The 239,632-nt window shown below is 47.8% G+C and overlaps 13 protein-coding genes across 23 annotated transcripts; 8 read left to right on the top strand and 5 right to left on the bottom strand.

The window, feature by feature from the left end:
* Positions 1–5,916: 5,916 nt before the first annotated feature.
* AHSA1 (activator of HSP90 ATPase activity 1) lies at positions 5,917–11,670 on the bottom strand. 2 transcript variants are annotated; one of them, XM_082760418.1, is made up of 9 exons: positions 11,489–11,670; positions 11,163–11,353; positions 10,923–11,005; positions 10,450–10,567; positions 8,767–8,855; positions 8,340–8,471; positions 7,492–7,593; positions 6,743–6,794; positions 5,917–6,337 (listed from the first exon to the last, which is right to left on the bottom strand). In XM_082760418.1, the coding sequence occupies exons 1-9, from the start codon at positions 11,566–11,568 to the stop codon at positions 6,165–6,167; spliced, it is 1,020 nt and encodes a 339-aa protein (XP_082616544.1). In that variant the 5' UTR covers positions 11,569–11,670; the 3' UTR covers positions 5,917–6,164. The 2 variants fall into 2 exon arrangements, with proteins under 2 accessions (XP_082616544.1, XP_082616543.1); XM_082760417.1 differs by having other exon boundaries at positions 8,340–8,474; positions 11,489–11,665.
* Positions 11,671–11,830: 160 nt separating this feature from the next.
* Positions 11,831–22,459, top strand: VIPAS39 (VPS33B interacting protein, apical-basolateral polarity regulator, spe-39 homolog). The gene is made up of 20 exons (XM_082761262.1): positions 11,831–11,885; positions 11,972–12,064; positions 12,149–12,248; positions 13,045–13,188; positions 13,835–13,873; positions 14,201–14,265; positions 15,176–15,232; positions 16,163–16,255; positions 16,909–16,942; positions 17,390–17,492; positions 17,579–17,606; positions 17,799–17,872; positions 18,432–18,507; positions 18,805–18,939; positions 19,501–19,542; positions 19,961–20,050; positions 20,467–20,553; positions 20,938–21,027; positions 21,209–21,313; positions 21,541–22,459. The coding sequence occupies exons 2-20, from the start codon at positions 11,972–11,974 to the stop codon at positions 21,559–21,561; spliced, it is 1,476 nt and encodes a 491-aa protein (XP_082617388.1). The 5' UTR covers positions 11,831–11,885; the 3' UTR covers positions 21,562–22,459.
* Positions 21,831–27,442, top strand: NOXRED1 (NADP dependent oxidoreductase domain containing 1; the record flags this gene model as incomplete). Its single annotated transcript, XM_082762831.1, is given in 9 exon segments — positions 21,831–21,872; positions 23,803–23,807; positions 24,089–24,152; positions 24,156–24,328; positions 24,633–24,805; positions 25,163–25,343; positions 25,943–26,097; positions 26,294–26,516; positions 27,151–27,442. Coding segments are annotated over 9 exon segments (1,308 nt in total).
* Positions 27,443–28,791: 1,349 nt separating this feature from the next.
* SAMD15 (sterile alpha motif domain containing 15) lies at positions 28,792–33,596 on the bottom strand. Its single transcript, XM_082760481.1, has 3 exons — positions 33,488–33,596; positions 33,310–33,408; positions 28,792–29,315 (listed from the first exon to the last, which is right to left on the bottom strand). Exons 1-3 carry the CDS (start codon positions 33,572–33,574, stop codon positions 29,022–29,024), a joined length of 480 nt encoding a protein of 159 aa, XP_082616607.1. The 5' UTR covers positions 33,575–33,596; the 3' UTR covers positions 28,792–29,021.
* Positions 33,597–33,598: 2 nt separating this feature from the next.
* On the top strand, positions 33,599–45,135 carry TMED8 (transmembrane p24 trafficking protein family member 8). Its single transcript, XM_082760480.1, has 6 exons — positions 33,599–33,779; positions 33,889–33,967; positions 36,092–36,221; positions 37,154–37,295; positions 37,573–37,872; positions 38,892–45,135. Exons 1-6 carry the CDS (start codon positions 33,707–33,709, stop codon positions 39,107–39,109), a joined length of 942 nt encoding a protein of 313 aa, XP_082616606.1. The 5' UTR covers positions 33,599–33,706; the 3' UTR covers positions 39,110–45,135.
* Positions 45,136–54,055: 8,920 nt separating this feature from the next.
* LOC309878237 (uncharacterized protein) lies at positions 54,056–56,005 on the top strand. Its single transcript, XM_082760514.1, has 4 exons — positions 54,056–54,211; positions 54,545–54,599; positions 55,306–55,403; positions 55,564–56,005. The coding sequence occupies exons 1-4, from the start codon at positions 54,193–54,195 to the stop codon at positions 55,776–55,778; spliced, it is 387 nt and encodes a 128-aa protein (XP_082616640.1). The 5' UTR covers positions 54,056–54,192; the 3' UTR covers positions 55,779–56,005.
* A 631-nt stretch (positions 56,006–56,636) lies between these two features.
* On the bottom strand, positions 56,637–64,178 carry GSTZ1 (glutathione S-transferase zeta 1). Of its 3 annotated transcripts, none has more exons than XM_082761259.1 (9): positions 63,764–63,799; positions 62,721–62,772; positions 61,741–61,808; positions 61,089–61,169; positions 60,484–60,609; positions 59,928–60,003; positions 58,988–59,040; positions 57,722–57,771; positions 56,637–57,206 (listed from the first exon to the last, which is right to left on the bottom strand). In XM_082761259.1, the coding sequence occupies exons 1-9, from the start codon at positions 63,782–63,784 to the stop codon at positions 57,080–57,082; spliced, it is 654 nt and encodes a 217-aa protein (XP_082617385.1). In that variant the 5' UTR covers positions 63,785–63,799; the 3' UTR covers positions 56,637–57,079. The 3 variants fall into 3 exon arrangements, with proteins under 3 accessions (XP_082617385.1, XP_082617386.1, XP_082617387.1); XM_082761260.1 differs by lacking the exon at positions 63,764–63,799 and adding an exon at positions 63,290–63,705 and having other exon boundaries at positions 56,639–57,206; XM_082761261.1 differs by lacking the exon at positions 63,764–63,799 and adding an exon at positions 64,065–64,178 and having other exon boundaries at positions 56,642–57,206.
* On the top strand, positions 63,834–93,536 carry POMT2 (protein O-mannosyltransferase 2). Of its 4 annotated transcripts, XR_014317583.1 has the most exons (22): positions 63,836–64,118; positions 64,281–64,365; positions 65,184–65,288; positions 66,430–66,538; positions 66,726–66,834; positions 68,533–68,692; positions 71,379–71,485; positions 72,459–72,541; positions 73,403–73,512; positions 75,614–75,680; positions 76,562–76,634; positions 78,135–78,213; positions 78,938–79,089; positions 80,605–80,696; positions 82,020–82,096; positions 83,684–83,755; positions 83,942–84,001; positions 84,217–84,322; positions 85,849–85,989; positions 86,591–86,705; positions 87,271–87,765; positions 91,443–93,536. XR_014317583.1 is itself a non-coding variant. In XM_082761258.1 (21 exons), the coding sequence occupies exons 1-21, from the start codon at positions 63,892–63,894 to the stop codon at positions 87,374–87,376; spliced, it is 2,217 nt and encodes a 738-aa protein (XP_082617384.1). In that variant the 5' UTR covers positions 63,834–63,891; the 3' UTR covers positions 87,377–89,563. The 4 variants fall into 4 exon arrangements, 3 of the variants coding, with proteins under 3 accessions (XP_082617384.1, XP_082617382.1, XP_082617383.1); XM_082761258.1 differs by lacking the exon at positions 91,443–93,536 and having other exon boundaries at positions 63,834–64,118; positions 78,135–78,195; positions 87,271–89,563; XM_082761256.1 differs by lacking the exon at positions 91,443–93,536 and having other exon boundaries at positions 87,271–89,563.
* A 6,355-nt stretch (positions 93,537–99,891) lies between these two features.
* On the top strand, positions 99,892–104,641 carry NGB (neuroglobin; the record flags this gene model as incomplete). The annotated part of the gene is made up of 4 exons (XM_082762226.1): positions 99,892–99,995; positions 100,709–100,820; positions 101,924–102,043; positions 102,814–104,641. The coding sequence occupies 4 exons, from the start codon at positions 99,892–99,894 to the stop codon at positions 102,958–102,960; spliced, it is 483 nt and encodes a 160-aa protein (XP_082618352.1). The 3' UTR covers positions 102,961–104,641.
* A 1,298-nt stretch (positions 104,642–105,939) lies between these two features.
* On the bottom strand, positions 105,940–132,271 carry TMEM63C (transmembrane protein 63C). Its single transcript, XM_082761744.1, has 24 exons — positions 132,140–132,271; positions 117,980–118,094; positions 117,551–117,771; positions 117,091–117,170; positions 115,705–115,792; positions 114,582–114,619; positions 114,043–114,185; positions 113,766–113,817; positions 113,407–113,515; positions 112,762–112,835; positions 112,545–112,625; positions 112,329–112,449; positions 112,059–112,192; positions 111,694–111,816; positions 111,100–111,253; positions 110,428–110,534; positions 109,656–109,742; positions 109,433–109,498; positions 109,175–109,337; positions 108,851–108,956; positions 108,564–108,731; positions 108,241–108,356; positions 107,830–107,901; positions 105,940–107,718 (listed from the first exon to the last, which is right to left on the bottom strand). Exons 3-24 carry the CDS (start codon positions 117,746–117,748, stop codon positions 107,506–107,508), a joined length of 2,493 nt encoding a protein of 830 aa, XP_082617870.1. The 5' UTR covers positions 117,749–117,771; positions 117,980–118,094; positions 132,140–132,271; the 3' UTR covers positions 105,940–107,505.
* Positions 132,272–145,118: 12,847 nt separating this feature from the next.
* ZDHHC22 (zDHHC palmitoyltransferase 22) lies at positions 145,119–150,418 on the top strand (the record flags this gene model as incomplete). Its single annotated transcript, XM_082760597.1, has 2 exons — positions 145,119–145,680; positions 149,902–150,418. 2 exons carry the CDS (start codon positions 145,119–145,121, stop codon positions 150,165–150,167), a joined length of 828 nt encoding a protein of 275 aa, XP_082616723.1. The 3' UTR covers positions 150,168–150,418.
* A 14,378-nt stretch (positions 150,419–164,796) lies between these two features.
* On the bottom strand, positions 164,797–177,700 carry CIPC (CLOCK interacting pacemaker). Of its 5 annotated transcripts, none has more exons than XM_082761657.1 (4): positions 177,655–177,700; positions 174,523–174,697; positions 173,427–173,596; positions 164,797–169,668 (listed from the first exon to the last, which is right to left on the bottom strand). In XM_082761657.1, the coding sequence occupies exons 2-4, from the start codon at positions 174,593–174,595 to the stop codon at positions 168,787–168,789; spliced, it is 1,125 nt and encodes a 374-aa protein (XP_082617783.1). In that variant the 5' UTR covers positions 174,596–174,697; positions 177,655–177,700; the 3' UTR covers positions 164,797–168,786. The 5 variants fall into 5 exon arrangements, with proteins under 5 accessions (XP_082617783.1, XP_082617785.1, XP_082617787.1 ...); XM_082761659.1 differs by lacking the exon at positions 177,655–177,700 and adding an exon at positions 176,610–176,815; XM_082761661.1 differs by lacking the exon at positions 177,655–177,700 and adding an exon at positions 175,917–175,942.
* A 50,028-nt stretch (positions 177,701–227,728) lies between these two features.
* On the top strand, positions 227,729–230,844 carry IRF2BPL (interferon regulatory factor 2 binding protein like). Its single transcript, XM_082761440.1, has one exon. The coding sequence runs from the start codon at positions 227,878–227,880 to the stop codon at positions 230,101–230,103; it is 2,226 nt and encodes a 741-aa protein (XP_082617566.1). The 5' UTR covers positions 227,729–227,877; the 3' UTR covers positions 230,104–230,844.
* Positions 230,845–239,632: the final 8,788 nt, after the last annotated feature.

The raw sequence follows: 239,632 nt of genomic DNA, 5'->3' as shown, positions 1-239,632 counted from the left end.
ATAGCAATGACAGGAACTGCCATCCCTGGAATGGGAGGCAGAGGGGTGCAGAAGAAGGCTGCAAGAATTGCAGGGAACAGACACCATCCTGAGCCTGCCACTGCAGCGACAGGGTGTGTGAAGCTCTAGCTCAGAGGGATGGAAACCCCCCGTGAGGTTATCAGAGCCTGCTGAGAAGTAAATGCACTGCCTGTGCCTCAGCCCTGATGCCAGGTTTTATTCTGTGCTCAGACCTTACACAAACATGCTGCTGAAAACAGGTGTTGAGCATGAGAGCAGATGAAAAAGCAAAAAAAAAAAAGCAAAAAAAAAAAAAAAAAAAGCATCACCCCAGCTGGAAAACTGATTTGGCAAACAACCTCCACAGTCAGAAGCTAATGATAGCAGAGGGATTAGCAAAGCTTCCCAGGGATCACAGCTTTTTGTGGCCGTTAATTTGCTGCATAAATTGTGACCACTTCCAAGCTCTTGCTATTACCAGCTGTTTCCTCTCCTTTGCTCTTGCTCCTTTTGCTGTGTGCTGGCTGCACATCTGACAAGGTTTATCTGGGACTCTGGCACATGGCTCTGCTCCACAGCTGCCTGGCGCCTTCACTGGCCCCTGCTAGGGAGCAGCAGATGTCTCCTCTAGAAGAAGGCTGCTCCGTCATGGTGAGTTCCCCTCCGATTTTCTGAAGCACCAAAACTTGCTTGGAGCCCAACCTGGGGGCAGTGGGCTGAGCTCAGCTCTGCAGGACAAGGTCCCTGCAGTGCTGGGTGCTGAGCCCTGTGGTACAGAGATCCCATGGGGCAAGGATGTGGAAATCAGAACTGCCACCACAGTTCTGCAGGTGAGGAAAAGAGGCACCAGAGCTGCAGGTGCCACCCAAGAGCAGAGCAAGTCTGCGGCAAAGTCTCAAGCTGCATCTTTGCTCGCTGCTTTACGCACAAGACTTCTTGATGGGTTGAACTGACGTGTTCTGGGTTGCCAGCCTGGTGTGGAGCTTCAGGTGGCTTGGCTGTGCCACCTCCTGTGCAGCTGACATGCAGCTGAGCAGAGCAGACCTCTGCTAATGTCTGGCCTTAGGCTAGAAAACAGCAACACATGTTTGTGACAGTCCTTGGGCCTAAACTTAAAACTGAAGCATGGTTTTTGTTTTTGTTTAAAAAAAAAAAAAAAAAGAAAGAAATTCCATTGGCTGTATTTTTTTTTTTTAGCTGTTGCCTTGCTGGCCATGGCACAAACACTGGTCTAAGCATCTTGCAGCATGGCCTGGTGCCTTGGGCTTTGCTCTGTCCCTGAGCCCAGAGGGGGGCCCTGCTTGGTGCCCAACCGAGTGCTGCCTCTGCTCCACCTGCACCAACACCACAGCGGGAGACACTGAGCTGCGGCCCTGGGGATGCGAAACCAGGCCACTGTAACCCTGCCAAATGTGTCCACGGGCTGGGCTGTGCTCCTTCTCTTCCCACAGAGGATGGTCCCACACATTCGCAGTTGGGAAAGGAATTTCTCACCCTCCTTCCCCTGCCTGCCGTGGCCAGCTGCCCCTTGGAAATGCCAGAGACGAGCCCAGCTGGTGAGGCCCATCCCCTGCTTTGTTACAGGTCCCCGAAAGCATGTCAGCTATTCTTCTCACCTCGCATGGGGGCTTGTCCATAGGGACCGCAGCCCTGCCTCGCCGGGCCCCACACAGACCCACAGCCTGCATCCCCCTGCCACAGTGGCCTCACAGGCTTGTCCTGCAGGGGCTTGCCCTGGCAGGGCCACCACAGGTTTCTGAAGTGCCAGGAGAAAGTCCTCCCCCTGCCATCACGACCTTTGCACCTTGGGTGGAGGACCACAGAAAAAGGATTCAGATGGGCCCACCAGAAATCATCTACATGGGGACCTGAGCAAATCATGCCTCACCAACGGGTCTCGCTCTCTCCTGATCTTAAAGTGCTGCAGTTGACGGAGGTGCCACCGTATCCCTCAGCTTTACTGGTCTTGCAGGGAGACATATTTTCCTAGCAGCCAACCGAAGTCTTTCCTGCTTTATTTTAAGCCTACTGTATCTTATCTGCAATGGTCATGGAGAGCATATTATTTCCTTATTTGCTCCCACTTCTCACGTATTTGCAGAATTTTATCACTGCTCTCCTTATTTCCCCACTCCCTATCCCCCCTACCCCATCTTCTCATCTCTAGACTAAACAAATGCATGTCTGTCAGGCTTTCCCTAGAAGCTGTGCCTCTGGACCTCAGATCATTCTCATTGCCCAGCAGTGGACTTCCTCCAGGTAAGTTACAGCTTTCTTGAAGTGCTGAGCTCCAAACCAAAGCCACAGGGTCTCATTTGGAGCTTTCTTAATGCTATGTGAAAAGATTTTTTCCCAATACCTACAGACACCAGCCTGTTCAGGCAGCTTTTATTCTCTTCCATCACAATTTAAATTTATCCTCATTCGAAAGGTCTCTCTTTTTTTTTCTTTCTTTCTTTCTGTTGCATCATTTGTTCAAGAACATTTTCAACTCTACGTTTGTCTTGTAAGGGTTTTAAAGCCCTGGTGGTGTTGTATGTTTTTATCAATCTTTTATCTTTCAATCAATTTTCAATCTTTTATCAATCATATTATCTTCTATACTGAAAAGTACTGGCTTCATTAAAGCTCTGTTAGGCCTTCCCTTTTTTACTAACAAAAATATCCTATAAAGCAGTGCCCTAGGTCTTAATATTAAGACCAGATACTCTACCAAAGACAGGAATTAGGATACAAACCGTGCTTGATTTAGAAGATACAGGTGTGCTGGTTGTTACTTCTTACCCTAAGTCTTCTAGGGTAAACTGCATCAGGCCTTGTCATGCTGGAAACATCCAACTACTTTTAACTTGCTGCCACTGTTTTGTTTTTGTTTGGTTTTTAACTTCTGTTCTTATAGCACTGGTAGTGAAGTAGCTTTGGGATGATGTTTCAAAGCAGTTTCAGTAGCAACCTAAACTAGGGGATTTCACACGCTTTGATTTGTGGCTTGACTTTCCCTTAGAAGTTTCACAAAGACAAACGATTAAAACACACCAGCGAGGGACAAATGGGTCATAACATAGGTCCACCTAAACCAGCGGATGCTTACGGTAGTCAACAGTTGGTAACTAGAAAGAATGAGTAAAGAGAAGAGAAGGGCAAGCATATTGGTACTTCCCTGAAATGCTTTCCTTGTTGCAAGCAGCTGGTGGCCAAAAGATGTCTTGAGTCAAACGCAGTGGTCATTTTTGCTTAATAGACCTTGGTTGTTTTTTAATTTCATGAATTTGTCCACCCTTGTTCTGAATCCCCATAAACTTTTAATGGCACCCTATCACCAGCTGTTAGAAATTCAGAGACCAACTCCCATCTCCCTTTGGTTGGGACCCCACATCTTTTTCTTTGATTTGTAAGGCTCCATGTGCCTCATAACTGTGTAGCCATTTAGCATTCACCTCTGACCTCTTATCACTGAAAAATTCACTGTTTACTTCTGATATCTGTTTTTGTTTGTGTGTTTTTTAACAAAACAATTTTGTTTTATTGAATTCTCATGACTTTCCCTCTTAGCCCACATCATTTTAGATTCTTGAGGAGCCTCTGGGCATGGGAATATGAACTCGCTTTTCTTCCTCATCTTACAGAGTCATCCCTCCCCCAGATAGTTGAGGGACTGCAAACTGTGTCCGGATCTCCTGACAATTCCAAGTAAAGCAAAGGTCTAGGGCGTCTCATTAGCATCTGTATAGCCACACCAGATGTTAGCTTTAGGTGAACAAGCAGGATGCTTTGCTGAGACCACGCAGAGTTTCAGCCACGTGCAGTAAAGCAAGGCTCAGATCACCTTCACCAAGTGAACAGCAGGAGTACTGTAAGGCATTACAGCTGCTGTGCTCCCTTACAAAGTTAGTGTATCCTGATTCACTGTGCCTCAGGCTAAGCACTAGCTCGTAGCCTGCTGTTTGCGCACATGCTTTCCTTCACCCGTGGTTTAATCCCATACATTGTGTTGAGAACAGCAGCCAAGGCATGGCTACGCATCCTGCGGGGATGGCAGTTGCCAGCCGGAGGGGCAGGGAGCCAGCTGGTGCAGCACCAGCATAACCCTGGGTTGTTGGTTTTGCTGGAGGAGCCCTCAGCCAGCCTCTGAGCAAACCCCGAGCCCGTGAGCCCCATGCCTGCGAGCTGCTGGCTGAGGCCAAAGCGTGTCCTATTAGAGTAGCAGCAGGACATCCAAAGCAAACCCTGCTTGTGATGAAAGGAAGGCAATTAAAATTCCACTTCAGCTGCCTTCCTGTCCCACTTCCTAACCTTCCAGCAGCAGGTGATTAGTGCAGCCTGCCTTCTGCTGCCCTGCCTCAGCTGCGCCAAGGGGCCCTGCAGCACGGGAACGCTGCTGCCACAGCGTGGCCGGCCGACCAAGCACCGCAAGGACAGCGGGATTCAGGTAGGCTTGTCTCAAGTTATTTGAGTGTGCTTGTCTTCTCAGTTTTAAATAATTTTGCTCTTAACAAAGCTCTCGTCTTGTCTGTGAGCAGGCTAGTGGGCATGGCTGTTTATTTTCCTATAATTCTGCCCAGGAATTACCAAACACAGCACATAGGCATGCTGTGCAGTGACATCGGGGTGTGCACACCCCATGTCTGATCCTGAAGCCCAAAAACATGCATACAGTATCCTGTACACAGGAACCCCAGGAAAATATCTCCACCCCTTTCCCAGCCAGCCAGCACTTCAAGGAAGATAGCACTGCAGGACACGTCCAGGAAAACATGACATAGGGAAGCCCTCCCGTAAGTACAGGTGCTCATGCTTTGTACAACTTCCTTTTCTGACTTATAGTCAGATATTTTCTGTCATATACTGTTTCGTACCACTTTCTTGATGTTCATTAGCACTGTATCACAAATAATCACTCCAGAATAGTGGGAGGGAAAAGGCTAGAAATGCTCTCCATGTGCTAAAAGGCAACTCAAACTGTAAGTGTCTGTTTACAAAAACAGATATATTTTTCCTGCCTTCTGTCTTCCACATTCCTCCTGCTACGTTTTTTCCTGTCTTCTACAGATGAGGATGGATAAGTGTTTTTAATTTAAAAGACAAAAAAATAATCAAAAAAGCATACTAATTCTCATGCAGCAACATTACTTCAAATTGCTGGTGCTGCTCTGCAGATCACCACTAGTAGCAATAACCATAATAAGCAAGAGAAGCTGATGCCTAAAATGTAAAATCCAGCACTTTGGTCACCCTACAGGTTAGGCAGATTGACACTTCCAAGTGGAACTCACCTCTCCCCTCCCTCTCTTCCCCCAAATAACCAGTTTATGTGCTTTAGAAGATACCTCAGGGAACAGGCTGTACTAGCAGAGGAGAACAAGCTAATGGCTTTTCCTCACCCACAGAGGCAGCAGCTGAAGTGGGGTCAGCCAGAAGTACTGCACCTTGTTTATCTTAGAGGAATAAATCCCACCCCCATTGAGTCTAGTTTGTTTTGGCCTGGAGCTCTTAGAGGTAGCTGACCCTTGCTAGAACCATCTTGTAGGTGAGAGTTTGCCCAACAGTGGTTTGCTGATTTCCTTGGACACTGAGTGACAAAATAATCGTCATTCTTGGGGAGCAGGCTAGTACGAGTGTGTGAAAGGATTGTGTTAGAGAGCAATATGCAAGGGAGGAGAGGGATAGCTTTAACATGATCTTAAATCGCTTCAAAAATGGGAAGGGTTCAAAACATTTACTAGCAGATCAAAAGCAGAGAGAAAGCAAGCAGCTGCTCAAACTAAAAACTGCATCAGGCTCATACTCTCCACTCACCCAGAAGTGAGGAGTAAATCACATTGGGATCAACACTCCTCACTGATCAGTGTTTTTTCAGACAGATCCCTCCCTCAGCCTGGCCACCAAACCTTTGAACTTAAGCCGATCTGAACACGCAAGTACCGTGGTGTTTTTTTAAGTTAGGTTTATTTAGCAATAGAAGTATGTACATGTAAGAGAATCCCCTGCAGCACGAGACATGCATAAAGCAGTGAGGGACTGAAAGTGGTGCTGCTCAATGGCCTTCCTCATCACCTGTCATCCCATTCTACCCAGCAGCAGGGCCAAGATTAGAAAGGGAGAGGTGAGAAATGTATCAGTCCACGTGGCAGAGTCTTCAGGGAGAGCCTTTCCAACAACCATTATTAAAACAAGCGGGCGCCATAGCCAAATGTCTGTTTAATGCCCTCGAAGTAGTAGCGCTGCCAGCCTTGCTTTGTTCTTTCCTCCTCGCTGGCAGGAATGCCCTTGCCTTCCAAGCACACCTCCGTCTCACCACCTTTGTCAGTGAAGTTCAAGGTAATTGTTGCAAAGTGCCCTAGAAGGAAGCAAAATAAATCTGTCATCAGCAGGCAGTACGCGCAGTACGTTCTCCTCCTCCTCCTCCTCTCACACAGCACCGCTTAAAAAGACTCCCCAGGCTCCTCCCCAGTAGGATCTATTTATGACAGCTGCAGGCCTTCCTAAGAGAGGGAGGAGAGAGCTCTTTTCACAGGGCTCAAAGCAGTTACAGCTTGCTTGGCTGTGGCTGAAGCTGCTGCTTCCTTGTTCCTGATCCCCGACTGCTGCTAACCAGTGGATCACGACTGACCCCACTGTGCAGGATATGAACCGGGGCTAAGGCACCCTGGTTGCTAGCCAGAGTGCTGTGTGAGAAGTGGGGCTGGAATCCTTCAAACACAGGCTCAAGTTGTAATGCCAGAGTCCCTTTTGGACTACTTACCAGCTGGCCAAGACTTAAATCTCCACTTCATAACAAGTTGCTTCTCAGGGACCTGGGAAAGAGAGACAGAGAGCGACATTGAGGAATAGTAGTTTTTGCAAATCCTGCAGTCCAACTGAAAACAACTGTAACTGTGTTTGATCTTAAGAAGTCCCTCAAGAACACCACAAGCTGATTTTAAGTGGTATTTTATTTCCACCCCTCCTCTAGGAAGGCAGACCAGGCTAAACCTGAAGCAGGCATGGGCAAGAACACAGGAAAAAGTAATTTTGGAAGCCTTACAGATTCAGACTCCAATAGTAGCCCACAGAATATGAGTGCAAGTTCTGAACGCTGTTCACCACGTTCAGGTGCTACCTATCACTGGAAGAAAGTCACTGAGACTGCAATTTCTGATTCAAACACTGAGACAGATTCCCTGTCCACAAGACTTCTTTGGCACAAGGGCTAAAGAGGAAAAGGGCCAGTTGCTATCTTTAATACCTCTCCCACCCTCAATAACTAATTAAAATCACACAAAGACAGGGCAGATGCAGGACTAGATGCTAGATTTTCTCCCCAGGCTACAGTCCCATGCATTTACTTCTACTCTAGGGAACCCTTCAACAGCAATTATAGATAACCACCAGGCACCAGCTAGGGATTCCTGATTAGTGCATTATAACTCAATTACAGTATTACAAAACTGCTGCTTCAAAAACAAAAAGGCTGCCCCAAAGCAAGATGCACCTGCACAAGTTGGTACTTACTAGGTCAACAAACTCTCCTGTGACGCTGCCATCCAGCAACTGGAACTTGCCTCCTTTATCAGCCTCCAGAGCTGCTTGTGCGTGGGTGAAAGCTTGGACCATCTGAAAAGAATTCAGGAGACCAGGATTACTTGCCATTATCCACCGGCAAAATTATTTCCCAATAGCTCCCACCTAGCTACAAAACTTCTGGAAGAGGAGGTGAGTCAACAGAATGAGGCCTTCAACAAGAAAAGACAAAACCCCTGGCCTGGCCAGAAAAGCACAGCTATAGCCACTACAGCAGCATCTTGCTTACCAAGGGAAAAGAACCCCCAGCTTTCAGTATGTGCTCTGTGCACTTGTTCTCTAAACCATGCTTTGATTTACCCTGATGAATTCCCTAATGAAACCTGGTCCAATGAAAATATGATATTTATTTTATTGAAGGAGGAACCAAAAGCTAAGACCATGTTTAACTAATGATACAATGCTGCTGTCTGTACTTACACTATGTAAAAGTATGCAGGGAGAGGATCTATCCCCTAATAAGGCTAACAGCACCTAAACTTAAAAGGAAACAACAAAATCCAAAAGCATGCAACTGTAAATCCCAAGAGATGTGATCACATGCAGCAAGGGACACACCTACAGCCAGGTGCTGACAGCAGCCTGGAGCTGGCTGGCATTAACAGTCTCTTGTCAGCTGCATGAAAAATGCACGCACGAGCTTCAAGCAACTGTTGTGCAGACCAGCTTTCTTGTTCCATTCTCACGGATTGCGAGTGTCCTACAGAATGCCTTAAAAAGCTTCTTATAACTAACCTCCTGTGTGCAACAAACAGCTCTCAGAATGAGCCTGGAATTACCTCTTGAGTAACGAATACCCGGTAGAGCTCCTCAGGAGATGTTAAGAACGTGTCCTTCAAGCTGATTTTACATGTAGGGATCTTGACTCCTATGGATTTGGACTGCGACGTGGCAGAACTGCTGCTGGCAGCCTTCTAACAAAACAACAAACAACTGAAAAACACACGTACTTTTTCTCAATCATCTCAGTAAATAGTCACGTATCCAAGGAAAAAACAAAGGCCTTAGGGAAACATGCAACATCATGTTTGAGTATAAAAAGTGGGTTTATTGATCTGCTTGAATTAATTTCTGCTACAAATGGAAACAGGCCTGAACCACAGGTTGACAGTTACTGCACACATATCCTACAACATTGTTCCTGTAAGCCCCAAAATCTAATACACTTCTTCAGAGACCCAAAAGCACGTTTGCAGTTTTATTTACCTTGCGGTCTTCTGCTTTAGGTGCCACCTGAGGTGTTGTTTCCATGTGTTCACCATTCACTGTGGGCAGTATCATGCCCTGGGTGAATTCTGGAAAGACAGCAATGTGCCCGTGAAATCAATAATAGATCAAACAGACCTTTCATCTCTCATTTGAAACATACAACAAAAAGGGTCTTCCTGGTTTCTCCCCTGCTCTTGCTGGCAGCCCCATCTTGAAACCAGTTAAACAAACAAAAAAAGGTAAACAGGTCTCATTTTGCACTCACTACTCACCGCTGAAGGACATAAGAAAACCTGTCTACAGCAAGAGTTAGGAACTTTCTTCCTATTCCTAGCCTCAGCATATGCCATCGTACATATCACTTTTCTACCAACATCTGCCTTGCTCTCATGTTGATTCTTTCCCCTCTCACTCCCCAGTACAAATAGCAATTGGGTTTCAGATACTTTTACCTTGATGATCTGAACAAATCAAACTTTAAGTTGCTTTTCAGACTGGTTCCCCATTTCTCAGATGACCGTAGTACAGAATGAAGTTATTTCTAGTTACTTCTAACTCCATCTTCAATTTATCCTTTTTGGGCAACACACAGAAACCCGGAGGAGGTCTCTCTGGTGCCCTGCCCAAATACTTTTGTAACTCCACCAGAAGTTTCAGCTCATTTCGTCATCACGTTTGCTTTTCCTACGGCTCTGTCACTTCTGCCTTTACCTCTCATAGGATGGTTTGATCTTGCCTTCCCTTTTGTCTGTTCCAACCGGCAAAACTCCATCATGTAACAGAACTTTATTAGAAATTCTATAATCCCAAATGCTGCAATACTTATTTCCCACCAGCTACTCTTTATTTCAGCCCACCAGATCATACGGTTCTTTCCGAACATCATTCTCATCTTCCTCTGGGTGACGGCACCTCCCAGTTTGAACAGTGAAATTTAAAAACTCAAGGGTACAGAAACTTGATCCAGCAACCTGTGGTGGCTTATACTGAAAGAAACTTGAATGTTGAGTGTGTGTGGCGTAATGTAATAAAACAGATACAAAAAGTGACATTAGGATTTTCAGCCTGGATTAGAGAGCAGTGCTGAACTCTACCAAAGAGCATTGCTGGAATCAGAGATTTGTTTTTCTACAAAAGTGTTCTGTTCCAGATGCTGAGACTGCTCACTGAGTGACACCAGCAAAACCTGCAGAGTACCTTTAAGTTACCAGCTATTCTCAAATCCAAATAGCCCCAGACTCCTTTCAAGTGCACTGCTTTTCTCTTTTGCCACACTAGTAGAGAAAAACACACCTTTGAATGGAGTGAGCTCACTAACGGCCAGCTCATGCCACACGCAGTGGCTGACACTCAGCATCACCATGGCAGCAAACACACATTACCAGGTTTGTTTTCCCTATAGCTAACCTTCAGCAGGAAGGACAGTCCCAGTTTTAAAAAACACCCATCAGAAAATGCTCTTTATTAATGGATTCCCATCAAAGTCAACCTGGGCTGCACTACAGTGTCTACAGACAGAAGTGCTTTGTGCCAAACACTAACCATTTTCTAAAGAGATAAGAAGGTAACGGTTGTTTCCTGAAAGCCTTCCTGAGGAGGGGAATAATCCCTCTCCTCTGCCCCCAACCCTTATTGAGTACTACCCCTAAGAGTCCCATAACCCCTCTCTTTCTCATGTACCTGTTTTGAGAGTGCTGATGTAAGTTTTTATTGCATCTCTGATCTTCTCTGCACCCTCTTGCTTCATCAGCGTCTTCAAGTTAGTGTCAGGCTCATCTTTAGCAAGGCTGACAAGGATCTAAACAAGAAGGACAAACGCTAGTTAACAAATCTGTGCTTGCACAGTCCTTCTGTTACTCGATCCAACATCACAGCCGGACTTCAGCTAAGTTTTCACAAGCAGCAGTGCAGTTTTACAAAGTCTTCTATTTCATCTACTGTTGGCCTACAGCAACATACACACCTACCTAAAACCCTCTGCGTGCTACAGACAGATCCCACGTACATGAAAGGCAAAAATTAATTTGATGAAAGATGCAACAGGAAGTTAGAGGTCTCAAACGCAGGAAATTTCTACGCAAAGGAAACATGCCCTGAGGGCTCTCCCTAGAACAGCCGCACACCCAGCAGTGCCAGCCTGTAGCCGTGCTCACCTCAACTTCATCAACGTCGTTCTCATCCGAGAGGTTGGGAATCTCCACATAGCCTTTGTACTTCACTCCTGTCTTTGAGGTGCCTGCAACGACAGCGATTTTGCTTGGACCACCGTCCCTTACTGTGGCTGTGCTGCGAGCAACGTGACGTCGCTTCCCGTTAGTGCAGTTCCCAACGCGCTGGGCCCCCCTAACCTCCCCCTTACACCCAGCCTCGAAGCCGGGGCCGCCGCCACTCACCGGTCCACGCCAGCTTGATGGCCCACTCGTAGAAGAAGATGAGCTTCCCCTTGCGGTTGTTGATGGAGGCCTCCCCGTCCAGCTTGCTCACCTCGGTCACCTCGCAGGCCCCCTCCTCGCCCTCCACCCGCACGGGCAGCAGCAGGGCCTTCAGCCGCTCGCTGGACCAGTTGGAGGCATCCCGCTCCGTCCTGCGGGGAAGCGCCGCGCCGGGCGGTCCGTCACGGGCCCTCGGGGACTGGGGGGGGGGGGCAGACCCGGGCCCTCCCCGGCCCCCCCTATCCCCGGGGGCGCCTCCCTTGGCCCGGCCGGGCCCCGCGCCTCACCAGTGCCAGTTGTTGACGTTGGTGGCGTCCGCCCGCTGCTCCACGATCCACCGCGGGTCGCCCTCGCCCCACTTGGCCATCGGGACCTCCTCCGCCTCCTGCTGCTGCTGCTGCTGCTGCCTCCCGTGGAAGCTGCTAGAACCGCCGGCCTCCCGCCTTCCTTCCGCCGCCGGCCCCGCTCCCTTCCGCCGCCCCGGCTGCGGGGTTCCGCCGCGACTTTTCGTTCCGCCCGGCTCCCCTCAGGAGCCGCCCGCGCGGGGCACGCCGGGACTCGTAGTTCACGCGAGGAGCAGGCGAAGGGCGGGGGGGCGGCGGGCGGACTACAAGTCCCGGCGTGCCCCGCGCGCGCGCGGCGGCCGCCCTTCCTCAGCGGCCGGTGCCTGAGGCGTGAGGGGAGGTGAGCGGGGAGCGGGCGGCGGGCGGGGGCCGTGGCGCTGAGGCGCTGAGCCCCCCGTTGCTGTGGCGCTGCCGTTGCCGTTGCAGATGAGCCGGCCGCGGGCGGACGAGGAGGAGTACTGGCACAGCTCCAAGTGCCGGGCCTTCACCTTCGACGACGAGGACGACGAGCTGTGCCAGGTAGGGGCCGGCTGCCCCGCGGGGCCCTCCCCCGGGGCTCCCCGGTGAGGCGGCCTGAGGCGAGCCCCCCGTGTCTGTCCGCAGCTGAAGGAGTCCAAGCGGGCGGTGAACAGCCTGCGGGACATCGTCGACGATGAGGAGGACGAGCTGGAGAAGGTCAGCTGGAGCGGGGAGCCCGTGGGAAGTGAGTGCAGGCCCCGGGGTCTCCCGAGGCCCCCTCCCACCCCTGCGGGTCTGTGCCCCCGCTGCTGGCTGCCCTGCCTTGGAGCTCATCGCCCGCAGGAAGCGTGGCAGCACCTGCGAGCCAGCGAACATTTTACATGGGGATCACCCGCAGAGCCCCTTCCTGGCCTGTGCTGCAGCTCCTCCCAGCAGTCCGTCCTTTGCCTTTTCCCATCCAGTGTCTCTGCCCATCAGCTATTTTGTTGTACTGCCCTGTCCTAAAGCATGTGAAAAAATGCATGAAAAAGGGAAACCTGTGTCTTGAACAAACAGAAGAGAGAGGAATGCATGTGAACATTGACAGCTGTTTTGTCAGTGCGGGGAGGAAACCTGTCTTAGTTCCCCATTGTCCAGGGAGGTCTGCTCTTATTTGTCTGTTATCTGAGGCAAGACAGGGATTCTCTGTCTTGGCTGCGTACCTGTAGAGCATGGATGATGCTTTACCTCATAACAGACACCCAAATGTTGAGTAGCATATGCTTTTCTTTTTAATACAAGCTATAACAAGCTGTACAGCATTGCTGTACATTGCTGCAACCATTTCCAGAGGGCAGTAAGCAGCTGTTTGACAAGTACTGTTACATGAGACTGGGATTCTGCACAGTGCATCCAGTTAGCACCAGGTGTCAGACTTAACCAGGACAGTTAGTGCAGAACTGACCAATTCACCCTTGATAATATTCCTGCCCTGCTGTAAGATCTTTGTTTGCAGGGTGGTTTCTCTTTCCCTGTTCTGAATAACCTCTGTCTGTGCACAGGCATCTCCTGGTCAATCAAAGAGACCGCCTCCAGCAGCTCTACCTCCCTGGAGGGCCGAGACTCCAGCCTACAGAAGGGCTCTTCCTCCAATGCCGCTTTACCCAAGCAAGTTTCCTCCTACTCCCTAAGCAGCCTATTCAAAGGTGAGGTTCCTCATACACAGTACAGGCAAATGGCTTTTCCCACAAGAATATCAAGGGGAAATCAAGTTACCTTATGTAAATCACTAGTAAGAGTATTACAAAACAGGGAAGCTCCAGTCCCTCTTCACTGTGAGGGTGCATCTGTCACCGGTCAGAAACTGGTGACTGCGCCTGCCTTGTGCAGAAGACAGGCAGCTCTCCCATAGTGGGAGGTGGCTTTGGGGATTTTGGCTTCTGATAAGCTAGGCTCCACAGAATAGCAAGGTAGAGCACAGCACTTCACAATCTGTTTGCACAGTGGAAAAGAGCAGGCTGCAAAAGGACCGGTTTGATCCATGCAGGCCTCACCTGACCCTCATTGGCTCGCTGCTGCTGGTAGCAGTGTGCAACATGGGATAGTGTGCAGCACGGTTTGTGATGGCACAGGCTATTTCACATGGTTTGTGATGGCACAGGCTATTTCAAAGCCTCAGGCTGCAAGCAGGTGAGCCCCAGCTATGCCAGTGTGGCACGTATCTCTGCAGAGTGGCCTGTTCTGCACTCGCATGGCTGCAGCTCACCGGACTGCAGTCTCGACCCATGTTCCCTCTGCAAGAGATGTTACCAGAGCAGAGACACTCTTTCATGAGTTTTGTTTTGATTGCAGGACGAAACAAACTTCCCAGTTTACAGTCCCTTTCGGATGGTAAGTTCAGAACCCCTGCGTCATTTTGGGATGGGTGTAGGTTTGCATAAACCACAGCATTTCCAAAAAAAGGTGGTGTCATCTTCGTGGTATCACAGAAATGGGTTGTCTGAAAGTTGTTCAGCAAAGCAGCAAAAGGGTTGGCGTGATGATTTGAGGGAATCCGTTTATGTACAACTGATGACTGTTGGGTTTAAAGCAACTTTGTATAGCCATTTGATGCTTGCGTTTGGGTCTTCTGACACAGAAACCAAGGACAGGGCAGTTTTGGAAGTATGTATGAGTCAGGATTTTGTTGTGCTCCTCATTTTTGTCCTTCCCTTTCAGCCCTCTCGGACACAGGAGTTAAAAACTATGCCCCAGAGCTGCGCAGACCGAAAGCTGAGTACAAGGTGAGCAGCCCATGTTTGTAGTGCTGAGATGAGAGCTTTTTGTGCTCTGAAGGTTTTATGGGAATTGATTAATGGCTATTTCAGACAGCAGAGGGCAACGCAGGGATTAGGACAGGGAGCTGCAAAATGCAGGCCCAGTGCTGATTTAGGTGTTCTCTGCCCTTACCCAGAAATAGGGAGCTTTGCTGAGGGTATTGGTTATTCCTTCCCCTGCTGAAGGCCCAGCAGTCTCTATGAAAAGGATTTCTAAATAGCGCTTTGCCAGTAAACTGCTTTCATGTTTGGTCAGATGAACTGTGTGCTCCTTAAAAGAAACCTAAAAGTTTCTAAACTTCTTGTTCATGAATCCTTGGGACAGGGAGGGCACAGACATGGGGCACCAGCTGGCAGGAGCATTCTTCTCCCATAGAGGCAGTGCTAGGTGCTGCAGAATCCAGGAGTTCTGGGGACTGGGTGAATTCCTCTTGTCCCAGCCCAGCAGGTGTGAGGCTGTGGTTCCCTGTCCACTGGTCCGGACTGTGACAAGGCTGAGCACACATCCCCAACAGCTGCAGACGTGCACAGTGCTAGCACAGCTGGCCACACAGATGAACACGGACAGAAACCGGTGCCTTTACCAGCAGACATAGACACACAGCGTTCAAGCCAGACGCTGAGCCTCCTTTCTATCTGACCAATATTGAATTCTACCAGTGGAGTATAAAAGCACTCTGTGAGCCTTTCCAGTAGCTCTCTGTGCCTTTATGCTCGTAACATCTGACCTGCAGTTATATATTGACTTGAGACACTCGTGTGCAGTGGTTCCCTAGTAGGGAGGAACTGGATCAGCTTTTTTTATTTTCCCCTTTTATATTTGGGTTTTCAGTAATTTGTTGTTCTCTTGAGTTCCTCTTTCTTTCTCTTGTGGCAGGACTACAGCAGTGATTGGAGCCCCAAAGACACAGTCAGGCGAATGCAGAGGGGCAAGGTAAGAATATTCCTCTTTCATCTGCTTTCAAGAGAAGGATGGGGGGTGCTCCCAAACTGCTTTGTGTTTCTCCATGCTTCTGGCTGTTCCATGAGCAGGAAAGGGATCCGTGTTGCTTGCAGCATCTGGCAGGGATGGTGCTGTGCCTGTCTGTTGCTTTGCCAGGTGGCAGCGCAGAGATCACTGTAGCTCAGGAGCAGCAGAAGACCTGGAGGGTTTTGTTGGGTTATTAACTGAGTCTGCTCAGCTTTGACAGGAGGTACCTGCACTGCTGCACCCCTCTCTACCCTTTCATCTCCATGGGGCTCTGTTTATGGAAGATATCCAAGGCTGGGGGGCTTTATTTCATTGCTTAGTTGGTGGCAAACAGAGGGATGAAGATGGAATCTTAGTGTCAGCTGCCTCAGTTCCCAGTGAGTGCCCAGGAGCTGAGTGCAGCCCTTAAGAGCTGCCTTTGAAGCTGCCTGTCCTTAATAGCTGCCGTGCTGAGGCATGCTGGACAGAGGGCAGGTGGACCAAAGGCTGAGAGAGGCCACAATTACAGGGTAAAGAAGGGGGGAAGAGTCGTGCAGTTCTACTTTTCCATTCTCCTCCGTGGGAAGAACACTATGGAGTTCCCTCCTCCTGTCAGGACTGGTGGTTTGTGGCATGCAGGGAAGTTTGGCCTTGTCTTTGTGCTAAATGTATGGTGTCTGCTGTGCTAACCCAGGCAGTAACGAGGGCTAACTCCACAACCTCAGCTGACAGCTTCCCAGGGATCGCACAGCACATGGCTTCAGCTGAATGGGAAGTCCTCCAGCGGTTGGTGGGGCAGTGAGTTGTGGTACTGAAGGGCTCATGTGGAAAGACTGGGTAACGCCTTAGGGCTTGGTTCAGTATGGGGACTTGCCTGATGTGTCGTATGCCTGCTTGTACCTCTTCTTTCTCCAGGTGTGCTCTCTAGAGAGATTTCGCTCCCTGCAGGACAAGCTGGTGCTCCTGGATGAAGCTGTGGCAGGGCACGATGGGAATGTCATTACAGCCGTGAGTCCTGCTGGGGCTGTACAGGGCTGGGATCCCCTGGGTGACCCCACAAAGGGTGCTTGTGTGAACAGTCAGTTGGCCTCCTCATCTTGCAGGATGGGGTTTCTTTAGCTCAAGTGAAGAAGTTACGGAAAATTGTCAAAGCTTAAGGCTGGAAAGTTCCATATTCCTGCTGGCGTTCCTGCCAGCCTGCAGAATTTATCAGGTAATAACAAGGAACCTGATCCTTCAGCCCTCAAAGGTCTCCTTGCAGCAACTCCTTAAAGGCCAAGGTTTAATATGCTCCCTGCAGCACAGAAGATTTGAGACTTCTCTATTTTTTCTGGTTTCCACGGCATCAGGCAGCAGGTGGAGCTGTGTCAAAGCTTCCCCCATCCAGGTCTTTTAAGTCCTTGGATGCTTCAGGGAAAGGTTTTTCTTTGTCTCTCTAAGCTAAGCTTCAGAGAAGCCAGGCAGCTGCGGCCCTGGCTCACTGCTTGCCCTGTGTCCGGTGGGTTGCAGAATTCAGCTGAGCACTGTAAGAACTGTGCCTTCAGACACCCTTACAAAAGTTTCCCCAGGCCTTGGCCAAACTTGACAGTTTGCTGTCTCTCTGTCTTAATTCTGGTGAAGACTGGTACGTTCAGCTGAGAGCTGCCTCTCTGTGCTCACAGGTCCTGATATTCCTGAAACGGACGCTAAGGAGAGGTGAGTGTGACTGGGGCGAGGGTTTCTGTAGCGTGTTTCAGTTAAGGACAGAGAGGCTAGTTCTTTACCAGCTGCAAGTCACAGGGAGACAGCAGCCAAAAGTATTGCTGCTTTACTGAGCGTGAAATATTCTTGCAGTGGGTGTAATGTGGGAGGGGGGTGGTGGTGCCCATCAGGGTCCCAGAGAGGAGCTTTAAATGCTGGTAGGTGGTGAAGGGGTAAATCAGAATGAATCCGCAGGAGTGGCATTCTGCTGGGAATTCACCCAGCAGCCTAGTGAACGTGTCTCTTCTTCTGTGTTGTAGCCCCTGGAGACTAGGCTTTGAGGTGGGGTAAGGTTGCTGAATCCTGCTAATTGCTTGCAGCTCCGTGCACCGTGCTGAGCCCCCTCTGGCTTGGTTGTGCTAACTTGCTTTGCTCACACGTGCACGTCCCTCTCTCCTGTAGAAATCTTGTTTCGGGAGCTGGAGGTGCGGCAGGTGGCCTTGTGCCACCTGATCCATTTCCTCAAGGAGACTGGTGAGCAGAAGATGCTTCTGGATCTGCTCAGGTGAGGCTTTGCCCAGCCACGTGGCAGATCTGAGCACACTGCTAGGTATCTGCCTCCATTTAATGCTTGCTTAATCCCCTTTGCAGGTTCCTAGACAGGACTGAGGAAGTTGCTGTGAGTATTTCCAGGAGCAGAAGCTCCCTTTGCTTGGTGAAGAGGGTGCACTGAGCATGAAAAGGGCAGGGAGAGGTGGCTGCAGGGTGTCTGGTTGTCACGCGAGAGCTTTGCATCCCTGTTGTGCCCCCTGGAGTCCTGTACATCCTAAGTTCATGAGACAGACTGTGTTTCTTTTCCCTCTCCCTCCAGCTCTCTCAGTATCGGGAGCATTTGAACATCCAGGATGTAGAAAAGAAGAGGGAATTTCTGAAAGGATGCATTGGGTAAGGAAAAACGGAAGAGTGTGGGAGGGGAATGTGTGCTCCACAGAAGCTGGTAATAAAGAAAATGAGACCCCTGTCCAAGTACTGCAGCTTAAATAGTTCCAAAGCTGATGCTGGCTTTGCCTCAGTGGCAGTGGGGTTTTGTGGACATACATGTAATGCAGACAGAAGAATTTGTGTTGATCACTAGTCCAGCATCTTTTGCTACTTACCTGGGGGCAGAAATGCTTTGTGGGCCTTCTGATCGGGTTGTGAAGGGTGAAGGCTTGGCTGCTTGAGCACTTAAGGAAATTGGTAACATCAGCTTTAGGTTTTTCTGTAAGGGATGCCACATAATTTTTTCTTCTGTGGAGCCTGTCTGGGAGAAAGGCAGCTGGAGAGGGCAGTGAATGCAGGGTTGATGGGGCAAGAGCTTGAGTACCTACTGTCAGGCTGGGAAGAGTAGGGGGTGTTCCCCACATCCCTGTATGTGGAGAGCACATTCAGCAGAGGAAAACATCCTTAGCAAGTGTGCTATGTTAAGAGCTGCTGACTGTTTTCTTCCTGCGTGTCTGGCCAGGCTGCCATTTTCACCTGAGGATATCTCCCACATCCAAGACCATTACACGCTGCTGGAGAGACAGATCATAATCGAGGTATGAACTTTTTCTTTTGCTGGTCAGGAGGTGACCGCAACTATCTGAGATCCCTATCTGTCCCTGACTCCTACCACACTGCATCTAAGCAGCCTGCCTGGCTGGTGCAGTTTAACTGCTCTGCAAGCTGCCGTGCCAGACCCAGACCCACGTGTGAAATAGCAGATGTCAGACTGCGTGGCGTGCTGAGGCTGTGCTTGGGCTTTGCTATCACAACCCTCTGCCCAGACCTAAACCCCATAACTGGGTCAGGCAGCTGCCCTTACTCGTGTTCACCCTCTCTGTCTGTTTCCTCAGGCCAACGATCGGCGCTTGGAGACCGCTGGGCAGTCGGAGATATTTCAGAAATACCCTCGCAAGGCCTCAATTCTCAACATGCCACTAGTGACCACTCTCTTCTATTCCTGTTTCTACCACTACACGGAGGCCGAGGTGAGGATGATGTGGTAGAGGACCAAGGTTACATCTCATCCCCGTAGCCCTCAGTATGTGAGGTGTTTAAGGTGGGCACGTTAAGGAAAGAAGGGGAGGAGGTTATTTCATCCCTAAGAGAGACCGGAGAAATGAAGCTACCTCTGCCATCTGGGACCAGGTTGGAGATTTCTTTTTTGCTCTAAGAAAGGACATTCAACCTGGGGTGACCTATCACAGAGTTGCCTCCTAAAAGAAATCACTGTCTTGTGCTGCCTCCAAGCAGACAGAATCAGTCCTTAATCCCACGAGGCTGAGGTGTATGGTTCTGGTCTCTGAAGTGCTGGAGGTGCAACAGCTTGAGAGAATGTAGGGAAAACCAAACCAGAGACCTAATGGAGTAGGTTGGTTGCTCTCTTCTGTCAGTTTTTCCTTTGTCACTGTAATGAGCAAAAAGCTCATAAAGACTTTGATAGCAGGGAGATTCATCATGTACAAGGCAAATGCCTTACAATGAAAGATGCTTGAACCTCTATCTTGGCCTTCTCTGTTGAGTTTGCACTGCCTGTCTGCTCTTTCTAGGGAACATTCAGCAGCCCGACCAATCTGAAGAAAACATTTAAGGTACGTGAGCTTCCTGCAGTGTGGCAGCACCAGCTGGAAACGTGGGCAACTGAATTGTGTTTAGCAAGGGGGCTGGACAGGAGTTTGAGAGGCTCAGCATGGACACAGGGGTTTGGGAGAAGCACTGCATTCTCCTTGGGCAGGCCCATTGTGGAAGCTCAGAAATGCAAGTGGGAGTCATGTGGAGGCTTCCACTGTCCCACTGAGCGGGGCCCATGCATCCTGGCTGCAACAGCACTTGCAAATCCCCATCTCCTGCTCTCTGCAGTGCTGACCATGGTCTCAGGCAGTATCTCACTTCCTTGCCTGGCTGTTTTTGTGGTTTCTGACAAGGCTGGGTGCAGGTGTCGTTCCTCTCCATCCCACGCAGGCCTTCTGAGCAGTGCTAGTGCTCTGACTGCAGCTCTCTGCCTTGCAGATTCCTGATAAGCAATATGTGCTGACTGCCCTGGCTGCCCGTGCCAAGCTGCGAGCCTGGGAGGATGTGGATGCCCTCTTTACCACCAAGGTGAGTTGGGGAAAGCCTTGCTGGGAGTTCAGTTCCAAGTGCTGATATCTCCTCCTGATAGCTGGCTTGTTCCGGAGTTACCAGACAGACTGGTTTCATTTCAGCAGGGCCCAGCAGGGTGTTACAATATATTCCTCCTCTCCCTGAGCTCTGCTGGGCCTGGACTGGCTGCAGCAGCTGCGCCAGAGTCGCAGGCTGCCCTCGTGCCCCTTTACCAAATGGTTCACAGCCAACCTGAGCCCAGCCCCTGGATGAAGGGCTCTGCCAGCGGTGCGTGTGGTGGCTGGTGGGGTGCGTTGCTGGCAGCTGGACAGATGTTATTTCTTCCTTCTCCAGGGGAGAACCAGTTTCTTCCTCTTGCAGTGGCTGGAGGGATTGCCCGTTAGGTTTAACAAAAGGTTTGGCTGTCATTTCAGAACTGGCTGGGCTACACCAAGAAGAAGGCACCTATCGGCTTCCACCGGGTGGTGGAGATCTTGCAGAGGAACAACGCGCCTGTCCAGGTGAGCAAGGATCTGCCTGTGTCCTCTTGGTCTTCACTGGGATTTGAGGCATGATTGATTCCCCAGATGAGCTGCATGGAGAGCAAGCTCTCCACAGTGCACTGCCAGCTTTGTTTGCTATAGTTACTTTCTATATGCTTCATCTATCTGGCAAAGGCTGACCTCATCCCTAGAAATGAGGTAGAACAGGACTTGGAGCTTTGTGAGCAAAGTTTTACTGCCCTTGGAGTCCTTAGCAAACTTGTCCCGGCCACTTGTTGCCTTAGGATGGATGGAGCCAAGTCTGTGTGACCAGTGACCTTGAAAGAATGTGTGGCTGGAGTGAAAGAATGGTGCAGGAAGTACCTGCAGAAGGGAGCTGACACACTCTTCCTTCCCTTGCAGGTGCTGCAGGAATACGTGCGCTTGGTAGAGGATGTGGAGACACGGTTGAACCTTGCCACAAAATACAAGTGCCACGATGTTGTCATAGATGTGAGTCCTTGCTGTGTGTGCGCAGAGAGCGGACAGGAGCCTGCTCTTTCTCCCCAGCTTTCCCATGCAATTTGTTGCTGTGTGCCTGGTGGGGTTTGCTTATTCCTGAGTCTTGGGAAAACTTCCAACTGTGGAAGTGTCCCCTTCGCTCAGATGTGTGCTGGTTTTGCTGTTTATCTAGACGTACAGGGATCTAAAGGATCGCATCCAGCTGATGGCATATAAATGCAAGGTGGAGAGAGGCTCTGCAGAGGAAGAGAAGATAAACAGCATACTCAACAACACGGTAAGAAACACCTGCTTCTTGGTGCAGAAACTCTCGTCAGAGATGGCTCTTGGTTAGGTGTGCAGAAAGGGCATGGCTCTCCTACATTCTTTTCTCCCTCCTGGGAAGCTACTGTTATGTTTGGGGTTACATTCAGTGTAGGAATGTAGGAATGAAGGGTGAAGCTGATAGAAGTAGCACGTCTGCGGTCAGCACTGATGTTAGTCGTGCTTTCTTCTCTCTTTTAGCAAATCCGATGGAAGAACTGAGCACCTGCAAGCAGCCTGCTTGGACGTTGCCTTGCCAGCGAGAGAGGGAACTGCAAAACCTGGTCCAGCGCCAACAGAGCAACTCTGTTACTCCTCATTGCATGATCAGTGTTCGTCAGTGACAGTGGGTGCCCGTGGCTCGTGGGACAGAAGCGTTGAGGCTGGTTGAAGGCAGCGGCTCTGATGCAGCCAGTGAAACCACGGAACTGATCCACCAGGGCTGATTCCTTTCGGAATCTGATTCTCTTTGACCTGGCTGTAAGCCGGGCATGGCTTTTGTTTACAGAGGGAAGTTGCTGGGCAAGGCAAGGGTACGTTTGCTCTGTGTGGTGTCTGAGTTTATAACTAGCAAGAGGAAGAGGTCAGCCACGCTCATGGGTCTCCAGCAGGCAGTGCTGACCAGTCCCTGTAACGTTCAAGCTGGCTTCGGCATCACCAGTCATGGCTGTGGAGAGAGTAAAGCCAACTGGGCTGTGTTCTCCCTGCGTCAGAGCGGGATGGGGGAAAGGGCCAGCTGCACCTTAAAGTCCATTTCTTCGTTTTGTTGTGGCTCACCCTACGAAAAGAAGCGTTTTATGAACTCCTGCAGAGAGGCAGGGCAGCAGCCTCTGCCTGTATCCCCATGCTGGCACTCTGCAGCTCTCAGCAGATACCTTGGTAAGGGGAAGAGCGAGCACGTTCTGCGGAGCTGGTCAGAACCCTGCTGGGTTGGATGGAGAGCCAGGAGCGACCCTTCTCAGTCAGCACAACCCTGCTGGCCCCAGCAATTTTTTTTTCTCAGAGTGTTATGCCAGAAAGGATTGAATTGCACTTTCTCAGAAAAACAACTCCTCAGGCAACTGCTGGCTCCATCCTTCCAGACTTCACTTCCATTCCTGAAATAAAGCTGTCTCTTTCTCCTTGGGCTGTTTATTTCCTTCCTGCATTGAGCACTTTGCCACTCTGTGCAGGTCCTGAGCAATTTCTCATCTTCTGCAAAGTCAGTATGCAGGGTGTTTTCTTAGGTCCTGAAAAGCACATTGAGTGTCACTGGGAAGAGGCTTTGCTTGCAGCACTACCTTATTTCACACCTTCCAAGCCATCAGCACACATGAATTCATTTGAATGTTGCAGGAGCTCTGCTGCCCTGTGGGTCACTGCAGAGAGTTGAAGGTTATGTGCAGCAGTGCACCAGTTTGAGGGCAAGTTTGGGATCCAGGATCCTGATTGCACTGTGCACTGTGATCTCAATTTTTGTGGTCACTGCTGGTTTACTTTATTTTTCCCACAGAATCATAGGACTGATTAGGTTGGAAGGGACTTCACCATCATCTCATCCACTTCCCCTGCTCAACCAGGGTCACCTACAGCAGGGGACCAGGACTGTCTCCAGTTGGGTTTTCAGTGTCTCCACAGCTGAAGCCTCCCCAGCCTGTCTGGGCAACTTTTTCTGTATTTGACCACCCCCCTGTTTAACAACAACAACAACAACAAAAAACCTGTTTTCTTGTGTTCAGAGCGTTTTCATGTGTTCAGACGGGATCTCAAATCTCCCGATTTGTGCCCGCTGCCTCTCATCCTGTCCCTGGGCACTGCTACCACGAATAGTCTGCCTGTTTTCCTTCCCTCCCATCAGGTATCTATACACATTGATCAGACTTCCCCTGAGCCTTCTCTCCAGAGCGAGCAGTCCCAGCTCTCGGCCTTTCATACAAAAAATGCTCCAGTCCCTCAGCCACCTGAGCAGCCCTTTGCTGGGCTCTCCAGTATGTCCACATCCGTGCTGAAGAGCCCAGAATGAGGCAGCACCCTGGGTGTAGAGGAGGGATCGCCTCCCGTGGCCTGCTTCCTAATGCAGCCCAGGTGCTGCTGGCTGGGGTGAGGTTTGCTGCTGGGCTCACCATGTGCCCCAGGCCAGGACGGTGCTTGGTTGTGGGATTTCTGAGTGGAGCTGCTGGGCTCTGGAAGAGGCGATGCTCCTGGCTCCTTGTAGGAAGGGGTGAGTGCCCCGAGGCAGCCGGTAACCGGGCGCTCGCCATGGCAGCGGGGACACAAACCAGGACAGACCCTGAGCAGGTAGATCCTTGGCAAGCTGCAGGTGAGGGATGGTGCAGGTCAGGACCCCAACCACATGTGGTGTGGCAGGCATGGGGCGGCTTTGTCCCTGGCTCAGGCTTGGCTGAGGGAGTTTCCATCCTAGTGAGGCCTCTTACCCCGTGGGAGCCGTATGGCTGAAAGCCTTCGGTGTCTCTGCATCTCTAGTGCGGGTTTGTGGTACTCTGAGTGGTGCTGCAGGCTCCCTGGCACAAGGCAATGGGCACAAACTGGTTTTCAGAGCTGCTCATAGCCACTCTGTTGTGACATCTGCCTCATGCCCCCAAAAGCATCCCTGTGGCTCTCTTCAAGCACTGCTGCAGGTACCAGGCAGGGCTCCCACACCTGCATGCTGCTGCTGAGCTGCAGCCACTGGGGACATAAGAGATGTCTGCAAGGAGAAGCCCCAAGAAGAGCCGGGGTCTGTGTGTTGCCTCTACCTCCTCTCTAGCAGGTACCGGGACGGGCTGCAGTGCTGTGTGGCTGGAGGCTGTGCCCCTCTTCTGAATCCTCGCTGCTGATGCTCGTCCTGGGCTAAGATGTGCGACATTGCAGAGCCCTTCGCGTCCTTCCAGGCTGATGAAGCCGTGGAAGGCGAGGAGGGGTGGCTGTACCTGACAAGGCGCCGCAAGGGGCTGGCAGTGAACGCGTGTGCCCACGCCCTCTTCTTCTGCAGGCTTCTCCAGGCCCTCAGGTAAGGCGAGGTGAGCTCCCACTGCTGGCAAAGCGTGCTGCTCTGGTGTCATGTCGGGGGGACCTCACAGCACCGAGCTCTTCCCAAAGTGCTGCATTGTTACTGAGCTAAAGCGTGATGCAGGCACATCACCGGTCGGGCTGGTGCAGGTCCAGATAGCACCAATGTGTCCCTGGGAGCCTCTGCCTCTCTGGTAGCCCTGCTGAGGACCATGGCATGGGACCTTTCCCGGAGGGCAGGGCTGCAGGTGGTCTGGGCAAACGCGGCTCCTGCTGGGCTGACAGCAGCTCCTCTGCTTCCCCAGACCAAATGGGACCGGGGAGGCCTTGCCGACGTCCCTGGTGGGCAGCCGCGGCCTGAAGGTCGGCATTATCGGCGGGGGCCACCTCGGGAAGCAGCTGGCCCGAGTGCTGCTGGCGCTGGGCCGGGCTCCGCGCCTCTCTATCCGCATCTCCACCCAGCGCCCCGAGAGCCTGGGTAAGTGCTCCCCAGCCGGGGCCCGGCAGCGGGACTCAGTGTAAAACTCCTCCTCCTAATCGTATCGGGGCAGAGAGGAAGCAGGGGTTATTACATGGCTTTTTATAGATGCTGAAAAATAGCCAGATCCCAGGGCTCGGCTCTATGGCTTTAGATCAGCGTGCATGGGCCGAGCTCTCTGTCTATTCCTGGCCAGCAGGCTGCCTGCAGGAGCAGTGGTGGCAGCCAGCCACCCCCTGTGCCATTTGGGGCGGGCAGCCAGCCTGCGAGGGGTGGTTGTGCATCACCCACATGTGGGTGCTTCTTCCCCGTGCTGGCTCCATGGGCTCTGAGCCCCGTTCACCTCTCTTGCTGCAGCAGACCTGCAGGAGCAGGGCCTCACCTGCCTCTACGACAACGTGCAGCTGGCGGCCTGGGCAGACATCCTGTTCCTCTGCTGCCTGCCGTCACACCTGGCATCTGTCTGTTCCGCCGTGCGGACGGCCATCAGGAAACCCTGCGTGGTGTACAGCCTCGTCACCGCGGTCTCTCTGCCCAGGTAAAACGGCCCAGGCCATTTTTGCAGCCCAAAGCTCGAGGGGTGAGCACAGCGTGTGTGCTCTGGCCCAGCCAGAGCTGCGGGGGAGCACAGCTCTTCCCGTGCCTCACGATTTTGCTGCAGAGCATTGCTGCGAGCCTGGTCATGGTCAGTCAGTCCCCTAGGCCCCCAGCTGCTGGGTGCATGGGAGCACTTCAGAATCTCAGCTGGTTTTCTAAAGGAAGCTTTAGGCTTTGTGGCTCTGAACTCAGACATGGTCAGGAGGTGTCAAAGCCGCTCCAGCTCAAACACTGCCCTGGTACTGAAACCACGCTCCTGCCAGGGCCTCCGGTTACTGCTGTAGGATAACCATGAGGTAACGCAGTGAAAAACATGCAAGGCAGCAGCCTGCATTTTCCTCAGGCAAAAAAAAGCAAACCCAAGGCGTTTCCTTTCAGTTTGCACATCCCACACAGGACAGCTGCTTCCTCGCTTCTCCCCAGCAGCCAAAGCAGGGCCATGCAGGGCCGAGGGAAGGGGCCAGGGGCTCTGGAGAAGGTGGGCTCTGAGGTATGCTCCTCTTCTGGCACACCCAGTTCTTTGTGTGCATTTGTTTTCAGGTTGAAGCAACTCCTTTGCTACAATGCCATTGTGAGGCCACAGTACCAATGCCCTGGCCAGGAGCCCACAAAGGAGTGGGGGATGAAGGGGACGGTCACAGCAGCGCTGCAAGACCTTGCTGTTGTGCAGGCAACATGCCCCTTCAGCTCACAGGGTAAAACCTCTTGCTTTGTTTAAACTCAATAGCAAAGATTAATTTTAATACCCTCACCTGAAATGATCCTAAATTAGAGGTTTCAAACAAACCAGCTCTGATTGGTAATGCAATTCTTTGCAGGCCCGTGAGTCGAGAATCTCTTCACACCTGTGTGCATATTGGTCGTTGACATTTGATTTTGTTTGTTGTGCAGGGAAAATCAGAGTCAATGGCAAATGGCTGGTGGGCATTTTCTATGCAGCCCTGAACAGCAGCATGTGGCAGAGCCTGCCTCACCAGAAGGCACTGAAATTGCTCAATGACCTCTGCTTTCCTGCACGCTGCCCCATCTGTGCCGAGCAGAAAGCTTCCTGCCCGCGGTTTGAGCGTGAGAGTTTTGTCAGCAAAAATTTTGCCTCTTCAATGACTCAAGAGGAGTAAGTAAAAGGTTGAATGCCGAGGTGCTGCTTGTCCGGGTTTTCTCTTTGCTCTGAAACGTGCCACATCCCACAGCCAAAGCACGGGGCTGTCTTGTTGGGTTGGAAGGTGCTGAAATGTGTGCTGCTCTCAGGACCACACACCTGCCGGGAAAGATTGCTTTAGATATGTTAGCAATAAAAGACCAGACTATCATCCCTGAGTTATTTTGTCCTGCTCCCTTGTTCCTGTTTGTCTGGTAGTTGGGATTGTCTGAAGCCACTGGTCAGGACTGGGACACTGGATAAAAAAAAAAAAAAAAAAAAAAAAAAGTCCTATTGGAATACCTGGAGAGGACGTTTTTTATGAGTAATGAATTTACATTAGTTCAAGACCAGGTTACTGAGGATGTAAAGTCAGGGGAACACTGAGGGAAAAGGCTTCTACTGGTACAGGATCTCTCTACAGGCGTTACATTTGGTTCTGCTATGTCTGGCACAGTAATGCCTGGAACACCTCAGCTTCACGTCTCGAAGTCTGATTGTTTCTCAAAGACCAGAAAAAAAAAATAGTAGTCAGACACTGAAGAAAGACGTTATTTGTTAAGTTATTAGCAAGCTACAATAAAAGATTCTGCTTGTTCTCTCTTCCCAGAACCTTCCCCTGGTTTGACCTGACAGCTGCACAGCTGAGAGAGTCTCCCTTTAGCCAGCTGCTAGACAAGAGTGAATTTCTTCAGAAGCATCTTGCTCTGCTCTACCAGGCATCTTTTGGAGACTGGCCTACAAAGCAGCGTGGGCTGATCAGCACCAAGACATCTCTTACATCAGCTGTAGTGGAGCCTGGCATGGTGTTGGCTCACAAAACCTCACTGCCCACAACCGCTTCCAACATTTTCTCAGGAATCCCAGAGGAAACTGCTGACTATGATTCTAAATCCTCATAAGCTATAATGAAGCCCATGGCAGAATGCTTTGCTGAGATCTCATCCCAAAGGGATAAATCCCAGATATTGATAACACTCTTCCATCATTTCTCCTTCTTGGACTCATGCACTTTTATTTGGTAGAGGAACAGACTGTAAGGACTTTGTATTGCTGGGAAAAAAATAATGCCAAAAAGCTAATAAACCTTTATTTATCCACTGCTCAGTTGTAATACAAGCTATTGATGGAGATCTTCTCTTATAAAAGATTACAAACTAGAATTACATTCTTTTCATTCTTTTTCCTCTTTTCTGAAACACCATTTTGCATCAATCTGCAGTTTTGCCAAGCATAAAACCAGCATTTTTACTAACATATCAGCACTGAGGTCTCTTGATTCTCACCTTTGGAGACAAGAACCACCTCTCCATGTACTTGAAGCCTAATCCTGTTTGTGAATAAATTGCTAAGGATGGCTTTGCTGTGAACAAAGGTCTTGTTGGACAGCTGTGGAATATGACAATGAGTGCTGCCTCAGACTGGACTGGGGATTGAGAGAAGCAGCACTATTTGTTCTTGAACTCCTTAGAAGATGTTCCAGCCAATAACCTTACTGATGCATTTGCTTTTACAAGTTTTATACACCAGACTGCTTGGTAAACTTTTTTTTTTTTTTTTTTTTTTTTTCCTGACTGCCTGAATCTTGCCTTATTTTAATCTTAACTTACTTATCACACAGTCATCTCAGACTATGACCTGATACAGCTTCACTGGTTTCTGTTGCAGTTCCAACGGAAATCTGAATTACAGTTGCTTTGTACTGGCTACAGCTTTGGTCTAAATAATTAATCAGGATTGGGCCATGTCCTTTTCTTTTTTCTTCCCCTTCTCAAGGAAGGCTTTGTGGCCAAACAAAATTGTGATGATTTAGTCAGAAGCACTCTTTCTGTTGAGCCAGGCTTTAATCAACATTTACTCGTACTTCCTTGCTGGTGACAGTATATGTTCCAGATAAGTTGTAAAACTAAAGTCCCCCCACCATTACAGACTCTGTGGTACTTCAGGGAAAAAACATTTAACTAGGTGTTCTGTCTAGATCCACCCAGGACAGATCATTTTTCATTCCCTAACTTCTCTGGTTTACCTTACAGTGTTCTCTCACACTTCCTGCCTTGTGTGGCAGTACTGTTCACTACGATAAACCACTGCCAGGTTCTGTCTCACAGGAAATCACTTCCGTGGTGAGGACAGGGATTGGTTGTCTGTGTTGTAACTAAGCCCCTTCAGATCATTGATGGCAGAAACTGGTAATTAAAACACATCTATGATTGTTGTTTTTTTTCTTTAATCAACAGTAAAACAGAAAGGAAAGACGGTGGTAAATTCATGCCTGATTTATGGGTTCTGCCTCTCTTAGATCCTGGAAGCAAATGAAGGACTGCAGAAAATCCTTGTGGAAAAGAGCCGGTGTAGGGATGTGTTTGTTGTAATCAAACAGCTAAGAGCTGCAATGGGCTGTTGTGTTATGGGGTGAATGTGGAACTGTACCTCCTTACTACAAGGTAATAAAGGTATATACTGCTGTCCCACCTGGGCTTCTTACAAAGGTGGAACTGCTGTGTGACTCTCATCCTGCCTCTGGGTGTCCTGCGATAAAGGGACAGCATCTGCCTCTAACCCAGCCTGGGCTTGTTGCGAAGGAGGAACTGTGCTATAGGGCTCCAGGCCTGCTTCTTGGACAAACTGCGAGAAAGTGAGGGCATCTGCTTTCTCTCCCGATCGGGACTTCTGCTCCAGGAAGAGGCCCATGTTGTCTCTGTACGGGAGGGCAATGGATCTGCTGAAGACTGGCTCTTCGATCCCCAGCAGCTCCCTCACATGTCGTGAAATCACCTGAAATACAAGACAAAAATATCAGGAATTCTCACTTCATAGGGCAATATATCATTCATTGAGCAGAAAAATGAACCGAGTTCCTGAATTTTGGAACATTTTCACTCTTGAATTTGCAACTCAGAAGGGCCACGATCTTGGTGTGACATTGTAAAAGGAGAGCAGACCGCTCATTCTCCAGATTTGCTGTGGGTGATAGCATCAGAGCTGCTCTCTTTAGTGGCACAAATAGCTTGGCTTTCCTGTTTGCACTTGCAGAACAAACAAGTTATGGGTGACTGAGCTGGAGCCTATACTGCCTAATGCAAAAACATTGCTGTTTGCTGAGTTACATTGTCAACAACAGTCTATACGCAGAAGAAGAGGTGGAAAAAACAATTAAACCAATAAACCCTATTGCTCAAATCATGGGTGAGTGGCTGTAAGAGCCGGCTGGACCTGGCACCCTCAGTGAAGAGACTTGCTGTTATTTTTGAGTCACCTCTGAGAATGTACCCTTCTGATCTGACTGAGGCTTTGAAATGCAGTTCTCAAGGTTTTACTCATCTTTCACAGCATTTCCTCAAAACCTTCCCCCAGCCTTGGCTTGACACTGAAGAACCTTGTCTGAAATCAAACGAACGCTGGAGTGATATTTTCAGTGGTTTTGATATCATTTTCAATACCAATACAGTGGAATTAAAACCAGCAGTAACTTCACCTGCCCATGCTGAGTAGCTTTCATGAAATGTAATGTGGAGTTCTGTATCAAACTGCCATTTCCCCTAATTTCAAAATGTTTCTGTGTCACTGAACCGATGCTATCATGCTAATTTCTATGGTAACTATCTGGGTTTTGACTATTTACAGCCTTTCATTGATATTTCTTACTGGGAAGCCGGTGTGCCCCTGCACACAGGTTTACGGCCTCACCTTTGCACCTGCCCCAGTCTACCCTTACTGACAGACCCAGGTGGGCCCCAGTTTGCTCAGAGCTCTGCGAACCTGGGTTCCAGCCGAGTAGGGTAGAGTTAGAAGACACAAACAGCAGGGGAGAGCATGGTCTTCAAGAACATCTAGGTTCCACTGAAGTCTGTCGGATGTTCCTAAGTCACTTACAAGCTTCAGAAAACATTACTGAAAGAGACTCATCTCCAAGCTTGCTGAATTATGCCAGCTATCACTTATTCTAGCTCTGATTAATTTCTTCAGTTTCCGTAGGAGAAATAACAGGCTTTGAAGTTGATTTCTCTAGCCTGTGGCTTAGTGTTTCTCAGCTGTTAAACAACCACCATACAAAATCCCTGTATCCCAATGTGAGGGGGAGGATTAAAAAGCATGTAAAATACTCGCCACCTTTGGCAAGTGCCAATGACTGACTACAAAGATTGCGATTGCTTGCACTAGAAATACTCTTGAAAGGTGGCTGTCTGGAAAAAATCACCACTGCGATTTGATGCCTTCGATTCTGACCAACAGGCAAACTGGTGGTGCTAATCAGTATTTTTGGTGGCATATTCCATTCCAAACAAAGACTGAAGATTGTTCAGCTTAGTGGTGAAACTGCTTTTTGGTGCTCTAGAATAAAAAAGCAGTGCTCAGACTCTATTCATTGGAGCATAAAGATTTTCTCTCTCCCAGGTTATTTGAACTTCTACTTTGTGTCCTTTGGGGAAAGCAACTGTAAATCACAATGCGAAACAAACGACTTGGCTCAGTAACTGCAGCCTCCAGTCCCTCTGTGGTTTCCATTACGGAGAAGGAGAAGGAAAAAAATGAAATTTAAGTCAACTTGCTCTGATAAAGAATGGCATTAATGAATCAGTTCTAGCAGAATCAGACTGCTTTCTCAAAGTACTGCGACTTGGTAAATTATCCCTTCTAACTCCTGAAAAAAATGCAATTGGATACCACCTTTCTTTTAAAACCAGGTAACTTCTCCCATCTGTGACCCAGAGTCTTGTCCTTATTCTGTGAAGAGCTTTGCTCTTCCAGGAAACATCTGTAAAGTTTTTGGATCTGTTTTATCAGTTGAACTTTCTATTACATTTTCCCTTTTAGAATTACTTGTGTGGTCAGTTTCAATTTCTCAGCCGATATTGAAAACAGGAACAAAAGACAGGCCTGCAACTCAAGCAAAGTTAGTTTGCAGCTGAAGCAAAACCTCAGTTTTATTCCTGGGCTTGTCTTAGTTCTTTCACATGATTTTGAGTTGGTGTTTTTCTCTTTGCTCCTATTTTCACAGAGCTCTGAGGACCTCCCAGGGATGCTGATGCTCACTGCAGTCACTCTGTTGCAGTCTGAGCTCACATCTCAGGCCAGGTCTCTGTGTTCATGCTCTGTAGGCTCGGAAGGCTGTGACCACCAGGTGTATGCATACCTGCTTTGAACTGAGACTCCTGCTCAAAGCTAGTACCTTCTGATCCCAAATCAGATTTCCTCCTGATCCTTCTGTATTAGCTGCATCTCTGCTAACATCAACAACATAAATCAGCCTAAAGCAGTTTTACTAGGTTTACTTCTATGTTTGTTATTTTAAAGTGCTTTTTGGTACATAAATAGATTTTTTGGTACATAAATAGATTGCTTTGGCCTATGTTACCCTCTGTTTGGATTCAAGGTACAGCCCTTTGACTTTGCAAGAGACCAGACTACAGCTTGATGTCAAAGGGAAGAATGCATTTAAGGGGGAGCATGAGATCAGCACAACCAAACCCACAGCCAACAGTAGATGCGTGTGATTAGGACAGTGGGTCCACCCCTGCACAACTAAAGGCTCTGAAATCTCTCTCTCGCGAATCTGTTCAAACAAACCTAAGCTCACACTTCTCTGTTGATGATTACTGCTTTGTAGGGCACATGCTAATTGTTAGGTACCTCTGTGCTAGTATTTATCTTCAGCTGTTGTGTTTACTGACTTGAAGGGTGTGGTAACTGTAAGCCACAGCAGTCAAACCACAGATCCCAGGAAAGAGAAAGACAAATTGCTATTAACTTCTCCATTTTACACTCTGTAAAGCACAGGCAACACCTGTGCTGCTTCCACAGTGTAGGCATGTGCAAGACCTCTTTCAACAATCCGCATCTCCTTTGGCTAAAGCCTGCTTTGGGTTAGGTTTGGAGCTGTAATGGGAAGTAAACCAAAACAATAATCACCAAAGCTAGAAGTTTTAGTCGGTCCTTTACTGTTTTGGTGTTAACCTAGACTTCATAACCAGAATCTCTAATATCTTATACCACTACACCTCTGCTGATTTTAATATAATTACACTATTCTGTAGAAAAGCAGTGTGATTTAATGAAGAGTAAACTCCAGGGTGTTTCAAATACTGAGCTGTAATACCTAGGCAATGAGCTGTTCAGGTACGGTTTCTTGCTTCCTATTATCACCCCTAAATGAGGCAATAAAAGATCAAGATCAAAAGATCAACACGCTCCTCTGTCATGGTTCTAGTGAAAACTCAATTAATATAAAAGGATAGAAAAATGTTATATATTTTAGATATGAAATGCTTCTTTTTGAAACTTTTAGGAACCTTTGGAAGGCCAGACTACAGCTAAGAGCTTAACTATTGTTGTTTGTTAAAGGAAGGACAGCTTGAAAGGAAAATTACATGTTTATAAAACAGAGGCTGAGATGTGTTCAGCAGGGCAGAAAGCAAGGAAGCAATAACGAATTGACCTTCTGCTGCTTGAGAACTGTGCCTCAATTGCAGCACGCTAAAGCCGCCCAGATTTACAGACGCTCTATGAATGAAGTCAGATCAGCAAGCGGAAAACTACTGAGAAGAAACTCTGAGGGAGTTTCTAGGAAAGCCGTGTGCACCCCGCTAGGGGTTTTTGTGGGGTCGGAGGAGGAGTGTAGGCTAACAGCACGGCCAAGTGCTCCTGAGGGACTGCTGGCACGCGGTGTCCATGGATTTACACCCGAGGACTCGTGAGCCCCCCGTGAGGCTGAGGGGCCTGGCAGAGCACCCGTCTGAGGCGGCCGGGAAGGGTGTTGCAGCCGGGGCACCTTCATGTGGCCGAAGTCGGTGACGCCCATGGCGGGCAGGCTGCTGCAGGTCACCAGGACGAGGCGGCGGCCGCTGATGCCGTTGGCTCTGAAGCACTCCTGAGGGGGAAGCGGAGCGGGAAGCGGGTCAGCCGCGGGCTCAGCCCACCGCTCACCCCCTCGCCGCGGGGCCGCGCACCTCGTACTGGGGGAAGCCGAGGCTCGACACCCACTCGGCCACCTCCGCGGCGCCCCAGCGCAGGGCGGGCGGGGCCGCGGGCTCCATGGCGGCCGCCGCGTGCCGCCGGGCCCCGTTCCCCCGGCAACCGGCGCTTCCTGCGGCCGCCCCGCGCCATCGCGGCCCCGGCGCCGCTCGGCTGTTTCCGGCGGGGCGCTTCGGCTCCGCTCGGCCGTGCCCATGGCGGCCGCGCCGCCCGCAGCCCCCCAGGGACCCCGGTTCGAGCCCCCGGGCGGCCTCAGCGGCGCCTCAGGTACGGGGCGGGGGCGGCGGGCGGGGGCTGGGTGTGTTTTCCGTCTTGTCCGAGTGCCCTGCAGCGCTGCGGGTTGTTCCATCTCGCCGTGTGTTCTCTCTGCGGGCAGGAAACGAGGATGCAGCCCCACAGACGGAGCCTGCGGAGCAGCCGGGGGAGCCCTCGGAGCCCAGCGCCTCGCAGTGCGGGTAGGGAGCCCCCCGGGCTGCGGGCCCTTCACCCCGCCTCGGCACACAGCGGGGTCTGTCAGCGTGGGGAGAGGGCACGGGACGCAGCTGTCGGCTTTCAGGCAGTACATGCGGGAATCAGCGCTGGAGGGGTTGTGCCTGTAGGCGTAAGGTTGTTACAAAGCCTACAAAATAGCCAAGTGCAGTTCGTGCCTCACCTCTTCAGATCCCAGACTCAGTCAGGTTGCAGGGAACGCCGGTGGGTTTGTATTCAGCGAGAACTAAGGAGCTAATGAACTCCATGAACCAATTCCGCAGGAAATCTGCCCTGTCCCCACTGAAGGACAACTTAATGATTAAGCATTCCCACCCTGTATAGTTCTGGTGAAAGCTGAGCTAGAAAATGCATCTTACTGTTTTTCGTTTTGTTTTGACAGTGTTGTTTGCTTTTTCTTCTTCGCCCTTTGTCTTTCACGTCACACTTCCCTTAATGCTGCCGATCAGCCACCGTATCGGCCGTGGGCTTGTTATTACCTGTTGGGCAGGTGGTGCTTGTGGTCAGTATTGCTGGCTGCAAGCACAAACACTGCGTGCTGTGGAGTTGTCACTTACCAGCATGCATGTGTTGCGTGTGGCACGATTTTAGAAATTTGCAAGTTAAATTTGTCAGGTGGAAGATCACACAATTCATTAAATAACTACCTCATTAAGAAAATTCAGAAAAAATCAGCAAATGACCCTAGTTAGTAAAATAGCAGTTTGATGTCATCTTGACTTGATGCAAATGATATTGATATCAACTTTCTTGACTCCAGATGTGTTCCTGTATCACTCTTTACTATGTCCTCTAATTTTCTTTAAAGAATGAATGTAGGCTGTGAGCAGAATGGCCAAAGTAGATGCTGGATACTCATGAAAGTTACCTGATAATTTGTGTAAGTTGAATCTCCTTTAAAAGGAAGGGTGACGGTCCAAAAGGGTTAATTCAAGAGGAATTGGCTGAACATTTTGTTTGTAGATCTGCTCACAGAGCTTGTACGTTCTTCCAGTCAGAGTACAGATCTGGAAACAAAAGTCACATTTGCCCTGTGCTGGCCACCTGTACAGATGCAGCACGGAATGTCTCTGAGTTGAGCTGCGATTAAAAAAAAATAAAATTAACTGTTCCAGACTAGACTGATAGTCTGATCTCTTGTTAATGAGAATATTTGTGCTTTGTGAAAGGAGAAATTTGAGGAAATGTGTATGTAGTTTTCATTACTTCTGTGTTCTCACACTTATGATCCTTCAGACAGAGGCAGTTTACATTAGTCTTGTGGTGCTGAGAGAAGGCTGAACTTTTCAAAAAGGAAACTGTTACTAAAGACTAGGTTGCTTCTCGGGGAGGTTTCGCATAGTGTCTAACAATATGACAGAGAAGACTTGTTCTGGCATCCGTTTGAGTTAATTTGGGATGACAACTCTTTCCAGTTATATACAACATGCAGGAAGTTGTTTTTTAAACAGTCATTTAGAAAAATCTTCACAAGAGAAAGAATGTCAAGGATGTTGTTTCCTTTCTTGCTCATTCGTTTACTTCTTTGTACCTTTCTTTTTTGTTCTGACATGTCCATCTCCTCTTGTCACAGTGCAGATCTCGGACCTCTTGTGCTGTCATTGTGTGACTTACAGCTTGCTTGTCTGTGTAGCATATTTGCATGCAGCAGAAAGGGACCTGTGTGTTCTCTGTACTTCTTGGGATTGCTGATGGGAAAGGTGTGATGGACCACTTAAACTGAGGGCATTTTCGGGATGGCTGTCCAAACTGTTTCAAATCCTTTCGTTAATCCAGCTGGCCTTTGTTGGAATATGCAGATGTCAAGTAGTAGCTGGCGCAGCAGAAGTTGTCCTTTCTTGAGCAGAAACAGTTACTGCTGATTTCTGTGCTTCGTACGGTGTTAGTGAGTTCCTCTTGTGGGGATGAGGGCAGAAGTGGGGTGTTGGGGGGCTCTTTGCACAGGTGGTGGGTGCTGACCGCAGGAAGCTGGTTGCCTTCTGTCCCCTTGAATTCCAATTGCAGAGTAGAGTGACCCCTGTCATGGCTTAACTCTGCTGCTTGTGCCCTGGGTGTAAATGCTAAACTGTAGTGCTCTCTTCCTCCGAGAGGTCGCAGATTAGGTCGCCTGTGAGTGTGGGAGTGACAGAGGATTCGAAGGAAGAAGGTAGCACTTCGAAGGACCAGGAAGCAGCTGAACTAGAAGAGAAGCTGCCTGACCAAACCGAGCCCACCAAAGAGGTAAGTGGGGGTTTCTTAACTTGAACGGAAAGGAAAGAGGTGCAGCAGTATTTCTTCCACCCTACTGCTGTGCTTAATGACTGTGCGACAGAGGCTTTAAGGGTTGTGTTAAGATAAAAATAATATTAATGTAGATTTGGTTATATTTCTTCTATACGTTAGTGGGAAGTAACAGTTATCCATCAGCTTTGTGAAATCCCTTGTGTCTTTGGCTAGTCCTTACTTCCCTGCAGTTTTTGGCTTGCTAAGGCTTCAAGGTTATTTTCACCTTCTGCATCTTGTGTGGGTGTTTTTGGGATCCCCTTCTTGCAGATTTATGGGAGAGGGAGCTGAAGGGAATCTGCCATCTTTTGCTTCTTTTGGTGAGCAGCCAATTTGTTTGCACTACAAATACATTTGGGAAATACTTTGCAAGTAGCATGCAGCTCAGGAGCTGTGCATTTTTATGCATTAGGAGAGAGGGCTGGCGCTAATAAACCAGATGAACCTTTACCCAGGATGCAGTGAATGTCAGTGTGATCATGGTGCAGTCTAAATGCAGACAGAGCTGAAAAGCTCTCCCTGGAGAGGCAGAGCCTTGGGAGTGCTTTCCAAGAGTAGTCCTCTAAATCTGCAAGGCTGTTGCTTTGCTGAAGGATGACAGCTCTGAGGCAGATGCAAACATGTGCCTGCCCAGACTCCTGGGGAGGCTGAGGGGTCAGTAATTTGTGACATTAATGCAGCATTTTTCTCCAGAGTTTACAAATTTGGTGCTGTGGAGGGGAATAATGCAGAGATGCCTCAGAGCCAGCCATTTCTTTTCAGCTGTAACAGAAGCTTCTGCAGGATCTGACTTGACTTCAGAAAGATTTTTAGATTATTACTGATTTGTTTTAAGTCCAGCTGAGGACTTTCTTACTGTGATAATCTTTGTGACTCTGTGCTTTGTGCAGGAAGCTGTTGTTCGAATGACCAACTACCACATACACCAAGGAGGAGGGGATATCGTCATGATTCAGTCGGATCACACTGGTGCTGTGGATATCCTTTCAGCTGAGCTGGAGACTGCAGACCTCCTTGGGGAGCAGAGGAAAGGTGAGGCCTGAAAGGACTTGTCAATGACTCTGTGGGCACTTTTAAAGTGCCAGTGCCTGCCTTGGCCAGAGAAGAGCAGAGGCTGTGTCAGAGACACTGCTGACTCCTGCTGGAAGCGTGGGTTGTTGGCTAGTGTTGTGTGAAAACTTCACATCTGCTTCTGGGAGCAGGCTCCAGAATAAAAGAGTCTTATCAGAAATAGCTTCACTGTTTTCATATAACAGTTTGTCAATAGTAAAAAGTAAGATGAGCTGCTGATCTTTCTCCCTTGTCTCAGCTCAGCCTCCTCCTCTGGCTCCACCCACTACGTGGACCATGGGGAAGATGAAGGAATTCAAAACCAAGATGGGAAAGGAGAAGAATGCTAGGATGGTGGTGAAGCGAGGCGAGGTGGTGACGGTCCGTGTGCCAACCCATCCTGATGGGAAACGTCTGTGCTGGGAGTTTGCTACAGATGACTACGACATTGGATTTGGAGTCTATTTTGACTGGACCACTGTTACTAGCACTGCCATTACTGTTCAGGTCAGCGAATCCAGTGATGAGGAGGATGAAGAGGAGGAAGAAGAAATCGAAGGTTGGTGCAAAGCTCATGAGGGTTGATTTTTGGCGCTCGTTGCCATGCTGCTGAGTGTCTTTCAGATGCTGTAACTTCCATCTACTTTGCTTACCCAGACCGCTTATCTCTGCAGCCTTTTGGGTTTTGGTTAGGCTGTAGTGAGAAAGCATTTAACCCTTCCTGCTTCAGCATATGTGAGTGGCTGCTGTTCTCCAAGAACATTCCTGAAATCCAGCAAGCCGAAAAATAAATCAGAAATCACTTGTTCAGCTTCCAGCCGATAATGAGATTAGGGTCTGAAACTTTAACTTGAGTGTTTTGCTCGGCCTCTGAGGCTGAGAAATTTCTGGTGGCAGGTGGGAGCAAAAAGGTTCTTTTTTTTTTTTTTTTTTTTTTATTCTGTGCGTGAGTGTTCTGTTTTGTTGTTGTTGTTTTTTCCCAGTATAGCAGGAGCTCCTGTTGACTGCATTTCGGAGGACTGCTGCCTGTGTCCTTGTAGCTGTGAAAAGCACGTTACCTATTCTTTGTCTTGAGTGTATTTGTGACCAGTGCAGCTGGGGGTTTGTTGTCTGAAGTTAATCTTGCAAGATCTCCAAAGTACATAGGCTCTTATGTGAGGAGTTTATTCTTGGAGAAGTGAATCAAGGATGTACAAACACTGCGAGGTTATAGCTAAGACCTTCCCTGCCTTTCCTTTGCTCCATGTCCATATCAGTGGACCACTTTATGGAGTCCCTGTTGTGGCATGTGTAAAAGGAGCGAGCTGTTTAGAAGGTAAGTCCAGGGAGAGGAGGCCAGGCTGGCAGGCAAGTGCATGCTGTCTTCCCAAGAGAACTGTTTCTCAGCACGTCCTTTGCCATGGTAAGGAAAGTGGGTCTTTGTTAGCAGTATTGGCAGAGAGCTGAGGGCAGACACTGTGTGTAACGCTATCGTAGTTAGCCCTCCGTGTATTTGTGTGTCTGTAATCTGGTCTTATCTTTTTCTGGACCATCTAGTAGATTAACAGGCTCTGTCCTACTTCACTCTCTCCCATTCAGGACTCGCCCCTGTTGGAGATGTGGAGAGGGGCTCCAAGAGCTACCTGCGGAACCGCTACGGAGAGATCATGCCTGTGTACCGAAGGGACAGCCACCGGGAGGTGCAGGCAGGCAGCCACGACTACCCAGGCGAGGGCATCTACCTGCTGAAATTTGATAACTCCTACTCTCTCCTCCGCAATAAGACTCTCTTCTTTCATGTCTATTACACTAGCTGAAGGGATGGGAAGGGGCAGGGATGGCAGGCAGGCAGTACTGAGCATGGCAGGCTGCCACCCAGCCCTGGTACTCCCGGATGGGCACTGCTGTGTGACAGAACCAAGGCACAACTCTGCCACCCCCCCTTCAGACACAACCTGGTTTCTCCTCGCATCCTCCTTCCCGGCTGTCCCAGTGGAAAAAGGTGGCTGTGACTCTGGTTGTCCGTGGGCAGCTGTTCTGTCTGTAAAACTTCACAAGTCCTGCTCTGTGCGGGCATCTGGCTGGGCTTTGTTGGAGCCAGTAAATGCCTGGAGGCCAGGTTCAGGTGGTCACGGTTTCGTTCTGTTGCACTGGTACGAAATGAAGTCAAAATATTCTTGATATGTTACTGTTTTGTAAATAATTCTTTAGACTCTTCTGCTGCATCTGGATCACTAGAGGGCAGCTGTCAGCTGCAGTGAGACAAAAGCTTGGCTCCTAACCACGGATAATGTTATCTCCTGCCACCACTAATGTCACCAGCAGCCAGTGCTTCCTTCATCCTCATGGGAGGGGATGCAGCATGGCCAGTGGCAGCCAGTGCTGGTGGCCAGGCCGTGCTAACAACAGCCAGCCCCAACCTCTGGTAGGGTTAGGAGTTAGGTGTGGGAGCTGGGGAGGAAGGTGCACAACCAGAAGTTCATAGGAAAATTTTCCTATGGATTAAAAATTGGATGTTGCAGCTGTTGATTAGAGGGATATAAAAGTTATGATTAAAGTTCCAGTGACCACCAAAAGATTTTTATTTTTTTCCCCTCCTGTAATCCAGATGTAAAACAGAAGAAATGATTTACTGCTGTGTTGAGTAAGTACAAAACGGCTAGGATACAACCAATAAATATACAGGAAATGTTTCTCAGTAGCAGCATGTTTGTTCACTGGTATTGCTGCCAGCTGGATAATAGCATATGTAGCAAGGAAAATGCTCCCCAGGGAAGCGTAGTTTGTCAGCTGCTATTTCTGTTACAAAGGTATTGTTGCAAACGAGTATCTCTGCTCAGAAAATCAAAAGGGATGGAATTTAACCAAACCTTTCTGTAAACCAGAATCAGCTAGGCCATTGCAAACCCTGACCATGTGGTAAAGGATGGAGTTCCTTGCCTGTTTTGGTGGCTTGTGATGGCATTAGTAATCACTTTCTGCTCGAGCATTGGCAGAGCTGAACAAGGATTAAGTTAATCCTTTGGAGATTAATTTTAAATCACATTTATCTGTAAGTGGTGTTTATTTTACTACTTTTAACTTAAAATCATGCTCTTTTTAAGAATACTGCTGTATTTACATTTTGATACCTCTTTGCAGAGACACAAAATGGCTGTTTGCATGGTGATTCTACTAGAGTTCTGAATTTTATTTTTAAATCCTCCAGGTAAAGCACCTCTACTTGGTCCATTCCTTCTATTGAGAGGGAACAATGGACAAAATGATTTTTGGGTAGTTAAAGCCAAAGATTTAACTCTCCTAGGAGGGCTGCGTATTTCCTATTAAGGCTATACGGTAATGCTGTGCAATTTGCTCTATATTCAAGCTCTTCTTTTTACTATCTCTGCTTACTTTTTCATTACCCCAGAGCACTTAGGAGGTCAAGAAAGTGTGAGAGAGACGTTTACAGTGGAGCAGCCCGAGCTGGGAGCAGAGGAGAGTGGAAACCAGAAGACTGGTTGGACCACAATTACTTTCAGGGTGAGCAGGCAGGGAGCAGAGCTGATCAGGGTAAGCAGCTGAGCTGTTGCCACTCTGGGCCCTGTGATGGGGGGAAAAGCAGTCACCTTTCTCAAAGGAGAGAGAGAACCTGGCAAGAGGGGAGCTGCAAAGCTGCATTATTCAAGTAGAGGGAAGCATAGGACAATCTTACAGGGAGGTAGAACAGTAGGATTTGGTATCTGCCAGAGCAAGGTGATCTTTCATTTAGCAGCCCAGGGAGGACTATTCCTTCCTTTAGCCCCTCCTGGGGAGACAAAGGACCATGCCACAGCCTTTGTAAACACTTGAGTCAGGCCTGAGCAACTTGCATAAGGTTCTACCCTTTTTTCTTCTGTTGCCTATCAAGTTCGTAGACACTAAGCAGAAGATGGCAGAAAAGACCTTGCAGTCTGCCTGCAAAAACGACAGTGTCATCCCACTTGATGACTGCCTTTGGTCCTTTCTGATACAATCTGCAGGGTGCTGTGTGCGCTTGCTGGTTAATGTATGAGGCACTGTCTGGAACCTGATCCACTTTCCAATTAGGATTTTTTTTTATCACAAAGGGAATTTTGACCTGTACATACATTAGATTTTCTAGAATTATTGACCCTCAGTTACACAACTTACTCTGTACTAGTGGGTTTTTACCACTAAAGAACTGTTGCCCATATAATGTGGCCTCCATATTGCTAATTCACAGCCACTTCCCCCCCACACCATCTATATTTTGCTTATATCACAATTCAAAATACATTGTGTCATGTTGTAAGAGGTTAGTAAGACCTGCCTCGCTACCTGTTCTGGCTGCTTACCGAAACAAATACTGTGTGCAAGTTATAAAGGTATTAGTTAGTGGTTTTAGTGAAGATAAATTGCCTTGTAGGTGGTGATCCTATTGCTCAGTTCTAGCTTTCTGAAGCATGGGACAACCTTTTAACGAGGCTCAGGTCACTTGTTTGGAACTGTCCCCATCTCCTAGTCCCACTGACCTAAGTTTAACAGTAGCATTGAGTACGGTACGTCATCCCAATCCGTATGTGCCTGTCCTGCAAACACTGTGCCCATAAAGAGGCCTGCTGCGGAGGAACTGAAAGTGCTTGCTGCGTGTGATTTTGCTACTTCTGTTTCCCAGATGTATCTGGTATCTCTTAGGAACACAAAATAGTTTTAGACATGGAATATTTCATCTGCAGGAAACAGAAGCTTCACAGTTGTACAGGATAATTGTTCTTCATTTATTCTTTAATTTCCACATTACATGAATATGTTGTTTCTCAGGTATTCAAATATCATTCATTATCCAAGTGACGACTTCTCTTTGGAAGGATATGTAGTCTTTATTCATTTTCTGATAAATTAACTAGCTTGGCTGTATGGCTAGTGATTAACAGCAGCCATTCTTATTCAAAATTGAACCCACAGTTGGTTCAAAGAAATAATTTTATTTCTCATGTGTCTTTTTTTCTGCCTTCTGTGTCTCCTGGACTTGTATCCAATCCTGCTATCTGCTGAGGCAGTGATGGAAGCCCTTCTTATTTTAATTGGAGACCTATGGAACTAGACCTTGGGTCTAGAAAGAAAAATGAATTTAAAAGGCAGTTGCGCTTCAGAGAGGGAAATTAATCTTCAAGAAAGGAAAGTTTCTTATTTTTCTCCTGAAGGAAGATTTCAGATCAGTTTTAAAAAATGTGTTTCTTCCAGTAGATCGTGTCTAGAAATTCAAAAAGCTCAATTAAGGGATAAGCTTCTTTTGCATTTTGCAACCAGTCTTTTTTTTTTATTTTAAATTGGGTTTGCTTTTGTGAAAGCATAAAATTGTTTTCCATTTTGTTTCGAATATAATTTAGATCTAAAAAATAAGATATGGGTGTTCAGCCAGAGACATTAGACAGTCCTGTAGCATAGGACTTGCATAAAAACTAGGTTGTATAATTGTTTGTTTATAATAATTGTTACAATCTGTTGGACATTTTTTAATGTCAAAGAAGGTCATAAGTTAAGTTTCCTCTTGTTTTCCCCCTTAGCAGTAGTGTAGCAGCAGGAGTTTAAAATGCATGCATTTCACTGAGGACTGAGGGTTAAAATTGCTTAATCAGGGACCACATTACTGACTGAATTTACTCACAAACTCTTTGGAGGCCTGCAATATAGATTCATGTGAAAGATTACTGGTGTCAGGCATAGGCTAGTTGCAAACTAAGGTTTGAGACCCATTTAATAGTTACGTAAATTAATATTGCTAAAGAGCCGTTTACACAAACAGATAAGATGAAAATGTGTGCTTAAATCTAAGGAGAGAAAGAGCTTAGTTGACTGACTTACGGTGCTGAGATGAAAGTTGAGTTACTATGCAACTCGGTCTAAAAGGTAGCCATCCTCCTTTCTTTCTGGCTCCGTCCTGTGCACTTGTCTCCTTGTAACTGTGTGCACGTAACTGCGTACAGCCTGCAGTGGGGCCGGTTGTTGTGCTGCTGGACCTGGCGGGGTGGGCTAGCCATGACCCTTGTCACACGTCCAGTTGCTGAAAGAAGTACTCATTCTTGTGAGCTGAGAATTGGGGTAGAGAATGAATCCCTAAATGAGTGTTTTTTTTCTTTTAACTCCACTGCTTATACCCTTTCTCCTCGTCTCTACCCCAACTAAAGCCACTCTATAGAGGATTTATCACAAGGTGCCTTAGGAGCAGGGAGCATGTCTGAAATAAGAGCCATAGATGTCATTAAGCCAAGGGGTTTCTTCTCCCTGTTTCTCTGCCCATTCCAGTAGAGGGGAAGCACTCCACACAAGTAGAGGTCAAGCAGGAGAGCCCCAGGAGGCCGTTCCTGGAGATTTAAGCTGTCTGTTAGACTGCCTTGTTGCTGTAAGATGATAGTAAAACTGTGTTTGAGTTTTTTGGCACCATAGGATCTTTGCCTTTGGAAATCATATGCTGCTGTCAGATATTGGAGAACACCAGAGGACTACTCATTTTGATATGCTGATGCTAAGCCTGAGGACCAGAAAAACACTAGATAGATAGACATAGATAGCATTCCTTGTGGCCATTCACCATTTTCCCTAAGAAGCATCTGAATTCAGTGCTGAGGGGTGTGTGCTTATGTGTATTGAGACCAGATGAGAGACCAAAGCAACACAGGTTTTTTGATCTCCAAGTGGGAGAGAAATTTCTCCAATTCTCGTATCTGGGAAAAATATCGTATGTGATGATTAATGTCATGTAGATGTAGCAGAACATCTGAATTAGTAGAAGGGAAAACTGTGAACTGATGTTGTTAAATATGTTAGCTAATTGGACTGTGAAAGAAGTCAGGAGTTAAGCAGGAGTCAACGTGCTAAGTCATCTAAATAAGTGCATTTGTAGTATATACAAACTAACTTTAGGGCTTTAGAGTGTACATCAAACTGCAGAGTTCAAACAGATGTTGCTAGGAGGAGAATTTTCTGTGGGAGTATTACACATTTGCCTCCAAAGAGTCTCTGGCATCTTATTCTGAAACACTTGTGCTGTTGCAGCTGAAGACAGATCATCAGCCTGAGTGAACCTGACTCCACGCAACATTTCTGTATTCTGTTCTGAATTTTACATGTTGCTTTCTCAGAAGCATCATCACAATAAATACGTACCCTTTCTCAGTTAGGGACAGGAAGACTTCTGTGATTTGTTGGTTAGGGTTATCTAGTTTAAGCCATTTGGACTGGTGAGTCAAGTCTCTTACATAAGAAGCTGGATGCCAAAGCACTAAGTTCAGAGCTAAAGAGGCTTTGCCAAGTAAAAACCTTGAAGTTTAGGAACTATTCTCAGAAACTAAACAGTTGGTGATGATCTCTGTGCAACCTCCATGATGCCCAAGTGACTAACTGCTCACCTCAGGGTGAAACAATCTGCTCTCAACTTGCTGCTCCAGGCTGCTAGCACAGTCTTTCAATGGAGAGTATCCTGTAGCTGGTTGTGCTTTTTTTTTTTTTTTTTTCCCCCCCCCCAGATGTATATTCTTGTGAATTGTAATGGTTGTCTGTAAGTCCTTATTTATGTGATATATTTATGATGTCCTGTAATCTCAAAACTGAGTTCTCTGCACCAACCTGTTGCTTTTCATCTCTTCCCCAGAGATGAGTTTTAAGTGGAGAACAGGATATTTTAATGAGAGGTGGCACTGACTCTCTCTTGCTGAAGGGCACATGTGAAGATATATTTATAGCGTGCTTGCATTCCTTCTAGGCTTGGTTTGTATTGTTTATATTTAATGTGTTGTGGCTGATTTGTAATAGTATATTGGAACTTATTCCCTTTAAATAAACTTTTCACTATGCAATCATTCCTCTTGTCTCCTGTTGAAAGCAAGTGAACGTCTTCATATGAGAAACCAAACTACAGAATTTCCAACAAAACATGAATGCAATAAAACTTCTATGAGCAAAGAAGCAGTAGGTATCAAAGATATACTTTGGAGTGTACCAAACGTTCTAGTTGCAAATGGATAGGAAAATGCTCTGTTGTCAGCTCGTGGTTATGGCTTTATCCAGGAATTTTTCTGTCTGTTAAAATGACTGTCAGGGATTTTTTATTCTTCATATTCTCTGCAGCACTTGTGATTATACTGAATATTTGAAGGACTCGAGAGGAACAAGCTAGTAGCCAAGCTCATGTAATTTTAACCAGGTAGAATTTGAATGGTCTTCCTCCCAGTGCTTAATACCAGTACTTTTCACCTCAATTTGCAGAGATCCCCTATGGCTAACTAATTAATCTGGTACTAAAGCTTTCAATTTGAAGGTTTAAAAGCATCCTTTCAGTTATCACATACTGATGAAATTATCTAAAGAAAAGTGCCCTTCACAATTTCCTCATAGCTGCTTGACCTTGGGCTTCATCTTGCTACGAAGACTGTATTTATATAGCCTGAAGAAAACATCTTCAGAGAACACCTCCTGGTCAAAATGAGAAATGAGCTTTAGCCATCTTTTCTCACTTGTCTTGTTTTAAAACCCCTTGGGAGAAGTACTGCAGAAGTTCAGATGTCTTTGTTCTCATCCTGTGTTTGCCTGGAACTTTTCTACAAAATAATTGATGGGCAGGCGCAATCATACAGAAAGATGATCAAAGGGATAGATGACTGCCAAGTTACACATTTCGTCTGTTCTATTTATTTATTTATTTTAAAGAGCACATAAAAGAAGCAGTACTGAAGCTATTTGATAACCATTAGCTCACTATGAATCTCTGTCCTCTGTCATGGCTCAGGCATTAGACCAAGAGGACAATGAAGCAACTTGATAGGGATGCAGAGCAATGATGTGAAATTTCGCAAGGTTAGTCATTTCCTACCCTTTCCATGTTTGTTTGTTTTTTTTTTTGTTTGTTTGTTTTTTTGTGGTTGGACTGCAGCAGGAATGGTCTGATCCCATGCAGCTCAGCAAAGGTCTCACTTGGGTGGGCTGGGTTGCCCTGCCTGGAGGCCGCTCTCCTTTCCAGGTGTGTGTGGGCAGCGTTGTTCCTTTGTTCATGAAGTCCTGTCACTGATTTCAGTGTTGTCTCGTTATCAACAGCAGTTTTACACTTAGCAGTGCTATTCACTATTGTGGTGGGTTTGGATACGCAATGGAATACACACTCTGTAGTAAAGGATGTGCTGGTTTTTTATTATTATTATTTACTCCCATCCTGTCTTCTTTTGGTGGTAGACCTAACTGCTGAATACAAGCTCCTCTTTTTGCAAGCTACAAGAAACATTCGCTGATAACATTACTCAGGTATCACAGACAACTACTCCCCCAGACGGGGATGTGTGGCTGTATAATTCGCTACAGAGAAGGACGACGCCTGGTTTAGGATGTGAGAGCACTTTGCTGTCCCTCCTCATTGCCACCAGGGCACAGCCACAGAAGCACGAGCAGGGACAGACGGACACAGCAGTGCCCGGTCCCCCAGTTCTGCCTCAGGGCTTTCTCCCCCCGGCAGGGAGGAGGCGGCGGGGGCTGCTGATGGCCGCCCCACGCCCTCAGCTGCGCCGCCCCTCGGCGTCTTAATGGCAGCGGCCCGCAGCCCCTCACAGCTCTCCCCTTCCCGGCCGGCCGCCATGCTGCCCGCCTGCCGCCGCCCCGCCGCCTGGGGCGGGTTAGGGCCGGGGCCGGGCCCAGGGCTGGGGCCGGGTCCCTCAGCGGGCGGCGGTGCCCGTCAGGGCGGCCTCGCCTTCTACGCGCTGTGGGGGCTGCGGGAGCGGCCGCGGCGGCTGGGCAGGTGCGGCCGGGCCGGGCTCCCCTCGGGCTCGGAGGCTCTGAGCAGCCCCGCTCCCTTCTCGGGCCGCCTGTTCGCTTTGTCCCGACCCCAAAGCAAACCCTCTCCTTCTCTCCTTCCCCCACTATAAAGATGTTTCCACACCTTTGCATGTCTTTTTGATCCTGCTGTGTACTTCTCTGTGATTTTTCTCTGTGTTTTCTCTCCCAGCCAGTCCAGCAAGATGGGCTACCAGGCTTGGCTGCCCCTGCCGCTGCCCAAGCAGCTGGTGGTGTTTGGGCTGGGGGACTGGAGCTCGTACTCCCCGGACACGAGCGTCGCCGTGGACGTGCTGGTGGCGCCCGGTGTCGGAGCGCAGCGGGTCGGCACGCTGGGGCCCACCCGCAGGTAGTGGCAGGGCTGGGTGCTGTTGGGTGTCACTGGGGTGCCCTAAAAACACGGGGTGCTGCTGGCACCTTCCCCAGGTCGCTCAGCCTGCCGGTCCTCCCAGCCTGCTGCGAGTCTTCTCTTTGCGGCTCAGAGGGAAAGTGGCTGGAGGGGCTTTGGTAAGGACTGAGGGTGGGTATGGGTCAGGAAGCAGCTGTCCTGTCCCACCAGGGGTGGTGAGAGCTTGACTTCAGTGCCATCAAGATGCTTTTTTTGGATGGAGACAGAATAGTCCTTGAGCAGTGAAAGTGTGATGGGTGTGTTCTGAGCAGTACCAGGGCCTAGGGGTAAGAGACAAGGACAGGAGGTGAGGTGCCATATCATGTTTCTTAGCATTCCCCTTGTCCTCAGAGACAGGTGATGGGGCTACAGGGAGCTCCTTGCAGCAAACACTCCTGTGCTAATGAAAGCAGGTGCAGCAACGTACAGCCTCTGTCTTTGGGAACCACTTGGATAATGGTAGGATTTTTGCAAGCAGAGCTGGTCCTAGACAAGGTGGACCTGAGAAACATGATTTCTGCCTTCCTTGTTTTTCTTTCCCTTGGTTTTGTATAGAGGAGACCACGGACTCCTGGGGTGATTCAGGAGAGGGTAAATGCAGCAGGACTGTGGGACACAACCAAATGCCACAGGTGCATTGTTTATATTAAAGATACCACAGATGGCTGTGAAACAATCTGTTTAAAATAGGAAGTCTTTTTTTAACTGTCTACCGTGAAGACTAGTTGGATAGCAGAGCGAGTACAGAACGTTTCCTCTTTAACTCTTATAGGCAGTATGAGTTCACAGACCAGCTTGTGTCTTGGTAATGGAGTGAAATAAAATCAGAGACAGCTCCTAGTTTGTTCTGTTTCATGAGATTATGTTTGTACATCTAAACATAAGCTAGTCTCTATAGCTTCTTGTGATATTTTCAACTTCCTTTCAGCTGCTTTGAGGGCTGGATCTTTTTTTTTTTTGCCTTGGGGTGTTATTTGTGAGTACAGGAGCAAGAATTCTTCACTGGTTGGTGTTGGTTGTGGGCTGAAAACCCATGGTCCCCTGTGCAGGTCTCTGGTGTGGGAAGGTGACTGGAGGACGGATATTTTTATGGCCTCCTTGAAAGAGATGGACAAAGGCAACTGTGTGAAACTTGTCCTGACTGTTGACGGACAGGTAAAAGAAACAAGAACCTCTTCTCTCCCTGTACTGGGTCACAAACCACTTCAGCTTTGCCAGCTTGGAACTAAAAACTTCATTTCCTATCTACTTATTTTTCTTCTCTTTACTTCTTCAAGGCAGAGGCATGTCACACAGATCTGTTAATACATGTCTGTAGTGAACCTCAACTCTCTTGATATTCTAGCACTTTTCCCTAAACTCAGCTTTGCTAAAATGCTCCATGTATTGCAGCAGGCGTGCCACAGGGTATGGGGTCAGTTCCAATTCTCCTCTCTCTTGGATTTGTGGTACATAAACCATTGCTTTACCATGTGCTGAAGTCTTTGGATATAGTATCTTTCATTGTCTGGCTTTGATATTCTTTTTTCCCCCAAAAATATGGGCTATTCCATTGCAAGGAATCTGTCCCTTGCAATATTTATTTTTGCTCACCCTTTGTGGCTGACAGCTAGTAAACTAACTCACTTGTTCTTTTATTTTTACACTGCCCATCACTGGTCCTGTTGCAGCTGCTCCGAGGAATCTCCAGCAGCACACCTGCCCGCCCGTTTCTGGTTCCAGAGATGACCCCATCCCCAGTGCTCCCAGCTGACGATGTGCCCCTCAGTCAGGACCCAGAGGATCCTAGTGCTGTATGTGTACTCTGTATTCTTCCTCTCGTTATTTCACCCCTCCTTAGTATATGTTCTCTAACTTGAAGCTGCTCAAGCAGCAGCACTTGCTGTCATTCTCTTAGTGAAGGCCTGGTTAAGCAGGTTTTGGAGTCCAAGATTCACTTAGGCTACAGAAATTGGTTAATTGCACTCTCAGGTGAAATGACTTTGGATGGGTTGAATTTAACAGCCTTTGATGGGATCAGTCCACTTGGCTACTCCTAGCACAGATGGCCCTCCTGCCTTTCCTCTGTGCAAGCTGTGCCCAGGGCAGCCAGCAGTCCGAAAGCAGGCCTGGCTGGGCACCTGGCAGCAGGAGGCTGTGTGGTTTGGCATATGTTTGGCAGCTCGTGTTGTTGGCATGCTGGCCCGTAAGACTTACCAGGAAAGCAAGCCTGAAAATGTGAAACTAATCTCTGGCCCAGTACCAGACAAATCTGCAGTAGCCTCAGATCTTTCTCTTTGGAGCTGCTTTGACTAGCTAGGACTTTTTTTCCCAGGTCAAGAGTCAGAGCTCAGTGATAGCTGCTAGAGCTCCCAGGCCTGGGAAGAAGGATTTCCGCCCACCACTGAGGACCCTGGCGGTACCCCGTGCCCTGGAGCCACCATCTGGCAAGACAGAACCCAGTGAGGCCTGGAGGAAGAGCCCTGTCTGCCCTAAGAAGCCCAGGAAAGTTTTATTTGAACCCAGAGCATCTGAGAAGGATCTTGATGCAGAAGGTAACTGGCACCTTCCAGGTGTATTTTACAGGTCTTGTCTGCACTATCTCCTAGTACTGCTGGCAATAACTTCCAGTGCGTTTCTCAGTGCACCTCCAAGGCAAGGTGGGCTTGTCTGTGCCTTGTGAATTACTGAGAACTGCTCCTTAGTCCTGGTTAAATTGCCTGATAATTTTTTACCTGTTGGGAAAATGACAAATAGAACGTGGGGTACTCTTAGTGCCAGTACTCTGTACTATAACATAATATCTGTTACCTCTTCGTATGAGTAAAAGCTTTATAAATGATGGCAAGTATTGTTAGCCTTGTTTTACAAAAGAGGAAACTGAGGCACAAGAAAGTAATCTACCACAGTGTCCTGGGACCTATCCATTAGTCTTTTTGTTCCCCTGCTAACAGCATACCACCACTTGGTCTGTAGAAAACATTGGTTATTATTCAAGTTACAATGACTACAAGAAGAAATATATATATTCATATATATAAGTAGTATAATCGTACTGACTTTTCAGTTGTGGGAAGGTAGCTGCCAAGGGGTTTGGAAATGAAATCTTTAGGTTCTGAGTGTGAATTTCAAGTCAGCTACAAGGTGTGACCAAGTTTGTGTGTAACTACTTGACAATAGTTTAGTGCTTCCCATGTGAAATCACTTAACTGGGACTTGACTTCTTACAAAGACAAACGTAACTTCATCATAAAGTTCCTTCTGCTATAGGCAGTGTGGGAAGAGGGGGGAAATGACCCTTCATCAGAGGGGTAAAATGCAACACTGACAGCATGATGGCAGTCAAAGGAAACGTGCCTTGCTTACCTGCGTTCTGCATTTCTTCTGATGAGACTTTCTTCAGGACTTTGGTCTTTCACCTTCTTTGTTGCTATGAGGTAGCTTTGCTGGGTGATGGAGGAAGGAAGGAAGGCCAAAGGGCTCTTAAACCAGAGAGCTGAGGACTTGTGGGCTATGGCTGCTGGCTGCTTTCCTTATGGGACATCTTTGTGTTTCCTTTGCAGATTTGGCAGTGGAGGAGTTGCAAGGTGAGCATCTGTCTCATGGACCCTGATTTGTCTTTCCAATTTTGGTGATGGCATTCCCTTTAGTGTCACAGGCCTCTCATGCTTGATTTTTTAATCTCCCCAGTGATCAGGAATAGCAAACAGGTTGTGCGTATGTGTTGTGTCCTCACTACGTTTGTGTAGGTGCTTCAGGCTCTCTAATATGTTTCTGTAGTCCCTTTGAACCTCAGGCACACCTCTGAGTGCACAGTCCTTTGAGACAGCGGATAAGATGTGGAACAGGCTTTGATGAAAAGGATTTTTTTATCTTGTTCAGCAAATGGCAGGGGTTGGCATGGGAAAGGAAGAGAAACAGGGCAATAGGAGGAATATCTCTGGAAGCAGATCTAGGCTTCTGGTTGCTATGTCTCAGGCACTGACAGGCTGTTCCTCAGTAGCCCTCCTACGTGCTCTCATGAACAGTAACGCAAGGGCACAGCACAGATGAGATATCCTTCTGGGGACAGGTTCTCAGTGGGATCTAAGTCTGCCCATGCCTGCCCATCTCTGAAGTGGCAGCCCGTTTGTCCTATATTGAGCTAGACTTCTCTTTACTAGCTCCCTCTGCTACAGATGACTCTCCTAGTAGAGCAGACTTTCCCCAAAGCCAACAGAAAATCTTCCACAGGGAGCTGTGCCTCCTGCCACCCCAACAAGAAGAGACTTGAGGCCTTTGCTTTTTCATTTCCCCCCCCTCTGAGCCCTCAGCTGCCTTGTTCTCCCCAGCAAAGGGAGCTGGAGGCGCCTCTTCAGCCTGCTCCCAGCACGGTGCTCTCCCCTCCCCAGGCAGCCCCAGCCCGCGGTGGCGCCACGCCATGTGCCTCAGCGACCCGGCAATGGCTGTTCTGGTCGGCGGAGAAGGCGTGGATCAGCGGTCCTGCAAGGACGCGCTCTGGAAACTGGAAGTTGGTAAGGAGTTCAGGGCTGTCAGAGGCAATGGGATGTTAATGGGTGGATGGGAATCCAGGAAGACTTGGGTGGGAGGGTGTCCTCTGGGGTCTGTGCTAAGGCAGGTGCTGGGTGGATTTGTCTTGCTTGTGAGTCACTCAGCAGGAGCATGCATCCCTTATCACCTTTCAGGTGCTGTTTCTCTTTGCCACACCCACCCTCTATTACTTTTCTACATCTCTGCTTTTATCCCATTCTTCACTGATGTCCCTTGTCCTTGGGCATCCAGTGGTGCTGCAGGAGGCTGAGCTGACAGCTCAGCGCCCTCAGAGGCTGTGGGGCTCTATGTGAGAGCCCTCCAGGAGCTTACATTTGAATTCTGAACACAGCTGGGCGATTTTTGAAGGGCAAAAGCAATAGCGCAGTTTGCAGTGTGTGATGACTGGTGGAGAAGTGTGAGAGACAATTGCAGTACCTTATAGCTTTCTGCACCTCATCGATCCTCTCAGCCACCTTTCTGCTTTCTACCTAGTTAGTATTCCCCTCCACTCCTTACACAGAAATATTGCTGTGTAAGTCTTCTCTAGCCCCGAGTCAAAGGAGAGGAGGAGATAAAAAGGAACACGACCTTGAGTAAAGATTTTATGACATCCTCTTTAAATCTGGAGAAACTGAGTGCATGTTCAAACTCTCATACCATCTGCCTGGCATTGCTTCCACAGACAGTGATTTCTGGTTACCAGTGAGTCTCCAGCAAGAAAATGCTATGCCATCCTGCCTGCATGGTCACACTGCTACGTATGACCCAGACACCAAGCGTATCTATGTCTTTGGGGGCATAAAGGAAGACAAAGACTACAGCAGCATCTACATTTTGGACACAGTCACCTGGAAATGGCTTCCTGTGGCTGTAAGTACTGCAGCTCTTCTAAGATAAAAGCACAGGAAGGGTGTCAGGTCCTGCCTGAATGTGGCATTTGGTGTGCCCGTATCTGTACTCCAGCAGAGTCATTCCGCTGTTGCTGCAGGCTGCCTGAGCTGCTTAGTCTTCTTGGATCTGTCAATCCCAGCTGTGCTGAAAGGCCACAGGCTTGGCAGAAACCAGGGGCTGTGCCTACAGTGAATGAAGCAAGGTGAAAAAATGGTTGCTGCAGAGTGCTGTGTCTGATGAAGGCGGTGTGTGGGAGGGACTGTGTGAGCAGCAGAGGGAAATGGCCTCTCATTCTCTATGGTGCTATTCACAGCTGTGTTGGATACTGAGGAACTTGTCTTTCCAAATCAGAGAGCTGCCCTGAGCACAGCAGATTTCTGAGCAATTTAGATTCTGTCATGTCCTTGCAGAGGGCCATGTCAGCTAAGGACTGTCTCTTTCCTGGCACAAGATGGCTTTTTACAGAATAATCCTGGGATGAGGTCTTTCTGTTCCCTGTCTTGTTCTGAGGCAGCTGGGGTAGGAGGCCGATTTCCTGCTCTCATCAGAGCATTCTGGTGATGCAGAGTATGCCTATGTGGCAGAGATCTTACTGGGGAAACAATCAAGTGAAAATTGAGACTTGCTGAACTCATGGCACATCGTGGGCCCCTTTCCTATAGGCCACGCAGCAAGTAATGCACTTCTCCTAACAAACCTGTGTTGGACTTTTCCCAGGCTAAAGGGAGGATGCCAATGCTGACTTACCACAGTGCAACCATCTACCGCAAGGAGCTCTTTGTTTTTGGAGGGACCTCCCATAAAACGGCATCACAGGCAGTTGGACCCTGCAGCAATGTGCTCTACGTCTTCAATCCAGAGCATGAAATTTGGTACCAGCCCATCTCAGAAGGGGAGAAGCCTCTGCCTAGGTTTGGGTGAGAGTGCTCTTCTTCCAGCCCTCCAGAACAGAGCAGGAAGCCTCTTCCCACCTAACCTCCCATCCCAGTGTAGTTTCCTTAAAACATACATGATTGTTCTTCACTGTTTGCTCCCTTAAAATGGCCCTATGTTTTGAGTAATGTGCTGTCAGGAATCCTGATGGGGTTCTGTGGGTTGCAGTGGCTGAGGGTAGGGGCAAGTGCAGATGGAGGGAGCTATTGCAGCTCATTAGGGGAAGCCAAGGCAGTGTGAACTAAGACTAACACTTCTTGGAACTTGCAGAAGACACTTTGCTCGCTTGTTTCTTCTTTGATCAGGCATTCAGCTACTCTGCTGAAGAACAAGCTGCTGATTTTTGGCGGTCAGAGGACTTCTCTCTACTTCAGTGACATGCACATCCTGGATCTGGGTAAGAAAGTCTGTTCCAGGTAGCCACATCTGGAGGGTCTGTTCTAAGGCAAGGACTGGGAAATGAGGCAAGCAGGATGGGAAGGCAGCATTAACGTTGTAAAAATACTTCTTAATCAGTGGAGATAGAGAATTACAGGCTAAAGAAACCCTTTGTGGGATAAGAAGGGAAGGAAAGGGGAAAACCAAGAAACTCCTTTTCTGGAAGACAGGTAAAAGAAAAAGTAAGTTGCTGATGTGACAGACTTTTGAAGCTGTTGTCTAGTTGTGAGGCTGAGAAATGCTACTAAGAGTACTTACTGGACATTTTGTCTGCCTTTACTCTGGCTTTCAGGTTTCATGGAGTACACACCAGTCCCTTTCATTGCAGGACAGCCTTCTGCACGTTGGTAAGATCCTGTTGCAGACCCAGGAGCTCTGTCCTTTCTCTGTGATGCCAGGCTTAAAAGGCATCTGTGATCAGACCCAGTTACGTATCTGTACCCCACTAGTCAAAATACAGTGGGTGGTTCCTCTGCGGTGGGACCAGAAATTCCTACTAGCTTGTAAGCCTATGCTTGGTGCTTGTAAGGTGTTGGGGTGCAGATCACTTAGGATCCCTGGGAGTTTGCCTTTCAGGCTAGGGGAAGTTTTCTTCTGTGTTCTAATGGGACTGTATTGCCTGCTGTTTGGTCTCCATGGTACCTGGAGTATAAGAGATCCCCAGAGAGGAAGAAACTCTTGTAGCAGAAATGTGCTGGTCCTAAAGAGACTCTATCACCCGCTAAAATACTGACTTAAATCTAAGTAAATCTAACTAAATCGTCTAGCCGGTCATCTCATTTTGTAGAGCAAAACACAGAAGTTCTGATGGATCCTTTTGTGGTAATGAGGTGCTTTTCCGGCCTGATAGATTCCTTGACTGGTAGAGGGAAACAAACAGCTTTTTCAGGGTTACTCAGCAAGTCAGGGCAAAAGAGGACAAGAAGAAAACTTCCATTCTTTGGTTTAAGCCCCCAGCCTGCTGTTCGAGTCTACCCACCTCTGCCCGTTCCTGATTGAGGCAACCCCAGCAGGTTCTGTGATAGTCACCTTAAGGTTTTGCTCTGGTCCCAGTTTTCATGCAGCTCTGGCTGTGTCGGACTGCAAGGTTCTGATCAGTGGAGGCTGCAATGCCAGGGGAGCCCTGCAGGACGCCTTTGTTTTTCGCCTAGGTAAGTGAATCTCCCTCCCTATTTCCACAGTTGACAGTGACTGCAGGGCTGCAGTGCCATTTCTGAACACCTAGTCCCATCTGTTTGTTTCACCCAATGCATTAGGAATATATTTTTGTTTGCTTGTTTTTCCTGTATTGATAGACCCTTTCTACTTCAGATACTCTTTCATGGAGTACAGTGAGCCACCATGACCTCTGCTCTGTGCCCCGAGCTGGCCACACGCTGCTTCATCTGACTTCCCCACACCTGATGGATGTAGGCAAGGAGAACAAAGATGAGCATAACCTGCACACAGTGTTGGTCTTTGGGGGCTCCAACTGTGCCGGGACCTTTTACAATAGCACAATCAAGATCCAGCTGGACCTAGGATAATCAGAATGAGTCTGGAACTGCAAGGACTCCTCACCAGCATAAAGACAAAGGTGGCAATAAATGAGTCCAAGCAATGTGGCAGTCCAAGTTTCTATATGCAGGTGAATGCTGCCTTGGCACAGGATTATCACTGTTTCGTAAAGTCTTTCTGAATGCTGTGGGTATTGCCCTCTTAGGGCAGCTGATACACAGCATTAGATTGGCAGAAATGCCCTCCTGTATCACTGGCTTGGCACCTGGGCTTGTTTGCTGAAATTTCGGTGGGAGCTGAGCTAAGCCTGCACAGAAACACAATCACAGGCTTCTGGTTTTCCTTCTTGACTTACAGGTTTCTGGGCTTGAATTTCTGGGGTGCTCTGAGCTCTGAAGGTCACTCAGGTGTGTGGTTTCATTTGGGATGGGTGGAATGGGACTTACTGCTGCAGGCTGGAAATTCCTCACAGTCAGAGTACCAGCAAGTTTCTGGCTTGGTGGGAAAGAAAAAAGTTTGGATTCCCTTGGGAAACAGTTTGCAGATGAGGACTAGGAAAATGCCTAGAGCAGTGTCTAAGGATGGGAAAAGGAAAAGAATGCCATCATTTTCACCATCTGGGAGTGAGCTGTAGTCTTGCTGACTACAGCACACCTGCTTTGCTCTAGGCAGACCTTTACTTCTTGCAGATATATGGAAGAGGTACAAATCAGTTGTGCCAGGCAGTAATTCTCTTGCAGGGAGTGACAGAGCTGCTGACTGTTGGCTGTCACACCTAGAGGGACCCATCATGGGTTAGGAATAAACTCTCAGCTGTCAGGTATTAGCCCTTACTGCTCATATCCATGGCATTGAGGATTATGCCATAGCTCTAAGGCAGCTGCAAGGACAAGAGGTGTGCTGCATTAGCAGTGCACTGTGTATGCTGTTCCTTTATGTCCTTTCTAGAGACAGTGGAGAGAAGCCCCTGTGTGGAATCTGGAATTGGTTTAACGCCCCTTAGATGTCTATGGCTACATACCACAGTCCAAAGCTATACAAAGAGGGCTTCTGATAATTCCTTTCTGATGTTTCTGCTTTAATCTGTTTCATGGACATACAGAAGTTAGAAAAATATATTCAGAAGTAGCTGCAAGCTTCCTAGCACAGGCACAGCTTCTGTAATTCCTTGAGGCTACTTCTGCAGCAATAAGGCTTTCCTCTGTCCTTCCCATCAAAGTGACAGTGAGACATGAGTACAGGGCTTCTGGCTGGCACCAAGTCCTACTCGAGCTGTGGCTGTTGTCCCCTTTGCCATTCCAGCTTACTTGATTTAATGGGTAGAAGGGCTTCAAGCTCGCAACTCTGCAGGAGTGTCTGGTTGCCGGGATGGGTGGCTTACTTTGAATGCCTCTAGCTCCAGGAGAGCTTTGTTTATTCTAGTTATTGTGGGATATGGACCCAGATCCACATTGAATCTGCAAAAGGAAGAGGATTTGTGAGGTACAATCAGCCAGCCAGTGCAGCGCTGAGCAGGATAGAGCAGTGTGCTGTGCCTGCCCAGTGTGGGTGAATCTCATAGGCTGGGGTGCATTTGCCTTAAGAAAAAAGATTAATTCCTGTAGGTTTAAAAATAAATGGTAGAGGAAAGTTAGGCTACTTATTTCCTCCAAGTTCAGTAGGTTTTTACATAGTGTTCAGCTTATGGTAAGAGGGCACTATGGCTTGCCAGGAAATCTCTCAGTCACTACTTGCATAGGTTTAGGCTTTTCAACAAATATAGCCAGATTACTCTCCCCCACCCCCTACCCCACATGCAGAGTAAGCATAAGACAAAGAGGGAGAGAGGATGTGGGGTGCAAGCAGCCTTAGCTTTCCTAAGGACATAAATCAGGTTTCCTACAGGGACCCCTGAGAAGACAACCCAGCTTATTATTTCCAAGATTAGGTGCCCTTAAAGAGTACCTAAGGCTAACAGTTGAGCATTAATTACCTTTCAGCATTGGCAACTTGAGGCACCAAGCACAGATCAGCCATGGAAACCTGCAAATGGAGCACAGAGAAAAGGGGTCAGTAATTACGCTATCAGCCAGTAGCATCTGATAAGATTTCTTAAGTTGTTTTGTTGTGTAGAGCTCATTATTTAAATGAGCTTAAATACCACAAGGTACAAGGACAGGAAACTTACAGAAATCACTAATACAAGAAGTTATCAGCCTTTAGGGATCTTGGTATTTACCAGCTGATCATGATGACCTCAAGCATACACTGCTTCTATAGCAACCACCACTGAGCAAACAAGTCTGCTGGCAAGCTGCAGAGGGAGCAGACTAGGCTGTGTGTGTTGCATAGCTGGGAAAAGATGTGTAAATTTCACCTGTTTGCATTGCAGGAGCATCAAAAAACTCCCAACAAGAATCAAGACCAGCTGAATGATAGGGCTTTTGCACACAAGCTCAGGGATGCATTCTGAAAAGACTGAGGGATAATATATTTAGCTGCCTATCTGCACAAAAGATGCCCACACCATTCTCCAGGTCATGGAACTCCGGGCACCGTTTTGGGAACACATTTTTCAGCATAAGATCTCATTAACTAGTCTTTGCCCATCAAGAGCTCCACAATGCTCCTGCTGTACAATCCTCTGCATCACAGGATATTGCAGGAGCCTTCCTTTTCTGCCAGCCTTTTATAGGAAACATCTGATTGCCCACTAAACAGGGCAGTTAAATGGAAAAGACCTAAATGACCCTTGCTTGGAAAGGGTCAGAACAGCTTGCATGCAATTTCTTTCTAAAATCTGCCCATGATAAAACTGAAGAGACAGAGCAGGAAAATTATACAACTTGGTTAAAGCTCACACAGGACCAAGTTACAAAATGAATCTGTTTCTTGAGCCAAGCTTTGTCCCTACAACAGGACACTTTGAACTCCAAATCTACTAAGGATGAAAGATATTTAAACTGTTCCCACATCATTTAGTGGCAGCCAGTTCCCAGATCCTAGATAGAGCTGCAAATCTGGCTATGAGTATGTTATAGGCAGGAACAAATAAACATCTTTGTAACTATTTGCAAGTCAGTAATGGCCAAAGTAGGCTCCATGCAGCTGTTTTTCCTGTGGTGTAGGCACAGTATGTAACTTCAGATACGGGATGTGGTTGTGCTGTCTCTCCACAACTAATTCCCTCTTCTAGCTTACGTAATATGCTGGGGCTTCCAGTTCTCCAGTGATACACAACACTTTCTCAGGTATTTACCTCATCGCCCACACAGTAGCGTCCAGCAGTCTGTTGCAGAACCTGTTCCAGTGCTGTCAAGAGAGGGTGCATTGGAGTAAGGCATTGAAAACTCATTTGGAAGGAACCCCAGAGACCTTTTAGACTGGGAATTGTGAACAAGAGCATTTCAGCTCTGAGCTGAGGATGAAAAAGGAGCAATCTGGGGCAGAATCTAGGAAGTAGAAAGAACAGAAATCCTACAACAGCACAGTTATGGGAGTCTTTAGTGTCCTTCAGCATTTTAGTACCCAGGGTGATTTCAGCTGTTTTGGGCAATGCAGCTGAAATACTAAGAGCACAATGTGGAGATATGCGAGAGTGGGAAGGAGAAAAATTACAAAGATTCGGTCAGTTTGTATCTATCTAGAAGTGAAGATAGGCCTGTCATTCTAGCGTATGGGCAAAAGGGTTCTGAGGAAACAAAAAGCTCTGTGTTTCTCATTGGGAAGTACAGAAATACTTGCTGAATTCTACTTGCTGAATTCTGTGGGAGTTTGCCATCAGATGTCTTTTGTATACAGAAAAAAAATCATGCCAATATTGGTTGATAGAACTTCAAAGCGAAAGCCACTAGTTTGGGAGCAGCTGGGTGAGAAGCAGAAGTGCTGTCAGCCCTTGTGCTTCAGGGTGAATCAACTGCTGCAGTGTAGAGAACAGCCCGAGGCTTTCCCTCTTCTCTGTGTAGCACTGGAAGTACACTATGGACAGTATTTTCCCTCCAAGACCCTGGAGAGCTAGCAGTCCTCGACATGGGATTCTGGGTAAGAAGAGCATTTTGTCTCCCAGCAGGGTAGAACCCAGCACAAGAGCCTAAGGCAATCTGTTGTTCTGGTTGAGGACAAAGTAGGGCCCCTGTGTGCTATACCACAGAGTTTTGAAGGGTACTCAAAGTGTGGATCATTTTGCAGACAGGATGTACCTTGGAAGCCAGACGCAATGCACTTCTGAGCCCATTCTGTTTTTCTCTCCCCCATTTGTTTCAGGACGCTCAAGTTCTGTGAAGGTAAGCGATCTCCAGGTTAGATTGACTGCAGTTGGCAGGGAGGAGGGATGAGGAGGTGCCAAACCTGAGTGCCCTGCCTGACCTCACCCTCAGTGAACGATGCACCCTGCTCACTTTCTCTCCTGGGTCTGTTTTGTAATAGCAGCTGTCAGGGTATCCCTTTTGCCTGTGCCCTTAGGGTCACTCCTTCTTCCTACAACATTGTAGACCCTGCAGTGAAACCGTATGAATCACAGATACGGGTTCAGTTGTTCCTGGAAAGAACCCTGGGGTGCTGTGGGATTTTCTTTGTATGAAATCCTGTTGCCATTCACAGATTAGGCAGAGGCTAAGTACAGATTTCATTTGCTAACACACAGTCTTCAGGTCTGCCACTCTACTGGCCAGCAGCAGAGACTGAGCTTTGAACACATGCAGACTCCTGGAAATCCATTCTGTTTTTCTCATTTGTATGGATATGAAAAAGCAATACCTGGAGTGGCTGAATGCCAGAGGCGATGTGATCCGAGATCATTCTGACTTGGGCTCTCTTCTTTGGATCTTGGGGCAGGAGTCTGGGGTTAGGACGCGTGTCTTCTAAATAATGAATTATAGCTAGCTGTAATGAACAAAGAGATAAGGGGAGGTTACTGGCGAGCAGAGGAAACGTATGCATCCTGAACACCTAGGAAAGGAGAATTTCTGGCTGGTCCAGCAGAATAAAACAGCTTTTGAATGGAGTTTGTTACTAATCCAAGCAACTGCATATCCCCTTGGATGTTTGGTTGGGATCTTCTGATTTGTCCCTGCTGTAATTTCACGCAAACCCTGGCACAGCCTTCTAAACCAGACTACACACTGTTCAGTATAAGGTGGGATTTTGAACCAAAGCCAAGTTGAGTTTAAATAGGAGTTTCCTAGTAGGAACTACATGCTTTTTCTACCCCCAAGTGGGATTCTTTTAGTTATCACAAATGCCTTAAGTTTTGTAATGCACAAAGGAAAGCTCTGGGGGAAGACACAAAGAAAAGCCTTCCCCTCCAGCCTGGGCAGCAGGCTAGGGGTGAATGACTAGCAAGAAAGTGGCTGTTAACTCACCGACTGAGAAAGGGTGATGCCATCAATTTTCAAGGCTGGGACTTGCTGCATTGGATTCACTGCTTTAAATTCAGCAGAAAGCTGTGGAAATGAACCTGAGATTACTGCAACCAGAAATTATTCTTCTTTTCTTCCCCTTGAACTCAGTTAGCAATTTTTTTTTCTTGTTTTAACCTGACTTTTCCCTCTACCTCAGTAGTAATATTCATGGTACATTACACTATACTGTTAGCCTACAGCAAGTTCTTGCTGGGGCTCAGGGATCACTGCATCCATGGCCAGACTGCCTTACGTCTTTATAAACCATCAGTACAAGCTCAGGATGGGTGGTACCACAGCAGTGTTACTATTACCATTCTAGCTCTCCAACTCCATCTCAGCCTATAATGGCACATCAAGCTTCCTCATCAAGATCCTCAGCCTTACGAAATTCAGTCACCGATGTTTAAGGCAGAGGAGAAAACCTGTGGTCTCCTGCAGTCATCTTCTTCTGCCTTGCATGCCAGGGAACACTGTTTGAAAGCACCTATTACAGAGAAGCAGTGTGGAATGCAGTGACTTTCCCTGTGAACGTTCTAGTGCTGATCACAATTCTCCTGATGATCCCCAAGTTCAGTACCCCTGGAGGGACCAACAGTAGCTGTATCCTTACCTGCTGCCCCCCATCCTTCAGGAGGTTCACTGGCACCTGGTCATAGGCAATCCCTTTCAGAGCCAGTGCTAGGGAGAACAGAGAACACAGCTTCAGACAGGCACGCTGAGGCAAGTTTCATTTTCTCAGGGAAATGTTACCATCTCCATTTGGGAAAAAAAGAAGGCTTTAAAAGTAGAAAAGACCCTATCCCTTGAGAAAAGGCAGCTTGAATCCAATGAGAAGATAGTGATCTTTGAAAAATCAAGTGCAAACGAAGGACCAAAGCACAAAAGATCAGTCCTGGCAAAAACACTGACAAGCTTTGTCGTTCTTTGCAACATAGCCCTTCCTGATGGGGGGCTTAGGCAGGGCAGGGGATCCAGTTTTCGCCTGCCAAATCATTTTCCAAGCTATCTCAGTCTAAGCAGGGTCCATTCTCAGGACCTGCTTAGCTCTCAGGATCAAGGCAGATCACAGTCTGATGCAGTACGTATGTACAGCAGAATGTAGGGTACCACTAAATAATGCGGCAGAAACAGCCATCTGCATCATGTTAGCTTTACAAAAGGAGTCATTCTCTCTAACTAGCTGCACAGACAAATCTCCAAAAAATACCAAGGGAAGGGAAAAATCTTCCAAAGCCCATCAAGCAGGGCTTGTCCACAGGCAAGGAACTGCTGCTGCTTCTGCCCTCTAGTTTGGAGTCTAGGTAGAAGTTTGCAGAAACCATGTACTCCACTCCCGCTTCCCACTGCCTCTTGAATGTCAGATGGCTACAGGAGATACTCTCAGATTCTGTGCTAAGTGGAAATCCTCCAGTCTGCTCCTACCCCTTCCCCCAGCTCGAGGTACGCTGTGGTGTTCCCTCCCACTCTAGAGAAGGTGGAGAAAATGCAATGTCACTGTCCCAGGTTCATGTTTGCTGATTTCTCTCTTAATAAGTGACTGATTAATTCAGTTAGTGAAGGGGAGGATGCTGCAGTAAAACTGGAACTTACCAATTCTCACTCTCCATGAACAGGAGCTTCGGAAATAGCCATAAAGTATCGGCTGAGGAGAGAAAGATAAAGTAGTTATATGGTGGGAATAAAAGAATATTTTAAGGGGCCCAGTGCATTTCAGGAGGTTTAGTATACAGCAGAGCAAGTTTTGCCAGAGGAGGGTGCCTTTCTGGAAGTGACTGTTCCTGTTCTGGGTGTACAGGTTGTGCCACTGCTTTTCATGCTGGCTCTCTAATTAGTTTCGTCTGTTTCTAAACACACACAACCAATCTTAAAATTATCCCCTACAACGTTTCCCTCTTTGCTCCTACCAGATGCTGCTGACTGCTGTGCTGTCACGGATTCTTGAAGCAAATTCCCCACTGATTTTGCCAAGCACCTGCACTGGGCACTTGAGTGGCATCAAATCGCTTTTCCAGCCACGGAGGGCAGGGCCAGACCTCCTTCTAAGTGAGAGGAGCTCCTGCTGCTCAGGGTCAATGCTAAGATTGCAGGCAGCTCACCTGCACCCGGACTGCAGCACCGAGGCGGCTCTCCCAGGTGCTTTCACCCACCCAAGCGCTCACCTTTTCCGATGCCATGGTCACTGCGTGCAGTGTGCTCCAGGAAATACAAATCGCCCCTCGCCTCTCCCTGTTACCTCAGCTGGGGGGGGGAAGGCTTTATGCTAAAGCCAATGAGAAGAGGACCATGCCCCCACATCTGTGCCCAGGACACGCAAACACAGCCAGGCAGGTTGAAAACTTTGAACTGTAGCCAGCTGCACAGGCTGTGGGTGTCAGAGCTCACTGACGTGCTGAGAGGTCGGGAAGACATCTGGGGACCTGGCTGCTGCCTCGAGGCGTTTGCTCTGAATAAATAGGACAGCCACAGCGACTGGCAGGCTCTCAGCAGCTGCCAGTGCAATAATAACACACCCCTGGGAATCAAACTGAAGAAACTGAAGCCACGTGCGGAATTTCTGCAGAAAAGAAGAGAAAAAGACGAGAACCGCCCACTGCCCCCCTCCTCCCACCGCGCTGGGCCTCAGCCCCCGCTACCTTAGCTACGGCCGAGCTCATGGCGGCGGCCCCCAGGACTACAATTCCCGGCGTGCCCCGCGCCCCTCCCCCGCCTCCATTTGCCGTGCGGCCGCCGCGTCCCGCCGGGCCCCCGCCGAGCCCCCGCCATGCCGCCGCCGGGGGGCGGCCGCGCCGGGCCGGGCCCGCTGCGCTCCCGGGGCTCCCGCCGGCAGCCGGGGCCCCCCCCGCCCCCGCGGGCCGCCTCCCCCCGTCCCGCCTCGCTCGCGGCTCGGCCGCCGGCCGGCCCGGCGGGGTCGCGGTCGGTGCTGGCTCTCGTCACCCTGCTCAGCTTCGCCTCCCGCTTCCACCGCCTGCCGGAGCCGCCGCACGTCTGGTACGGGCACGGCGCGGGCTGCGGGCGCCCCGTCAGGTTGACGGGTTGTGCCGCGTGGGCTGCGTGGCACTGACCCCCTGTAAGATTAAAAAGTACGGGGAATAAAGGACCTCCCTGGGTGTTTTTGTCTTCAGGGTTGTGTGTTGTGTCTGTCTTTTCCAGTTGGGATGAAACCCACTTCGGGAAGATGGGGAGCTACTACATCAACCGGACCTTCTTCTTCGATGTCCACCCTCCGCTGGGGAAGGTAAACGGCCCCGCTGCGTTCAGGAGGCGGGGGGAGCCCACAGCACCCTCCCCTCCCCTCCCCTTCCCCTCCCCTCCCCTCCCCCCTGGCCAAATGGCAGCGGCCCCCAAGCTGCTGGTGTCATGGTATTAGCGTTTTGCATTCAGAGTTTCAGCTTGCAGCTTTTCTTCTCTGGGAAAATGCTTCGAGGATGGGAAAGCAAAACTGTGTTGCCTGTTGGGTGTTGGAAAGGCTCAGGCAGATGGAAGTTAAAAGATGAATGTGAGACCTGTGTGGTCTGGAGGGGTGTCTAATCAGGGCGTACAGATCAGAGGAGCCAGTTTCTGACAGCCTGTGTGCAAATCAGGTGCCTACCACAAAGGGCCTTGAGAGCCCTGAGCTGCTGTTCAGGAACAGAAGAACTTGTTCTAGCAGCAAAGGAAGTTTTGTGCAGTGTTGATGATGGTTCCTTCTACCTCAGGTTGTCTTTCTTTCAGTCTGAACCCCCTTAAACTGTGGGAATAGGGAGCTAGGGGATAATCTGTGGAGACAGAATTCTCTCTGATAAATCCCACATGTGGTTACTTCTCCTGAGCCTGCAGTTGTACTTAGAGTCAGCCAAAGTCCTTATGAGCCCTTCTGATGTTGCTTTTAGACAAGGGCAACATGGATGCTATGGATTCTGTACAGAAACTGTTGTTTGGAGATGTGTCTGAATTCAGTTGTTATCACATGAATCAAACTTGGCTTGTATGCAAATCTTAACAACTGCTGGTTTGGATTCTCCCTCCAGTGTGATTCCCTGAACGTTTTTTTCACTTTTTTATTTGTTTCTGCAGATGCTGATTGGACTTGCTGGCTACCTTAGTGGATATGATGGCACATTTCCATTCCAAAAGCCAGGAGACAGATACGAACAGCACAACTACATGGGAATGAGAGGGGTAAGGCGTTACAGGCTAGTATCAAGCTTTTTAGCTCTCCTGTGCTTTTCAGTAAGAGTATTACGTCTTCAGAGCAGCTTTAGTGGATTAGGTCAGAGGTCTCTTTAGCCTTGTGCCTTGTCTCTAAGCTCCTTAGAAAAGTGTTGGTGGCTGTATTGTGAATAAGTCCTGGCGTCTAGCTGTGACAGGCCGGGTGAAAAAGAGAGGTGATTCTCGAGGGAATCTCTTGCTACTAATTAGAGGGACTAGACTCCTGAGTAGGAGGGATATATTGCCTGTCCTACAAGGGGATTGTTGCTGAGCTTGGGCTTCTCCTCACCCTGTCGTGCCTGGCTATTCTGCTGGAGTCCCTGCTGGCTAAGATACCAGGGATTTCAGGAAAGCCAGGATCATTTGCTGCCACCTCCAGTGACACTGAGCTGAATGAGCTGATGGCAGGAATTACTGTTCAGTGGTATTCTACCTGAAACTATGGCTCTGCTGTTACCCAGGAAGACCTAGAGCCATAAACCTGGCAGCAGATAACACAGGTCAAAAGACGAAAGTTGCCAGTTGCTGGTGCCTAGAAAGAAGGATGAAAACAGGAAGGTCTGTTTTCTTGGTTTACTTTCCAAGTCTCCAGCAATTTGTAGCTCTGTTGCCCTGAGTCTGAAGTGGGAGAAGTGCTAAAGAGGGAGAATTTCATTGTGATGCTGCTTTCTTTTGTGTTGATCTGTTCTTCGTCCTCCAACTACTCTCGCTCTCATTTGAGAAGAGGAGGTGATATTGGTCTGCTAAAGATGTAAGATACAATATATTCTGTTCTTAGATTTCATATGCTAATATCTTGTTAAAATGAGTTGAGCCTGATGGATGTGTAATGTGTCTACTTGACATATGTTTTTATCGATACCTGGTGTAGTCTAGAAAGAGAATGACTAACTGTTGTTGCTGACACCTCTAGAGACAGAGCAGAGTAAGCAGCTGTTCTCTGCATGGTATCTTTGAGCATTCAGCTTTTTCTGATGATCTGAGTCAGTTCAGTAACTGCAGCACCCCCTGTAATTGGTGGGTATATAGCATGAAGGAAGGGAAAGGGGTTGTGTGTGTTTGTGTTCACCTTGGCGAGAGGTATAACTTCTCCCATAATCTTTTCCCGCAGTTCTGTGCGTTCCTTGGCTCCTGCCTGGTTCCCTTCGCCTACCTCACGGTGCTGGAACTGTCCAAGTCGCTGCCAGCAGCCTTACTCACAGCTTGCATCCTTATTTTTGGTAGGTGTTGCTGCTACAGCAAAATCGAACAGGTTAATTGTTCAGAGGGCTTCATTTCTGGATCATCATGACTTACCTTGCAGGATACTGTGCTTAATGAGAGAGGCTTTCAGAAGCCAAGTTACTCTGTTTTATATGACGATTTTTAATTGGCAGTCCCATTTCTGACATCTGTGTCTCTCTGCAGATACGGGCTGTATTACTTTGTCCCAGTATATTCTGCTGGACCCCATTCTGATGTTCTTCCTGATGGGAGCTGTTCTGAGTATGGTGAAATGTAACGCCTGTGCAGATAGGTAAGATAAAGTGATTTTTTTGTTTGTTTTGTTTTTAAGCTATTGGTACTCAACTTTTACATGAATAAAGTCCTAGAATGTGTCTGACACTTGATAGTCTGGGTGAATGGCTGAGATCAGATTGTTTCAGGAAACTTGGAGGTGAAAATGGCTTGTGGTAGGGGAGATAAAACTGTGAAACAAGGGAGGAAAGTATCATGGCTACAGTAGGCAAGGACGGAAACTTAAATAGATCGTTTTTGCAGGGAAAGGAAACTTCAGCAGAAATAGTTCATGGAACTGCAAATCTTGAAAATGAATGCTAAAGCTTTTAAAAATCCTTGGCAGGAAAGAATGTGGTATAGGGCGTTGTAGGTTAGAAACATAGGAATGAAAGATGTTTATAGCCTGTTTAAAGCTTTGCTCCTTAATGGCAAAAATATTAATATGCCATTTTGACACAGTCGCTTTGTCTCCAGAACACAGAAACACAGCTTAACAGTGACTGTAATCCTGTGAGCATTTAGAAAATCCTGCTAGTCAAGGCAAAGACTGACATTTGTTGTGTTTAAGGAAATTGGTACCAAAAATTTAAGGGAAATAGAGCCAGGATGTTTCTGAATAAAGCAGTTAAATTGCTCAAGATGTTTGCTGTAGACTTGCTGAGAGGGGAGTGATGATTTATAGGAGTCTGGATATGTCAGAAAGCTTCTTTGTGCCTGTGTTGTAGAGAGAACTTACTGCATAATACATCCAGAATTCGAAGGCATAAAAGCTTAGAATATAGTGTTAGATATGAGCATTTTTTGTTTCATGCAATATTTAAGTACTGCTCATATAAGTCTTAGCATGATTGCAGCACACGTGGCTGAAACACAGCCTGCAGCACCAAGTAAGGCCATCTAGGGCTGTCCCCATCTACAACACATCCCCTAGGGAGTGCAGGCACTGAGGTGTAGGGCAGGGTTTGATCAGCTCGCGATGTAGCTCTGTGTGCCTTGACCCGAACTTGTCTCTCATGTCTTGGAAAACAGGATTAGCTCCAACTAGTTCATCTTATGTCAATTAAAAGCCAGCTCTATTGTGTTGTTTAGCAGGGCACAGGGATTTTTAGTCAAAATGCAACTATCAAGGCATCAGGAGTGAGCAGTGAAAAGCTTTTAAATTTCCTGTCATCTTCTCTCATCTTTTCTCTATGGTTCAGTTTTAGTTTAGTTTGTAATTTTATTGCTTTTTGCTGCAGCTTTTGTTTGTTTTTTTTTTTTTTTTTTTTTTGGATAGATGTTCTCCACTGTGGCCTTTCTGCTTTACCGAAAGTGGTAGCTCTATTTGTTCTGTCTTCCACTGTGTCCTTAGCGTTCTGAGTGATGTAAGCTTGCATCTTTATGCAGCAAAAGTCCTAATCTTCAGACTTTACACATGTGGGATTTTCTTTAAACTAGTATTTCAGCTTATACCTGTGTCTGTGTTCCCTCTCTGAAAGGGGAGATAGAGGGCTGCCTAGGCTTAAGTGATGGGCTTGTGTGAAAGGTGTATCAAGTATATCTTTCCATTGTTCTAAAATTAAAGAAAAACATTTCTTCCTATTCCTCATGGGCTCCTGGGAAGAAGATGGAATGTAACTTTGCAGGGTGGTGATCTGGTGTGTGTTTTCCTGATCACAGCTTTCCATTCCTGTAGCCATCATTTACTCTCTGACCTGCTCTGTCTGTCCCGCAGGCCGTTTTCTGCCTCCTGGTGGTTCTGGCTGAGCCTGACTGGGGTGAACCTTGCTGGAGCAATGGGGGTAAAGTTTGTTGGCCTCTTTGTAGTCCTCTTGGTTGGTCTGAACACAATCTATGATCTGTGGGACTTGCTGGGGAACCTCAGCCTGTCACTGGTGAGTGTCAAAAACTTCTCTTTATGCTAAGGGTTTCTTTTGTTTTACATTCTTTTGCCTTTGTAAGTCTCCTAGTTTTTGACAACCGTGGAAGCAAACAGCGATGCTCTGTCTGCAGCAAACAGGCACCTGAGGTAGATGATGAAGATTAAAGGTGAAAGTTACAATGGAAAAATTATTGCTGTACGTTTTTAGGAAACATACTACAACAGGATATGTATCTCATAGGAGCACAAAAAAAGGTTGTGGCTTTTTCCTGAGAGAAACTATTGCCTTTCCAGTTGGATGGATTTTATTTCAGTTTAGGCTGAAAATGCTCATTGGCAATGGCTGTACAACGGCCCAAAGCAAGATTTCCAGTGCTGTTATGTGACCTTCTGAGGAGTACGTGCTACCTGGCAGACAGGCATGTCGTGCAGTGCCTGGTTTACATAAGCAGAGCAAGCTCAGGCTTCATGGGAGTGCAGCAGCCTCGGCTGCATGGCAGTAGCATGCTGTAGTCCATCAGGAGCCATAGGCAAGCTCTGTAACATGCAGTCTCTGTAGCCCGTCCTGAGGATGGAGGGAGCTGTAGGCTGCTTGATTTCACACCACTTAGTTCCTGTGAGTTCTAAGAAATCCCTAGTGTATTTAGGTGCCCTGTTCTAATCTATTGCATTTTGTGTCTGTGGGCTGTGAAATCTGAGAACTATCTTGATATCCCATTTGCTATCTGGCAACCAGCAGGAAAAAAATAGTAATTCTTCAAGCACGCTTTTTAAGAGATGTGCAGTTCTCCTCTTGTCTCAGCCTCTTCTGAAACTTAAAAATCCTGTTTCTTTCACTTACTGCTTTTGCCCTTATCATAAACAGTGGGGGACTTGGGGGACTTTTTCTATTCCTGCTGTGTGATCTGTTTTCTCTGATTAATGTGGATCAACATGGGCTGCAAAGATGCAATGTTCCGGCTCCGGAGAAGCGCTTCTTGAGCAGAGTCAGTTAATTGCATTTGAAATGGAACAAATCCATCATGTCTAAGCTTTCTGCCAGCAGACGGCTGCACAGTGATTTCATTTCTGCTGCTGGCAGCAAAGGCAGCAAGCCCCTGAGTGTTAGAATATGTAAAGAAATTTACTCCAGAAGGTAGATGCTTTCTGAATAACAAAATATTTGGCAGTTGTAGTGCTTGTGAAGAGAGAGGGGGGGAAAAAAAGCGAGGATCAAACCCACAAAGCCTGAATAATTTCTCTCTGCATTTGTTAGGAAACTCTTCATGATTATTTACATGAAGGGTTTTGGAGGCTAATTTGATTGCTAGAATTCTCAGCTTAACTTGGACCGCTCTTCTGTTTTGCTTGGTGTTGTCCTTCATGTGCATTTTCTTTTTGGCCTTTGCATTGACGTCTGTAGTTGTACAAATCTTTTTCACACAGATCAAAGCATATTTCAGTCATTTTGACTGGGGAACTGGAGGTTAGCTCATATGGTGCTGTGCTACAGAAATGTGGTTATGTGCCATCAGTCGGCGTTTTTCCAAGTGTCCAGTGGTTATCAAATGTTCTGCTCAAGAACCTGGGCTGAACAACTGCCTCTTTTGTTGACTTCAGTAGGTTCTTTGTTTTGTAAAATGCTCAGCTCATGGAATCATAGAATATCCTGAGTTGGAAGGGACCCATAAGGATCATCAAGTCCAACTCCTGGCACCGCACGGGTCCACCCAAAATTTTAGACCATTTCTCTTTCCCTGTTACTTCTGAAATCTTTGGCTCTGGTATTAACGGATGGAAAATGATTAGCTTAATGATTGTGTGATAGGAAGAAAAAGGAAGATAGTGTGTTTGCCCTTATCAGCTTTGTAGTTAGATGTGGACATTTAGCAACAATTTTTGCTGTTTAAGCTATTTTCTCCTCCCACAGCTATTTATTACCCATTGTGTGCTTTATATTATGTGCTCTGTTACCTGCAGTGTCAGGAAGATGTGAATGTGCAACCACATATTGGCCACCTGTGTACGAGCGACCTCTCCCAGTGTTTTAAATCAAGTGCTCTGCTTTTGTGTTGAGGCAGCTGAAACGCTCAGAGGATTTGCTGCTGACTTTTCTGTAACTGCTGTCTGAGGAGCATCAAAAGAAGTTGCAGTATTATACTATCTTTGCTAAGTGAGCTGGTTCCTGTGAATGAAGCATATCTAGCCCTCACTGCATCCACATCTGCACTTGTTGGGAGTGGCGTATCTAGAAGCTTGTGCAATCATGTTTTCATTTTCCCTTTTGCTTACCTTTAAGGATTGCTGTTCTAAAAGCCATTTCCTTGCTGTGATTTTATGTCAAGTTGTGTACCACTGGTAAACAGGTTAAGGTCCTTGGTAAACAGGTTAAGGTTCTTGTTTTCAAAGTCTTGTCAATGGGAGCTGCCCAGCCTCCTTCCCTAAAGTTAGGGATATTCAGTAATTGGGGAAATTAAAATGTCCCATTGTCTTTTTTATCTTCCCTCCAAGAGCCTGAAATTTCAAGGTTACCACAGTTCCTCATTTTTGAGATGCACAGCAAACTCTGCCCAAGCTTTTACCTTTCTCTAGGCCTCTTTGAGGTAATTCTGCAGCCTGCTGCGCATGTGTGCATGGCAGACTGCTACTCAGGGTCCTGCAGAGTATGTAGTGGAGTTGTCTGTAGCTACGCTGTTTGATCCAGGTTGTGTTTATTACAGGTCATGTTTGGGAAGCATTTACTGGCTCGTGTACTCTGCCTCATCCTGCTCCCGCTTGCCCTCTACACGACCATGTTTGCTGTTCATTTTACAGTGTTAAATAAAAGGTATTTTATTATTATTTTTTTTTTCCAGTAGAAAAATCATTTGTCTATGCTGTGAATTAAAGACATTGATTATGGATTTCTCCATTTTCAGCATCAGAAGCACAGCCACAAGCTGTGTCTTTGTTTAATTCCCTTCCCAGACTCCTGCATTGTTCTTAGAGAAAGGCTCTGGCTGAGCTGGCAGGGAAACAGAATTTGAGCTTGAGGCTTTGATGTGCCAAGGAAGGATCCTGACCAAACTCTCTATCTTTTTTTCTTCCGTTTCTTTCCTGGACCTGAAAATGTCTCAACTCCATTCCTTTTTGTAACTATAAAAAAAAAAAAAAAAAAAGGCATCGCATTCCTGAAAAAAGCTTTGACTGTGATTAAAAATGTCTAGTAAGTGTGCCCAAAGACTACTCTAAATGTCTACAACTAAGGAATGCTTTTTATGTGGAAGGAGCACAACAGCAATAAAATATGTAATGCTTTCCCACATGCTAATGTTAAGAGATGAGATTAATAAAGCATTTCACCATTAAAGAGAATATAAAATTAAATTTATTATATTTTCAGTTAAGTCAGCTGATTTTACCTCTAACCTATTAGTGGATATGAGACTTCAAGAGCCACAGGGACAGACTTTGTTATATCTGAGCCGACAGTGAGTCAATTTATTTGTTAGAAGAACACCTCCAAAGATGGTTAATGGTGCCAGAAGGCATACATCTTTGTGTTCTCAAGTCCTTCTGACTCTGGGCAATTTCTTGCAAGAATGTGTGTATCGCCTATCTGTTGTGATTCACAGCATTAGAGGTGCATCTAAGGCAAATCCCGTCAGTCTTCTCCTGAGGCCATCTGGTTTTGTCTTTTTTCCTTTTTTTTTTTTTTTTTTTCATTTTCCTTCTGTAAAAACAAATTGGTAGTGCATGATAGTTTTGTATGCTTGTTTTGCCAGATTTCAAATTGACGTGTTCTTTGCTCTATTTTGTAGTGGTCCCGGGGACGGTTTCTTCAGTTCTGCCTTTCAGTCCCAGCTGATCGGGAACAATCTTCACAACGTCTCTGTTCCAGAGCGTGAGTGCCCCAGGGAGTAAAATGCTCTGAGTATTGTCAATATACTTGGGGGTTTAATTAAAAATAACATCACTTGTGAATCAGTGCAGATCATTCCTTTGTGGTCATGGTCAGGTCCATGCTGTTCCTCAGTATGGTTTTATTTATCAGCAGAAAAGAAAAGGGCTGAAAATTAGATTGTGCTTGGTGCACGGTCACTAGCTGTGTCCTCATATTACTTCTTGAGGGAAAGGCACCATTTTGAGGGATTTGACAGTGTTGTATGCATGCAGCTGCTCCCTGTTCTTTTGTTGGCCTTCAGCGTTGCTTTAGACAACAAAAAGACTTGTCCTTGCTCCAGAGCTGCTACTGGGAGATCATCAGGTCCATTCTCCCAGGTGATCCACTTGTGTTGGAGGTTGTGAAGGAAGAAAGTTGTATTAAGGCAGAGTACCAGCTGATAGCTGCCTGAGCTTGCCTCCCTTTCTTCTTGTGTTGCTGTAGGGGTTGGAGGATGGAGTGCTTCAAACTAGTCACGTGCTTTTCAAAATTGATTGTTTTAATTTGACCATCTATGCTTACGGAAAGGTTTCTCAATCCTTTCTCTATGGAAATTGCATACAGTTAACCTAGCACTTCTGTTTATGCTATAACTGGCTGGGAGAATTTTAAAAGGTTCAAATATTGTGTAACAGTTTTACTGAATAGTGGATAGTGATGGAAGATAAGCTTGCAATGAGCTGTTTGGACAGCTCAGGAAGCGAGCTTTCATCAAAACAAAGTAGGACTATACATGCCTAATCAGAGCATCACAGGCTGGCTGTGGGGGACATTTATAGGAGAGCTGCCTTATGCTTTTTTCTCTTGTTCCTTCCTGTTTAGATTTGGCATATGGATCTGTGGTCACGATGAAGAACCTTCGGATGGCAGGGGGATACCTTCACTCCCACTGGCACCTCTACCCAGAGGGCGTAGGGGCTCGCCAGCAGCAGGTTAGTGCCCTGCCTCTGACTACAACCATCTACTCATTCCCGTTGCACTTAACGTTATTTGTCACTGTGACAGGAGCTATGTATTTGCTCAGCACCTGTTATCCTCTCGGTGCCACAGCTGGGTACTTAAAATCTTGAGTAAAAAGGATGCTGAGTAAGAAGGATGCTTGAGAGCCCACCAGCTTGCACCAAAGAGGTGACTTGCAGTAACAAAACTTTATTGCAGTAGCAAGACCATCCTCTGTAGACAGTGGCCATGAGGACTTTAAAATAATGTTCTGTAATGGAAGTGCTGTTGTTACCTCAGGGAAGGCAGTAAAACTTAGGTTTAAAACAAATCTATTACTTTCCCTTATAGGTTTTGTTGCTGTATGTTAAAATCAACAACACCCAGCACTCCTATCTCCTGTTTTCATTCCTGCCATGGGCTCTGTGACCTTAATGTGAATTACTTCCTCTTGTGCCTTGCTTTCCTCATCTGTCAGCAGGGAATTTGTAAGGCTTTGTTCATTAAATTGGTTATCTGTATATTTGTAAGCCATTCATTAGCCATAATGAAAAGTGCTTAGCTGAGCTCTCTAAGGGCTTATATTTAAGTGATAAACCAGTAAATTGAGTATAAAAAAAAAGTATAAATCAGAAACCATATTACTATTGCTAATTAAGTTTTAGAGAAATTAAGTGCATTTCTTATTTTTGTTTATCATCATTAAGCTTCACAAATCTTTGCAGCTTCTGCAGCCTTCCCAAGATAATCTCTGCAGTTTGCTTGTTAGTGTCTAAAAATTGTTCTGAACTCCTTGAAAGTTTCCAAAGAAAAACAAGTGTTTGTTCTTAACTCCATGAAGCCTCTGCTATGAGGAGGAGGTTTTCAAAAACATTTTTTTAATTAATCATCTTCTCCTGTTCTTGTCAACTAAAAATTCTAATACTGTCATGCAACATTGATGTTTATTACTGAATGTGGAGACATAATACCAAAACTTGTTCGAGGATAGGCCAAATTAAAGTGCAGAGCATGCTTCCTGAGAGTGAAAGCAAGCAAGGGGGGTTTGGAGGATCCTGATGAGAGTTTCCTTGAGAGTAAATGGGACAAGGTAGAGACTTCCCTGCCACCCTGTGATCCCTACCCAGAAGGTGGGACAAGTTAGGGGACTGGGTGGTTTTTGGAGTATGGAGAGGGGAAGGGAGTGTAGAGCTTGGAGGAGATTTGGGGGAAGAAAAGATGAAGATTATGATCTCTTTGCTTCCTCCATCACCTCCTCTGATGATGATATGACCTCAAAGTAAGAGATTTTATCTCCAACTCCCCATTTTTCCCACACAAAAATACTCCTGTATGCTCTGCCTCAGTCACCCGTCTGCTGGGCTGTCTGCTTGCATCTGAGTGGGAGGCACAGGTGCGGGGTTGGGATTGGGTCCTGGAGAGTAGGGCTTGCTGCTTCTGCAGCTGGAAGGGGAGAGTGAGCAAAGAGGGCAGAGTTGTCCTGCTGGGAAGGTAACCTCCTGCAGCAGCACCCTTGGGCCCAATAATCTCCCCGGCTCTTGGTAGCAATAAGAGCAGTTACTGTGTGTGAGGCTGAGCAGGCTGGTGAAGATTAGCCGGGTAATAATACTGCTTCAACAGCTGATCCCTGAATCCTTCCGACTTACGATCTTTTGGCAAAAGTATTATGGTTGTCATAAGCAGTCCATTGTCATAAATCTCTACCAGCAATACTAGTGCTGTTTCCTTCTCATACTGGTCAGTGGCTATTCAAAAAGTCCAGATTTCAATACCCTGTTGTTGTAGAAGGAACCTCTAAAGTCAAGCTGTGTGGCTGGAAGCAGTTACTCATGATGCATGTGCACTGCCATTAAGTGTAGTGCTCTAGTGCTCCAGGGTGGATGTGCTGGACCCTGAGTAAAGGGTGGGATCTTGGTTAAGCAGTGGTCAGTAAATAGCTTTCTAGAGTGAAACGCTGTAAAAGTCTTCCCAGGTTTTCCCTGGTTTTCTCTGTTAGTAGTGCATTAATTTGGGGCTTTGATTTGCTGGCAAATTCATCTTTGCTATCACCAGCTTTATTCTTGTTTGGTAGAATAATTTATCCTGTGCTTTTAGGTCACTGCCTACTTACATAAAGATTTGAATAACCTGTGGATTATAAAGAAACATGACTCAGATACAGGTAACAAATACCAGTAAAGAGCCTTTTATAATTGCTGCTTCAGTTGTTAACATAAATATGTTGAGTTCCCTCCAGGGCAAAGTGTCCTTCATAGATAAGAGGAGGGGAGGAGGTAGAACAAGGGGAATCTGACTCCATCTTCATCAACCCTATTTGTATCTACCATTTTTAAATTTTTTTTTTCTCCAGGATGTACAGTAAAAATAAATTAAGCTTTTTTTGGCTGAAGGTTGCACTGACAACTTTTCAGTCAGGTTGGGTTGCCAATAACGGAGAGGAAATTAATCTGAGCTCAGTTAATATTTTGTGGAGTCTGTTATTATGGCTGTGACTCCTGGAGAAGCTGGTTCCCGGTATGTTCTGATACATGGTGTTCAAGTGATTTGCATGGTTGCTTCCTTGGACAATGTAGATTATTGAAGGTGATATTCTCTTGATTTAGAATATCAATTAGTGTAGCTGAGGCATGTTTGGTCTAGGGTAGTTTCCTTTCTGCACCTGCAGCACATATATATATAAATTGACAAGGAATACTCTAAACAACAAAAAAATGCAAGTAACCTGTATATTACAAAACTATAAACAGTCTTACAAGTGTCATTTTATAGTCCATGAAATTAAAACGTAGATATCTAGTTAAGAAGTTCAGTTAGCCTAGCCAGGCATCCTCTTTATTTAAGGGTTCTATGTACTGCTTTGGGTCATGTTACTCTATAGAGTAACCCTCAGGGCTGTTCTTTAAACTAGAGTAGTGATTTACACCAAGCTTACACAAACTATTTTGCCTTGTATTGTCTGCTTGAGGCATGAATGTTCGCAAAAAACCTTGAGACCCTGATTTGTTTGTCAGTGCTTTGGTGTGATTAGTTTTCTTCCTCCAGCAGATCTGTCAGACCCCTCCAGCCCTGTGGAGTTTGTGAGGCATGGAGATATTATTCGCCTGGAACATAAAGAGTAAGGATGATTTCTGGGATGTGAAGAGACTGAGTGATTGAGTAGAACTGGAGGGCAATTTGGCCTGCCAAAGACTACAATGTTAGGCCAGCACAAGCTGGTTCTGTGGCAGAGGTGTCTGTACATCTGCATTGCCAATATGGGCTTTGTGAAGGTTTTCTTCTTTGGTTTGTTTTGAAGTGTGTCTGTAAAATGGGAAACCTTTAACAGAACCATACAGCTTCATTATCAGTACCTACCTAAGTGGCACAGGGATTTGTTCAACTATGTGAGGTGCAATAGCAAAGGCAACTCCTGCAAAGAAGCCATTCAAAACCCATGTTCTGTCATTTTGTGCACAAAAATGACATAAATATCAGCTCTGAGACATTTTCAGTGAAAATGTTGGCTTTTGCCTTTGTGATGAATAAATGAGGGTGACGTAGGGGAGCCCTAGTGACTTGATATTTAATCTTCATCTCATCTAATGTCACAGTGCCATAATGCTCTGTGCTATCACGGCTTTTATTTCTTAACAGAAGTTCTATATTTGTGAGCCTGAAAATCATGTCTTATTGTGTTCAGTATTGCATATTCACAAGTCATTGTGTAAGTCTTCCAAAAAGATTTGAAGACCTTAAAAAATGATACGTTGAACTTTGGGGTTTACTGCTAAGTATACAAAAATGAAAGTGGTAAAATCTTGGTTTGGCAATACTGGGCTTGCTTAACTTACACGTTGGAAGGGAATTCTGCAGAATGGGAGGTAAAACTGCAGCATTAGGGAAAAGATCCAGCAGGTGGCTCTCCTCTCTTTGCAGACAGATTTCATCAAGTGTGGGCAGAGGCTTTGTGTGCAGATAAGGCAGAGAGGGGAAGATGCAGCTGTGTTGTTGGCGAGGGAGATTCATAATATGAGTAAGAACGGACCAGGGTATGGCCTTGCTTTTCTGGTTGCCTCATCTACCAGTCCCTGCTGGAGTGAGAGGCTCCATCTGTGGCTGGTGTAATGGGGGCCACGATCCCCTACCTCAGTAAATCTGACCAAAAGGTACAGTCATTTACCTTAGAAGTAAAAGTGATAATGTAGAGAGGTCAGGATCTTGTTTTGCTTCTTGCAAGAGCAGGACTGTCAGTCCCACCTTTCTCCTTTCATAAGAAGGAAAAAAGCGTGTGTGTGTGTGGACCTCAGGGCAGTTTCACCTACATGTAAATGTTTTTGATTTACGAGCTGTGGTAGATTACCACTTGGAGGTGGTGGTTTATGGCCTGAGGGCTGGATTTATTCATGGTGTCCTTCTTCACTAAAAGTGCCCAGTGTGGCGTAAACTCAGAGTTGCATGGTGGGAAGCAGCTCTTTTGCTCTGTGGCCCCACTACTGTCGGAGCTGTATCTTGCTCTGCCATTCGGTGGTCAAAGTGCTGGTGGCTGTCTCTGAACGCCTTAACCCAAAGATCTTATCACAAATTGATTGAGACATTTTAAAAAACAAACAAGGTTTGACTTTTAATTTAATTCCAGAACTTCAAGAAATCTTCACAGTCACCAGCATGTGGCTCCCCTGACAAGGAAGCATTTTCAGGTCACTGGCTATGGAATAGTAAGTGAATAGCAAGATAAAGCAAAAGCTGTTTGGGTTGGGGGGAGTTCATACTGTGCCAGGGGGATTTATTTCTGCTCTTAGTTTGTTTGCCAGGGTGGTAGATGTAGCTGTAAATCTACAGGATTAGAGGAGAAGTTGGTCTAGTATAAAATAGCTTATCTTATTTAAGGTCTATTTAATATGAACACAGACAAGAACATAACGTAAGCTTTAATGTCAGTCTAGCTTTGGCAGCCTTCAACTCCATAAATGCCAAACTGAGCAACCCTGAAGTTGCTCTGACAAGTATTATTCCGTGTATTTGGCCTTGTCACATAGACAACTGGCTTTTGTTGACAGAATGATGACAGAATTTTGAATCACGAAAATGAAATCTGCTTTGAGGGCTGAATTTCCAAAGGCTGTTGCCTAAACCCCTTCTGTGAAGCAGCCAAGTTACCCCTGTTTTGAAATGTAACTCTGAGCCACAGTCAAGAATGAATTTGAAGGGAAAAAAAAAAGGCTGGCAAGATAAAAATGTCTGTGGTAGTTGCTCATGTGTAGAATCCTCTGTTTCTAATGGGGAATCTCTTCTGTGAAGTCTGAGCAATGATAGTGTGGGCTCTTTTGTTTAGCTTTGTCATCACTGGAGTTTCAGAAGTTCGTATTTGCAGTGTTTCAGTTGCATATGTCTTTTGGTTAGGTTTGCTTCTTTCTCTCCTATGGTGTTTTTCCATGATAGAATGGAACAGGAGACTCCAATGACTTCTGGCGGATTGAAGTGGTGGGCAGAAAGCCCGGGAAGCTTATCAAAGTCCTGCGGAGTCAGGTCCGGCTAACCCATGTGGCCACAGGGTGTTTACTGGGCTCTTCTGGAAAGACTCTGCCAAAATGGTAAGTAGCTTGTATTCCTTCCCTGCCCCACCCCACATGGCCTGGAGTTACCATGTTTGTTTGCTTATTGGCTCTTTTAAATTTAAACTCAGCAGTAACCACGTTTCCTCCATTTCTTTATCCTTAAAAAAATAAAGAAGTATCTAGGAGGTACTACAAGTACAACCAGAAAATCAGAGTTAGGATTATGCAGTTTATTACAGTGAAAGTGCCTGCTGGGCAGTGGCTCTGAAAAATCATATCCCTAACCAAGAGATCCAAGATTAGCACAGGTATTGATTTTGTCATGCAGTAAGTCCAGGAGGGGATGATAGCTGTGTTCTTCAAGGCCTGTTTTAGCCTTAAGGTTCACCAAAATTGCTAGAAACTGGGGCAGTTCGTGCCATTCCGTACCATAATCCTCCAAACCTATTGTTACTGGTATTAACTTCTTTTGTTGTTGGAATTCCGTCCTGCTATTTTCACATGAGGTGTTTGTAGTGTGAGGGCAACAGTAACAATCTGATGTTAACAGGGGATGGGATTTAATATGTTTACGGATTATATATCTTTATCACAAAACGAGGTGCATGCAGAGACATCCAGACTAATGCCAAACAAGCTGCTGTATCTGCACAGCTCCACTGTGTGGGATGCTAACATGGATCCTGAAGCAGCAGGCTTCTGCTTCCAGAGCTGCTTCTGTCACTGCTCGCTTAGGTTTCCCTTCACTGTTTTATGGTTTAAAAAAAAAAAAAAAAAAAAAAACTACTAAGAAATCTGGTGAATGCTGAATCATGATGAGTGCAGGCAGATACTTCTGCCTGGTCAGGAATGCAAATGGCATTTATATCTTTTTCAGTGAGGCTGGGTTCATGAGTAAATAATGTGTTTGGTTTAAAATAATAAATCACTGTCTCTGACAACAGCATTCAGGAAGGGAGGTATATATTTTTTTGTACTAACACAAACTTACCCCGTGAGTGAAAGTCACTGCTGCAAAATATTTATGACATTAAGAGCTGAGGGGGAAGAAAACCCAGGTAACTGCAAATAAAGATTTTTTTAAGACTTTGAAGGGGAATAATCACTGTCCTTCAGAAAGTTAAGTGATGGTTGATTAATGTAATTAATGAATTAGTGGAAGTAAGCTTGGTAAGTGGCAGTTGATAGAAAATTCCTTATTAATCTGTCAGACTACTGCAGGGTCTGATGTACTTTCTACACAAGTATTTGATGTGACTTGCTAGAGATAGGGTGACAGAGCAAGTGGTGGGATCCTCTGAAGTTGATCCTTTGTTTCTATAAGCATGGATTGACTTAATGATGGTGATTTCGTTTTTTTCTGGAGAGACTGTAAGGGTTGACTTGAAGTTGTCAATGTGCAGCTTCTTTGCGCTAAGTGTTTTGACGTTAGGCACCCAAATTTAGAAATGTGGCCCATATATTTAGTGGAATTTGTATGTAGGCTTTCTTTTAAATCTGTTTTGGTTTCTGCGTGGTGGGATAGTGTCTGACTGTTCTGTTGTTCCTCAGGGGTTGGGAACAAGTGGAAGTCACCTGCACACCATACCTGAAGGACACTCCCAACTCCCTCTGGAACTTTGAAGATCATATCAACCCCAAGTGTGAGTCGTTTATTTTCCTTTACATTGAGGGTCCATTTTGGCTCCCTGTTAAGGGAAAGGATGAGCTATCAGATAGCAAGAACTGGCAGTCAGTGATTTGGATTTGTCTGTTGTTCCACAGCTCAGGTGCAAACTTGCTAAGCTTGGGCCAGTTGTTCAGAGATGTGTAGCCAAGGGGAGTTTCACATCGGATAGCAGGAAAAGGCTCTTCACTGAGAGGGTGGTCAGGCACTGGAACAGGCTTCCTAGGGAAGTGGTCACAGCACCAAGCCTGCTGGAGTTCCAGAAGCGTTTGGGCAAATGCTCTCAGACACGTGGTTTAATTTTTAGGTAGTGCTGTGTGGAGCTAGGACTTGGATGCGACAGTCCCTTCCAGCTCAGTTTATTTTACGATTCCATGACTTCACTGTTTGAACATTGAACTGGTGATATGCTTCAAGTGTAGTGGAAAATATAAAGACATTTTAAGGATTTTGAGATTGTCCTGGGTAACAAAAGTATGAAGTTTTATAGGTACTGCAGTGCAAGCTGTTATTTTTAACGTCATTGGTTCAATTGGGAATCGTTGCTCTTAATATGAGTATGTTGTGTATATTTGAATGATTTTTTTTAAGTTAAGATCTACCCTGCTCTGCTATATTTGCTTCCTTCTCTTACAGGTTATGCTAAGTAATGACTTTGCAGTGCCATCAAGTAATAGATAGTAGAAGTATGACAAAGACTGGGAAGAGAACAGTGTGCCAGTAATGACAGATGGGCCTTGCAGCCTCATCCAGGAGTTAGATATGTGTCACAGCCTCATTTGGCCTGAATTGTTTGGTGTGGTTTTCCTCCCATGAATTGCAGCTGACTTGGGCTGAGTTCTGAGTTACCAAAAACATGGTGTTCCTCACCTTTTCAGAGCAACTCTGCAGATTGGAGGAAAGCAATCCTGGGCTTGTTGACTTGGTAGAGTTTCCTCTTCTGTTGTACTGCATTTTGTATTCCCACACGCGTGGCTCATTTACAGATAAACAGAAGCATATGAGCAATATGTCTCTAATTTCATCTAGAAATAGAGATCTGTTTATTTCAGAGACACACATATTTCTCTTGCTCCTGGAAATAAAGGAGGAAATCTAGGAGTACATCAGATGTGAAATTCACTGGGGGTTACTTAGACTTCAAGCCTCTGCATTTAGAATATGAATGAATTGCATAGGGAATTAAAAGAGGTGCTAGAAGCAGATTTGTCACAGGAGGAGAGAGTTTAGTTTTATTATGCAACAGGCAAATAAAAGTAAAACATACAGATTTCTAATCTACTTTCCTCTCTTTCTGTAGTGCCCAATATCAGCCTGGATGTTTTGAAGCCTTCTTTTGCAGAAATTCTGTTAGAATCCCACATGGTTATGATCCGGGTAAGATACCATTAATTCCAGATGATCATTTTCTCTTCCTTTATCTTTCATTTAAAAAAGAAAAAAAAAAAAAAAAAGCATTTTCTGAGATATCTGGGTGATGGCTGTAAGCTAGGGCAGAATTTATGTGCCCCAGCAACCTACTTGCCTTTTTGCTTAGAAAAAGAGGTGCTCTTGAGGCTAATTTTTCCAAAAGTTTAGAAGCCTTGGGCTTGATGCCTAGCTCTACTGTTAAGGTGATTTAGCTACAGTCTAGTTCTGTAACCTCTTTGCTGCTGAAATCCTGTTCTGTAAAGGAGAGCTTAGGTTTTTTCCTAACTTAGCAGAAGGTTTTGAAGTTAAATTAGTATTTGTGGAGCAGGAGGATACTACTATGGTCACACTCAGGAAAATTAGGTAAACAGACACTTAAAAACACAATAAATGTTTGAACTGAAAATGGAAAACTCCTGTTACTTTTTTTTAAAGCTTATTGAGATGCTGCATTTTCAGTTTCATCTTTATGCCTGAAGATACATGCAAAAGAGATGGATTTAATATTTTCAGGGTGGATTGGTCTTGTGGTCTTTTCCTGTGTTTGTTCTTTGATCTTAGCCACAGCCCTTCTGCTTCTAGCTTCTCACTCCACCTGAAAATAATAGAAGGAGTTCAGTTGGAAGGGACCTTCAAAATCATCTAATCCAACTGCCTGACTGCTTCAGGGCTAACCAAAAGTTAAGCACATTAATGAGGGCATTATCCAAATGCCTCTTTAAGACTGACAGGCATGGGACATAAACCACTTCTCTAGGAAGTCTGTTACAGTGTTTAACCACACTCACAGTAAAGAAATTTTTCCTGATGTCCAGTCTGAATCTTCCCTAGCACAGCTTTGTGCTGTTTCAACGTGTCCTGACATCAGTTACCAGGGGATAGAGACCAGCATCTCCCTCTCCACTTCCCCTCCTCAGGAAATTGTAGAGAGCAATGAGCCTTTTATCCTGTCTAGACAACACAAGTACCCTCAGCCTCAGGGACGTGCCTTCCTAACCCTTTTACCAGCTCTGTTGCCCTGAAGAATGGGAATGTACCACTTTGATATGGGAGTCTAAGGTTTAATTTGTTTGTTTGCAAAGGTGTTCTCAAAGTTGCTAAAGAAGGTAGTCAAACAACTTGTTAGTAATGTTAAGTATTTCCATGGCAACCAGTGATAACGTTGTCTCAGGTAAGAAAGCACCTGCAGGAGTTTCCATGGAAATAATCTTTTCTGAGGTTTTTATTTCAGAGTGAAAGGAAGCCTGTTGAAGTAGTCTCTTACTGAACAGACATCTTACTTATGCAACGTGTATCCTTAGTGACAGAAAACCTGGAGAACAGAAATGAGAGAATACTGCCTTTAATCACACCCAAAGAATGTTTTCACTTGCTCAGTAGTATTAAAACATTCTTTGTCCTCATTGTAACTCTCTCCATAAGATGATGTGTGCATGTAGTCAGAAAACTGTCTTTATTCAGGAAGAGTGTTCATGTATGTTTGTAAACTCAGATGTTTATGAGCAGACTTTGCAGCACAACTGCCCGCTCATTTCATTTTTTTCTTATCTGTAGGGGAACAGTGGCCTGAAACCAAAGGACAATGAAGTTACATCCAAACCCTGGCACTGGCCTATCAACTACCAGGTGTGTTGATCGGTCCCCCTTCCTTTCTGCTCTCAGGTACTTCACAATGCTTCTGGAAGCACAGGACCTCTTAATCACATTGAAGCTGCCTTGAAGGGAAGTGGTCTCACCTTTGACACTGTAGAAACTAAGAATAAGCTGCAAGGATTCAAACCCTTTTTGCTTACTTCTGGTTTGTTTCTTCAGGGTCTGCGTTTTTCTGGTGTCAACGAGACAGATTATCGGGTTTATTTGCTGGGAAACCCGGTAAGTTGGAACAGGAGGTTCCAAGATAATGTCTTTAGCAAATTTTAGCTTACTCATGCTTTTTCCAGTGACAATGTTTCTCTTACTCTTCTTTCTTTTGGACTGTCTCTCTCATTTTATTCTTAAATGTTTGCATGTAGCTTTTCATTCCCTTTCACATGTTCATTCCTGTTTACAGCCTTAAGTCCTAAAAGTCTTTCTCTTTTCCTACATAGGTGGTTTGGTGGCTAAATCTGTTCACTATTGGGTTGTATCTTCTGACAGCAATTTCCACTGCTGTGGCACTGAAGAGAGGTGTCCAACTGTCATCTGAACTCAAAGGTGAGGTCAGTTCTCCTATGCATCCTACATTATAGAATCTGTTACAACACCCTCGTTTCCTGGCACGGAAAAGCTGATGTTAGGATTTCTGTGTTAAAAACTTACTCATAAATCATATTAAAGCCTCTGGAAGTTGAACACGGTGCTGGGGGTGAGCATCAGAAAGGTAGAAGTGTGAACATTCATGGGCTGAGATAAAGACAGCTTATTAGGTGAAGTAAAAGCTGCATGTGCAAGCGAAGCAAATCAAGGAATTCATTTGCTGCTTCTCATTGGCAGGCAATTTCAGGACAGCAGGGCTCATCACACATAATGGTTTCTTGGGAAGACAAATGCCATTGCTCTGAATGTCCCCTTCTCCTCCTTCTTTTCCCCCAGCCTTTGTTACTGACAATGACATCAATGGCATGGGATGTCCCTTTGGTCAATCTGGGTCAGCTGTCCTGGCTTTGTCCCTTCCTAGATCCTTGTGCCCCCCCCCAGCCTCCCCACTGGCAGGGCAGCAGCATGAGAAGCAGAAAAGTCCTTGTCTCTAAACACTGCTCAGCACAATCGGTGTGTTATCACCACTATTTTCATTAAAAATACGAAAAGCAGCATTGTAAAAGCCTCTATAAAGAAAATTAACGCTATCCCAGCCAAAACCATGGCATTACTGCTGCTTAGAAATGACCAGCTGCATATTTGTTGGAGCGGTTTTTGATCTGGACATACCACTATGAGAAGGTGATAAAATCTGATGTTTTTTCTAACAGAGCTACTGACCCCAGCCAGGGTAATACAGCTTTTTGCAAATCCTAAGAAGTCATACCTTGCAGTTTACATCGATGGCTACTTACTTTTGTAGATCTCTACATTGGAAGGGAAATAACAAACATGATGTGACACTATTAAGTCAAACAATAAGTGATTAGCTAATCTGCATGCAGACATCAGAGCTCTCGGTCCTTTCCCCATGCTGTGAAAGCTAAGCAACGTTTCTTTCCAGGAAAGGCTGGCAAAGTGATCATCTAGATGGCTTGTAGTCTCATTGCAGAGAACATAAAACATCGGAAACTGGAATGACCTAATTAGTCTAATGTGCATCCTGAGAAACTGCAAATTTGGTCTTAACATAGAGCCTCTAGGGCAACCTCCTGCCAATCCACTGAGACTTATCAAAAAAGATATATTAAGACATATTTCTTATGTAAAATGTAATAACATACAAAATGCTATATAATAATAAAATGCAATATTAAACATAAATGCAGTTATATAATACCTAATGCTCATTTTTCTCCTGGAAGGTGTTTGTGTATATATAAAAAGAATGTAGCTAGGATAGTGCAGAGGCTTGGACCAATTTCAGACCAATGCATGACTTACTCCAAAGATCATTCCTGTTTATTTTGCTGTGATTCACATGCTACTTACTGTGACGAGGCTTGTAAATAGGATCTGTTTTTTTTGTTTGTTTGTTTTGTTTTGTTTGTTTGTTTGTGTGTTTTTTTTTTTCTGCTGAAGCCTGTTTGTTTGTGTTCCAGAACTGTCCCGGGTTGTGCTTCATGGTGGAGGACAGATTGCTCTGGGCTGGTTCCTTCATTACCTCCCCTTCTTTATGATGGGCCGAGTTCTCTACTTCCACCACTACTTTCCTGCCATGCTTTTTTCCAGCATGTTGACAGGTAAATACAGAAGACTGAGAGAAGATGAGGCAGGGAAACAGGTGAAATTCTGTTAAATGGAGATTTTTCAGACTAAACAGTATATTCTCATATTTTTTTCTGCCTGTGTAAAGTGCTTGAAAGCACTGAATAAATGAAAATGTTTTTCACAAAGCAGCTTGCAGTGCCTACCTGTCTCTTTTTCATTGCCACACTGAAGAGGCAGTCATGTCTAGTGGTTAGGGTATTTGAATTGAGATGTGATTCCTATCCTCTGCTGTATCATTGTTACTTTGTGCTTTTATATGTGTTACTTCCTTTTTTTTTTTTTTTGCTGTCCTTACGTTTCTGTCATGTCCAGTTGTAATTCAATCTTGGTAGTTTTTATTGTGATTTTTGTGCCACCTTAGTTAACAGGCTGAGGTCCAGATCTCAAGTGGGAAAGAAAGAAAAAATAACTCTGCTGATAGAAAACAATCTGTATAATTCTAGCAAGGTAAATAGATTTAAAAACTGACAAGGTTTTTTGGTGTTAATAGAGCTTGGTCAGCCCAGTCTGACTGAATGTAGCAACTCTTGTTTGGCTCCTGCATTGCTCCTGATTTCTGCCTCATCCTTCTAGGAATCACCTGGGACACACTACTGAAGTTCTTTGCTGGGTTCTTGTCCCCCAGCACTGCAGCTAGAAGAGTATATGGAGGAGGGATCCTGGCGCTGGTTCTACTCATCGTGTACAGGTGAGTGCTGAAAGCTCAACTTCTGAATGTGTAACAACCACAGTCTCAGTGGAACCTTTGTGCCTGGTAACTACCCTTAGCATTTGTCTCTGCCTCTCATCTCTGCTGAACATCAAGCCCAAATCTAAACTCTCAAATTTGATTAGATTCAGCATCTGTGTCCCAGCAACATGTTTTAAAACATCTTTCCATTGCAGAGAATCTTTCTTTCATTCTACCACTCAGTATGAATGCTCCATTCTCTGCTGAACTCGGAGTTCAGTGATTTCTGATTCTAGTCCCCATGCCAGGTGGTGCCAGATCCCTCAAACACAGGCAAATTCTTCATTGCTGCAAGCTTTCTCAGTTGCTGTTCTTCAAAGCTATTGTTTCCTAAAAGAAAATGATACCTGTGAAGAAACTGTATTATGTGTATATTGTACTCAGCAGAGATTAGAATGTCACCAGCGAAGTTCAAGAGCATCCAAAAAACAAAGGTCCCATAGGATATCTGTATGGACTAACACGCTGCATTGTTGTTGAGACAAAAAACTGTGTGGTCTCTGATTTTGGGTTCTTTCCACAGCTTCTACCTCTTCCATCCTCTGTCCTACGGGATGATAGGACCCATGGCCTCCGACCCCAGCAGCCCCATGGCAGGGCTCCGATGGATGGACTCCTGGGAGTTCTAGAGCCAGCAAAGGGAGCCTGGGAACAGAGAGTAAGAAGCACAAGGACTGCTGCATGTCGAACCGATTCTGGCACTTTGGAGATGTGACTGTAAAATGCCCTCTCTCTGGCGTACTCTGGGTCTAGCAGCCCTGTTATTTTGGCATTTGTTTGCACTGCCTGCATTGGAGGATGCAAAAGCTGACCATGAGAAGATTCTCTTAGAAAGACTCATGTTGTGAATCCTTAAGTTATATTCCTGGACAGCGGGCTGCTTAACTCTCAGTTCTGAGCAGTGTATCAGAACTCTTGACAGGCAAACAGCAGTGGCATTGCAGCAGTCAGAGCAGGACAAGCTGGACTGTGTGCAGTTGCATGTTTACGTGTGTGTGTCTGTCTTCCTACATGCAATGTAAGTACCGTTGCAGTTTGAGAGCCAGATAGTGTCCAAGGCATTGGGATTTAAACCGTATTTAATGACCTTTCTGACAGCAAGGTTTTTCTCCCTAAAGCTTCAAATAAGCCTGTGGGGATCCCCATACTGCTCAGCCCTGGCTGTCGGAATTTTTTTGTTCTGACCCTGAATTTTTATAATGGGACTGAAAGGGGTCTGCTTGAAATCTCCTGAGCCACTGTGCCTTGTCTGTCTCCCAGGCCCTCTGCTGACAGGGGAGATGGAGATTGTTTATCCTTTTATACTGCCTTGCTTTCTGGTCACCTTTAATCATTTAGAGCAATCACCTAGCAGGCCTGCACTCAGAGCCAGACTGTTCCAGCTCAGCACTTTGTAGCTGCTTTGCAGTTCTTTCTGAAACTGCTAAGGAAATTATAGTGGAAACAGCAGGTGATTTATTTTCTGCCCCAGTACACTGTGAAGATGGGCCTTTTGGGTGTGTGATTGTGACTGAAATGATAGCTTGAAAATTTTAGACAGCTATCATTTGTCTTCTGATCCAAGCTATTCCAGTGCCAGTACCTATGGCATTTAGGAAAAAGGATTCATCTTAATGAATGTGGCAGCTACAGAACTGGCCATTGGTATCTGTACTCCATATTCCAATACTGAGCAAGTTCCCTCTCATAGATGGCTGTCCAGCTAATTAATTACTGCATTGAAGGAAATGTGAGGCCAGGCAAAAATTCTTTAAATGTCAACAGCTCTTGAATGTTGAATCCACCCCTTCCAAGAAAGTGGAATATGAGGTGCCTTTCTCCTCTATTAGGTCTGCTTTTGTGAATTATTCCTGTTAGTCCATCTATGCTTTGCTCAGTTTCAATTTCTTGTCACATTTCATGGTCGCTACTTAGACCCCAGCTGTGTTGGTGTCTCAAGAACTAATATTTGCAAAACTCTTTTGTGTTTGTTTCAAGGAACTCAAGCCTAACATTTCAGATTTCTTGCTCTGCTTTTCAGCCATGCATCAAAATTGTGGGTACTGGAAGAGCAGCGTGTGTGTGTCTGTGTTTAAATGTACATTCATTTCTCTTACCAAACCTTGAGTTCTGATCTAACTCCTACAGCACAGAAGGGCTGCATTAACATCCCCAAGATAGTTGTTCTCCATGGGGGACTGTCTCCATCAGACTGGCTTTCATTCCTTTTTAATAGAGGAGTTGTAGGATTGTTCAGTAAGGCAGCTGCTCGCTATTGTAAGGTTCTGGTGTGGAGTGTCACTTCTCTCTCCAGAAGCTGACTCTTATAGAAACTAACTCCGATAGTAGAGGTCTGTGCTTTTGATTCTAAAGGTTTTGAGTTAATTACCTGCTGATAATTCTTAGTGGGAAGTCATTGCACTAATTAGCTACTGGGTTTGATGATTCTCTTCCACTTGGCTGTTGCAGGAAGTGCCCCCACCTGCATGAGCCAGGGGTTCACAAAGGTGATATCTACGAAAGAAGGATGGGGGAGAAGGCTGCAAAGTTCTTCAGATCCAGCTCTGTGACAGGAGCTGCGAATCGTTAACTGTTGGCAGCATGGCAGACAGACTGCAGTGCTGCCTCTGTGGCAATGTGATTCAGCATCTGCTTTGGTGAGATGATCAGCCCAATGCCTTGCTATCCTGATCCAGAGTTTTCTTACAATAGTCCCATTGCCATGGAGAGGAATTTCCACAAAAACTGACAAAAGCTGTGATTTGAAGTGTATTTTTTTTCCAGCCTTTAACTTGTCTTTAACACTAATGGCAAAAAAATAAAAAACAAGAAACTTGTGTTATGCAGTAACACAATGCTTCCGAGTCTGGGGGTTAGCTGGCTGAAGGCGGTAGTTATCTTACTCCCATCCCCCCTGCTTCTGTTTCCGTATAGACAAAGGTGTTTATTTTTTCCTCTAGGACTGCCAATTCAGAAATCCTCTGAGAGCATTTGATTGGCATTGAGACTACCCTATTTCTCAGGTCTTGTGTGCTGGTAATTGGATGGTGTCATACAGTGGAAAAAAATAATCCAAACATTCCACAAGAGGGAGCAACCTCCAGCTGAATCTTTTTTTTTAATCTGTACTTAATAGTATTAAAAGGTCTACATTTGAAGACTAGACATTAAAAAAATGCACGCATTTCATCTGCAACCACTGGACTCCAAGGATTGGGTTTTCAAGTCAGTGTAAGTGGATATTGCTGCTTGCTTACAGTAGAAGAGCAATGGAAAAAAATGGTATTTGATTCTCAATATTTGCTTCTCAAAAGCAAACATACAAACAAAACCAACTTGTCAGGCCGTATCTGGAACAGAATAGTAACCAGTATCTTGCTAGGTCATTAAAATAGAATGGGATTCCCTTCACTGACTCTGATATAGAAGGTCTCAGTGGTGGAGGCGTGAGGTAATGGGTACAGAGCACTCTTTGCATTCTGAATGGAAGTTGGGCTGCTTTAGTTCACCTTTTCCATGCGTGTTTGTGGGATGAGTTCAGGTTCATCCTGAGGCTTGCTTATTAGTCCTCTTCCCAAGCCACGTGGAAAATAGCTAGTGGTGCTTTTCAGAAGGTGCCAGAAGGTGCTGCTCCCTCGAGCATTTGCTTGCTTTGAAGTTTGTTTGACAGGGCTCCTTTTATCACTAGTGAAGTGTTTCATCAAACTGTGTGTATAGATTCAGAACACAAAAAGCTGCAGGCCTCCAGGTTCGCTGTTTGTTTTTTGGTTGTTTTTTTTTGGTCTGTGTGTGCAAATATTTTCTACTCTTCAGTCTTCGGAGGATGGATAGATGGTTTCTAGGCTCATCTGGCTTCTCCTAGACAAGCCATTCATCTTAAAAAGGTTGTGTTAACAGCTGCATCAGAACACCTCTGTGCACACGTATTCCAGCAGCAGGGACCGGTCTGCCTCCAGGAGGAGGACTACACACACTCAAGAGTTGTGACCGCAAGGAGGATTTGAGTGGAGATTCCTTTATCGGTATTACCCTTGGTCCAGGTGGAGGATTGTGTGCCATGCATGGCTTACCAGCCTCCTTCGCAGTCCTGCCAATAAGACAGCCAGCACCACTCCTCTGCAGAGTTTTCTTTTTGCATCTATTGGGTGGCCTCGGTGGTGCACAGAGAGCATCGATAGGTTCTACCTCTGCATATCTCTCTCCTCCCTTCTGCTTTTTCAAGTGCTTCCCACCATACAGGATGTGTCATTGGTTTTCCTCCAAGTTTTTAGGCTGTGTGCCCATTTCGTAGGGGAGTCAGAACAAGGGGTAGGACAGGACACCACACAGTATCCTGAGTGAACCTATCACTTGCAGTGAGAGTAAAACCAGAACCAAATTATGGAAAGGTAAAGAAATGTTTCATAGGGTAGGATTTTTCTGCCAACTGTCCCTCTGTATACATCTGAGAATCTTTATCAAGGGACTTGAGAGTGAACCAGCTGTCAACATGGAAACACAGGCATTTGCCTGAAATTCCCCATTGTTGCACTTAGACATTTCCCTTCCAGAGGCTGTGCCTGTGTGATTTAGTCTGAGTTGGCACTCTGCACAAGTGCCGCTGTAACACCCTTTCCTCCTCTCAAGATACTGCAGCAATGTGAAAATCTCCTTGGCTCTGGCCTTGCATCTCCACCAGCTGAGGAATGTAGGTAACATTTTTTTTCCCCTTTACAGCAAGTGACCGCTCCTTGGGTCACTTTCCCCCTCACCTAACTGCTGTGTGACTGCTATGAAGGCAGAAATGTGTGGACTGTTAGAATATCATAAGGCTCTTTCCATCTGGAAAAGGGAAGATGAGGATAAGACCACCTCCATCGCATGTTTGCTGTCTTCATGGTGCTGTGGGCTGCAAGCAGCCAGGACTGAAAATTGTCTGTTTTAAGGCACTAAGACCTGAGTTGCATGGTTGGTTGTGAGTTGCTTAACTTCTTTAATTCACTTGTGCTCTTTTCTTTGAATGTCAAGGGCTATGATTGTCACGGGTGACAGCTGTGGTAGGGGAGGTACTAGCTCAGAAACCACTCCCGCTGAATTTGTGTTTGGTCCTAAAACCTCAGTGAATGAGTTTATTGTTTTACAAGAGGAACTGTTTAGAGCCATCCTGGAGAACTTGCCCCTGACGGACCAAGAGCTTGGAGCAGCGGGGAGAGGGGCTCATTTGTAGTAGTCCTATAATCTGAGCCTTTCTTACTAATGCTGCTGGTGTGTGCGTGTGCATGTGTCCATCTGTCCATGAACCATGTTGTAGAAGTGGGATTACTGCACTGTACTGTGTGGAAGGGAAAATGGTCCCTTGAGCTATAAATGTATTTTGTACAGGGAATCATGGAGAATGTGATAGAATTTTGAATTCAAATTTGTAATAAATACCTCTAAATACCTATTCTTTCTAGCATTCTCTTTGGGGCTATATCTTGTTCCAGCTCCCCCATCCCAGTCTTTTCCTCGCATGCACAACTGAAGTTCTCCAATGGTGAATCTGACTAAGGGCAGCAGTGATCTACAAACCAGAAGTCATTGCCAGCATCAGCTCTTAGCATGCAAATGTTGCTGGACTGCAGTTCCCGGAGGTCGGGCCTTGCTGCAGTCCAAGCGATGCGCTGATGAGCACAGCGGGAAGCGAAACTGGTACATTTGGCTGAGGATGAAGTGCTGTCTGTTGACGTGGATTTATTTCTCTATGGTAAAACTGTTAAATTGTAAGTATGTGTAATGCGTCCTGTTTAATGGGTGTATTCATCAGACTTCTGGTAGGTTGCCTTTAGACATTCAACTTGACAGATCGAGTAATTTTTTCAAGGAACCAACATTTTTCTATGAGTCATTCTTAGAGTGTGTAGTGTCCGTAACATCAGACTGATGACAGTTTTGTACAAATGAGGCCCTTGCTGTGAACTAAATGCAGAAATCTAATAAAACAATGTAAGAACATAATAAAACTGGAACGTTGTAAGTCTGAGCCAGGCTGTACGCCAGGCTGTAGTGACAGGGAAGTGTTTACTTTTAAGTACAGGATAGCAAGGGGTTGCCATTACTAACGTAAAAGCAGAAAGTAGAAAAAATACAGCCGCCTTATTTGTGGCTACACACTGATGCCTAAATCATTGCTGGAGGAGAGCCAGCCAGTCTGTTTAGACATGGTCCAAGGGCTGTTGAAGTAAAGTCAGGACAGCTGGAAACTGGAGTATGACCTGCACAAGGTGATAAAATAGGCTGACAGATGGCTACTGGAAAGCCCTTGGTTGTTTTGTACTGTTTCAGAAAGCGTAAGTTGGTCTCTGGGTATTGCCTGATTCGGGCTGTTATCCTGGAAGGAAGGACTGCTGGTGCAGAAGCTGTTCTAGAGTGTAGGGAGATGACTGGAAGGAAGAGGAATGAAATGCTGTTCAGAGTATGCTGATTACAGCTGAAATAAAACTTACCACTGCCCTCTAAAACAATGGTTTCTTTCTTCAGGTGACTGAGCTCATGGAGGTGATGATTGATGCCATTTGCATAATGCCCCATACGTGGTTCTCATTACATCTTGTTCTGAATCTGCCAGGTTTCTGTGTCTCTAAATTACAGCCATTTTCCATTTCACGTTACTCAACAGGAATGAGGGTTTTCTTATATAACTTGGTATTTTCTCTTCATACAGATTTTTGTGCTCTGTCTTCAAGCTGCTGCTTAATCTTTTTGCTAACCAAATATAGAAACTTTTACTGCAGATTTTGAACTTGCATTCTCTGTCCCTCTGATTTCTGTGCCTATTTTCTCATTTTCTTCAGTTTACCCCCATGGTTTCCCAAACAGCATGCTGTCTTCAAACATCAGTCTCCCCAGTTCCATATGCTGAAATGAATTTTCATTGCTCCTACCACTATTTCCCGGTTTACATGTGGTTGTCTTAGACTTCAGAGTTGTCTTCTAATCTACCATCTCCAAACTGTAGTTCTGTCCCATGTAATGCATGATCTGGAAACAGAAAGTTTGTGCTCTTACCTGAATGTGCATAGCCTACCAAGCATTACGATTACTGGAAAATGCTTTTTCCGTATTTACCATTCCTGCAGTCATTCTTTTATCTCCAGATTTCATCCAAAGCTTGTCATCCTGTTGTCTTGCAGCTGACGTCCTTGCAGCTGATAAAACTTGAGTTTCATTCATCCAACTCTTATTCACCATTGAGTTTTGGACGAGGTAGTTCTGGAGTACCCTTATTTCTCCACTGACCAGAAAGGGAGATTGTTCCTTGCCTAGGTGAACATGTCTGTGTTGGGCCAGCTGAGTCCTACCCTGGCTGTGTGCTCATCCCTTAAAATACTTTAGGGACAATAATTGTTTGGTTACAAGGTAGAGAAGGACACTAGCTGACAAATGGGTAGGAGATGGTTGAGATAGAACATGAAGGTACATGAAACGGTCCCTTAGTAAAACTTGAACTATGTGGTAACAATCCAAAAAAGCCAGTGCAGCTGAAGAAAGTGAATTTAAACAATTTGATAACTTCCAGGCAAAATCCCATGGGAAGCAAGTCTGATGAGAGATTTAGAATAAGGATAACAAGAGCACAAGCACAGACTGTCCACTTGCAAAACAAGGTCAGGAAGAGCCAAAGAAGCCAAAGATCAAAAGTTAAGTAGCAAGTTCTTAATTGACTTCAAATGCAAGAGGGAAGCAGATGAAGTGAAAACTGTTGGGTTACTAAGGGCTGCTGTGAAAGAGCTCTGTGGAGGGGGAAATAAAATAGGCTGCTTCACAAAAGGAGGACACAGTGAGGAATATCAAAGACAGCAAAGAACTGTCAGGAGGACATCAGTGGTATGAGATGGATAAAGAATTAGACCACTACTTGGCAAAGAGGGAAAGGTACGGATTAACAGATCACTGAGAAGTTGCACACCCATCTTCAAATGCTTTTATTACAAACGTCCTCCCGGCTTTCTTATTATTTTGTCTGCGATGTTTTTTTGTCAGGCTTGTTGGTTTCTTCCTTACTTAATCATCCTGTTTGGCCTTTTTAAGCATGAGTGCATTTTTATACTCGGTCTCCTGAAGTTTCTGTTTATTCCAAGGATTATTAAAAACAAAACAAAACAAAAAAAAAACCACAACAACAATGTAAGTAGGTTGGAGATATCCTCAGGCAGCTCTTGTGGGACTCATGGGTGCAAGCTATCTGTGCCTGCTGATTTCAAGTCTTTGTTGCTAATGGTTGCTGTTTAATATCCTATTTAGTTACTAATGGATTGGAAAGTGCTTTATCATGTGGCATAAGTATGTCAATCTCTTCAAGACAGAGCCAAAATGTTTATTCAACACAACACATTCTGACTGGGGATCAGCAAAACTGTTCAGCAAAATTTCTTGGTGAACTGGGGGAATATTTTTGAGAGGGACACGAAACTGGGATGGCTCAGATAGGTGAAGGGAAGGCCTGAAGCCTCCTCAAGAAAAGGGACTGTACATGTAGCAGGAATAACACACGGAGTTTGCTTTGAAAGCAGATGGCAGAGTGCAGAGCTGAAAGGTGGTGATGCTAGCACAGCCTTGCTGTGAAAGAAGGGATGCAATTAAAGGCAAAATGTCTGTTTTAATAAATCACAGCAAAGGCACTGCTCTCAGAGAAAACTGCTGTAGGGCAAATGATTGAAGGAGAGACCCTGGTCAATAGTATCCATTTGGATTGCAAGAAGGAAGGAAAGAATGGAGTTGAGATCAGAGGAAAGGCAATCAATGAGCATTTCAGAGACTGGTACCAACAGCGCTTCTGATACGAGGCAAGACCAGTGGGGGAACTTCAGAGGAAGCCTCTTGGGAGGATAAAACATCCTCCCACCAGGCTTTTGCCATGACATGTCAGCAGCTGAAGATGATCCAAGCCAGTGTAAGGACAGCTTGGGGAAGCTCCAAGCCTGCGGGAGCCACGTAACCATGCTGACACTGCTTGCTAAGGGGCCGGGTGTGCTGGCAGAGGCTGCTTCTGGCCTGGTGGTGGGGATAGCAACTGTGCTAAAGAGAGCACAAGGTGAGAATAACAACCAAGGTAAGGTCCATGCATCTGTAGCTGCCAGACCTGGTCTGGCATCCTCTCTCCTCTACAGGCAGGAATACTCAGGCTGGCAGCAATGTGTGGTCTCCTTTGGATTCTCTCCCAGCTTCTTGCCTTGTCAGCCCGTGGTTTGTTTTCACCTGTCTGCACAAAACTTTCCCCATCTGGGCCCTGGGAGGCCTAGGATGAACTTGTGGATGCTTACCACCAAAGGGACATCAAAAAACACGTTTTCGTTTTGTTCTGCTTTTGAATTCTCTCCCATACACTGTGCCTCCTCCCCCCTTAGCCCAAATCTTCAAGGTCGGTGGTGCTGCCCTGCTCTCCCTGCAGGCACCATGGCAGTCAGCGAGCTCTGCAGCTGTTGCCTTAATCGTTTTATGGGTAAGATTATTCCCTCCTGCATCTCTTTTGCTTCTTGTTATGCAACAGCATTTTGTGATTTGCTTTGCCACTGAGCTGTGCCGCGTCGTGGCCTGAGGGGGTAGCTTCAGAAGCCTGCTGGAAACGTGGCATGGCTCCTGAACCCGCCTGAGGGTGGGGACGGGGGGCTGGAGCAAGGAAGAGACATCATGGCCTGTGCTTTTGTGGCGGAGGAGAAGGGTGGAAAGGGGGCATTAGTCAAGCCCAGGAATCTGGCTCCAAGGCGAGCAGGAAGCCTGAAGCAACTAGATCAGAGGGGCATTATTCATGAGGACTCACGGATGTAGAATTGGAAATGAGCAGGAGTCCAAAGGGGGGGATTTGGTTGTGTTCAAACAGCAGCTGAACAAAATCTGACCGTGTCACGGCAGCACACGCACAGCCATAACCCTAGGCCAGGCCCAGGTGGCCTCCCTGGGCAGGGAGATTTGTTCTCCAGGTGCCCTGGGCCCTGAGGGCAGGGCTGGGGGCTGGTGCTTGGAGCTTATTCCATGTCCTGTTGAACCATTTTATGAGACTTGGAAATTTCTTTCCCTATGGGTAAACTGAGGCACTGAACAAGTAAAGCACTTGGCAAGGGAAGTTGTGAGTGTTGGTACTGTAATTTGGAGGGGCTGTAGATTAGATTAATGAGATCCACCACAAATTTAAAACAGAAGTGTGTGGTTTCTGAAGCACACCAGGGCTTTATTGGAGGCCTGAGTGTTTCACTGGAAATTTGCCTCCCCTTTCTTCAGTTGGCCTAGTGATGATTTTGGAGCAGCCTGTGCTGCTGACCTGGTGGCTCTTCACTCATGACAGCTTCGAGGAAAGTCTTGCAGAAATCCAAGGACATTTCAGAAAAGAGCTGAGCCGCCTGTCGAGGTGTATGGAGCCAAGGGAGCTGGGGACCAGCCATGGCAGGAAACCCACAGGCTGTGGAAATGTTTGCAGTGCTCAACCTCCTGATGCATCCCTGGACTTCTGTATGCCTGAAGGCTCACTAAATACTTGAACTTGAGGGAAGTTTGTTGTTTGCTCTTCCTTGTACCTCAGGGTCTCCCTGGACTCCACTCGTCCTGTCAGCAGCTCAGTGCTGTGGCAGCAGAAGGAGCTCCCCCCAGAGCCACACGGCTCCTCTGCACACAAGGAGAAGCACCGTGCCTCCCCAGTCCTGGGTCCTCGCTTTTAAGCCATGCAAATGGCTTCTGGGTGTCTCTCACCCTTGAATTCTTCCTGTCTCCCACCTCAGATCCCTCCTTACAGCTCCCTCCTCCTGTGCTGGAAGACATAGGCTGTTTTAGGGGGAAAAAATGCTCTTGAGAGCCCCCTTAGCAGTGGGATAGGCAGCAGGGGAATGGCTTCTCTGTGGCATTTCCCTGCCCCTGGACGTGCCCGCATCCCGCCCAGAAGGAGCTGGTGTGGTGGTGGGAAGGAAGGAATTCCTTTTGGTTCTCAGCCTCTGCTGGGTTTAGTACTGGAGTGTGCTTTGGGTGCCCACAGGCGGGCAGGGTATCACCACCTCCCTGCCTGTGCCCCACATCTTCCACAGGAGAAGACTCAGTGGGTGTTGCTGCTGCTGTGGTCCCGTCTGCGCCCACAGCGAGGGCTCAGCCTGCAGCCACCATCTGTGGCACGGAGGGGAAGCTGGAGGCGAGCCACCATTTTCTATTGCCATCGTGGCTTCAGTGCTGCTGCCTGAAATGTCCTTTCCACTAGGACGAGCAGCTCGGCCTGCATTTCCTTGTTACTTTTGGCATGGCAGCTGGTGTGGTGCCTGCACAGAGCCGAGGAAAGGTGTCCTGTATCCCAGCCAGACTGCAGGGAGCCTCACTGCACTGTCTCCTTGTACAGCCATCTTCCCCTCCTGCCCTTGCACCCTCTGTATCCATGCTGCTTGCATTCAGGAGCTGGTCACTCTTAACTACAACAGCCTGGTTTTTGGGTGCTTCTCTTCCTCTCTTGTCACCCAGCTCTGACTATACCCAAAATGGTGCTAGGCAGATACTCAGCCTAGGCTGTGCTCTGACTGCACACACATCCTTCCAGATGGGATGACGCTTCGTGCTTCTTGCTGGTGTGCTCCATCAGCAGCAAGATAGCTAAAGGTTCATGTTTGCATTGCCACTGCTGGGCTCGTGTTCGCTGCTCTGCTCAGATTAACCTGGTATTCCTGCTTCTGTCCTAGCTGCTCTTTCAGGATCCTTGCTGCTCCAGCAGTTGCAGTGATTTATTACTGGGCCGTGTTCCCTTTGCAACCAGATGGCCAAGACACGGCTCTAAACATTAACTTGGAGACCAGAAGATGGTGCCAGCAGTGGGAAGCACTGAGGGTTGTCGCTTTGTGTGCTCCAGAAGCCCAGCTGTGATAAGTTGTGGCTTTTCCTCAGTGTTGCATGGTCCTTATTTAGTCTTCATTTTACAGAAATTTAGAGGTGTAGAGATCATGTTTTTCAGGCATTTCTTAATGATTGTGAAAGATAAAATGCTGCAGTTTTAACAAAGAAAACGATGCTTGCATGTGTGTCTTACTGGGACCTGAGACTTTTGGCATCAATGAAGTCTTTTCTAGCAATGACATTCAAAGCACAGAAAACCTGGAACCACATTTTCCTCTGGCTCAGTATCCAGAGATCTGGAAGTATTTGTGGGACTCCATAGTTCCATCTCATGGCTCAATGTCTTTGAGTCTGTGGGACTCTTCAAGAGCCTGAATTTAGGTAGAGAGTTCTAGCTTCCTCTAACATACATGGACCTTTTCACATACAGCATCTTCTGGTCTACAGTGAGAACGTGGGGCCTGAGAAAACAGGTAATTCGTGCTGGCACTTCCAGAGATGCCTCCTGAGGCTTCTTGCTGCTGCTGCAGTCGGTGCTGTCAGGCTGGGTCTTTTGGAGAAAGACCCCTGGGAGGGGAGATGTGGCTGGGGCTGAGGATGTTGTATTGTGCCATTGAACCTGCCTCCTTCTGGGGCTGGATTTCAGTACTCTTGAGTGGAAGAGCCTCCTTTCTACACCCACTGAGCCAACATGCTCCTGTTCTGGTCCCAGGTTGCAGTCTTCTCTCCTAATGACAAGAACTAAGCCTGACGGGTAGGAGCAGAACTTGTAATGCGATCAGCACCATCGTTACTCCAGAGCTGACTGCTGGTTTCGGTGCCATTTGCACTTTCATCTTGCTTCCATCCTTCTGCTACCCCCAGCTTGCGTGACTGCTCTGGCTGTCTGCTTTCTGCTGTGCCGCTTCAGCCCCTGGCTGCTTGCTCTTAAGTTTCCTTTGCGCTGCCTCCATCCCTGGGCCAAATTAAACGCCACATTTCCCTCTGAGCATCAGAGGGAAGAAGTTGGGTGTCCGGGAGCTGTGTGACAGAGCTGAGCTGCCTCCTCTCCTTAGCAGCATTGCCTGTCCCGCTGCCTCAGTCCCCCCTCTCCCAGAGGAGGCAGGGGGCGAGGGGGTCCCCGAGGGCGGGAGCAGCGCCCCCAGCCCCAATTCTCCTCAGGGAGGGCCGGGGTCGCTCCTTTTGTCCTCCCCTTGCCCTGCCCGTGAGGTGCGAGCCGGGGGGCTCCGTGGGGACGGTGCCGGGGCGGGGGGACCCGAGGTGAAGGGGGCGGTGGGGAGGTGGCGGCGGAGCGAGGGGCGGGCGGAAAGGGGCAGCCCCCCCCGGCGGGCCCTTCCCCGCCCCCGCCATGGCGAGCGGGATGCTGTCAGGAGCGCAGCGGGCGCTGATCCGGGAGAGCTGGCGGCGGCTGAGCGGCAGCCCGGTGCAGCACGGCCTCGTCCTCTTCTCCAGGTGAGCGATTAAGAGTGGGGGGCGGCCAAGAGACGGGACAGGGTCCCCCCGTCACCCCCGGGCAGGTGGCGGTGGTCGCCCCGGTGGCCCCCCGGTCCCGGAGCTGAGGATGCGCTGTGTGGGTGAGCCCCTCGCCCGAGGAGATCAGTGCCTCGGCTGTGGGGAAAGAAAAAGGGAAAAACCTGTGAGAAGTCGCCCCGAAAGCCCAGCGGAGAGTTGGTGGAAGGAAAGGGGAACGGGGGCCAGGGCAAAACCTGGTGGATGGGGAGCCCCGCGCTGCGGTGTGCGGGGTCCCCTCGTGGAGAGGGTCCCCCAGGCACAGGGGAGGCTGCTGGAGTACCTGGGCTCCCCTCAGCACTGGGGCTTTCCCCAGTTTGGGCAGCTTTGGGGCTCAACGGGATCGTGGAGTGGGAAGGGGAAGGCACCGAGCAGGATTTGGGGGAGCGGTGCCGGGCTGGGATGGATCCACAGGTGCCAGAGCCACAGGTCTGAGAGCTGGGACCAAGGGAAAGGGAAAGGGAAAGGGGAACCTCTTTTGCCAGCAGCTAACCTGCATTTCCCCAGGCTAAATCTTTGGGACTTCCACGTCCTTCACAGGTGGGGAGAGAGCAGCAGGAGGAAAGGGGGCGTTGGGTTTCTGCTGGTGGGGCGAGCGGGGCTCTGCACCACGTTAAGGACGTGAGGAGATGGGGGCTTCTCTCTCGCTGTTGCAGGTTGTTTGATCTGGACCCTGACCTGTTGCCCCTTTTCCAGTACAACTGCAAGCAGTTTGCCAGCCCCCAGGAGTGCCTGTCTGCCCCCGAGTTCCTGGATCACGTTAGGAAGGTGAGAGCAGGGCAGGAGGAAGCATCCGGGCAGGGTTTTGGGGTTTGGGATGGGCTGGGAGCACACAGCAGTCTCCTCTCCCCCCAGAACTGGGAGAGGAGCGATGCCGATGTCGCCTTGCGGGAGCTCATGCACAGAGGGAGCCAGACCCAGCACAGCAGGAGCCCTCCGAGCCCTGAGGAGCAGCCAGGCAGAGAAAGAGCGCAGCTGTGGCTTGCAGATGCCTTCGTAACCCCGTAACCTCCATCTTCAGGCTGGTTTTCATAGCCTCCATCTTTAAACCAGCGCAGTGCCTCGCGTGCCTGCCTTGCTCCTTGTGAGAGGCTGCTTCAGGACTGCTCTCCTCTGATAGCTGCAAGCTTTTTGCTATTTTCCAGCCCCTGCTTATTGGACAAGTTGTGTCCATTTTTACTTCTGCTATTACTGCCTTAAGCTGAAATAGCTCTTTGCTCTTGTTGGAGATAATTTCCCTGTTGAAATTGTGGAGCACAATTCTATCACTCCTTGGCTTTGCCAAGCCAACCGTGCCCTGGCTTTAATCTCTTCTTCCAATTTGGTCTGTCTGCTCCTTCATCCCTCGTTAACCCTTCTCTGTCCTGTCTCCATTTGGCTCTTCTTGCACCTCACAGACCACCGTGGTACGTGCTCTGCCAGACCAGGTCTCTTGGCTGTGCTAGCCATCCCCTCACCTCAAAATATCTTGGCTAACCTTAGATCTTGGTAACTTCTAGCCGGCAACTCTAGTCCTGGCAATTCCAGGGCTCCCCTGCAGCTGTCCTGGGCTCCTAAGACCACATCAGTGTTAGATCTTGGCCCATAACTGCTCTGCTGCGGGGCTCTCCTCCCTCCTCTGGAGCAGGGAGGCCAGCAGTGCTGCTTGCTGTAGCACCTCTGGCAGTGTCCTGCAGAAGGATGTGGGGCGTGCTGCCATCAGTGGTGGCACACAGGTTGCAGCAGAGCAAAGGAAAGCTCAGGGGGCACCTGCTGTGCTGGGAGGTGGTGGTGGCCGTCAGGCTGAGAAGGGTGAAGCCGAGGGGTTAGTCCCTTCCTCCAGAAGGGCAGCAGAGCCTTGTTAGTGCCCTTTTGCCTCTGTGCTCCTGTAGGTGATGCTGGTGATTGATGCGGCCGTGAGCCACCTGGAGAACTTGCCCTGCCTGGAGGAATATCTCTGCAACCTCGGCAAGAAGCACCAGGCAATCGGCGTGAAGGTCGAGTCTTTCTCGGTGAGGCATCCTCTTTCATCCCGCTGTGGCTGTGTTTGTGCAGCGCTGCCTGCAGCCCTCGGCTGTCCCCACCCTCCTGTGCCCACCTGCTGGGTTCAGCTGGCTGGAGAGAAAGCTGGAGGCTCAGTGCAGCCCCGAGCTGTGCGGTGATGTTGGCTTGGTCAGGAAAGCCCTCGAGCTCCCCTCGTTTCCTGCCCAGGGAGTGAGGACAGAGGGGAGCAAGGCATTTCCCCAGGGAAATGCTTAGGGAATGCTGAACCTCAGCCCCTCCATGTTTCCAGACATAAACCCACCTTGCTCGGGGTGGTGACACTGGCCAGTCCAGGCAAGGCAGGACACCACGCAGCCCAGGATGAGGAGCAGGGAGGCCCTGAGCCTCCCGCTGGGGCTCCCACCCTGTCTCCTGGCATCGCTCAGCTCTGCTGGTCCACTGCTGTGCCAGGGGACTGGGCTGGCTGCTGGTGTTGGGAAGGCACGGAGGATGGTGTGCAGCTCTCCACTGGTGTCACCCACACCGCGTCAGCCCTTGCTCCCCACTGAGCTGGTGGGGAGGTGAGAACCAGCAAGGGGCAGGGCAGGGGGATGGTGTGGGTCAGCTCCTGAGCAGGATCCGGGCTGCCTCTGGGGCTCCTCTGAACAGCCAGGGATGGGGCTGGCTGCCTCCGCAGGTGCCCCACAATGGGAGAAGCCCTAAGTGTGGTGGAGCAAGAGAAGGGGCTGCCTGTTATTCCCCCGCTGCTGAGCTTGATGCCTCACCGTTTGGTTTGCAGACCGTCGGCGAGTCCTTGCTGTACATGCTGGAGAAATGCCTCGGCGCTGCCTTCAGCCCAGACGTGCGGGAGGCTTGGACCAAACTCTACGGTGCTGTGGTGAAAGCCATGCGGCGCGGCTGGGAGCCCCTCGCGGAGGGGGACTAGCCCAGCCAGCCCTCCCCGCCGCTGGCCTCGCAGCAGCCCTGCGCGGGGCAGGCGCTCACCCTCTCTCTGCCTCTCTCCGTCTGTCTCTGTGCACCAGCCCGTCTCCATCTCCTCCAGCCACGCGTGCTTCAGGTCTCTCTCGGTAATCCTGCCTTGCTTTGACACGACCACATCTCTGCCTTTGCTGGCGGCCCGTGGGCTGTTTCTCCGCAGTGAAGTGGGGAAGCAGCGCGGCACAGCTCCTCCACCCTGCCCCAGGCTCCTTGGGGCCAGCTGGAGCACCAGTGCTGGTGTCTGTGCTCTGGTCTTCAGCTGGCTCCCCTCCCTTCCTCTCCCCTCGCTGCCCACCCTAGTTAGATGACAGCGGGAGGTGTCCTCGGAGGCTCACTTGCCTGAAATCCTCTTTGCTGTGCTCGAGACCTGCTGAGGCTGTTACCGCTCGCTTCTCGTGCACGGCTGTGCCCGGTTCAGCTCTGCAGGTAGCACCTGGCTCGGCTCGCTCCAGGGGCAGGGGTGGCTGCGGCCGTGTTGGGCAGCAGAGGCAGGAGCTGGCCGTGCAGTGCTGCCATCCTCCCCAGTCCCTGCGGCGAGCTTTTACCTGCTCTCCTCACCCAGGTGTTGCTCCTGGGTCCATCCTGGTGCTCTCCCCCCTGCGTGCCACCCAGGGTCTTTCCCTGTGTAAGGTTGGTCACGGCTTACTGTGTGTCCTGGGGCTGTTTCGAGCAGTGGGGTCACGTTAATGCCAAGGTAGGGCTGCTCTTAGTGGCTGTGGGCTGCTGCCTGGAAGGATTTCTGTCTGCTTGGCTGGTTGGTTTTAACCTGAGAGCCCGCTGAATTGCAGCAGCAGTGGTGGCTATTTAATGCTTTGTATTGAGGAGAATAAAGTAAATACAAGAAACGATGCCTTAGAATAAAAATGAAGGTTGCAATCATGTCATGGCAACAGCTTCCAGAAATGATTCTGGCTCTCGGCCAGAGGAAGCATAGCTGGAATTTCTCTGCTGATGCTGTCGGGACCTGGAGTGCTTCCCAGCTGCACACAATGCCCATCCGCAGAGCTTCCTCGCCCTTCGGAAATAACTCCGCCGTACTTGAGACACGGCCACTTCGGGGTGGAGCAGGTGCCCCGTTAGCTGTGTGCGGCGGAGCTGCGTTAGGGCAGGAGCAGGAAGAAAGCACCTGCTGGAAGAAAGCCGAGGAAGCGGCTGAGAGGCAGCGCCTGACGGCTCTGCTGGGAGCTGAACGTGAGTGCTTGGAGAAGAGGCCACCTCTATGGGAAAGCTGCTGTGGGACTGGCCGAGCGCTGTTTCCAGCTGTCACTACCCCCAGGGCAAGGACCTGCTGGGGCCCCTGGCTTCCTACCCGCTCTGGTCCAGGAGCCAGGGATGGAGGAGCTGCGGGGGAAGCCCTGGTATGGGGCAGCAGGGACAGGGGATGGGGATGGGGATGTCCCCTGTGCAGCCCTCGGTATCGCAGGGAGGATCCTTCTGGCCCCCATTAGGCAGGCGGGTGAGGGATGGGGTGCGTGCCGCTGCACCCAGCCATCCCCTCCTCCTCTAGCTTTCCCAGCTCCTTGACTTCTCCTCCTCTGTACCACGTTTTGTGTAAGGCCTAGGGGAAATAAACTAGTCCGTGTGCCTCTTACACCCAGCTGTACTGTTTAATAAAGAACAACAGTGAGCCTCTGCCCTTTTGGCTGCCTGGTGTTTATTTTAATATAAGAGGCCTGAGCAAGCAAAAAAAAAATAATAAAGGATGATGGGGGGAGCTTGCTGCTTTCTTGTCAGCAATAGCCTTGGCGATGCTGGAAGTGCCAGGAGCAGCCACCCAGCGTTGGAAGTCTTTTGGTGATTTTGTGCACGGTGGGTGGAGGGCTGAGCTGCACCATGACCCGCAGGACGGGCAGCAGAGGCGGCCTGCTGCTGCCTGCTGTCTGCCTGCCAGCCAGGTCTGACAGTCCCAGATGGAATTACACCTTTAGGCCACCAACCAGCCTCAGACCCCTTCTGTGCTGTGCTGCTTTTGTTCTGGGGGGCGGCAGCTGCGCTCTGCCTCAGCCCCGAGGGTGATGGGCGGCCTGCAGGGCTGTGCAGGCCTGGGCACAAAGTCCTGTCCTGCACCCTCCTCCCGTGGCTCACATCAAGTCTCCGGGGCCTGAGCAGTGAAGGCAGAGGATAACAGGGCTTGGAGGGCCTCGTTTGGCTGGGATGAGCTTCCCCAGCATGAGGGCCTTGCTCACAGCAAGGGCTCCTCCTGCCAGGTGCAGCCCAGTCTGCCGCTGATTCCAGGCTGACTGCCCTCTGGGTGGGTGTGTGGTGTGGGTGTTGCCTTGCTTTCCAGTTTTCACCCAAAAGGATGCCTCCCACCCCATGCTGTAAGCCAGGGCAGTGCTCTTCCCTCTGCTGCTGACACCAGAGGGGGATGGTTCCAGGGGGAATTTGGGTACGGAATGTTTTGGGAGGAAGGAGGGCAGCAGAAGAGCGCTGTCTGCTGAAACCTAGAGAAAAGCACCCAAAATGGCTTTTGTTGCTTCCCCAGGGCTTGCTGGCAGGTAGGGCATAGGATCATAGAAGCACAGAGTGGTTTGGGTTGGGAGGGACCTTAAAACCCACCCAGTTCCACTCCCCTGCCATGGGCAGGGACACCTCCCACCAGCCCAGGTTGCCCAAAGCCCCATCCAGCCTGGCCTTGAGCACCTGCAGGGATGGGGCAGCCACAGCTCCTCTGGGCAGCCTGTGCCAGGTCAGCTTTGGGGCTCTCTGTTGGTGCCCTGGGCTGCCCCTCACTGTGGGGGAATGGTGAAAGATGGGCAGGGGACCAGTGCCAAGGGCTGTGCCCTTCTGAGGTGACACCGCGGGGTGCTCCTCTGCTCCTGTGCCTTTACTGCTTCTGTGCCTTCCCCTTTACCTCCAAAAATCCCTCCCAGCCCATTCACCAGGCAGGACGCACGGGGTGACGACACCAGACAGCGGCTGGGTGAAGTCATTTTATTCAAGGCACGGTCATAGCAATAAATAACGAGAAGGTACAGACCTCTGGCACATTCCTACAGCGTGGCAGCCAAGGGCAGCCGGAGCCCGAGCTCCCCAGGACACGGTGCTGCTCACGGTACCTGCTGCCCCTCGGAGAGAGGCCACCGAGCCGCCAGACGGGGCCACCAGCATCTTGCCATCCGGGGCAGCCCCAGGACGAGCAGTGGCGAGGATGTCTGGGATCCAGGAGCCTGCCAGGTGGTTTTTTGGGTGCCACGGCCACTGCCTGGGCATGCAGGGGCAGGGGGTCGGTGGGGCTGCCAGTCCAGGGAGCTCAGACCCACGGCTCACTGCTGGGCTGCCTGTGACTCCCCCAAGGATTTGCACACCTTGCCCCCACACCCGACAGCCTCTGTAATGCTGGGCAGGGGAAGTGGCACGGGGTGTCCCCACAGTGCTGTCCCCTGCACACCTGTCCCCTGTGCCACCCCTGGGGATGGGCAGGGGTGGGGGACAGGGCACCCACCATGTTGCGATGCAAACATGAGTCCCCCTTGCAGGAGGAAGACCCAGATCAGCTCTCCCACATCCCAGGCGAGGTCCTGGGCATCACCCACAGGCACACACCAGCTTTTCTCCCCCACCTCTGCCCCATATCACAGCGGCAGAGTGGGGAGAAACTGCCCCTGGGTGCTGCCAGCACCCGTCTTTGTTGCAATGGGATGGAGCCGTGCAGATCCCCATGGCCTGTCCCAGGGGGAGCACGGGCAGCAGGAGCAGGAGGATGGGAGCCACCGTCAAAAGGCAGCTGCTGTCATGGCCACGAAACACACTCATCCCTGAAGACCCGAGGGCACAAGCACGTTGCAGCAGCAGAGGGAGGGCGTAGGGCAGGGCGAACCCCGCCAGGATGGGGGGCTCGGCGCCGCGGGAGAGCGGGGTGTGCGTTTGGAGGCTGCCCCCAGGAAGGGCAGCCGGTGCTCAGGCAGGCGTGGGAGCAGGAGGAGCTGCTCCAGCCCCGTGCACTCACGCAGGCCAAAGCACGAGCATCTCAGCAGCCCCCGCTTGGATCGGTGAAGCCCTGGGGGTGGTTTTGGGGGCTGGAGCCAGCACCCAGGGCCACGGGAAGGAGCAAAACAGCCGTCATGGGTAGCAGCAGCAGCGGGTGGGCAAGCAAAGGTTTGGCGTGGCCGAGAGGACATGCGGCTGCAGGCAGGGCCGCCCTCCTTTCCTTGCAGTAAGGTCTGTCGGGAGACCTCACCCCACGGGGCTGCACCTCCTCTCCCCCACCCAGGGCTGGCAGAGGCAGACAGGGCCAGGGGGGTACAGGGCGGCCGAGCTGCTCTGGGACTGCAGGGCCACGCCGCCTCGCAACGAATGGGCTGGGGACCCCCCTGCCATCAGTCCTGCTGCCCCCCTGTCCGGCATCACCCATGCGTGGGGCCGTCAGCCAAGCGGGCACCCGTCGGTGCTGGCGGCAGGGGCGGTGCGAGGAGCTGGGGGCCGCGGGCGGGCTCCCTCCTGCCCCCTGCACGTCCTCTGCTCTCGGCTCTCAGCCCGGCAGCGGGGCTGCTCACTGGTAGCGGGGCTGGCTCTCCAGCACGGGGCCCGTCCTGTACTCGCCCTCCACCGTCTCCAGCTCCGTCTCGAAGCTCTGCAGGCCCCCATCCTCTCCGTCCTCGGCCGGCTCCAGGTGGTTGCCCATGGTGCCGTAGGACTGGTGTGCCGGGGAGGCCGCCGGCGTCAGGCTCAGCTCAGGCTCCTGCAGGACCGTGGCCACGAAGAGCTGCCCCGGGGGACAGCGGGGGGTCAGGGACCAGGGGCTGGGCCCAAGGGGGCGCATCCCCTGGGCTGGGAGTGAGCCAGGGGCTGCGTCGGGCTGGGTGGGGGTACTCACGTTGGAGTTGGGGGTGGAGGAGACGCTGCTGCGCTCGGCATCGTTGAAGGCGCCCTCGGACTGATCAGACATCTGGGGAGGGGAGGCAGGGAGGAAGCCGCAGCACGGGGCCAGGGGAAAGCCGGGGGCAGCTCCAGCTTGGGGACACCGTGCAGGGGCCCCTCCGCAGCAGGACCAGGCTCAATCCCAGCCAAACCAGGATTTAACCAAGCGGGCCAGGAATGCTGCCTATGTCCCTAACCACGGCACCACCCAGCGCTGGTGCATCCAGGGACGGGGAGCTACCGTGTGGGTGCCTGAGCCCTTGGTCTGATCCAGGTGCAGCCAAACCCCCAGATCCCTCACTGCAAACACACCCCAGGGGACTGAGGGGGCATGGGGCGGGAGGAGGGAAGGGCTGCCCACGCTCACCTGGTAGCTGGATGGTTTCCGTGGCTGCAGCTTCTTCAGGCAGAGCCCAAAGAAGGAGAAGATGATGCAGGAGAGGAGGACCACAAAGGTGAAGAGGGTGACAGGGCGGGTGGGACCTAGGGCAGAGAGACACAGGGTGAGGACGTGAGCCTCCAAGGACATGCTGAGCCCCAGGCTGGAGCGTGCTGGGGGTGTTGTGAGCTCTGACAGCCCCAAACAATAGCTGATACCCCTGTGCTTAACTCAGGGGTGAAGCTCATCCCCCAGAGCTTCAGTCTGGTGACCCTGAGAAGTGGAAGGGAACAGCCCCGAGCTCTCCCTACCAAGGCGCAGGACAGAGAAGAAGAGCAGCCAGAACATGCAGAGGATGGGGGCCACCACGACCTGGCTGATGGCGGCGACGTGGAGGCGCTGGTTCAGCTTGGTGGGGATGTACACGTAGTAGATGTTGTACCGGTCAACCATGTGCTTGAGCAGCATGTAGAGCAAACCTGGCAGGAGGACAGGGGGTGTTTGGCGGCCGTGCCTCCCATGGGAAGCCCCCACATCGCTCCTGCAGGCCGGGACAAGCCATTCTCAGCACGGATGGGGACAGCAGGGCCATACTCACCAAAGGGGACAATGATGGGGCAGGTGATGCTGTAGGTCATGACGACGGAGAAGATGCAGCAGGTCCAGGCGTACTCCAACCCAAACTGGAACTGGTAGGCTTGGCTCTGAGGCACAACCAGCAGCGCCGTTACTGCCTTTGCCTCATCGGGAGCACAGGGTTGCCTCACCCCGCTTAGCCCCGCAGGGCCAGGGCCAGCAGCACACCTCGTGTGGTGGCTCACCACACAAACCTCCCACGGGACCGGGACAACCTGAGCTTCCCCAGAGCGTCCCTGCCATGCCCGGGAGCTGTGTGTGCATGGAGGTGCCTGTGGCCACACACCCGCTTGATGTGGAGCCGCTCGGGCTCGGACTTGGCGAGGCAGAGGCGGGCGGTGTAGACAAGGAGGCCGGGGATGCGCAGCAGCTCCATGGCCGTCCCGATCAGGCTGGAAGTGACGACGTAGTTGACGAAGAAAGCGCCGTTGTCTGGGAGGAAAACACACCTGCCCCGGGGACAAGGAGGGTGAGAGGACAGTGGGGATGGCGCCAGGCTCTGCCCCGTAGGACCCCGTGTCTTGGGGAGCAGCCCGGTACTCACTGGAACTTGATGTCGGCCTCGTCCAAAAAGTGCGTGTCGAAGAGCCAGCGGAAGAAGAGGTCCAAGCTAGGGGGAGCAGAGGAGAAGCTCAGAAAGAAGGGGGGGCGCAGAGCAATGTGGGGAGCATCCAGCCTCCATGTGTCATCAGTGGCTGAAACAGCTCCTGTCCCTCAACCAGAGGAGAGGAGCCCAGCGTGACCCCAGGCTGCCCGCTGGCCCTTACCTGGTCAGCCCCAGCGAGGGCAGGATGATGACCATGAACACCAGGAAGAAGAAACATTTGTGCATGGTGAGCTGGTTCTCACTTGACCTGGGGAAAGGGGGAAAAAGAGAACTTTGCACTCCTCAGCGGCAAGGCAGCAAGCAGGGTGAGAGGAGGCTGGGCTGGATCGAGGTCTTCAGCAGGGAGCTGAAACCAGCTCAAGGATGCCACGTGCCCTTGAGCTGTGCAGCTACTGGGGTGCTGCAGAACTTCTCCCAGACTGTGTGGAGTCAGGGGTGGACCTCCTGCCCCTCAGAGAAGGGTGGCAGGTGGTGGCAATGCTCCTGCAAGAGGTCAGCAGAGCAGGCACAGGGGTTTGGGCTGGCAGAGGGTCAAGACAGAGAGCAAACTGTAGGAACTGGGCAATGCTTCCTCTGCTATGAGACCCTGAGCATCCCAAACCTGCATGCCCACCATGGAGAGCTGGGATGTGCCTCCCAGGTCAGGACCAGGGCCCTGCTGCTGCCAGCCTACCATCACGTCATCCTTTCTGCAAACTTCTTCAGACCCAGCTTAAAGCCAGCTCCACCTGTACTCGTTTGAAAGTGTTCAGCAAGGAAGTGGCTCCTTTGAGTATGAACTGGATCTTTGTCCAGGGGAACGTCCATGGGGCTCTGTGGAGTCTCCCACACCACAGCCTGCCTCCCCGCAGGTTGGGTCTGATGGGTCCTACTGAAATTCCTCCTGTTCAACATGACCCTGAGCAGCCCTGGGCAGTGCAGGGCCCCGTTACCTTGTCCAGTGCGACTCGAAGAAGGCCGAGTAGTAGACGAGGAATGGCAGGAAGACAGAGAAGGCCCAGAGCAGCAGCGTGGGGAAGAACTGGGTGATGATGGGGTTCTGCAGTAGGAAAGATGGGGAACACCCTCTTAGGACCCTGACAGCTCCAGGGAGCAACAAGCTGAGCCTGCCCATGCTGCCACTGCTTCACTGTGCTGGAGGCAGCTCCCTGGGCAGATGCACGTGGAGCATCCCCTCCCTGAGCAGGGACGCTGGTTCCAGGAGACAAGATCTCAAGAACAGCCAAGTGCACCATGGGCACGCACCAAGCCCCAGAGCCCTCCCAGCAGGAAGGGTCCGTGAGCAGGAAGGCAATGTGCTGCTGGCAGCATCTGACAGCTCCTGAGCTCTTCCCACCTCTCTCCTGCAGGAACACCAACCTGCCCTTCCCCATGGACACAGGCACCGATGCTCAGGTATGCCCAGGGGGCAGGACTCTGCCACTAGAACCACACACACGAACAGGACACCCAGGGGCGGGAGCTCTCCCTGCCCCTCATCAACGCCCATCCCACTGATGGCTCATCTACAGGGGCCAGCGCCGAGCTGGGGCTCTGTCCCTGCCATGGACAAGTGCTGAAATGCAGACCCTTCAGGAAGGCTTGTGCAGGGCCCCGGGAAGTACCTTGAGGCTCTCCACAGGCCGTGTGACATTGAACATGTCCATGGTATTGACGATGATGGCCGGTGTGGTGAGGAAGAAGAGGAGGATGAAGAGACAGATATTAAGGAGGATGAATCGCAGCCACCAGGATGTGCCACGGACCGACAGGTTCTCCCTGGGAGAAGAAAGGATGACTTGGACGTGGTGTGGAGGAAAAAAACATGTGTCCAGGGTCTCCCAGCCCAGCCCTCCAGCTCTGTGTCCTGCTCCCCATGCTGACCACCCCGCAGCCCTTGCGCTGAGCCCACTCTCTCCCTTCTCCCTGCACTGCTGCATCACCACTGCAGAGCCCCCAGGGCTGGGTGTGACCACAATAGGGTCTGTGCCATCCTCTGAGGAGGCTTTGGAGTCAAGCCAGGAAAATCAAAGCCTGGCACTCACCCCGAACCTTGTCTGGCTGAGCCCTGCCACCTGTGGGGTGATCACCCCGGTCACAACTGGTGACTTCTGCCAGCTCTGGGCATGGGTGCAGTCCTATAGCTACCGGCGTGGGTTCCCCTTTCCAGCTGCTCGCCCTCCTTTCCTCCCTCTGTCCCTCCCACCACGGGGGTTCACCAGATGATATCGTTGGGTGCGGGGGCGTAGCGCACGCCCCAGTGGTGCGACTTGACCACGGTGGTGACGGAGGACTGCTGGGGGTGCTTGCGGCAGTGGATGTGGCTGTAGTCCTTCAAAATCCTGCAGGAGGGAGCCTGGGGTCAGGTCTGAACTGACAGCTCAGGACCCCCCTGCTTCTCACGAGCCCTGCAGCCCCTTGCAGGCAGCAGAGGCACAGCGGAGACAGACCCGTCAGCTGGATTTGGCCAGGGGAGCCAGCAAGGTGCCCCATGTCCCCTTCATTCCCCAGTGGTGATGACCCCATCCCACAGCACTGCCAGGCCGGGGACCGTGCTGGCAGCAGCAGGCCCGAGGGCACTCACACGGCCGTCATCCGCTCGTCCTGGAAGGTGACGAAGGCCATGTCGAGCCGCTTCAGCGTGATGCGGTTGCGCTCGGCGTTGAACTCGTCCGTGAGCTTCTCCTCCAGCTCCCCGTAGTACTGCTCGGCGTCCACCTGCAGGAGCAGCCAGGGCTGGGGCACGGGCCAGCCACCGCGCTGCCCGCAGCCCTGCCCGCGCTGGGGACACGCTGCCCGCAGCCCTGCCCGCGCTGGGGACACACTGCCCGCAGCCCTGCCCGCGCCACCCGACCTGCTCAAAGCCACAGAAGCGGCAGCAGAAGATGCGGGCGCAAGGGTGGGTTTTGATCATGATCTTCCCCTCTTTCTGTGCCTTGGTGGTGAAGTACAGCCTCCCCTTCATTGCCTTGCGCCTGCCGGGAAGCAGAATGAGAGGAGGGTTGTTCAGGGAGCTGCCTGCATCACGCAGACAGACTGACGGACAGCTGCGGGGTCCCCACGCGCTCACCTCTCCACATCCAGCTTCATCAGCTTGCGTACATCAAAGCAGAACTGGACGTTGGTGACGGTGCAGCTGGGATACGCCTCGCTGCGGGCACACAGACACAGTGGCACTGGGGGACAAGGCTGGGGACAGCCTCTCCTCCCGGGCCTGGGGCAGCTCGTGGCCAGCTCCAGGCAGCCCAAGTAGGACAGGGACGTCCTGCCGAGACACAGCTACTCACTGGAAATGCTTGATGATAAGGGACGGGTCTGTGATCTCCTTGGGGATGTGGGTAACCATCAATGTCCGGGCGACCTGGGAGAGGAGAAGGGGCAGAGGATGGGGCTGGGGCCCACAGGAATCTTGCAGCTGTCCTGCTCACACCAGATCATGCTTCATGGCCACATCTGCTGCGGTACAGATGGGGAAGGGATGTGCGCAGAGGGAACGGGCTCAGGAACCATCCTGCACTCAGGTGGGGGCAGAGGGAGGTGCAGGACCCACAGCCTTGGTCCCCTGGTGGATGTCCCACCCGCCAGGAGGCAGAGGAGAGCCTGAGGGCGCTGACTGCCAGCCCTGCAGCCTGGGTCACTGCAGAGCTCCTCAGCTGCGGGGACACAGCCGGACACAGCCACCCCACAGACAGCCAGATGCAGCCGAGCTTGCGTCTCGGTGACAAGGCAACAGTGGAAATTTGCCTGCAGGCTGCCAGGCTTTTTCCAGAAGCAGGAGAAAAACAACCTTGTCTTTCCCTGTCTGCCCAGGCCCCGGCTGTTTCTAAAGCTCTCCATACGTGCTTGGACCATCCTTTCCTCAAAGCACGCTCCAAGGTGTCCGTTTGAGCTGAGAAAGGCGGGGTGGTGGCTGTGGGGAGAATATCGCTCACCTTCTCGTTCTCTCTGTATTCCAGATGGATGGAGTGGTGAGCCATGCAGAGGATGGTGAGGATGAAATAGATGAGGGCAAAGATGCTGTGCAGCCACAGGAGACGGTCCCTGGAGGAGGAGAGGCCGAGATCAGCTCACGCTGCTGCGCAGGGACCAGCCTGGTACTCAGCACCTCACCCGTGGCCACCCCAGCCACCCAGCCAGGCCTCCCTGAGCCAGCTGCCAGGGCTGCAGACCAGGCAGCACACCCAGGCTGCGGGCAGTGCCCACAGACACACGGTCTCCCAGGCATGCCCTGCTGCTCACACAGCCCATTGCCCGTCACGGGTCGGTGCTCCCTGAGGCGGGAGCCACGTACTGTGTCGGGATGTTGGCGATGGTTGTCCGGCCGAAGTGTGTGGGGTTGTGTCCTGCAGGGGAAGAGGACATGCAGGTTATGGGAAGCCAGCACAATGCATCTCAGTGCTTGCAGGGCAAACAGTGCCTGTGGCCCCTCTTCGCTCCTCTCCTCCCACCTCCCAGGACCCCAGCAAGCTTGCTGCCTTCTCCTCTGCTCCACAACTGATGGAGGGGTCCTTCTGCTCCCTGTCCTTGTGCTACACTCCCGAGCCACCCCAAGACTCGGGTGCACCTACCCAGGAGGTCCCCCGAGAAGTTGACGGGCAGGATGACGGCCACGGACAGCACGCAGACCAGCATCAGCAGGACCAGGAGGTGCCGCTGGAAGGAGAGGTAGGTGGTGGCGTCGATCCCACACTTGCTCTGAATCTCCTCATCCCTAGGGGAGAGGGGAGGGGGTGAGTGTTGGTGGTGCCTCCCCACCGCTGTCAGCACCACCTCCTCCTCTCGCCCCCGGGACCCTGGGGCTCACCATGGGGCTGCTCCAGCCCCACAGCACCCACACAAACTCGTGGCATCCTGCCTGTGGTATGTGGGATTCAGGCACAGAGGGAATGGGGGAAGCAAACAGCCCTCAGGCTGCCATCTCTCCTACCAGGAGAGGCTGAAGCCCTTTCCTTTGGGGCAGGAGCCTGGGGTCAGCAGAGCCACGGGGGGCAGGCAGAGGGGAGCCCCTGCCCTCTTCCTCAGGGGATGTTTTAGCAGGGCTGTTGGGCCACCACCCGCAGGCACCAGCTCCCTGGGCACAGCCCCAACACCGACGGCTCACACTTACTTCATCTGGTAGATGGAAATGAGCCAGGAGCAGAAGCCCTGGAAGGGAAGAGAGTCGGGATGAGCAGGACATGGAGACGGACCTCAGGTGTGGGTCTGAGGGGGCTCCACTCTGGGCTGAGCAGAGGCAGCACCCAGGGGCTGCCCAGCAGCCTGGCTGCAGCACTGGCCGGAGGCAGGTGCCCAGGGAGTACCCTGTGGGGTGCCCTCACCCTCCTGGGAGAGCTGACACCTCGTTCCTCCTCTTTCCCCAGCTTTACCCGGGGGTGAAGCTGCTCCTCACTGCATGCAGACACAGAGGCTTTATGCAGAGCTCCTGCCACACTCTGCTTCTCAAGCAATCCTTTTCTGTCTTCAACATCTGTTAGCCCCACAAGCCCTCTGGCATGTTTCCTGTTCCTGATGTGTCTGAAGAATTTAAGTACTTGTTTTTAAGCTTTCTACAAATGTCTCCTCAAACTCTTCTGCCGCTCCTCTGAGTGCATTTTACACCTAACTTGGCAGAGTTCAGATTTTTCTCATTTGGGAACAGCTTAACTTTTAAAAGGGTGCCTTCTTACATCTATTAATCTCTCTTAATCTGCTCTTTAGCCATGCTGGCTTTTTTGGTCTTTCTCAGTTATTTTTGATGAGCAATATACATTTGCCCAGAGCACCCAGTACCACGCCTTTAATTAGTCCTCTAGCCACCCGTAAGGATTTTGCTTCTTTGAATTTCCTGCTTTTTATTTTTTTAATAAATTCTGTCTTTTTTTTTTTTTTTCCACAGCCACAACAGTGACTGATTCCTGAACTTTTGTTGACAAAGAAAAAAAGAAAGAAACAAACAGCAGAATGCGTCGGTCCCTGCTTGTTTCTAGCAACACCTGTTTTATGCCTGATGCTGCAGAGAGGAAAAAGAGACACCAGCACAGTGATGCACTTGTGTGGAGAGAGGGGAGATGCAGGATGCAGGGGGCTCTTGGTGCTCGTGGCATTGGCAGGGAGGTGCTGGGGGGCAGCTTGGGGCTGCCTGTGTGGTGTCACCGGGAGCGAGTGCCCAGGGAACACCCCAGACTGTGATGAAGTGACCCAGGAAAGCCAAGAGCAGCTCTGGGCTGTCCCTGCCACGGCTGTGAGCTCACCACGTCCTTGTTGTCGGCATCCAGGGGGCTGCTCTCCGACGGGGACTTCTCCTTCTCGCTCTGCTCCCCGTAGAAAAGTGACGTCAAGCTTTGGAGGGAGGAAAGGAGAGGAGGGAGTGAGGCAGGGGAGAGGCAGCAGAAAGGAGAGGGAGGGCACCCACGGGAAGCCCCGCACTGAGCTTTTCCTCGGGGAGCAGCCTGGCCGCTGTGGGGCCGTGCAGACCCAAACGCAAGGTGAGTTTAGATCAAGTGACAGAGGAGGGGAGGCAGGATGCTACAACGGCACCTGCACCCCAGGAAATGTCCCTCAACACGCATACTGCACTGGGGCTGCAGATGTGATACCCCAGTGAACAGAAGCACCCCCGTTCACCTCCACGCTTGGCTCCAGAGCCCAAGCCCAGGAGAAGCTGGCAGGGGGAGACAGGAGTGGGGCTTTTGCCAGGCTTGCTCCCAGCCTCGCAGAGCCCCTGCGTGCACCCGCCTGCCAAAAGGAAGCTGTGCTGTTGCCTGGGGCGAGCCCTGCTCGAGCAGCACATCCTACTCAGAAACCTCGTCCAGGTGCTGCTTTCACCATGGCAACAGGATTTTTTTTTTTGTGGGATTCTGCACGTAGCCTGATGGATGGGCCAGGGGAGGGCCACCTCAGTGACATGAACACGTGTTACTGCTGCTGATCTCCCCTGTCCCCTCCTCTGGCCAGCTCTGCACATTCCTGAGGGGGCAAGGAGGGGGGGATGCATCTTGGTGCTATCCAAAAGCAGCTCTCAGGCCACTTTCTCTCCCAGGACAGGGCACTTGCTGGCACCAAGAGCCCCGTCACCAGACTCCCTGTGTCATTACTCACAGGAGCTCTGTGTGCTGGGAGTGATTTGGCTGCTGTGGACATGGGGGGAAAAGGAGAGGATTAGAGGTGCTGCTGGCCACCACTGCTGCCTGGATTAGGACAAACCACTGATGGGGTTAGGATGATGTCCAGGACCCAGGTCAGGACTTTTGATCAAAGAAGGATGCTCATATTGAGCAGCTGCTCCTGGAGAAGTAGACAGTGGGGCTGTGCAGCCACGGCTTTAATTCAGTCCTTGTCTGGCTGTACTGCTTAACTTGTTTGGGTAACAGTTCCTATTTCCTTTTCTCTTCCCTTAAAATTCTGTCCCTAAGCAAAGCCTCAGCTCTGAACCTGCAGGAGGGGTTCAAAGCTGGCCTGGGCATTCCCTCGCCTGCAGCACACAGTGCCCTTGCCCCCTGGCTGGGAAGGCTGGTCCCTCTGGGCACGGGTGGCCAGGCCATCGCCCCTAGCCCATGGGGACAGCAGCACCCTTGGGGCTCCTCCAGGGGCCACCCCATCACTTGGTCTCACCCACAGTGGCCTTGTGTCCTCCTCACCTATCGTTGTCCATCAGCAGTGCCAGGCGCCCGTAGTCCCAAGCTGCTTTCCGAAGGCAAGAGAAGATCAGGAGGAGAAGCTGCAGGAGAAGGGAAGAAGGTGAAGGGTTTTGGGGTTTTGTCATGGGGTCTGGCCACCTCCCTCCTTCCCGTTTTCATGCTCGTACACAACTCTCGCCTCAGGACAAACTGCTCCTGCTCCACGATCTCACCACTGCTGCTGGGGGCTGACAGCACACACCACATGGCACAGGTGAACCCCCGTGGCCCCACACACTGCAGGTGTACCTCCACCACCTGCTATTCCTGGTCTCCCAGGGGTGCCTCCTCTGAGAAGCTGGGACATGGGGAACTGGGTTTACTGGCCAGGGAGGCCGTTCCAGCCCTGACCCCACGTTCTCCAGGAGGTCCATGGGCAGTGTTGCCCACAAACACAGCACCCTGTTCACGGCCTGCTCACCAGCCAGAGGATGAAGTTGATGGCGAGCACAGTGGGCACGCCGCCGAAGGGCAGCCCTTGCAGGACGGTGCTGCGGGAGCGGGCGCTGAAGCATTGCTCCTCCGTGCTGTTCACCAGGGTATCCAGGAAGCTGAGCACGTCCAGCGAGGTGGGGCCGGCACCGTCCGGCGCTGGGTCCACCGAGTACACGCTCTCCATTGGTGCCGTCACGGGGCCTCGGCCTGCAACACGGGGGCATGGGTGAGGATGGGGCAGCTTTTGCTTGAAAAGGGCTGGCAGGTGACCTTGGTGCTTCCCTAATCCCAGTCCCTCCCAGGGGAGGGCTGTGGGACAGAAGGCAGAGGGTGTCGCTGCACAAATCTCACAGCCGCCTCGTGTCATTTCCCCACGCTCATGAAACCCCGCGCTGTTTGGATGCCTCCATCATACCTGAGACAGGTCTCTCTCCACCTCTCCCCCTCACTCCTGGAGGCTGGGTTGAGCCATGGCTACCCTGGTGTGGTCAGCAGGCAGGAACGAGGAGCCAGAGCATTTGCTTGAGTTTCTGAGAATGAGAGAAACGACGACGTTAAGCAACAGGCAGCTGGGGCTGCACTTGCCTCGCTGCCCTCAGCCAGAGCTCCTCTTTGTGGGATGTCCTCCAGGCCTCAGCATCACGGTCTGTGTGATTCGAGAGTTGTGGGGCCTCCCTTCTCCCTTTCCACCAGAGCAGGATTGCTCCCTCCAAGATATCCTGAAGTCTTTAGACTTCCCCCCTTTCCTCTGGGAGCTGATAGCACAGGCTACAGCCATCGGCACTGGTAGGAAATGCTTGAAGTGGCTTGCTTCCAAAACATCTCCAACCACCATGTGGTGGGGGAAAGGATCCTCTCCAAACCGACAGTACCTGGGCCCCTGGGAACAGACACCCTACAGCAGCCAGTTAGGTCCCTAATGCCTCTTCCAAAAAGGATGCCTAGTGCTTTATAGGTAGATAAAGCCAGAGGGCTGAAGGCCCTGATTAGGGGAAGAACCGAATGTAATTTTGAAGTTGACCCTGTCCTGAGCAGGGGCTTTCAGAGGTGACCTCCAAGGGGTCCCTTCCAACCTCAGCTATTTTGTGTCTCTGTTCCTGAGGACCTGTGCTGCTGACAACACCTCCTGGCCTGTCTGGAGTGTGTGAGGAGTTATAGGGGTGCCCTGCCCTGTAGATGTGTTGAGCTGCAATGTTGTGACCCCAGCTTGTGCAAAGGCCACACGAAACCCCACTTGTGCCCATTAGCATGGACTCCTGTGAGCTTTGTATTTTTATCTAAATTCCAGACAACAGAGACTCTGCTGCAGGATGCTCATCGTCCACATGGACAGGACAGATGAAGCGCAAGAGGCACAGTCTGTTTAAGCAGTGACGGAGGATGCAAACACAGCCAGCCAGCACCTCAAGGGACCTGGATATGCGAAGTGTTTATGGTGTTTTTTCCCATCAAAACCGAACAGGATCAACTCTGCTTCAACACCAAAGGAAACCTGATTGAGCGGTCCTTGGGGAGCACAGAAAGAGCACGCACAGAGTGCCTCAGCCCAGAAAGGGGATATTCCTGAGCTCTACATGGCTTTGCTTTTGTTGGGAAACATTTGCTTCCGATGTGTCAGTGTGACAGATGGGAGACTACAATAGCACATGGCTTTATGTGCGCTGCTGTAGCCTCAGCCTCTCTCTCTTAGACCACGCAGCTTCCTAGCCGAGGAGATTACAGTACTTTCCTAAAGCTCTTGAGGGGACCAAAGACCCCATCCCACTGCTGAGCACAGCAGGTAGGAAGGGGTGCTGGGCAGGAGCTGATGGAGGTACAGGCCCAACACAGTGTCTCTGACCTTCTCATCCAGGGAAACGAAAGACTGAGGAAGAGAGGTTTTCAAACACAGTTGACAGAAAAAGGCTCTGACAGCCTGACAAATGCAAGCAGGTGGACACCAAGAATTCCCAAGGGATTCTCAACCCAAACTCTTGAGAGCTCAGGGTTCTCTTCATGAGCTTAAGAACCGGTCTCGGTGCTGGCAGTTTCTGAATTAAACAGAGACGTCAGCTGGCTCTGAAACCACGGGGGCCACTGGGGCCTGTGGCCAGGGTCGTCCCTTTCCTACAGGGTGCTCTCAATCTGTTCTGCCCATGTGCACATCTCCCTCCCTCCCCTCCTCGTGTAAACAGCAGAGCCATCACCATCTGGCATTTTCAGCTGCTAAATAATTCATTGCCTTTTTGTTAACACCAACAGCGTGTCTCTGACCGAGGGAGCTGCTGGACCTTCAGCAAATAATCAAGGAGACTCCTAGCAACCCCTGGGTCCCTCCTCTATCATCACCACTCCACGATGCAGCGGTAGGATCCTGCAGCTTGTTTCTTGGCACCGTGTTCCCTCTCCCAGGAGGAACATCCTGCCACAGGATGGCAGGTGAGGGGAATTGACGTGGAAATTGGCCCACGTTGGCTTTCCCTCTGAAGCTCTTGTTGCTGCCCTCTTTCCCCAGTAGCTGATTATATTTTGCTCCTGGTGGCCAAAAGCAATGGGTTTCTCCTGGAGATGCTGCTGGTCAATCCACTCCAAGCTCTCTTGTCCACAAGCCTGTTAAATGCAAACCTTCATCCACCCAGCCCAGCTGGTCCCTGTCTCCCCACCATTGTTTTTTCAATGCCAGAGTCTAACTGCAGAGAAATTTCAGGAGCAGGAGAGGCCTGAAGCCCCCAGGCTCCTCTCTTGGGCACATCCATCCGCACTGCCCAAAGGAGCCATCACATTGTGCTCAGTCCTGTAAAACTGCCCTTGTGGCAACTCACAGCTCCTCTGAAGCTGCTCTCAAGCTCATTTCCCTGCCTTTTCCCTGTTCCCTTCTCCCCCAGGTACCCAAACCGGTACCTTTCTGGACCATTTGTTCCAGCTAATCTCACCTTTTATGGTGCTGTTTGTCGACAAGCTTAGGCAAGTTTCATAGCTGCAGCACTACCGTTAAAATAACCATTGGGAACAACCAGATAAATAAATCACTTAAATATCTTAGGAACAGCGCATGCAGCAAAAATGGCAAGAGGATATCGCTGCTCCTGTGCACCAGTGACAGCCTGAGCTCAGACCTGTAGGATGTGGTCAACCCCCCTCCAACTGAAGGTGACACCTTACAAAGCAGAGGTCCACACAGTGAGAGGTCACCTGGGTGCTGTAGGTCAGATTAAAGCTGCTGTTAACACACCCAAGCTAAATTTATGAGACAATTCAGCATTTTGCAGCACTCGGTAACAGCACGGAGAGGTCCAGCCAAGCCCTGAATCAGCAGAGCAGCCCCTAGTCCCAGCTACACCGCTGGCAGGGCACCTTCCTGCCATTGGGATTTTCCTGACCTTTACAGGGCAGTGAAGGAGATATGGTTGTGAATGACAGAACAGGGTGAGTGTATTCACATCTGGTGCTGTGAGGGGTCCCCGTTGGCTGTGCATGGGCCAGTGCCTCCGTGTGCCAGCTGTAGGCAGGCATCCCCCCGGGCAGGCACTGTGCCCAGGCAGTGACAGTGACAGCCACATGAGGAAACATAGGAGCAGGCAGGGCTGCAGCTGGAAAAATGAAGCAGTAACAGAGAGGCAGAAAGCAGAATATGTGGCCTAACCCATCAAGGTCTGAGTTAGAGGAGAAATAGGGTCAGGAAACATGCAGAATAACAGGAAAGGCAATCATTGCTTTTCCTCTTTGCGATGGCTGTGAATGGGCAGCGGATTTATCAGATTGGCCATTCAGAGTGATTTGCTGGATGATTTCTGGGAACCATTTGCAGCGCACAAGGTTTGCCTTGAATATTCGCTGCCCTGATTGCTTTGTTTACACACCAGCATCTGCTTCTCCTCTCCGGTTGGGTGGGCACTGATCCAGAGAATCAGATTTCCAATTAAATATAAAGGCTTTCTTTCATGTGGATGCAATTTTTTTTAAAATGTGTCTTTCCCTTTAAGCACCCTGCCAGCAAATTCATTTCCTAGGGTATTCATGGAAAGCTGGAGTCGCAAAACACCAAAACAAAGCCTTGGGATTGCCCAGCTGATTAAGCCAAGTTTCTCCGTATGCCTGTGCTCATTCAGCCTCTGTGTCCTGCCTGGGGAGGACGGGGACCACTCACATCTGCTGGTGGCAGGAAACCCAACTCAGCACGACTCGGGACCTCGGGCTGGGAAGTCTCATCCAGACCCTGTGCTGAGCTCAGCACAGCCTGGCAGAGGCAGCTTTGGCACCGAAGGGCACGGTGACCTCCCCGTCCCTGTAGCTCAGTGTACACGCTGTGGGCCACCTCCATGGCCCTTTCTCTAGGCCTCAGTGGGGCCTCGCTCTCCTGCCACCACTGCCACACACACTGAGGCTCCTCCAAGCCAAGGATGCTGCTGGCTTGGCACAGCTCACCCCGTCACATCTTGTCCCTTGCCTTTGGAAACCCACTGAGCATGGCTGCTGGGATGGTGTTGTCTGGCACCAGCCCTCTGGCAATGCTCCTGTCGAGGCAGGATCCTACACGGGTGCTGCTGCCTCTGCCACCAGCAGCATCCGTCTGCACTGCACTAGCCAGCACCCTGCGAGCTGTTCCTTTCCCTGGCCCCTCCATGTGTCTCTCTATCAGCCAGTCTCACACTGCCTGCTGTCCTTCCTGAAACCACTTTGGGAAGCCCCAAGAAAAGATCTTTTCACTTCCCTCCCAACGTTTGTAGCAGCCTCTAGCCCCTCCAGCCCCTGGGGAGGTTCAGGAAGGCCGCCCCTATGTCCTGTGTGGGGCAGGCGAAGCTCAGCCAGGTGACACGTCTCACCGCCTGGGGACAGAGAGCCCTCTGGCTCGGAGGACATCAACCATGTGAAAACGCGATGGGAAGAGCAACAAGGAGAGTCCTCAAACCCCTTGGAGAGAGCACAGAGAAATGGTAGATTGAGATCGTAGCTGGGCAAGCAGGAGAAGCTGGTGTGTGACACCACCACAGGGGCTTGGGGCCAGTGTTAAGGACATTGCCCCCAGGGCACTGCAATTTTACTTCTCAGATGTAAAATTGAGGGAGATTTCTTTATGCCAAGCCTCAAAGCACTGCCCTCTGCTGAGGCCACGGCACAGACGATCTTTCAGCAGAAGACTGTCCCTTCAGCAGCAGGATGGCCGCTGTGTCACAGAGAACAGGCACAGGCCCCATCCCAAGGATGTCCCTTGTCCCTGTATCTCCCCTGGGTGGTGGCCACCTCCTCACCCACTGCTCCCAAACTGTCCCACCAACACTCCCCATCTCAGCGCCGTGACCTGCCAGAGGGGGAGGATCGCTGCTCTGTTCTGGGGAGCCGGTTGAGGCCCTGCTCTCAGGAGCGGCGGGTTGCCACCACATTCAGGAACCCTGTGCAGGGACACGTCACCCCAGGGGCAGAGCAGCTCTTCTCCCATTCCTCCTCCACGTGTGTGTGATCAGGAAGGAGACATAATCTGTGTGTGCTTTACACCCCAATGCCCTGCTGTGCACATTGGGTTTCCCCAGTAACGATGCTCAGCCCCACGCGCCATGCCTGGGATGTGCGAAGCACCGAGTGAACCTAAGGCCATGTTGACAGAGCTGCCACAGGAAAGGGTCCTCCTTGGGTCTTTATCACCTGTAAACCCAGTAACCAGTGGGTTTACACAACCACTTGTGTTTGGGCAGAGCCAAACCAGCATGTCCTGCTCTTGTTTGGCATCAAAAGCCAAGGAAGACTTCTCAGGAAGGCTGCTGTGGGAGGTCGGGCACCGGGAGGCAGATTACCGCTTCCCCTGCCGAGGTAACCATGCTCAAAGAGATGAGGGTGTCAAGGCAGGCATGGAGGAAAGTGCTACCTCCTCTGGAAAAACACTCCCTCATGGAAATCCGTACGGAAAATGACAGTGGTTGTGTCCAGGCCCATTGCAGGTCACAGCTGCAGTTCTTAGACCAAAGGGTACCAGGAGCACTGCGGTCTCTGGAGATGCGGAAAAGGAAAAGGCAGGAGAGCAGCTCCTCCCTCCCCAGGTCCCTTTTGCTGCTTGGAGAGCGGTGGGAGGTGGTGAGGAGAGTGGGAGTTTCATGTGCTGCCTTCTATAAAGCCACCGGCTGCCCAGAGACTTCTCTCCATCTGGAGCCACCGGCACAGCCCCAGGCAGCACCGGGGAGGGCAGGGAGCCTGCCCGGGGCAGAGGCCAGGCGAGGACTGCGCCTGTGGCTGTGCAGCCCTCAACACCAGGAGGCTGGGGAGCCAAAGGAACCCCTGTCTGAATGCCCAAATCCCACCACGGCACACTCCAGCCACTGTTATGGGGCTTCACCCCCAGGACCACCAAGCGCAGCCATCACAGCTCCCCCAGCACTGCCTGGGCTCACCCTGCCCCTATCAGCCACAGCCAGCCCTGAGCATCCTCACCCCACATCCACATGGGGCCGGTCTCAGGTGGGCAGCATCGTACTGGTCCTGTTCAACCCTTCTCCCTGGCCACCTCCCTGCGTGTTGCCCTCCGGGGAGGCCTCCACCCCCGGCTGCTGCCAGCTGCCCCCTTGGGCTTTTCTCCTGAGGTTCAAGCATCTGCAATGTTCCCTGCAGCCGATTCTGCTCCCAGAGCAAAGAAACCCTCCTGCCCTGCTCAGCTCACCTCTTTGCAAGCACAAAAGCTTCTTCCCGAGAGCTGTGGATTACAGCACTACACACACACTCACATAAGATGCAATTTTAGAGCATTTGCAGAGCTAGAACACTTTCTATCGCCTGTGCTCGCTGCCAGGAACAAAGAGTGAGATTTGGGCTGCAGCGGGAGCCCACAGGCACACCGCTTGCCAAACCTGGCCCCGGCGAGGCTTTCCTCCCACCTCTGCCCAGCTCCCAAGCAGATTTGGGTAACACCAGCCACCGGGCTGAATCACACCGCCCCGAGCGCGTGGGAGCTGGCAGCTCAGCTGAGGCTGCGCCCCGGAGGGTTACACAACGGGGACGGCCCCGCGGTCGCCGCATCCAGCCTCGCCCGCGCTGCAGGGATTAGCTCTCAGCCTAGGGGTTTGGGTCAATAGGGCTGCAAAGGGAAGGGGAAGCCTTTGATGGTGAACACGGCAGCCTGGGAGGTGAGGGCAAGGAGAGAAAATGCCCCCCAAAGCCACCTCTGTCCCCTGGGGACCCATCCGTAGGGAAGGGAGCAGGACCCACCAAATGGCCACCTTCCCCCAGTGCACGGATGAATTTGGTCCTTGAGCAGGGAGAAGGGAGGAGGCTGAGCCAGTCCCCCAGCCTCCTGCAGCCCCCGGGGGGAGATGAGATGAGCGGGAAGCGGCTGCTGCGGAGGGAGGTGGCTCTCCAGCAAGCTGCAGCCGTGGCTCCATAAGGCACGCACTGTTCTGGCCTCCTCCTGCTGCACCGGGTGCGCCGGCGAGACAGCTCGTCCCCATCACCGCTGTGCCCCCTTCCCCAGGGGAATCCCCCAGCCACCCAGCATTGCCCCAGCCGCGTGCCCACCCTGCAACCAGAGGGGACATGGGGAGCCGGGCAGCCCTGGAGCACCAGAGATCAGAGGGGGATCCAGGGGCTGTTGGGATGGGAATGTCAGCGCATCCCCAGGCAGCGGGAAGGGGATGAGATGTCTGCTCCGGCCATGCCCGCTGCCCAGCTGTGGCACACAGCCAGCACAGGGGCCTCGGGAGTAACAGATGTGACAGAGGAAAACAGAAGAAATGGATGATTTCCCGTTGGGTTGAGAAGGAAGTGTCTCATCTGGGCACGTACAGCGGCTGGGCTGGGAACAGGACGAGGTGTTGGGAGGAAGAGAAGCCGTGGGCCAGGAGGTGCAGCATCGCCCAGCAGTGGGGAGGCTCTGTGGACAAGTCACCCTTGGGCTGTCTGGGACCAGGGAGAAGGCCAAGATGGCCAGTTTTAGGGGAGGGAGGCACAACAACTGCCCGCAGTTTCTCCACACAAGGTTGCCTTTCCCCACAGGCAGAACTGCCTCACCAGGTGGGCGCTGGGGAAGGCTGGCAGCCCCTCGCCCTGCTCAGCAGCACCTGCACCAGGAATGCAGTTGGTCAAAGAGATTTGGGGGTCCAGGCAGGGAGCAGCGACCCAGACACAGTCACTGCAAGCTTCTGCACAGCTCAGATGCAACTGGAGGCCAAGCAGGGGCCAGACAGGCTCTGCATTTGTTTTGGGAGAGGCTCAGGGATGCAGCGCTGATACCAAGGGATGCTCGCAGCAGCTGGAGTGCTCTGGCCCAGCCCAAGCTCCAACTTTGGGGTGGAGGTACTGGGCAGTTTGTGCACACTGCTTCCATCCAGCTCTGGGAAGCATCTCCCCACCTACAAACACAAAGAGCCTGCAGCTGGCTTAGCAAACCTGAGCTGAGCGTGCAGGGTAGCTGGGTGAGGCAGCATGATAGCAGCCTGCTGACACAACTGATCTCTCCTCAAGATCTATCTGAGCCATGGGGATCAGAGAGCTTTCCTTGGTGCCTGGGCTCCTGTTCAGGGAGCGGGCACTGAGCAGTGAGAGCAGGATCAGACCCCAAGCCCAGCTCACAGCGCCCACCACCCTTTAAATGCTGCAGGCAATGGGCATATGGAACCTTCTTCTGCCCCCTACCATCAGGCTGTCCCCCAAAATACCAAGCCCCATCACGTGTACAATGAAATCCTCTCTCTGCTGAAACCAGCAGCAACACTTCTTTCACCAGGACCAGAAATTCACCTCATTTTGGATGGAAAGAAACCTCACAAATTTGGCTGCAGGGCCTGTCTGAATAAACTGGGAGGTATTCGGAGGAATTCCTCTCACGTGTAGCTGCTGGGATGAATTGATCCTGAACCCAATGATTACCCTGGAGCACAAGTACAGTTATAGTCGTGGCATAGCAATTATGGCATGGCAATATTCAGCATTATTTTTATTATAAGTCCCATTACCAGAGTTTTGTATAACTTGGCTTAACCATATCCGTGGAAGCATTCATCCCCTTGTGAGATATATGTTCATCTGATTCGTGTCAGTATGGAACAGTGCTAGGGCCGCATGGTATGATGAATGTGACCTTCTGTCTTACATACCCTTGTATAACCACAAGTCTAAGAAAAACAGAATGGTTAATGTGTATAGTTCTTGTACCTTGCAAAGGAATATTTTAACAATTCGTGTCAATAGAGAGCAGTTCTGTCTGTCTCTGGGTCCTGCACTGGCAATTTAATTCTCCCACAGATGTGGTTTCTTCCCTTTCCTCCCAGTGTCCCAGTCTCCCCCTCATCATAGTCAATTTATCAAATCTTCAGAAATATTCCTCAAATCCACGAGCCTATTTGCTTTTGTTATTCCGAACTCTTATTCCTAACAGTTACAGCCTTTTTGCCTTCTTTGTGGTTGATTTAGCACTGCTATAGGTGTGACTGCAGTGTCCCCGTGAATGGCCTGTGAGGAATGTTTTAAGAACACGTGAAGTGTCAATAGAGAGCTATTTGTATTTGTATGTTCTTTCTTTGAAGCCTCTGATGTCTGGGGGTTTCAGAACAACTGCTAACAACTAGTGACTGTTATGGGACACTATGCAAACCCCTGATATCTGGCCAGGTGGCCAGGAGATTAAGGAGAAGAAAGAAAGAAGCTGAAGGACGGCTAGAAGACAAAACTTGCACGGGACGCTGTGTGAGCTTTTGACATGCTGCCAAGGAGTACAAAGGGGAAGGACAAGAAAAAAACCTGAGAGGAAGACTACGAGCCTTCAGCATGAAAGACCCCCAGAGACCCCCAGGGGGACCACCGGAGACTGATGCACATGCTCCAGTAGGAGGGTTTGGATCCCGGAAGCTAATTATAATAACCTGTTTATTTTAGAAGTAGTAATGAATACGTATCAGCCTAGGAGCATAAAAATCAGCTACTTGATGTAACTGGTGTGCGTCTAGGTGGAGCGGAGACTCCCGACGCATCCAGTGCTGTTTGCTTACCTCTATTCTTTTCATAAATTGTAAACTTTGATTATAATCCTATTTTGGGACTGAGCAATTTATAACACCCTGACTTCCCTGCAATGACTGAACTACTCTAAAAGTCTTTAAGATGTGACACTCTCAGGAGGCGGCACAAGCGCCGCAGCTGTTATTAGTATTATTCACTTTGTTGCTGTTTTTGTTCTGTTTCTGAACGAGGAAGAGTTTGATGAAATTTCATGGAAGGAAACACAAGAAATTAAAAACTTGGATGAAAGAAAATTAAACTCAATGGAAAGCTCCCCAAAGAAAAACCCAATGAAACTGCCTGATCAGAAGATTAGTAACAGTGTAATATGAAAGGAAAAAGCAATAAAGAGGACTTGGAACCAGAACAAATAAAAGAACCATGGCTCTCTGAAACATACCTGACATAAAAGTAATCACATTTTGTCTGAGCTAAAAACTTTTTAAATTAAAAGACAGACAATTCAAAACTTGAAATTATAACAAGCTGCATGCTAAGACTTCAGATCACTCTAATCTGTGAAAAATAAGTAGAAATTTGTGCATTATGTCCTTGTTGCCAGAGAGATGCTCACTGCCTAAGCACCTGGAATTAAAACCTGATGAACTCCAAAATCAGTTCTGACTGCAGCAACCTTTTTTAAAGAAAAAAAAAAAAAAAAAAAAAGAAAGCTTAAATTAATTAATACAGTGATTAGTTTATTAAAAGTTCAGAAAATTACTGCAAATTAAAGCAGAAGAGCCTTGTTGCCTTTCCAATCCCAATAAAAACGAAGCATGAGAGGAGAACCTCTGCTAGTTCTGAATTCTTAAAAGCCAGAAATGATCTGATCATATCAGCAGTTCTATTTTATATCTCCTAAATTCTAATTAAATTCTGTTCCTATAATGGAGTCATTATTGTTAAATCATTACTTATACAAATAATGCTTTCATAAACTTTTTAAAAATGGACACATACATTTTAGGCTGTTTTATTTAACCAACTAGGAACCATTTTCCAATGCTTATTTTCTGCATTTTGAATACAATTTCATTTTCCACTGCAATATAGTGGGACCAATTTTATAATAAAGAATGAGGTGAAATCTAATAGCGATGTGTCACCATTTTCTAACACAAGAACCACAGCCATTAGGAATCCTTGGGGATCACACTGCGGTGACTGAATCACAGACTTGTTGAGGCTGGGGGGCACCTCTGGAGACCTTCCAGTCCGACCCCCTCAGCTTGCCAGCCCTAGCACCACGTCTCCACACCTCAGCCTTTGCCACCTCCTATGGAGGATCACCTAGGACTGGCTAACACAGGGTCCCCAGGCCTCAGCTCAGGTACCAGCACCCAGATACCCTTCCAAAACTGCGGTTCCCTCAACTGCATCACCTCTACCTTCTCTGAATTTTGCTCTCCCCCACGCCATCCAACGTGCCACACCCAGGGGCTTGTTGTCCCAAGCTGTCCCCAGCTGCCTCCCACCACCTCCCAGCTAACAACAAAATGAACCTGGTGGAGCCCTTTCCACTCTCTCTTAGGAGGAACTCAGAAGTACATGAAGACGTATTTTCCCACCTCTCACACCCTGCCTTTTAGCACTTGGGGGTGCAGTGGAGCTTGGCTCACTCAGACCCTGCCCTCCTCTCAGCTCACCCACAAACTATCTACAAATAACGAGACATCGATGCTGAGCAATCATGAGGAAGCATGTAGGGGACTCAGGTCACACAAAGCTTTCACGTGCTCCCACTCTGCTCTGGTACTCCATTTTAAACACATCTTTACCTGAGATCAAACTACAACAGCTTTAGAAACTCCTCCTTGGCCTAAGTGGTACCCGCAGCCTCTCATGGAGGCGGTGCTGGGAGCTCCACAAATGACCCTGGTGCTGAAACGCTTCCTTACAGTGGCATTTAAGCTCCCCAGAGGCTGAGCAACATTACAGTAATTTCAATTAGGAATGCGATTTCTCAGCCAAAGAGGTTTGCTCTGCAGCCCTTAGCATGGATGAAGCTCCTCCACCCATACAGCCATCTGCTGAGAGGGCCGCACTGGGACAGGAAAAGCAGGACCAGGTGGGGGCTCAGGCTTAGGTGGACCACCAGGGGAACCAAACCCAGTGAGGAGGTGCAGAAACCACCACAGAGGGAAGAAGAAGCAGGGGTTGGGGCAGCAGGATGGGCAAGGGGAGCTCAGGGATCCCCAGCTTCTCCATCCCACCTCCTCCTGCCTCTGTAGAGGCCGTGCAGGATCCGCCCTGCCCCGTCGCACCCATTAGCCACCAACAATCGTGCCCTCGGCTGTGGGAATGGCAGTGCACAGCTACCTGGCCCTGGTCATTCACATTGTTATAATGGTGTGAGTAAACTCAGGCCATTGTTGCCACCTAATAACGGGTGATCGCAATCAAATTACCAGCCCGAGCAGCAGTAATTTCAAGGCAGTTTTTAAAAGGCACCTTAAAGTGTAGGTAGATGCCACGTGGGATCTTCAGAAGTGCTGAGACACCTTCTTGCTGGGGGTCTTACAGCTGTTTAGGGACTGAATGCAATAATGAAGAGCTGGAGCTAATTGAGGCTGGAGCTGAAACCAACCCAGAGAGCACAGATATGCTCCACTGCTTCTCCTGAAACCATCTCACAGCGAAACTGCTCCCGATCTGAGCACAGCAGATAAGCGATGCAATGTTTTCTTCAAACTTAGGCCTAAGTACGCTAAATATATTTACAGCAATTAAACTAGGTAAGGAGAGCTGTTTCACCAGACACAGAAGTGATGACTGCAGAAGGCTTTGGTGTTTATAGGACTCATCGAGGAGTCAGCATTTCCACGGCAAGCACAGTGATGTTTTCGTAAGAGTTTAGGTGATTGACTGATTAGTTTAATATCAATTGAATTCACTGGTGGGTGTTAGAAACATCTCTCCCTCTCATTGCCGCTTTGGTAAAGCTATCACAGTCTGTTAAGACGGGGGTATTTCCTACGAGGAACATTTCAAGGCAGCAACACTCCTCCCTCTACAACTCTTCAGATTTCGGCTCTGAATCCCGCTCCCTTTACCTCAGGCCACCAGTCCGCGTGGCAGAAGGACTGCGTCTGTTTGTGAGGGCCCAGGGACTGCAGGCAGCAGCGCTGTGTGCCCCCCGCAGCACCCGAACCGGGGACATACTGGTTAACCTGGCAGGGTGCCTTGGAGAGCAAATACAGAGGGATCCGAGTGTTATCATGCAAAAAAGGGGGCTGAAGGGTGTTCAGATGCGCTTGCAGGAAGACAGGAGCCGAGATGCTGCCGTGGCGAGCAGGCAGAGGTTGAAGCTTACAGGGAAGCCGGAAAAGCCCATATGTGCTATGGAGTCAGAGGCTGCAGGGGTCGGGCGGCCTCCACGCTTTTATTTATTACTCATTTGTTTGCAAAGGGCTGTTTGCCAGGCTGCTGGAGACAAATCCTTCCTGCAAGAGCTGCCCCTGCCTCCCTCTCCATCTGCCACCCAGCCCCGGGCACCGCTTCCCAGGTGGCCAGGGGGAAACACCTGCCCCTCCGGCTGCCGGTCCGGCCTCAGGGCCTCTCCTCTGCCTCGTGCTTCTCCCACACCTTCCTCCATCTCTCCTCTGGACAAACACCATTTGCCAGTTTGGCAGCCAAAACGGCACAGGGTGCTTCCCCTCCACTGCTCAGACAGGCTGCCGGGCTCGTCACAGCATCGTAAAACCCCAGCGCGAGGCAGGGCAGGCTGCCACAGCGCGAGGTGCTTGCTCCTACCTCGCCTGCCCACCCTGTGTCCCCCTCACCTCCTGCCTCCGCGTCCTCTCCCCAGTGAACTCTCTGCAAGGGGAGAGGCAGGCACGCAGATCAGCCCTGGGGATGGCGGATAAACAGTTAAAAGCAAAAAGATGATCATGCAGAAAAAAAAAATCCTTCGGCCAGACAAAGGTCTCTCTTTCTCCTGGATAACACCCATTGTGTCTGGGAGGTTTCTGAATTACACCCTGGGGGGGGTGCAGCACCATGGCCGTGAGAGACAGGGGACGGCAAGGCCTCGATCTGTGGGCAAATCTGTCTGTGGTCATGAACTGGGGGACAGCAGCTCGGCCAGAGAGCGACCCCACAGCCCTTCCAGCTGGGGCCAGATGCTGGGGGGTGCGATGGGGAGAGGAGGGGAAGCCAAGGCTCCCCTGCTAGCACGGAGCATCTCCGTCACCATCAGGTGTGGCGGCTGGCCTGGGTGCCCAGGATGACGCGGGGACGGAGCAGCAGCCGTGGCATGACACAGCGGCGGGTGGCATCTCACCACAGCGAGGGCCAGCAGCACGGGCGCTCGGAGGGGCTGCGGCTGGCTCCCTGCGGCTGCCCCCACCTTGCTCGGGAGGCTCGGGGAAGCCCCCGCAGGCGGCTGGGCCGCAGCCACCCATCGCCCAGGCGCGGCTTAGAGCCACCCGGGTGCGCTGCCCGTCTTGCAGCCCGCAGCTCAGCACCCCAGCTGCCCGCACACCTCCCGCAGGAGCAGCCCCGCAGGGTGCCTGGAGCGCCCCGGAGGGCTCCCAGGGGCTGCCCCCCAACAAGTCGCATCCCCCCCGGCCCCGAGCATCCTCCCCAGCCCCCCGGCGGCCGCCCCCCGCCCGGCACTGACCTGCCCGGGGCCCGGCCCCGCTCCCGCTGGCTCTGCGCAGCGCCGCCTTCCTCCCTTCCTTCCCTCCCTCCCTCCTTCCCTCCTTCCCTGCCCGGCCGTGGGGTGCCCGGCCCGGCACGGGCAGGGGAAGGGGAAAGGGAAGGGGAAGGGGCCGGGGCCGCCGCTCCGCTCCGCCCCGCCGCCCGCCCCGCTGCGGCGCCCGCTCCCCTCCGCCTCCTTCCCCGCCGCCTCCCCGGTGCTGCGGAGCCTCTGCCGGGGCCGTGGGGTGGCCCTAAAAGCTCCCCTTCCCTTAAAGCTCCTCAGGGCTGAGCCTCTGAGCTGGCACTCTGCTGAGCTGGGCGCTGCTGGAGCCGTGCGGAGCGCAGGCAGGCTTCAACGCAATGCCTTCGTGTAAAACTTGGCTGAAAATGAGACCTGTGTCCCCGAGCCGTGACTCCAAGGAGCTACCACAGCCCAAACAGCATGAGTAACGTGTCAGGGACTAGCCCAAAAAAACAAGGGCTGCCATCTCTCCGTCTCCTTCAGCTCCAGCAACACGCAGGGGGTGAAGTCACTCGGCTCGCCCGCTCACCCTGACACACCAGTGCCAGTCCTGCAGCATCAGCGGGGCTCCGGGTGAAATCTTGACCCCTGAGCAGAGCAGGCGGACCCGAGCAGAGATGGTAGGGTGCCCTGCTCCCAAGTGAATGAACACCAGCTCCCCTCCCTTGGTCCATCAGGGGGACCATGGGCAGAGGTGACCGTCACCCACGGGGCACCCCATGTGTGTGCATTACAGTGGGGTTTCTCACCACACCATGGGTCGGGCAGAGGAGCCCTGCACACAGTGCTGGGTTAGCGCGCCCTCTGCACAGCCCTAGATCCACATCCACAAGGCTTCCTTGCCTGCAGACTGTTTTGAGGACAGAATTACCTGTTTCCTGGGAGATATATATTTTTTTCTCATTACATTATGTTCATGCTTTGGAAGCAGGAACGAGTTCATTCTCATCCCTGTGACCAGTGGGGGAAGCTCACACCTGAGGAGACTAAACCTGCGATGATGCAGGGATGTTGGGTGGTTCTCCTGCTGCTGGCACAGCACAGCAGCCCTTCTGCACTCACCTCCATCACAGCCATGAGCGCTCAGCATTTCTTCAAACTGGGCCCCAGACACCCAGAAAATGATGTCTGAGCAGTTCAGTAACCACACGAGGAAAGAGCGGGCAACCCCCCACCTAGGGCAGCCCCTGGGATGGAGGCAGGAGGGAGGCTGCTCCCCAGCCTCTCCCCAGCCTTTTCCCTTCCTAGCTGCTTGCCACCTCCCGAAACACCTCCTGGCTGCGGTAGCTAAGGAAACAAGGCTCCTGCAGGCAGCAGCTCCTTTTATTGGGTACCAGCACTGCAGCCCTGGAGCACTCCCAGGGAGCTGTGACGGCCACCCCAGGGCTGTGGCAGTGCCACCCCCATTTTACAGCCTGGGTGGGGGCCTCCGGGCTGCCCCACGCTGCACCCAGAGCCTAAACACAGCTCAGCATCCCCCACTTGTACCCCCCGGCGGTCACAGCAGCCACCTCCGCCGCGTTAATTAAGAAAGTTAATTTCTTAATTTTCAAGTGCTCACTCTGGGCCTTGGCAGGGCTGTTTGAAGGCAGCTTTCTGTGGGTAATAGCAGAGAAACGGGGGCCACAGCTGCTAAGATGGGAAATCATCTCTCCCACCGCTGGCTCCCTCGCGGTTTGCTGTGTGCATGCTTGTAATTTCAAATCTGCCTCAAACATCACCCGCCACCCAGGCTGCGTGACCAGGCACTAATCAGTTACATTAAGATATGCTAATTGGCTCTTCACAATTGCTGGCCTGGCGGGACAGAGCAGCTCGATGCTCACAGACATGGCATTTCTCCACTGCTCCAGACCTTCTTTTTTTGGCTGGCTGGGGGACGTGAGGTGTTCCTGAGGTGCTGCCCACCACCCCAAGCCCCACGCCAACAGGCAGCGTGGCTCAGCATGGGCAGCTCAAATTGTCCAAGCCACTGCTGTGGTTTAAACACAACTGCTTGTCTTGACAAGTGTCACTCAGCCCCCTGCTCCCAGCCAGTGCTGCCTCCAGCGGTTCCTCTCAGGAGTCCCCACCTGCTCCCGTGTCCCCACAGGCAGCTGGTGCAGCTTCTTGCCCAGTGCCTTCCCCTCTCCACCCCAGCATCCTGACCCTTACCAAATGTTCCTCTTCTTTCTCCCCAGATCCTGCCAGAGTCGGCTCTGAAAGCTCAGGGTGTGTGTACTGCCTGCTTGTGGCTCTGTTGATATGTGCAGATGGGAAGCTGGGTCCATTCATTCTATGGAAAAAAAAAAACTCGCTCTCTTATGCATGTGCGTGGAAGGGAGGAATAAAATGCATACTTAGCTATATGGAGCTTGCAGAGAGGTAAGCAGAATTTCCTGAAATGAAGGTCATAGATCAGAGTCAAATCTTTCCTGCAAATGTAAGGGAAACAACCCCCCTGCGTCAGGAGGTGCTGCTGGTAATTTCTGGTGGACTAGAAGAAGATCCACTCTGAGTACTTGACCTTCTTAATCAGGAAATGGCATTTGCGATGATGCTTCAAGCAATGAGAGATTGATTGCGAAGATACCAGGGAAAAGCGGTGGTAGTTTTAATGAGAATGTCAATGGATTAGGGGGGAAAGATGTGAGCTGACAGCCCGAGCTGGGAAAGCCAGCGAGGAAGATGCACATCACGTAATGAACCATATTAGCACTCGGGCTGAAGGCAGAGCTCTGCATGCAGGATGTGTCCCTGCGCACATGCCTGGCTTGCCCAGGAGCACGTGGCAGACACAGCACACTGATGTGCTCCCCGGCTACACCAAGCTGCCAGCCGCACAGCTAGCTACTGCACAGCAGCACGGTCCTTTCCAAGGGTCATTAACCCTAAACAGGCTGTCTCATACATGAAACACTCCACAAAACCATCTTTGCTAACTGTCTTGTGGGCCTTTTCCTCTATGGACAGAATAGAATCAGAGTGAAAAAAGAGCACAAGAAAATACAAAGAGAGGGCTAGCCAAGGTCAGGAAGGGGATTGTGCAGACTGGTATTGTGGTTCTGGATGTAGCTGGCTGCAAATAGCTTGAGAAGAGCCTAAGAGAGCAGCAGTATGCCCCCCCTGAAGTGTCCTGTCCTGCTCAAGGCTTCCTGCACCAGCAAACACCCAGTTCTGGAAAGAGACAGGGAAGCTCTCTAAAATTTGGGCACCCACGGCCCCTTGCAGCTCCCCTGCATGCTGTGTGGGGGGCACCACATCTCCTCCCAGCCGTGCCAACCCAGACGCCAGCCACGTCCACCCTCTTCTCAGCCTGGAGCATGCAGCAAGTGCTTGAGCCCTGTTCATCAACTAGGAATTATTGGATAATTTCCCTGCTCATACTGGTTTTACTGTGTGTATAATTTATCATCAACTTCATTCCTAATGAGCCTTACACCTCCTTTCTCCCCCCGCTCCTTCCCATGGGCACTGAAATGAAGCCACCACCAGGAAGAGGAAATGTGGTGTCTGTCAGGCTGGAGTTACACCAGGAAAGCACGGGGATGTCTCTACATAGCTGAAACTAGAAGGGAACGTGGGTGGGTGCCGTGCTATTAATGGCTAGCAATGCCACCCCGCGATAGAAACACTGCCACTGCTGGTGGACGCAGCCTGGTGATAAACCCACAGCCCTGCTTTGGGACTCTTGCAGGCCAAACAGGCCGGGAGATGTTCTGCTCCCAAAGCACTTCCTTGGAGAGGCTTAAAAATGCCAGGAGCTGACTGAACAGGCTCGAGGTCTTCACCTCTGCCTTGCCCAGGGAATCTCCCCCAGGCTCTCCAGCTTGGCGCACAGGCTCTGTAAGGGGCCAAGAAAAGCCGTGAAGCGAAGCAAAAGCTTGGGAAGCTCCCGGATGGAGCAGATTTAGCTGTGTTGTGGCAAAGGGCAAGTGCTGCAGCCAGTGCTGTGGGTAAAACTCGCATCTGGAGCACCTTCTGTCCTCCTGCGGGCAGGATGGCGAGGTCCTCACCACTGGCGACCTGGGGAGGCGTGTGGGGGGGGGCTTGCTTATAGCCACTGACCGAATCTGCTGCCCAGCTGCCTTGTCCCGCTCCCAGCACCGTGCCCAGCCCGTGCCAGCCCCCGAGGAGGTGGTGTTTCGCTGCGAGCTGGCAGCGGGGGCTCGGCGGGCCCCCAGCACCACCTACCGGCCTCCCCGGGCCCCTGCGCGGAGCGGGGGGCTCCGTTTCGGACGCCTGGGTGCCGGCTGTGCGCGCCCCAAATCCGCCGGGCAGGAGCCTGGGAGAAGCAAAGGGGACACCTCCGAGTGTCACTGCCGTGGGGACCGCTTGGTCGTATTTCATTCGTTTTTCTTAGCGCCATCCTGCAGCTCCTCACCGCCTATTTGGACGTGAATCCTTCCCGTCCTTGCTGCTCCCCAGTGAGGAGGAGGAGGAGGCCGAAGGTGCCGTGCACAGAGCAGACACCATGGCACCTCTGCAGGCCCTGGGCTGCTGCTGGCCTTGGGAGATCCTCGGAAGCCTGGGATCAGGCAGGATGTCACCTGGCAGGAGCGTGCCCTCCCTTCAGGCAGCCCGAGGTGTGGTTGCCCTTGAAACGTGGCCGCCAGCCTGACCTTGAGCTTCGTCGAAGCAGCGCTAAGGGCTTCCTTTGATACCAGACACATAAGGTGGTTCCTGCCATCAAGGCAGATCTCCAGGACAAGATGCTGTTGATCACAGTTAGGGACAGAGAGGTGCCCAGAGAGGTACCCAGAGGTGGGGATGGACAGAAGTCTGACACTTCAACCTACTCAGGGGTGCTGCAGGAACCCCTTCCAGTGGGCACTGGGCTGGGGGGGATAACAGCCCTTCCTCTGCACCACATCCAGTGCTTAAATGTGTGCTCAGAAAGCCAAGTGCTCCTCCTGCACCTGCCGGAGTTTGAGCCCAGAGCCTTTCATACAAAGCCATCAGTGGCCTGGGGCAGGAGCAGCCCCTTCACAGGACACACGGGGACAGGGCAGGGCAGTGGGCGGGATGGCGTTTGACTTGGTCAGCAGGTGGCTGCAGGTCTGGCTCAGCCCCCGGTGCTGTGAGTGCATTTTAGGCAGTGAATCCCAAATGGAAAAGGCACACCCTGGAGCGGGCAGGAATTAAGCAGGGAGAACCTGGCCCTCCATACAGCGAGTGTTCACTGAAAATCATCGCCACCTGCACGGTAGCTGGGGTAGTGGTTAGGAAGAAGACTGCAATTATATCCAGGGCATGCAGTGCACTAGGTGATAGCTAGCATTTTTGCAGAGCCAAAGTCATTTAGGGACTGCTCTCACAGACCTGCTGGAGGAGCATCTTCATGGCCAGGCAGCAGCCGTGCGGCAGCAGGGAGGGAGATCACTTCTCCCAGAACACCGCTGCGGCAGGCAGGAGGATTAATCCAAGTCTATTTTCTGGAATTGATTTAACACTGTGTTCATTTATCTGCAGCTCTTGCTGAAACATTTCATATTTCAGATCTGATTTCACTGTTTCCAGGGCTGAAAGGCTTGCTTCTCCAGGGAGCAGCAGTTCTGCAAGAGAACAACAAGTAGGAGCCCTGGGGAAGCAGCAACAGGGAAGGAATATTTTATCTTTAGTAACTGGTCATTTCCATTTTGGAGGCAGCGAAAGAAGAACCATCTGGTGGGTGCTGAATATTCACTATGTAAACAGTGACTTGGTTATGAATATGTGCATGTGTGATTGTTATTTATTATTTATAGGATTCCCTAGGTGTGCCTGACACTTCACAAGCAGGAATGAAGACGAGGGCTCCTGCACCTGGATGTGCATGATGCAGATGTGATTCAGTGCTCGGCAGCAGCAGACTGTGGCACAGGAGGGCCAGGCAGCTGGCTGCAGGGGGGGAGAAAGATGCCGCCCCTGCAAAGGGCAGAGCACAACTTCTGGAGCAGCAACTGCTCCTGCTGACAGCAGATTGCTCAAGATGGCCACCAAATTCACGCCAGTTAATTTGGGTTTGAATTCTCTCCTGCAATTAGCTGCATTTATGGGTGTATTTTTGTTTGTTTGCTTGCTTTTTGCTTTTAATTCACTATTTTTAGGAGCTGTTCTTCCAGGTCTGGGAGTGACCCAGCACAAAGGCAGCTTGGCCAGCCACCTCTTCGTGCTGCAGTATTCACCTGGATATGGGAACACCAACTAGGCTTGAGCTTTATTACTCAGGAGCTTCAAATCAGTCAGCTTAAACAAAAGGAGACATTTTATTGTGCGCTTTTCCTGCTATCCTGCTAGACAAAGTGTCTCGAAAGCAACAAAAAGATTCCTGTGGAGGCCCAGGGGGACACCTTGTTGTCAGGGTATAATGTCTGGTACTGAACAGTGCTGGGATGATGGGGATTCAAGAGCACCCGACACTTGCAGAGGATGCTCAGAGCTTTGCAGGAAGAAATTTCCACAGCACTGCCCCCTTCTCTTGTCCTTCCTTTTGCCTGCCCTTATTTTTTTTTTCACTGCCCAAGCAGTGAAACATTTTTTTTTCTACATTTTTTTTTTCCTTTATTAAAGCATTCAGGCATTTACCTGGTGCTGAGCAGCATTGTGTGCAGGGTTTATGAAGGGGTTTTATGAAGGGGTCGGTTGCAGGCACCTGCAGGGAAGGATCTGGAGTCCCTTATGGGGCATTCCCTGGTCCATTATGGGGATAGGGCTTGGGGGCACCTGCAGGGCCAGTGGGATGGAGGAGTGGGTGCACTACCACCAGGCAAGTCAGTGCCTATTCCTTCCCCTGGGACATCAGCCCTGAGCTCATGTCTAAAAGCGTCCTCCCTCGTGTAGTGCTTGCTGCCCAAATATCATCAATATCTTCTCCTGCTGGCATACTGAACTTTACTGGAGTGCAAAAATTTGTTTCCCAACACCACCAGGGAGCAACAAATAAACCAAATGATGATTTTTGCAACAGCTTTCCTTACACATCGGGATGTATCATACATCGTGACAGTACCCTTGTTTCAAAGGGGCCAGGTACCATTGCCTGGGCCAGTTAGAGCAGCCAAGTGCCCAGATTATCATCAACAACAAAGTATTACAACCCACCAGAACCTCACTGGCTGTGCAGCCTTTCTCGTCTGCTCCCCTGGGAAAGATATTTAGATATTTATATGACTCTGGGAATGAGGGAGATAGTTCAGGAATAGCAGGGAGATGTGTAAGAACTTTCACACAGGATGAGACAGTGTCAGTGAATGCTCTGATTTTTTTGTGGCAAGAGCTTTGTATTCTTCAATGAGTGTGAGGTTGTCACTGCTAGCACCAGAGGAATGTGACCATTGTCATGTCATGCAGAGTACGAAGAAGCAAAGGAGCTAATGTTTTGAAGAATGGCTTGTCCTTGTACCTTCAGCACCAAGACCTGTTTAAACCCCGTGGGTTAGAAGACGGCAGCTGACACATCTCAGAAAGCAGTCTTTTTTTTTCCTTGCCTAAATATATCCTTGGTGCTCGCACTGCTCAGGCTGCCTGAGCTGTGGACTTTGTGGCATAAGTGACAAATGTGCTGTGGGTTGCCATTCGGAAGGTGGGGTTTGCTCAACAGACATAAAACTTCTATTACAGTCTATTCAACAGCACATTCTTCGTTTGGAGGCAATTGACCCTTTGTCAATAACCCTTTTACTCTGTCTTCTTAAGTGCTGGGAATCCATTTGCTGTAGGGTGTTGTCTCAGGAGGAGGTGGTGATCAAGCACTTTTGAAAGACTGGGGATCTAGATGCATTTTTTTCTTCCTTTCCCTTTCTCCTCTTCATTCACATGGATTATTGGCCTGAAAATGTCTCCTTCAAATACAAAGATACAGCAAGCCATGGATATGTCTTTAGGTGGCAGCTTATTTGCTCATTTACTTTAGAAATGTCTGGCTTAGTTTTCAATGTATGGCACTATCTGAATCATAAGATGTCTCTGCCTAAATGCCTTGCACAATCAGGCATTACCTCCCAGCTTACTTTTACACTGAATCATAAGCTGGGAGGTTTGTAGTGAGAAAACAACAGCTGAATTAACCTGGGGAAAGCTTGGCACGCTGAGGCAGGAAGCATGGCTGTGTGAAAGCCCCTCTCTTTCTCAACGTCGTCCTTGAAGAAAGGAGAAGGGGAGGGCAGGTGAAGATTACCCAGATGGGAGCTGAAAAAAAAGAGGTTCAGCAGAAGTGCTCAAGTCATAATTTCAGATACAGCATGCGCTTGACAGGGTGTTAAAGTCATGACCATCTGTCAGCTGCTTAGTTACCGTCTCTTCCCTTGTTAATAAGTGTCCTCCTCGCTGAAATCCCCAGCACAACTGATGCAGCACAACTGGCAATCTAGATCAAAATGATTAAAACCTGGCTACGGAAACCTACACTGTCAAGCTGCCCGACTTCAGGGCTGGCTGCCCCCAGCTCTCAGACACGACACCCCAGGTCCTTCAGGCTCCTTCAGAGTTTTCCAAAACACAACCCAACAGGGAAGACTGAGGGAATAAGGTAGCTTCAGGGTAGCCATTTTCATGTAGGCATCACAGAGAGCAAATTAATTGTCTATCTTCTGTATCCACTGGGAATACAATAAGGACTACAGCCTTAAATTCACACAAGGGAATTTCGAGTTAGGTAGGCAGAAAATCTGAAAGGATAACAATGAACTGGATGGATCGCCTGGGCGTGGTGGAGGATCCCCATCACAGACATCTTCAGGGCCTGGTGAGACCCTCTTCCACAAGGGACGTGTATGCCTGGGGCGAGGAGACAGAGGCACTGGGACAGATGGTTGAGCTGGCTTCTGAAGGGCGTTTCTCACTGTGAGAAGGAGCTTGGTATTAGCTTCTTAATTCAGGGAGTTGAGGTCCATCCTGACACCCTCAGCAGTATAGCCAAGAGCTGAGCGAGGAAAGGACGGAGCCCCCTCTTTCTCTCAGTGTTCAAGTTGCCACCTAGACAGATCCGAAGCTGGTCAGCGTAAAAGCATTCAGCTCTGCTGCCAACCATGCTGTATTTGTTTTATTGCTAGATTGAAGACATCAGGCTTCTCCTGCTACATTTCATGACCATTCAACTTTACCTAACCGAAGAGGAAACCTCTCCAGACATTGCAGGCATTCACATCTTGAAAGTTAACTAACTGGAAAAGGAGAAGAAAAAAAAAAAAAAAGAAAAAAAAGAAAAAAAAAAGCCCACAAGAACTTGAAAAGGTTTATATTTAAATGATAATTTAAAGCAAGCACCATTGGGTTCACCACAGAGAGCATTCATTTCTTCCAAACTATCACAGCAAATAGCAGATATTAACTTGCTCATTTTAGAGAAAAATCACCATTAGGCTGCAACTTGAATGCTAAACTAATGGGGCTGTCTGAAGCGATGCACTTTTTGAGATGGAAGAAATGATACATAATTTGGGATGCAATTTAAAGCGAGACCTTGAAAGAAGTTAAGTAAGGTGTATCAGAGCACGGAACTGACTGGAACTGCATTTTATTTTGCTTAAAAAGGCTGAGCACAAGGAACCAGGGGACCCGGGGACCAAGCCACCAAGACATTCATCTGCCAGTCATCGTGACCAAGTGTAGCCCAAGTTATTGAGCTGGAAGATGAAAACACCAGCCAGCTGACAACTGCACAGATTCTGCTGGTGGCCTCCCACCCCACTTGCTCAAGGGGAATGTTGGGAAAAGGTCCATCCCAGAGAAACCCCCTCCAGACACATGGGCAGCAGGGGAGAGCAGAGAGCTGAGACTCAGCAGCATTAGGGCTGGGGCTGCAGTGTGCTGTGCCGGTTTCTGGAGAACATCCGCACAGCTGGTAATAACAACACTTTGTTCTTACAGGTGTTCCTCATGCTCGCTTGTCAAGGTTTTCCAGAGACAGGCATGTAGCTTGATCCCTACGCTACTGGAAATACAGGAAAGTCCTAACGCAGGGCTGGCATGATTTATCTGCAGCTGAAAGCAGGATGGGGAAGTACTCCATCTCCTGGGTCTGTCTCCCCAGAGAAGGAATAAGGAGCTAACATTTCTGAGTGTCACACATCCCAGCTCTCTCATGACACTGATTTCACAGCAGAAAAAAAAATCAAATTCCTGCAGCAAATGTTGCTACTTTTTAATGCTTGCTCCAGATTAACTACTGTTCTCATTATTCACTTACTCCTTGTGCTAATCTCCTTATTTACTGATCTCTCTCTTATGCATACACATCCACGTGAATAAGCAAATTCATTCCCAGACAACCGCTCCCCCATCCTGCCAACATCTCATCATATCAACACAACAGCACTGAATGAGGATTTTTTTTTTTTTACTATATTCTAAAATATGAAGCCAGTATTTTGACAGTGACAAATCATAAGCAGCAATTTGCAGGAGCATTTTAATGAGAATGTGGGGGATAAACTGCTTCACCATTTTTCTATTCCAGTGGAAGGCAGATTTCTTTTTCTTTTCTTTTCTTTTCTTTTCTTTTCTTTTCTTTTCTTTTCTTTTCTTTTCTTTTCTTTTCTTTTCTTTTCTTTTCTTTTCTTTTCTCTTCTCTTCTCTTCTCTTCTCTTCTCTTCTCTTCTCTTCTCTTCTCTTCTCTTCTCTTCTCTTCTCTTCTCTTCTCTTCTCTTCTCTTCACCACCCTTTCCTTCCTTCCTTCCTTCCTTCCTTCCTTCCTTCCTTCCTTCCTTCCTTCCTTCCTTCCTTCCTTCCTTCCTTCCTTCCTTCCTTCCTTCCTTCCTTCCTTCCTTCCTTCCTTTGTCTGCAGCTTGTTATGCTCCCTATACAGGGAAGATTAATTGCTTTCATGAGATGCAGTCCCTTCAGTCTAAGAGCTTTTCATTACATGAAAAGATTTCTGTGGTGGTTTTATTATTTTATTATTATTATTATTTTGATGTAAGCTGTTAAAATATGGAGAAAACACTGCCTAATTATTGAAAGATAAAATCCTGGCTGGGTCACGTATCTTTATTGCAAGGCTCACTCTACTTTAAATTGATGAGCTGAGGGAATATTGGAGGATTTTTATTCTCAGTAGTCGTGACAGGAGAATGAGGGAGGTGGGAGTGAGAGCTAGATTACTTCGGAGCAGCTTTACCTCCAGTTCTGCCGAAGGTGTCTCTTAGCTGCTTGTCACTGCAGAGCCGGTGCCTACAGGCTTGGTTTGTGCTTGCTTTTCTTATTGCCACTGTTTTTCTCAGAAATGTTGATTCGTGAAAGTTATCTGGTGGAAAAAAATATTTCTGATAAAGGCCCCTTGAACTTGGTTGCTGCCACCGACCTGATGCTGTTGCACGTGCAGGAGACAAACACAGCCCCTCTCTCCTCCAGGTCTTAGACAATGCAACACGAAGCACGTTTTAATTTTGCTCTCTATATTCAGGCAAAGGGGGAGTCTCTCCTGGGGAAGCAGAGCCTGTTACTGGGTGTGCTGAGGGGTCGGACAGTAAGCCTAGGACCTACGATTTGTCTAAAGCCACCTTTTTTTTTGACTTTTGACCAGTGCAGAGCCTGACTGTCTCCAGAAATGTTGTCTGCAGCCTCCCTGCCCTCTTCGCTCCCCTTCCCCTGCCTCGGGCGGCTCTTCTGAGCAGGGAGCCGGGGATGCTCCCCCCCGGAGCTGCTGGCTGCAGCGTGTGGGTGTGCGGGAGAGCGAGGGGCTGTGCACAGTGCCCGTGGAGACGGCACCGGGGCTGCGTGGGTGGGCACAGGGGGCCGAGGGCATGCAGCTGCCGGAGGGAAATACGTGCCTGCACTGCTGCCACCAGCACCGTGCCACCCCAAGCCTTGCCTGGCAGCCACCCTGCTCGGTGCGGGGGGGTCCCGCAAACCCAGGCAGGCCTCGGACCCGCGGGGACACCCCCCTGCCCCCCGAATTTCCCCTTGTTTCAGGTGCTGGCTCCAGCTGGGGGGCACCGGGGGAGGGAGCCCGGAGCCGGTGGGGCTGGCCGGGGGGCGGCGGGGACACGGGGGGGACACGGAGGGGGGACATGGGGCAGGGGCGGCTGCCGCGGGGGGCTCGGCGTGGCCGGAGGCGGTGGCGGCGGCTCCGGGGGTGCCAGACAGCCTCGCCGGGGACAAGGGGACCGCAAGGTGGCGGCGTGCGGCGGATGCCAGCCCCCCCCCGGGCCGCCGGGGCTCTGCAGACCCCTGGGCAGCCGGCGGGGGGTGCCGGGGGTGCCGGGCTGGCTCCGCGCTGCCCCCGGTCCCCGGCCTTTCCTGCCTCCGCGGGGTGCCGGCTGAGCCCCGGGGGACCGGGGGAGCGACGGGGGAGTCCCGGGGAGCCCCGGGGAGCCCGGGATGCCGCCGGAGATGCTCCGTGCCCGGCCGGAGCCGAGGCTGCGGCTGCGGGGCCGCCCCGGCTCGGTAGCCCGGCGCCGCAGGTTGCAGCCGGGCGGCACTTGCCCAGCTGTTCGGAGCGTTTTCTAATTTCGTGCAGAGCAGGGCAGCGGTCAGAGAGGTAATCTGTAGATCCGTGGCTTTAAAGGATAAATTAGAGCATCGGATTTGATCCGTATTGCAGTGGATTAGAGCAACCTCTCCCCCCTCCCCTACTCCTCCTCCTCCCCCCCATCCCCAACCCTCCCCTCCCGGCTCACTCCCCCCTCCTCCAGCACCACCTTTTTTCCTCTCATGCAATACCAAAACTGACCCTGCCTGGCAGAGGGACTCTGCTCGGCGAGCAGGCACACGGAGCCGCCGGCTCTGCCCCTCCGGCCCCCGCAGCCCACCGGGGCCGGGGAGCGGCCGCCGCCCGGGGGCTGCCCGGGGGTGCCCGGGGGCTGCCCGCTGGTCCCGGGGCCGCGGGGAGGCGGCGAGGGAGAGCTGCCCCCCCCCGGGGCATTTCCCGGAGCCGAGCGGGGCCGGGGAGCCGGCTGGAAATGGAAGGATGAAGTGTGCGGCCGGAGCGGTGATGTTCGTCCTCTCCTCGCTCTCCCCTGCAGGAACGTAATCCGCAATGCTAGTTCTCAGGTTGCTCAATGTTGTTGCTCCAGCCTACTTCTTGTGCATCTCCCTAGTGACCTTCGTCCTCCAGATCTTTCTCTTCATCCCCAGCATGTTCAGAGACCCTTCCACCACCCCACTTTTCTCTCCTGCTCTGCTGCATGGGGCCCTCTTCCTCTTCCTCTCAGCTAATGCCCTGGGCAACTACGTCCTCGTGATCCAGAGCTCCCCCGAGGACTCGGGCAAGGGCTTAAACTTGGGCGAAGGAGCCGAAGTGGTGGCGGACTGGCTGGCTGGAAGCAGGTCCCCTGGCTCAGCCCTGCCCAGCACTCACTTCTGTAGACTGTGTGCCAGAGTCACCCAGAGGCATGACCACCACTGTTTCTTCACAGGGAACTGCATCGGGAGCAGGAACATGCGGAACTTCATCATGTTCTGCCTCTACACCTCCCTGGCTTGCCTCGACTCCCTGGTGGCAGGCATGGCTTACATTTCTGCGGCACTCTCCATGTCCTTCGCAAGCCCGCTGGCCTTCCTCACCCTCCTGCCTCACTCCATCAGCCAGTTCTTCTCAGGTAAGGAGGTGGGAGCAGGGCCCCGGGGCAGGGGGACGTGCTCTTTCCCTGGTGGCTGTGTGTGGGGCTGCTAAAGGGGGGAATGGGCGCGTGGGAGAACTGCCTGTGTTCAGCAAACCCCTCTTAGCGGCTAGGGACACTTTGCACAGGACTGTGCTTTGAAATAGAGGCTGGGACCCACTCTAGGGTACAGCTGCAGCCCTGTTTGTAATGGGTTAGACGCTGGAAAACACCCCATAACCAGCTGGCCGGTGATGGAATAGGGCTGTCTGTTGTCCAGGGAGCGTTGCATTGAGACAGAGGAGGGAGATTTCACTCATTGCAGGTACTGTAGGTGAGGGGAACCTTCTGCCTGTCCTACGGGCAGGGGTGGCGGGTCTGTGGGTTTTCACAGCCTGCAAGTCTGCAGATCCCCCATATCCCAGCAGAGATATTCCCATTCTCTCCATCCAGGTTCACACCCTCACTCCACTCACCATCACCCATCTCCTGTCTCCCTTCAGCACAAACTTACTGAGACCTTGCCGTCTTCCCAGTGCGGAGAATTTGGGTTCAGGCAACAGAGACCAAGTGGGGAGTTTATAAATGTGATGTGATCAGCTATCTCTTTCTTGAGCTCAGACTGGGACACAGATCCAGAGAGAACCAGGAGAAATCCTCTCTGCCTGTTCTCTGGAAGAGCTCTGCAGCCAAAGCAAAACTCTCTTCCTCTCACCATCCCTTACCCCCCTTCTCCTCCTGATTTCCCCTCTCTTCCTGCCCTCCTGTGAATTTCCTGAAGTCTCCCCCTTCCTCCTCCTGATTCTGCTCCCATAACTCTTCCCGTGCTCTCCCAGCCTCATCTCTCTACCTGTCAACGTGCCCCCAAACTCTCCAACCTCCTCCCTTTCTCTGTCCAAACCTAAGAGCTAGATAAAACCCGAGCTGGGAGAAGCGACTCCGCAGACAGCGTAGACTGTTATTCTGTCCCGAAAGTGACAGCAGAAAAATGTCATTTTCCCCCACACGCAGCTCATGCCTAGCACACTCAGATCAGCTTTCGTTAGCCTAAAATAGGTACTCCATATATTTTAGCCTTGCAGATTCAGCTGAGCTCAGTAAGAAGGGCCCCGAGTCTGTTTTGGCTCATGCACCACCACCAGAAGTGTTGATTATGATCTGAGTGTGGGATCTCCATTGCTGGTGGTACAAGAGCCAGAGAAGCCCCAGCTTGCTTTTTGGATTCCAGGCTGGGTTTGCAGGGTTGCCGTCTGAAAACAAACAAATATCTCTCTACTTGGCAAATGAGCAGATTTGTCATGGTAATCACCGAGAGACAATAAACACGAAATCCTGCCATGACATTTTTATGGAGTCATTTTTCCAAGTAGAAGAATTTTTGTGAATAATGTTAGCTTCGGTAACATTAAAAACACTGGGCATGATTTTCCCCAGTGCCTAAGCTCTGCTCGGCACATCAGCCTGGAAAGGGGAGCAGGGATGTGGGAGGAGATTATCAAGGAATTAGTTCTCTCTCCCTGATTCTCTGGGCTCATCTGCACCGAGCTGGGTCCTGGTGTGTGCCTGAAGAGCCACTGAAGTGCCCCAGCCCTGGTGTCAGCAATTGCAGTGCCAACAACAGCACGTTGGCAGTGTTTGAGTGGGACACGACAGGGCAGGGAGCTTGGATGCCCTCAAGAGGCACCAGCACCCAGATCCCACCCAATTTCTGCCTCGGCCAGGGTGAGAGCATGCAGCAATACACAGGCAAGTGGTGTCTTGGCTCCTGGGGAGGAAGGGCCCTCTGGGCTCCCCCCAGCACATTCAACATCCAGTTCAGGAAAAAGAAACACAGCCAGGGAGGATTGTCCACGTAGTCTTTCTCTTATGCAGCTAACATAACTTATGGGTTGTGGTAGGATCCAAACAGAGCATTGCTATAACAAAGAAAAAAATTTACCTTTCCTCTTCTCCAGCGTGCCCTTGACACTGGGGAAGAGTGAAAGAGGACAAAAGGTGAGTCTGCTGGTCTTGTGTCAACTGAGTGATCCCTGCTTCCATGCTGGGAAAATTTTCACTTGGCTTGTTCTGCCCAGACTGTGCTCAGGCATGAAATTCGGAGTCTGACCCAGAGTCTATAATTTCAGCTTGTGATTCAGCTTTTCTGCCAAAGATAATGTATGGCAATAAGCTCGAGATCACATCAGGTCAGTTAGAGCAAAAGTGAATCCAAGACTAAAATGGACCATGGTGAGGAGGGACAAACGGGGAGTACTTTTGTAAATACAGGTCAGATTGGAGCCACAAAGAAATGCTTTCTGTGGGCAACCTGAAAACCAGGTTAAAAAATTCACATATCTGAAAATATGTCTGAGATATGCTTAATATTTGCAAGGAGAAAAACAAGGGTAATTACTTACTTGATGTTGAATTTCAGCAGCTCATAGAAATAAAGCTTAAGGCTGTCTTCCAAAGGCTCTAAAGAAAATAGCTGTCTCTCTCTACATCCCATCTGAATGTCAGCTGCAGAAGGGAACACATGCCTGTCACGCTCAGGTCCAGCAAAAGAAGGGCAGAGAAACCCAAATTTGGCTCTGGACTTCCCATCTGATGCCCTAAGTTATTCCGACAGAATTGGTCTGAGGATTTGTCATCATCCTAGGGGGGTTGTTCTCCCCGTGCCATATTGCACACGAAGCCCACTGAGCTGAATGGGATCTAATGAGAAGGGAAAGATGACTCTGCATTTAGAATGAAAATTGAATGACTCCGGTGCCTTTTTCAAGTGAGAACAGTCTCTGACAGCTCAAGGCTGTAGTCAGTGTCCTTACGAATCATCCTCAGAGGGGCCTGCTGGCCGAGCCCAAAGTGTGAGGGCCCATCACGGGTCAGCCCCAGCCACTCACTGCCCACACTGCCAGCTGGAGAGGCTGGGATTCACGGACCACAGAGCCAGGTGACGCTGCCTACCATGGCCTTCTGTGTAAGAGGAGCAAGAGGTACCTATCCAGGCCCCTGTTACTGATTTAAAACCCAAAGCAGCCATGCACACCTCCCCTGGCACGCAGTCCCTTTTCCAGCAGCACGTCTCTCCTGGGAACACAGGGGGACTCACGCCGGCGTGGGGTGACCAGAGCTCACACCAGCCCCACGCTCCTCCAGAGGGAAGGCAGCAGGCAGCAGCTTTTTCATTTTTAACCTCAAGGGAACCAGAGAGATAATACCAGCTATTTGTTCACGTAGTGACACATATTTCGTTTTCTTTGTGTGCCTGTGTGCAAATACGGGTGTTTAATAATATATCAATATACACAAAATATGTGTGTACTCAGTCATACGCACACAGAGAGGATATTATTTCAATGGGTTTAGATCTGCCTACACACCAAAAGGTCACTCGGTGATAACTGCTATTATACTTATTTTCCAGAAGGAGCTCTAAAATCATTGCCGAGGAAAGGGCCCACAGAATATTTTTATATAAATACATTCAGCATAAACACACACAACAAAAACTGTTGAATTAAGAGTTTTAGGTCTACAAAATATTTGGAGCATTCTGGCAGCAGCTTTAAAAAAAAGGAATTTGGATAGCATTTTGAAGTTTTCTGTTCAGTTTCTTGTGTTCATATGCAAATTGCATTTGCACGATGGTAGGAAAGTCATTACTGATTTTTTTTTAATCATCTTATGTATTATGTATATATATATTATATATAGAATAGGTAGGTAGATAGATAGATTGTACGTAGGTATGGTGATGAACTCCAATTCATTCTGTCTAGTATTGACGCACACAGTAAGGCTTCTGGAAGCATCTACTTGCTGTAGGACCCACGTCTCCCTTCAAAAGGAATCTAGGCTTTCCAGATTCCCTCTGATCAGCAGGCAGACCCCTAAATAATTTAATCATTCTTCAAAATAGAGCTGAATTCTTATAAAATGCTTTTCACTTCTGGCTGAGTTTGCCCCTGCAATCCAGATCCTCACATTAACAGCAAAGGGAGAAGTCTACAGAGACCGTCACTATTTTAGTACTTCCCCGGTGGGGTTCATTGAATAAAGGCACTACAAAGAAAACAATTTTGTGTAGTTAGAGTAACCACCCTGCCTTTCTCCTAACTCGCCACCGGTACGGCTGCTAAATAGGGCCAGCCAGCTTCTCGGGGCTGCGTGTGACGCTGACACATGAGGGGTGCCTAAAGCCTTTCTTTGACTCTCTCTCTGCCTCTTGGTCCGCAGGAGCTCTCCTCAGCTCTGAGATGTTTGTCATCCTCATGCTCTACCTCTGGCTTGGGATCGGACTGGCCTGCGCCGGCTTCTGCTGCCACCAGATGCTGCTGATCTTACGGGGGCAGACGCGGTACCAGGTGCGGAAAGGGGTGGTGGTGAGAGCCCGGCCCTGGAGGGAGAACCTGCGGGAGGTCTTCGGCAAGAGGTGGCTGCTAGGACTTCTCATCCCCGTGCTGAATGTGGGAAGCGACTACCGTAGGCAGAAAGGGAAATAACCCTGCATGCACGCACCCCATGCGGGCAACACCTCCCCTGCTCTCCCCCTGCCTGCGGGATCGCCGAGGAGCTGGGCCACCCCTTCCCTCGGCACCGCGGCCTCCGTGGGAGGAAGGGGCTGGCAATCGGGCAGAATCAGCTCAGCGTATTAACACGGAGATCACAAACCACGTAGATGAAGAGATACTGCAGCTTAGTAGCCCCATCACTGCACCTGCGAACGCGACAACAGGCTTTGAACTCGCAGAGAAGCCGGCCAGGCCCCCCCGCGGCTCCCCAGCCCCCTCAGCTGCCATGTGTGCCCCTGGACAGGCCGTAAGGGAGCTTTCAGAGGGCCTGGGCTGCTGTGGGAGCTGCACAAACAGCCTCTGCTCCTCAGGACGGGCTTGCAGGGTGCCTTCGGCTCTGCCAAACTTGAGGTAGCTTTCCAGCACTGAGAAGCCTTTCCTGACAGAGCTGCGGTGCGGTCGAGCCACCACAGGAGCAGGTGAGGCACCAGGCTATGGCAGCACGAAAACCTTCTCTCTACAGGCTAGGAAAGCAGGAGGAAAATAGAGAGAAATCCAGCATTTCTCCATTTCTGCCTCGACCTGCTCCCTGCACAGCCCGCGCCAGGACTGCAGCTCTGCTGCCTGCTGTCAGCACTCCTGTGCCTGGGGACACGGCCCAGGCCAGGCTGCCCTCCTGGCAGGGAGCAGCGAGCAGATAAATCAGCCTCAGGCAGAGAGGTGCAGGGAGAGGAAATCGCCAAGGTGAAAAGAAAGGCGGTGTCTGAGAAGCTGTATGTATCATCAGGCTGTGTGTGTGAGGGAGAGAGGGAACCGCACGCCTGGTGAGGTGCTGGGGTGCCAGGAGCCCTTCAGGTGTGCCTGAGCCCCCTGAACCATTAATGCTGTGAGGAGCTCAACATCCCAGAGGACAGGGAGGTTTTCCAGTTGATCAGCATGCTTCACCTTGCACTAAAACAAAAAAAAAAAGAAAAAAAGAAAAAATTTACCTCAGACATCCCTGCCACACCGTATTTACCGGCTCTCCAGGGCAATTCTCTCGCATTGCTGCAGAGGGGTAAATTCATCCATGTTATAACTCCATTAAGGAGGTTAATGGAATTACTACAGGGATTAATCAGCCTAATGTGTCAGTTGTTTTCCAGCTGCAGCAACAGCCCCCGAGATCAGTGCTGAGATCCTATGCTAATAGGTGCCTTAAGAAAGGATGCCATGACTTCTCCACCAGGATCGTAGTGCTGGACTGACTGCCCAGCAGCTGCAACAAGAAGCCACTGTTTTGGTAAAACCCATCAAGTTATGTGGGCTGGGTAGGAATATGTTGCTTCTCTTTAATAAGCTGGGGAGTATGCTGATAAGCCGTGAAAAATGTGTTTTCCTTCCTCCAAAATGCTCTCAATGCATCCCAGATAGAGGAGCATACCTGCTCGTGTTCCTGCATTTCTCACGAGCCACAGCAGAGGCACGCAGTCCTATAGGCTTTGTAACCTTCCTTCACTGCTTCGTACTTGCATACACGTCCGGATCAATAACAAACAAAGTCTGTTGTGATGAGCAGAATAACCATGAAAATATACTGAAAAACAAACAAACCCTAGCTGGGTAATTAAAACTTGTAGTATATAAGCCCTTCCACACTGTGTGTTCGCATGAATGCACCATTGTTTCCATGTGTAATATGCTGTATTTTCACTAACAGTGAACAATAAAAAGCGTTTTGACTTTTTATGGTAGCTGTATCGTGCTTTTTAACAGTTCATTAGATGTCTTTGTACATGGCAGTAGCTACGTTTGTCACCACATACACAAACGCTTTGAAGGAAAAAAGTCAGGATTTTCTTATTGGTTTGCCAATAATTCATCATATGATTTTAGACAAGTCCTTTCATCCTTTCTACTTTAATGTAATGACCCAATCATGACCCAATCTAAAAATGCATCTAACAAGCAACTTGGAGACCCATTCTAATTGCTATTTATAAATTACACTACAAACCTCAATGGAAAGCTACAGGAAAATTAAGGTATTATTGTTGCCCACAAACAGCATCTCTAAGTAAATTATTCCTTATTGGTAAGGTGGCATCAAGGTGAGCAGACAGTCACCTTGTCGCTAGAAGCTGAGCCAGCACTTGGTGCCACGCACCTCGCCTTGGACAGCCTCCAGGATTATTCTCGTTCCCCAGACCGGTTGATGCAACTTCTTTTTCAGATATTTCTCAAGGCAACAGGCTCCCAAGATTTCAGCCAGCAGCTTCCTCCCATCAGCACAAATTATGTTTTGACATCCTTGCCCTCTGCTGTTGGCACTTGATTGATGCTGCAGTTTGGGCAGCTTGTGGCACTCAGAGCTGCTGCCTCGGGGGGGGGGGGGGTGATGGTGAGCTATTTGGGGGCTGCACGCTAAGACCAGCTCACAGTTTTGGTGGCCACCTGCAAGGACAGCCCCCATGCAGGCAACAGTGTTAGCTGTCTGTAAAGCCTGCTGCCTCTTCACACCAGTACTGGGTTAGAGCTGTCTGCCCTCACCGCAAAGTCTCGCTCCTTGCTGAAGCCCAGAGGGATCCCAATTCAGCAGCCACAGCACGGTGCTCCGAAATTATTCTTCACCCAATTATGCTTCCCCAGGAATATTCAGACACCTGTGCTCCTGACTGCAAATCAGTGTCGCCATTTCATGCAGCTGAACACTTCCTCTGCAGCAGGCAGCTGGGTTTCAGCAGCAGCGGTGGGACTTGCCAATGTATGCAACCTTTACAGTTATGATCCTCTGGGATGAAATAGCTATAAAAATATAACCTTACGGTGACCCTGCATATTGGCTTATTTGTCTGTTCATTCCTAGCTGTGTGCACTGCCCTGTTTGGGGCAGAGCAGTAGTTATGCAGGAACAGCTGAAAGAAAGCAGCTCTTTATCTATCCAGCTGCCCTGACATCCCTTCCCACTCATACATGTGCATTCTCTTGTAGAAATCCTTGGGAAGAAAATGTAACAGCTCAACAGCTCCAAACAGAACCTTTGCTCTTAGCTATGAATTAGTAAATTAAGGTTTAGCTTGATGGCAATGTCACAAATTCTTGGCTAAATATGCTTGATGGCTCTAAAGTTTTGCAAGGGAAAAAAAATAAGTTTCCCATTTTCTGTGCTTAGAGACACGTTACTTATCATTTGCATTTTATTAAATAGCAGCTGCAATAGCAAAAATATTTCAGAACGTGATTTCTTGTGACAATGCCTAAATACTTCTAACATTTTTTAAAATAAAACATTTCATGATTTTCTGGGCTTTGGAAAATCAGATGAACATCAGTTCTCTGGTAATGCTAATTGTTGAAGGAAAAGCTCCCTGTTGCCTAAGTCCTTGCCCCAGAAACTTATGCTGAAAGGCTTGTCTATTTTAAGTGTGGCTATCTGAGAAAAGAAGTGCCACCTCTAAGGCCTCAGGATCCTTTGCAATGACAATGTAAAGCAAACCGAGGAATGAAAATGTGAAGTTAACCAGTAAAAGGCTGTTCTTACATACAGTGAGAATCTCATACAAAATGAGATGTAGGCAGCGCTCCTTTTCATACCACAGTACTGGGCAGTCCTCAAGGCCTGCATGCAAAAAGGCTATGTTGGATATATTCAGAGAGTACAGAGTTAAAATATGAAGAGTCCCAAGTAATAAGGCACAGGAAAGATATGAGAAAAGGTGGTGTGAAACAGCATTTATCATCTTTAAGAAATAGCTAACTCAAGGGAGATGATCACAGTCTAAAAATACTTGCAAGGAGACAGAATAAATGAATGAAGAGACTCATTAGCTGTAAGAAGATAGCTGGAGGAGGACGGACAGTCCTGGCGTGAGGGAAAGAAAAGCCAAGGTCAGAGATTAGGGCAGCTATCTTTGTAACAGTCGGTGGAGAGCAATCAGAGAAAGTGGCCCCAGTGAGAGCAGAAGTGATTTTGTGTTGGTAGGGAAGATGCACTGACGTCCAGGAGGTGGTAGGAGGTATGGCGACACAATTCAAGTTATCTTCATTGACTGTTGACTGAAAGGACGCAGAGAAAGCCCAGCCTGAGAAATCTAATTTTTAATCACTTTTCTGAAATGAACAAACAAACAAACAACAACAAAACAAAACTCAAAGCCCTAGCAGAGCTGAAAGAGCTTTTCTCAGTTGAATGACAAATGATGCTACAAGCATGTGCCCAATGGGTAGAAGTCATAAGTAGCAAGGGGAGAATCTATACACTAGCAGTTCTCTTCAAGTTATTTAGAGACCGGTTGGAGTAGAGCGATGACCTACTTGTTCAATATAAATAAAGGGAGAAGAAAACATAACACATACATGGAATAAAGGAAAACAATGATACAAGAATATCCAAAGCAAGTGATTCACAATGCAATTAGTCACCACATGCTGACCAATGCCCAGCCAAACCCCAATCAGCAACACACACAACAACCCCACCACCAACCTGCCTCCCACAACTTTATTGTTCAGCATGACGCCTTATGGTGTAGGACATCCTCGTGGTCAGTCTGAGCCTCCTGTCCTGTTTGTGTCCCCTCCACCTCCTTGTGCACCCCCAGCCTCCCCACTGGCAGGGTGGTGTGAGAAGCCAAGAAGCCCTTGGCTCTGTGTGAGCACTGCTCTGCAAGAACTAAAACATCGGCGTGTTATCAGCATTATTCTCATCCTAAATCCAAAACACAGCACCATGCCAGCTACTAGGAATAAAATTAACTCTAGCTGAGCCAAAACCAGGACAGGTGCCCTTTGGGATCTAACTGCAAGCAACACTGGCACTTGTGCAGTCTGGTCCCATGTCCTTTAAGACCTTTGGAGTCAGCATCTCGTAGTCTCCCCACACATTTATAAATAAAAAATACAAGTTCTCAAGTACCAGTGTCAAGCACTTTGCACAGGGCCTCATTTAACATGTTGGCAGGCACCTTAACAGTAGTTCCAGAGCCGATATAAATTAAAACCACAAGGAGCAGACTGCATCCGCTTACTTTAAAAGGGGCAAAGAGGTGGATGGCAGCAGTCAGCTCAGCGTGTACAAGAAAAGACTCACCTTCTGATCAACGAGGATGGGAAAGTTTCATTCGTCTGCTACTGATTTTCTTGACACTGCTGTTGATCTACCTTAATCTTGAATAGTTATCAACCTGAATTTCCCATGACTGGTGTGTATTCAGAGGCTATTGGGAAAGCATAGCTTCTGACATATTATTCAGTTGTTTTGCTCAGCCTCTCTCTGCCACCAGTCATTCCCAGATCCAGGTTATTATCATGCCTGCCTGGAAGGTTTCCATTAGATGTCAGGCCAGTCTTTCAGCTGCTTATGTTAGATAAGTGGTGAAGACTTGAACCTACCTATTATCAGACTGCTGAAAATGCATCGATTGATTTGCCATCATGGTGCCATTAAAAATCTGATATCTGCACGGGGGTTAACACAGTGGACCCCAAGTGAGTGTCCTGTGAGTTAATCAAATGCTGAATGCAGCCCTGTGATGGAGGCTGTTATCAAGGAATGATGTTATTTGTCATCCAAAACTGCTGGAGACCACAGAGGAGCCTTAGAATCTGTGACAGAAAAACAAGGGACAAACCCAGCATCATCATACAGGACTCCTGATGGTTTATGATTGCTGGGAGGAAACTGTTGGCCAGTACAACACGATCAATCTTTGTAGGTCTAAACATGATCTGCCAAAGTCAAGCAGGTCCAGAAGGTCCAGATGCTAAGAAAGGTGCTTTGAGAAAAAACTTTAAAGGAGCACTACCTAAAGGAGAAAGTGTTTTACTAGGCAAAGACTACTGAGCACTTGTTGCTAAGATTGATGTTTTGAGCAATGGAAGTCCCTTCAAGACTTGGAAAACTGTGGCTACCAGCTATATAGTTCATGGAGATCTAGCATCTCTTGTAAAACCTCTGGAAACAAAGCTCCATTAACTTCTGGATAAAAACAACAAAAAAGCTCTTACATTTCTAATGCCATAAGGAGAGGTGAAATTTCAAATCAAACTATAAGATCCAGTTTCTGGTTCCCAGAACTGGAGCATATTCCAGTTGCATGGTTTCAGCCTAACACCACCTCAGAGCACCCCATTACTTCAGGTAAGTCGCGCAATCTGTAGAGATTTCAGAAATTTGTCAGTGCAAACAATGCAGCTGGCAGGCACAGTCAGCCTGGGCAAGCCACTGTCCTGCAAGAGATGCCATCAGCTTAGGAGTTTCACTGTCTGGGCTGTCAGCTGTACACTGAAAGCCTCTTAGCTCAAGCAAGGATCTTCCATGCATCACAGAAGCTTTCTGACAGATCCAGCTTTGGCATAGAAGAACTTCTGTGGTCAGTTCGGAGGCAAACAGCTCTCCCCTTGACAATCTCGCTTTGGCTCTGTGTACTGACTACTCGCTTTGAACTAATTTGGTGAAAACTGGTCCAGCATTTCAGAAAACATATGAAGATGATCTTAAAACAAACAAAAAAATACAATAAACCTTTTTCATGGTGCTCTGATGCAATGAAGACATGGAATACTATATTCAGCTCTGCCCTCACTAGTCAAACCAGATGGCGTTCACAGAAAAGCCATAAATGATTGAGAAGCTGAGAAACAGATTTGCAAGAGGAAAACAGGGGTTATATTTGCCTAGCTTTGGGTAACTATGGCCAAAGTGGATGTGAGGAAAATGTGGCAACCATCCATCCATACTGGAGGGTTGGAGAAATGGTTCTTGTGGGATAAACAGACACTACCTAGAAACAGAGTTCAACTCAGTAAAAGGAAATGACTTTAACATTTCAGGAAATATTTCCAAACAGCAGTTCTTCCACTGTTAACCTTTAGAAAAAGCTTATGTTGGAGAAGATGGACTCTGTGTCTAGGGAGCTACAGAATTGAACAGGATTAAAAAAGGCACAATGAAAAGAGAAAAACCTGCTGCTGCAAAATAGTGATGAAAAAAGAGAAAGAAACTCCCACTTTTTATCCAGACAGTAGCTCAAGCTTAAGTCAAGAGGGGCTTGGTACTGATCATAGTCACCTGGGATTCATTTATATTATTATGATCCTTTTCTGTTCTGGGTAGTCCTTCTTGCCATTTCAGCTGGGTTCCAAATATTTATTAGTACCAGAGTGCTTTACTCAATTGAAGTAACATGAAATACAAATAGTTGTGCAAATAATTGTATATAAGTGAGATGTGTTGAAAGAAGCACAAAACAGGATTTTGGTCTTTTCGTAAACATGGGATTAAAGCACGTGATTCCCATATGGCTTCTGTTTGTAAATGCTACGACTGACAGGCAGCAGCGAACTTCACCATTTTATAACCCTAACGTTGTTATCTGTACAGTGATGATCTTTCTCAGGACTAAAAGAACTGCTTGTTTTTAGACTCTCATACTCATCATTTTAGGATATTCTTTCCTCCTTTTTATCCTTGCTCCATCTCCTTCTCCCCTAATATAGGGAAATATTTTTCATAAAGCAGGTCACCTGAAAAAGATTTATGTGGAAGAACTGGGAGACCATCACAGTGTCTGGGAAATATCAAAGAGGTGAAAGTAGATAATTCATTATCTGAGCTATTATTATTTGTGAAGCTGCTGGAATGACCTTTTATACTCATTTGATAAAATTTACTCACTGAAAGCTCAGTGGAAATGTAGCCAATACATAATTTAAATTTACAACAACAACAACAACTAAATTAAGGTTTATGCTGAAGTCAAAGCATTAAGAGGCTCCACACGTTTTCACTCCCCATAGGAAATCCCTGAGGCACCAGAAGCACTACTCTGGTGGTCAGAAATCTCCAGTGCTACATCAGAAGAGGCTATCCTTTTGCAGTTAACTTTCCAAATGTTAGGTCTTGTAACAGATGTGAATTTTGGAAGAAACTCCATCGCTTGGGTAACGTAGTTGCAGAAATAGCAAGTCTGTGTCCCAAAAGTTCCCTCAAGGCATACAAAACTTCCCCTCATTACTACAAATTACAACACCATCTGAGAGAATTATAAATATTTAAGCTGTCTCAAAAGTCAAACCCTTATAAAAATAAATCCTGTGCCCTGATCTTTATAACCTTGGACTTTGATAAATCCCGACGCCTCTGCAAGAAAATTGTACAAACTATACAAATAGGCATAAAGAAGCAGGAAAGAACATCAATGGATGAAAAGACAATGAAAATACTCAGTCCTGCCAGTTGCAGAGCAGCTCAGTTCAGGAAAAAAGATTTAAGCATATGTTTAGCTTCTAACATAGACACAGTCCTGTAACTACAGCTGAACTGCTCACATCCTTCATTTCAGTCCCTTGCTTCTAAGTTCTGTTGGTTAGGCTGCCGTACTCAATGTACTGAGTTTCAACATATTTTTCTGATTTCAAATATTGTAACTTTTTAGATAAGAAAATGTAACATCTGATAAGCCTCCAGGCTTTTGACCCCAGTTTCACATGTTGCATTGCTACAGTTTATTGAACAGGTTTACATGCTGTGGAGGAAAATGACATGCGTGGGCACAAATTAATACACGTGTGGGCAAGAGATGTCTGCTTAAACCACAGAAGTTCTTTTTTTTCCTGTTTCTGCAACACAGCAAGCTAGCTCTCTCACCATTCCCCTAGCTTTGTCAACCTGGAGATATTAACAACAATTTTCCTGGGTAGACACAGAATCAGAGATTTCAGTGCCCTGTATTCCTTCCATTCAGTTTCCCAAACCAAAAAGAACAAGTCTCTACATTCACTTGTTGGAGTTGCACTAGGGGTAATGAACCCAGAAACCATATAGTTTAAATAAAATTAAAATTAAACAAAATGTAAGTTAGTATAACCATATAGATGTTGATCCTTTGGAAAATCCAGCACCAAAACCATGGCAGTCCACAGCCGTGACTTGCAATAAATACAAATACTGAAGTTCTTATATGAGAAGTTTAAAGTGATTTATAATAAGGGACAACCATTGATTTTCCTTGTTTTATGGCTGAGAATATTCAAGTGCCTCGTCTGAGGTAAAACAAGGAACAACCTCAGACCACCTCAGTTTAAAAAATAAAAATGGTTGGAATTATTTTGTGCAGCAGTAGCAGTGGTAATGCCAGGTGCTTTTGAGCTGGGTGTGATTTGCAGGATTAAGCCATGAACCTAAGCCTACAGCATACTTCGAGCTAGAGAGAAGAGGAGGGGAGAACTGCAAGCACTCAGTGATAGCAGTGAGTTCATCTCCACCATCAAAATACATTTCAGCTTATACATCTAGATCAAATGGGAAAAGTAATCTTTGTGGTTAAAAATACAGAGCTCAGATTGTTAATAAGAAATGTGAAAACCAGTTTTAGGACAGTGTGTGTGGACGTTTACCTTAAAATCTCTTTTCAGGCACCCTCATACCGTTGCTGTTTAGTATTCTTTTCCTTTCTGGTTTTGTTCTTCATCTTCACTAACAGCTGCCACCTACTTATGGTATAAATTTTGTGGAATTTACTTCATCTTTTTCCACTTTCCTCCCCTCAAACTGCTGAGATTTTAGGCGTCAGCCATATGGCGACCAGTTCCTCACTCAAAGTCCTCTTATTTTATCTTCTACCTGATGTGATTTCTTTGACTATGGAAAAGGAATGGAAAATTACAGTGCATTGAGAGCAGCGTTTGATTCAAAACAAACATTTTGTCACGCTAAGAAAATACGGCACATCAATACCGATCACCAAAATGAGATTGAGCGCTGATATCACACATCATAAACATCTACACCAAGATCTTCTTTGTGATAGAGACCAGGGCAAATTAAAAAAAAAGAAAAAGAAAAAGGAAAAGGGAAAAGTCCCAAAGCATATGTTAGATATGTTGGTGCTAATGGTACTGCCTGTTGGCCATTAAGTGCAAAGATAATTGCTAATATCAATTTCACGTTGTTATGAGTGCTCAGGTTAAAGCAGCTCTGACTTGCAGCCTGGGTGCCATGGAAATGCACAAGAAGAGTTCAAAATGAATTGAGTGCAGCTATATTTGGTTTCATTCCAAACAGAAACAATTCCAGGCAAATACAGACCTATTTTCAGTCATATTTATATTTTAAAAGCAGTCATCTATTTACTGAAAACGGATGTGCTAAGGACTGGTCTTGCATCAGAACAGGGTACAATAAGGGAATTATGGAAGCACACCCAAAGTTAAATTAAGCTTTGGGGAACACCAGGGTGTTTTCCTCCCTTCCCTGTACTAATAATGACATGCAGACAGTGGCCTGTTACTGTCATTATTTTTGAAGAGGTAATAGAGATACTTTGCAGGATTACTGAGTGCTTGAACCAACTGCCACTACAGCTAAATAATCTTGCAGGTGCTCCTCTGAGGTGTTCATCCATGCATAAACAGATGTTATAATGACACAGAAAAGGAAAAGTTATACCGGGGAGCAACCTCACCCCCAGGAATGCAGGGTCTTTATTGGCATTCATCTGCTTCACTCACCCACCCGAGCACATCGATAAACCGACTGCTTTTACAGGGGCTGGCTGCAGTCTCTCTGGTTGATATGTGTTAAGGTGCTGGAGAAGCAGTGGGATTTGAAATAAAGAAAACCCTAGAAGCTGCAGTGATGTTTCCCATAAGTTTGCTGGCTCCAGGATCAGGCAGAGGCAGTGCATCATTCTGCTTTGCCTAACATCACTGCCTTAAGTTTGGCAGTAGAAAAACATGAGCAGGGTAACATTTTTAATGTGCAAGCAATGGTTATCTTTGAATCTCAGCCTTTCAAAGAAATCAACCACTTGGCTTTGGCTATGAGGAGTATCTCCTGAATGCTCAGCTTCATTCTGAACTGCTAGAAACTCACCAGGGCCACTGGTGCACCTGTGCACCAACGCACCACTCCGAACAGCATCACCTCTTTAACTACGACAGTCTCTACAGTTGCACTGCCACTACAGACCTCGAACACAACAGCCACAGACCCTCACCTGCAGGTCACTGCTCTGCTCCTGTTCCAGTTTGGACTGGCTGCAGCTCCTATTACACATTTGGAGGCTTTTCACTATTCAGATGACTGTCATCAAGCTCAGGCTTGCCTTACTTGTGCAATTAGCGCTGAAAGACATTTGGGAGTTCTTTTTGGCCCTCTCTCATGTAACTTAGGTCAGCCACCCACCTTCAGAGCGTTGTCAGACAGCATTACTGCGCAGATATGCTGCATGGTCAGCCGTAGGCTGTTACATAGTGAGATGGGGAGCCAAGTTCTGTGTGGTGAAGACTGCTTTCCTGAATTCCAACTGTGTTTGGGCATGCTGCATAGGACTGTCATTTGCATGGGAGACAACTCTCAGCAAAAATACAAGTTTCAAAAGATCAAGCACTTCTAAGGACTGGGATGCTACCGGGCACCTTGGATAAGACTGAGACTTTAAAACTTTGCAGTATTTAATGTGGTGATATATATATGTCCAGCAGATAGTGCTGACAGCATACTGGTATCAGACTGCTGCCTTCTCACCTGGAACATCATGGCTCCAGTCATGACCATCTTCTCCATGGCAAGAAACCTTCTAATCCTTGTAGGCTGTTCTGGTGCGTCATGACCACGACACCCTCCCTTTCAAGTGAGATGCTGCTGTCGTGACAACATTGCAGAAAAAATGGTATTTGTATTCACCGAGCTACGAATTTTCTCAAGAAGAGCTGTTTTATTTTCACTTAATCAGGAGATGCCTATTACCGTCCTCCTGTACCTCAGATGATTGGACAAGTTTGGCTGTCTCTACAAGATTTTGCTTCTTCAGCATGAGGTGACGGAGACACCCTTTAGAGCTTGGATCCCGTTTCCTGTACAGGCAACCCAGGAGAAGAGGATGAAGGTTAAGAGAAATAACATCTGCCCCCACCCACACTGCCCAGAGCATTTCCACACTGCTTGAAATTCACCAAAAAGTGAGTGCTGTGACTAATGCTGCAAAACACCAAGCTTCCAGACAAAATACATTTTCATTTCCAATAAAAACATGGGAGTTTTCCATTGAAAGCACATTAATTTTTCAAGCGGTCCTATCTATTAAAAAACAATAAGCATTGGTTTTCTGTCTGTTACTGGATTTCTTAGCCCTCGTAAATTTAAGTGGTCTAAATATCCCCTACTACTGCTATGGGGAAAAAGTGAAATTGCCTAAGTGGGCATGGTAAGAGGCATTCCAGTTCCATTAAACTAACTCAATTAATTTAATCACCAGAAGAACAAGAAGAAAACGATGAAGAAGTTGATGAAACTCCCCTTTTGGCCCTGAAAAGCCCCACACTTCCTCTATTTCTTAAAATGTATGAGATGCAGAAGAAATCTTTATGCTGGCGCTGCTCCATTGCAAGATGGAAATTATATTGCTGCAGTGCAGAATGGCAGAAGCTTTTCAGAAGAATTTCTGTTGAGCGCTTAGAAAAAAGCCAGATGTATTCCTCCCATATCATAACAGCTTGATTTCCATTTTCAAAAAGTAATTCAGGACATTTTAAAAAATGTTTAATAGCCGTTGTTTAAGTCAGCAAGTCTGAATAAGTTGTGATTGAAAATTTAACAGGAGATATGCAAGAAGATCTCCGGACCATCAGTACTACTTCAGTGAATTTCAGACCACTAGGCAAGATTTCAGTGGTCTAAGGAGAGGGAAAAAACTAACAGAGCATCAGCTTTTCAGAGGGTAAGTAGACTGATCTGAATGAACATAAGCTGGGTAATGGGGAGAAAACAATGGAATAACCTCTAGTTTTGTATTAATCGAGTATATAAACAGAAAGTAAAAGTAATTGAAATTCATGAATCAAAAGAAACAGAGTTGGTCAAAAAATCGCTGTCTTGTTTTGATGAATTGCAATTAAAAATTGACTGAGGCCAAAACAAGAACATACTCATACTTCTGGTGGATATTTAACAGTTTCTCATATGACACACTGAAACCAGAATTACATGAAACTAGCTGGATGTTGTGAAATGTATTACAAGTGTAATTTCCTATTTGTATAGAGAGATCTGTCAAACATCTGTTAAAATGAAAACAATATGAAATTTGTTCTTGACTGACGGTATTTAATATTGTCTTCAGTAATTCGACTACAAATTAGAGGTAACAATGAAGGTGGAAGAGTTCGGAAGTAGAGGTAAATAATGTGTGAGACTGTTTGTTCTGCTTTCTGGCTGCTTGGAGTATGGAAGGAGCACGGAAACATAAGTGAGGGACAGGAATTCACTAACCTTAGGAGCAACAGGTCCAGAGATGATTTAGACTTTGAGCCTGATGCCATGGCTGCTATAAAGATGAGACAGTAGCAGTATGGAAGGTTGACATGGTAGAACGCATCTTACAATCCTGTTTTGCTTTCAGTGCTTCATTTAAAAATGTATTTAAATAAATTTAAGGGATCCGAAGAAGATGGACACAGGTGAACAACAGACTGAAAAGATTTGAGAGCGTAATCAGTTACTTTAACAAAGAAAGCTGAGAAAAAGCTAAGGAATGACTTGTTCAGTTCATAAATGCCTACAGAGAACACAGCAATGTCACAGCATGTACTTCAGCTTAGCAGACAAAAGGTAGAAGATCTGACAGCTGGATACCGAAAGACAACACACTCAAATTCAATATAAAAGGCACATTTTTAACAGTAAGTAATTACCTTCTGAACAATTTGGGTAGATCTTCATTGCTAGGCACTTTCAAATCAAGGCTGGATGCTTCTTCTAAAAACACACGTTAGTTCAAATGAGAATTTGAAGAAGTCTTGGAAACCGTGCTCCAACAGAAAGGAGGCCAGAACTCCTGGTGTTTCCTACTGCCTTCTGATTCAGATTACAGGAATTTACGCTCAACGTTAACATCATCTCATGGACTTACCCCAAAACACACAGATTTAGAGAAGTCTCACGTACTTTCAACACTCTGGACCATATAATACAGCGGGGGGCTGTATGACTACATTATACCCAAAAAGCAGCAAGGTACAGCTAGAGCATAAAACTGTGCAGGCAGGGGCCCCTATTTCCGTCCCAGGAATCATGAGTAAGCAAGCAGTAACAGCAAGCTACAATCAGCCTAGTGGGTGCCAGAAATTTTGCATGCCAGGAGATTCCTCAGCCCAAGCCCATGGAGACCTCTGCTCCTTTTAGGCTGTTTGTGTTACAAGAAAAAGATAGATACAGTGCACCAAAAAGAAGCAACTGACTTTTTTGGTCTCTGTGAAATAAAGGTCTGGCACCCTGCAGATAAGACTTTGCAGTTTAAAGAAAAACCTATCTAAAGGAGACATAAACACAATTCTGGTGAAACATTTTCTGCTTGAATTGCACCCATATCCGTCAGGAGTACCAGGGTTGCAAACGCTGAGTTTGCATTCTCGGGGAATAAAAGCACTTCGATTGATGTCACTACTCCTTGGATGCAAAGCAACAAGGTTCAAGGTATGGCTCTGTCTGGTTCAAGTAAGAACTTGAACCAGAGTCTCTTTACCTCACAACAGGACCTCAAGCCACAAGGCTGCTGGGCATTGCAGGAACAACTGCTCAGTTCTCGCTGGAAGTTTGATCTCTGAACAAAGGAAAAAATGTAAGGATGGCCATATCTTGGAAAATGTGTTTTATTGAAAAGTTGGCATACAGATTCAGATGAAGAACATTTCTTCTCCTTCAAGAGAGTAAAATTTCACTCAAGTAATTCTTTCAGCAGCCAAGATACCCACACCCACACTTCACAATTCAGAATTTCTGCATATCTGGCTGACAGGATGGCGATAGTGTAGGAGTTCACCCCGCACAGACAGTGAGCATTATGTACAGTCATCACATGGAGATAACAGTTAAGAGATTCAAAAATTCTTCCAGGTTTTTCATGACAGATCTATGGCAATGGTCACCCACTGCAATGTATTTTTAGTGTTCTGTACAGCCCACTTTTACCCATGCTCCTCCCAGAAACCCTTTAATTCATACATACTGGTAAAGCTCACGTGATGCCCTTCGGAGAGGAACCATAGTATCACTTCTGTGATCTGCACTTTCTCACATGGGAAACGTGCTCCTGTGGAACTATGTAAAGCATGCTTTGGAATTAAGGACTTTGCAGTTCAACAGCATTAGGCTAACCCATAGACTTGTCAAGTATATACTTTATTTGATTCATATTTCACAGTCTGTTTCTATAAAGATTTAACAAAAAGGTCATGTTCTGTAACAGAGTTCTTAGGCTACTTTATTCAAAGCTGGCAATGGAGACTTAAAAGTACAGAAAATGTTTACATTCCAACTAGAGCAGTAGAACTTCAAAAATACATAGCAAAAGTAACCAAAAATACCAACATTTATTAAAACTTAATAGAAAAAACAGCAGTCTGTCTGAGCCATCAAGCTACCATGCATGCATGTCAGCAGCACCCGAAGCCCCAGCAGACCGTCTCGCTGACTTTTTTAGACTGGGACAGCTGTCTTCAGGCAAAGTTGTTAATGCAAAGCCTTACTCCTTCAAACACCACAAATCTGTAAGTTCAGTGCTTACAGGTTTCCAATCAGAGGCTAATGTTTCTGCTCATCTCTACTGGACCAATTCCATACCCTGTCCAGAATCAAGATCTATTCTGGTCCTAATACAGTCAACTAATTTTCTCAAAACAGCTCCAAGCTAACCTATTTTATTAAATTGCAGCCAAGAAAGGAAAGCTCTTACTGTTTAAAGCTTTACCAGGGCTTCCAAGAATAAAGGCAGCTATAAGAAACTGAATAGAAAGGTATTTCAGGATGGATTTATTATTAGGGGCCTTCAAAAACCTTTTTTATAACTGAAAATCTTGATGAAACATTTATCTAGGGATATAGTTCCTTTCTATGGGGCCCCAGATTTAAATATAATAGTTCTAGAACAGATTTTTCTAGTTCAGCAAATACCGTAAGTCTGGCCTGGTGGCTAGTAGATTTCTAACCAGCTGCTGGAATTTATTCACAGATTTACTGAGATAGATGCTAATATAAATTATGCCAGCTGAGATGCCCATCATCTATAAACACACACTTCAGCCCACCCTTGGTGCAGTGTGGACTGAGAGTTTTCTCAGCTATGGTCTCCCTAAGTCAAAGGGCATCACCCTGCAAGGCCAGTTTTTCCCTTCCTTTTACTCCATCAGAGCAGTGGAAATAGGATGGAGAAGAGACTCAATACTAAGAAAAATTTCTGTACTGTGAGGATGGTCAAACACTGGAACAGGCTTCCTAGGGAAGCCTGACTCCATCACTCTGTTTTGTAGAACAATCACTTCCTAAAAATATGTACATTCTGAACTTCCTGTTCCCCTCTGTAATTGATAGGTAGAATCTTATGAAAAATAGAAAAGATATCCTATGCACTTTCCCACACCTCAACTTTATGTTTATTACAGGTATCAGATGAATGGAACTACTCCCTCCTCTCCTTCTTCTAAGAAGCTCAGAAGAAACAGTCCTATCTTCTGAGATTCTTTTGTGCAAATGGCCCAAGGCACCGTCACATCTATGCCCCCAGATGTGGGGATATCACACTTAGTTCCAGAAGAGCTGGATGTGTTCTACATTATTACTCAGAATTACGCTGCCTTCAGTTTTGCTGGAGCTTGGATATTGCTGTGCTGAGAGTTATGAGACGTACTATTACACACAATCATTGCAGTTATATTTAGACAAAAAAAAAAAAAAAACATGATAGAACACAGCCTATGAGATTTTTCTCTTAATGAATTCCCATGTACTGCACTAGCGCCTTCAGCAGGTGGGCAGGATACCAGAAAAGGCATTGCTATGAGTTTGTTAGAGTTGAAGAAGGGCTCTAGGGTGAATCCTGCCACAAAATTTCTCTTTAAACCTATATGTAGTACAAGCTTGACTCACATTTCTCCTCTTCTTGAGGCGTGTACAGCATTTCTTTTCATCACTCTAAAAACGGGGAAACCCCTTAGAGGGGGAAGCCCCTTACACTTTCTCTCATGCATGTATTTTAGGTAGACTACAAAAACATTCTTCACAGTCTTCTGCAATCTTGATTCTCGGAGGCATCTTCAGAAAATGAAGAGGTCTAATCAAAATTAGCATGAGATCTGCTCTACTTTCAAGTTCCTCTTCTAAAAATCTGAAGCAGCTGATACAAGTGATCAGAGCATCAAAATACCCAGTGACCTAGACAACATAATTTTTGAAAGCATTTTCAAGTGGAAATGAACACACCATAAACAATCCAGATTTCTTACCCTTCTTAGGAAAAGACATTCTTAGCTCTCTTACGCAGCCTGTCTCTGGGAAAAAAAAAAAAACCCTCCACACTGGAGGGACTGACACAGTTAAGTGCCTAGAGAAGCTGAAATGAAATAAGCATCCATAGAACAGCTTTTGCAACGTGACTAGTGTGAATGTCTACTAATAAGGCCTAACATCTTATGCACAGTGTAACTATATTTCAAGGCAAGCAGGCTAGGAATGATAAATTGATGTGGAAGCAAGTAGTTTTGGTGTTTGTTTTATTTCTTTACGTTCAAACTCAAGTAGGTCAAGTTTTTAGGAAGATTATCCAAGCTGACACTTCTTTTGTAATAGATATATTCCTCTGACTTCTCTCACTAACAAAAGGGAGGGGAGATGGGAGGACTTATTACACCACAGGCCATCATGCTCTTTTTCCTTTCACCTCTTTTTTCATATTTGGCAATCTAATTTCACAGCAAAAGAAGAGTTGAGTCTTGTAAGTTAGATACACAGATAAAATGGTAAGCAACCAGTCTCCCTATGTTAAGCCTGGTGAATGAGTATCTTCCTTATACCATATTCAGAACAGCCTCTGCAGCCTGCCAAGAAAACCCAAAGCCACTTGCCTTGTGCACTTCTTAGCTATTAATGGGTAGTGCAAATAAACACAGCTTTAGAACAAACACTTCCAGTACAAGCCTTGCAATTTTTACTCATCTTCACAGACCAAAATTGAAAATACACTCATTGAAACAAGTCATTCCACTAACGTGCTAAGACACTCTTCACTTTGGTCAAAGACTGCAATGAACACAGAATGCTGCTGCAGCACAAGCAAATCTCCACTAGTTCAAATGTGTTACAACCCCAAAAGCAAGACTCTGCTATGAGGAAAAAAAAGACAGTGACGGTCTAAACTTATGACCCCACAAACCTAAGCTTCCTCTCCTCACGCCAGCTCCCTTCATCTACTTGTAACTGCTGATGGCCCAATACTGGGGCCTGTTCTGCCGTTCCATTCTCAGAACTACCTGAAGATGGAAATAGGAACAGGAATGCTAGCAGAATACTGCAGCTGACTGCCTCCTCACAGCAAGAATGAGAACATGCCAGCAGAGCACATCCAAGCTTCTCAAGTCCAAGTAACTACAGAGTTAGCATGGAGTTCAAGGGCACGTTGAAACAGTAAGTACCCATCCTGTCAAGATCCCACGGTGCTGTTCCAGTCCCACAACCGGTACTGAAGACAAGTTGTTAATGGCATGCCACTTTGCAAGTCTTGGACTCGGAGAACGCTCAAGCAAAAGCCTGAGACAGGAAATAGGAGGCACGAAAATAACTTAACAGCTATGTACCTTTCTACTACATGTTTGGATAAGCGGAGTCTTCAAGGTTGCTATTAGTTTTCTCTGCTCCTGTTAGAGATGCCTCTAGCTCTGCCCATGACTGCGGAGCATTGTTCTTTATTGCCTCTATGAACAGTTGTGTTTGGTGCTTCAGCCTGTCCAGCTCAGCCTGAGTCACCTGGTTCTGATGAATGAGCTCCTTGGTTTTTAAAGTGATCTCCAGCAATCCTGACCTGCGTAGCACGACGAGCGTGTTCTGAAAACGTCTGCACTTGCTTTGCTGTTGCAACAGCAGCTCAGGGGTAGTGCAAGTCTCTTCTGGTATCAACGGGGGGCTCCACACTGCAGACTGCATTGGAGTCTGTGCTGCACTCTCATTCTCGTGAGGGGTGCACTTTGCTGCCTGCAGAGTTCCAAAAGGCAAAAGGGGAGCCAGACCTGGGAGTTTCTGAGCGTCAGCAGAAACACGGTGGAAACCAGAAAGAGCTGACACTTTCCCACTTGTCACTAAAGTTGAAGGATTTTGCTGATTAGAAGAATCCTGAGTGGTCTTAAAGCTAACTGGTAGGTGGGCAAAAGGACTAGTAGGCAAACCTGTGCTCCTCGATACAGGAGAAGTCTCCATCTTGGGTGCTTCTGTGCAGAGTCGTTTATGGCAACTGGTTTCCTGACGATCCTCTAGATCAAAGGAGTGATCTCTTTTGCAAGGCTGCGGTGCTATTTTGGGATAAGAGTTCAGGATGGGCAGGTAGTTAGTGGAGTCATTTCTCTTTTTCCCAGCAGGGTGAGGGTTAATGGGAGGTGGGATTGATGGGTGAAGAAACACCAGCTGCGGCTGAGCTGGAATCACTTCAAAGGATGGCTGGACCGTCCAAGACTGGAGCTGGGAAGAACTGCCCTGAGAAGCATAAATGGGGAAAAACAGAATTCTTACAACAATGCTGTAGAAAAGGACCAAAAACCCTTCAGCGAAACAGATGGACTGTGCCATTTCTTCATAATACTTGATATATACTATTCACTCTAACACATTGTGAGCAGCCTTCCATCAAAATCATCCTTCTCTGCCAAAAGAACATAACACTAGAATAGAAGCTGTAATCCATAATCCATTTATTATGGAATAGCAAATATTTAAAAACAATTCCATCTGAATTTATACATTCCTATTTAGGAAAGTTATTTAGGAAAGCATTACAGTGCATGCCTTTATTGTAAAATGCTAGTGTAAAATTATTACTGACTTGAGGCTAAATAAGAAGCGTACAGAAAACTTGAAATATAATTAAGCATCGCAGTTACGAAATATTCTAAAATAGTCAAAGACTGCTCAGATATCTGAGGAATAATTTAGACACCCTCTTTGTCGAAATGCAGCAACTACAATCCTGTCATTTCTATTCTTATAGCAAGCTCTTGAAATGGTTATTTAACGTAGACGACAGCTGTTCAGTAAGTCTTCCAATCTTAAGTACAATACATGGTTTCAATAAATTTAAAACCATGAAGTTAGGGAAAAAATGCTGAATATCAATCAATTCAAGGAAAACTGTCTGTTGTAAGCCCCAAGCAGTTGAATTCCGCACCTCTGATGAAATGGTGCGCACTGAAGCCTTAAAACCATTATATTTCAGGAAAGATGTTCAAGTTTTTATTCCCTCCCACAAGTCATATTCTTCAGTGCAGGGAGGGAGAATACATCAATTTCACAAGATATTACTACATCTTCCTTCTCAAATCCACTACCAGGGATCCTTATGAGATCTCCTGGCCAGAAAGCATGCCTGCTTTTCTGTAAACACATCAAATGGTCTAGTAAGAGATGTTATTTCTGGGAAAAAACAAACAAACAAAAAACACCACCACCACCCACCTCATTTCCCATATATTTAAGTCATCACCATTACACGTACACGAATACAATATACTGTCAAGCTGCTCTTCCAATTCGTAAAGCTTACAACTCGGAATGTTGCTGGCAGGCCTGCCAAGGGCACAGTTTTTAGCTAGCACTAAGACATTCTATTATTTTTGGAACTGACTCATCTGAAATCCATCTCATCTACATCAGTCGCATAACGTTTAAACTGGCAAATGATAATGTGTTTTGCTGAAGTCCATTCCCCCCAGCAGAGGACTTTTAACTCATCAAAAGCAGGTACCATCCACTGATTTGGACACTAAAACTCAGAGATGAGATTTGATTACCTACTGTGACACAGAATCCTTTTCATTCAGTAGGTGAGATGTTTATGTAACAGGGGTACAGAACAACTACCTCTGAAAGTTAACATTATGTCCTTATTTCACAGAAGAAAGAACACATTCAAAAGCAAGGTATATGGAAATATGAGTGGTGAAGTGTATATAAAAGACCACAAGGAGTGGAGGCTGAGGGAACTGGGGTTGTTTAGTCTGGAGAAATCAGGAGAAACTTCTCAGAAAGAGCAGTCAGGCATTGGAATAGGTTGCCAGGGAGGTGGTGGAGTCACCGTCCCTGGGGTTTTTTAAGGAAAGGTTGGACCTGGTGCTTAGGGACATAGTTTAGTGGGTGTCGTTGTGGTAGGGGGATGGTTGGACCAGATGATCTTGGAGGTCTCTTCTGACCTCAATGACTCTATTATTCCACGATTCTAACACCAGGCAGAATATGCAGCCTTAGGAAGCAAGGCTTTCAGGTCGGAAGTTGTAATTTACTGTACATTTGTACAACACCTAGCAGAGACCCAAATTCACTGAGGCCAAGAGAACTGTGGTAACTGTTCATCTTGCTCGTTTTTTTCTTAACTCTGCTATTCCCTTTCTTGTCCTTTCCACTTCTATAAAGTTCTGCTCTTGTTCTCCTACACAAAATCTAACTTGCATTAGAGGAGACATTTATTTTTTTACTAATTCTGCAGTTGTGGTTGTTTTTTTTTTTTAGGTTGTTTCTTTTAAATAAAGGCTAATGTCTTGCAAATATCAGCACCACTCATCTAGAAAGCTTTCCCGCTTATTAAGGACTTTGACCAGCCTTACAGAAGCCTTGCCACAGCAGCACTGTGTTTCAGGGAATTAAGCCCTGCCTGTTTTTTTGTAACGCTGTTAGCTGTTTACACTCTGAAACCAGTACAGCAGGTAAACATCACCACGCAGGATCAGAGTGGATCTAGACAGGAGAATGATTCTGACTGAAACTGGAACAAATAAACTGCAGTAACTGGGGATGCTGAGTTATTTTTTTGGTCCAGTGAGCCCAACTGAGCACTTTGTTGAAAAGACCATCTTAATAAGATAACCAGCATCGCTACCTGAGGTAACTAGGCCTAGTGGAAAGAACCAGAAAGATGCTTCATCATTCTCACCTCGACTTGTTGATTTTGTTTACTGAAATAAGCATTTTCCAATTTAACGTGATTGTCCTTAGCCATACACAATTAGATTTGAACGTTACTATGCACTGCTCAAAAGAAACGGGTCTGTTAATTTTATCTACCTCCTCCTCCCCACTTTTCCCATTTGCTACACTACCAACTTTTATGTTATATGTATTATTTAGTTACTTTTCCTATCTATCTGTTTGTGACATGACCAAGATTTTAACATGAAACTACCACTACAATTACAGTTTAATTTTTGAGCCCCAGGCCAACAGCCTTTGGTGAAGCTTGCCTCTTTCGTACTACGTGAAAACTTCAGCGTTTAGACAGTACTTGGTCCGTGCACCTAGGGACATGACTATGAACCAAAATTGTTTCTTGTCAAGATAAAGCACAATGCTCAGATCAGAATTAACTCCTCCACAAATGGATAATCTGCCAAATACCAACAGAAACCCATCTCTCTGCTAGCACTGACACAGCATCCAAGTTGAACAGGTTTTGCTTGTTTTCAGAACAGATTCCATAGAAAAAGAATCAGGATCTAAACTTTCCCCCCTTCTCACTGTATTCTCAGAAGTATTCTTCAGCCTTGTTTTTTATGATTAGAACTTTTCTTCTGCTAAGAAAACATGAGTAGAAGCAAGAAATCTAGTAGTATGGCAATACTTTGAACTTTAAGCTCTTGCACCTTCTGTTACAATGCAGAACTTTTCAATGTCTCACAGAACTGTTGGAGGAAAAACACATAATGTGATATTGGAAGGTATCAACAGAGAATATAATTGTTGCAGTGAGAGCCATCACACATAATTAAGAGAAACAACTGTTGAAGTAAACGTACCATGGCTAACTTTAGGTACAGGTTTAATTTGTTCATCTATGACGTTCTGGATTAGGGTTTCACATCACATATAAAGCACCTTTAGGACCTAAGAATTATCAAGCAAAAGCAATCATCCTACTGTACTGTCTAAATTGAATGAAAAAGAAAAATTCAAAAAGGAATTTTTTTTGTTCAGTCTTTGGTGCTATTTACATAACATTCATGAAGATCTGTTTTTTGCAGATTCATTTGAGACAGAGAGCAAATGTAGCAGAGCCTTTATATTCCACATTTTTCTCCTCTTAGTGATTTCAGCTGCACCTCAAAAGAACAGGCTGTCACTAACAAAACTTTTCAGGCTACTCTTTGCTTTCCAGGCTGTAATGACCTCCTTCAAATTTTTTTTTTTGAAAAGAGAACAGTTAAAAATTAAGATGTGCAATATTTTCCAATATATTACTTCTTCCTTACCTGCTTAACAAGAACATTTTTCATTACGACCATGGGAGAAAGCGCAGGAAAGGAGTTGCTTGTGGTCACCGGGCATGGCCAAGGCCCATCCTCTGCGTTCCAACACAACGTGTTCAGCACGTCCTCCGAGTCAGTCTGCTCCATCGCACTCAGGCACTCCGAACTTCCATCTGCCAGAGGTGGAATTCAGCTGTCAGTTGTTTCACATCCAGAATACTTGCTACCTCCCTTCTGTTCTACTGTTCTGCTTCCTTTCAACTGAGCCACAATGAATAATAAAGTTTAATTCTGGAATACCAATAAAATTAGAACTGTTGTGACAGCTGTTGAATGGCCTTTGTTAAAAGGCTTCATATTTCAGGACAGTTCTCATGCAAGTATTGTCTCCCCCCAAAAACTATTACTTTTTGCTCTTTTGTATTTAGTCTCCAAGGAACTACACGCTATTATGAAGACAGCTCCAAAGCTTGGTGCAGGAAAGAACTACAAGCTCCAGCACTGCCACAGCTGCAGTCTGTCCTGCAGTCATTTTGTGTCTTGACATCTATCTACAAATCCAGTAATGCAGGTCTCTCTCATTAAAGTTAAAGCATTACATCAAGCATTTTTAACATTTAAAGCCAATCTTTGCACAATTTTGTGGATTATTAAAACATAACACCATCTACATTTTACTGATGTTATATGAGGCACTCTTATATTAAGCTCCACTGACAATCTAGTCAAATTGTAAGAGATATTAGATGGAATGATGCAATAGTTCACTGATCACTGGCAAAGAACAAAAATTAACCTTTCCATCCTACTTCTAGACTCTGAAGTCTAAGATTCTTCCATTCATTTCTTTATTAGGCACATTTTAAATTCCCATGCCACTGAAATTCACAGAATGAATATAAAGCTCCACTCCCAAATAGGATTGATGGTAGGATGATTTTTCAACCTGTCCCAGATACAAAGACCCTAACAGGTAACCAGACACACACTGTAAGAGGCTAGAATCAGATTTGTTTAACAACACCAACAAACACACACAAAAAAAAAAAAAAAGAAAGAAAGAAAAGAGGAAAAAAAGTGATGTAGTCTTTTTCTAAACCTGAGTATCCAGAGTCCTTGTCAGATTCGGTTGCCGCCATGCTGAAGTGATGGTTCAAGCTCTTCATTGCCATCAGTTTGCCCGATAGTTTCTTGAGGGTCTCAGTACACGGCTATTTTGTCTCCATGCTTCCACAGTGCTGGAGGCACTTTTCAACACCTTGTCCATTGAGGAACTACAAAAACAGGTAAAACAAAATAGAGACTTCCTCTAAATCTAATGCAAATTCCAACACTATAAATCAACAAAGGCGGCTACCTATATCCTTAGAGAAATTTGCTTAACAAATGCCTCAAACCTTAGGTAACTGACCTGTAGAATTCAACAGAATTCCCAGCCTCACATTTGCTCTGTTCACCACACAGTTAGGTTAGCAAAGACCTCCCAGTAAAACCAGTTTATGCCCTGCAAAATACTCTCAACTATGCATGTTTAACAACACATTACAGAATAGAAAAGATAGGCAACAATTTTTTGCTTCAACAAACACGTTACTTAGTAGAACTTTTGGGACTCAGGTCTTCCCTCTGCCTCAGGCTGATATTTAAAGTTTCAAGAAACATCCCACAATCCAATCTTTCAGTCCCCTGCACCAACTGCAAGGGAACAATACCATAGTAGACATGGCTTTTGGGTCCTTTAGCACAGATTAAATGATGCCAAAAAACCTAAGGCATAGGAAGAAAGAAATTCACTGTGGCAGAAATGCAGTACGGACTTTTTATTTTTTTAAACACATGATTGCTGCGAGCACCATCAGTTAATTGAAAGAATTTTAGAAGAACTACAGACATGGATGCAGTGGAAAGGGCAGAATGAGCCTGTGCCATTCATCTCCTTCCTTCAGCAGCTGAGCAAATCAAGCATAGAGTACAAGTCAGCCAGTTTTACTGAACTACCTGAAGTAGAGTTGTTTCATACTTAAAATTACTGAGTAAGTACACGGTAGGTTCATCTGGAAAGCACACTGCTGAAGTTATTTCTAACTCTGTTACGATTTCGGTCAGATAAGGCAATAATCCATTACTGTGCACATCAAGTTATGAAATAGGAATGCAATTTCTTGAACTGCCAAAAGTGCAATGCGCAATTCTAGACTGCTCTGAAGTTCAGCACCATGGGTAACCAAGATAAAATAGAAGATATCTTGTGTATGGTTGTTATCTGTAATTAAATCAAGACTCTCCGAGTGAAGTGGCATAGCTGTGCATCCCTTTTCACACTGCCAGTAAATTAAGTGGGGACTTCCAGAACAGAAGTACCTCGCATGAGTCAAAGAACCAGATGCAGATAGAAAACTAACACATTAAAGCCAATTCTTCACCCATAAAGGCAAAACAAGCTAAAAGCTGTTCAGAAACATTTTTCAAGAATTAAAGTTGTTCAGTCCGCACCTATCTTACAAGCAGCTACCCAAGGCACCAAATCCCCAACCAAGTCAGCTGTGCTGGGTGAAGCCCAGAGAACAAACAGTGCTGAACCTCCAAAGCTGTGGTTTTGTTATTACAGCCTGCTTCACTCTCAGAGTGAGGTAAGTCTTGTGATCAGAGAACATGCTGGGGATGAAGAAATCCATACTGCTGAAGGTGCAACACATACTATAACTGCAATCACTCCTGGTGGAGTCTCGGCCTTAGAAATGCCTCCTCACACCCTTTCAAAACAAGAACTCTGGAAGGCTGAAACTAAAATCAACAAAACCCAGAAAAACGTAGTTACGTTATGACCTTCTATAGCCCATAATCATCGCAGTGCTCAGCTGCTTTCTAAAGGTAGGCAGGCTTTATTAAGTCAAAAAGTTCCTGCTTCTCATAAAAGGAAGCTGAGACTGGCTAACAGAAAAGCAACAGGATGAAATGCAGAAATTGTCTAATAATATCTGTAGAAATTATGTTCCTATGAAGCAACCCTTTCAAGTTGTGCCTCATGTTAGAGCTGTGTGTTTAAAATCACAAATACAGGAACTCAGGAGACCACATCGTGGTCAGATCAGCAGCCCATTAACTGCAGTATCCAGTGATAGCTATGTCAAATGACGCTGCAGCAGATACATTCTGGAACAAACTATGCTGAAATGCAGATTTCACCTTAAATCCTGACACCTGGTTGTCAGAATTGTGCTTTAAGTTCTTGAACCTGGGCACCTCCAGTGATGAACTCTGTACATTAGATAACTGTGCTGAGATGCTAGGGCGACCACCTACAAAACTACAAGCAAGACAGAAAAATGCTCAACAGAACAGAACTTCTTCAGTAGCCTTCTGCCTCATCTTTCTGTCTTCAGTCACACCTGCTGACCTGCTAACAGATAGAGGACAGACATAACTACATAAAAGCAACCCAGATACCATCCCTCCTCTGGGACCCTTAACAGAATCTTCTAATGAAGCCTTGTCAAGGGATTCTGATCAGGTAACCCAGTAAGAAAAGCATGTATTTTTACCATAGAGAAAAAATACTGGCACTGCAAGGTAAATATCAGTATTTGTCTTAATCTGTACGAATTTTAACTGGATTAAAAGATATTAAGCATAAATCCTGCTCCACTGTCTCTTCCACTAACAGAACAGCTCAGCTGAGTGCTCGTGGCACAAACAAGTTTAAAGGGAAGATGAGAGTTAAGTCCTGGCCCACGCTTCTATTGCTTACCCCTCTCCAAAACAAAAACATTTCTCTTAAGGAAGTGATACGCATGGGTGTTAATCTCCAAAAATCAGCACTGGACACGGAACGAGGGCTAGGCGTGAGCTTAATGCGCACACCCCAGCTGCTGGCCTCACATCACAGGGTCACTGAGCACCCTGAGCGGGCAGGGACCGCAGGGCTCACTGCCCCAACCCCTGTGCCACACAGGAGCACCCACACATCGGGCCCTGCTCCTGGCGCTCAGGGACCTCTTGCCCGGCCCGCCCTGGGGCCTGTCCCAGCGCCCGACCCTTCCCCTAACACCCGGCCCTGCCCCGTCCCAGCTCCACACCGCTCCCTCAGCACCCGTCACGCAAGAGCCGGCGCATTTATTTCTCCTCCCTTCCTGAGAGCCTCCCCTGGGCCCTCCATCGCCACCAGCCCCTCAGGGCCCCTCAGGGCCCCCCCCGAGCCCCGCGGCCGCCCCCGGGCCGCGCCGCCCCTCACCTGCCCGCGGGCCGCCTCAGCGCCGCCCGCTCCGCGCATGCGCGGCGCCTCCACCATGGCGCTCCCGCCGCCCCGCCGTGCGCCTGCGCAGCGCCGCTGCCTGCCCCCCGCTAAGGGCGGGCGGTGTCATGGCGGTGCCGCCTGAGGGGAGAAGGCGGGAAAGCGCTCAGGGGTGCGGCTGTAGGGGCACAGACGGCCCTCGGGTCTGTCATGGGAAGGGCTAGCCCGATTTGAAAGTCTTGTGGGGAGCCGCCTCACCGTCAGGGAGGTGACAGGGAACTCCAGCTGGCTCTGTGCCTAGGGGGGCAGGCAGGTGAGCGGGGTCAGGAATTTGTGGTGCTGCTGGAGTTCCCAAGTGCTGTGTAAAAAGTTCAGGTCAACGCCCTCACAGGAGTCTAGGCTGCTCTAGAACCTGTCATACTTCAGGAGTGGGAAGATAACAAAAGATACGCGCTAACAGCCATGTACAAAGTGAGGGAGGCAGCATCAAAGGTCCAAAGGCTTTAAGCTTGTCATCTCCAAGAGGAAAAACAGTAAATGGAGGAGCTGTCACGAGCAAATGGGGAGTAAAGGACACCCTTATTCTTCTACACAATAGATAAATACAAGATAGTGAAAGGAGTGTTTGGATCTGCTTTCCATGAACTGCAGAAAAGCAAGGGCAAATAAATAGGTGGAAGTGGATCTTTTGGATCAATGAATACAGCAAGAATAGCTATTCTTGTTCTAAGAACTCCATAAACACTGCCAGCACCCAGAAGTCTGTCAGAATGTTTTGCGTTTGGAGATGAAAAGCAACTTCATGAGAGAAAACGTAAAAGGGGTGTGTAGAAGGGCTGAGCAGCGACAATGATGTCCCTGAATAGAATCAGAGAATCAGAATACCCCAAGTTGGAAGGGGCCCACAAGGATCATCGAGTCCAGCTCCTGGCACCATACAGGTATACTCAAAAATCCAGACCATATGACTGAGTGCACGGCCCAAATGCTACTTAAACTCTGACAGGCTTGGTGCCGTGACTACGTCCCTGGGGAGCCTGTTCCTGTGCGTGACAACCCTCTCGGTGAAGAACCTTCTCTTGACATTCAGCCTGAACCTCCCCTGTCACAGCTTTACACCATTCCTATAGGCCCCGTTGCTGGTCACTAAAGAGAATAGATCAGTGCCTGCCCCTCTGCTCCCCCTCGTGAAGAAGCTGTGGACCACGATGAGGTCTCCCCTCAGCCTCCTCTTCTCCAGGCTGAACAGGCCCAGTGCCCTCAGCCACTCCTTGTACATCTTCCCCTCTAGGCCCTTTACCATCTTAGTAGCCCTTCTCTGGACACTCTCCAGCAGTTTCACGTCCTTTTTGTACTGTGGTGCCTAGAACTTCATGCAGTACTCGAGGTGAGGCCGCACCAGAGCAGAGCAAGACAATCACCTCCCTCAACTGACTAGTAGTTCTGTGCTTGATGCACCCCACGGTACGGTTGGCCCTCCTGGCTGCCAGGGCACACTGGTGGAATAAGCAGGTAGAAGTGGATCTTCTGGATCAATTAATACAGCATTCTTGTTCTAAGAACTCCATAAACACTGCCAGCACCCAGAAGTCTGTCAGAATGTTTTGCATTTGGAGATGAAATGCAGTTTCATGAGAGAAAACAGAAAAGGGATGTGTAGAAGGGCTGAACAACAACAATGATTTCCCCGAATAGCAATATATGAAAGAAATACTTTGATTGTTACAATGGTCTTGTTAAAAAAAAAAAAAAAAAAGCATGCTTCTTTCAAAGATCAACATGATCTAATAATTACTGATTGGAAAAGAAAAGGACCTTTAATCTCAGCACAGTCTCGCAAATAACGTGTCACATACAAATCAAACAAAAATGGCTGGGACAATGTGAAATGACATTGCCATTTTGAAAAAGTGACAGAATGGGTTCTAGTCCTACTAATTCAAAGTGCTGTGAGAGAATGGTAGTTACACATACTTCTAGAATGCATTTTTAAGTATTTAAATACCAGAGCTGGCTCTGAGTACATCTGAACAGGACTGTGAGATGTATGATATCTAGGCTGCAGATTTGGATCCCTTACAGTTTTGGATGTTTGGGTTCTGAGGAAAAGCATGTTAAGAATGCTGTTGCATCATGGTGTTTGCTCAGGCATGGTCCTGATTGCCGTATCCCCAGAAACAACCCTCACTGATGTCCACAGAGACCAGATTTCTCAGAATATGGAGTGCCCATGGGTGCTCACTGAAAACAGCTCATCGGAGAGCAACCTGTATATGGGAAAGACAATTCACTTCAGGTGAATTCGCCCGTCACTTCAGGTGACTGAGAACAGACCTGGACTGTGTGAAATCAGGCCTTCATCCAAGAGACAACAGGTAGGAGAACTGAACTACAGTCTTCTTCATAGATAATTTTTCTCAAGATAGTCAAGGTAAACTACTGTTTTAAATAAATCTTATCATCTGAATTCTCCCTGAATTCAGTTGAGTCAAACCTTAGATTTATATTGAGTGCTATCGCCTGAATTCTTCCTGCTCTAAAACATGACCTTTTTGTGGTTTTAATAATATATGTCATTTTTCCTTTCTTTCATTTCATTCTTCATTGGTACAAAGTCCCATTTACTGTGTGCTTTCAGAGCTCACTGTCAGTGACAACAGGATGTTTTCCTTTTTTCATATGCTGCACTGTGGTTTGTTTGTTTATCCTAAAGGTGAGCATTTTGGCAAATGAATGTTAACTTTTCATTCACTTCCTTGTTTATTTTGGTAATGCAACAGGAAAAGGGTGAAAAGAACGTGGGTAAAGTATGAGCGCATGTTTACTCAGTTTAGGTGTTTCAACATTTTAGTTTTTTAAAAGAGGTGTTAAATCTCTTCTTCCAGGAAAAGATGTAGAAATAATCTTTGATGACTTAAGAGGGACAAAAGCGAGTATTTATCCAATGAAGCAGTTAAATAATAGGTCTTAAGTGTTAACTGAATAATTAAAGATGATGATGCATGGACTTCATATACATGCTTATAGAACAAAGAATCTTTTGTCCTAACTCAGCAGCAGAAATAAATGTTTGGCACACTGTGGAAGTAAAGCATAATCAGGTCAGAAGAACATGGTTTCAAAATACATTGTCTGAGATGGAGAGGTTAGGTGTTTGAAAACAGCAAGTACTCAGTCTGTTTTCTTTATACCTTCGCTGATTTCTTTTGCTGTCACTAACAAAATACCTTTCAGTAGATATTGCATTGAATTAACCTGCAAATAAATAGCTTTATACATCTCACTTTGTTGAACCAAAGTCCAACTTCTGTATTTGATACAGATATCTTGGTTCCTTTTATTATTCATTTCTTCCATTTTAATACATTAATAGGAGAATATTGTTCAAATGATGCCTTTAAGATTTTGTCAGTCTTAACCAAAGAATGAATAGATACATATACAAGGATTTGCTTCACATTTCAGCAGAGGGGCGCTAGATCTCAAACATGTTTCCTTTCACATAGTGTTAGCTGGGTTGCTGTACATTAAAGCAATATTTAACTTCCAAATCTGTTTAAAAAGACACTCCACATACAAATGTGTTTTTTGTTGTTGTTGTTGTTGTTTTAATAATGAATATCTTATTTAACAAGTATTAAAGCATGAAAGAGATATTTTGTGATCACCTATGCTGACCTAAAGTTTTCACAGGTAATAGAGTTTCACCCAGCTTTTATTTAACAAGATTTTTCTCTAGAGAAGTATTTTAGCACTGACTTGTTTTTCTTCTACATTTCAAGCTTACCTAGCAATGCTTCCTTTTCAAAGTACACATCTTTCAGATTATGGTATCTATCTGCAACTACATCTTTACCATAAATGTCTCCAAATTAAGGAAAAGCAGAGTAGAAGCTATTTAACAACAATGGATGAATAGCAAAGATGGCACACCACATGTAAAACAAGCATCTTCAATGCTTTTGACTCTCTTCTTTGTTGCATTATGTTGGAGGACAACGAAGATAGCTTTAATACCACCTTTGGCACTCCTAAACTCTTTGTTAACTCAGTTTTGAGTTAACTTGAAAGTTATTTGGGTTTGGGTTTAAGTGTTGGTGGTAGCTTTGGGTTGTTTGTGTGTGTGTGTAACAAATGTTGACTCTGTTAAGGTCATCTTTACTGGCTGTTTAATACGCAGTGTAATTTGTCCAAATGTCTTCGTTTTTCTAGTTTCATCTTAATTTTGTGAACCTGAGAATGGGGATAAGTACCTTTGAACTCTCTATGGCTTTCAGCATTCTTGCATTATTTCTAATAACCACTGGGTGTCGCGTGGCTCTTTGGATTGCTTAGCTGGAGAAGGTCAAACTCGGTCCAATCAAGGACTGTGGACATTTTTTTTTTCGGAATGAAAAGGGCTTTATTTAATTTACATAAAATAACAATAAATACTCCTAAATCTTCCTTTAAAACAACATTATTTATATAGCAAGGACAGCAAGTACAACAGCCTAATTCTCTACAGGGTTTTGATTTATTCCCAATGCCATTTTCCCGGAATGACACATAGATTGGTGGAAAAAAACTAAGATGTCAGTAGGTAATTAAAGATAGTCTGATAGCACAAATGCATAATGTAGCAGAATTAAGGCTGCACGGGCAATCTCAAATCTGTAATTTCCTAATTGATGAGAAGAGCACAGAACTGTATTTGAGAATATTATTGTGATAAGGATTTTGGCCTGTTACTTCCTATCATTTTTAAAAGCAAAATGAAAAGGCAAGAATTCATTACTTTATGTGCAAGGCTAACAAATGTACCTCATGCAGAAGAGAATTTGGACTTTGACCCTTCAGTACAGACGTCTGCTACTAAGGATTAAAGGAATAGCCATGTTAGTTGCACATAGAAGGATTAAGTTTTCTACAAACTAGTCTGTAAAGAGATCATATGATGCAGTGATGTTGATGCAGCTGCATGCTGTGCCTCATAACACAGATAGCACAAAGCCCAGGGTATGGACAGGACGTAGGCTTCCCCAAAAGCTTGGGTGCCATTCGTGACTCACTTTCCCTGTAGGTTTGTTACTGTAGATGGCTGAATTCATCTCTGGGTCCTCTTACAGTGCTTGGGGCTTTGCTTGTTAATATGACAGTGAAACATGCAGAATTACTAGAGCCATATGTAGATCTGGCTTCTGATTCCCAGGGTAAAGTATGGTCCCCTGTGATGTAGAGGATCCCCTGGGATATAGAGGGATCCATTTTACCTTTGGCTTGGAAATCTATGCTGCACAGACAGCCACTGAGCAGTTTGTGTCCAAGGCTACGAGAGTTGTGAGGGCTTTCTTGTAGGAGCAGATGAAACTGAGGGCTGATTTTTCCAATAACCTATCTATACTGAAGCCAAAAGCGAATGGATTTTTATGAGACTGGTAGAAGGCAGCGCCTTGATTGCAGTCCTCACAGATCTCCAGACCAGCTACTGAGTGTAGCAGCTCTTCTGAAGAGGTCTGGTTGTACAGGAGGATGTCTATATCAACTGGAACATGCTTTTGGTCTGGAGTTGTTTCTGGGTCTCGCTGAGCCTAATGAGTATGTTTGCCAGCCTCTCTTCAGGGAGAAACTAGGAAACAGTTCTGGTTTCAAGGGAGGTAGCAGAATGGACAGGAGATACCAATTAGATTCCTAAACAACACACGGAGCTGATTTCTCTTCTGCTGAATTCAGGAGGAGCTACTGAGGGCTAGCCAGTCTTAAAAATGGGGCCACTAATTTGCATGTTTTTGGGGAAAATTAACAGCTGCTTGATTTTTTTCTGGCAATATTTGTCTTACAGATTGTATTGATTTAACAGGAGTAAAACCTTTAGGACAAATGTGGCAGTATTGCTGAAACACTCACTGAAAAATTACCTAAATGTTTTCTTTTGACTTTTACAGTACTAAATGCAATGTTAATCACTACAGTGCAAAGCTAAAAAGAAATAAAATAGAAAGTAAATTGGGTGATGTTCCATGTTGCTTTTTCAAATTGAAATGAGGTCACTGGTTTGGGTCAAAACTTTTGAAATCTTGGAACGTCCTGGAAAGTGGAAATACTCTTTCATTAAATACTTCTTTTATTAAAATGAATATGACCCCTAAAATGTACAGCCTGCTGGAACTGTTTTAATTTTTTTTTCCAAATTCTTCAAGTGCTGTTGTTGTGGTGGTCAGATAAAATGGAGGATTGCAGAGAGGGAACAGCAATGCCCGAAGAATGTAAATTTCTGATCCTACAATGATATATATAACCGGATTGGTAATACTCTTCTGTAATACTGTTTTCATTCATATCGTTGCTTCATGGAGTGAAATAGCACTGCTACAAGATGTTTGTGTGCTCCTGCAGCCAGTGGAAAGCAACCTGTAAAGGGATATCAGAAATGGCAGGCATACCCAGGCTGCGACCAGCGCTGCTCTGCCAACAAACACTGCTTCTGCAGGGCAAAAGCAGAGTATACTAAGGGTGGTAGAATATTTAGCAGATGTTAATGGCATTTGTGGCTCCAGGGCTAGCCCTTTGCAGATGTAAGCCTGAATTAGATGTCTCCATTTGCCAAGGGCAGGAAAAATGATATCCAGCCAGGGAAGACAGTTTTTCATTTCAGTAGGAAATTCTCCACATGATGGCAGTAAAAAACCTCTGGAATTCAGAGGTGGTTTATATTTCACCTTCAAAAGCCAAAGCGAAAAAACAACCCGAGATGAAGAATAACTGAGTATGTGCCTGGGCTTTTAGATTTCCCATTTTTCTCTTGGTAGTCCTGAAATTCCCCAGATAGTTTTCCAGACAGCGAGGCTACGCGCAGCCTGGCACAAGGAGAATAGGTCACCCGTCACATTATACTGGGGCACGGTGTCACTCGCAGGCACGACTTCAAAAGATATTTTTGGTTTCTTGTGCCGTGTATTAACGTGCAGAGGGAGATGATAAGGGGGAAAGAGGTTGTTTTTAGTCCCCGTCCAAAAACTTGTTCCTGCCCAAAGAATGCGGAGACTGTAGCTCGTCACTGAAAGCCATATAACAGAGGCCGCCAAAGGGCACTTGGATAAGGACCCGGTTTGCCCAACTGGGCATTTGACCAGCCTGGGTTGAGTGCTGAAGCAGTGCCAGACAGAGATTAGCTGTGGAATGAGCTTGCAGTTGAGACTCAGCCTGTCTAGAGCGCTCGGATGGCTTGGTGTATGGAAGCACTTAGAGGGGAGTGTATTTAAAGAACCCAGAGGCAGCTGTGTGGCTAAAATTAAAATGTGTTTTTCTTGTATTGTTTTTGCTTGGTTTCCTGTTGCACACTCTGGTCCTGTCTTGTGAGAGCAAATGGGCAAAGGAAGGGGATGAGTCAAAGGGGTGAAATTGATCCTAGAAATTCCTGCTTTGCTTTTTACAGCCTGGGTGCACCAGATATTTGACATGAAAAGGCCTGTGGCTAAAACAGTCTTTGAAAGTCTCCTCTTCGTATTCATGTGCCTTTCATTCCATTCTTCATTCATTCAGCCCAGAGATTGTCTTTCTGTGCGTGTGCAGGGATTGCTGCTCTGTACCTTTCCTCCCATCTTTCCTCCGCAGAACATTGGAGGTCTAATTCTGCAGTGCTTAGCACCAAAAGTAGTCACCAATAGCTGATCAAAATGTGTAAAAATATCGAATATATGTGGCAGAAAATTACCAGTGTATAAATGAATGCAGAAAGTACAATGTACAGACAGATCAGACCAGCATCTGTGATGAAGCAGAAAGTTAAAAATACAAACAAGGTTACTTTATAATCATTAGAGCAATTGCCACTTTAGCAGAAAGATCATTTTCTTTGGAAGATTATATTACTTGCAAGTGTTAGCATTAAATTCATTTTGCAATGAATTTATACCCAGGCCCTTCTGACACGGGGAATTATTAACCCCAAATAGCACATGGGGAACTAGAAGATAAATTTAAAAACTTGGTCAAGGTCATATAGGAAGTCTGTGGCAGAGTCAAAAAAACGGGAGGAAGATAAGGGCAGTTCCTGTTCACCATTTCCCTCTCTGATCATGTGCCTTAGAGGGATTGTAGAGCCTCACTGTACGGCTGAGAACTTGCTTGGTCTGCTGCCCTAAAAGCTGCTTTGGAGAGAGATACAAAGCTTAAGTCATGGGCAGTTTGGGAACTGATTCCATATGATCTTTTATCAAAGGAAAACCACGTTTTTCTCTATGTATGTAATGTTGAAGGGGCTGTTAAAAAAACGCAGCCCCCCCTACCACCACCAGCAGCGTGCTGCCTCCATCTGCTTAAAATGTTCTTTCCTAATCGATTTCTTCTCTCGCAGACTTTAAAACCCCACAACAACTCACACATCTCCGTCAGGCTGTGCCGCGTTCCTAAGGAGCAGGAGCCCTGCTCAGGGGTGAGCTGGAGCGACCTGCCTACCGAGGCCCCGATGAATAGGAAAGTAGAATTCAGGGTCGTTAACTCCCAGTTTTTGAAACCCAAGGTCGATCAGAAGTAATAATCAGCATTTTATGTAAATCGCCCTTCCCTGGCACAGCAAAACATCATTTTCAAAAGGGATTAGGCTCTTTGTATAATGCAGCGCTCCTGTTCCAGACAAGGCGGGTTGCACACTACAGCCTGAACCCCCAAGTGAGCAGCACTGAAAGGGTCACATTAGCAGTTTGAACTCTGGCCATGTCAAGGGTACTCTAGAAACAATGAAACCAGAAACTAGAGGGTAGTCAACAGGCTCTGAATAAAACAACCAAACTGAAACGGCTACACTTCTAAATCAGCCTTTTGCATCAGCGATCATTTTGGCCAGTATTTTGGGTATTCTGCTGAAATCTCTCAGGGGTGAAAGATTCAGGAACAGTAGCCCCATTAAAGACTGCTAAAGACTGAGGCTTTCACAAGTACCAACTCCTCGCTCTCTCTTTTTTTTTTTTTTTTTTGTCCTACAAATAATGCAGCTCTGGGATCCCTGTACATTCTCTACAAGAAGAAAGGATGGTGATTAGATTTTCTGGTTTGTTTTTCTTCTTCAGAAATAGCTCGGTTGTGAATGACCCTGTGTGATGCGTAAGAGAAGTTCAGCATGCTGTTTTGGTGTTACAAAAGGGCCTGTTGGTAATTTCAATGCATGTTTCCCAAGTCCTCAGAAAGGTCACTGGGGGTCTCCATTACGTGCAGTCTAGAGCCTGCTACAATTTTCTCATACAATTTAATCTGCTGCCTGGACGGCCTCCAGTGTACAAGCAACTGACAATCTACAGTCTTTGGAATTGATTTCCTGGAATCGTGGAAGGCCTGCTTGGCCTCCAGATGACAGATGTGTGCTGGAGCTCTCAGTGCAGCAAGATGCTTTGCAGAGATGAGAGAAAATTTGCCTCATTTCAGCATTTTCTGTAAGCTGTTAAATCTTCTTCTAGTGATTTTCGGGATAAAGTTATCACCGAGATACAAGCACCGTTCTGAGTGGGCATTATTAATAATCATCCTTTGCTTTCTGTAGCACTTATCTTATGAGCATCTTAATGGGTTTATAAATATTCTTTAAGACAAACACCCCACTTATGATGTAGATAACTATTATTATAGTCATTTTACAGCTGGGGAACCAAAAATTAAAGGGTGGAGAAATGATGTGCCAAAGTTCACGTTCCTGGGGTGATGTCTTCACCAGGGGGAAAAAAAACGGTTTTAATCTGTGACTATCTTTCAACCTGTTTGTGTGAACTTGTGCTGTAACTCTGTCTTCACTTGGGTTATAGCCACACTTACATAATGCACAAGGAAAGTACCCATTCTTCAATATCCACCTAGGCAGAAGAGAAAAATTAGACAATACCCAACTAGGTAGTAGAGCAGAGAAAAAAAACTTGAAATTTCTCACTCATTTCCAATTTTAAGCCCAAATATTCCTCCCCTTTTTCTTTTATATATAGCAAATGCTACTAACCCTGAACTATAGGTGCCATTCCTTCCTCTGATGGTATCTAGCAGCAAAAAACACATCTCAGACTGAGGGTCACTGAAAGAAACCCTAGTGCTGAATGCACGTCAGGAAAAGATTTGTCTGTTTGTTTTTCATTGAAAAATATGAATAAACACCGTTCCAGGAGAACGGGTGGTAATTGCTCCCTGATGACAGACTAAGGAGGCGGTCAAAAGTCCAAATGTCCTTCCATATCTAGAAATTAAAATAGAAATCAAGTATATGAAAAGAAACGGAAATTCTGAATGCAAAACTCCATCTCATCTGGTTTAGTAATGGCTAAAACAGGCACAGGTTGCCCAGAGAGGTTGGGGAAGATCTTTTGAAGATCTCCTCCTTGGAGAGAACATGGTCCTGGGTGGCCCTGCTTGTGCAGGGGGTTGGACCAGGTATCCTCATGAGGTCCCTGCCAACCTCAGCCACTCTGGTTCTGTGATTTGGTTTGGGTAGGAATCTGGGGACAGAAAGTAGAGGAAGCAACAAGGGAGGTTAGAATACACCCTACAGCAGCCTTGTGCTAAATGGGATGTGGATGAGAATGTGAAGGTGGAAGAGAACCTGTGTGATGTGAAACAAAAGCGTTGATCCTTTTGAAAGAAAGGAGGGAAAACTGAAAAAGTATTTTGAGAAACATCAACAGGCTCAGGATACTGGAAGATACACCTCATGGAAGCAAAGTTTGAAGGAATAAAGGAATGAAGCATTTCCTGATAAAAAACAAGCCATTCAGAGTTTAACAATCCCAATGAAAGGAAAGAATAGCAAGTATAGTAAAAATCATCTGGCTAAATCATATACATTGACCTCAAACACGTGAAAAAGTCATACAGGAAATGAAAATTATGTGAGATTACTAGGATTAGTATAAAGGAATGTAGAAGTATGTGGGGACAGAAATAAAGAACAAGACACAGAAGACATTATAAGGAACAAGAAGCCTTTTCCAATTGACCAGCTTAAAAATATCCTTCTTTTTTTTTAAAAAAAAAAAAAAAAAAAAAAAAAAAAAAAACATTGAATTTTATGGCTGTTGGGTTTCAACTTGAATTCTGCAATGAATAACATTGAACAACTATTCAATACTCAGTTGAGAGAGAGAAGTAGTAATGTAAGATGTCGTAGACCAAAACATTTAATGCCTTTTTTGTTTCAGCATTCACTAAAAGTCTACTGCAATCACGTAGCTAATACAATTATTATCAAAACCAAAGGGGTATGATCTTGCACCCTCTATAAAATGGACTCCAGTTTATTTAGAAAGCTGGCCAAAGGTATTTAAAGCTGTCAGCAGGCATCTCTGATAACCTGGAGATGGCTGCTAAGGCTGTAAGAGATTGAAAAAGGACAAATGTAGCACATAAAAGGTAAAAAGGAAGAGCCGGGGAATTTTATGGTAGTCATTTTAACTTCAATTCCTGAAAAAATACTAGAGCAAATAATCAAATGAGTTATATGGAAACATCTGGAAGACAGAAAAGAAATAGCTAACAGGCAAAATGGATATGGTGAGAGCAGCCCATGTCAAATCAATCTGTTTTCCTCCTGGTTTGAGCTAATAGGGCTGTGAACAGGAGAGAAATAAGAGATGAATGGATGTTCAGTGTCATGATGCCAGCGAGGTCTCTGACAATGTTTACCTGCCATAGACACATAGCACGTTCTTACAAGCAAAATGGAAAGACTTGGTATGAACAGCGTGGTGGTAAGAGGAGTGCAGAATTATTCAGAAAGCATCCTCAAACAATAGTCAGCAATAGTAGTAGAAAAATAGCAGAAGCAATTAGTGCTGTCAGACTGGAAGGATCAATCAGCTGGGTCGTACAAGTGCCTCTCCTGTGTCTTGTACTCCGTGGTATTTTCAGCAGGGGCTTGGAGATGGAATACAGAGCCTGTTTATTCTGTTTGCAGATGGCAGTGGGCTGGTCACAGCGAGCTAGAGGACAGAATTCACATTCAGAATGGTCTTGGCCAGTTGGAGGAGCAATCTGGAAAATTGGATGCAGTTCAATAGGGAGAAATGAGAAGTTTCATATTTAGGTGGGAATAAGCAGCTTTAGCAGCTTGGAATAGGAAATAAAGGACTGGCCCTTTGGAACAGGATCTGGAGGATAGAGTAGATCTCCCTTGGATGCAAAACCAAAAATATAGCCTGAAAGGCATATGAAATTACAGTACTCAGTACCAGTAAGGTCTGACCTAGATTATTGTAGTTAGCATCTAGCATTACACTTTGCAAAGGAAGTGGGTTAATGAGAGAATCCAAAGGAGAACAACAAGAATGATCAGGACCTAACATATGATTTACGAGGAAAGTTTGAAGAACTGGTGTTTAGTCTATAAGAAAAAAGTCTGAGGAGAAGCATGTCTTCAGATGTGGCTTCTGGGCTACCCCAGAAATAAAGGGAATGATTCTTCTCCACATTCAGCATGGATAGGGCAAGAAACAAGAGGTTTAAAATGCGACAAGAGAAATTCAGATTAGATATTTTGAGGAATTTTCTAAAAGTAGGAATAATGAAGCATGGGAAGGTATTGCCAAGAGGTGATATCCAGTCTCTGTTACAGGAGTTCTTTATGTTCAGACTACCTGTGCTCAGAAATGTTGTTGATATTTCTATGCTGCATTAGGATGGTAAATAGATGAGGTGAGCTTTCAAGGTCCTTTCCAGTGTCATCTTAGGTCAGTCTGTGTCAGACGCTTGCCCTTCTCCAAAGTTGTCTGCCCCAATGTTGTGAATATATCAAGCGCTTCAGGCAACAGTGATAGCAGCTGAACATTTTTCACCACTATTCACTTAAAAAAAATTATAAGAAGGAAACAGGGATTCTGATTTGTATAATACAGCTGTTGGGAGGACTTCCTCTGTGTCTGTAAAATACCGTGCAGAGCTGGGGGCAGGACCTGTTAGACTTACATGTAGTAGATATTTAAACCAAAGCCAGCTTCCTCCTCTTCACTCTAAAAGTCACCATCATCTGTAATCCATCTTCATTTTTGCTTTCCCCCATGTCTTTCCTTCATTAGCTGTTTAAGGTACAGAGCTTTAAACTGGCTTCTAATTTAGTAAGAAAATCTTGGCTCCACCTGACAAACTTCTGAAAATCATCACTAGTCCAGGGAGAAATTGCGATTTCAGTGGAAAGCATCTTCTCACCAAAGGAGATCACAATGCACTCTACTTACAAAAAGAGAACTCTGAGCATTATTTTTATAGCCCAGTAGCATGGTGATAAGTCACAGCACTGTGAATGTTGAACTTTTAAAGGGAAAACAAGTTCCAGACCTCCAGTGACTTGGCAAAAGAGGTTTCATTTCTAGCAAAGAAACTCCCAAATAATATACTCGTCCAGAAGTTGTCTCATTTCACTTGTATTCCTGCCTCCATTTTGTGCATGAAATCTTTGTCAAATACATATTTCAAAAGCACAAAATGCTTTTTATTTGTACTAAGCATTATCACAGGAACTGAACTGGAAGCATTACAGGGAATATGTGATAGTCTTAGTCATGGGAGAACAGGCAAGGAGCTAAATGAAAGATGTCGTGAAGGAGAGAATGGATATGAACATCAGGTAATGAGGGACGGATTTGATCTGCTAGAAACTAATGAAAGGTAAAGCATTGGAGACCATGATTAGCACATCTTATTTTCATTCTTTACAGTGCTAAATCCAAGAAATGGTTATTTTTATGCTAATTACAGTAAATGTGAAAGCTTTTTTATTAATACCACAAATAGGTAATTTAGAAGTAGTTATTACTAAACTTCCATGTATATTAGGCTGGGTTGAGAAAGAGAATACTAAAAGACTTAGTGGGAAAAAGTGATTGCAAGGTCTGAAGTTAGGAAAACAGCTAATTTTTCTGAAGTGAAATGTAAGCATTGTCAAGAGTTGTTAAATCACAAGATAAAAAGAATTCACACTTATTTCAAAAAGAAAATTAGTTTCTTCAGATTCTCCACATCAAATGAATGAAGCTTTGTCTGTTGAAGTGGAAGAGAAAACATGGGTTTGATGATCTTCCAAGTGAGACATCTTCAGTGTCATTGAAAGTTAGCCACAATGAAAATGTAATTCTCTACTCCAGGTCTTCCAGCAGCTCTTCAGCAGCAACCTCCTTTCAGAGCATTCTCAGTTCATCTTTGAAAACCACAATATGACAGATCAATTGGCGACTGCACCTTAAAAAAAAAAGGAAGAAAAGAAAGAAATGAAGGCAAAGGCTTGAACTTGATAGAAAGTTGCAACCTTCTTTTCTTCTAAAAACATCACCTTCAGTGTAGCACAAAATGAGCAATTTAAAAGTGATTGAAGCACTTTGCCCTGAATACACTCATTCAGACAGATTTAAATTTGTGGTTTCATATTAGATAGTGCAAGTGAAGAGACAGAAGAAAAAAAATTAAAGGAACAACTAAAAGAATCAACTTTGACGTTACAGCAGATGGTTCATTGCACATGAGAAATGATCCAATAATGGATACAAGTATCCATAGAGAAAAATGAGTTCCTACTGAATGCTATCGATTTTGTGTCTGAAAAGAAAAGCAAAGAATGTCGTGTCCAGGTTGGAATAGATATTGCCCACCAGTTCAAAAGAAAAACATGAAAGGGTTCTTTGCCTTTGTTATAATGATGGCAATAAAGAGATTAAAGCTATTTACATTTAAAATCACTTTAAATTTTTGCGTGGTACATGTTCAATACTCTTCAAAAATAGAATTATGAAATTATGTAGCATCCAACCCTGTCATATGGCACATTTCAGAAGTTCAAATACTCACCTGCAGCCATCGGTCTCATATTTACTTGATTAAAAGTAGAGGATTGATGCTTCATCTTCCCAACAGCATTCAGATGAACTCCATGGAAAATGGTTGGCCTGATTTTCATTTACAGTAAGATGATGGCTTGCATTGCATCAAGTGACCTAAGCACACCTGGAAATCCATTTTACACCATCCAGGCAGAATTATGTCACCTTTTTGTCAAAGGAAAGAAGATCTAAAAGGTTTCTACACTTTCATCACAAATAACACAGGCATTCAAATTTGTATCGAGCCCAAAGGGAACTGTGATCAGAACACAACAGACATTACTGGTTTTGCTTTACAAAGACGGTATTCACAAAAGCTATTACACAGCATTTTTGAGGGATAAAAGGTTTATAAACATACAAGTGTACTGTTACAGGCACAGTGAAAAAATGGCTTGTCTAAATATAAGCTAGAATCACATGGAGAAAGAAGTGGCTTTTGATTGTTATTGTCTTTTATAATTAGAAATGTTATTTAGCTCGCATCACTGATTGCTAATACAAATGTCAGATTTTGGTCTAAATTAGAGAAAAGTAGCAGGAATTCGTTAAGTAGGCTCTAAGCCTATGTTTTTTCCTTCCTTTAACACTTACAGACTTTGTATGTGACATCTGGAAATAAGTTATGTCACACTTTGCGAAGGTTGGGAGTGGAATCACGGTGGATAGATACTTAAATCTGGGAAGATGTCAGTTTTGCAAAGTATATGCAGTTCTGTTCAGCAAGCTTAGTATCCCTCTGTGGTAATTTAGATGAGCTTGGTTGAACTGTTAATCTCTGAAAATTACTGTTTTAAAATATTCTGGAACCGTTTGTCAGGATCTGGCAGCCAAGCCCGCGGAGCATTCTCTGTCTCTACTGATCTTCCTTCTCCCGTGTGGGTCTCCTCCCTAAATGGAGTGAGAATGGTCCATTTCCAAACCCTCTCTGACCACACTCCAACACGGCCCATGATTTTCCCAGACATTGTTCTTCCGGAGTGCTATGGCAGCAGAGAGGGAACTGGTAGACTTTTCTCCTTGTGCCTTAAAACTACCTCTTGCTAAGAGGGGGAATGGAGGAGAGGGAGAGCAAAGTACCTGGAATGCAAAGGAATGAGTAGGAAAGGACCATCAGGAGTCAGGTAGGGGCACAATATTTATTAACACATGAGAATAGCAGCAGAAACCAAAAGGAGCAAACAAAAACGGAGAATAAGAAATGCTCTAATTAACAGAACATATAACTAAACCTGAGACCCATTGTTCTTCTGCTACCAAAATAGATTTGAAATCTAGTAGCAAAGTGCTTCTTCCTCACCTCTACCCTTTAGCCTACGTTGCAGCTTACCATCACGACCAGTGCTTTTGTTAGTGCAGCTTGACTGACAGTGGCATGTAGTATGAATTTTAAGGTTGGAACCCTATTGTTATAGGGTCCAACCCCCTTTAACTTGGGATCAGTGGTCCCTTCCAAGCTAGACCATTCTGGGATTCTGGAGAACAACACAAGTCCATATGATGTCGTTTGCATTCGCCCTTAATTAATTATTTATTCCATGAAACTGGAAAAGTAATAAGGTAATTCTAGAAGGTAAGCAGACTGACACAAGTAATTACAGATCTGTTAGCCTGGCATCAGTCCATGCCAAAATAATGGGAAATTACTGAGGACTGATTAAAAAAAGAAAGAATGGGAACATAATGAGTGCTGGTCAAAGTGGTTTTACAGAAAATCAGTATAACTGAAGAAATATGATTGACATTTATATGTTTACTAATTTATACAAGCAATATATACAGATTGTAAGTAGGTATTTGAATTGGTACTAAAAAAAAATCCTGATTCAAGAAAGAACCCTATACAGAGTAAAAAAGGCACACGGTGCTCTGGTTTAACAGCTTGAACTCAGAAACATAGTTGTCAACAGGGAGTGATCGTGATTGGAGTTTACTTTGTGAAGGGACTGGTACTAACGCTATCAGTAGGCTAGTGGAGCTCTAATGCTATTCAATATCTTCCTCATTATTTTAATAAATTAATAGTAATAAACATACTTGGTAAAAATTGTGGGTAACATAAAGGTGGGAGAAACGGTTAATACTTAACGAAGCCAGGGTATTCCTACAGGATCGTGTGGGCTGTTTGATTAAGTTGTGTGTGTTCAAAGTTTTATTTTAACGCTGCCAAAAGCAAGATTGTATATTTAGGGACGGAGAACATACTGTCTGAGGGTCAGTTGGGAAGGGAATCGTTTCCTGGAAAACGATGATTCTAACAAGGTTTCAAAGTCATGGCGGACAAATGATTGAACATGAGTTCCCAGTGTAATGATTTGGCAAAGTCAGGTCATTTGAATGGGAAATAGACCACTTGAGAGGTTACTTAAATTTTGGATTCGGAATTGGCACTGAAAGCTTGAAAATGGTTCTGGGGCCTGCATTTTAAAAAGAACAGTGAGTGGATACAGAGCCACAGAAATAATTCTGGAGAAGCGGTTTGTAGTTTGAAAACCAAAAGGCCCAGTCTGCTTAGCTAATCAAAAATAAGAGAAACGGTTATGTGATTACAAGGTATAAATACTTCCCTATGGGAAAAATACCACATCCGAAAGGGCAGCTCATTTTAGGGAGATAGGCACAACTTCCTTTTGTGCTGGAGCCTGAGCCCAGGTAAAGTCACATTAGAAACAAAACTCAGATTTGTTGAAGGAGGGAACAACCTGCAGAACAAGATGGAGATTGTTTATCACCTAACAGAAAGGTTGAAAGTTTCTCTGAAGAATTGTGACTAACATTCAAATCAAAACAGGATGGGTTTTTTGGAGGTACTTCTGTGAAAATAAGTTAGTACCTTAGCATAGAGTGGGATTTAATAGATTTTGATATGTCTGAGACCCATCTAGAGGATTTAAAAGTCTATTCTGACCCACATATTTATGGAGAAGTATATAATAATATCTTAAAAAAATGTTAAAGTTCTAAGTTATGCATTCAAGAAAGGGAATAACAGAATGTAAGATTCCTGGGCAAACTTGACTGAAGCACTTTATCTGTGCATTATGAAATAGTCCAATTACATGTTCTTAGATGTTGGAAGTTATGTAGAAAATGGATAGAAATGGTACAAAGGAGGGTAAAAGGCATCGTCTGGGTAGAGCAGTGGAATAGTACTATGGAAGTATTACGTGATCGTGTAATTATAAATTTATTCTAATGAATATGCATGAAAAAAAGCTACTGCTGGCATTTACCAGCTTGTGAATGCTTGTCTCTGCAACATCTGTGATCCTTTAATGAGAGCAGTGAGATTGACGAGGAATGAGAAAGAGGCTAAGGCAGTCAAATAGAAAAAGGGAATCCTGAAGTCAAATCTCTCTGAGCAAGCTATAGAGTGCTTTAAAAATATCGTGAAAGAAAAATAGGGATAGTTTCTGTCTCCAAAAGAATTATTTAGAGCCAATTCTTCCCTTGCTTTGTCCTGCTGTAGATAAGTTGGGACAAATCTGAAAGGCTGCGATGGTTAACAAGTCTCCAGACTGCTCGGTGACCATGGTTGTGCAGGTGTGGTAGGTTGGCTGAGCAGACCTCGATGGAAGCCTGCAGATGCTGGAATGAAAGGGAAGAGATGTAATTTCTGTACTGCTTGTACATGGTCCTCCATTCTGAGGGGTGATTGAAAACTACGATGAAAGAACTGTGAGAAGTCGATCTTTTATTTCACGTCTGTGCACTGAAAAGGCAGATAGAGAAAAAAGTCATAACTCTGAATAAAAAGAGAGCAAGAATGTATATTTAGTGGTTGCTCCTCATTCTCAGCTGCATGTAATGGCATAGCGATGGCTTTTTCTGCCACATGCCACCTGAGGAAGAACTAAAATGTGCTCCTCGTGGACTAGTAATGGTAAAAAAACAAGCTATACAGAGTAATAAGAAGCAAATGTAGCAAGCCAGTGAATTTCTATGTTATTCTGTTTATACACCAGACTTGTGTTTTGCAAAATAAACACTTTTTTGTTTTATAAAATCTCATTGCAAAAAATTGCTGATTCCTCTGATCTTCATTTCCCTTCGCAACATCTTTCTTCTCATCCTCCTCTCATGAAATAAGGAATTAAATCCCTGTAATAGGTTTGTCTTCTCACTAAGGGGAAAAATTGCAACAGCCTTGGTGCCTCCAGTAAGAAGTAGCAATGGGAATTATACCTCATTGTGAATGTGTTCTTCATTTCAGTGATGTTCTCCAAATGCTGAGAAGTGAGACACTGTTCACGGAGTTTCCTTTGTAGTGGCTTATTCTATGTGGCCTAGTTCTTATTTTACATCAACCATAGCAGTACCAGGCATGCACTGCTGTTAGTTTGATGAACTACTGCACTTATGTATAAAAAGAGATTTTATAAGGAAGAAGTGTGATCTTCATGGTTTGTGAACGAGCTGAAGTTAAGGGTGATGACATACGAAGGTCAGTGGTAGTATACCCAATGGGAAGAGGGGTAGGTTACTAGAAATGGCCATCACCAACGTGGGAGCACACATCAAATATTGACTTCTTACTCTGAAGAAACAGAAAGGCTGTATTGTGTGCCAGAAGGAGCTGCCATGTGAAATTGCTGCTCTGCTAGCAAGGGTTTGCAATTAATCTTTCAGTTCTGGAATGGTGCTGTGTGATTGGCAGGTGTCAAAAATCATTTCTGTTTCTATAGAAAGGAGGGAAAAGCTACGGGATTGTTACTTGGCCTTGGTGCTCTGCGAGGTCTTAGATGCGATTTGAAAGGTTGGAGTAATCAAGATCATGTAAACGTAGGTAAATGGAAAATGGGACAGAATGTGAGGTGGTTTTATCAAAAGTCAGACAAATCTCATATCTTTTTTGATGATGTAATGCACTTCTTTAAAAAAAGGGCAATGCAGTGGGCCTAATATATCTACATTTAAGCCAAACATTTGAAACAATTTTCATGGAAACCACTATTTAAGAGGAAGAGAACAGGAATTGAAATAAAAAAAAAATGGCTGAAGACATTGTGTATTTCGAAAGAGAGGTTGTGAAAATGTAGGGAGTTTGTTTATGGTATTTTTCAAAGATTTGTCTTGGGACTGATTCTGTTTAATATTTCCCATCAGTGACCTTGCTGCAAGGTGTGTGCATATGAAAGCTGCAGATAACCCAGAGCAGAGAGGTGTAACTGATATGAAGGTGAATCTGCCTGTCGGCTCGCTAGAACAAGGTGGCTGCCAACAGGAGGCATCACAATGAGGAAATGAGGGGTATCACAACAGCCTTCAGGTGGGAACTAACTGTTAGAGCTTCTGCTGGGAGCTGGAGGCTCACAGCAGCTGACAGGGATGCAGAGGTCAGACCTCTGAGTTTGATAAGATAAATGCACGAATAGTATTTTTGGCTATGAGTGAGAGAACACTGCGAATGTTAAAAAGGCATGTTCTATAGATATTGGAAAACCCTGGTATGGTTAGGAAGAAACGCCTTTAAGATCTGGTCTGGATTACTGATATCTGTCTGACCATCTGCACTGGAAAAGAGGTGAGATTAAACTGGAACCAGTGCAGAGGAGGTCTCTAAGGATCATTGGATTGATTTTTACCATTCTTTCAAAAAACTCTTCTTAAAAGAAGATGGACTCCTTTGGCTTACCAAGATGAAAATTCAGAGAGAATATGAGTACTTTCTAGAAATACCTTTGGGAGTAGATAGGAAGGATATGAATTAATGAAAAATACATTTAGACAGGAACTTATAAGAAATAACTGTCAAAAAATGAACTTCTGGAACCGTCTTCCAGACAGTAATGGCTGCAAGGAATCTGAATGCCTTACAGGGTGAAGCTTGATACAGGCTAAGGGTAACCAAGAAGTTGGAAGGTAAAGGTTGTGAAGTGAGGCTTGTGAAATTGGTTCACAGTCATTCCTAAAAGATCACTGAAGGAAGATTTGCTCTCCATGCGTGGCAGTGTCAGAAAGCGTTCAGTGTCGAGTGTTTTGTGTGTTGTAAAACTAGTAGGTGGAAAGAGTGAAGCTGAAGAAGTTGGTAATGAGATACAATGGCACGGATACAGGGGAAGACTAAGTATTGGTGTGGTTTCTGTCCTTCTGGCATTAGGCATGCCCATGGAAGCAGGCTTTTCAGGAACATGTTTTGGTGTGGGATACAAAGGATTCTGTGGCTGGTAAGTGCGAGGACGGAAGATGGGCCAGCACACCACAGCTCATTAGATCAGGTACTCCATCCTTTGCTGGATCATGAGCTTTGAGTATTACTTGTTGCATTTAATTACGTATCGCATACTTCAGAGACGCCGTTGATTGGAAAAATGGAGAAAGAATGCTTTCTTGGTTTCTTCTATCCTTTTGTTAGCATAATTTCTCTTCTGAGCTGTTTTGCACTCCTCCCATCTTTCTCTGGTAAAACTGGCCACAGCTCTGATGGGATTTCAGATTTGGTTCATGACTTCAGGTCAAAAAGAAAATATTTTTACTGGTCAAGTTTTCATGATTTATCTCTTGAGGAGGATGGGGGAAAGGAAGCGTTTCCCTATAGTTCGTAGGGTGGTTCATTTTAGGATCATTTAAGTTCATTTCACCTAACAAATCACCTGTCATTATGGGGGCCCAAGGCTTTGCAGACTTCCTTGATATCTTTCTGTGAAACTGTAGTTTTTGAGTAATGAAAATGCCTTTGGACTGTTGAAAGGTATTGGGGAGGGACTTTTGAAAGCAGGAAAGTACAAATGTTCTTGTGGGCCCTATTTGTTGCTCGTAGTGTCTTTCTAAGTTGTGTGTTTCAGGATTGAACTGATGCATGATCCTGATGCTAGAGGTATGATTCAGAAGGTGCTGTTTTATTGATGAGGTATAAACCTGAGTTCTTTGCTGTTTGATTTTATTAAAGATCGGTAGCATCTTTCTCAAGAATTGAGGTGCTAACTACAGCTCTGTGATTAGTTTCCAGCTGACTGATTATATTCCCTCTGAAGTTTGAACGAGGTCTGATATCCTTCATCACTTCCCGAACTGGTGTGTAGTCGTGCTGCATACTTCTGTGCATTTGAGAGTTTCGATGCATTTAAATGATGGGACAGTTGAAATTTATAATCATCATCGTGCCATCTTGCAGAGAGCCATTTCTAAGACACATTGTGCTGCAACATTAATATTTATCATCTTATGTTGTTATTAAATTATTATGACATATTTATACTTCTTTACTATTAAATATGTGATAAAGTTTAAAAGCATTCCCTACTTTAAAAGGGATTGTAATAATAAAACCACAAGCCAGACAAATAATAAAGGAAAGCATTAAGTGAAGTAGTTCACATGGTAATTCAAGTCAAATGAGTATTTTAACCTCCAGAAAAGGAAAATACTGCCCAAATGCAGCTAGTAAGGTATAAGGAAGAATTTAAGACATATGAGAAATTCTAATAGGAAAAAAAAAGTAGTATCTTCTATCAATTTTTAAGCTTTTACAGAGTTCTTGAAGAAGTTGAGCTGCTACTAAAATATTCAGTGTACTTTTAGAAATCTGAAATAAGTTACTGTGGTGTTTTACGTATTTGCATGGAGGTAGTACCTATTTATGAACGCTGCTGGGGAGGATACTGGATATACAACTTAAATTCAGTGAAAGCAGTGAGTTTTTTAGGGCAGTTTCTACAAGCTGCACTAGAAATTGGTGTGCAGAATCACATCTTTCTCTTATAGAAGAAAGTAAGTTCTGAAATGTAAGTTATTTGTAAAAAATCTTAAAGGTAGGTGGGTGCAATATATTTTAAAGAGATTATTTTTTAGCAGGTAATAAAATTTTGGGCATTTTTAGGCTCTTTGGACTTTGCCCAAAATAGCAGATTCATTCTGAGTGTTTGTCATTCCAGGGCACAAAAATTGCCTTTATGCCTCTGAGAACCATGCTGTTACGGGGCATGGTGTTGAAAGCCCTTCCCTAAGGGGTCCAGAAGGGACACAGTTCTCAGCTTGAGAACTTAGACTTTCAAACCCTTCCGATAAAACCTAAAAAACTAGACCATCTCTTAAAAGGTTGTCCTAAACATGGCACGTACAGCTTCTTTACATTTGATTTTTTAACAGAGAAATTCTCTCTTAAAACCAGACTAGAAGAAGCTGTTGGGAAACTGTGGTAGCCTCCTTGGTTTATAGGTTTTCTTTAGTTTCTTTCTCCCCATGGAAGGAATGCACCTCCTTCTCCCATCTACCTCTGCTTTCTTATTTTATAGCCTCCCCTACTAAGAAGAGGGATTTCATCTCTTCTTTCTAGCAGGCTAACAAGTCACAGCTGTTGGTTCAAGCAGCATGTAGGAGCTACTTTCCTGTTTTCACACAGTGGGAGAATTTAAATGCAGAGTGAACCAGGAAAGAGTTTGTGTGTGTTATCCCTGACACAGAACTGCAAAGTGGGTTTCACTGGGTAAAGGTTTAGAGCTTGTCGGATAAATGAAGAAAAGCAGCTCCTGTAATATGAGCAAGGAGAGGGAGAGAAGGTGCTCCAAGAGCAAAAGGATCTGTTTAGTCACTGTTCTTGGATTCTATCTCAGGGATAAAAGCTTCTTGCATCTAGACTGATGGGATCACTCATCTATAGAAATGTGCTGCTCAAGTTGGCTTAGCCATGAACCATCACTCAGCATCACTGCAGGTGCTTATGAAGGGAATGTCAGGTATTCAAACAGTTACTAATGCCAACACCATCTTCAGGGCACTTTTTTTTTTTTTTTTCCAGGATTAAATGACAGTCCATGAAAATAGATTAAACGAGCTCTTTGTGAAAGGGGAGTCGAAGTTTGAGGACAACTTTATGTCATCAGATATAGAAAATCGATAGATCCCGTCTTGCTGTCATGGATCTCTTGGTCAAGGGGCTGCTTTCATATTATTATTTTGAAACTCAACTTTATGAAAGTCATGTTTAAGCAAGACAGCACCTTTGAATCCATTGATCAGATGATAATTTAGGTAGCCCTAGAGTTTACCCTCTAACTTGGATTTTCTTCCAAGCACAGGCTGTTGGTACTACGGGTCTACTCATCTGTCAGCAGGCTCTCTGGCAAGAGGCGTTATTCCTATACCTGTCGGGGTAATATTCAGGCATCACTCTCTTTCACAGGAATTCTTCAGATAGTTTCAGAGTGGCTTGTTGCATGCCTTGCAAGTACTATTATATGCGAGTAGGCTTCCTTTGCAAGTGATCACTTAAATCATTTTATTTATTCTTAAGGAAAGAAGGGGGAGGGGGAGGAAGCTAAGCAAGATCTTTATTTTACTTGGGTTTGATCATTCTACCAAAAGCCTTATAAAGTGGTTTTAAGTGTCCTTGCTGTAAACAAAGCAAAACAACAGCAAGAAAAGTGGAGGAGTGGAGAGAATTAGTTATGTGGCATTGAGCTGGTGGTGCTGGATGCCAGTACTGGGTTGGTTTGTTTTCTTGTTTGTTTTATAAAAGAAAAAAAGGAGATGCACAGGAAGAAAAAATAGCATGCAGGGTGAGAGTAGCTTTTCCATGTACCATAGCATGCTGATTCAGGAGTGGCAGGTCTAGCATTCTTCTTACACTCTTGAAGACATTTCCTAGTTTCTATTTGTTTAAGGCACCTCTCTCTGGTCACTGGCTCATGGAGCCCTATGCAAGCAGGGTGTCTTTGTGGCTGCCTGTGTCAAACCAAACGACAGAAAGAAAACCTAAAGAAGATAGGAAAGACCAAAAAAGAGTTTGTTGGAAAGCTTGCAACACCACTACTCTGGGGAGGAATCGTAAGTTCATAGTCCAGATGTTACAGATTCAACTAAATGTGGTTGATACAGATATCACCCAGTACTGTCTCCTCACCCAACCACTTGTGTAGCCTTTCAGAGGCAATTAAAAATGGCCTTAAAGGAGTGATAACAGATATTAAACTGTGTGGGAGAAGAGAGGCAGGAAGCCGTAGCAACTCTCATGATGAAACTTGTGCCTTTCCCTGTCTCTTGAGTTGTTCAGTCTGACAATCTTCCGGTCCACAAACCTAAGAATGTTGCCAAAGAGCTGCAGAAAAATAATTTCCAGAAAAGGGTGGCATCTGATTTATTTCCTACATCCTACCCTGTCTTGTTGTGGTTTTGGCTGCAAGACTACAAGTCTAAAACCGAGAGAAGTGTCATCGGCCCCTGGAGACTGTGTCCAAACAATTGAACATGTTTGAAGGAAAGGTTTATTCTTTGGCTCTCTCAATACTTGTAGCTGCCAATTATTGAGTAGTTATGGCCAGACGCAGACGCTCTGTTGTTCATGGCTGGCTTCTGGGTTCAGAAATATCTGGAATTGTTCAAGAAAGGCTAAGGAGGTGTCCAAACATCTCCTCAAGGTTCCTTTGATATTTTGTGCTGCTGACGGTCTTTAGGCATGAGGGGTTTCCTCAGGAGACATTATTGCCTCATATCTCAGAGATGGGACTAGTATAGGAACTTAAATAGAGAGGAGAGAATTCCTTTTCTGTTCATCTGAGAAACTGGACTCGCTGAGATCTCTTTAGCTGGAGGCCGACAAGGTTTTGGAAGAGCTGAAAGCCACAGAGTTCATGGCCGGTTCTCAGGCCTTGAATCAAACTCTGCTTTTGCAAGAGCAAAAAGCAGAGTTCTGTAAGCAACAGCAGTAGCAAGCCTCTTTTACACACTGGCTACCTGAAGTGACCACAAGAATCTGACAGTCCAAATTAAAGGTGAATGCAAAACAAAACATCCCTTTTTCCCTTCTCCCTCTTCTGCTCCCTTCAAAAATAAATCCAAAGATAAAACCAAAGTTGAATCTAAATATCAGTTACGGATATGGCTGAGCAATAAAAAGCCAGAGAGGAGATGTTTTTCTTTCTCTCCTTGTGATGATTCTTTGTCTTGCATTTTCTTTGGATCTTTAGGTTTGAAAAGCTCAAAAGGGTGATGATTCTGACTAGGAACACAACCAAGACCTCTAGGTCTTGTCTCCTTCCCTTCCAGGTATCTTCTCATGAAAATACAGCTGCAGAGTATTATTTGGTCATGGTGAAACACTGAATCGTAGAAGACATTACCAGGGGGAAGAACTTTTGTATTTTTTTTCTCTAACCACACACACACAAACTACATACTGGTTTTGGGTCTCTGCAATTTGGACAAATACTTCAGTAAAAGGAAATTCTACGTGCTTTGCTTGGGAAGAATAATCCATCCTTTCAACATTTGGGATGGATTTAGGTCTCTAGGCCTTTGAATTATTTCAGTCTAGATCTCAGTAAGACAAGAAAGTACATCGTGTTCTTGGTGGGCTGTGACCACTGCCTTTCAAGTTGCTCTCCTTCAGATCTTCATTAGTCCTTAGGCTATCATTAAATGCTTGGCAATGGTTGTATCTTGTTCTTTGTTGTTAATGTCTGCAGGTGCATTAGTTATCTAGAGAACTTAATCATTAGAGATTTTTTACAGCGGGGTAGTCCATGCCTTCTGGGAAATTGACTACTTTAAGAATTCCTGTCAAAATAAGACTTTCATTTGCCCAGTTTCAGGTTCTTCCCTTAACAGAGGCCACCCGGTGTCTCAAGCGGGCTCTAGCTCATGTGTTCTTGGACAGCTCCAAGAATTATATGCAGTCAGGTGACTAGTTGCATCCATGAGAGAATAGCAGGTTATATTATTTTGTTAACTTTATACTAAATAACAGTGTGCAGTCTGGATATGATCTATATCAGAGCAAGAAAGTTTTTAATGTACAAAATAAGCACTTGAAGTTTGGACTTGGTGCATCACCAAATGAAAGACGTGATGCAACTCTTTGACAGAGATGCCCTTCTCTTATCCCACTCCAAAAATTGTGATTGTTAAGGAGTCTCCAGTCCAATAACAGAGGAATTCTGAAATATTTCCTTGGAGATAATGCTAACACAGAGGAAACTTAACAGCAAGTACACTATAGCCTGCCATTTACCAGCTCTCTTTTCTGGCAGCCATGCTGTAATGCTCCTTTGTGCACCACTCAAAGCTTCTTACAGCATCAGTTTCAAAGTGAAACATGCTCATTCTCGCAAAGAGTTTTTTACTTTAAAGAAGAAAACGTGGGGAACATCTGATCCTATGCTTTAGGAATCAAGAATCAACAGAATAAGTTTATCCAGAAGGCATCCGTGGTTCCAAAGCAGTCTACTTGCCAGGTTCCTAGAAGAGCCCCAAGAAATGATGAGGTCTGAAGCATCTTTCCAACAGAAGGAGGAGGGGGGTTCTACCCCAGCTCTGGTGTGTCAGTAGGTCATTGAAAGAAGCAAATTTCTTCTGCTAGATCTGAGGTAAACATTCACATTAACAGAGTTCTTCCACATTCCTTGCCAGAAGGAAAGAAAATGTCATTTTTTGAAGAGAATCCTTGAATCGCAAGCTGTTTTTGCTTGCAAATCAGAGCAGGTAGAGCTTATTTTCAGAAGCAAGAGAGACACAACTGAAGTGAAATGCAAATAACCAAGATGTCTCACCCCTCCTTACGTTCTAAACAATGAAACCAACTCAGTTACAGGTAACCACGTAGTACAGGTAGAGCCCGACCTCTGCACGGCTGCATGCTTACTCTGCTCATCCAAACCTTTGTCCTCGTCTTCCCCTAGCTATGCCTGAGCTTCTTGCACAGAACTCTGCCAGGAACCCCCCAGCTGCTTGATGTTGTCACCTTCCCATCAGCTTTCTGTTCAGAGCATGAAGGGGTGCTACAGAGGAAGAGAGTCACACTTCACTAATCATTAATCTCACAAGCAAAGCTTCAGACAGAACTATTAAAGTTACCAAAGCCATAAGTATGAGGTAATACTTGTATGAATTCGACACTGATTAAAAGGCAGAACTGTTAGATTTTCCACATGACAAAAGGTTAATAGTGGGGTGCCACAAGGTCCAGTACTAACTGCTAATTTTGTGTGTAATACATTGAGCAGTTTTTTAAAAAATGGGTTGAACAATGAGACGGCAAATATTACAGGTGACATGAAAGCAAATAAGTGGCTGGAATTCAGATCCATGCCCAGCTCTCCTAAGAAATCCCCCTGCTCTGCTGCATTTGTTATCGCAGCAGATTCTGTTTGTCCTTTTCCCTGTATTCATGAACGTAACTTGCACAATACAATATCCCAGCAACCTTATGCTTTCCATTCTGCTGAGTGAGGTTTATAGCTTTTCATTTTCAGCCTTGGGCTGACTTGAAAGACTGAATCCATGTCCCAGCCTGCAGACTGGAAGCACTTAATTAGTATGCAGGGCAGGTACTGAGGGAGGCTGTCTCTATGCGACAGCTCTCAATCCACTCTGATTATTATGGCTCAGGCAAGACAGAGTGCAGAGGAAACTGAAACGAGTGAAAGAAAAAAAAAAAAAAAGATTTTGCAGCCTCTTTGGATTAAAAATAAAAATGTATCGGTATAAAGTATCTGGAAATATTAGCCAGCATAATGTATCTGCATCTGTATTACCAGCCAGTCGTTCCTGTAGTAAATGTAAAAGCAGATATCTCTAAACGATGGTCACAAGGAAAGTAGCCAAGCCTCAAATACTAATTACCTGTTGAATTTATTATTTCTGGACTCTTTTAAGGAAGAGTTTATGGCTTTAATACAAAAAGCATCACAGCATCAAGTAAAAATCTGCTCTGCTACTAATTTTCTTGTTTTCTGCTTGGGCAGATGGCTCCCTATCAAGATTGTAAAGCTAAGCCCGTTGTAAATGTGTGCGCTTGCTTGCAGGGGAAAGAACAAGGAAGATAGGGGAATGGAAGATATCATGATTTATCTGTTTTGTTTTAGCAAGGTGTAAAACTATGAGGGAAAAAATACTATCTTCGTCTGTTGTCATTCATCCTGAAGGATAGAAAAATGTGTTTCATAGATAATCAGATCCTCTCCCTTTTTCTTTTTCCAATTACACGTATCCCAGGTGGCTGCTCATTCATGGCTAAAATACTGCCACTTCTGTGTCGGAATCTAGTGGCTGTTTAACAATGGATTGTTACACTACACAGTAGTTTGAGGACAAAAAGTTACGTAAGGAATTGTAACTATTTTTTTCCTAAAATGAGGTTATGAGGATCACTTTTTATATGGTGGTTACCTTACCTTACGCTACAGCTCTTGCCTCACCCTCCAAGCCAGTGCTGAGAGTGCTTACCAAGGAAGTCCTTGTGGTCCTGAGCTCGGTTTGATGGAGGAGGTTCAATTTGCCATCTTCTTCCTCCCTAGCAGGCTGCCCTAACAGTTTGCAGACTGGTTGAGGTAGGGGCAGCATTTATCTTCCTGTTGGCTCTGTACTGAAAGGAGCAAAGGCTTCATGGTTCCAGAAGAATGGCAGACAAGAAGGGGCATGACGTGCTAGCTTGATACTCAAGAGCGCTCACCCTGAGGATGGGGTTCCTGGGTTCAACACCATTTCACATTTCCCTTCCTTTATGCATCTTTGCACAGCTCATTACTCATCCTTTTCACTTGTGTGATTGGGGCATCTCATTTTCTTTTGACATGGTATAGAAAGTCAAGGTGCCTAATATTCTTGGGGTCAGGCAAATAAAGTGAGCTGTTAAAGCACCTAAATTTTTTATCAGCAGCCTATAGGTTATTTCAAATAGTCCCCATTTTAACAGAAGCAGAACCCAGGATTTTGATCTTGGAAAACTTACTGGGATATTCAATTGTTCCATAGCCCACCTTCTGTCTGGGGAGGGGACCGAATACTTGCATAACACAGAAATTATGAGTTATTACTAACTTTGATGCTGCAAAACACACGTAGAAACATGAACTCATTTTCTTTCTATTTGAGATAGAAAGAGGCCTGAATTCACCCATCACGAATGGTACGTGAATGGCTGATAAAACATCACTCATAAAACGTTAACATCATTGTCCTCATTTTAGGCTGTTTAGGGTTTTCGTCGGCACACCAACTAGGTATGTAGGTGCTCTCTGCCATGCACAGGGGGGTACAACTGATTTCCTGGGGCCTGCTCGTTAACCACAGTGCTCAGCCGGTGTGCTCTGTGTGCAACAAGAAAAGAATGAATGAAGATTTCAGGGCAATGTAAATTTTGGTATTTCAAATTTCGGAGTGTTTGACTTAGTATTATAATATTCCTCAGCCATAATATTCTTCTAGCGTAATCTCTTTATGTGTAATTTCCTGTGTTAATTCCATCACGCGGAACCACGTTAGCTCTCCCGTGGATCATTAGGAGAGCTGGATCCTGGAGGTGCTTGTACAGACCTGTACGGCTTGAGCTAACTGACCTTACCAACAGGCTGCTGTCCTCCATGTGAACCAGCCTCTAAAGGCAAAATGAAACAACCACTTTGCGAAGGGATTTCATGGCTGTTTGCTGTCAATAGAGGAGTGACAGCCTCAGGAAGCCCCGTCCTGGTACCGTACGTGCAGTAATGACGAAAGATCCTCTGATCTTGCTCTGCAGCCTGTCTCCTTCTGTATTGTAGAAAGAAAGTCCCTGTCAGCTCAGCTCAGCCTGTAGTAGGATGTGCTCAATACAGATGAAATAATAAACAAATGGACCTACTCGCCTCTGGTATGGCCTGAGTGTACCAGGCAGCCATTGCAGACTTAGAACCAGCATGAATTACCTAGGGAACAACAACAAAATGTTTCCCTCTGCACCCAGGGCTGTCCTAGCATTTTGTCTGTGGTTCTGAAGCATCAAGGTATGGAGCCTTCCTAAAACAAGTGTAAGAAATGTTTATCATTGACAAAACAATATAACTTTCTGTAAGTTATTCATCAGCAAAGACAGAGACATTTATACTGACATTATACAAAGTATCAGCCGGAGGCAGGCAGCGCAGAAAATTTCAATTGAAATGATGAAAGTTTGGCAGTTACAAGTAACTAAAACAGGCCACGTAATGGCAAGTGCTCGGTAACTGTTCCTGTCCTGTACCTGCTCTTAATGAGTGCCAAATTTCCTTAGGAAGATCTGGAACCTTAATGGAGGAGGTACATGTAGGGACACGGGACTCGCCAAGTGAACAACCCCAAAAGAGACCAGATTTGTTTCACTGCCAGTGTTTAGGGAAATCAATAAACAAACAAACCAGCCTAATAGTTGAAAAATAACACTTTGAAGGGCTTTTGGATTCAATCTCAGAGATTTTTGTTAGCAGGGGAGGTTCAAAAAATTATATTGATTATCTCTATTCAGCATTTTTAGTCAGTATAAACTGAGTTATGAAGACCGTGGTGTGAAATACAGGCCCCTAACAAAACAATTTGCTTATTTTGGTTGTTGGCTAGAAACAAAACCACGCAGGCCAAATCTAAAATCGAATCATTTTATCTTGCAATTTCCATCAGTTTGTGTCTTCTGTAATTTACTAGCATTTGTGCAGTGCTGCTGATCATGAAGTGATTTATCATCGATGTATTCCAGGACGTTTTAATAACTGAATTTTAAAAATAGATATGTCCTCAGCTCTTTTTTGTCAACCAGCTAGTTGGAATCGCTGCTGCAGTGTGTAGTGTTACTACCCATATTAGGTGGGATTTTCAAAAGTCCCAGCTTGTGAGCAGAAGAGCTGCCTTGGTTTGTCCTGCTCCACCTGAGAACAAAATTTGAACTGACTGTGGTTGGCCCCGTTCCCACTAATATTGTTAGGAGTATGCTGATCGATTTTCTGGCTTCATCGACACTGGACTGTTTCAGTCGGAAATCAATGATCTGCCAGTTCATGTGATAGCAGTTGAAAGAGGCAAATTTGGCCGTTTCTCAATGTTTTGGGGATGTACTGGCCTTAAACTTAGACCTTTCCTTGTAGGTTTATCCTTCCTGGTTTACCTGATGAAGGTAACAGCATAGTTTGTCCAACCCATTCTAAAACTGGAGCTGCTGTGCTGTGCTTGGCGTGTATCTGTACCATGCACCCATTCACACTGGTACCCACGTCCTAGGTTTTACTAAAGGGCAAACAAAACAGGCCTTGGGGTGTAAAATCTTGCTTCAATTTATAGGCAAACAGTACAAATCCAGCCTGTGCTTGACCTTTCTAATCACCCTGCGTGTCCCCAGAGATGTTCTGACAGGGCTTTCTGGCCTTGCTAGGCCAGACACTTCCCAGTGACCCTGGCATCCTGCTGGTGGACAGTGAGAAGCAGCACTTGATGGGAGAAGAGATGGCAAAGTGTGAGGTTATTAATGTCCCTTTTCATCACGTTAAGGTCTTTCTACACAACTCCCAAACCTTCTGCTATATTCTTATTAGTGCCCCAATTACTTTGTTTGCTGAGAACAGTTTTGTTGCTCTGTTCTGGGCTTTTTCGAAAAATAAGGAGCTAGTTGTGAAGCGAATAGGACAATAAGATAGTGGGGCTGGGACTTGGGGGGATGAATGTCCCCCAAGAGGCACTGCAGTTCAGAGAGGAGCTTTCCTGGAAGAACAGGGGAGGGCCCCTACCAAGTGCATGTGACCCAGTGACTGGAAGGTTGTGCTAACTTGCATGGGCTTCTGAAGCCCATGGAGATTCCTGGGGAATAAGACATCTGGCATGAGGAACTGGAGGATTGGGTCATGAGGGAAGAAAGAGTGGTGAAGGGAAATGGAGAATGGAGCACTGACAGTGGCCTTTTACCCATGTTTGCATTTCTTCTCAGGCAGCAAGGAGCCAGACCTACTGCCTACGCTGGTTCTAGCTTTTGAGAAGTTGTTTTGAAGGGCTCTGCTTGCAGCATCTTTTCTGGGTGGAAGGGCTCTCAGGGACCCCAGTAAAAGCTTTGGAGGACGTGGCAGCCTTGTTCAGTTGATCAAAAGCTCGTTCATCCCGATGCTCGCAGGGCAGCTCTTGCTCTGCTGTTCTTACCTGCTCGTTCACTATGTGCTCAGGGAGGATGGGCACAGCCCGACTCCTCCAAAGGTCCTCAGACTTGAGTAGCGTGTGTAGCCCACATCACGGTGTGGTCACTGGCAATGGAAGCAGAGAAAATGAAATCCTAGCTTAAAATAGCCTCCGCGTGCTGTATATTTTTACTGCGTTTTTCAAGGTGGAAAACCAGGATGAAGAGAAATAATTACAAGTGGGGAGAATGCATCGCTGCATATGTGCGTCTCTGTGCGTTTGCTGGTGAGATAAACCGATTTGTATTCAATATCTAATTACTCAGATTCGTTAATGTCATAATAAGATACAGCGATAGCAATTCCTGTGAATTGAGCAAAAAGAGGAACACAATCTCCATGTCAGTTAGGATTACATCCTACAGCCTTAGTACTATTCCTTTCTCTCCCCTGGCCTGTGCTAGAGGCTTTGTGCTGCTTAAGGGAGGTCTTGTAAAGGAGGTCCTCCTTTATCCCAGCTGGTCTCTCCTAATGCATAAAGTTGAAAACCACATGGCAAAAAATACACAAGCAAAATTATAGCAAAGCAAAATCCCAATGATAAAAGCACGTCTTACACGTCTTAAATACATTTAAATAGGAAAATGAAGGAATTCGTATTAATGAAGCTATTAGAAAACATCTTTAGTTCTAGATTTTATAAGGTACGCACAAAAATTCGGAATCCATCATTTTAGGAAACTCTTGTTATCTTCAAACACATCTTTACTCTGGCCCAGGTTCAGCAAAGCATTTGAATACGGACTTGAAATTATTCATATGCTAACTGCCTTGATTTGATTGGGTCATAAAGGAGCAAAATGCTCACTGTTTATGGAAAGGACTTGGGAAACCATAACTTCCTGCATTGCATAAACTTCCAAATTCCAAAAAATAGAAACTGAGACAGGTTTGGCTCACGTTCCTCCAGTATACGAGGTCTGTTAACGCAGAGCAATTGGCACAGGAGGACTGACTCCACTGGAGGCACAGTATGGGGCCGCTGTAAGTGCTTTCCCTGCAAGTGCAGGAGGTGCAGGGATGGTGGAGTCACCTGGAAGTAGGACCTGCAATGCTGGGGCTCCTGGCTGGCTGCACGGAGGTGGCCCAAGGCTGACTGGTCATCATTATCTGAGCAGCAAGTGTTGCTTTGGCTGAAAAAAACAGACTTCCATATTCTGGAAAGTTCCCTTCCTACTGTTCTGTGAGCTCTGTGTAGCTTTGCCAGCAGGAGCTGTGCAGACTCAGAAATTCCTCCCCTTTTTCTTTTGTTTCAATACAGGAAGAATTAAAGTAGATTCAATGGGGACCAGCCTGCAAAACTGTCAAATCCAAATGAAACCTGCAACCTGGCAGACAACTGGCCGTAGCTGTAGTTAGTGTCGGTCCCAGGGTATGCTGCTGGAAGTGTGGTTATTAATTCTTACTGTCCTGGCCAAAATCCAATGTACTTTATTATCTTCTACCTCCTTGAAGCTTTTCTCTGCACTTACAGCAACATGTAGAAATTTTATTCATCCCCTAGCCTCAGCTGGTGCGGTGTTGCTTGTGTGATGCCCGAGGAGATAACAAACTGACGGTAAGCAATCTGATTCCAATGTACACACCTGGGGTGAGACTTACACCCCTGAGCCCCTGCACAGGGCGTACTTACAACTGCTGTGCTTAGAGCAGAAGGAGCTGAACAAGGTTAAAGCTGAAATGGTGTAGAGTGGACAAAAAAGGATACTGTGCAAGCAGATTTTTCTTCTGACTCAGCCTATGGGGCGGATCTAGCACACAAATGAGCACGTGTTACAGCATTTTAAGGAGTACAGCAAGGCCCATCTCTGCATTCTTGGGTGCCTCTGCTCGGTCCAAAGGGCAGACCTGCTTCAGCAGAGCCCATTGTTTGCTTTGGAATCTCAGGGATTAAAGGTGTCTATAAGTGTCAGTAATTCTCTTGGTTATTGTTAAATATTTCCTTTTATTATCTGTATAATAGGAGGTAGAGCTTAGAAAAAACAAGGTGAGTTCTCCAGCGCACCCTCGCCGTTTCCTGTCTGCGAGCACAGGAATGTTCTGTGCGTGAGGAGCCTCCGACTCACACGTCCCAGGAGAGCGGCCTGACCACCAGACTGCAGGCTGTTTTGAAGGCAGGCACTCTCCACCCTTCCTATTGAAACCGTGCCATGGTGCAGAAAATAATTTAAGTTCATTGGGCCAGAGAGAGAGAATGGGAGACACGGAGAGCGAAGACAACGTAAGAGAAAGCATGACTGTACTAGTTAAGGCACCCATCTGGCAGAAAGATTCTTAGATTCCCTTCCCAGCTTTCACAACTGTTTCTTAAATATTTCATATAAATAGTCACTGGATAAAATACAGAAACAGATGTTTTGGATACCATATTCAAAGGTGCCTAATTTTTCCCATGCTCTATATAGGAAATCTAGACAGAACACGAGGTTCTGAATTCCCCTCTAGGAGCCCCGTACCTTTTGCTTTGGCTCTGCTAGGTGTAAGTCCTGGATAACTGAGTGCCTTATCGGACCCGATCCTCATGCTGACACCTCAAAAATCTATTTTAGAGATGTACTTTCTCCATCACATTTCCATTCCCACTGTATTTAGCACTGGCTTTTTCATATTCCTTCTTACAAGTGCCCCATTATTGCTTTGGCTCTTCCAGATAACTAAAATTAAAAGCTGCAAAAATCAGGTCAGATTTTATCTTCGACTAGGGTAATTTTTTTTTTACTTTATATTTCACTTGCTAGAGAATGCAGCCATTTTCCCACTACAGAAGCTTGACTAAGCTTATTTCCAGATAACTTTAACAAGCTAGATTGAAGTTGTTTTTCTAATCAGAAATGCTTGTGATACAGTGCCGTGTTTACGTATTTCTCCAGAAGACAGCCTGGACTGAAATAAACATGCACCTTCCAGCTGAAGTTTTCGTTTATATTTGGAGAAAAACTGACTTTGGAAAACATTTGGGGAAAGTCACAGGACTTTTTTCCTTTTTATTTATTTTTTTATTTATTTTTTTTTTTAAACCAGAACATTTTCAATACGTTTGGCTTCTTGGGGAGTTCAGTTTCTGCTGCTGTTCTGGAGCTTTGCAGTCATTCCCTTAAGCTCGACCAGTTCATCAGGGGGTGCTAGGAGGGGTTTGGTGACCGCAGGTAGCTTACGGGTGTGAGGGATGTTTGCAGTGGGCTATCACAGCGATACATCAGTCGCAAGGCAGCAGTGAGAGCCAGAAAGGAGCAACTGATTTTCAAATGTAGTGTCTTATTTAAGAAGTGAGACTTTATTTCTGAGAAATTGAGGAATGGATGTAATAAAAAATAGTATTTATGGCTTGGATTGTCTGTTGCCAGAGGCCAGGCTCTCTAAGATCTCGAAATACCTTGACAGTCCTGCTTTTAAAACCAAGGAGAGATGGTGTGAGCTTGTGCTGTTATCAAGGTGATGATGAGTTTGTCCATTTCACCGGCTTTCAGGTCAGGAACTGTCTGCGTCTGGCGGGTTTGTAGACAAGAAGGCTTCTGGGTGAGATTAGCACATGGGAACAGGCGGTGAGACCAAACGTGCCATCTTACAGGGGTGTTGAATGGGGAATTTCCATACGAAATCCACACTTTGTTCAATGTTCCTGATTTTCTCAGCGAAAAAATTTTCTCAGGCTGCTCTCTGCTCACACGATGCTGTGAGGTGCTGGAGCCCAGCGGGTGCTGCCCTGGCTCTGCTGGTGGTGACCGCAGCCGGGGCTGCTCTCCCAGGGAGCACTTACGGGGGTGGTGAGGAGAAGAGCTGCTGTCGCAGGAAGAACCAGCTGCAGAGGAGATCGCTGTAGGGCACAAAGAAGTATCTCTTTTGGCTGGGCCACAGCATCTCATCTGGTCTCCAGCCTTGCCAGGACAGAGAGGAAAGAATTTGACTGCAGCGGTTCAGAAATTGCGCAGGTGCCAGTATGTCCTTTCCAGTCCCTGTTCTGGAAGCAGCTCCTCCATCTCCAGTTACACACGAGCACTGTAACACGCTTTATTACTTTCTCAAGCTGCAGCTTATTTCCCAGGTTCATTTGTATCATTTTTCTGGATGAAAGCTGGTTCCAAACGTAACAGTGTGCTGGCTTTAACCCCATTCAGCATTCAGCTTGAGAAGAAATTATAGGCACAGGCAGTGGAAGGGGACAGGATGGGGCCTTGTTTTAATCTAGGCAAACAACCGAGCAGTTTTCTGCACATTTGTTCAATAAAAAAGTATGACTAGGGGAAAGGCAGCTCGCAATGGATGTGATTTCAGAGCTCTGAAATCCTGTCAGAGGGAAGGAAAGGAGAGAGATGTTTCCAGGTGCATTTCAAAGCCTCAATTATCACACATGGATGGTGAAACTTTAATTGGAGATTTGAACATGCCTGGGGTCAGGAATAACTGGCATTCGGTATATATATATATATTTTTTGTTTTGTTTTGTTTTTTTTTTTTTTTTCATTGTATATAGGAATGCAAGGGAACCAATATTTACAGCTTTACCAGGTAGACAAACATTTATGTTGCTCCATCCCAAAACGTCAGAAGAAATCCTAATCTGAAGAAACGCAGCCAGTCTGTAGGAGGAGGCAGTATCTATCTGGGCACTTGCACTACAGATTAACACCATAAAACGGCACAGAGACAAAAAACCTCCCCACATCCTGCATGAGCACAAACAGTTTGAGAATAAAATCTAGTTAACTAGCTCTGAATTTTAGAGGGATGCTAAATTCGATACTTCTATATTTGCGGGGAATGCTGTGGGAACTCTAAAAAGGTCAGGTGTCCCTTCGGTTCGGTTCATTTCTCCTTCAGAGGGGTCTGCATCCAGCAGCAGGAGCACAGCTCGGAGATTTCCATTGGAAGTGATGAATTTTAACAAGCCTATCTGGACCCCAAGTTTCCCTTGGTCTTTTATCAAAGAACTGACCAGGGTTTACGCTACTTAGCCTGTGAACCATAGTAATAATAAATGGGGAAGATAGTCAGGATTTATATAGCCTTATATTTAATATGGGGAGTTTCTGGAAGGAGTCTGGAAGTAGGGACTGCTGCCCAGACCCCTCGCTTTGGCCAAGCTGTTCTTGGCAGGCCTCAAAGAGGGTGGTGAAAGTGCAGCTTTAAGCCATCCTTGCATCATCCTGGGGTTGTCTCCCTGCCAGCGTGGTCCCTCGTGTGAACTGTAACACCACCAGCGCTACTGTATTTTGCACCGGCTACCAGTGGACCCAAGAAACCAGTCTGGTAACTGGGGATCTGTGAGCGAGAGGGTCGCTTCAGCCACTTCTAAACCCTGTTGTGTCTTTCGCTAGGTCTCGGGCAATGAAGAGCCACTGCAGTCCTTACGGTGGCTGTAAAATAGCTGAGGCTTTTTTCCTTCTACGCTGGATGATCCGCAAGCAGCTGGCTGAACGGCCTTGCAGACTCCATTGCATTGATAATGTGGCAAAAGGAGAGAAAAAAAAAAAAAAAAAAAAAGCAAAAGAAACAGCTCTCAGTGTCTGGAGGAGCTGGCCCAGATGCCTGTGTGCATATGCAGATGTTTGTGATCGCAGCGAACGTCCCCAATTGCTGCAAAGGTCACTTTGTCTGAGATTTTTCACTTGCTTCAGAATAAAGGAACCTGGAGAATGTAATGAAGGAAATGAGGGCTGAAAATTGTTTCCTAACGTCCATGAATTGCAGCACCAAGCTAAAGGGAAAGCATTCAAATCCCTCTCTGCCCTCTTGGATAGGATTCTGTTTGTAGCTCTGCAGTAATCAGCAGACATCAGTGTCTGCTACAACCGAGTATTTTTGGTATCTAATTGGCACTTAGATCCCAACGTGATATGAGCTTTAGAAATAGCTAAGGCAGATAAATATTGCTGCTTCTTTTCCTCTGTGTGTGTGTGTCTGTATCAGCCGTGTGAAGCTGTGGATTAATGTGAAAAATTCCCGGCTGATTTTAATGGGATGCGTCTCTGTGCAGAGAACGTGCTTCATTCAAAGCTGCAGTAACGTATAGAAGGGATAGATTTTTTTTTCCTTGTGCTGTGAACATCTAGATCAAATTCCCAAAGTATTATTTGTGCAAAAGCTGTGAATGCTCCCAGCTTGCAAATGAAGTCAAAGCCTTGTTAATGTTTACAGTAAAACAGCTGTTCTCAGCATTTCTCCCCGAGCCTCAGCTACTTCAGCTCTGCCATACTCAGCCTTACATCATAGCAGCTGCAATAATAAGAGGCTGAAAGAGGTCAGAGGCAGCCAGTCCTGCTAAACCACACCTTTGTTTAAAAGAGATTTTGGACTGTAAAATGTCTCAACTGCTAAATTTTTCAGCCTGACTGGACTCCATACATGGGCTAGGTCTTCAAAGACCTAGCTCACCGAAGGCGCGCAGGCACCGCCGGCACGGAGTAAATCAGAACACAGGCTCTTTATACATTTTCCCAGGAAACATTCTATAGATCCAGCCTGGGAAAGCTTCCAAAGCTTCGCAGAACTAAAGATAACAGTAATAAAAAAAAAATGGACTAGAGCACGCTGACTTGTAGAAGAAATTGCTGAGCCTATTATATCCGCATGGCAATGCCTCGGTAATTTGTGTGGCAAGGCTTTGCTAATTTATCCTGATAACAGTAAGATCGCCTCAGATTACGGAATTTTTCCAATTAGCAGGTATGTAAACAAAAATCTAAGAAAAGAGAAAAGCATCGGTTGTGTAGGCTGCTTTCGAGGCTGTAATTTCTTTGTAAACATTTATGGTCGCTCAAGTAAGAAATGCTACTGGATATATCTTGTAAAAATAATTGGGTGTTAGCAGAATGTAACTCAGAGTATTCCACTGCTCAGCCTCTTTTGAGAGGAGAGAGGCCATCATTTTTCTGCTAGCAATGAAGCGTAGGATCTACCGAGGTTCTGCAGTTGTCTGCATTGTAGAAAAACATAAAAATAGTTTAGAGTCGATTTAAGACCATTTTAACATTAGATATCATACATGTGATTTACTGAAACCCTTTCTTCTGCTGCGTGGTGGTGGGAGCTATGTTTTTTAGCACATACGAGGCACTGTGTTCCTTGCTGATTTATTACACCATCTAGGAACTGACTAAAAGTTGTTATTTTTATTTTATTGAAAATGAACATATGAAAATTGAAGTCGAAAGAAAGTGGGGTCTGTGTGGCTGAAAAGTTTCCAACCAGGTTTATGGGCCCGTTATGCCTTGTACAAAGGCTTATTTTAGCAGAAGCTTCACAGCTAAAATCAAGTCTGAACATTGCAGTCACCTCCCAAATGAGACGCAGCTGCCTTTTGGGGCCTGGCAGTTCACAGGGTGATGTCACACCCTGCCACATGATGTCATGGCTGTCCTGGGCTGGTGTCACACCCTGCCAGGTGATGTCACACCCTGCCAGACGATGTCACAGCTGGCCTGGGGCAGGGCAGTAGGCTGGGGCAGGGCAGGCTGTGGCAGCTGGAGTGCTCACCGAGCTTTGCAGGCACCACAGCATGACTGACTGCAGCAGAATGACTTAGAAAGAAATCCCAAATGTGCTTTTCAGTAAAAGAAAGAGAAGAATAAAGCAAGAGAGGCCAAAGAAGAGACAGGAGAATTTGCAGATTCCATTAGTACAGCTATTTCTGCAAAGACAGTAAGTATATAGTGGAAATTATTGGGTCCAAATTGTAATAAAGCAGCATACAGTTTCAGTTATGACACAAGCTTGCAATGAAAGAATTCTTTGAGATCCTGATGATGTCAGGGTGTAGCTGTGTGAGGCATTGACCAGCACAGTTAAGCACAGACCCTTTCTTGAAGCCTGTAGAGGCTAAAGGTACAAGGCCCAGGCAAAGGCAGTGATGTGAAACAGAATGGTCGTGCAAAATGTTCAAAGTAACCATACATAAGGCAGCTCTGTACTCCTACCAAAAAATATGTCTGGGGGAACAGTCACCAAAAAAAGAGTTTACGTACTTTGAGATCTCTCTCTATAATGTACACATACCCAGTAATTACGTGTGCGCTTTGTATATGTAATCTAACACTGAGCACTTTTAAAAATGCACACGTCAATGACATGAACCTTTTGTAACTCTACACCCCAGCTAAATATGACTTCGCAGTGTGCATTTTTCTCTGGGCTTCACGAGTACATTCAAAGCATGATCAGCTTGTTTCTTCTGGCATAAATTGTCAGCTGAAGCCCTGAATAAAAATATTGCTTCTTCTCTGTCATGTTGAGAGAACATATTCCAACTCGCTCACTCTAGGTACAAATGTGTCTGTCACGTTTGAAAAGGTAACAGTTAAATGCATGCTTCTGCTGTCAGAAATGCAGCAGTTAAACCCTAAATAATATCTATAGGATTAAGATGCAGGAACCTTACTAGAAATCTATATGTAGTTATCTTTCCACATTTCCTCCCTATCCCCTGTCACAGACCATGAAAGAAAATACAAGGAGTGCTCTAGCATGTATGCTTATCTCATTATCTCCATTTTCGGGTAAGTGGAGCGAACAGTTTCACCTCAGTAGGTTTGTAGCAAAATAATACACATTCCTCTGTGCTAGAGGAATGACAAAAGCAGGATTGAGCCCAGAACGGGGGCAGGAGGGGAGAGACGGGAAGGTTTTTTAAAAGAGTTTCCTGAATAATCAGGAAATCCAGTGAGACAAACAGAATGTGTGGAGAGCAAGCCAGAATTATCAAATTACCATGACAACCGTAGGCAAGAACCCAGGGAGAATCAGGTAAAGAAATTACAGTAGAATTACAGTTAACTTCATATTTATTTATTTAAAAAAAAAAAAAAAAAAAGCCCAGGCAGTCGAGAAGAAATATTTCCTTTGGCCTAGCTTAGGCTGGTGCAGGGGCTCGTGAAACGCAGCCTTGTTTGCGATTTTGGAATTGCTTTGCAAATGTGTACAAGTAGCTTTTAGCTGGATTTGCATATGCAGATTGTTTTAACCAGCAGGGCTTGATGGCAGATACAGAACTCCGAATGACAGATGCCTTAATTTGTTTGGAAACAGAAACTGAAGGAGGATGCAAAAAAGGTGAAGAGTTTGTGTGTGTGCGCGCAAACCTGGGCGGTTGTGTTATTGCTGCAACTCCCTCATCTGACATCTCCCCCGTGCGTTTTTCGAGTGGCCACTTTCTTCAAACCAAACTCAGCTTAACACGTTCACAACCAAGAGCCTCGTGAGCAAGGAATCCACCAAAGAACAAGTGAAACTAAAGCGAAGTGAAACTAAAATAAGTGAGAGTGGCGGCGCTCATTGAAAAAGCTGCAGGTTAACCATCAACTGGCGAAGCAGATTATCTGTCGGGTTTCACTTGAAAGCTGGTGGGGTGGAGGTTGACTTCCTTCTGTTTGTTCAGCTTTCATGTGCCGTTCCACATCATACCGTTCACATATATTGGAGAGGCAAAAGTATACGGTTTGAAGGGCAGACATCCGTGTTTAGAGAAGAAAAGGGGAATTTGTTCATTGGGGGGGGCTGTTGATTTTTCCCAGTTTTAAACAAAGCCCTCGAAACCGATAAGGTTCCAGCATATAAACAAAATTCCCTCGAGGCTTTATCTTTCTTGGGTTTATAAATGCTTATTGCTTTCATATCTGCTCCGAGGACACGGCTGTGTGCCCGCCTCCACCTCTCGCAGCGCTCGCAGGGCAGGGATGCGCCCGTTGTGTCCGTCCTGCTGGCGTGCCCAGGCTTCGCCTCATCACAGCGGTGCTCTGCTGCAGCAAGGGGTCTTCAGGGAACCCAGAGCTATTGCTGTAGTGCCAACAGGGAGAAAGGACATGTGGAAAAGAGAAAGAGGAAAGCAAGTATGAATCCTGGCTAAAATATTTGCCACCTGTGTTTTTATCTGTGCTTGTTCAGAAGTAGATGCGCGCACTCATTTCTGTGCTCAGTCAGGCTGTGCACAGCTCACGGCTGCGTTTATTTTAATCTAGGGGATGGGAACGAGCCGAGATTCACTCTCAGGACTTGCATTGTCACCGAGATCTCTTTTAGACATGCAGTTTTATGTCACACAGCTCGTTCCCTTTACTCCCATTAACCACACACGGAGCCCACATAATGCGTCTAATCCCGCTAGCTGTCCAGCGCCCTTAATGAGAGCTAAAGGCAGCGGGCATGGCGCAAGAGCCCGTGGCAAATTAATTCCTTGCCACCATCTGAAAACTGTGCGTGGGGCTACTGCGGGGAGGAAAGGGGGAGGGCCCTGTGATTATGCTGGGAGATCCTGAACTGGGAGGGAATTCTGCAGAGACCTGGCAGGGAGAAGGTCTCTCCTCCTCCTCCTCCTCCTCCTCCTCCTCTTCCTCTTCATCCTCCCTCCTGGCCTTGCTCCCCAGGTGCACAGGTACGTGCTCATCTCCTTCCCAGCTCTCTGGGGGAGCCACGCTCAGAGGCTCGCCCTGTCCTTTCAAACCAGCGCTTCCTGCCCGGCCTTCAAGAGTTAACCTTTTCTAGAACATTTATTTCACCATCTCAGGGAAAGGAAAAAAAAAAAAAAAAAAGGAAAAAAAAAAAAAAACCTGCAGAGCTGAGAGGCTGCAGATCACAAGGCCATTCTGATAGCCTCCTGTCCCCATGGCAACAGCAACGGCATTTATCAGTTCCTTATGAGAGCAGGCACAGCAAATCTGCATTGCACATGGCAGCCTTCCAGCCTTTCAAATGAAAGAGCACTTTGAACTGCTGCCAAGTGTGGAAGGAGCAGAGCTGTCAGGACTGCTTAATGCTGGCAGTTTGTACTTGGGAGCCGTTCAGTTCCCAGAATCCCTGGGCCGTGGCAGCCCGCCAGGTACTTAGCGGAAGCTCCAAACTCACCCCCCGACCATTCACTGCGGCGCACTCAAAATTTTCCACATGTACCATGTCACAAGTGCAGACTGTACAATGAAAGCAAACGCCTTCTGCTCGGGATCCTAATTTTATTAATAATCTAGGAAAAAGCAATCGGAGCGGAGTTGGCTGACAGCAGTACAGTGTAGCCACTGTTTATAACTCCGGGTGCGTGTGTCAAATGCGGATTTCATCCTTCAGAAATAAAATTAGCTCTGACAACAGGGGCTGCGCAGCCCCGGATTTGCATGCAGAGCCCGAGAGCAGGGCGATCGGTGGCAGCAGAAGGGAGAGCGTGGTAATTTACAGTGGAATATTTTTTAGCAGGCATCATCAAATGCATAGCAGCGAGGCGTGGAATAGAAAAAGAAGACGGTATTGCTGGCTGGTAAATATTTTCTGCCCTTACCCTCTGCGTTTTGCTGACATTGTGAGAATCTCGGAAGCTGGCTGATGAATGTAGCAGAGATACATGGCTCTTGGTGGGTTTCCTTTCAATGGAGAGTTTTCATGTGAACTTTTTATTGTTCTGCATTACCCAAAGCACAAGGGCTTCTATTGGCAGAGGAAACAAATTGGCACAGTTCTGCCTTTTTTTTTTTTTTTTTTTTTAATCTGCACTGAGATCAAGGGCAAGGGCTTCATTTTCCAGCACTAGTCATAAGCCTTTAGCACAAATAGAATGAAAATTGTCTGTCGCTCAGGCAGTTGGACAGGGTTCAGGAAAACTATGTCTGGCACTAATTCCAAAGGGAAGGTTTGGTTCAATCCAGCATCATTAATTTCAGTAAACTGTTTTCACTAGTCTATATCCCACTGTTCAAGAGCTGTTTATTATCTTTTACTAAATAATGCCTTTTGGAGGATGGAGTCATGAAAAATACCTTACACGACGTGTGCGTACGGGTACTCTCGGATGTACGTATCCGTATAAATAGATACAGTACACATGGATGCACCTCTATTTTTTCACTTTTCCTGTTTTTCTTAACAATTGCTTGTTTCTTACCTTGCCTTCCCGTTGCAAAACACATCTATAATGCCAAACAGAAAATAGTAAAAATAGCCCAGGAGGGGAGAGAGAGAGAGAGATGAAAAACCCTGGAGCAAAGACAATCTCCACAAATTTGTGAGATTCACCACAAAACAAGGAAATGTAGTGCCTCTTTTTCAGCTCGCAGCTATCTTTGTCTGCTGCTTAAAGACTTGACTTAATTCACCCAGGCAGTAGTGTCTAAAAGTAATACGCCAAGACAGTTAATTTTGGCACTTAGTCTCCCTTAGGAATTTTACCAACAGTCTTTGAAAAGAAAGTAAATGATCTTTTTTTTTTCCTCCCCGTTTCCCCCCATAGCTCATCTTGATATGTCCTAATAAAAGGAACTGCCTTCCCCTCCCTTCTGTTCTCACCCTCGTCCTGCGGCCGTAACGTACTGCGGTCAGTAGCAATGGCAAGCAGCATTTATAACGTGCTCCTGGAGAAAAAGTGGCTCAGGTCTTTTCAGATGGCCTAGTTACAGAGGAAAAGCAGGTTGTGCCCTGTGAAAGAACTTTGCAGACTTTGGCTTCTCCTCCTCCCTTCCTCCCTCTCTTCCTTCCTTCCTTCTTTCCTTCCTTTCCTTTTTCTTTCTTTTCCTTTTCTCTCTCTCTCTCCCTTTCTCCTTCTCTCTTTCATTCTCTCTTTTTCTTTTTTTCTTTCTTCTGTTCTTTCTTCCATTCTTTCTTCCCTTCTTTCTTTCCTTTCTTTCTTGCTTTTCTTCCTCTTTCTTTATCTTTCTCTCTCTCTCTCTCCCCCCCACCTTCTTCTCTCTTTTAATTTGCTTCCCCTCCTTCCCACCTCCCCCATTTTTGGAAAACACAGTAAAGTTTTGTTCAGTTCTCAAGTGTTATTAATCACTGGTGGAGGCCAAAAGCAGGGATATTTTTCTTGGCAGCACGTTTTGATAAACAATCTGTGTATGGGGTGAAGGGAGGGGGGAGCCTGTCTTGCTGGTAACTAAGCTAATGTTTGGCAGATTCTTAACTGTCACGAAAGTGCAAGTGGCTCTCAGTGGGAATAGCTTTAAAAAAATGTACTGATTCTCTTGATTCATTATTGTTGATTGTTTACTACGTCCACAGGATGTAAGATGAAAACAGTCCAGGGATAAAGTAAAAATAACAACAGTGGAGGACCCAGCCTCTACGTATCCAGGCACAAAACGCGCTGCCCAGTCCTTAGTCCCTCGTGGAGCGAGCAGAATTCATTATAGGTGTCTTACTTTGCACTGTAAGATTTGGCAAAGGTTAACATGCAGAAATCTGGGCTCGCAGACAGGTTTTAAAACCATAGAGACAGCTGTATGAACATCCACGTGGGCTGGGTCTCAAGGAGAAGCCATAACTGCTTTCTGGGGCAAAAATGGGGCATTTGGGTGGCTGTGGGGTTGCGAAGTTACCTCGGTGTGCAGCCGCAGGGCAGGCACGCCGGGAAGAGTGGAAAGCAAAATTGTGGCAACAGCCACAGCAAAACTGGATGGTACGGCAGGCAGCGTCCTTTGAGAAATGTGTTGGTGCTGCAGAGCGAAGAGAGAGTAAGGAAGGATGGAAGGAAAAGAAGGGAGAAAAAGAAGGAGGAATGGAGAAAGGAAGGAAGGAAGGGATTGAGGGTAGGAGGGAGAGAAGGAGGGAGGAAGGAAGGAAGGAGGAATTCCTAGGTAGGCAAGCGATCGGCTGTGTGTATGTCAACAAGGCTTACTACCTGAAGAATGGTAGGAAAAAACAGAATTATAATGAGACGAGAACTGAAACGATAAACAGAAACACGTAATTACACTCCTATTCTTTGTAACTAGGTGTTTTGACACTTGCTGGCAGCTCCTGGTAGAAGACAATGTTGTTTAACTTTTAATTTGACAAAATTCTGCAACTCCTTCCTGAAGTGTTTGTGTTTTCATTTGCTGAACACACTCCCTTTACCACCAAGTGCTCTGCTCATTGCTAATCTCTGCGTTGTTTTGAAGCCAGTAATTTGATTGTGACGGATTTTATTTTATTTGCTGTACTGAGGTAAATCCATGTAAATCACACTCTTGGGAGTGCTCTTCCCTTCTGGTTCTTGCATTTTTTTTCCAGCCGTAGCTGCTGCTTTGACCAAAGCTGCTGGGGAAGGAGCCATTTCTTAGGTGAGCGCCTCCAGACGGACCAGCTGCTGTGCCCACTGCCCCCATCAGCGCCGCAGGCGCGCAGGAAGGAGTTAAGCCGGGAGCATTCAGGGCAAGGCCCAAACTGCCCAGATCATGGGCTCCTAATTATTTCTGCTTGAGCACTTCAGGGCTGTCCTATATTCCGCGTAATTAACACTGGGCTGCAGATCGATAGCCAGCAATACTCTCGCATCGAGGTCAATGGCAATCCCAGCGTTTTGGGACGCTCGTGCGCGGTGGCACGGAGCAGAGCCTGGCAGACCTGGGGTTTGGCCAGGCCCGTGGATTTTGGCCCTTTTTCCTTCACGGTGCATTGCACCCTCTGCTAGTTGGACCACAAAAGGTGCTGGCCAGCTTACACGCTCCATGTTTCTAGGATCATTCCGACTCCTTCGCTCAAATCCAAGCTTCACCTGCTGCCCTAATGTTACGCAGAAGCGCGTGCCCGTTTGTAATACAGTGGGTGAGAGGAATCAAGGGAAAGGGGTTATTGGGTGGCAGTCTTTATCCTAGCACTGAAAGGAAGGAGTTAGTAGATGTTACTTCTGATAGGGAAAATTAGATTCCGGGTCCAGTGGGACTCCTGGCAGGTCGTAAACTTCGGGCACTCCACGCAGGATCGCCATGCAAAGTGCTGACTCGCCTTTCTGTGCAAAAAGCAATACATACGCATCAATTGTTCGCTGCTCCAGCTCTCCTTGCGCTTCCCTCCCTCTTATTAAACAAGCTACTGTCTTTTTTTTTTTTTTTTTCCTTTTTCCTCTTTCTCCCCCCTCTCATGCTATTTTTTGTTTGCCCGCTTCTTTCTTTCATTTAGCCAGATCAGGCACCTGAATGGCTTCATTGTTTGGGCTTCCTCTTTCCCTCCTCCAAACGCAATTTTAATTCCTGGATTATTTCAGAGCTAAATCAACACCAGCCACGTTCGGTATAAATCCAGCGAGACTGATCTGGATTGCCCCTGCCCCGCCGCCGGCGTGGTGAAGGACGGGGAAGAGGGAAGGTGAGCAGCGGAGCGCGCCGCCACCCCGCAGGAGCCGTGCTGCCGTGGGTTTTAGCTCCGTCACGTTGCCACCGTTCAATCTATTTTCCCCTAACAGATGAGATTGATCCTGACAACTCGTTCCCTGTGAAGGTGCCACGGCGTGGCATTTATTTGCATTTACATTGCAGTTCTCTTCATCAATCAGCTCGCAGAGATCGCCGCCGCTGCTAGCCGTATTGTTGCCGTGCTGACACTTCAGCCTTAAGTGCTGCTTGCGTAATGGCAGGGTACGTGCCCAGGACCAAAGTTTAAATCGAGGTTTAATCATTACGGAAAAACAAACATATTTCCACGACTGTGTATCCTGCAAGTAAAAGTAAAGGCAGCTTGGTCGGGTCACAGATGCTAATCTCTGCTCTTTCTCTATTCACAAACTATAAAGGGAGTTGACAGCACCTGTAAATGGTTTGCTGAGGCTAGATTATATCTAAGGTGATTATTATTTACACCCACTATAAAGACTGCTCTTGTGAGCCAAGAAGTCTGTTCCTGGGAGGTGAGTGTTACCAAAAAAGGCCTTTCTTGCAGGAGGATTCAGTGGAGCGAGGAGCCAGGGCGAGGGGCGGCCGGAGCACACCGAGCTCCTTGTTGTTTGCTGGGTTTGAGCAGCCCACAGAGCGGAAGGCAGGCGGGATGTGCTGCGAGCCCGCAATCCTGGCGTTCAGGGCGCAGCCCCGGCTCTCGCAACCTGAGTTTTTAGCGCAGGGCCGGCCTTTTCCACAGCCCACTTCTGCTTCTCCCATGCAGCTCGAGGCGGGGCAGTGCGAGGAGCTGACCGCAGCGAGCATGTGCCCGCTCGCTCAGCCCAAGCCACCCCGGCTCAGCAATCCCACGGCCGCGGCTGGGGCGCAGCGGCTGGCAGCCAAGGCGTTTCCTTGCCCAGAGGCGCCTCCGCGATGCCCGCAGCCGCGGCGGCGCTGCGAAATCCCCCCCTGCGCTCCTCTTCCTCCCCCAGGGCTCGCTCCCAGCCCGCTCTCCCCCTGCTCGCCGCTTCCCCTGCAACCCTCGGGGGTTTTGCCCTCCCCCGGGGGTGCAGCGGGGCCGCCACCGCCGGAGCCCCCCGGGGGGCGCCGCAGCCGGCAGCGGGGGCGCTGCGCTGGGGAGGAGGAGGAGGAGGAGGAGGAGGAGGAGGCGGCGGCGGCGCGCACACGGCGTGCACGGAGCGCGCGGCCCCGCGGCAGCTCGGGGGCGCGCCCGTGACGCAAAGGCAGCCCCGTGCCAGGCCGGGCCGCCCCGCAGGGCGGCGGCTGCGGCTGTTGGGGGGGGGAAGGAGGAGGAAGAGGAGGAGGAGGGGGAGGAAGGCTGCGCCTTTTGTTTTTGGAGCGGGGCTGCCGGGGGGGGGGTTAAAGGAGCCACTTAAAGGAGGAGGAGTGGGGGGGGGGGGGAAGGGAGGAAGGCGTGTGCGCGCACAGCGCCGGGGAAACCCAGTGTCCCCCCGCCGCTCAGACACACCCCGCCCGGCCGGGGGGGGGACACCAACACCCCCCCCATACACACACACACACAGCACGCCGCCGGGGCCGTGCACGTGCTGCCCGGGCGCGGAGAGGCGGGGGCGCGCCCGGCGGGCACGCGCCCCGCGCAACAAGTGGGGCCGGGGGGGAAGGGAGCGGGGGGCGGGCGCTCGGCGCTGACGCGGGGGGCCCCGCCCGGGTTCAGCCGAGCCGAGCCGAGCCGGGAGAGCGGCGGGGAGGAGGAGGAGGAGGAGGAGGAGGAGGAGGAGGAAGGGGGGAGGAGGAGGAGGAGGAGGAGGAGGGCGGCGCGGGGGGAGCGCGGCGCGGAGCGGAGGAGGGGGCGCGCAGGGCAGGCACACGCGGCGGCGCGCAGCAGCAGCACCCCGCGCTCGGACCGCGAGCAGCGGCGAGGATGTGAGTGCGGAGCAGGCGGCGCCGCCCGGCACGCTGCTGCCGCCGCTGCCCCCCGGCCGCCCCCGCTCCGGGTCGCCGCTCAGGACCAGGAGGAGCCGCCCCAGCCCCGCCGAGCCGCAGCACAAGCAGCAGCAGCAGCAGCAGCAGCAGCAGGAGCGGCGGCGGCGCTCGGCAGCCGGCGGACCGCGAGCGAGCCGGGCAGCCGCGGCGGGTGGAAGGTGACCCCCCCCCGCCTCCCTCCGCCTCCTCCCGGAGGAGGAGCAGCGGCGGCGGAGAGCTAGAGAGCGCAGGGAAGCGGCTGCTCGGAGGAAGAAGGCGCCCCCCAGCCCAGCCCGGCCCCCCGGAGGAGCCGGCCGAGCCCTTCCCCAGCCCGGCGGCGGGACCCGGCGGGAGAAGCCGAGCGCGGCGGCGGCGGGAGCCGCTTCAGGAGCGGGCGAGCCCCCCGCCGCCCCTCGCAGCGCCGCCGGGGGCACCGGGAGCAGGTACGGAGCCCCCCCCCTCCCGCCGCAGCAGCCCGGGGGGGACGAGCCAGCCAGCCCCTTCGCCGGCGGCAGCGGCAGCAGCGCCCCGGCCAGCGGCACCATGTCCGCCGCGCAGGTGTCGTCGTCCCGGCGGCAGTCGTGCTACCTGTGCGACCTGCCCCGCATGCCCTGGGCCATGATCTGGGACTTCACCGAGCCCGTCTGCCGGGGCTGCGTCAACTACGAGGGCGCCGATCGCATCGAGTTCGTCATCGAGACGGCCCGGCAGCTCAAGCGGGCGCACGGCTGCTTCCAGGACGGGCGCTCCCCGGGGCCCCCGCCGCCGGTGGGCGTCAAGGCAGTGCCCCTCTCCGCCAAGGAAGCGGCGGCGGCGGCGGCCCAGCAGCAGCTCAACCATGTGGACGCCTCCTCCAAGGCGGCCTCGGCGGGGCTCGCCCAGTCCAGCCTGGATCGCTACGGGCTCAGCGCCGCGGCGGCCGAGCAGCGCAGCCGCTTCGAGTACCCTCCGCCGCCCGGCAGCCTGGGCGGCAGCCACGGAGCCCGGCTGCCCAACGGGCTGGGGGGCCCCAATGGCTTCCCCAAACCGCCCGAGGACGGGCCCCCGGAGCTCAACCGGCAGAGCCCCAACTCCTCGTCGTCCTCCTCCTCCTCCCGCCGCGGCACGCACGGCGGGCTGGTGTCCGGCCTGCCCCCGGGGGCTGCGGGCGCCCAGCTGAACGTGCCCCCCAACCTGCTGCCGCAGACCCTGCTCAACGGGCCCGCCGCCTCCGGCGTGGCGCTGCCCCCGCCGCACGGGGGTCTGGGTGGCCGTGGCGGCGGCGGGCCCCCGGCCCCCTCCGCTTCCTCCCAAGGGGGCACCTGCGGCGGGGGCGGCGGCGGTGCTGGGGGAGGCGGCGGCTCCTCGTCGGAGGCCTGCGGCAAGCGGCCGGGCTCGGTGTCCAGCAGCGACCAGGAGCGGGAGCTGAAGGAGAAGCAGCGCAACGCCGAGGCGCTGGCCGAGCTGAGCGAGAGCCTGAGGAACCGGGCTGAGGAGTGGGCCAGCAAGCCCAAGATCGTGCGGGACACGCTGCTGACGCTGGCCGGCTGCACCCCCTACGAGGTGCGCTTCAAGAAGGATCACGCCCTGCTCGGCCGCGTCTTCGCCTTCGACGCCGTCTCCAAGCCGGGCATGGACTATGAGCTGAAGCTCTTCATCGAGTACCCCAGCGGCTCCGGCACCGTCTTCTCCAGTGCTTCTGGCGTGGCCAAGCAGATGTACCAGGACTGCATGAAGGACTTCGGCCGCGGCCTCTCCTCGGGCTTCAAGTACCTGGAGTACGAGAAGAAGCACGGCTCTGGAGACTGGCGGCTGCTGGGGGACCTGCTGCCCGAGTCGGTGCGCTTCTTCAAGGAGCTGGTGGGCGCAGACATGCTGCCGCAGCCCTACCTGGACGCCAGCTGCCCCATGCTGCCCACGGCCCTGGTGAGCCTCCCGCGACCGGGGACTGGGGCCGGCGGCGCTCAGGGCACAGCCGCCGCCTCCAGGGGCCCTGGCGGCGGCGGCGGCGGTGGCGGCGGGGCCATGCGCAAGAGGAAGGCGTCTCCTGAGCCCTCGGACTCGGCCGAGGGGGCCCTGAAGCTGAGCGACGAGCAGCAGCGGCAGCAGTGGATGGCCAGCCAGAGCGAAGCGCTCAAGCTCACCATGTCGGCCGGGGGCTTCGGGGCGGTGCACGGCGGGGGCCCCCCGCCGCCCCCGCCGCCGCCCCTCGGGCCCCACTCCAACCGGACCACGCCGCCCGAGTCCGCCCCCCAGAACGGACAGTCCCCCATGGCCGCGCTCATGTCGGTGGCCGACACGCTGGGCAATGCCCACTCGCCCAAGGACGGCAGCTCGGTGCACTCCACCACGTCCACCCGCAGGAACAGCAGCAGCCCCGTGTCGCCGGCCTCCGTGCCGGGCCAGCGCCGCCTGGCCTCCCGCAACGGGGACATGAACCTGCAAGTGGCCCCTCCTCCCCCCAGCGCCCACCCCGCCATGGACCAAGTGCACCCCCAAAACATTCCGGACTCCCCCATGGCCAACAGCGGGCCCCTGTGCTGCACCATTTGCCACGAACGCTTGGAGGACACCCACTTTGTTCAGTGCCCCTCTGTGCCCAGCCACAAGTTCTGCTTCCCTTGTTCCAGAGAGAGCATCAAGGCCCAAGGGGCGACGGGCGAGGTCTACTGCCCCAGCGGAGAGAAATGCCCCCTGGTAGGTTCCAATGTGCCTTGGGCCTTCATGCAGGGCGAGATCGCTACCATTTTAGCTGGGGACGTTAAAGTGAAAAAGGAGAGAGACCCTTGAATAGGAAATCCAATCCCTTCAGACTCCTGAAGATGTAGAATTGTGAATATAACAAACTGCAAAAGTTAGTCTTATGTATAGACATTATTTTCGTCGTATGTTTCTATATTTTGAAACAAAGGTATGTACTCTTCTTCATTTGAAGGATAGAGCTGGTTTTTGTTAAACAGAATATAATATTGTTTGGTTACTACATAATACCTGTTCTCATTTCTTTGGCAGTGTGTTGGCTAGGTACAAAGTTAATAGCCCTTAGCGATTACCTGCTGCTGGTGTGTATTTTTGTAAATGTATGCACTTCTCTGAAAGAAGAAGAAAAACACAAAAAAAAATACAAAAAAAAAAAATTTTTTTTTTTGCCAAGGCCAGTGTTGATGCCTAAAAAAATTGCTACAAAAAATGGTGACAGCTTATGTTTTACAAGCCCTGAGTGTTAGTCTCTCACTTTATTTTTTTTGTTTTCGTTTTTTGTTTGCAAAACGGTGGGGTGGCTCTGGGGGGAGGGTGTTTTTTGTTGCAAGTTTGTAAGGAAAATGTTTCAGTTTGTTTCTATTGATCTGAACGTTTTTAATCTTCATGTGTTTTTTGTTTTTGCTTTTATTGATGCACGGATGCTTTTGAACAGTAGAGCAAAATGCTGTACATGAGAAACATGCTCTGTTTGTCCTTTATACATTTCTGTAGTTAACAGAACACTGTAATGTGCCTTGGAGCTTAGTAAATTGTAATAAATTCAATTGATATTAATACTTCTCGAGTAGCAAGCTTTCTTTTTCCCGGAGCTCCGGCAGCGTCAGCGTGCCGTGCTGCCTTTTTAAAAGTCTCCATTATCTCGAGAGCCTTTGGTTCCTTGTGATAATTGTGGCACTGGTACGCACACTTTCGCATACGTGTAGTGAGCCGATGATGTTGATGGTGTTATCAAACTTATCTAAATCTTGGCACGGTGCCTATTTGCATTTCACCTTTAATGTTGCAGTAACAGTTGCTGACTAAGCATTTTCTATTTACTGTTTCTGCATCTCATTTCCTCCTCCCTTCTCTCCCCCCCACCCCCAGCTCTCCAGCTGCAAGCAGCCTTTGCAATGCAGCCTGCGTCCATTGCCTGTGCCCTTCGGTAAGGCTCGAGATTTGAAACGAAGCCCTCTTTCCCCCCCTCCAAAAAAAAAAAAAAAGGCAAAACAAAAAAGCCCAGCATCACGTGGTTAATACTTTTAGCTGATTTTTACAAGTGGCTGTCGAAGCTCGACGCTGGCCGGAGGCTTGGCGAGGCAGGGCTGTAGCCGAGCAGGGCGCAAAAAGGGGCAGTGGGGAGCTGCCCCGCCTGGGCACTGGCTTTTGCTCTGGGGGACTGGGTTGGTGATCTGAGCTGTTGTGTGCTGTGTTTTCAGGTGAGAAAGCTTCCTGTAAAGCGCCGAATTGAAATGCTTTCCCTCTGGCGAGGCTCGTTTGTGATTCCTGGTGTAATTAACTGTTTGATGTGACACTGGCGTTTTGTGGGGACTGGGGAGCAGCGCAATACCTGTGAGGTGATCAACAGGCAAAGTAAATACGCGGGCCTCACACTAGCTAGAAAAGGCAAACAAACCTAATGTGAACTTTGTCCTTTCCAATGACTCAAATGGAGGAGAGATTTTTTAAAAACAAAAAACAACAACAACCTCGGAGCAATCCCAGCAGCACTGCTTTGCAGTTTGACCAGCAGAACGCAGGGATTTCCAGCTGTAAGAGTGTCAGAGGGATCAGCTCTGAGTTTTACTGAACAGTAAGGATTCTTCCACCCTCCAAAAACTATATATATATGCACAAAGAGGTACTTTTCAAAAGTCTGGATGGCGTTTGGTATCCAGTTGCTCTTTCTTCATTTGTATTCCTGCTGGAAAGGCTAACTGCAATGGCAGAAGCCTTGAGAACTGTATGCTCAGTGTGCATCTGGGTCTTGGCTTTCTCGTGTAGCTGCATACTCCTGTATTTGGGGGTTATGTTCTCAGATTAATTCTTCTGCATCACAAAATTTGTTATTTCAGCCCATACCTTTGTATATACATGCCATTTTCCCCCCCTAGTGATATGCTGGTGCTTAAAAATCTCAGAACATCCTGTTCTTATGTAGTGAATGTAGGTGAATAATGCAGAGCAAGACTGTTTTGAGCTAATTATTGCATCCAACCTATACCTTAGTTAGAGTATGGATTTGTACTGATCCTGCTTTAAATTATTTTTAGGCACGCAGTTACCAGCCAGCAGTTTATGACCAAACCAAGAGATAGGGGGATTTACGTTGTGGGTTAAGGACTGGCAGAGAAAAAAAAAAATCGTAGACATGCAAGAGATTTGACTTTAAACCTAACAAGGAGAGAAGCAATATTCATGTGTGAATTGCAACTGCTATCAAGAGGGAAAAACTACTGGCTGTTCAACATGAAATCCTGTCACAGGAGCGTGAATACCCCGATCTGTACAAACAGAGCCACTCTGGTGGTGTGGAAATCGGTCATCAGGAGTGAGAGGTAGGCAGAGCCCAGCTTGGTGGCTTTCTTTAATTGAAGAGCAGTCTGGAGAAGCTTTTCTCAGGCGGGATTTCTGAAGCGTCAGGCCACTTAGGAGCCCCCTCGGTTTGATTTTTAGCAGGCAAAGGAAAGGTAAGGGGCAGTGGACAAAGGTGGCAAATAAGCTTGAAGAGAATTGTAATTCTGCAGTTAATTAAAGTTAACCATAGCTACGGGGCATTTGTTGTAGGGAGGTTTTTGGAGCCATGTGACCTTTTCTTTTACTCTGGCTCATTAGGCAGCCAGTCTGGGCATATTAGCCAGCGTCTCTTTGAACCCACTCCGTAGGTTTTTCACTTTCCGCAGACGTCCCCAGCTGACAAACAGGCTGGAACCGTGTTTCGAGGCGGGGGAAAGGGGAGAGCCGCCAGGCTCACGTGCAGCCATTCGGCCGGTGCCTGCATTTCACGGCAGCGCTCCCCTCCCCCAGCTTTGCCAGTTATTTAAGGTAAAGCCCAGCGTTTGCCTGAATAAACGTGAATTTATTTGTCCAGGTGGCCATTTGTTGTGCTCTCACTGCTTCTTGTAAAGGGGAAGTCTTTAAATGGTTTATTTTCCCAAAGTTTTTTTTTTTTCCTTTTTTTTTTTTTTTTTTTTCCAGTGAGATTATTCTTGACGTTTCTTTTAATAGCCTCGCAGCCTTATTTTCTAAGAAACGGGCTAGAACATGTGTGTCACTGGATGTTTGTTTTTTAAGCGTTGGCAGCTCTGCGCCAGTTGGAGATGGAAGTGTTTGTGCAGCGAGGAGATGTTATGTCCATTTGGGGGAAATACTACACAGCTCCATCAGGAGCCTCCTTCCCTACAAATCCTGTTATCTTTCCTATTTGCTTAGCAATGTTGTGCACATAAGCACGCTCTTCCTCTTCCCTCCCCCCTTCCTCCTTCAACATTTGAGCTCCAAACTAGTCAGGGCTAACATTGTTTTGAAACTGCAATCTCTTCGCATCGGCTGCCTGCCAGCAGAGCTTTGCGAAGCTGCAGTAGTCACTGGAAAAAGGGCTGGCTTTGCTGCCTTACGTGTCTTGCGAGCTGAGTTTTTCTTCCCCTCAAGGGAAAGGGCTTTGTCTCCTCCGAGCTCTCAGGTTCCCAGCTTACTATGCAGTACTTGCTTTGCAGCTTCCCTCTCCTCCCGTTCTTGCCATTTTCTTTTCTTTCTCTCTTTCTCTCTTTCTTTTTTTTTTTTTTTGTTTTGTGGTATGCGGCCATTCTCCATTCATAGTCGGGTGGTTTGTGTTGTGCGTTAGCAGCCTCTTTCTCTGCCAAAGTGACACATCCTGTAGATTTGCAGCAGAGTACTGAACTGTCACTGTAATGCTGACTCTTGTAAGGCTATTCTTGAAGCAGAACAGCTTCCCCCTTGGCGTTCAGCCACCAGAATCCATTACAGCATGCATTTTCTACCAAAAACACAGCTCTGTACCTACATCGCTGCCCTTTCAATCCTCCCCGGGAAGACGCCGAGGGCACGGCTACACCCTCCCCGTGCAGAAACAGGCACCGCGTGAAACTGCTGGGTTTATTTTCCTAGCCTCTCGAAAGCGTGTCCTGAGCTTTTGTTCTTTCGCTCCCTGCCTTAAAACCCGTAACACAGCCTGGGAACGGCACTGCCTCCGCTGATGGGCTGATAGGGAAGGCGCTGTGTGCCGACAGAGCAGGGCCCGTTTCGGCTTTGCCACCATCCCCAGCTCCTTCCAGCCACGCGGGGAACCGGCGAGGGAGAAGGAGCAGCAGCCAGACGAGCAAATGGGGCCGGGGAGGATGCTTGCACCGGTCTGGCCGGCCAGTACGGCCCCCCAACTGGTTAAACTGGCCGGGCTGCTGGGGCTGGGTGGGTTCGGCGTGGCACAGCCCCGCTGCTCCTGCCGTGCCTGCCCGGGCGCTGCGGGCCCTGCGCTGGTGGCGGAGCCGCTGCGTGCGCACGCCCCGTGCACATGGCCCTGCCTGCTGATGGCCGCATTCCCCTGCTGACAGGCGGCCGGCCTGCCCGATGCGCCCTTGTAGGGCTGTTTGGAGGAGGTGGGAGCAGGGCTGGAGGTGAGGAAGGTCAAGCTTCTTAGGTTTCAGCTGATTTGGCATCCGCTCGCAGCCCTTCCCCCTGGAGCCCGCCCGGCCATATGCGCTGTGCTGCTGCTTTTATGACCCTTTGCAAAGAAATCCCAGAGCTGTGAGCTGCTGCTGGCCACGGAGAACAGCTTACTTTCAGGAAAACAACCCCTTCCCACACCGGGCGGCCCTACGGCAAGAAGGCTGTGGTTTCCCCCTTCCCCAAACCACAAAACCGATCCTAGGGAGCTGCCGCTGCTCTCGGGGCACACATTGGGCATAGCGGGGCAAACTCTACCTCTAAGCTGGCTTTACGGGAGGGAACCCATTTTTTTTAATTATTTTTGCCAACCTAAAGGCCTGTTGCTTTGTTGGGTGTCCTGGGAGTGAGGGCTGAGGCTGGCAGTGCCGGGCCCAAGCCGTGCCGTGCCGTGTGCTCCCCGCCCGGCTGGCTGGGCGCTGGGGCTGGGAACGGGGACACGAAACATGTCTGTGCAGCTTCAAGGAGCCGAGCAGAATTCCCCACTGTCATCATCCTCCTCCCCTCCCTCGCTGCGGGCTGCCAGAGGGGAGGGCTGCTCACAGCGCTGCCATTGTTCAAGTAACCTACAAATGGATTTGCATGGAGGCAGGTTGGGAGGGGCGGAGGGGTGGGATTTATTAGCAGCGGCTGAATTCGTCGGGATTACTCCTAGGCTGAGAGCTTCTCAATGGGCACGATCCCTGGGTGAGCGGTGGGGCGGAGGGAGGGCCTGGAAAGCTCCTGCGCTGCCCATGGGTGGCGGGGCGGCCGAGCAGGGGAGGCAGGCAGGGCGCAGCCGGCTGCTTCACCTCGGCTTCAACCGCAGCCCTGTATGCCGAGCACGCAGCTCCTGGCAGCGCCGCTCATACCAGAGCCTTGACTCAGGGTTATCTGCATGCTGGGTAACGAGCGGCGTCACCAGAGGAATGTGCAGAGAAAGCAGCCATGCTGCTGCTGCAAGCCTCCGCTCGCTCCGAGGGCCGGCCGCAGCCGCCTGCTTCTGCCTCCCGGCCACTGATGAGTGGCACAAGGTGGGGGCTTCGCCCCGGGGCCAGCCCCGAGCCCACGTCGAAGCCACAATGATGTTTTGCCCTTCTGTGAGTAAGTGCTCGGTGCTGAGAGCCGGACAGGGCTCTGCTAGCCGTAACAGGGCTGCAGCAAGGAGAGGCAACGCCACTCTCCCCATCACTCTGTTTGTCCCTCTCCCAGCCGGGCAAGCTGCAGCGTTTCAGCCAAATCACCTGTCAGAGCGAGGGTGATGTTGGCCTTTGGTTCCTGCCCCAGCTGCCGCTCTCCTTTCCCCTGGGATAACCGGGCCTGGCACTAACAACTGTGCACAGCTGAATCCCAAGGCGCCTGTGCGACACGGGTGTCCGGGAGCAGCTCCCAGCGCCACGCCACGTGCCCGCAGCCTGCGTCCTTCCCCCAGACAGCTCCGAGGCTGCAGCCGGTCCTGCTGATGCAACCCCGCGAGGGCCGGGGTGAAGGAGAGTGCAGAGCTGTGTGTCAGAGGTAGGAGCTCCCCTTTGGCGATGATGGAAAGCACAGCGCGCTCAAATCAAAGGCAGGACGGGGGCTGCTTTGAATCGCTGTGTTCCAGAGCTATCTGAGGCAATCTTCCTCTTCGCTGCACGCAGCGAGGGAAAAGATCAGAGCGCAGCCCAGGTTTTCATGTGAACATGTCCAGGCTGGCACGCAGCTGGGGTAAGGACAAGGTGCTTCTGTAGGGCTGATTCGTGTCAGAGCTGGGGGCAGAACTAGGGAGGGAGTGGGAAGCCTGAATATCTGGTCTGCTGCTGGAAAATACAGGCCACTGAGTAAGATGGGGAAGGCTCGTTTGATCTAGCTTGATATGCTTGTGCCTAGAACTCTCTTTCCCAGTGTCTGCTGCTTATTCCTGTAAAAGGCAAAAAAAAAGAAGGTACGAAACATACAGGATTAAAACAAGTGAAAGCTCTCACCTTCCTGCAGGAGTAAATTTCTGAGCATTTCTTATTACTCGCTCAGCGTTGTTGATATGCCTGACTCTGTGCTACATGTAAAGATAATCCCTCCATGAAGAACTCAGACTGCAGTGATAAGAGAGGCCAGTTGGTGCATCTCTTTTCTCCCACCTCCTTCGGTGCAAGATTATTCCCTGTATCTTATCAAAAGGAAGCAGCCTTTCAAGAGCTGTACCTTGGTAAGTGTCCGTACTCAATTTTGGCAAGCATTTATTGTGGCTGCGAGTGGTTGCCCTCCCCTCCTCCCCCCTTTGCAGTCAGCTCTTCTCCCGCTGGTGGCTGTGCTCGCTCAGCTGTGCTCATTGCATCACTTGTGCTGGAGGGGAGGCAGCAAGGGAGAACCGCCAGGGACAGCAGCAATCCCTGATCCACGGCCATCTCCTCACAGTGCCCGAACCAGGACCTGCAGCCTAAGGTAGATCCATTACTCAGCATCCTCCACAGGGTGCCTGGTGCCTCGTGTGACAGTTAAGTGCCAGGAAATGGCACGGAAATGCTCGTGCTCTTGTGTACCTGCCTGTTCCTCACGCTAGAAGAGACGCCAGCGTTCCCTGAGAACTGCAGTGCCCGTGCAGAGGACAAAGAGCAGCTCCTTCTGGCTTTTTGCATGATTAGCTGCAGCTCTCCGCCTCGGTCTTCCTTGTGCCGATGGTTTGATTTGTACAGCAGTGCGCTGTGCATATTTTGCAAGTTCCAGCTTGAAACTTCCTCCTCGCAGCAGGCTCTGTCATTTGAAGGAACCCCACCCTGCTCTCCCTTGAAGATGTGCAATCCCAGCCCGTGTCTGAGCATGCCTGGGGAGGCAGGTGCAGCCTGGCTGGATCCTCCACACTGCCTACAAATAAACACTACTTAAACAAATTGGGCTAATAACATTCAGGACTCAAGTAATAAACAGGGCAGTTTCTGCTCTGTAGTCTTTATTCCGTGCTTCTCCCATGCCCTCTCCCTCTGCTTTATAATCTAGAATTTGTGCCATGATCACAGCGCCGGGGCAATTAATTACAGCACAACTTCATGGCACTGGGTAACAATCACAGTAGATAGCATGTAGCACCTTTGTTGAAAGCAACAACACCAGATTAAAGTTGCTTTTTTTAAAAAAAAAAAAAGCACATTTCCTTCCTGCCATTGCAAATAAGGAGTTACATGAAATTAAGTATTTATTTTCTAATATTTTAAGGGGGAAAAAATATTTTGGCACACAGCCTGTAAATACACTTGTGTAGCTGTCAGGTCTTTCCTCCAGCCCCGAACAGATGAGAAATGCTTCAAGGCAGTAAGAGTTCTTCAGCCTAGACTCAAACCACAGGAGCAGAGCCGGGCTGTTCCTCCAGCAAAGCAAGCCCTTTGTGCGCAGCTCAGTCCGGCGCTGTGGGAACTACGGTGTCATCTGCTCCACGGTTTCCTCCTCAGGTGAGCTCTTTGCAGGTTCACCCAATTTTGGTGCTTTCCAGCACCATTTTATTTTCTGCAAGCATTTAAGGATCAGTCGCCAGCAGCACACACGCAGTTACCCTCAGGGTCTCGTCCGGATGAGTTCTGCAGTTGGGTGGGACCCATCTCATGACCACACGGGCGTCTCCGTGATGTTCTTTTCGAGATTGTCAGGTCTGCAGGCTGAGCCACCAGCTTTCCTTCACGCTTAAGGATGGCTGGGCCTGGGTAGCTATTTCTGCTAAGCTTCTTAAGCCTTTCTGGCTGTTGTTCCCTAAGGAAGCCCGGCGATGTAGCCACCAGGCTTCTCCTGATTTTTCGTTTGAGCAACGGTGGAGTTCCCGTACAATTTGAGACCATTTGGTCTCAATTCAAGCTTTTACCCCTCGGTCTGCACTCGAGACTTTCTCTGGCTGCCTGGTCCAGAAAGCCTGTTCGTGTTGCACAGAGACCTCCACCTGTGGCTCAAGTGGCACGTGGCAGAGATTCGCTCCGGCGAGCAATCCCTTCATGTGCACACAGTTGCGTGCCAGCCGCGTATTACTAGAATTTCCCTGCTCTCAGGAGGACCTTCTGTAAGCTGCTGCAGGACTGAAATATTCTTCTAAAGCTTGTTGGCAAGCTGCAAGTCTTCCTTGCTTTTTTGTAGCAGAATGCTCCAGTCTGTCACATGAATTCATTCCCTCCACCTCTGTTTCCTCCATCACTTTGCTTGCAGAAGAGTGCCCGGAATGGCAATCAGTTCCAGCGCCGTAGCAGACCCTGCAGACGTCACTCCGAGGCTACGCTTCTCGCCTCTGAACACATGGCTGGTGATGTTCCCGGGCTGTGTGCTTGCTGTAAACGAGCACGCTCCCCGCCGTGCAGCTCGGCCCAGATGCAGTGACTGCGCCTCTGGAGCCAGGCTCAGCGTGGGCAGGAGAAGAGCCAAGGAGCTCGGCGCTCCGTGCCGCGTCGCCCCTCTCGCTGGGGAGCTGCTCTGCAGCTCCTCAATGTTAACCCAGCAGCACTCGGCACCCAGAGATGCAGATGGATGTTGGAGGGTGATTTTCAGCTCTGTCAGCGTGGGGCTGAGCCTGCCCCAAGTACCTTGTACAGCCCAGCAGCACTCCCCAGCCCGCGGGTCAGCAAGCGCTGCAGGAATCTCTCCTGCTGAGGTGCGAGCTGCAGTTCCTGTTGCTTTTGTTGACTCTGCAGGAGGAGGGCCTGCCTGCTGCTGTTTTTTTTTCAGCATCAGACAGACAGCATGTCTGTCTTTCCTCCTCACAGCAGAAGAATCCATGGAGATGTATCTAACCATTGGCTTTGCCACTATCTTTTATGTAGCTGCTCCAGTTTTCTCTTAGTCCATTTGCCTGTCAACGTGCTTCATGCTTCACAGGCTTCTGGTTTACTTTCCCCAAGGATTATTCTGTCTCAGCATCCCAAATCCGTTCAGACAGCAGTTTGTCCTCCTTTGAGCACCAGGCTAG

This window comes from Aythya marila (genome assembly GCF_965140915.1).
Source record: "Aythya marila genome assembly, chromosome: 5".
In the NCBI taxonomy this organism is placed as follows: domain Eukaryota; kingdom Metazoa; phylum Chordata; class Aves; order Anseriformes; family Anatidae; genus Aythya; species Aythya marila.
This window is presented reverse-complemented; position numbering and strand designations above follow the sequence as displayed.

Excerpts from the sequence above, each read along its gene's own strand:
- LOC309878237 (XM_082760514.1), top strand. Across the intron at positions 54,600-55,305 it reads GGACAGCCTTCTGCACGTTG|TTTTCATGCAGCTCTGGCTG; the intron begins GTAAGATCCTGT and ends CTCTGGTCCCAG. Across the intron at positions 55,404-55,563 it reads CGCCTTTGTTTTTCGCCTAG|ATACTCTTTCATGGAGTACA; the intron begins GTAAGTGAATCT and ends TTTCTACTTCAG.
- AHSA1 (XM_082760417.1), bottom strand. The coding sequence starts at position 11,568 with ATGGCCAAGTGGGGCGAGGGCGACCCGCGGTGGATCGTGGAGCAGCGG. Across the intron at positions 11,354-11,488 it reads AACGTCAACAACTGGCACTG|GACGGAGCGGGATGCCTCCA; the intron begins GTGAGGCGCGGG and ends GCTTCCCCGCAG. Across the intron at positions 7,594-8,339 it reads GGGTATTCGTTACTCAAGAG|ATGGTCCAAGCTTTCACCCA; the intron begins GTAATTCCAGGC and ends AATTCTTTTCAG.
- POMT2 (XM_082761256.1), top strand. The coding sequence starts at position 63,892 with ATGCCGCCGCCGGGGGGCGGCCGCGCCGGGCCGGGCCCGCTGCGCTCC. Across the intron at positions 64,119-64,280 it reads CCGGAGCCGCCGCACGTCTG|TTGGGATGAAACCCACTTCG; the intron begins GTACGGGCACGG and ends TGTCTTTTCCAG. Across the intron at positions 78,214-78,937 it reads AGGTCACTGGCTATGGAATA|AATGGAACAGGAGACTCCAA; the intron begins GTAAGTGAATAG and ends TTTCCATGATAG.
- VIPAS39 (XM_082761262.1), top strand. The coding sequence starts at position 11,972 with ATGAGCCGGCCGCGGGCGGACGAGGAGGAGTACTGGCACAGCTCCAAG. Across the intron at positions 17,607-17,798 it reads ACAGGACTGAGGAAGTTGCT|CTCTCTCAGTATCGGGAGCA; the intron begins GTGAGTATTTCC and ends CTCTCCCTCCAG. Across the intron at positions 21,314-21,540 it reads ACAGCATACTCAACAACACG|CAAATCCGATGGAAGAACTG; the intron begins GTAAGAAACACC and ends TCTCTCTTTTAG.
- GSTZ1 (XM_082761259.1), bottom strand. The coding sequence starts at position 63,784 with ATGAGCTCGGCCGTAGCTAAG. Across the intron at positions 61,809-62,720 it reads TTCATGGAGAGTGAGAATTG|CACTGGCTCTGAAAGGGATT; the intron begins GTAAGTTCCAGT and ends TGTTCTCCCTAG. Across the intron at positions 60,610-61,088 it reads GCATCACCCTTTCTCAGTCG|CTAGCTATAATTCATTATTT; the intron begins GTGAGTTAACAG and ends TGTTCATTACAG.
- TMED8 (XM_082760480.1), top strand. The coding sequence starts at position 33,707 with ATGGCGGCCGCGCCGCCCGCAGCCCCCCAGGGACCCCGGTTCGAGCCC. Across the intron at positions 33,780-33,888 it reads CGGCCTCAGCGGCGCCTCAG|GAAACGAGGATGCAGCCCCA; the intron begins GTACGGGGCGGG and ends CTCTGCGGGCAG. Across the intron at positions 37,873-38,891 it reads GGAGGAAGAAGAAATCGAAG|GACTCGCCCCTGTTGGAGAT; the intron begins GTTGGTGCAAAG and ends TCTCCCATTCAG.
- CIPC (XM_082761657.1), bottom strand. The coding sequence starts at position 174,595 with ATGGCAATGAAGAGCTTGAACCATCACTTCAGCATGGCGGCAACCGAA. Across the intron at positions 173,597-174,522 it reads CAAGGACTCTGGATACTCAG|ATGGAAGTTCGGAGTGCCTG; the intron begins GTTTAGAAAAAG and ends CACCTCTGGCAG. Across the intron at positions 169,669-173,426 it reads AAAATGTTCTTGTTAAGCAG|GGCAGTTCTTCCCAGCTCCA; the intron begins GTAAGGAAGAAG and ends TATGCTTCTCAG.
- IRF2BPL (XM_082761440.1), top strand. The coding sequence starts at position 227,878 with ATGTCCGCCGCGCAGGTGTCGTCGTCCCGGCGGCAGTCGTGCTACCTG.
- SAMD15 (XM_082760481.1), bottom strand. The coding sequence starts at position 33,574 with ATGGAGCCCGCGGCCCCGCCCGCCCTGCGCTGGGGCGCCGCGGAGGTG. Across the intron at positions 33,409-33,487 it reads TCGGCTTCCCCCAGTACGAG|GAGTGCTTCAGAGCCAACGG; the intron begins GTGCGCGGCCCC and ends CTTCCCCCTCAG. Across the intron at positions 29,316-33,309 it reads CCGACTTCGGCCACATGAAG|GTGATTTCACGACATGTGAG; the intron begins GTGCCCCGGCTG and ends CTTGTATTTCAG.
- TMEM63C (XM_082761744.1), bottom strand. The coding sequence starts at position 117,748 with ATGGAGAGCGTGTACTCGGTGGACCCAGCGCCGGACGGTGCCGGCCCC. Across the intron at positions 114,186-114,581 it reads ATTTCCATCTACCAGATGAA|GGATGAGGAGATTCAGAGCA; the intron begins GTAAGTGTGAGC and ends CCTCTCCCCTAG. Across the intron at positions 112,450-112,544 it reads ATGAAGCTGGATGTGGAGAG|GCGCAAGGCAATGAAGGGGA; the intron begins GTGAGCGCGTGG and ends GCTTCCCGGCAG.